This window comes from Sebastes umbrosus, chromosome 16 (assembly GCF_015220745.1).
Source record: "Sebastes umbrosus isolate fSebUmb1 chromosome 16, fSebUmb1.pri, whole genome shotgun sequence".
Taxonomy (NCBI): Eukaryota; Metazoa; Chordata; class Actinopteri; order Perciformes; family Sebastidae; genus Sebastes; species Sebastes umbrosus.
Window position 1 is genome coordinate 24,156,333 of NC_051284.1, and position 270,311 is coordinate 24,426,643.

At 39.5% G+C, this 270,311-nt stretch overlaps 6 protein-coding genes and 1 long non-coding RNA gene across 13 annotated transcripts; 5 read left to right on the plus strand and 2 right to left on the minus strand.

The window, feature by feature from the left end:
• Positions 1-12,670: 12,670 nt before the first annotated feature.
• Positions 12,671-28,032, minus strand: LOC119474882. Of its 2 annotated transcripts, none has more exons than XR_005203679.1 (5): positions 27,806-28,032; positions 26,914-27,125; positions 26,677-26,755; positions 13,003-13,114; positions 12,671-12,889 (listed from the first exon to the last, which is right to left on the minus strand). It is a non-coding gene; the product is annotated as an uncharacterized LOC119474882 (long non-coding RNA). The 2 variants fall into 2 exon arrangements; XR_005203680.1 differs by having other exon boundaries at positions 26,914-27,128.
• plekhh1 (pleckstrin homology domain containing, family H (with MyTH4 domain) member 1) lies at positions 20,104-58,145 on the plus strand. Of its 2 annotated transcripts, XR_005203678.1 has the most exons (31): positions 20,104-20,535; positions 26,951-27,140; positions 34,330-34,392; positions 35,601-35,750; positions 35,851-35,934; positions 36,275-36,356; positions 37,053-37,235; positions 37,478-38,220; positions 39,065-39,143; positions 40,415-40,506; positions 40,674-40,821; positions 42,132-42,268; positions 42,866-42,976; positions 43,228-43,314; positions 43,643-43,801; positions 45,731-45,811; positions 46,062-46,241; positions 46,349-46,460; positions 46,998-47,110; positions 48,390-48,566; positions 48,684-48,781; positions 48,898-49,075; positions 50,012-50,167; positions 51,601-51,698; positions 51,972-52,113; positions 52,218-52,360; positions 53,065-53,194; positions 54,205-54,288; positions 54,912-55,058; positions 56,460-56,701; positions 56,940-58,145. XR_005203678.1 is itself a non-coding variant. In XM_037747186.1 (30 exons), exons 2-30 carry the CDS (start codon positions 26,991-26,993, stop codon positions 56,610-56,612), a joined length of 4,260 nt encoding a protein of 1,419 aa, XP_037603114.1. In that variant the 5' UTR covers positions 20,104-20,535; positions 26,951-26,990; the 3' UTR covers positions 56,613-58,145. The 2 variants fall into 2 exon arrangements, 1 of the variants encoding a protein (XP_037603114.1); XM_037747186.1 differs by having other exon boundaries at positions 56,460-58,145.
• A 5,489-nt stretch (positions 58,146-63,634) lies between these two features.
• Positions 63,635-170,480, plus strand: slc25a21 (solute carrier family 25 member 21). Of its 2 annotated transcripts, XM_037746615.1 has the most exons (11): positions 63,635-63,887; positions 64,023-64,106; positions 138,161-138,209; positions 152,266-152,349; positions 160,005-160,071; positions 160,872-160,931; positions 164,883-164,990; positions 165,094-165,258; positions 167,691-167,872; positions 168,932-168,984; positions 170,158-170,480. In XM_037746615.1, exons 2-11 carry the CDS (start codon positions 64,037-64,039, stop codon positions 170,217-170,219), a joined length of 900 nt encoding a protein of 299 aa, XP_037602543.1. In that variant the 5' UTR covers positions 63,635-63,887; positions 64,023-64,036; the 3' UTR covers positions 170,220-170,480. The 2 variants fall into 2 exon arrangements, with proteins under 2 accessions (XP_037602543.1, XP_037602544.1); XM_037746616.1 differs by lacking the exons at positions 63,635-63,887; positions 64,023-64,106 and adding an exon at positions 67,198-67,424.
• A 6,012-nt stretch (positions 170,481-176,492) lies between these two features.
• On the minus strand, positions 176,493-188,241 carry pax9 (paired box 9). 2 transcript variants are annotated; one of them, XM_037747489.1, is made up of 4 exons: positions 187,650-188,241; positions 185,271-185,888; positions 181,483-181,524; positions 177,365-177,496 (listed from the first exon to the last, which is right to left on the minus strand). In XM_037747489.1, exons 1-3 carry the CDS (start codon positions 187,651-187,653, stop codon positions 181,499-181,501), a joined length of 648 nt encoding a protein of 215 aa, XP_037603417.1. In that variant the 5' UTR covers positions 187,654-188,241; the 3' UTR covers positions 177,365-177,496; positions 181,483-181,498. The 2 variants fall into 2 exon arrangements, with proteins under 2 accessions (XP_037603416.1, XP_037603417.1); XM_037747488.1 differs by lacking the exon at positions 181,483-181,524 and having other exon boundaries at positions 176,493-177,496; positions 187,650-188,221.
• A 10,079-nt stretch (positions 188,242-198,320) lies between these two features.
• Positions 198,321-243,590, plus strand: nkx2.9 (NK2 transcription factor related, locus 9 (Drosophila)). 3 transcript variants are annotated; one of them, XM_037796217.1, is made up of 7 exons: positions 198,321-198,468; positions 202,791-202,868; positions 203,171-203,255; positions 204,265-204,333; positions 204,559-204,656; positions 209,802-210,578; positions 211,351-212,364. In XM_037796217.1, the coding sequence occupies exons 6-7, from the start codon at positions 210,416-210,418 to the stop codon at positions 211,914-211,916; spliced, it is 729 nt and encodes a 242-aa protein (XP_037652145.1). In that variant the 5' UTR covers positions 198,321-198,468; positions 202,791-202,868; positions 203,171-203,255; positions 204,265-204,333; positions 204,559-204,656; positions 209,802-210,415; the 3' UTR covers positions 211,917-212,364. The 3 variants fall into 3 exon arrangements, 2 of the variants coding, with proteins under 2 accessions (XP_037652145.1, XP_037652146.1); XR_005210522.1 differs by lacking the exons at positions 209,802-210,578; positions 211,351-212,364 and adding an exon at positions 243,343-243,590; XM_037796218.1 differs by lacking the exon at positions 209,802-210,578.
• Positions 219,518-223,738, plus strand: nkx2.1 (NK2 homeobox 1). The gene is made up of 2 exons (XM_037796216.1): positions 219,518-220,632; positions 222,340-223,738. The coding sequence occupies exons 1-2, from the start codon at positions 220,266-220,268 to the stop codon at positions 223,026-223,028; spliced, it is 1,056 nt and encodes a 351-aa protein (XP_037652144.1). The 5' UTR covers positions 219,518-220,265; the 3' UTR covers positions 223,029-223,738.
• Positions 243,591-246,860: 3,270 nt separating the features above from the next.
• LOC119474999 (MAP3K12 binding inhibitory protein 1) lies at positions 246,861-254,249 on the plus strand. The gene is made up of 9 exons (XM_037747427.1): positions 246,861-247,019; positions 248,375-248,491; positions 248,717-248,926; positions 249,482-249,578; positions 249,917-249,982; positions 250,428-250,586; positions 251,263-251,360; positions 253,516-253,554; positions 253,659-254,249. Exons 1-9 carry the CDS (start codon positions 246,912-246,914, stop codon positions 253,764-253,766), a joined length of 1,002 nt encoding a protein of 333 aa, XP_037603355.1. The 5' UTR covers positions 246,861-246,911; the 3' UTR covers positions 253,767-254,249.
• Positions 254,250-270,311: the final 16,062 nt, after the last annotated feature.

Consider the following 270,311-nt stretch of genomic DNA (forward strand, 5'->3'; position numbering starts at 1 on the left):
CTCATACACACCAGCATCCAAGCGCGCATGCAGAACCGTACAGCAGCCTCTCTCGCCTCTTTTTCTGCTGACGGTACATCTGCGGCCCAGATGTGCGCTGCACTCTGAGGTGCTGCTGAGCGCAGGATGTTTTGCATTCCCTCTGTGGAACATGTGAGGCGTTCCTGCGGGCCGTCCGTCTGGCTGCATTAGTCTGTGTGTCACGGGGATCTGTTTGCCTCGGCCCCTTGTTGGCCGGCTCCAGGGGTTTGGGTACGACTGTTAGCATGCTAATTCAGGGCAGATGTTGGGTGCTGAATCAGGTGGTGAGAGGAAACTCCGGCCCTGGCAGGAGGGAGACACTGGCTGCCCTGTGTGGCGGTCCAGCCCTGCATAACAAAATCCTCCCAGCATAACCGCCTCTGATGTGTATAGGCTATGCTCTACTGAATCTACGCAATGAATGAACTGAGTACTGGTGACCTCTGTGATCCCCCCTTTCCCCCCCCAAAAAAAACGTTTTATACTTTTGTCTTTGAGCTACAGAACAAAAAAAATACCTCAAAGCCTAGCCTGTAATATGTAAATAATGTAAATAAGCCCCAAGTTGAAGAATTTAACAAGAATTTGATAGAAAATATTTTTTGTCTATAAATTGAACTACTCAGTGCATTTAAAATGTAGGTCATGACTAATTTAATAACGATTTCATCATTGAATCACTGTGAACAGTACGTCCAACACTGTCTAGCCCTGTTCCTCTCGCCTCTGTTCTTATATTAGTCTTGGTCGGTGTGGAAAACGTGCGGTCAATGCGGCGCGAAAGCTCCACAGGAACCCTTCAGATGGTGCTAATCCCTTACAGGAAGTCAGATCAACATGGATAAATAACATGTTAACATGATACTACAGTACGTGTAACAATGAAGAAGTGGTGGATATGTGGCTGCGTGTATTAGAGTGTGGCATGGTGAAACTCCAGGGTGTTTTACACAGTAGTTGAAGTGGTGTATGATGGGAGAAGAAATGTGTCTTTTCTCAGCTCTGGCTGTAGCTGAAGTGGTGGTATCACTGTAGAAGTACCTTGTCATTAAATCAACAAGGCAGTCTGGGAACTCCACAGATTTCACACATCAAAATCAGTTTTCTAGTCATGGGGAGCACTATAGTAGCTTCATGTTTTCTGTGGTTCTTGAGAGGAACTATGTCTGAGAAAACAACCCGGGTGATGTCATCAGGGTCATCTTGGCTTGGGTTTAAAACTACTACATTTTAAAAGAAAACCTGCATTGCAAACTGAGTGTGTGGACCTTGAAAGACGTAGCAGCAAGGCAGGGAAGATCGAATGAAAATATGTTATTGAGTGAGTTGCATGATGGGAAGTGTAGGATCTTGTGTTTTTGGAGCTTGACTCATACCAGGGGACAAAAAGACAGGATATCTCTGACTCGGCTGCATACAAAAACAAAAACACAAAAGACAACAAAGAGACCAAAACAACTACTAAGAGATGCACAACAGCTGCAAAGAGACACAAAAAGACCCAATACAACTATGAAAAGGGGGAAAACAACTACAAAGAGACTCAAAATGACTACAAAGAGGCACAAAATTACTACAAAAAGATCCAAAATGACTACGAAGAGACATAAAGCAACTTCAAAGAGACACAACATGACTACAAAGAGATATAACATCACAATAAAAAGACAAAATTACCACAAAGAGACACAAAACAACAACAAAAAAAGGCTAAACAACTATAAAATACTGTATGTGTCTTGCTCCTATGTAGGCGAGGCTGTGGGGTCTTTTGCATGTTTGTACCCAGGGGCCCATTGTCTCATAATCCGCCCATAACTGTAGTCCATCTCCCCTAAACCATCTATTCTATCCTTTGAAATGTTTCCTCCCTAGAGCTAGTTTCTAACCTCAGCTCAGTGCTTGCGGTGTTCCTCCATCTTTCCCAGCTTCTATGATCTAATTCTGACTCCCTGAATTCCCCATGTTTCTCTCTGCCCCTGTCCCATCACTATGCACACCAGTCCACTACTTTTTTGTCCTCAGTACCATTTCTCCAGTCAGTCCCTGCCGTTGGCCGGCGTCTCCACAGCTGGCCGAGAACAGTTTCCAGCCCAAGCAATTGTGGCCCTCACACCACCTGCTATAGGGTCATGGTCATGATGTGATGTGTACTGTGTGTGCGTATAGACAAGTATAGGATGCTTTAACACACACACACACACACATGTAACTGACGCAGCATGAGGCTCCATTGTGTCCTAATCAGTATACCAGGAACTGAATAACCAGTATGTCCTCCATCCTTCGCTCCAGTTGACTGCGTATGACGAGATAGGGACAGCGAGAGACGGAGAGCAGGAATTCCCCTTTGATCAGAGCGTCCGTTAGTCAATGGGATGTGGCGTTGCTGGGGGTGTAGAGCGGCGGGCGGAGGCCGAGGGCAGGGAGAGAGTGCTCAATTGTCTTGTCCCTTTCTTTTTCGGGATGCACACCCCCACCAAGAAGCCGATACCGAGGTCATGACCTTTTGCCCCCCTTTCCTCCGCAGCGTCGGGGCTCATACATGAAGGACGCTCTCTGTCCCGTGTAACTGCTCAACAACCCCCTAACTGTCTCACACAACTACTTGCCACCCTGCTTCTTTCAGGAGGTGGAGGTTGAGGCGTTGGTTGGGGGGTTTGGAAGCTTTTTTTGTTTTTTGGAGTAGATTAAAGACAAAAACTGACACAAGACAAATTGACTGTGTCAGTGTGGTTTAGTTATGGCGGCATCTGTTGCTGCAAGAGTGGTGATAGTTTTTTGTTTTTTTTCAAATGTTTTCTGGGAAATGGAGGAGGGGTGCAGCAGAAGGGGAGCTGTTTGTTTCAAGAGTCTGGTGTTATTTACTCTATTGTTATATGTGTGTACAGCCAAAGCCATCAAAGAGCAGAACATTTGGTGATTAACAGAACTGTTGTGTTCGACAGCTGTATGACATATTTTTTACTTCGCTACATTGAGCACAAAAAAGGGGCATCTGCAGTTTGTATATGAGATGGCCTTAAACATTCATCTTTTCCATTTGCTCATGCAAACGGAGGAAAAACACAAGACGTATTCCAACACAAGATAACCAGCATGTGGAAAACATGATGCAGCGAGTTACCAATTGACAATCTTCAAAAAAAAGAAGAAGAAAGAAAATCCAATTATAGCCATTATTTTCAAACATGTGAGGTATTCAATAGTGACATTGGTTAGTCAGACAAATTAAACCGGTTAGCGGTCGGCTGGAGGGAGGAGAACCAAAATAACATCAAACTCAGTAACATGACGACACATTTCACTCCGAGACAAAAACAAGCCTGGATTAACATTTATAATTGATTTCATTTGGATCACTCAGGAAGATGACTAACGATAGTGCCGGGAATACACGTCTAATCCATCTGAGACCGTTTAGCTGATAAAAGTTTGACGTATCTTGATAAACAAATTAATTACTAAATGCATGTCAAGCTGCATCCGCTCTATTAGCTTGTTAATACCGTATGCACCACATACTCTGAAGGCAACGCCTACATACAGTAAGGCCCCCTGGTTGGTCTTGGTCTGGTCGTGTGCTATAAAATTGTGTATTAAAGGGGAACTCTGCAGATTTTACACATCCAAATCAGTTTTAGTCATGGCAAGTACTACTCTGCATGAGAAAGCAGTTGTTTTCTGTGGCTCTGGATGGAAATATGAGAGCAAAAATTATGTTTTTTAATACTGATTGCACCAATAAAGAAGAATATAAACTGAAGGTGACACCTAAATTATTATCTCATCTTGAGGGGGCCCATCTTGTAAAGGGGCCCTGAGTTAAAATGTAGTTTCAAGGCCTTTATTTCAGTTTAATTTGTGCTTATGTGGTGCATATTCCTCAATACATTTGTGTTTAATCAAGTAACCATAGAGAGACAAGGAGAAACAAAGGGTTGAGGCAAGGCAACGGTATTTGTAGAGCACCATTCAACAACAATGCAATTCAAAGTAGTTTACATGAGACAGAAAGGCATTAAGAAAATATATAAAAGAAACACAAGGCAATACAAAAAGACACGTAAATAGGATTCTAAAAAGAGTAAAATTAAATAAAAAAAGAAGATAAAAATAAGCTAGAATACAACAAGGCAAATCCTACAGTAGGTTTTTTTAAGGTCTTTTTATGACAAGCAAAGGTCATATAAAATATGAAAGTATGTATTTCACACTTTAACGTCTTCCACCACACCCACAAGAACACTTTAGCCAGACAAAAAGTACATCACATTAATTAAAAATAAGTAATTAAGATATTAAGTATGAAAGGAAGGGAAAAATATACATCAGTATCAATATTGACGAGGTTTATTGGTTCCGATATTTTAAAAAGAAAATAAGTAGTAATCATAATTGAATTATAACCTCCTACTCAGATCTAGTAAAAGTAAAAGTAGCAATACCACAGAGTAAAAATAGAAATACATTCGTGCCGTGGCGGCGCGATTCTTTATTCATTTGAATAAAGATGAGGTTTAGGCTACTTTATGCAAATCAGGGATGTCAGGCGCGACTCACTGCCTCTGGAAACTCCCTAGAAACTTTTAAACTAACCGTTGTTGATCCAACATGAAGATGGATTCAGCAACTGCATGGCTTATTTCTCACATAAAATGTTTTCAGAAACACATTTCGCTAAACTACTCTCATAATATAAGAGAAGAAGGTTTCCAAATGAGCCGCCATGTTGGTTCCAGTTTGAAAGCTGGGAGCAGCAGCCCACGAGGGAAAGCGTTCGTCCAGATACCTAGTGCCTAGTGTCAGACCAACAAGCGTCCAATGCTTGGAAGTGAAGCGATCCCTCACGATAAGAAACGCCCCTGTGGACATGTACCATTACTGAAGTAAAAGTACAAACTTTACTTAAAGTACCAAAAGTAAAAGTACCCATCATGCAGTATGACTCTTTCAGAATAATGTATATTATAAAATAGGATTATAATTATTGATGCATTAATGTTTACATCACTTTAATGTTGCAGCTGATGGGGCTGATTTGAATTACTTAATATACTGCTTGGTAGCTTGTGAGTTGGTGAAGTACAAAGTACAACATTTACCTCTGAAATATAGTGGAGTACACAATGGAAGTACTCAAATAAAGAACCTTAAGTGCAGTACTTTCCATGACTGAACCTCTTTAACTCAATTTCCTTATGTCGGAGGCAATGGATCCTTCCACTTAAACAGCATGAGTGTTCTGGCAGGGAAGCAAACTAAGAAATAGAAGAGATCCATCTGAATTGCTGATATCTTTTTCATCATCTGTGACTTGGATTTGTCCCAGAACCTTTCATACATATGAGTCTTTAGTGGTGAAACAGAGAGGCTGCAGTTCTAGCGGTCCCTTGTGGTGAAAATGAAAAAAGAAATGGACATAAAGGACAGTAACTTTACCGTCCAGCAGAGGACAGCATGTCACTGAAACAGTAAAGTTTGAGCTCCCTACCTTCCTCTTGTCTCTCTTTTCTTACAGTCACACTTTCCCTCCCTCTGTTATCCCATTCAATCTGTCTTTCTTTCACTGTCAGCTTTACTAAGGTTGCACACGGACAGATGATACCACACAGGCAGGCAAACAAACCATTATGGTCTGGTTCTTGAGTTGTGTAGCAGAGAGCTGTTTTTCTCTCCTCTGTCTGTACGGCTGTCTGCTAAAACCATCACCCCTTTCTCCCCCCGCTTTAACCTACACCCTCTGTTTTCTTCTCCCTCCATGAAATCTGCCTTCCTGCCTCCCTCTCCTCTCCTCAGTCCTTTCTCCTCACTCATCTGTCTTCCTCCTCCCACTCCTCCTCTTCTTCTCTCTCTTCAGTCTTCACCTCCAGATCTATCTTTTTCTTCCCCTCTGCAACCAAATGCTGTCAGAGTCATTGTGGGTGACGTCAGCTCGCCGCTCACTGAGATGAAAGAAGCCGACTTATGAGAAGAAAGGCCAGGTGGGATGAGGCCAGTGTGTGTGCGTGCATGCATGTGTCTTTGGATCATTCTCACCAGACCTAATTCATATTTCTCACATTTTTCCCTGTCAAAGAAGATGCAACACTGTCAGGTTACAGTACTCATGCTTTTCACATTAGGCAGGACCAGCTCTCGGCTCCATCACAGCTTCATTATTTTATTGATTCATACAGTTATTGATAGGCGCTACCTCATGTCCTGCACTTTTACAGGGCTGTTAAATGGTGTGTGTGGTCAGAATTAATGTCCCATCTTGTTTCTATCATGAGAACAAAACTCAAAGCAGCCAACTGTTGAATTTCGCCCAGATTTTTAAGGTTATTTTGATCCTTTTTGGAGATCTATAAAGGAAGTAATTTCCTTGTCAATAAATAAACACTCAACACAAACAAAAATCAATGACTTTCCAGATTAATTTTGAAGGAAATCCATGGTATTAGTTGGCAGTCTGAAAAGCATCCAAGGCTTTCATTATTAGTCAAACATTCTTTATTAAATCGTAGCGAACCACTGCGTTTCGACTCAACAAGTCTTCATCAGTGTGTGAAGTATACAACTTACAATCTGAGTGCCTCGGATGTTTTCCAGACTGTCAACTAATACCAAGGACTTCCTTCAAAAGTAAGCTGGACAGTCATTGTTTTTTTATTTGTACTTGACTACTTGCCCTATTCTTGAAGAACACCTGGTTTTTTACTTCAACATCACCAACACAGAGTTTCTTGACCCAGTGCAGCAGCAGCACTCCCTGTTTTTTCTTCAAACACGCTATGCTAGCCATAGTAGCAGGCTGTAGGGATGGTAAAGTCTGTCTGTCAGTTGGTCCACCAAGTTGGTCCAGACTGAAATATCCAATCCCCCAGGAAGAGCACCGGGTTTTGAAGCAAATTTTTGTAGCGGCCAAACAATGGAATTACAACTTCCGTGTCGTCACATAATGCCATTGGGCCGAAAAAGACTTTTCCCCATAGACTTACATCGGGAAAGAGACATCCGTGAGGTAGATCAACTTCCCAGTATGAACACTTGAATAGCCCTTATTTAAATCCATTAGGTCCTAAAATTTGTAAAATGCACTAATAGTCGAATCCAGAGTTATTTTCCTTCCTCTGTTCATGTGAATGAGCCCCAGACTGAGGCTGGACCGAGGGCTGGGAGGCGGAGTTAAAGGAAACACTACTGCGCCTGCTGTATGGGCCCAATGGATGTGGAAGATCACGGGAAGATCCGGATACTTTAGCACTCAGCAGTTGAGCCATTTTGACTTCATGAGCCATTGAGCAACTGTCAAAGGAATAAACAGGAGCCCGCCTAAAACACTCTATCCTCTTCTCTTTATACATCCATGGAAATATCTCAACAACTTTTTGATGGATTGATGAAATTTGGTACAGCCATTTGTGGTTCCCAGAGGATGAATCCTAATGATTTTGGCGATCCTCTTACTTTTCAATAAATTTGGTACAGACATTCGTGTTCCCCACAGCAACAGTGTGTAACATTTAGGGGGATCTATTAGCAGAAGTGGAATATTACATTAATAAGTATGTTTTCTGAAGTGTATAAACCCCTTGAAAATAAGAATCGTTGCGTTTTTGTTACCTTAGAATGAACCGTTTATATCTACATACGGAGCGGGTCCTCTTCACGGAGCTGGCCGCCATGTTTCTACAGTAGCCCAGTACGGACAAACCAAACACTGGTTCTAGATAGGGCCATTCGCGCTTTCACATTTTTGCGTCGGCTACCTACACGCTTGGCACATGGGAGAAGTTTCAGTTGGTTGCAATGTGCAACCTCACCGCTAGATGCCGCCAAATCCTACACACTGGACCTTTAATGATACTCTGACTTTTCTTCTAGTGCCACCATCAAAAGTTGAATATGTCTAATAGTTTGGTTTATAACTAAATAGCTGCAAAACAATGACATTCTCATTCGCCTCAGCTGTACTAATTATCAAATATTAGCATGCTTCTGTAACATCTAAACTAAGATGGTGAATATGGTAAATATTACACCTGCTTACAGTCACATCAGCATTTTAGCGTTGTCATTGTGAGCATATATGCATGTTGTCATTAGCATTTAGCTCACAGTACCGCTGTGCCTCAGCCTCATGGAGTTGCTTGCAAGACTGTAGACTCAGTAATAAACTGAGTAATTGTTTTCTCTGGTCACAAGCTTCTATGAGTCAGCTACATTGGCCCATAAGAGACAGTATTTGCATTACCACGTGTATATGTTGAGTTGACATGAGCAGGGTGCAGCGCATGAGAGAGAGTGTAGGGTTTATAGATTTACAAGCCTGTCACAGCTCTCTCTGCCCTGTTCCTTGTCCCTTGAAGGCCTGTGTGGACCTCTGGTAGGTCTCTTTAACAACAAAGCCAGTTTGGTATGTGTTTACTCAAAGCCGCCCTCGGTGTCTCCTCTCCTCCTCAGCAGAAGCTGGCTGGGAGATAACAAACACCTCTCAGCGCTGACTGACCGAGGGATTTATAGCTTCATAAACGTCTGGTTTTGGGGATGTGCTTAACAGTTTCCCCTCAGGAGGTCATTTTTAGCTGTTTTCTGCTCTGTCAACACGTCAAACCACGAGTGACGATGACCAGTCTGCAGCAACAGCATCTGGGAATGTGTGGCAACGATGACGCTCTCTGAACTTTGTTACTAAACTCTGCTAAATGAGTGTATATACTGTATGTGATGTTGTCTTGCCATGTCGAGACTTTGTTAGTGTTAGCATGTGTGTGGTATGTTTGGTGCCTCTTTGGTGCCCCTCTTGTGGGGCATTCACACTCTTCTATATCTCCTCTTCTGGGTCTAAAAAGACATTCGCGCTTTCAACAGGTGGAGCATACAGCAGCGAAGGCGTGTGTTCATAGGTTGTATGAAGGTCTGTGTGGGCCTCACACCTTCTCTTTGAGCTCACCTCTCAACAACAGATGTATTCACACATTCACACAAGCATCCCCAGAGGACTAGCAGAGGAAGTGGAGTTGGGGGAAAAACAAAACATGTCTGTTTTGCATCTCTAAAGCTCAGTGTAAAGTGTGAAAATCTGCCGTTTTAAGAAAGGGGTGATGTGCCGGACTATTTTTATACAGTTGCAAGAAAGCCAGTTGAGACTCCAGGAGGTTACCGTGCTAGGCCAAGAAATAGTCAGGCACATAATCAGTGAATTGTCATTTTCACCCTTCAGTTTTTTGTACAGATTACACAAACGAGATATAACATGTTAATTTGTGAGCTTTAGAGGTGCAGGTCGGTGGATTTTGTCACCATAGGACAGAGCCAGGCTACCTGTTTCCCCCTGTTGCTTTGTGCTAAGCAAAGCTAACCGTCTGCTGGCTGAAGCCTTATATTGTGACAGCGATCTTCACTGTAAAGTTTCATGACTGCATCTTGCACTGTTGTGACGCTATCACAGGGAAAACATCTGGCCACACAGAAATAGAAACACTTGGCAAAGTACTCAAAACCACTTCTATCATATTTCCCGCTATAGTAGGTGTCTCCTGGACCAAATTTTGCCGTGATGACACACACAGCGACTCACAAGGTGAAAACAATACCAGCCACAGACTGTTGCTGGTAATAACACTGGCATGGGCCTTTTATCTGCAGAGTCAGTACGTTTACTTTAAGTATAGTTGACTGATAATGCTTCTGTACTGTAGGATTTTGAATGCAGGACTTTTCATTTTAACAGTGTATTTTTACATTGTATTTGTACTTTTACTTGCGTAAAAAATCTGAGTGCTTCTTTAACTTTTGGTATCATATGAAGTTTGAAACGGCAGCGATGAAAGTGCATCATTTGGTCAACTTTGAATTCTTGCTTCTGCTTTTCTTTAAAACGATAGCCTCCGACCCTCACATCCTGTCTGCTTGTGTCAAACGAGACGCTTATCAAAGCTGGATCTTATCATCTCTTCATGCAAAACACTCTCACTCTGTAGTGTCTGATAACGGGCCAGTCGCAGGGCAGGACCGCGGCCAAAACCTCCCCAGAGGAGCGAAGCCTTCAGGCTGCAGAGTCACAGTTTACAATGCTGGGTTTTCTCCATTTCATGCTCTCATACTCTCCATTGTCCCCGAGCTTTCACAGCTCCCCATCCGTACGGCTTCAAAAGATCATGTGACATTGCCTCATCCTCTGTTTGCAAAACGCCCTGCTTTTCTACCTCCACCCTGTTTTACTGTGTTCTTTCCAAATTTCTAAATACATATTATGCACGCTATCTGGCACTGCACTCTAATTCTATCTCTCACTCCATCACTCTTCCTCTCTTTGCGCTTTTTCCTACTTGATTCACGATTTCCCACTGTAAACAGAGAGTGTATTGTGCCAGGACAGATCTTGTCTGTCTTCGGTGTTGACTGTTTTGTCTATGGGAATTACCATGATGGACTGAGATCCCCTCGATGCCTACAGTGTGTGCAAGCGGATGTTTCCACTCGCTCCCCCTCGCTGTGTTTTGACAGTCCTGCAAACAACAACAGTGTTTGGTTAGATGTCATATGCCTGCTTTTCTTCCTCTTCAAGTAAGGACAGTAAATGTAGTGACACATCATCATAAAATGTGTTTCTTTTCTAACAAAGATTTGATATTTTTTGTGTAAACATAAAGTCTATCTTCTTAAGAGTCAAAAGGTCTCCTTGCAAAGACTTCAGGAAGTTACAGCTCCTGACCAGTGCACAACTCCGGGGTCTGAAAAGTGAAGCCAATGCAGAAGTGCCTTAAACTTGCATTCTTTCTAATAGCCAGCAGGGGGCGACTCCTCTGGTTGCAAAAAGAAGTCAGATTGTATAGAAGTCTATGAGACTCTTGTCATGTGGCTCCCACTATAGAGAGCCTTCTGGGTTTAGATCCCAGAGTTTGGGAAACCTTTCGTGTCACTTCTGGTCGCAAAAAAAAAAAGATGGCTATGGCCAAAATGCCGAACACGAGGCTTCAAAACGCTAGTCCACAAACAAATGGGTGATGTCACGGTGACTACGTTCACTTCTTATGTACAGTCTATGAGTGAGAGTGATCCAAAACAGTAATGTTGAAGGGCTAAAAAATAAGCTGAAACTCATTATAAAGCTCTGAAAGCCGAGGGGGGGGGTGCAGATTCAGGTGATACTTGTCTGTAGGTTCATATGAGCAACCCCTTTCATGATGTATCATTGTTTTCACATTGTCATTTGCTTTAAGGTGAAACTTGAGCTTGTTGTGTTGAACACTGTGTCAAAATAACCATATTTTACTTTGGGTAAATAAAATAACCCAACAGTAATATAGTAAAGAACACAAACACTGGCTCAAAACAACTCATTGGTGCTGTGTAAAGTTAACCCAGTACTGTGTTGGTGCTATATATTGACCCAAACTGGGTCCATTTTTAACCCAATTATTTTTTCCAGTGTGCACACGATGTGATTTAAAATACTAGGCATGTGTAATAAACATTAACACACATCAACATCATCGGCAGCTATTGGAAAATATAGGCCTGGTGAGTGAGGAGGTGTAAAGCAGCGTGCCTGGTGACGGTGGCTTTGGAGGCAGACTGTGAGTGTGGTCAGACAGTGATCCTTAAATCACAGGTCCGGAGAGTGATGACTGTTTCTCCACTTCACAATAACACTCATTTGATAAAGCTGCACGTGGGACTGCATTGCATGTGTGTGTATCTCTAAAAGACATAAGTGGGCCTGCAATGTGTAAACAATAAGCATGTGTCTCTGTGTGCAGGATGAAGCCCTGTAAAGATCTAAATTACAACGCAGGATCCCGTGGTCGTGCGTCGCAGCGATTTACCATAGGTGATCCAGCCAGAGCGTTTGCGAATCGCAGCCAGTCCACAAACCACCAGACCACAATTGTTGAATATAAGTTTTCCACCCTGACTAAAACTGTGAAACTATAGCCACGTACACGTCCTGCGGTCACAAATTTACAGCTATAGTCAAAAAAGATTTCACTCTGACAAGCCCCTAGTGTCATATCTTATATGTTAAAAGCTCCATCCTCTTATTGGATTATACAATTGGGAGTTTTACTTTCCTTTAAGAAAACATACATGTGCACCAGAGGGAAGAGTTCAGTGTTGATGCTGAAAAGCATTTAGAAGAGGAACCTTCTAACCTTGCAGCCAGGCTGTCCTAAAGATGTTATGCAGCTGTTACAGGGCAGAATGATTAAAGGAGCAGTTTAACATTTTGGGAAATATGTGCTTAGTTAGAAGATACCACTCTCATGTTTATACGCAAAATATGAAGCAGAACCAGAAGTGACTCAAGAGGGTGGAGCTAAGTACAACCCAACGCTGAATAAGACATTTTTAGGCGACCAAAAAGGTTATAATTAACTTTCATGAAATGAAAACACACTGTGAAAGAGTTAACGTTGTAAGATGAAAACACGGAGAACTCCCAGACCAGACAACGCTGTAGTAGCAACCTGTCAATCACAAGGCAGCCACGCCCTAAAGTATCCCCTGCTTTATGGTCTATTTGACTCTAAATATGACCATAATTTACTAAATGAACATCATGTTGTATTGAAGAAGACTTGAAACTAGTGATTGAGACCATAAACTCATGTTTACAATGTTTACTGAGGTAATAAATCAAGTGAGAAGTAGGATCATTTTCTCATAGACTTCTACACAATCAGACTTCTTTTTGCAACCAGAGGAGTCGCCCCCTGCTGGCTATTAGAAAGAATGCAAGTTTACAGCACTTCCACGTTGGCTTCACTTTTCAGAATCAGAGGTTGCCGCCTGCTCTCTCCGCTCTCATAGTGTTGTTTTCACCTGCAACAGGCAGCTTTTTTCAGAGAAAAAGCTCCAAAAAGCCACGGTACACCACCTGCTCAGTACCAAAGAGCAGACAAGACACCATTAGAGACTACAGCTAAAAAGCTGGATATTTAGTGATTTTTAGAGTGTAAAAACTGGAATGGGTTTCTCCTATTTCCTTACACAGCAGTGGCCAAAAGCGAGATGACCTCTACCTCCAACACTAGCATTTGTTAACTTGAAGCCACACTGCAGCTCATCAAGCGGACCACACACGGAGAGAGGAGGAAGCACACTGTTGAAAAAGAAATACAGAGGATAAAGAGGCAAAGGGGAGAGGAGTTAACGGTCTTGTTATCACAGAGGGTGAAAAATGAAATGGTGAGTCGTTTTTTTCCGCCGTAAAAACTCATAATGTATGTTCACCAACTCCCCTCGTTGTCAAACGTGTTATCCTTTTACATCTCTAATCCTCCGTGCTGTCCTCTCTCTCACAATGTTGCTGTTAAAGTGAGTTTGGTTTATTTTCTTTTTATATGGAGTTTCCATCATGCTCCACTCCCTCTGTGGTTCCAGCGCGGCTGGCCAAATGGCAATAAAATGCTCAAAGGACATCAGAGAAGGAAAGGGAGACCTATTTGTTAGCCTAACAAAATCTCCAGTGGTTAAATAGGCAGTCAACATGTGAGAAGAAAGGGGCAATGCTCTGCTTCAGTGCTGTTGTGAGGGGTAAGACAAGTGGCTGAACAACAGCCGCAGAGAAGCACCTAACCGATGTTTCTTTGTGAGTGCAGAACATGGGTCGATAGTCAGTCAACCAACCTTTGACATCTGACTTCAGTCGTCTCTATTTATGTTTTGGGTGTCTCCTTTTTATGTACAAGGTCAATTAAAACTCAAAGTACTGAAAATATGCACAATACAAGAAAATACAGTAAACAAAAACATGACTCAAATAAAAAAAGCTTTGGTCAAATAAAAAAAATATGCATGCAAAGTCATCATAAAAACAAGCACTTTCAACTGCTGTGTTTGCTAAAATTATGGCTTTATAATGCGAATGGAATGAGTGAGTCTATGTTGAGATTTTCCTGCCGTCTGTTCCATTTGGATGTGAAGTGAATGAAAACTGAAAGCAGATTTTCCTGGTTTTATTGTGACGTGTAGGAACTCTTTTAGGAAAAATTAAACAGTCCTGACAAATCTGTGTCAGCGTTTACCCTCCGTCTCTCTGTCTCACTCCTGAAACTGATGGACTGTATGTGTATAATAATGGTCCAGTCTATCACCTGAGATACAACAAGAAACCTCCACACAGAGTCTGATATCAGAAATATGGATTTCATAGACTAAATTTCTTATTTTAATCTTTTAAACGATTGTAAGGACGGGAAAAGCAAGACAAGAGCAAGCACTCAGCTGACATATAGCAAAGAGTTGTATGTCTAAATACAGTAGTTTTACAGTAGTATTACTCAAAAGAACAGTTGAAAGATACAGCTGCCAATATTCTACTATGTTTTTGTGTTTTTCAACAAATCCCATGAAAAGAACAAAATTAACAATGCCATTGGTTCCTACTCAAGATGTAAATCTTTAAAAACAGGTCACAAATACATACTTAAATTTTCATAAACTCTAAATAATTTCCTAAAACAGCTGGGAACTGTAGTTTTTAGGAAAAGTTACTCAAACAAGAGTAAATAGTGCATTTGTTTGGGACTATATTAGCCACGGATTTAGGGTGCTAATGAATTTTTACAACAGCAGGACAGTTGGTTTGGGATTGACTCTAAATTAACTACAGTGTTCTTCATAATGAAGGCAGATGACAGCTCAAACCGATATCACAAGACATTCTGCATGTCATGAAGACGCATTTTAGGCTTTTCGTGTGTCATTTGTACGCCACTTTAAAACTTACGGTAACGTCAGCAGTTAGGTTTAGGCAACAAAACCACCTAGATAAGTTTAGGAAAAAAGGTTTAGGTTGAGCTTAAAATAAGCACGTAAACTAAGTAAAATAAGTACAGAAAATACATCCCTTACCTCACCTGGTAAAGCGGGCGCCCAATGTGCCAAGGCTGAGTCCTTACCGCAGCGGCCCAAGGTTCAAATCTGACCTACGGCCCTTTGCTGCATGTCAGTCCCTCTCTCGCCCCCTTTCATAACTGTCACTGTCTCTGTCAAAAGCCCAAAAAATGATCTAAAAAAACACAGGTCTCGAACGCCAGTTTCCTGGTTGAATATGCTGTGTTCGTTGGACCCATCCACCTCCCCTCTCGCCCACCATAAGCAGTCTTTTTCACTTTTTATTCTACGTCAGCGTAGCATATTTACACAGATGCAGTCAGTACAGACTACATAGTGTACAGATGACACGCCAAAAGCAAGAACGGCGTTCGTATTGCACACTAAATGCCTTGCAAATTATCGTGTCATTCATATGGCCTTTTTGTAGCTTGTCAGCTACAATCTTATAAAGACAGATTCAGTCATTAAATCAACATCTTTTCTCATTTTCTCAACCTGATGTTTGCTGTATTTAGTCTTCAGTATTACATAGGATGTATCTTCATTTCAGCTCTGCCTTTAGTTTACGATGGTCTCCCATCTCTGCTCAGTGACCCGGTCACAGTCTGGGTCATCACAGAGCTCTGGAGGTTAAATAGCTGTAAGGACACACATTAATCTAGAGGCAGTTGGTGAAACTGGCCTTAAGCGCCCTCTCTACGGTCCTGCCTCCCCCTCGCCGCACTGGCAGCCGTGCCCGAGAATAGGCATGTCAGCCATGTAGGCCTGACACCAGTTGTTTTGACTGAGAGCACTGAGGCACCGACTTATTGTGCAACACAAGGCAGAGCCTTTAGCCTCACAAGCTATACCGATGAAATCCCTGCTATAAACTCACCCCTCCCACTTCCAGAACGGATCTTTTCCAGGATGGAATTTGGAAGAATTTTCCCTTGAAAAGTGCAGTTAATCATATCAGAAAATGTTGATTCACACAGCAGTGAGTGTATTTCTCAGCATTGTTACAGTGTTCCTGAGAAATCTACACCCATTAGAGCCAATCTGGCATCCAGAGCCGTATCAGTACAATTTTCACTTCAGTCAACAGTGGAATACTAAATAGTCTTAAATTGGCATCCAAGTTATCTAAACTAAGTGGCACTTCACATATTCTCCGAGCAGGTTATAATAAGGGCTATGAATGATATACAAATACAGCTTGAACTAGATGTGTGTGAAAAACACAACATGAGCTTTAGCTTAAGAGCAGCGTCCAAATTTCACTTTGGTTAATGACCAAATCTAACTAAAATGGAAGGAGTCTCACACGTATGTATGAATGTCTCTCCATCGATTTTCTCAACAACCGTTCATCTAATCGACTTCACGCTTGGCGGGCGTATTGCTGAGGACCTAAGGAAGTGCAGTGTCAAGTGGGAGCTCTTGAGATCTACGAGACGTATTTATTAGTAGCAGTAGGGACCCCTATAAACTGTTACACCACTCGGGTGCAGCATGCTTGCTCTCCATCACTTGCTAGCTACGGTTCATTCAAGAACAGAATAAGAAAGAGAGATCGGAGATGTGTCATTGCAGCACGTTCTCCTTCCCAGGGCGTCAAATACTGACGCTTTGTCATGGCTGTCAGCATTTGACAAACACAAGGCTTTCATCCAGGAAACGCTGTTTGTATCCCGTGCATTAAGTTTCACTTTCACGTTACAATCAGCTGTTTGTTCGTGTCCCGTGTTCACAACGTTCAGTTTCATTTTCACTTAAAAAAACGTAGTAGATTTAAGCCCAACCATGTAGTTTTTTCCTAAACCTAACTAAGTGGTTTTGTTGCCAAAACCTAAAGAGACGCCAAGGGGCGTGACAAAGTAACAGATGTGACGAGTTGGGATGAGAACGTTGCAGCAAACTCAAAATTGCAAGGATCAACGATGTAACTTTCTGGTCCCAAATAGCTAGCTATTAGCAAATGACGTGTATATTCTAGATTCTAGCATTGCTTGGGGACGCAAATATGTCATGGCAGGTGTATTAGTAGTGTCTAGAAGGTAACCCACAAATTACGAAAACTTGCAAAGTCTTGCAAAAACTCTCGCAAGACTCGGTGCCCCACCACCTGTCCTAATGTTAGCTATTCATTGTGATCATGCTGCCATGCTGACGTTAGAATTTAGCTCAAGAGCTGCTAGCGAGGCTGTGGGTCTATATTAGAAAACTAGCTAGCTAACGTCTGTGTACCATAGTAATACACAAATGCCCTTTGGAGTGGGTTGAACGGAGGATTTGTGTTGCTGAAGTGCTTTTATGTGAACATGTCATCTTATTTTCATGTCACACAGCATCTTGGTCCTCTTTTTGCACAGACCAGCAGCCGAGAGGGACAGACTACTTGTGGTTATTTGTGTGTGTTCTTTGTCCGTGTCTGATTCTGTCTTCATGCACTCTGTATTTGTGCAATACTACTTCAGTCAGTGGACGCAGCAGGGCAGGGCGTGTCACACCACTGCATGCTTCTTACATTAACACGCAAACTTTTAAAGAAATCATGCCATGGTTCCATTTCAGGCTATATTATAATTAGAATTTGAAATGTTCTTTTCTTGTTATTACACTCTGTCGTGACTTTGTTTCTGATGCTATGTGAATGGAAAAGTAATCTAGAAGCTAATGTGAATTATATATTTGCGTGCAACAATTGAAATGCTCAGACAGACATTATAAAACGTTCCAGATGGAGATGTGTGAAGGCTACAGAGAGGAAAATGATCTTCCCACCAGGACCACAAGTCTGCCTTTTTGATTAGACCCCATTTGTTCCTCAACTACACCGCTGATTAAAACGGCTTCACGGTGAACTATTTGAGGAAATCCTTGTGAGATTTAGAGAACGAAGGCCAGGCCTTCTGCGACCTGAGCACACTTGTATTTTGTTGGTGCGGTCTCAAACCTTCCCAAATTATCCCCTCACAGTTCTCTTACCACCCAGATAATGATTCATTACAGTTGCAAAGCTCCACACAGTGGTTTAACAACTTTTGATTCCAGTAAAGCCCAGCCTGCAAGCCTTGCCAATAAACAAACATACTGTAATTAGGCTACTTAAAACCTAAAAGTTGGACTTCTCAATGCTCACTCATGGTGGTCTTGATTTTTAATCAGAAGTAATATACAGACTGCTTCAAATTATGCTACTTAAAGACCCTTTCCACTCAAAAATGTGTTTTGCTTATTGTTACTTCACTTGCATTTTCATAGATTTTGATTTTTCTACTGAGGGAGAAAGAGTAGATGTGTTTTTAAAAGTATTTAGCCAACGGGATGCTAACATAAATATCTCAACAACTGTTGGATTTATTGCTATGAAATGTTTTACAGACATTCATTGTTCTTAGACGATGTATCCTAATAACTTTGGTAATCCCGTGACATTTCCTCTAGAGCAATCATGAGGTTCACATTTGTGGTTCTGAGTGAAATGTCTCAAAAAGTATTGGATGGACTACCGTGACATTTAGTACAGACATTCATTTCCCCCTCGGGAGTAATTGAAATCATTTTTGATGATCCCGTGACTTTGCATATAGCGGCATCATTAATTTGTCCTTATACTTGCTACACTAATGACATTCCCATCTCAGTTGTAACAAATAACAAATGTTAACATTCTAACTCGCTAGACTAAGATGATGAAGAATGGTGGTAAACATTAGATAAACAAATCAGCATGTTGTCATTATGAGCATGTTAGCATACTGGCATTGGTGATGCATGCTACCTTTTCATTTTGCCTAGCACCATCATCAGGTATAAATGTACATTTGTCCACTTGATATTGGCATAGTTGTTAATGAACACAGACGGTGAACATACGGTAGGCCGGGTTAACCTGCTTCACATGTGAGCGTTGTCATCATGAACATGTTAGCATGCTGATTTAGCTCAAAGCCCGGCTGTGCCTAAGGACAGCCTCACAGAGCTGCAAGCATGGCTGTAGACTTGTTAGCATCCATACATGATAGAAAACGAGCTCGCTAACATCTGTGTACTATAGAGTGCTGCAGGAATGAGTCCTAAAACCCAGAAATGAGTCAGCATTTTAGCACTTCTGGTTCCCTTGTCTAGAAGTCAATGTTTTTTTTTTATGTTTTTTTAGTTAGATACCTGAAATAAGGTCTGTGGTCAACACAAGCTGAAGAGATTTTAACATTTTGTTCTATGATATAAAATCTGTCAGTAAATATTCCACTCATCCACATTTACAGCATCGTTGTGTATACTAGCGTTCATACGACCGTGGTGTAGTTTGTCTATAGCCTAACGTTGGCTTTTTACTTCTTCATTTACACTTTCATTTGTGAAGATTATCTTGCTGAACAAAACGTGTAAGTATCATAAACATTTGTTTGCCACAGATCTTATTTTCCGCAATATTCCAAAACCCAATGGAAAAATCCAATTGGCTTTTTTGTCGAGGGAACCCGGGGTGATGCTAACTTCCTGGTAGGCCTCAAGGCCTATGGAAAAGAGGCTGGGTCACTTGTCATATCTTTGAGGTTATAACACATGCACAGTAAAATCTGGTCTGCCCTCGCCGAAATTGAGCCAATCATAACGCACGACCGCAGCTTCAGTTCCACTGCGCATGTTTTATACCCCGTACCCCAAGACCCATGTCCGCCCGTGACCCAGCCTCTTTTCCATAGGCTTGGTTGGCCTACAAATATACGTCATACCGGGAGCACTCTATTGCCATGTAGGTTTGCAGATACAAGGCATTTGTCTTGGTGTTTTAGTGCATAATGATAAATATAGTGCAAAAGTCAAGAGAAATAATAGAAAATAGAAAAAAATACAATAGAAAAAAATATAAGAAATACTAATAAATATATATAATATACCTGGAGCACATATTGCCATGTAGGTTTGCAGATACAAGGCATTTGTCTTGGTGTTTTAGTGCATAATGATAAATATTGTGCAAAAGTCAAGAGACATAATATAAAATAGAAAAAAATACAATAGAAAAAAATATAAGAAATACAAATATATATATATATATAAATATATTTATATATATATAAATTATATATATTTTTTTATTTATTTATTTTTTTAACAGTGGAAGAGTCACGAATGTGCAAAATATTGACCAGTGGATGTGTAAAACCTCCAAGTATAAAATACATAAAATGAATTGTGATTATGTTTCCATGTAGGCTAAGGATATAGGGCAACAGACTTTTTCCTTCAGCTCAAAGAAATCCTCACAAGACTGCATGTGTTTACATCCTAAAAGCAAAAAAAAAAAACTGGAGCCAGCCTTAATGCAATATCCTGAGCAGCTCCTGCACACAAGGGGGGCCTGACTCCTGGAGAAACCTGATCCTGCATTGGGCCCTTTAAAGGAATATGGGATGAGTCTGTTGAATGGAGCTCACACAGTGAAGTCCCACTGAAGTCTGAAGTCTGCAGCTCCACAGAGAGCAGAGAGAAGAGAAGAGAAGGACACGCAGCAGCAGCAGCAGCAGCAGCGGGTCGACACATGAAGACATGAAAACACAGGAATGAATGAGGAATGAGAGAAAAGTCGACGGAGTGAAGGAGAAGAAGTTATGAGCCGAACTGCGACGAATTACCGGGGAAGGTGTCCGTGAGCGGAGGAAGCCGACAGAAAGTCAACAAAGTCACAAGGTAAAGTAGCTTTGAAGGACTCGGCTTTATCTCCTCGCTTCTTCCATATCGCGCGCGCACTGTGTTGACATGCAGATGCCAAAGAGGATCAACCAAGACGCAGGAGGTTATTTGGGACAAAAGCTCGCAGCTGCAGCTGAGTATTTAGACAAGTCTGGTTGTGAAGTCGCTTTTTTTTCTGCTGACCGACGCTTTTACGGTTGCTACTATTCTACTAACACCTGTTCCTTGTGGCTTTTTTTGGACACTGCTTGCTCTTCAGGGTGGTTCTAAAAAAAACAAAGCCATATTACAGTTTTTCTCGATTGTTTACACACATTTTCTGAAAGCATGCCTCATACTCTCAGAACTCTACACACAAATCAAAAAACACACACACAATGGGCAAAACCCCTCAATTCTCCTGCAAAATGAAACTTTACATTCAAAACAATGTTATGTCTTCTCAAAATGGTATTTTGTTTTCAAATGACACACACACACCATCATATGAATAGACATTTATAAGAACCAGTTGAACACTGATGTGCTCAATGTAAAACACTATGATGAATGGAAAACACTTCTTCTCCATTCATCATGATGACTTAGGCCTTTTTTTTGTTCAGTGTTACACTTACTACAGACAGTACATACATAAGTGTGTTGTAAAATAATTTAGAATATTGTTTTTATACTCAGAACACACAAATACACGGTAACAAATATATTTTATTTTCCCCACAAAAACAATGTACACAGTGTACATCCCAACCAACACAAAGTTGCACATACAGTGGTCTACATACAAAACAACAGAGGAATTTACTGTATACAGTTACAGTAAAAAAAACTATGCTGCATCCTCTCTTCTGTTTCGGTCTGGCCACAGCACCTCATCCACATCACAAGCAATGTTTGCCCTGGCCAAGCAGCGGGGGAAATATCGCTTAGCATGTCAAATCCAGCCATGAAAAGCATCAACTGATTGCTAATTGTTACACTGTGAGACAGGTGTTTGCCCATGTGGTGAGTCAGTGTGCATAGTAGGGCAATTGACTTTAGAATTTTGAATGACAGTGTGTTCCTTGTGAAAACGAGATTTTCTTCATGAAAATTGTGCCAAATGCAGAGAATTGTGTGTAGTGTTTTGAAAAAAGTGTGTTTTAGAACTGCAATTTGAGTGTAAAGCAGGAATTGTGCTTGTAGTTTAGCAGAATTGGTTCAGGGGGTTGGTGCATGAGTTACATGTTGTGGTCATTGTGTGTCAAGTACCAGTATTTCTGTGTAAACAATTGAGAAAAACTGTAATGTGAATTATTGATTGCATGATGATGATTTAGAGGAAACTTGTGCGTATTTATGTGCCACACATGCACACTCTTCATCATTGTGTGCATCTGGAGAAATCACACTGCTCCATACAATGAATTTGACCCCTCCAGCAGCAGCTATAGCTAAAATAGGAACAGAAGATATATATATTCTGTCTCACAATGTATGGTTATGGCTGTCTCCTACAATAACTCATGCAAACAAAGCCTTTCTCTCCATGCCCTGCAGTGCTGACATTTAAAGTGTGTTATAGTGCAGGACAGGAGAGCTGCTTGCAGAGGTAGATGTTTACACCTCAGCACTGAAGAATGTCAGAGCCTGTGTTTAAAGCTGAGACTGATAATGAGTGTGGTCAGTTTGCAGAGGCCTGTCATTAACCTGAGCTGGGAAAAAGAGAGAGAGAGAGAGAGCTGCAAAGAGGTAGGAGGAGAGGATGTGGAGTGAAGAGGGAGGGAAGAGGAGGAGGGTGGGAAAGGTGCTGCAGGAGGAGAGGGAAGAAGCGCAGGAGGATGGAAAGTGAGAGAGGTGTTGGAGGAGGAGAGGCGAGGCAGGAGGAGTAAGACCAGATAGATAAGATGATAAATGGCGTAGGGATAGGTGTATTCATGATTTAAAAAAGTTAAAGTTGAAGACTTCTGTAGTGCTTTAAGTGTCTGATTTGAGTAATTGCACAGTTTAAATTGCCTTTTGAATGTGAATTATTACAAGATAACAATAAAAAGTAGGACAAACACTATTATTTAAACACTCCTTTTGTGCCAAATAACATCTAAGAACAGGGTCAAAGGTTAAGAAATGTGTAGCTGCATTGGAGATCCCCCCCCCCTTCCCCTTTATTTATAGGACTACAACAACCCAGCTGTACCAAAATAGTGAGGCGTTAATTTAAACAAAAGTGTGGGGCCTACTTGAATGCATGGGAGTCGACAGAGGTCCCCTTTGTTAAACACACGGGGCCGCCGAGGAGAAGATAAGGCGAACACACCCACACTTGACTCCTCGCGCTCTCAGATAATTTATCTTTGTCTGCTTTCGTACACACGGAGATCTGCCACGCTGACACGGATCTGCAGCGACTGACCCAGATTTACACACATGCTCCTGTGCTGTTTGATTGGAGTCTTTTTTTATTATTATTTGACGGGGTGGCGGTGGGGGAGCCAAGTTGGATTTCGGCAGAGACAACAACATCGGGGATTTGAAATGTCTGGTGGGGATGATATCACTGAACCACCTAATCACTTACATCACCGCAGCTGCATGCTCAGCAGTGTGTGTGTCTGTGTGTGCACACGTGTCTGTTTCCAATCTGTTTCAGTGTGTATCTCCATCTGTGTCTGTCTGAGCTCTGGTAAGCAAGCACCGAAGAAGAGTTACGACTGGCCCGGGGAGTGTGTGTTTGAATATGTGGTGATTAAGGAGGTTGTAGTCAGTGGAAGGACTGACTTGAGACTTGCACTCCTTGCATCCTCTGAGTAAAGGTGCAGTCCAACAATCTGCTTTTTGCAACAGCCAGACAGACGCTCACCATCCCCGTCCAAACAATTTTATAACAATCTCTGATAGCTTCCACATTTTTGAATAAAAACTCTCCTCGCTGGATATCAAATCTCACTCTGTCTGAGGAATAATGCAGTATAACTGTCAGTGTAAGTCAATGGAAAGCAGTTGTCGGCGATGGCAGCCGTTAGAAACGAGCCTGCTGGGACCGTTGCGGTGGCGTTTCCATTCAGTCGTCCTCCCCGGTGTTTGCTCTGGCCGCGGCTGCGTGCGAGTTCTCGCAGCTATATGGAAGTAGAGAAGCTCCCAGGGCCTTCACGTCTTGTCTGCAGCCAGGAGAGGACTCACCATTCTGGGCTCCGGCTCACACCATGCACCAAACACTCTGGGTGGCCCAAATATGGATCTACCATGCAGATCCTGGAAAGCTTGTTTTTGTTGTCTCTGCTTTTTTTCCCCCCGTTGCACCTGAATATTTCCAGCATTGGCATAATATGTCAGAGAGAGGAGATACTGCAGAAGAGAATAGTATTCATCAGATTGTATCATAGAAGTTGATGTAGTCAACGTGACATCACCCATTGGTTTGTGGACTGGCGTTTTGATTAGCACAAAGACTTGAAACAAGGGGAAACAGCTAGCTTGGCTCTATCTGAAGGCAACATAATCCACCTACAGTCATAGACTGTATATAACAAGTGGACGTAGTCACCGTGACGTCACCCATTGGTTTATGGACTACAGTTTTGAAGCATACCCTGCTTTATGGTCTATTTGACTCTAAATGGGACCATCATTTACTAAATGAACATCATGCTGTATTGAAGAAGACTTGAAACTAGCGATTAAGGTAATAAATCAAGTGAGAAGTAGGGTCATTTTCTGATAGACTTCTATACAATCAGACTTCTTTTTGCAACCAGAGGAGTCACCCCCTGCTGGCTATTAGAAACAATGCTAATTCTTCTGCATTGGCTTCACTTTTCAGACCCGGAGTTACACACTGGATTGTACATAACAGTAGACTCAGTGGAAAACTGTCTCCTGCGTTTCTATAAACCATCCCATAATGCAGGGTTACGCTCATGCAAAAGGAGAAAATGACTCCAGTTTAAATGCCAGCTGTAACAAAAGCTACTCCCACACACACAGTGAAAATGACCTCATTCCTGACAGACTGGTGATGTGGGGTTGATGTTATCCTAATGCACACTGATGCAGAGAGGAGCCTTTTGTAACCTCTGGTTGCCTTCCTTCCTCAGCCTGCTCAGTAGAACGTTTACACTTGTTGATATTTCAGTTGGCACCGCTTGGCATGAACTGAAACAACCCCCTTAGGTCCAACAAGCAGGGCGTGCTAAAGGAGTTGTTCCGAGGGGAATTAGCATGGCAGCGTTGAGAGTGTTTAACCATCAAATGGCTTGTTTACACCCAGCTGTTTTAGCTCCCGGAGGACTCGTCTGTCCTGGTTTGCCCTAGTGTGACCCAGCAGGGCTCGTTCAAGCGGCCTGATTTCCCCTCTTCCCCACGCCGGCGTCCTCCTTTACTTGACCCTCCGGTCTGCCCCGGAGACAGAGCGGTAGATGAACCTTGACTGTCCAGCCTGGGTACAGCGGTCGGCTGGCGAAACCTCCATATGCACGACTTCTGTAATTTGTTTGCTAAGCCTGTATTTATGAGCATGCTAATTGTAGGGAGTGCCATGGTGCAGTTATAGTTGTTGGACTTTGAACGTCTGCTGTTCTGCTGACGGTGTCTGGCTGCACTTTGAGTCTGTCTGTCTTTCTCTGTGAATACTTGGTAACTGTTTAACTTCTTTTAAACTTGCTTTCAATTTAACTTCATTTGGTTTCATTTTTACTACGGCTGTCAATCGATTAAAATATTTAATCGCGATTAATCGCACATTTTTTTATCTGTTCAAAATGTATCTTAAAGGGAGATTTGTCAAGTATTTAATACTCTTATCAACATGGGAGCGGGCAAATATGCTTGCTTTATACAAATATATGTATATATGTATGACTGGAAATAAATTAACAACACAAAACAATGACAAACATTGTCCAGAAACCTTCACAGGTACTGCATTTAACATAAAAATATGCTCAAATCATAACATGGCAAACTGCAGCCCAACAGGCAACAACAGCTGTCAGTGTGTCAGTGTGCTGACTTGACTATGACTTGCCCCAAACTGCATGTGATTATCATAAAGTGGGCATGTCTGTAAAGGGGAGACTCGTTGGTACCCATATAACCCATTTTCATTCACATATCTTGAGGTCAGAGGTCAAGGGACCCCTTTGAAAATGGCCATGAAAGTCTTTCCTCGCCAAAGTTTAGCGTAACTTTGGAGCGTTATTTAGCCTCCTTCACATGAAGCTAGTATGACATGATTGGTACCAATGGATTCATTAGGTTTTCTAGTTTGATATGATACCAGTATCTTAAACTTTAACTTTAAAACTTGCAGCCCGATACAGCCTTAAAAGTCGCAAGTTGTGTTAATGCGTTAAAGAATCCAGTGGCGTTAAAACAAACTTGTGTTAACTTTGACAGACCTAATTTTTTACTTAATGAAATGCAAAATGTCACTCAAAATCCCACATCATCACTGGGCTCTTGTGAGTTTTAACCCCGAAGCTGATTGTTATGGCTACTTTTATCAGCAGATAATCAGACTTTTATTGAGTTCACACAGTGGGGCCTTAACCTTTGTGAATGAGTGTCCGCCCAGAGTAAAATAGCCACTGGTCAATCCTCCTCAGGTAAAAAATAACCTCAGCGCCCCGGTTTCCCACATTCAGCCCTCAGCCCATTCATTCTCACACATTCTTTCCTCCTTTCTTTGCCGAGGCGAGCTGACGGCCCCCCCCCCTCTCTCTAGCTGTGATGGGACTGTCATGCAGAAAGACACTATTGTGCTGCGCAGGATCCCGTTTCACTCTTCCTTGTAATTAAGAAGGGATTGCAAGGCGAGGGAGTTGTGTGTGTGCGGGGGAGAGACCAGGGGATTGGGTTAGTAGGTAATTTGGCTAAAAAGCAGAGTGCTGACCTGCTTTGTAGCTGGCAGGCCTGGGAGCCGGCACGCATGAACCCAACTCCCCCACTGACACAGAGCCTCCCTGCTGAGGTTTTGTTCAGTGTGTGTGGGCATGTGGAGAGACTGCTGCAGACGGAAAGGAAAGACAGATTCTCTCTAAGCTGTTTGTTTCTGTGTACAGAACATGTGAATGTATGTATTTTTCTTTGTGGTTACACAGAAAGTGAGAGGAAGCTTTCATTTAACTTGTGCCATTGCGGACTCATCGTTGCTTTACTCACATTTCCTCAGTGAATCATGGGAAGTGCGGTCAGGCAAAGAGCATTTATAGAGGTTGAATCACTTCGCTCTCCTCTTGTGCTGTAAACGAAAACAGGAGCTTTACTACTTGAGGATATATATGCGTATCCTCTGTGGGCTGATATATCATTTGCTGCCTTATCGTGAACAGAAAGAGACTCAAGTTAAACATGACAAAGTTTCACAGCAGTTTGGGAGCAAACTCAAGTCAGACGAACCCTATATGAGTAGGCGTGTGTTTTTTCTATCTTTCAGTTGCAGTCTGAGTCCAAAGGCAGAGCTCTGATTCCTCGCCATGGCCGACGTGCTGGAGAGCGGCGGCGGCGGGTCGGGAGCTGTCAGAGTGGCCAGCGTGGATTGGCAGAAACGCTGCATCGCTTTGGAGATGCAGCTGCTGAGGTTCCGGCTCCAGGCGGGGAAAATCCGAGAGCTGCTGGCAGAGAAAGTAAGAGAGAAAATCCTCATGCATGCTTACTGGAGCAAGACGGAGCTATACACTTCTGCAGTCAGTTGCACTCTCACACTCTTCATGAGTTCAAACTGAGCATAATGTAAATGTTTATTAACATTAAATCGCTAATATACAGTATGACCTGCTTAAGATGGAGAGTAAAAAAGGTTAGAGCTGCAAAGATTAATCGATTAGTTGTCAACTATTAAATTAATCGGCAACTATTTTGATAATCGATCAATTGGTTTGAGTGATTTTTTAAAGAAATTTAAGATTCTAGCTTCTTAAATGTGAATATTTTCTGGTTTCTTTCCTCCTCTATGACAGTAAACTGAATATATTTGAGTTGTTGGCAAAACAAGACATTTGAGGACGTCACCTTGGGTTTTGGGAAACACTGATTGACATTTTATAGACCAAACAACTAATCGATTAATCTCATTAGTCAATTAGTCAATCTAATATCATTTTTTTGAAGCATTTAATGCCTTTTATTAGAAAACTTTAGTAGAGAGATTGAGCAAAGGTCCTCAGCCAGACTCAAACTCATATATGTTTTATATTATAATGTAATATAAAACATATATTACTTGGTTGCAGCTAATGGGGATCCAAGTAAGTAAATACATTTAAATAAGTAAATTATAGTAATAACGTACCTCAAAAAGTTAAAGTCTGAGTGTAAGAAGAGCATCCCAGAAACTACCTCCAGCTATTCCTGGGGGAACACGACATTCCCGAGACAGATGGGAAATGTAGTTTTGCGATCTCCTCCTTCGCTTCACTACCAAGAGCTTGAGACTGAAGCTGAGAGTTGACCTGTACATTTAAAGCTTTCTCTGCGTTACCATGGTAACAAACAACCATTACACCTGGCAGGTTTATCATGAAACACTTAAATGAATGGTGTAACAGAAAGATAAGATTGGATTTTGAGTAAGATTTTGCCTGTTTTGTTCATCTTAAACAGCATGTTTATACAGCATGTTTATACAGCATGTGTCACATGTTGGAGTTAATGATCGTACCTGACTCTGATTTGGCATAAATAACATAAAATGAACTGAATCTGTGGCCGTTTAAACTGCTGTATAACTGTGGAAGTTAGTCTTTCCACTCTCATCTGCCAAATAATCCATGCCACAAGATATTCTGACCCAACACTGTGCAGATCTCACTGCCTCATCATCGCCTTCTTCTTCTGGCAGTGCTTTTAACTGTTTTACGCACAAGGAGACCATTAAAGCACGTGAATCAATTAGAAATACAGGTGCGGATGACTGTGTGTTTATGTGTGTGCGTAAAGACAGATGGGATTACTCATCTTATTTGGTAAACATTCGCTCTACTCATTCTGTGTCATCAGAGGTTGGCTACAGCTTGAGCCAAGATGAATATTTAACATTTAACTCATCACTTCTGGTGCTTCCCATTAAGTTTGGGGGGAAATAACCGCCAGCCGCCGGCCAAATGCTTGTAAAGTTGTGGCTGTTGTAAAGCCCAACTACCAGACACTTTGGAAAGTAATCAGCTGTCATCAGGAGAGTGAGCTCTGTCCTGAAGAGTTGTTGGTAAAAGAGTGGATGTGTTTGGATTAGCTAGAGGAGGAGTGAGTGTAGTAGCAGAGAAACTGTTCTCCTGGCTTCACTTTTCTACAGTTTTTAGTCGGTTTTCTGAGAAGTGGCCGTTCTTTATAGACTCAAATAGCTCGGAGCTGCTTTTGTTCCGAGTGTCACAGTGGTTCGCTCTCTGTATCGTCTCTAATTGTGGAGTGCCAGAGTGGTTCATTCAGTCAGTCAGCAGGATGTTTACAGTCCAAACATAACCCATGTGTCTGATAAGAGCAGGATGACTCCCTGCTGTGTCCTCTGTCAGGTTCTGTCAGACCTCCAGCTCGTCTGTTAGATCCTACACACACACACACACACACACACACACACACACACACACAATCCATTACTGACATTAATAACTGTGTGAAAGTCATTAATAAGGAGTTCTTCCACTACAATAATATTGGAGGTTTTACACCAGCTAAAGGGATTTTTACACAAGTTGACAAACTAAAACTTCTTCTATCTTATTACTGATCCGTAGAACATTACAAAATGATTTATTAAAGGACACGTCTCATGATAAAGTATATTTTTCTTATTGCCAGCAATCCCATAAAAAGACTAACTAACAATCGCCTGCCGAGGCGATATTTGCCTGAAAGTTAAAGTTCAACTCGACGCAATATGAAGATGCATGCTGACCTGCCGCACGTTTACGTCATCGTAACATAAGCCTACATGACACAAAACACAAATTGCATTCTGGTAAAGCAGTAATACAGCGTTACTCGGATTAATAACTATAATATAATTACTCTTTTGGAAATTGTAATCCCTTACACTACTCGTTACTGGGGAAAGTATTAATATTACAGTAATGTGTTACTGCCCAACACTGTGTTTGAGTAATATTTAGTGAAGACTAAAGTGCCCAACTTACTCAGTTTACTTTTTTAAAATTCAACTATATATTTGTGAACTGCTTTAAAGATTTACGTCTTCAGGAGGAGAAAACGGGCTTCTGAGTGCCACGGACAGAGTATGAGTATGAGAGTATGGAAGTCAGCATGTACTAGGAGGTGGATTGATTGTTAATACATTGTTGGTTTTGGTCTTTTCATGGGATTTTTGACTCAAATACAGACTAATGTCTGTCTTATCCATTAACCACTAATAAATCCATAATTGTAACTTGCCTTGCCTTATTAAGAAGCGGTATTACTGTTTGTACATATTTACATGTTCTTTTCATTTCACCCACGATGCCAAGAATAGAAAAGAGTTCAAGCTTTCTGAAAACGGACTGATTACTACCCAGTTAATACTCAGCATAAACAGTATTTATTGTTAAATGTATTTTGAGCATGTTGCCAAGAAAAAAGGCTAATTAATCTCTCTCATAAACACACACGCATACACACTCTGACTCACACACAAACACACACACGGCGCTGAGCGGGGTTTAAGTGGAGGCCCGTGCTGCTGAGTGTGTTTTTCTGAGTTTTTTAGGGGGAGGAGGAGGAGGAAGGGTGCTGAGTGACTACCATGCCGTCATGTTATTACTGTTTGGAAAGTCTGCTTCACGCTCTTCATCTCTTCTTTTGCCAAGTTAGGAGTGTTTTACGCATTGACCCACTTTGGTATGGAAAAACATGAAAAAAAAAGAGAAAAAGTTGACGTGGTTGCCTGTGACATGGCGTTTATCCCCCCAGAGGCCGCCTGAGAGAAAAGGAGATGCCCCATTTGCCTTGTGAGGAGTTTAACAGGACGAGTTTTTACAGTGGATTAGGAGAAGTGCAATCGACAGCTGTCAGCTGGTGGGCCATGAAAACAGAAACGTCTCCATACAGGAAGAACCGGGACCAGTACAAGACATTTCATCTACAAAGCGGAACACCCAGAATCCAATAAATAACGAATCAAGCCTCGTCAGATCTACAAGAGAAGAGGCTCGATGTCAGAAAGAAATATATCCAGAAAGTTTGGTTTCTCTCCCACAATATAGAAATACCTTATTCAGAGGTAATATAATTGGATGGTATTCCCACGTCAAGGTTTCCTTTCATTACGTGGATAATCTAATACTGGACAAATTACACTAAACTCCTCCATAATCCTCACGTGGCTCGAGGAGTAAAACGCTGTTGTTTGACTCAGTGGTATCAGTCTGCGGAGAGGTCACCAGGTTCACACGTGTGTGCGTATAAACATTTATTTTCATGAGAGGATTTGTTTGGATCAGCTTCTTTTGCCTTCGTCTGTTTTGCGTGTTACGGTTGGTCTTATTTGTTTAACCCTGAGAGGGAAAAGTTATGCTTTTGTCTTGTGTTTTAGCCATTTCTGTATGATCGCTTCATCAGCTTCTCACTGATTAAGATTCCCTCTTATTTACCTCCATATCCAATTAATGATTACAGTGGATTTAGTAGATAATCACTCAGAGCATCATAAGTTACTTGCTGGAGTACAGTATTTAAGTTAGGGCTGTGTATTGCCAAGACTCTGCCGATACGATACGTATCATGATACAGGGGTAATGATGCAATATATTGTGATTTTTTTTTAATTTAGTTTTAGGAAAACTGTCCTAGTATAAAGAACACACCGGAAATACATCATTTTAGAATAGGCAAAAATAACACATTTATACTGCATGCAAAAAACTGCATTGTTTTTGCCCCAAACTGCATGTGATTATCATAAAGTGGGCATGTCTGTAAAGGGGAGACTCGTGGGTACCCATAGAACCCATTTTCATTCACATATCTTGAGGTCAGAGGTCAAGGGACCCCTTTGAAAATGGCCATGGCAGGTTTTCCTCACCAAATTTTAGCGTAACTTTGGAGCGTTATTTTGCCTCCTTCACGACAAGCTAGTATGACATGGTTGGTACCAATGGATTCCTTAGGTTTTCTAGTTTCATATGATTCCAGTACTTAGGATTTTTAAGAGGTAAATCAAAAATCAATATAGTGTTTTGGATAATCGATATTGCACAACATGATATCGCGACACTCATGTGTATCGATGTTTTCTTTCATTTAAGTGCTGATGTCCCACATAGTATTCACACTGCTCGATGCCTTTATTTTACTCTTTCTCTACCAGTACCTTATTTCTCTTTGGACTTATCTGTCCATCCTTCCCCTCTCTTGTACCGGGGGTTTTAACATTTAATGATTGAGCTGGAGTCATTACTTACCATCAGCTGTGCACAAGGGTTAATGATTAAAGTCGCGAGGCAGGTGGAGCGATCAGTGATCTGATGTTTCACACTCAAACCACCTTCTCTACTGTTTAAATGAATGTCCTTTGTGACCAGTGTTGTTACCATCACATTGGCCGATCCTGATCACTTGAACGGTGTAAAGAAATAAGAGGGTGAAAGTGAGAAAAATGCTGACGGATTTAAACAATCGAGCCACCGGGAAAATCCCATCTATAAGATCATATCTCAGATCTCTGGCAGTTAGTTTCTGTCAGTGACAGTTAACAGTTATTTAGCTGTGACAGATCTGTTAGCTGTCTGGGAAGCAGATGATCTGGTGTCTGTAGGCTGCTCTCATCTTATCTCCTCCTCCCTGGATATTATCAGTCCCTCTGGAATCCATGCTGAGACAGGAGGAGGCCGACGATCTGCTTCCCTACAAGATTATTCTGATAAACTCTACGCAAAAAGAAAAAGTAAAGGATGAGGCTGGTGATATTTTATATATTTGTTATTGTCATAAATCTGTGACTCTCAACTCCAAGCCCATTCGTTCCTTCTGATGATTTAAATCTTCAAAAATGGGTCACAAATATATGCTTTCATTTAAAAAAAGGGCTAAATAATTTCCTAGCAGGAATATGTTAAGATCATTTATTGTTATATTTGTTGACAGTAAGAAAAATACAGAATATCATGAAGCTTATTCTTGAAGTCTGGCTATATATATGCAGCTCAAACCGCTAATCCAAACCCTTAGGAAACACGACTCCCAGCTCGTCCGTTTTCAGCCTCCTCAGCAGCAGCTAGTGTATTGCTCTGTGGTCTGACAGATGCTGGATTGCAGACATAGTTGTCTCACGCCTGCTCAGCGACTCAGGCCTCAACAGTTGGACTCTGCAGTAACTAATCAGACAGAGACAGACAGAGAGATAAACTGACAGCTCTAGCTTACACAGTCTGGATCCATATCTGATGGCCTTAAGGTTATAGAAGTCAGTCTGTTACCATCAGGTCGCTCAGACTGAGTAGGAGGTCATGGCAGAGATGATCTGTAACATTGATTCCCAACCAGGTGTGCCTCTGCAGTTACCAGAGAGAACGTGAAAATATTATGAAGTAGCTCAACAGAAGCTTCCTGATGTCACCACCATTTGTCCTTTTGAACTCAGTAAGGTCAACGTCCAATTGCCTCCACTTTCTGACCTCTAACTCGTCCTCAAACTGGATGTGGCAGCTCTTTAGGCTGCCTGATGGCTTCTTCTCTCACATCTGTTCTACATCGTGACTTCTTACTTACTTGATATTCACCTAAAGTACTCTCTTGCCTCTCGTATTTATTGTTTTTTGAATGGAGGACAAAGTGCTGTTTGCTCTTGGGCTCAAGCTCGGTAAAGCCTTTGACTCACGATGAAGGCTTTTGACCTTGAGGTGAGGAGTCATCCAACCACTAACCATCAACATGCGCTCTGGCTTTCGTGAGTTGTGAGTATTAATCTGGCTGCGAGGAAGCGTTCAAACGTTGTGAGAGAGGTGGATTCTGGGAATCAAGGGGGCCTTTTATGGAGGTGACGAGGAGGGAGAAAGAAAGACAAGAAAAGAAAAGAGACAAAGGGAAGGGAAACAAAGATGACGGGAGGAATTCAAATGCATCTCTGAATCCATTAGTATGTTTGTTCTCCTTTCACCTGGGTCACTGAACTCAAAGGAGAGGTCCTCTGTTGAACTGTGTGCAAGCATTAAGGGGTATTTTGTGCATGCACTAGTGTGTGGGTTGCTGAGAGAGAGGGTACTTGCAGATGTGTGCATACTTGCAGGATGGACAGTGTTTGCCTTTGAAAGCATGAGTATGCATGCTTGCACAAAAGGTGACGCAAGCTTGTGCACACACACACACACACACACACACACACACACAGTAGCATTCTTTTATCACACAGAAAGATGTTCAGCCTCCTCTCAGGGCCTCTCTGCTGTCTCTGCCCTTCTGCTTAAAGCACCGCTCCTTGTTTAACAGTCAACTATTTGATTTGTACAGATGTTTATCCTTCTTGTGCTGCTTCTTCTCTCTGTGTCTTGGCTGATGCTTCACCCTGTTTCCTTCCTGCTGAATTTATATTTTCATTTTTCTTTCTCAACCACACAGCAAGATTTTCGTAACTAGGAAAGCGTTCCTTGTTAAAGCTTCCCAATACATTAATCTTTTAAAAGGCTTCCCTATAGCAACGAGGATTAAATGTGTCTGCATGCATGTGTAGGTGTGTGTGTAGACTCCTGGCTTGGTGGTCTATCTGTCTAATTGGGCCTTTTGTGGCGGGTTATTGGATGTGTCTAGCCACGACTTGTCGTTCTGAGTTATAGGTGTTTTGTGTAACTCTTGAAGTTTGGCTGATGTTTGGTGTGTTTGTGTCTATTCCAGATGCTGGAGCTGGAGCAGAGGGTGATGGAGGCTGACCAGCGGGCTGAGAGTGCTGAGAAACAGGTAGAGAGGCACTTCTCACCAAACAGCTTGTAAAATATTAAAAGAAAAAATACCACAACATCACCGAAAAGAAGTCCAACTGGGCAAGAAACACAAGCAGTCATGTGATGACACAGGTTTTAAACAAGCACCCAAGCACTTGCACCAAAACTCTCTGAACATGCTTTTAGCTGTTTTTTTTGTTTAAGTCTGAATGCACTTTTCGTAAGTCCCTATGGACAAAAGTATTTGGTAAATGTAATGTAATGCAAAGTAAAATCTACCATATTTGCCTAATTTGGCTGAACTGTTGGCTTGTTTACAACCTGTGTAAACATCTGACAGCTTGTGTTTCTTTGCCCTGTTGGACTATGTTATCACACTCTTTGGTAATTACAAATACAGTGTTATCATAACTGACAGAAATGATAGCCAAAACTACATAAATAAGACCCATGTTATAATAACTCAGAATTATCATTTTAAAAGTAGAAAACGTAACATGAAAATTGAGTTAAATTAACAATTAAACACAATCCAAGGCAACAGTCACGTTTTTTTTTCTCAACAAGTGAATTTATATTTAAGATGAATCACTTTATTTCAACACATTGAATGATTTGACAAAGAAATAAAATCAAAGTCCACTTACTAGCTTACTAGCAGTCTTCCTCAGAGATTAGACTTTGCTCAGTTTGTATTTGAGCAGAAACTTCGCTAAGAAAGGTTGTGATCTGTGGTTGAATGCTCTGGAAAAAGCTAGTAAGTGCACTGTGAGTTATGTTTATTTTTAGTCAAACTACAGTTTTCAAGATTAAGAATGAATTCTTGGTCAACATTGAGTGACGTAAGAAGAAATCCTAAGTTTTGGATCCATAAAGTCACACTGTTAGTTGGATTTAGTGTTTTTTTGTTGGACTCTTAACCACTAAGTCAGAGTCCATTGATGGGACTAAACAGAAACCTCCTCCAGTACAGATCACATGTACACTGTCTCTCTTGCTGTTGTGTTTAATCTCCTATTTGCTGTCATTACTGGCTGTTCCAGGTGTTTTCTGTAGGTGGTAATTTAATGGTGCCCCTTCTTTAAAAAACAAGAAATACCTGAGGGCTTAGAACGCTTTTCCATTCTCAATGTTTTCTTCTTGTCTTTGTTTGGTGCCCATCTAAACTAAACAAACCATGCAAATTTTAGCTTTCTTTTCACTTTTTTAATTATGCATTTTCAGATCCATGTCATGGAAGAAAAGCTGAAGTCCGCGAACATACAAACCAGCGAATCAGAGAGCTCGTTGTACAGAAAGTATCAAGACCTGACCAATCAGGTTCAAGAGAAAGATGCTGTGATAAAGAGATTAGAGGTGCAGCTGGAAAAACAGGTATGGACGGAGAGCATCGGATAAAGAGCAGAAATGTCCATTTATGTTCATAAAATGTAGGTTGAAATAATCCACAAAACTCTGTTTTCTCTGACTCCAGATCTTAGTCAGAGCCCAGGAGGCGAAAATCATTGAGGAGAAGGCTGCCAAGATTAAAGACTGGGTCACCTTTAAGCTTAAAGAGGTAAGCTCACACATGTAGAGAAACGCCCCTGACTCAAGTAAGAGCCTCTGGGAAAACCCTCACCCTGCTGAGAGATGCTTCTGATTAAACGTCTATTATCTACAGCTGTTTATACACAGTCAGAGAATTTAAACATGCTTATTTATAAATGATGACCTGAATGTATTTCTGTAATTAGGCAGATTTAAGAGGCATATCACTTACTTGAAAATCACAATATCAGCTTTAAAATCAGGTATTCCAAAACTGCATTATTGAATTGTTTTCGCCAAAACAGTTGTACAGTATCTGACTACTAAAAGTTGCCATTTAAGATATTGATATATGTGCTTTGTTGCAGATGGAGCAAGAGAACCAGCAGCTGAAAATTGCCAACTTGAAGCAGACGGAACAGATAATGTTGCTGCAGGACAAACTACAAGGTGAATACCAACAGAGGCAATGAAGAATAGAAAGGTTTCGAGGTTGTAATGCCTTCATTTTATGTCTTTTTAGGTTGATTATTTTGTCCCCAAAAATCATTGCCACACAGTACCTACAAAATTCAGATACTGCACTACACTTCCGCTCCTTGAGGGCACCGGCGTTCTCGGCCAATTTGACTTTTTTCAGAGGCTATGGCAGGTTCAGTTTTTTTTTCATTGGGATGAGTAGAACACCTTAACACACAGTGCTGAGCTGCATCTCAAATTTATCTTCAGGTTCCCAGCTTTCAGATGATGTACACCACTTCTATGTGACATATACTGTTGACATGCTATTTCCCCCCTAAAGACCCCCTGTACCCCCCTAAAAAAGACAAAAATGGGTCTTAAAGTTTTAAAGTTCAATACATTAAAATGTGTGATGTAATGTTAGTCAGTACTTCAGCATCAGATTAGAAGTCATAAAGTAAATTTAATTATTTGATTTACATTGATTTGTGCACCGTATATTTTGGCATTGCACTTCTTAATATTTCTTGCTTATAATATTGTAGATGTCAGTATTTTGTTAGTATAAGTACAGTAAAAGGTCACGTAGACAAGTAGAGAATTCATGTTTCTGTTACAACATATTCCCAGAGCTCCAGTGGGAACTAGACTTAAAGAGTTACTGGTTTTGTGTTTCTCCTCCAGTCCTCTTAGAGAAACCAGCTTCCTGTGGATCTCCTGCCACCTCCCCTGTAATGGATACCCACCTGGTGCCCAGCAGTCCTCTGTTTCCTCCCAGCTGCCCCGGCACACCACCTGCCCAAGACGACAGCTGGAGACAAGCTGGTCCCAGAGGGGCCGCCTCTAATATCAAGACCTCGCCGACAGGTGTGCTGCACTTAATTTATATTATCTTGGGATGGTTAGAAGGAAGCTTTAGAAGCAATGAGCGTGTTCTTTAAGTCAAGTCTGGCTGATCACATGACTGATCGGTAGCCTCACCAACATCCTGTCGGCAAAAGTTATTTTAATATATTCAATTAATATATTTTTTTTGTGGAGTATTCCTTTAACATTAGTTCCTCTGTGGTATGTAGGCTTTCTCAAATGCTAATAATGTGTCTCCTCAGATGTGAAAAGGACTCCAGAACAGTCCAGTAAAGGGATTTGTCTCGGAGACCTCGGAGGCCACGATGCTCTCTCTCAGGGTCAGAGCAGGGAGGGTCCCAACAGCCCTGTTTCCATCAGTGGACCAGAGCTCCCAGCGGGTCAGACAGGGGGCTCTGACAGAGACAACTCCTCCGATGAGCTCAGCAGCAAGTTCCGCTCTCAGTGCCTTCACTCGTCCTCTTCCTCCTCATCTTCGTCTTCGGCCTACGAGATGGCCCATGGGCCAAGCTCCCCGGTGTCGTCCCTCAGAATAACACCCAAAAGCCCGCTCCTGTCGCGCTCCCCCTCCACCAACAACCCCTTCCCCAATCCTCCAGTCCACCAGTCAGGCACCAGCATGACGCTGCCCAAAGTACGGACCCCGCTCACCCCCAGAGACAGCATCCAGCTGGTCAAGAAGCATTACAGCCAGCCGCAGCCCAGCCTGGACCGACTCCACCACCTCAACGTTAACATAGACATCATGACCCCATCCTCTACGTCCTCCACCCTCAAGAGCACAGGCACCGCCACCTCGCCCTTCTCGCAGGTCGTGGAAGAAACGGACATTGACGATGGGCTTCCTGACAGCATGGACGGGGTGGTGGAGGGGTCGGGATCAGAGGAGCCGTGCCGGGATGGAGTCTCCTTTGTGGGATTCCCAGAAGAACTGGAGCAGCTGGATCCACCGCCAACGCCTCCTTTACACCGCTTCCCTTCATGGGTACGAGAGACCAGTATTATCTATTCAACTTCTGCCTCCTGTATTATTTTATGCTGTTAAGATCCTTCCTATCAGCATGATCAATTCAGCTGGATCCATTATCTTTTTGTTTCAGTTACTTCCCAGGGCTCAGGAAACCATCAGAGAGTAGAGGAACAGTTTGACATTTTGGGAAATGTGCTTATTTGAATTCTTGGTGAGAGTTAAAAGAGAAGATTGATACCGATCTCATGTCTGTATGTTAAATATGAAGCTACCACCAGCAGTCGGTTAGCTTAGCTTAGCACAAAGACTAGAAACAGGGGGAAACAGCTAGCCTAGCTCTGTCCAAAGACAACAAATCTGCCTTGCAGCACTTCCAAAGCTCATAATTTACATCATTAAGATCACTGTGACCGCACGTCCGTCCCATTCTCATGAAAGCGATATATCTCAGTAATGCTTTGATGGAATTTCAAGGATAAACTGATTAGATTTTGGTGGTCAAAGATCATTGTGACCTCACAAAACACATTTTCACGCAAATGTCTAGAGGATAAAATGATGAAGTGATGAGATTTACAGACAAAGATGTAAACTGCAACTTGACCAGTTTTCCGACTGTTTCCAGTCTTTGTGCTAAGTTAACCTAACCAGCTGCTTGCGGTATAACTTCATATTTACCACACCAATATGAGAGCGGTATCAATCTTCTCATCTAACTCTTGGCAAAAAAGTGAATACGCGTATTTCCCAAAATGCCAAACTATTCCTTTAATGATGTATTCCACAGATCTCAGATCTCAGATCTCAGATCTCAGATCTCAATGCCAAAATGTTGAAAGGATATTTTTTCTCTCTGCAGGAGAGTCGGATCTACGCTGTGGCAAAGTCAGGAATGAGAGTATCAGAGGCGAGTCCTGGAGCCAGGGGCCCCGGACGAGGTGAGTCCCCCCGCAGATAACGACAAGAAAGTAGCCCTCCACTCCTTCCACACTAACATTTTCTGCAGTATACATTTACAGTCGGTGTAATGCTGAGAGGAAGACAGCGGTGTCTGACCTGGTGTGTGTGTGTGCTCGTCTGTCTGCGTGAGCCTGGGTGGTGTAGGAGATGAGACATCACTGTGAAGTGACATGTCATTCAGCTGAAGCTAAAGCTGCTGTGGAGGTGTGCGGTCGGGTTGGATCTGTCATTGCCGCCTTTGATGTCACTTCCTCTGGCCCCGAGGCTCCACACACCTGCACAGGTGTGGGCTCCTCTTCCTTCAGGAGGGTTTTTTAAAGAGCCGAGGAAGAGCATAAGAGGAGAGGGAGGTTAAGAGGAGCTGAAGGAGAAGCTGCTCTTTAATCAGCTGCGATGAAAGGACGTGGTCTGGGTGTAATTACCGCTACGCTGTCTGTCCCGACATCATCAGACAGCGAGGTTTGACAGCACGCCGACTATTGAATTTCCTGACTGCCAAGTGGCTGTTGTGGATTAAGTCATAGCTTGCTCAGCGTATTCAGCTTCCACTCATATTTGTGCCTTCAGGTGGATCTTAAGGTGGAGCATTTAGATCAGAATGAATACCATGGACCAGTTTTATTTTGCTTCAGCTCAAGACTATCTTACTTTTACCAGTGGGTACTTGAGAAGCATATAGTCCTGCTGCAAATGTGTGTAAATTATATATGAATTATGTATCTATAGTAGGGATGTCCCCTCTTAGTCGATTAATTGGTAGTTTTGGTCTCAGTCGACTAAGATTTCTTTAGTTGATTAGTATTTTTTATGCTTTTTTCATGACTTTTCCCAAGAAACTTATGAACACATCTCTGCTAAACACAAGATTTAAAGTGGTGCTTTTACGAGATTCTTTGAAAAGAACAGTATTTCTTTTACAAATAAAAACTTAGATTTCTAAGCAATAAAATGCACCATAGTTAAATTCAATATGCTACAGACCATGACCAGTGGTGTCTAATATTAGCTAACTTATAGATATTTATGTGTAACTGGCATTACAGAGTCAGTTTCCAGACTTAATAACTCTTCACTCCTTGTGCTATACAGCATGTTTTAGCGTTGGCCTGTTATTGCCATTTGTGGCATTTGTAGTCTGACTTTAAGTTACACTGTAAAATGTTGTGCTATGTGGCATTCTATGTACGTGAAGAAACTAAACATTAAATCAAATAAATTCAGAATAAATGTTTTCCTGTGTATGTTGCAGGGTCCAACTTACCCCAATATCCAGCGGCAGGTCCGTTCTCCCAGTTGATCTATAAGAATATCAATGTACCAGTCTACACCACACTGAAAGGGGTGAGTGAAACTTTATTTTGTTTTATTGAAGGTTTACAGTGCAGCTAGATGATCTATGCTTTAATTCTGAGACAGCTTGTCACCGGCTTCTGTGTTTTTAACATCAGACTAGCTGTCTGTACTGGTGGTGTTTGACCTTACAGTACTCTTTCCAATGTTTGTTTTAGAAAGCCACTCAGATCAGCAGCGTACCTCTACCCGATGATGACTCTGGGTCTGAGGACGACAGCAGCTCTCTGGCCAGTTTACGGACCTCCATCCTGTTCCCTGACAAGAAGGGCAGCGTCCCAGGGAGCCCACGCGCCGTCAAGAGAGGTGAGGATTGCTCATTATAGAGCAGACAGGACAGTGAAAACCATTTACCTCTAAAATCTCAGGACAAGCTTGTTGACAACACAAGTTTAAGATGATCCATGAATTTTGGATCCAGTGTTTTATCAGCCTAAAGGTAGGACTCAGTACGGAGCATGTACTAAGTCACAAGTAAGTCTCAAGTCTTTGCACTTGAGTCCCAAATCCTAAACTTTGAGTTTTGAGTCCGAAACAAGTCATAATGTGCTCTTCACCAAATGTAATGCCATTTTAACAACACTCAGTAACGTAACGTTAGAGCTTCATCATTTTCTTCTGTAGCTTGATTGGATGCTGTTGGATTGGTTCAAACAAAGCGGATCTGGGGAATTACGTATAAGATAATCAAATGCAAGTCAGTAATATTCACCAAAAATAAAGAGTCCAGAGTTCTACAAAAAAAACAAAAAAAAACTTTTCAGGGATTCAGCAATAAACAACAAGAGATAGAAATTCAGTTTGTTCAGTTTAGTTTAGTTTTTCCCACAGGAGTAAATCCTCTTGAAAAACAAATCAATAAAGGATCTCTCAAAAAGTAAATAAACCCAACATCTCTGACAGCTGATCATTTTCGTGCACGCACTTTTTAAATAACATGTTTTTTAATCTTTGGGCTTTGGGGGGAAGGTATCAAGTATCAAGTCCAAGTGAAGTCACGAGTCACTGGCATTAAAATCCAAGTCAAATTGCAAGTCTTTTTTGTGACTTGAGTCCACACATCTGATGTACTCTTCAGTGTATCATAAAAATACATGGTTGTCAATGTACAACGACAAGTAAAAATGCACTTAAAGGAAAAAAAAACATCAATGATAAATGTCAGGAGGAGCTCCATTCTGCCCCAACGTTTACCCCTCATACAGAGAGAAATACAGCTAGAAGAGGCAGCAGTTTGTCTGCTCACCAGAATGGTATGCAGCTGCGAGAAGCTGCATCGTAAGTACGGAAAGTACCGAGATACTTTTGAAATCATTAACTGGAGTAGAAATAGATGATGCAGCTTAAGGGAAAGCAAAGTATAACACTCAGTGGGAACAGATATTCACCACTTTAACTCAGTGCAAACTAACTGCTGGAATGCATTGAGCATCACGTACTGATGATATCTAACAGTGATCTCAGAGTCTGGATTTCCCATTTATAAGAGCCTCCTGTTGCTTGCTGGCTCTCAAACAACACGTGTAGAATTTGTGTTTTTCTCCCTTCAACTACTTCTAGTACACCTTTGTTACTTTCTATACCTTTATTTATGTAACCATCTCCTGTTTTCCTAGGTGTGTCCATGTCCTCCATCAGCTCAGAGAGTGATTATGCCATTCCTCCCGATGCCTACTCCCTGGACAGCGACTACTCCGAACCGGAACATAAAGTCCAGCGAACCTCCTCCTATTCCTGTGAGAGCACTGGGCCTGTGAGTGGATTCCTGCTTTTTATAGGCTTCAAATGTTTTTACTGTGAAGCATCATTTTCAAAGATAACAAGACATGGTATTGCCATGCTTCTTTTTTTTCCAAAATAAAATATAAATGAAATTAAAATTAAAAAGTAAAATGAAAGTAAAATTAAATTAAATTAAATTAAATTAAATTAAATTAAATTAAATTAAATTAAATTAAATTAAATTAAATTAAAAATTTAAATTAAATTAAATGAAAATTAAATTAAATTAAAAATTTAAATGAAAGTAAAATAAAATAAAATAAAATATAAATAAAATAAAAAGTAAAGTGAAATTAAAATTATAGTTAAATTAAATAAAGAATTAAAATGAAAATAAAAATTTAATTAAATAAAATATGAATAAAATAAAAAATTTAATTTAAATAAAAGTAAAATATAAATAAATAAATAATGTATTATGTGTTTACAATAACTTGCCAGTTTCAAACCAATCAAAACAACTCTACTGACAAAATTTAATTATAAGAGAAGAAATCATTGAGTTAGTTAAATCCAGTAAGAGCAGTCAGTTGTGTTTGAATAACTCCTGTGCTGTTTGTGTGTGCAGGAGATGCTGGAGAAGTCTGGGTACCTGCTGAAAATGGGCAGTCAGGTGAAAGCCTGGAAGCGCCGCTGGTTCATCCTAAGGAATGGAGAGATCCTCTACTACAAATCTCCTGTGAGTCTGATCTGCCTGCCTGCTTCCTTCTAAGGTTTTGCTGTCGGCACAGAAAACATTGCACGAATATTTCAAAATTCTGTGTGTTGATGGCTGCAGTTGAAGGCACGAGCACCATCTCAACACCCCATCACTAGCAGTGTTGTCAGTGTAGATTAAAAAAAGATGTACATAACTGTGGTTATTCATTTTTCCACTTCAATTTAAATGTGGGATCAAATGTTTGTGTGTGTTTTGGTGTTTGTTTTCAGAGTGACGTGATCAGGAAACCTCAGGGTCAGATTGAGCTGAACTCGTCGTGCCGTATAGTTCGTGGAGAGGGAGCGCAGACATTTCAAGTAAGTGGAAAACATATCTGACACTCTTAGAAAAGGATGCTAATAGTGCTTAAATTTGTGTAAGAATAGATCTACAATTCAAAAGACTGAAGAATAGACAGTTGTTAGAGGGGCACATGCGGCTACACACACTTATAATAGCAGTGCATCGCAGCAGAGCTTTACTGCTGCATACCAGAGAAGCAGCTTAAAATGACATCAGGTGTAGGATTGGTCTGGAATGTTTTCCCGGCTCTACTGAAGCCGATTCTGATCTCCTCTGACACGACGATGCTATCTCATCTCGGCTCAGCATTTTTCCCATATTTCTCTCTTTTTGTCTAATCAGTTGATAACGGAGAAGAAGACCTTCTATCTGACCGCCGACTCACCCAACATCCTGGAGGAGTGGATCCGGGTTCTGCAGAACATACTCAAAGTCCAGGCCAGCAGCCCCGTTACCGTGGAGACCGCCGCCAAGCCCACTGTCAGGGGCTGGCTTACAAAGGTCAGGAGACAGAAGTCGTGGTATATCAGTTATACACTGAAAGCTTGCTTGTTTGATGATAAGATCAATACCTATTGATACATTATATCTATTCATTTTTGCCATATGGATTGTTTATGTTGTATTTTCATTATGTTGAGACTCTTTATACACACGACATCTATTGCACGTCTGTCCGTCCTGGAAGGGGGATCCCTCCTCTGTTGCTCTTCCTGAGGTTTCCTCCATTTTTTCCCTGTTATAAGGGTTTTTCCTCATCCGCTGCGAAGGTCATAAAGGACAAAGGGTGTCGTGTCCTGTACAGATTGTAAAACCCCCTGAGGCAAATTTGTGATTTGTGATATTTGGCTATACAAATACAATTGACTTGAGTTAATTTGACATGTCTTTAAGCTAAATATGTAGCTACTGCAGGGAGACAATTAGCTTAGCTTAGCATAACGACTGGAAACTGCTACCAAAGTACTATTATGGTATTAATCTTCTCATCTATCTCTCAGTAAGAAAGCAAAGCATTTCTGCATAATATTAAATATTCATGAAAATAAGTGTAAGAAAAGTGGCTTTCAGACGCGTTAATATTTTCTTTAGGCCTGCAACTAATGATTAATTTTATTATCAAATATGTTGACGATTGTTTTTACTGTTAATTGATAAATTATTTGGTCTATAAAATATCAGAAAATAATGAAAAATGCCCATGCATTTTCCCAGAATGCAATTTGACATCTTAAAAATAGCTTGTTTTTATCCGACCTACAGTAGAGTACGAAAAAGATACATAAGAAAAAGGTGCTAATATCCAATTAATCTGAGAAGCTGGAACCAGGAGATGACTTAAAACCGATTTAAATGATTAATAGATTATCAGTATTGATTTTTCTGCCCATCAACTAATTGATTAATTGTTTCAGCTCAAGTTTCTATAACATCTGGAATCACACAAATTCAGACTTAATACAATCATGTAGAAATAATGACACTTTATGTGTGTACTTGTTTGTATTTACTGAAATAATGTAGTTAATATGTATTAGGTTTTTAACAGGTAGGTAAGATTAGCCAGGTGTTCTCCCTGAAGAGGATGCCAGAAATAACTCATTTTCAGGCTAAACGTCCCCTTTCAGACAGATATAGAAGTGTCTGTCACTCGGGTGGGGACGGTTTGACGGAGCACTCGAAGCAGATTCTTGAAAACCTCCTTCACGTTGGGACACGGCTCTAAAGCTCGAGCTGCTGGAATGCTTGACATCTCCTTCCCCTCCACCTTCCTCTTGTCCCTGCCTCTCCTCAGCCAAGGCCTGTCTGTTGGTAAAGTTAAAGACACTTAAACATCTGACGGGTGTGAGTGACGGGTCTCTGACAGATGACTGACGGCTCAGGTCCTCTCACCAAACCCCAAATCCATTCCTGAGAGTCGACTTTGATCTGCCGATTGTGACGTGATCTCAGTCCAGACGGACGGTTCTGTTCTGCCTCTCGGCGCAGTTTAACCCTGCTGACCCCCTTTTTTTGAGGGATGCACAGCTGGCTACACGTCGACGGCATCCTCCAGTGACATCATTGATCCATTCGTATTTCCAAAACTCACTGAATGAAGTCCGTCGCAGAGAGTGATGTGTAATTATCCTCAGCAGCAGCTGAATCAGAGCGTGGATGGATGGACTGTTTACATTTGGCAGAAGTTAGTCGTCACTTTGCTTTGGAAACAAAAAAAATCTTAAATAATGATTTTGCACACTTACCTGCACACTCCTGGGACATCTGCTGGTTAGAAATCTCCTGACAAACAACGAGAAGCTTTGGAAAAACTTCTTTGGTCTGAATACAAAACAATAAATGGATTGTCTTGTGTTTACAGCCAGATTTTCTTTGGACTTGTTCTGATACTTTTCTAATACTTTCTATGCCGCTGTCTTCTTGTTTCAGGTCAAACATGGACACTCAAAGCTGGTGTGGTGCTCTATGGTTGGAAAAGTCTTCTACTACTATCGTAACCAGGAAGACAAGGTGCACGAAACTCCCTTCTCCTAACACCTCGCCTGCTTTTAATGTTGTCTTTTGTTAGTGATTACTAACACCTGTTACAGAATGCTAGGCTTTTCACAAATAAGGGATAGGTGCTTACAGCTGTTGCTTAGACATGAAAAAGAAGGTGTAATGTTCTTTAATTGAACACACTTAAATCTATGTCTGATACTTGTTACCACCTTCTTGTGTTTGATTCCTTTTTTTAATGATTTTCTTTTTTTCGTCTCAGTTGCCTCTGGGTCAGCTGCAGATTCGCGAGGCCTCGGTACAGGAAGTCGATCGTTCCTGTGATTCAGACGAGGACTATGAGGCGGGCAGTCGAGGCTTCCTCTCTTCCCACTGCACCTTGGTGGTCCAACCAAGAGACCAGAGTCCTACGTACCTGCTCATCGGCACCAAGCAGGAGAAGGTAATGTAACATATTTGTGTATTTAATAAATGTTGAGCTGTAATTCATCCTGAGGTGTGGGGATTCATTCATTTCTGTTTGCACATTAATGCTGTTTTTCTACACAGGATACATGGCTGTATCACCTGACAGTGGCGGCAGGCAGCTGTGCAACCTTCAGAGTGGGCACAGAGTACGAGCAGGCCATCGGTAAACTCCTTGATGCAGAGGGAGAGCCAGGTGAGGACATCCCCGAGTGTGCTCAGGGTCAGTCTTGGAGTGTGCTTCCCACACAGAGCATACTTTTAATGATTATTATGATATCATGATAATCAGGTCATGAAAATATGCTGAAACTATACAGATACAATAGATAATACAGATTGTTGTTTTTATGCATAAAATAGTTCACTTCTGTCAACGGAAGCTCCTGTAGCAAGACCTCAGTGTCCTCCGTGGTAAATTTAAGAAAGTAATTCATAATTATTGTTACAAACATTGCATATTCTGTGTTGACAACACTGGAGATATATTTATAACACTCTCAGTAGATGCTTAATCGACTGAAGGCTGCAAAGTCTCTCTATAAGTGGATGCACATTTACTCGGTAGCATGCTACATGTTATTTTGATCCACAGTGTCTGACAGCCTTAATCCACACTGCAGACTGTGTTTACGACCGTGTGTGAATTCCTGTCAGCTGTTGAGTCATTACGGCTTTGAAACTCAATCTTGTTTGCGTGGGTTTCTGTGTGCGTGCGTGCTTCTTTTCCCAGAGTCTGCGTTGTGGAGGAGCGAGGCCTTGAGCTTCTGTAAGGAGGGTCTGCACTCGCCTCTCACCACGCTGCCCTCTGAAGCTCTGCAGACAGAAGCTCTCAAGCTTTTCAAGGTCAGTCTCTCCACCTCTCTTGTTCTACTCTACTTACTATCCTCTTCCTTTCATCCTTTTCTCCGAATCCCTCTTTCCTTCCCTGTCCGGCTCTCACTGCGAGGGTCTGTTCAAGGCATCATCCATCCCCCCATTATCCCCTCCTACTCCTGGATGCGCTCCGTGGCCCTCTTCCTCTCGTCCCTCCTGCCTCTAAACCAGATCAAAGGCTGGAGGACGAGGGCCTCAGCTCATTAAAAGCGTGGAAGAGAGATAATGGCCTTGATTATCTGCTCTGATTGAGGCTAAGCGTTCCTCTGGTTTACAGCCAGTGTGAAAGGCGGCCCTTTAAAGACGAGACATGGGAGGTCAGGGCCTTCAGAGAGTGGCAGCTATGGATATAGAAGCCACAGGATGGGGGAGGAGAGACGGGATCAGAGAAGAACGGGGACCTTGTAGGAAGATGGCAGATCCTTTTCCTCTCTTTTCAGCTCTGTAACCCTCAGAGCGCCCACCCAGAAGCCCCCTCCAGTACACTACAAGATTGAAAGTTGAATGGATCAGCTCTCTCTTTGACCAGCCAGCCTTAAACAAGAGTCCCAAACACACACAAAGAAACAGAGTGAATGGAAGCGACGCGCTTTTCAAGTCTACGCTCCACTTAATGCCTTTGAAGTACTAATGAATCTGACCAGACTGATGAAACTGTTAAATTGGTTCTTTTGTCTTCAACTGTCCCGGCGGATGAGAACAAAAGCTACTTCAAAAAATAATGACACACACACAAATTTGGGCTCTCACTGTCCTCATGACATGTTGTTGTTTATTTCTTCTGACCTGAATATTATCATCAACTGGAGTTCTAGTATTTTTGTTATTTTAAAGGAGACATATACTCATTTTCAGGTTCATACTTGTGTTATAGCATCTGTCTCTTTAAGCCACACTCCTGAAAAAGCCCAGTCTGCTCTGATTGGTAAACATTTTCTGCTCTTTCTGTTGTCACCGTCTTCATAGCGTTGCTACCGGTGATCATATAGTTGTGACATCACAACCTTACGAGGTCCTGATCCAGTTTCTGAAAACGAACTGTATGCATTTCTCCTTGGATTGAGCGTTTTGATGCTTCCACAGTATTTATATAGCACCTAGACCTGCTTCATAATCAAAAAAGACATGTAAATCTCCCTTTCTACAATATGGGGCCTTTAAGATGCATTTAAAGTCACTGGTGTGTGTTTGCCTCCACCTGCTGGCCGTACAGTGGAACTAAGAATCAGAAGTCTTTCCCTCTCTGCAGTCCTGTCAGCTCTTCATCAACGTGCTGGCTGAGTCTCCGTCTGTCGACTACCACACCTCGCTGGCCCAGAATGCTTTGCAAGTGTGCCTTACCCACCCGGAGCTGCAGAATGAAGTGTACTGTCAACTTATCAAGCAGACCAACCGCCGGACGCCACACAACTACTCCCTCACACAGGTCAGCCTGGTTTGAGCAGAATGTGAAGCAGAGTGTCGCAAAAGTTTGAAAAATGTTTGCATAAAAAAAGATCCTGTTAAATCAAAGTTTTTCTCCTTTAACCACCTCTTCCTGTAGTGCTGGCAGCTGTTGTCTCTGTGCGTGGCTCTGTTCCTTCCTCAACAACATTTCCTCTGGTACCTGAGACAGTACCTGCAACGCAATGCTGACCCAAGGTGAGCCGCCTAAAGCCTGTTGCTGACCCATGACTCCTTAACGTCCAAAGTAACTAAAACCAGTTCTGAGGTTGTTAGTGCATTGTTTGCATCTCTAATCCTTCTTTCTCACACAGGAGTGAGGTGGGGAAGTATGCGGTGTACTGTCAGAGGTCTGTGGAGCGAACTCTGCAGAATGGAGAGCGGGAGGCCAAACCTTCACGTATGGAGATCGTCTCCATCCTGCTGAGAAACCCCTACCACCATTCTCTGCCATTCAGCATCCCGGTCCACTTCATGAACAACACCTACCAGGTAACACACAATTACAACACACTGTCGCTGTCTTTGTGGTGACCGCCTTGTACTGCGAACACAATTCTTACTCGAGCTGTAGCTACCTTGTATTCGTGTCTTATTGATGTCTTAAAGGGTAACTTTGGTATTTTTCAACCTGGATCCTATTTTTCAACCATGTTTTTGTGTCTAACTAACATGTTGATGGTGCCACCTACAGGCTAATAAAGCAACAGCTGCTTCAATATTTAATGTCCCCTGCAGTTTTAAGTCTTCTTCAATACAGCATGATGTTCATTTAGTAAATTATGGTCCCATTTAGAGTCAAATAGAGCATAAAGCAGGGTATGCTTTAGGGCGTGGCTACCTTGTGATTGACAGGTCGCTACCACGGCGTTGTCCAGTCTGGGAGTTGTCCATGTTTTCGTCTTAGATCTTTAACCCTTTCACAGTGTGTTTTCAGTTAAAGTTAATTATAACCTTTTTGGTCGCCTGAAAATGTCTTATTCAGCATTGTACTTAGCTTCACCCTCTCATGTCACTTCTGGTTGCAAATATAAGAACAGTATATTTCTGGTGTTTACTTTGACATCGTCCCACCAGACAATAAAATCTTTGCCGTCGTGATAACTTTCCAGAGTTGTAAAATCCTGTCTCATATGTGTTTTGGCACCGATCAGCCTTCAAACTCATGGATCTATTACTCAAACTGGACTTCCTGGATTATATTTTATCAGCTCAGTGGTACCTGAAACAACACAACTCCTTAATGTTTTTAATGCAGGACTGTTTTTGATCTTAACTCCCTCTTACATCTGCAGTTCTAATCTGCTGCTGCTGCTGTTACTTTTCTTGCTAAGAGGTGGTGCAGTCTAGACTGGAAATGCAGGATGATATTGGCTTGGTCTGGTTTCCAGTGCTTCTCATCAACGTGTCCTTTGTTTCCTCATGTAGGTGGTGGGTTTCGACGGCTCCACCACAGTGGAAGAGTTCCTCAACACGCTGAACCAGAGGATCAGCGTGAGGAAGCCTCAGCTGTCTGGGCTCGCCCTCTTCACTGACGATCCGTCTGGCAAAGACCTGGAGCACTGCCTGCAGCCGTCTGCCAAGGTAAGACTGTGGGTCGCTGAGCATTAGTGGATGGAAGAAACCCTCGACACACCACCGAGGCTTCTGTGGTGCTTTTATTCATATAATTTGTCTCATATTACTTAATATTTTAGAGGATCAGCAGTGGGCAGTTAAAGAGTGTTTTGACAAATTAAGGCTGTCCAAACTTTTTTTATTTTTTTAAACATAGTCACATGCCAGCAGCATACCGAAGCCTTACTCTGTAATTTAACTCCACTCAATCATGATAAATGTGGTGCTTCCACTTCATTTTTCATTCTGGTTACTGAAACGGTTCCATTATGTTTAACCAGCTCACCAAAGACAGTGAACACACTACATTTATAACTCGGTCTGGCTCGTTCAGTATACAGTTAGAACAGATTGATGTCTTTCTCTGCAGCTATACTGTAGCTGCTGCCACCTGCTGACAGAACAAGGGTTATTATAGTAAAACTAAAACTGAAATTAAAACAAAAAATAAGCAGTGAAAAATATTTTAAACTGAAACTAAATAAAAACTATATCCTACTAATATCCTCTAAAAATAAGTAAAAAAAAAAAATGAATACAAGGTGTCTGCCAATGGAACAAGTGAAATTTTCTTGGTAAGATGTCTTGAAATAAGATGTAATATTTAGGCCTATTCAAGATAAAAAAAAAGACATCTTTTAGCTATATTTCACCAGTATTAGGAAGAGCTGTGTGTCATAATAAGCCTATGATGCTCAATTGTCACTTAAGATAATCAAGATGCATTGTCTATAAACAAGTCAGTGATATATTACTTGTTAGGTGAGGTATTTATGAAGTGTTATGAGATATTTTGACTAGTAATTAGACAAATATACTTGGTAAGATTTGACATTTTTGCAACTAATTTGAAATAATACTGCCTGGTTACAAAATTAATAAAAAATAAAATTAAAATTAACATACATTAGTTTCAGTTTAAATTTTTAATTTAAAAAAATACAAAGATAAATAAATACATTAGCAAATTAAAAACAGAAATATCAATTTATGTCACATTTTAACAATTAATTAATTTATTTGTAATATTATTTTGATACATTTAATGATATTTATTTAATTATCGAGTCATTTATATATTTATTCATTAATTTTTTATTTTGGCAGGTTCCATCCTGAGAAACATTATACTAGGCCCTAACAAAAACAAACGAAAACTACTGTAAAACTAAATATCTAAAAACTAAAACTAAACCTTTCTGAGAAACTGAAACTAAACTAAAACTAGCAAACGCAATCTGAAAACGAACTAAAACTAAAATGAACTCAAAAAGTAAAAAAATAAAATAAAATAAAAAACAATTGAAAATTCAAAACTATGATAACCTTGTTCAGAACCATAAATACCATAAAAGCTTCCACGTGTCTGACTTGAGACTGACTGGTTTCCCTTTTTCCAGATCTGTGATGTCATTTCCAAGTGGGAGCAGACGCTAAAGGAGCTGCATCCTGGGAAAAATGAGGGGACACGGATTGTGCGTCTAACATACAAAAGCAGGTCGGATTTCTTTCTATTGTCATTGTTGTTTCTATTGTCTGGGCTTTGTAAAACACACATTACCTCTGCACCTTTCATTGTGTGGTCACACACAGTCGTCTAAAGAAAAGGCCCTTTGAAACAAAACAATAAAAGATGGTGACGTGAGATGTGTTCTCACTTTTCACAGGACTTTTCTGCATCTTTGAAATGAAGTGAAGTGTGCATAATTCAACGCCTCTATCACGAAAACACGTTTCATGACAAACTTTGTCTTCATTTGTTCATGCACAGGTTGAGTTTCAGATCTCAGGTGAAAGGAGAGACGGAGCGAGAGCGCCTCCTGCTGGCGTACCAGGTGAATGATGAAGTTCAGCAAGGCCACTTCCCTGTGAACAAAGAGCTGGCTCTGGAGGTGGCTGCCCTCATGGCACAGGTCTGTAAACATTATGTCAACTTGTATTTTGATTTATGAAAACCTTGTACAGTCAGTAAGAATTTCTTACTCTTTCTAACCCTCTCTCTTCTTTTGTCTTCCAGGTTGAACATGGTGACCTGGAGAGACCAGCTGCCTCCTCTCCCGCCACCTCTCCTCAGCCGAAATCTCAGCTGATTCTCCTGCAGGCTTTAGAGCGCTTCTACCCCAAACGCTACAAACTGGACTGCAGCTCAGAGCAGCTCAGGTAAAACAAACACTGCTGTTGTCAAAACAAATACTCCACTTTTTTTTTTATCTAGAGCCAGTGAACCTAATGTCCTCCTACATGTGTAATGTATTTGGCAATATCCTGTTGCAACAAAAACAAAGGCTGACAAACATAGTGGTGGATTCTTGTCATAAATTCATCAGACACAAACACTGCAGGATGTTCTTGTTTGCAACAGATGATATTTAAACTTTAAAGGACAGTGCGTACCATTTTGGGGGATCTATTAGCAGAAATGGAATATAATATTCATAACTATGTTTTCATGAGTGTATAATCACCTGAAACTAAGAATCGTTGTGTTTTCGTTAGCTTAGAATGAGCCCTTCATATCTACATCTACATAGCCATGTTGCTCTGCCATGTTTCTACAGTAGCCCAGAACAGACAAACCAAACACTGGCTCTAGAGAGAGACTTTCACGTTTTTACGTTACCTGAAGGCCACCGTAGTTCTCCTTGTGAAACTGCGGTAACGTGAGCCGCAGAGTGCAAAACCGTGGTACAGCCAGCCGCCGTTTGACCTCCTTTGCTCCTAAAGTAGTGTTATTATGGTGTGGATGGCCTCTGAGCGAGGCGAACGGCGTTACCACGGTTTTGTACTCGGCGGCAACCTCACAACTAGATACCACTAAATCCTACACACTGTCCCTTTAATTAATGTTATTTTTCTCTTTTCAGAGATCTGACTGAGCGTCTGGCCACTAAGTGGTCTATGCTACGTGGGTGCAGTGCACCCGAGTGTGTGAGGATCTACCTAACTGTGGCTCGCAAATGGCCTCTGTTTGGAGCCAAACTCTTCAGTGCCAAGGTAAGAAAAAGAGTCCACTTATATTGTTTGACTTATGGCACGTTTCCACCAAGCAGTCCAGTTCAGTTCGTTACACGTTAGAACGCTTATTTATTGTGTTTCCATTCGCAAAAGTTGTGGATGGTACCAACAGAACTGCTTCATTCTTGGTTCCACCTCGATCGAGGTTTCCGAGCGAGCTGAGCCGATACTAGAAGGTGGAGTTAAACACTGTAAATCACTGATTGGTCAGAGAAAGTCGTCACTAGTGCGATACGGGGCATCCTGAACAAACCCGCCGTCAATAGCGATCGCAATGTTTAAGTCACTGAACCCAGATTTGAAAAAATGGTAGCCCACAAAATTACGCCGTACACTACAACCTACAATTAACGAAGTGCAGATCCTCTGTTTACGGGAGTTTCACACGCCGTCGCTACAGCGATCAGCTGAGAATCCCGCCTACACTGAGGGGGTACTATGTAAGGGATAATGTACAGCGAGCCGGTCATTGTTGTGAAATAAACCCAGACAGGGTCTTGCATCGCCCTGAAGGGGTTTTTTTTCACAATAATGACTCGCTAGCTGTACATTATCCTGCTTATTACACGGCTACTTACTTAAGAAATCAATAATTTGACACAAAAACAGTCTGCCAGAGTCAGACATCAGAACTGCGCCCATAGCAACGGTCTGTTATACATAGCAATGGCCTACTATAAAGAAATAACAGACGGTAGAACGCTGTGATTGACCAATCAGAATCGAGTATTCAACAAAGCTAATATGTAGGCTTTAATGTCTGTTACATTCAGTCCTTCGTTTGAAGTCTTATGGAACACAAGCTCTTGATACGAACACTACCTTTCATCCAACGTGACAATACACCTTTCATTTGACTAACTAGCCCCATCCATCCAGCACAGGTTGGACCAGTTTGCGACCAGAAGAAGACCCAGAGAGGAAGCTGTAGTGTTTATAGGATGGATCACACCTGACCCGTGACCTCTCTTTGTTTCCCCTGTCCACAGCCTGTCCCCCCCTCTCCTGTTGAGCAGAGCTCGGTGTGGCTGGCAGTCAATGAAGATGGACTGTGTGTGCTGGACTATACAATGGTGAGTCAACCATACCTCCATATCAAGTACCTCCATCAACACCATCTCTCTCTCTGTGTTGTTACATAAAACATGGAAGATATTGACATTTATGTAGAACATTTTGCTTCAGTCGATAGCTGAAAAGTGAGATCTCTCTTTACAGCTGCAGCCCTCAGCTGGTTGAGCCACAGCTGCAGAGCTCTGTCAACTCGCTGGTCTGGAAGGATTTCTATTCTGTGGTGTTTGAAACACCAGAAATCCAGTAAAATAAAACGGCCAGCCTCTGATTTAACATTCTTGACCCTGACAGACAGCCGCTCCAACATGTAAACGTTGTTAGCTCGAGCTCTGTAATTTTCAGCAGCCCGTGTAGATCCGTTTCATTCTTGGTCTGGCGGGCAGCGCTGCTCGTGGGCTTTCATGAAAGTCAGAGAGAAAAAAAACAAAGTGAAAATCACAAGAAGTCGCTGGACGTCGTGTCACGCTTCTTCACACTCAATTTGTCCTTCAAAAAAAGCAGAAACCAAAATGATTTACCAAAAGAATTCCACGTACTATTTTTGGAATCGGCAATAAAATGTGAAAGTGCTCCCTGTTTATATCGCTGCACATTTCACACTGGCAATGCTTTCATCCCTCAGCACACGCTGGTCACATACTCCTACCAGTCTGTGATTACCTTCGGCGGCTGCCGTGACGACTTCATGGTGGTCACGAGCCAGCAGAGGGAGCCGGGAGTCGGGAAGAAGAGCGTGGAGAAGCTGGTCTTTGCGATGGCTAAACCAAAGGTAAGAGTCAGGAGCACATCTGCACACATGTTCAGTCTGATTGATTGACAAGTTTCCACTTTGCTGCCACATGTGAGGTCGTCACTTCACATTTTATGAATTTCTCCTCGCAGAACACGGAGTTTCTGGTGTACCGCTGCCTCGATCGGTCAGTTAGATAGTGTTATTGTGTGACTTCGGTGAATCCAAACAAACCAAAGTCACACAATAACACAAACTAACTAACCAATCGACCATGTTCTGCGAGGTAAAATTGCTTCAGTTTCCCATCGATAACATTGACTGTATAGCTGTCTGACAGCGAGGTAAACTGGTGAAAATATTCGATCTATAGCGTACACTTAAACTTATATTGATTTTCTTAGGTGAGCCTTTCTTTTAGGTGTCTAAAATGTGTTTTGCTGCCAGCCCCGTCCACAGCAGTACATTGCTTTTGTTCCATGCGGTAACTCCTGTCTGTTTCTCCAAACTGAGGGCGTGTCGACTGTCATTGACTGTCATCACTCACCAACAGCTATTATACCGAGGATTAGCTCGGAACTTGGTGGAGCAGCTTTCGCCTATTTTGCGCCCTGGTCTTGGAATAACCTTCAGAATACACTACAGCGCAATGATTTTATCTCCCTGGGAGAGTTCAAAGCTCTGATAAAAAACTATATAACTGAAGAGTGCAATTGTTATTCCTAAACTGGATTTTGTATTATGTATCTGTTATCTTTTGTCTGTTTTAACATGCTCCACTGTATAATTTATGTAACTTTGTAACGGTGTGCCATCTTGGCCAGGTCTCCCTCGAAAAAGAGATTTTATTCTCAAGGGACCTCCTGGTTAAATAAAGGTTAAATAAAAATAAAATAAAAATCTACTGTAGATGATACACTGATTAATGATAAGTACCTCATACAACCCCACTTCAAAACACCTGAACTGCCCCTTTAAACTGGACGTGACCGGTTGTGTTGATGAAGGGATGGTTGAGTTCATCTGATAGGGCTGTGTGATGTAAACCACCAGCAGCTGAGGCGTAAAGGAAATGTGGGTAGATAGATATTCAATCTATCTACCCACATTTACAAGGTGTTCAAGGTGATGAAGTCGTATAAAGGAGCTCTGGAGATAAAGGAGGAAACAGACTGATTCATATTCACCTGTTTCTACCCTCACTAACCGAGAGCTGATGGAGAAAACAGGTTGTTTCCGATATTTAATATGCAGAATCTCAACGGTGCTTTAACACAGAGTTGTATTACAACTGTGGGTGACGCTAATGAGAGTCTTGATAGCAGATCCGTTGAGTGTCTCAGGTTTGAGCCGCACTGGGCCTCCAGCTCCCCAGAACCAAATGAAACACCATATCATCCTGTTAAAGCCATTCATCTATGATCTGACCCTGTGTTTCAGATCCTGGAGCTGACTCTGCTCATGGCGAGCTACATCAACCACTGGCCCCCCGGCCCCCCGTCTGCCTCTCACCAGCCCCTCGGCCACTGGGACGTAGACAGCAGGCACTTCCCCGCCATGAACTACACCACCAAGGGCCCCACACTACTGTGAAATCTACAGGGAGGCTTGATGTCAACAGTTACCTTTAGTCCGCATTCATATGGAGTGCGTTGGGTTGCATGTCCGGGTTTACAGAACAGGTACTAGGAGATTATTTTTTACATTTTTTTTAAAATTTTGATTTAGAAATGTCAGGATCAGTCTTGTTAGACTATTTATTTCTACAACAAAAGAGTGTTTCAGCTCTGCTTTATTTAGATGTAAGGTTCAAATTCCTCGTTGGAATTATTTCTGTGGTCTGAGGACACATTTTCCACCTGCAGTGTGATCCTTTTAGTCAGACGTTTATGCCTTTATGCTGACGTTCCTGTTTTCCAGTTTTTCTTCAGACTTGTCTTTTTTCTGTCGTGAGCTGTTGCCTTCTGAAAGCTGGTTTGACTGGAATACGGCGTCACATGAACGATCACTTTGTACTTGACAATGAACCAGAGTTTAAACTCATTCATGAGGTACTGTGCAATTAGAAAGGGACTGATATGGCATGTGATGCTTTTTATTACACGGCTTTGTTGAATACTCGATTCTGATTGGTCAATCACAGTGGATCATTTTTGTGTCAAATTATTGATTTCTTAAGTAAGTAGCCGTGTAATAAGCGAGATAATGTGCAGCTTGCGGGGGATTGTTGTGAAATAAACCCCGACGCAAGTGCCGCATCTTAATTTGATATAATCCACATCTAATATGACTCTATTTTTCACCGTCATGTTTCTACAGTAGCCCAGAACGGACAAACCAAACACTGGCTCTAGAGAGAGCCATTTGCGTTTTTGTGTCGGCCACCGTAGTTCTCCTACACGCTTGGCACACGGGAGATGTTTCAGTGTGTTACAACCTACCCGCTAGATGCCACCAAACGCTACACACTGGACCCTTTAACTGACGAGTTGCTTGGTCCATAAAATGTCAGAAAATAGAAACAACTGTCAAGTTAACGTATTGTTTTTGTGACCAACAGTCCAAAACCCCAAAATATTAAGTTTGACATCATAGAAGCTTAAAAAAATTACTTAAATGATGAATCGATTATCAAAATAGTTGCAGATTCATTTTGTGTCAGTAAACTAATCAATTATTAAACTAATCTTTTTAAATACAATTTGCTTTTCCTTATAAAACGGGGTGCGGGATTGTTTTCCCCCTAAAGAAATTAAGGCCATATTTAAGTTTTGTAATCCTTTTCTATTGTTTCAAACGATAAAGTTAATATTCAGCTCGATTAAACCTCGCATAAAGCAGCCAAATAAAAGTGAAGTATGTGATCTGCTATCTGACATTACTGAGGTACGCAATAACACAACGGGGTATAAAAAGGTGTTTTACAGTGATATTCTGTATATATAATAATGCATCTGTGAAGGTTTAGCTGTGCAACATGTTTGTGTCTTCTTCTAATAACATACACTCACCGGCCACTTTATTAGGTACAAGTTGTACCTAATAAAATACTCAGACCAGCCCGTCTGGCACCAACAACCATGCCACGTTCAAAGTCACTTAAATCCCCTTTCTTCCCTATTCTGATGCTCGGTTTGAACTTCAGCAAGTCGTCTTCACCACCTCTAGATGCCTAAATGCATTGAGTTGCTGCCATGTGATTAGCTGATTAGCTATTTGTGTTAACAAGCAATTGAACAGGTGTGCCTAATAAAGTGGCCGGTGAGTGTATAAGACATACAGCGTAGGGTCACTCAGGTCACTCTGTGTTTTAATAATCAACAAACAAAAGGAGAAATAAACAAATAAAAGGACAAATAAAATAAAATAAATAAAAGAGCCACCGGAATATTGTAATGACTTGAACTGTTTTGGATCAAACCACTGACTCGCTCGTGTCCAGATTAGTTATTTATTTTTATTTCCAACATTTTATAACTTTTGCTTAAAAAGGTAACGTTTTCCACATCTGTCACATTTATGTAGGAAACCGTTGAGTTTCCTTTATGTAGCAGAGTAATTTAAGAGCAGAGTATGTTTGTTTCTGTATCTGTACTAGGATGTGTTACAAATGGTTGAAAGATGGTGTCTTTATGTTTGTGTGTGTGGTCATAAATAAACAGTACAATCCTGTGTTCCTGTTTGTTTTCATTGACCTTTTTAACCTTACTCTTCCTTCTATCTTAATTTAATCTATTTTATATCTTACAGTGTCGCAGGTTTAAACCCGGCTTGGGGTTCTTCTGTGTGGAGTTTGCATGTTCTCCCCAGTGTTAGCGTTGGTTTTCTCCAGGTTCTCCGTGTTCCTCCCACAGTCCAAAGACATGCAGGTTAGGTTCATTGTTGACTCTAAATTGTCCGTAGGTGTGAGTGTGAATGTGAATGGTTGTCTGTCTCTATGTGTCAGCATTGTGATAGTCTGGCGACCTGTCCAGGGTGTACCGCGCCTTCGCCCAATGTCAGCTGGGATCGGCTCCAGCCCCCCCGCGACCCTTATCAGGATAAGCGGTTACAGATGATGGATGGATGGATGGATGGATGGATGGATGCATGTCTTACACACAAAACATACAGGGCAATATATAAAGAGCTGGCTTCACCTCAAACAGTTTCAACATTAACATGCTGCTTCTATTTGAAATCAATATCATGATATTTTTCAGTGTTTTCCAATAATGACATACTGTATGTCACCATATAACAAATGAATGCAAATTTACATATTAAAAACATACATATTCCAAAGTTACGCTAAATTTTGTCATGGAAAAACTGCTATGGCCATTTTCAAAGGGGTCCCTTGACCTCTGACCTCAAGATATGTGAATGTAAATGGGTTCTATGAGTACCCACGAGTCTCCCCTTTACAGACATGCCCACTTTATGATAATCACATGCAGTTTGGGGCAAGTCATAGTCAAGTCAGCACACTGACACACTGGCAGCTGTTGTTGCCTGTTGCGCTGCAGTTTGCCATGTTATGATTTGAGCATATTTTGCATAGCATATTTGCCCACTCCCATGTTGATAAGCATATTAAATACTTAACAAATCTCCCTTTAAGGTACATTTTGAACTGATAAAAAATGTGCAATTAATTTGCGATTAATCAGGATTAATTATGGACAATCATGCGATTGTAAGTAAGTATTTATTAGGAGGTATAAATCTCATGACAACTCAGATGATTTTGCTGTTACGTCTCTTCATTTTTTGGTTTAGCATGCTTCTCTGTGGTTACAAAAAGTACTGCAACATTTTTATTCAAATCTTGACAGTCTCAAAATAACGTCTATTCTTAAACGCATCATTCACTTTCTTGTGCTGGAGCAAAAACTTTCAGTTTTGCCAGTAAAAGTGTAATGTGTTCAGGAAACACAGCGTTCATGCAATACTAACAATATTCATATTTTAGTCAAAGCTCCTCTTGGAAAGTAAGAACACTGTTTGTGTTACTAAAACCCTTCTTCTCTCATCCAACTCATCCATAAACTACATACTTACCCTCTGTACTGGTTGTACACAGGCTGCCCAGTCTGCTTTACTGGGGTCCAGGTTGTTGGGGTGGAGGCTGTTCTGCTTTCTCTTATCCAAAGGGGGTCAAAGTGGTAATGGCGTTTTCCTGCCAAATATAAACTGTAAATCCCACATTTTTTATAGCTTGTCTGAAGCTCTTGTTGTTCCACAGCTGCTCTTATTCTAAATGAAATGCTCGTTATAGGGCTCACTGCTGAACCTCTGCGGGCCTTCATCGCTCATCAAAAAAGAAAATAACTCCTGTGATTTTTCCGTGGTGCGCTGTATGGCTCAGGCCTCATGCTTTATAAGAGTTTAAATCTAATTTAATTTAGAGTAAAAGATTCCAGTGTTGTTGGATAGATGGGCGCTTTGTTACCCCAACTGTAAATCCTTAACAGTATTTTACTGGCCTGACTGTATCATTATGTATGTTATAGGAATTATGAAAGATTTGAAAAACAATATTTATCCAGGATACAGAGGGATGTATGTGCGTAGTTTAAAGCTTATTTTAAATAATAAAAAGCCTTGTGTTCATTCTCATAAGCATGTGATTGCTTCCTCCATATGGCTGCAATACTTTATTTCAGGGTTGCAACTAATGATTCATTTCATTATCGTATTCATAATCTGCCAATTATTTTCTATGAATTTATAAATGGTTTTGTGTATAAATATAGTGAAAAATGTCCATTACATTACTTGTAGTAAGGCTAGTCCTTACTGCAGCGGCCCGGGTTTAGAATCCGACCTTTGGCCCTTTGCTGCATGTCATCCCCCCTTCTCCCCACATTCAATAACTATATCTGGCTCTGTCAATAAAGCAATGAAAGCCCAAAAAAATAATCTTAAAAAAAAAAAAAAAATACCGAAGAGTGTGTGTTTTGTAGAGGTATGTTTGTCAGGACTAAATTAAAATAAAATAAAATAAAATAAAATAAAAAAGACAATGGGCTCCAGGAATGGGCTATATAATTTCAGGTCTTGCCATCCTGAGAGTCTGAATATGACTTTTTTTTTTTTTTTTCAATATTATATTTATTGTTTTTTTGTTCATTTTGAAACAACAGAACAAACATTCACAAACGTCCCCAATAATAACATTCTTGGTACAAAGAAACTTAATAAACCTAATATTAATATAAGATAAGCCAGTATAGATACAGGAAAAACATATATACAAAAAATAGATATATAAGTGAAAAGAATATACAATTTAAAACAATAAAATAAAATAAAATCTATTTATATATACATATAATGTATATACTGTATACATATATACATACATACACATGTACGCACACGCAGTATATACACATACAAAAACACATATACATATAATCAATTAAAAGAAATCAGTGTACAATTCGGTCATCATCCTATTCTATCTCCCTATTTACAATCATCCTGCTCCAGCAGAATAGGACTCTTTTGTAACTCACCATGTTGACATTAGTTCGATCCGGTGCTCGAATGACGAGGGCCTAGTTTGAATCTAGATACTACTGAATTATTAATATTACATACGCATATATGCATTAACGTGTGAGCAACATTTTACTGTTGTAGTTGGTGGAGGTGGAGGTGATTTAACGACTTCATATGTGTCTGTGCTTATGTGCTCTTTCATGTTTTCTTTTAATGCCACCAACCTGCAGATGAAAATTAGCCTGTATGGATAAATGATGGACTCAAGTGCTCATGTTAATTAATGAATGTGCATTGTCCCTTCTTAAAATAAACATATACATTAAGGAAGATTAGTCTAAAACAAATCATCATATTGTAGAGGTTGATCATGTTAAGATAAATGGGAACTACTAGTATAAGTACAGTACAGTACTTGAGTAAATGTACTTTTTTACTTTCAATCACTGCAGAAAAAACGGATTAATAGTTTAATCTTAATTTATTTAGACCTGAAACTCTGTACAAACGCTGACTATCACAGCATGCTGCTTTATGTCTTCGTGAGAGCATGTTGTCTTCATCATATGTTACAGCTCTTAACCTTGTGCTGTACATAAAATGAGTCTTGTAATGGGTGAAGTGACCCTTTAATTATCCTGTTAACTGTTTGTTCCATTTCCTGTTGTGACGCTGTAGTCCAGCTCTCTATTCCCTGCAGTCAGCTGTGAACAATTGAAAAAGCTAATGAAACACCACTTTTATATAACACGTCCGTGATGTCACATGTCAAAAGTAGTACACTGTGTACTATTGTGTTGTAGGAAGTGATTTTGAGTCATTGCCAGTCAAAACTTTTAAAGAGTGACTTTCTTACTTTATGCCACTCTGATCTAACACAACATTTGACCACTAAAGGAACGGGACTCTAAAACATCTCTAAAACGTGAGATTCACATTACATAATATGGGGTGAGACGAGGGACAACGTTCACATCTGGTTTATATAAGGGGGCCCAATACTGTACATGTCTCTTATGCAACTAGTAGTAGTAATACTGGTTTTTCATTATTTAGTCAGTTACACTCTTTTCTTAAAGGGACACACAAAATATTTTCTCATTCAAGCTTCTCAAAAATGAGAATTTGCTGTTCTTCTCTAATTTGTATGATTGCAATCTGGATGTTTTGGGGTTTTTAACTGTTAGTCTGACAAAACGTAAAAACTTTTTTTTTACCTTTACTCTGGGGCATTTTACACTATTTTTTTTTTTTTTTTTACATTTTATAGACTAGACACTTAACTGATTCATCAATAATGAGAATAATCATTATAGGCTAAGAACTCTCAGCTGTATAGTTTCATTTGTGGAATTTCCATATAAGTTTACATCCTCATTTAATTTAATTTTAAAACATAATTTTTTAACTTGCACACTTTGCTATTATAGTAAATTGTATGTTATTGTTATTTTATGTTCATATTTTGTAATTTTCTAAGCTAGTTGTAGTAGTCTGGTATATTTATAGCGTATTCTAATATATTCTTTATATTGTGTATACTATAGATATTATCTCTAGTGTTGATATGTATATTTACTGTTCCTGTACATTTCCTGGATTACCTGCTACTGTAACACATCAATAAAATACATCTATCTATCTATATCTATATATGTGTGTGTGTATATATATCTATAGATATATATCTATATCTATATCTATATCTATAGATATAGATATATATATACTGTATATATATATATCTATATCTATAGATATAGATATATAGATATATACGTACAGTGTACTGTACTATATGTACACCTTTACTCTCAAAAGATAGATTTTGGGTGGAGCATCATTTTGAAACTAAACAAAGAGTTTCATTTGATGACTCATCACTAACTAGCTGGAACCTGCAGAAACAGGAAGTGTAACCCCACTTCTTTTGTACCACTAGAAACTACTGTACAGTGTCTATAATGTAAATATAACACTAAACGTCCATAATGTGCATTGTAAACTGGAGTATAACTCGACTTTTATGAAAATAAAATGACCTTTGTGCCCATTATGTGATGTTTGCTCTATATTGATTCAGCAGAAAGGGGTCAGGGTTTATCCATTTTTCATTTACAGTATTCACACATGGCAGTGAGGCGATGGGAGGGTGAATGTGAAGCTGCAGTTTTCTCTCTGTGTCTGTGTGTGTGTGCTAGTAATTGATTCCATATTAGCCTTAGCCTGCCTGTGAGCCCTCGGAGACATATCGGTGCTGCAACCAGCAGCAAGACAGACAGACTGACTGACTGACTGACTGACTGAGTTCAGTAACCTCACCGGAGCCTTCGGGACCAGAGAACCGAGCCACCGAGCAGCAGGAACAGGACCGGACGGGTAGGTTGGAGCTGAACTGAAGCATGCTGTTGTATCCACACACAGAGAGAGCCTTTATCACATGATAGCTCTACTGTATATGAACTACTAGACTAGCCTGACTCATAACGGGGTTCCTTGTGTTTGTTTTGGCAGGAAACATTCAAACAATGACAACTAAGAAGCCGCAGAGCATGCTCCGGGAAGCTTCTCATCAGATTATAGGCGGCGGATCCGCTGGTAAGTCTAAACAATCGTTTCGCTTCCAACTATTTCAACCGCTTACGCAATATGGAGAGAACGCACGTTGCTACAATGTATCTATGTAGCAACTGTTGCAACAATTAAACAGCGTTCCTTCCGCCTCGTTCAGCTCCTCCAGAGAGCAGCAGGTATATGCAGTGGTGCAGGTTTTTAATTGCCCATGCGGATAAACAACAAACAGATACATTGGGGTATTGGATTATCTGGATCAAAGATTATACAGACCAAGATAGTTCACACGCTGGATAAACGGAAGAAGCCGCCCACTGGTGCGGGAAATCAGTCTGCGCATGCGTATGACCATCCAGTGACTCTAGAGAGTTTTCATTTTTTTTTTTTACTGCATTTCAGTGGCTTTATTGGCATGAAAGTTTCAATGGTGCCAAAGCATCAAAATACATGGGGGGATGGAGTGATTATGTGGTGGATAGCAGCAGGGTGCACACTGTGTTTTAGTGCATTTCAATGGATTGCAACGGAATTGCATGGCTAGGCAACAGTTTGGGTCTGTGTTTACTTCCTGTCTGCTGATGTTATTTGCATACACTGCAACAGGAAATAAACTGTGACATATTTAGAATGTTTATATTTAAAACCATGCAATGATCTATATATTTTATATTTGTGAATTCACAAATGGACAGAAATCCTAACGGCTTGTTTCAAACGCACAATTACTGAATACGGGCTGTGTGTATTTCTCCGTATATTGAGCGTTTTGATAGTTTAACAATATTTATAAAGCACTTAAACCTGCTTTGTAATATAAAAGACATGAAAATCTCACTTTTTACAATATGGGACCTTTAAAGTAGTTGGTATGTACATTATATAGAGATTTGTAAATACAGTGTTTTTCATACCTACCTTGTGTCTTTTTGTTTGAGTGATGCAAGTTTTTTGTGATATATGTAAATTGCTGCTGTAACATTGCAATTTCCCTTTGGGGATCAATACAGTCTATCTATCTATCTATCTATCTATCTATCTATCTATCTACCTATCTATCTATCTATCTATCTATCTTAAATACTTTATGTATTTTTATCAGTGATGGAATGTAACTAAACTTGTGAACTTGTTTACTTTAGTATTTCCATTTTATGCTACTTTCTACTTCTACTCCACTACATCTCAGAGGCAAATATTATACTTTTTACTCCACTACATTTGTCTGACAGCTGTCCAGTCCAGTGAAAACCATGTCTCTCCATATACGTGTGTTCCTTTACAGTATGTGATGAGGAAATTCTCCTACTCCTTAGACTAAATAAACTATTTAATAACCTGTTGGATCAGCTGGAAAATGAATTATCACAAAGCTGAAAACAGGGCTGTTTTGACACCTTGAAAAGTTTACTTTTTAGAGATATTTTGGGTCTCACAGGACAGCAAGGCTACAAACATATGATGATCTTATAGAATATGAGACATTGATGTAGATTAAACTACCCAACAGTTACAGTATATAAAGGAGTTAATATTAGCTCAACCTTAAACATCTACTGCAGTAAAATGCAACATACACATTAATGTAGCAATAATATTAATCTAAAAACATCATAATAGTAAAACACTGACAGGGAACATTTTACTGCACAATGAGCACTTTTACTTTTGATACTTTAAGTACATTTTGCTTATAATACTTGAATAAGGTTTTGAATGTAGGACTTGTACTAGTGGAGTATTCACTAGTGTGGTTGATATTGTTACTTTTACTTAAGTCAAGAATCTGAATACTTCATCCACCACTGGTTTTTATACAAGGAAATTATGTTGATGATCATTTTGAAGGAGGACTTCAACTGGGTAGAATAAACATTTAATTATGTGACATTAACTGTTATCATGACATTGTAAAGGCTTTTCGCACTGCACTTTGCTCCAGGATAAGTGAGCACTGGCACAATCTTGGCACAATCCAAAGTGGTCCAACCTTGACTTTAGCCTATGGACTGGCTTGCTGGCCCTGCTCTGGAGCAGTGTTAGCCTCAAGTTTGCTGGGTTATCCCCTTATATCAACTAAACACGGGGCTAAAAGTTGCCATTGTGAAACAGGGCTAAAGTAAACAGTTTAAAAATGTAGAATGTAAACACTAATCACAACTGACATTTAAAGGGACTGTTTGTAACTTTTTACACGTATAAATCAATCTGGGTCGGTGTCCCATGCACGCTCGCGTGTCGCTACGCTGTTCAGACTCAGACTCCAACACAAACTACACGGAAGCACCAAAACCTCAAAGTTCTATAGTGAAACCCATCTTGCAAAACAGTGTTGGCCGCGGTCGGAGGACGCGGGGGAGACCGTAGCTTTGGTCTCCAGGGCCGGAGTCTCTGCTGTGCTCTGCTCCTCTGCCTGCCTGCCCTCATATCCACACCGTGCTCGTTCTCGCTATTTCACTCCGCTCTCACGTGCATGCGCGCACACTCCACACTGCAGAAGAGTGAGTTTAGCTCTGAGAATATCTAGTGAATGTACAGTGGACATTTGTGCAGAAATAAATGCTGCAGCTCCTCCAGACCAACAGAGGCTTCCCGTGTCTTGTGAAGTGACGAGGCTCCGCGGCGAGAAACGTTATTGTCTCTGACCAAAACTCCGGTGTATCCCCTATTCCCTCCGGCCGCGGTCGAGAGGCTGAAGCAGTAAAAAGCCAACACTAGGATCAGCAGTGATTCATGGAGAGACCTTCGTCTGGTCGGCTAACATTACTGCCAAGCAGGTGAAATATATTGTGGTTTTAGCTGACGTGTGTCGCCTCACTGTTGACTGTAGAGCGGGCACAAGCTCGAGCCCGACGCTGACTTTTGTTGACTTAACGGCAACAGGTGTCGCTGTTAACAAGCATTTCTGATTCTTACAAACAGTCCCTTTAACCCAGGGCTAGTAGAAGTGCAGTGCAATATGATATGATATGATATGATATGATATGATATGATATATGATAGGATAATAAAGGTTTTATTTCTTGCTCTCGGACCAGAGTTGAGCAGCACTAGCAGCCACTAGCGGTCGAAAAAATATAAATGAGTCTGTTGTTGTAGTTCCGCTTCCGGCCACTGGGGTAGCAGCACTGAGCACACAGCTGCTGAGCAGCACCCTGCTGGCTGCCAACAAGGAAGAAATCTCCCGCCACACTTGATGACGGTTAGTTTTGACTTTAATTAGAAGTCACTGAAGATGTCACACCTCTCTGTTGACGGATTATAATCGTGTGTTTTGTGACTTTGCACCTGCTTGACATCGTTTTTTTCCTCCTCGTAAGTCGCCAAAATGTTTCCTTCCACCTGGTGAGTTTGTACTTTAAATATTCTTTCCCTTAAACTAACGTCTTTTAACGGCTGAGTGACAGAACAGGCTATGCTATGCTAGCATAAATGAGCTTAATGAGAGTTTAGCTTTGAGATTCACGCTGATTTTAGTCCTATAGGCTATCTGGCGGGATATCGTTGACTTCTGAAGTGTTTTTCATAATGGAGTTACTGATTTAATGTGTCAATCAACCTTATGCATAGTGGCATTTAGTAGGCTTTATATCGTTAGCCATCATCATAGAACCTGTAGGTTATCTTAAATCTGTGTGTAGCATTAGAAGTTAGTGGAAAAATATCCTGCAGATTGAAGTAGTCATGGACTGAATTGTGATTTGGGAAGAATTGCATGTTAAATCTTAGTCTGTCTGCTCTGCCTTGGAAGCCCCATATTAAAGATTTATCAGCTGCAGTGTTTCAGAAAATGCCAACAGTAGGAGGAGCTGGATTGCATGAAAGGAAAGTGAATTATCTCTTTTGTCACACACATTGTGTAAAGACAAAACCAAAGTCAAGGTCAGACTCGGTAGTTACTAGATACTTTTTACATTAAAGAATATATGCCAATATGGTATGATACAGTACTATACCAGGCTACTAATCTACCTAGTAATATCCAAAGCATATAGAATTGGCTCCACATTGACAAACTACAACATTAAAATGCTCTTCCATTAATTCGTTAGTGATAAAAACAGAATAATATAATATTAATATGACCATGTGAAAGGAGCCATTCTGTATAATGAATACTTTTGATACATTAAGTACGTTTTGCTGATAATACTTAAGTACTTTTACTTAAGTAACATTTTGAATTCAGGACTTTTACTTGCAATGGAGTATTTTTAGACTATGGTATTTCTACTTTACTGAGGTAAAGGATCTGAATACTTCTTCCACCACTGCTGACGATATAAAATAAAGTGTTTTTGATTCATAAAAGCCTCTTACTGCTTTTGTGACAATGAATTTTATAGCTTACATATTGTTTAATATTTCAGTTCTTATTTCATACACTAAATTAAGTATCTCATACTTGCTGACTCATCATGTTCGAAAAACCTGAAATACATATGATTAAAACCCCTTCAGACTGACAGGAAACCAGTTGAGTGTGTTTAAACTATAGCCTCAGTTTCGTTCCTCTTATGTAATCATTGTTTTTACAGATGAGGCTTTGGTGTCTAACCAAACTTGTACCAATATCAAGGTCCAGATTTATTGAGGCATATAACCTCCATGTGTCTAACCAGGAAGTGAGCAGAAGTCAACCCTCTCGCATATTTGCTCTACTTTTACTTTTTCAACCTTCACTTGTGTATGAACTTCATCCGTTCCGCTTCACAGTGTGATCTCTAGTGAGATTACATAACACTACAGACACGTTGACAACTCGTGTTTGCAGGGTTATGGTGGAGATGAAGAATATACAGGCCGTTTAACTTTGATAAGAGATGCTGGGGAGGGGGAACCCCACCAAAAGTCTTCACCCTACGCCTAGTTATTTACAGAGGAGGCTGTCTTTTAAAGGAAGTCACATGTATTGGACGTCAGAGATGAAAAAAAGGAGGAATGAACCTTTTTCTTGAAATATTGCTTAAAGGTCCCATATCATGCTCATTTTCAGATTCATACTTGTGTTTTGTGTTTCTACCCGAACATGTTTACATGCTGCAATGTTCAAAAAACCCTTTGTTTTCCTCATACTGTCGGCCTGAATATGCCTGTATTCACCCTCTGCCTGAAACGCTCCGTTTTAGTGCATTTCAAAGGAATTGCAATGGAATTGCATTGCTAGGCAACAGTTTGGGTCCATGTTTACTGCCTGTCAGCTGATGTTATTTACATACACTGAAACAGGAAATAAACTGGGACACATTTAGAATGTTTATATTTAAAACCTTGTAATGGTCTAAATATTGTATATTTGTGACATCACAATTGGACAGAAATCCCAATGGCTTTTTTCAAACGCACAATTTCTGAATACGGGCTGTGTGTATTTTTCTGTATATTGAGCGTTTTGATAGTTTAACAGTATTTATATAGCCCTTTAACCTGCTTTATAATGTAAAAGACCTGAGAATCTCACTTTTTACAATATGGGACCTTTAATTTTGAATCAAGTTATGGTTGCAGTGCCAAAGAGCTTTACCTCCTCCTAGGCTGTAGGACCTTTACATTTGTTGTTAGTATTTAGTTGGTACTTTACTAATAATAAGTAGTATAGTTTGATTTATTATTATTATAGATGTTTACTTTTGCTAGTTATTTGTTTAGTGTAATTATTTTCTTATTTAGTAGCCAATATTTTGCTCTTTTTTTTTTGCGTAATTAGTATTTTGTTTTCTTTTGTTTATGAATTGGGTAAAGCTGTGGGCAGGTAGGACCAGCATGCACCTGGGTGGGCTTATCATCATAACCTTTATTTAACTAGCAAGTCACATTGAGATTAAAACCTCTTTTACAAATGAGACCTAGCCAAGACAGGGTCAGATAGCAGCATTCAACACATAAAAAGACAACATTGAATCACGACAGCAACAATAGGTACGACAAAGATACATTACATCATCATACAGTGCATTAACAGGGCAGCATGTTGGTCATGTGTTTGCTATTTAATTGAAACAACTGCAGCTAGCAGTGACCACTTCCTTTATTCTATGTTTATAATCATTTAAAGAGATAAGGGTCTCAAGTTTAAGCTTGGCCTGCAGATAAGATAAGATAACATATTCCTTTATTAGTCCCGCAGTGGGGAAATTTGCATTGTACAGCAGCAAAGGGGATAGTGCAAAAAACAGGAAGCATCAGCTAACACAGTAAAAAAAAAGAGCTAAAAAAAGTATAACAAAATCTGAACCATTTAAATAGAAGGAAGTATAAAAATAGGAGCAGTATATACAGTCCTGATGATCATTCCAGGACCAAGGACCATAGTGGAACAGGCTCGTTTTGCCAGCTTCTTTACTGATAGAAGGAACTTTAAACTGAAGCCATTTATGTGACCTTAGATTATAACTGTTTTGGAGAATTAGAAACTTCTGGCTTAATTAAATCGGAAGTTTGCCAGAGATGATCTTATAGACTAAAATGTACCAGTGTTGTAACCTCCGCAGAGTGAGGAATGACCATCCTACCATGCTGTTTAAGGTACAATGGTGGATCCTAAAGCCAGAATTAGTGACATATTTCAGGGCTGAGTGATACAGGGGGTCAAGTTTAGACAAGGTGGACGGTGAGGCAAACCTGTAAATAGTATCACCAAAATCAATCTGAGTCAAGAAAAGGCCAGCAACTAAGCGTTTTCTTGAAGCCATGGAAAAACAGGACTTTAGCCTGTACAGAAAACCCAGTGTGAATTTTAATTTCTTTGCTAGATGGTCAATATGGCATTTAAAATTGTAACTTTTGTCCATCCAAATTCTCAAGTATTTGCAATTGTCAACAGACTGAATAGAGACACCATCAAGAGTGTTAATAGTATTATGATTTTTTACCAGAACAAGAGATTCAGCGACATCCATGTTTTCTTTTTGCTTCGTTTGCTTGCTTTTTTGGATAAATAACTCATCAGAAACACATACATTTTGCATGGACAATGAACTCTTTTGCCTGGGTAATCCACATACCCATGGTGCGTCAGTGGCCCTTAGATTTAAGTTTGATTTAGATTTTTCTGAATTGTGATTTGGGAAGAATTGCATGTTAAATCTTAGTCTGTTTGCTCTGCCTTGGAAGCCCCATATTAAAGATTTATCAGCTGCAGTGTTTCAGAAAATACCAACAGTAGGAGGAACGTGATTGCATGAAAAGAAAGTGAATTATCTCTTTTGTCACACACATTGTGTAAAGACAAAACCAAAGTCAAGGTCGGACTCGGTAGTTAATCATTTTACAATCCTCAAATCTTTGAGCAAGGTTAAAATAAGTGGTTACACCGGCAAGGCATTGTTAGAAGTGTTTGGCTTGTACTTTCTGCTGATGTGAGGGTGAATGAATCATTTCCTTTTAATAGACCGCTACTGTTATGTAGTCTCAGTTGTCTGTTACTCTGCATGTGCAGTAGAGGATTGTGGTTATGTGTGTATTTGTGGAATGAATGAGATGCATTCACATGATGTGGCTGCTCAGTAAAAGGCTTGCATTCATATTTTACAATCTGCAACGAGAGTCAGTGGTGGATTATAACTAAGTACATTTACTCAAGAACTGTTCTTAAGTACAAATTTGAGATACTTGCACTTAATACTTGAGTATTCCCATTTTATGCTACTTTATACTTCTTCTACATCTCAGAGGCAAATATTGTATTTTTTACTCTTCTACATTTATTTGACACTTATAGTTACTAGATACTTTTTACATTAAAGAATATATGCTAATATGGTATGATACAGTACTATACTAGGCTACTAATCTACCTAGTAATATCCAAAGCATATAGAATTGGCTCCACATTGACAAACTACAACATTAAAATGCTCTTCCATTAATTCGTTAGTGATAAAAACAGAATAATATAATATTAATATGACCATGTGAAAGGAGCCATTCTGTATAATGAATACTTTTGATACATTAAGTACGTTTTGCTGATAATACTTAAGTACTTTTACTTAAGTAACATTTTGAATTCAGGACTTTTACTTGGAATGGAGTATTTTTAGACTATGGTATTTCTACTTTACTGAGGTAAAGGATCTGAATACTTCTTCCACCACTGCTGAAGATATAAAATAAAGTTTTTTTTTATTCATAAAAGCATCTTACTGCTTTTGTGACAATTAATTTTATAGCTTACATATAGTTTAATATTTCAGTTCTTATTTCATACACTAAATTAAGTAGCTCATACTTGCTGACTCATCATGTTCGGCTCATCAACCTTGCTGCTGCCTCTTGTTTGTGGAGCGCCAGTTTTGCAGTCAAGCGTTACATGTTCAATGACGATTATATGATGTTTCTTTTTATCTCACCCATTGTGAACAATACAAAGTTATCAAACAAGCAGGACTGTGAAAGGATTATCAGTGTAGACTGTCTCTGTATAGTGTCAGTTTTCGTTTTTATCTCCAGCTGAATAAGCCAACAGCTGTGAACGATAAGGAAACCATTTCCTTGTGTTTTTATTCCCAGTGGTGCTGCTGTGCTCAGCACTGTTCTTTTTTATTTCCTGTCCACAGTGTCCAGAGTCTTTAGCAAAGTCTTTCTAGCTTCGGGATATATTGTTTTTTTTATACAGAAATCACAATAATACAATGTAAATCTTTACTTTAGAGATGCCAGAAATATACTTTGCACGTGGGCCTCTTCAAAGGAGTCTTGTTAGTGATATGGTTTAACAGGGCATGGACATTTTTATATCGTTCCAGTGGCTACTGATAGAGGCTGGTAGAGATCCTATATCACTGCAATGAACGTTTCAATCCTTAAGTGTCATTATCTACTTATAATCTATGTTATAGTCAGTGGAAATGTGTATGACACCCAGTGCTAGGTCAGTCCTCTCTCATGCTGTTAAAGTTAATGGTGTAATCTTTTTACTGCTCCCAAAAAATCCCACAATTTCAAAGCTTCTCTAAACAGGGTTTGCAGCATATTCCAGGTGCTTTACAGCGGAATGATTTTGGTTCCAAAAGTCAGACATTTACCTCATTTACTTCCATGCTTTGCTCACATACAATGGTTTATTTAAGAACGAGCTAACAGTGGCTTTCAACAGTAGAAAGCGCAGTGTTTTGGCTTTTGGATAAAAGAACAGATTTTAATGCCAAGAGGGCACCTTTTTTGCTTTCATATTTTTTTTATTTTTGAGCTCTGCAAAGATGGCTGCATTGCCATTACTAGTATACAGTGAGGACCCTGATCAGCTAATGAATGCTGGATCTATGTGTGTTGGTCATATGAACTTGTCAGCTTTTATATAGTGTGTAATGTAATGACTTTAAAATTAGCAATGAACACTTCTTCTCATGCTGTCAACTAATTATGAAGGACTAGGGGTGCATGTTGTCTCAGGTGATGTTTTTATGAGAGATGAGGTGTCATATGTACTCGGGTATTGTTGCTTGTCCCCCCTGTTCACACCTCACGAGCCCCCTGAGTCTGACAACCTCCTGTCCTGAACCTCCAACCGGAGGCTGAGGAGCTCTCGTCTGTCCTCACCGAGAATGATGGGACCGAGGTTTTAACCCTGAGCAGAATGACCTCAGTGTTTCTCCTCACCTCCCCTCCAGGGGTTATTTTTTCATCCTGATTCACCATTAATGAGGATGGAGACAGACCGCTGTTAACTTATGTGCGAGCCAGTCATAGAGCCTATAAATTAAGTGTGAATTAAGGGGTGCAAGCTGGCAGCAGTTATTTATTTACCTCTGTGGTGAACGCCTGTTGGAATACAGTATGCTGATTTTGTGATATTAGTACACATATTTCTATGTGCATTAGAATTGTATATTGGCAAAAATCTGGCAGTACGATACGTATCATGATAAAGGGGTTACGCTTCAATATACTGTACCAGTCACCAGCGAAATGCTGGTAAAATGTGCAAGTGGCTCCTAGATTTACTTCACTCACCAGCCAAAAAAACAATAGTAGGTTTTGGTATCCACCAGCCACAGTGGCAGGTGGACAAAAAAGTTAATTCCTGACACTCAAGGCAATATATTGCAATTTTTTAAATCCTAATTTTAGTTAAACTGTCATAGTATGACAAACACCAATGTTCAATCCGATCAGTGTGATCTGCATTTGCATTTATCACAGTCCCTGTAACATCCACCATCATAGCACTACATTGAGAGGGCGCATATCAAAGTTAATCTTTGCTTGTAAACTATTAATAAAAAATAGGTAATGTTTTTGAGAATCGATACAGTATCACAAAACATAATATCGCGATACTCGCTATTTTTGATATTTTCTTACGCCCTTAGTGTGCATGTTTTAGAGCTGAAATGATTAGTTGACTAATCAATTAGTTGATCGACAGAAATTTACTTTCTGGCATTGACATTTTAAACATTTTCTAGTTCCAGTTTCTCAATTGTGAGGATTTGCTTTTCTTTGTCTTATGTCAGTGATTTCAACCTGGGGATCAAGACCCCTCCAGTAATGCATTATTTCCAATCTTTGCTTTTCTTGTCAATATAATGGATAATTTTGGCTCTTTGGGCCTTGAAAAAGTTGTAACTTCTATACCTCTCACACCTGCGATGGGGAGTCGCAATTACAGCTCTAACTAATGATTATTTTCATTGTTGATCAATGATTAATCTGTTGGTTATTTTCTTGATTAATCGATTAGTTGTTTGGTCTATAAAATGTCAGAAAATGCTGAAAAATGTTGATCAGTGTTTTCTAAAGCCCAAGATGACGTCCTCAAATGTCTTGTTTTGTCCACAACTCAAAGATATTCAGTTTATTGTCATGGTCATGTAAGAAGCTGAAATCAGAGATTTTTAAACAAATTAAGGATGGTTGTAATGAGGAACATTTTATTCTGCTGTGCAGATGTGTGCATGATGGGTAACTGAGTTCATACCTTAACGTTCATTCTCATTTTGTCCACAAGGGGGTAGTAGATGCATACTGTATCTATTTTCAAGGTAAAGGGATGTTACACCTTTTTTAGTGGTTTCAGTCATAACTTTTGGATACAGGGAGACAGAAGTGATGCATGTGTGCTCTGCAGAGGAGGCATCTTACAAGTATATGTAAAAAAATACTCAATGGAATTTATGTTCTCTTATCTGAAAAAAGTCAATTCAAATATGGAAGTAGGGGCAGAAAAACGTCATTAAAATAACAATGTCATCATGATTAAATGCACAGTGAACCAAGTTTTTAAAGTAGAAACTGCAAATCTATCTAGTTACATGCTCGCTGCTGTAATGTTTTCTCTAAGTCCTTTGTTATTTCCTCGGTAGATGCATTTTTTTAAAACTCCATGAGTAAATCGATCCGTCTCCAGCAAATGGACTGTGACGACATGAGACAGACGGCCGGCGTGTGATTACTGCAGCGGTCCTTCCAGACTGTCAGAGCCTCCTTCAGACTGCACCGCAGCTCTCCTCATTTAATTGGTTTTAAACAGCGAACCTGAAATCAGTCGGGAAAGAACAAATAAAGCCACTTAGCCTAAATGAAGGAGAGGAGGAAGAGAGGAGAGCGCGGAATCAAATAAATAAAGTCAAACTGTGTATGTGTGTGTGTGTGTGTGTGTGTGTGTGCGTGTGTGTGTGTCTGTGTGTGTGTGTGTGTGTGTGTGTGTGTGTGTGTGTGTGTGTGTGTGTACCAGTTAGCAATGATTCCCGAGTGGCTGCACCAATCACAGCCGAATTAGCCCTAATATTTATTTCCAGAAACAATTGTACATGTTTCAGCGGGGCTTTGATTGAACTCCCGGTGGACATGTTGTAGACAGATGTTTAGATGACCTCATGTTTGAAGTAATGTTGATTCTGGATTGGGTGCTTCTTGGCCTGTTCCTCTAAATCAGCTCCTGCTGCCTCCCATCTTTTTTTTTTTTTTCCCCCTCAGTCTGGGAGGGCATGCAGAGGCTCACGTCCTTCATATTTAATGTGTGCTTTGGCTCGCATTAAATAGCACCCATTTACATTTTTCTGTTCCATCCTTGACAGACAGATGTCCATGCATGGGGGTCGTGGATGGCTTGGTTAAAATGAGCCATGATGGTGCTGAAGGATGGCTACTTAACCGGACACATCTGTCTTTTGTTCTCAGTGCGTCTCTTCATACGTGTTGGTTTCAGAACGAGGCAGATTTACCATCAAGGCAGCATTTTTTGACAAGCGTGTAAACATGTTTTCTTACCGATAAATAATAGACGCGATCTCAGACATTAATTTGAGTGAATTTCTCGTGATGTGTCTTTATGAATAAATTGCATGCTGCAGGGTGTACAGGTAATAATGAAAGTAACCCCTCATTTAATATGGAGAACTTACAACATTCCTAAAACAAACACAAAAGATTTATTATCTCCGTCCACTAATTACCGTCCTCGGTAAATGTGAATAATCACAATGTCATAAGAAATTAGTTGAATGCAAACAGGCATTAAGTCTAATGGTAGTCTAATTAATGCACTGCAAATCTCTGGCATCCCAAAATAGATCGTATAAACCCCAAAAGGTTAACTGGCACTAAAATGATAAAATAATGAATGCTTTTGCACAATTTCTCATTGGTTAAGAAGGTATTTTAAATGAGTGAATTATTCATTAATTCAAATTAATTTCTATTTTATCAGGATGGGGATACTTTTCCTGGGGCTCAAAATAATATTATAATTAATTTTATAAAAACATATCCGAGCAAAACCATGAAGTATAACGATTCTGAGGGAGAAATGCCTGAAATTATTCACTACTAATGTGCACTTAACAGTGGTGAAAAGTAACTAAGTATATTTAATCAATTACTGTACTTAACGATTTTGAAGTACATGTACTTTACTTGAGTATTTCCATTTCCCGCCATACTTCTACTCAACTACCTTTCAGAGGGAAATATTGTATTTTTTACTCCTTTACATTGATTTAAAAGCTGTAGTTACTTTCAAGATTCCGATTTTTAAAACAAAATATAATGAACTAATAAATGATGACGTATTATTATAGATTAAACTACCCAGCAGTATATATATTAGTTAAAATTAGTTCCACCTTTACCAGCTGCAACATTAAAATAATGAACACTTTAATGCAACAATTATTATAATCCAATAATTTAATACATTATTCTGAAATGAGCCATTTTGCATAATGAGTACTTTTAATACTTAAAGTATATTTTCATGCTAATACTTTTGTCCTTAAGTGAATTTTTGAATGCAGGACTTTAACTTGTAACAGAGTATTTCTACATGGTGGTGTTGCTGCTTTTACTTAAGTAAAAGATGTGAGTACTTCTTCCACCTTTGGCACTAAACACACACATTATTACCGAGCCCAGGGGAGTATTACTGTTACTATTCGTCAGGGACAGATGTTCCTCAGCTCATGCTCTGGGTGCAGGCGGTCGTGTGCCATTTGGCCGACTTCCTGCGCTACAATCAGCGTAGCTAATGACTGCGTTTTGACAGCAATATGCCTACGAAGATTCTCAGTCATCCAGGTCGGATAAAGTCAAACAAGAAGTCCCTAATGGCTGCCTGTTAAATCAGCAGTGTCTGTTAAGCTAAGTTCCAAAAAGTATTTCAGAGTTACTTCAAAAACAATCTAAACATATTTTTGTTTGGGCCTATTTAAAGCAAACCCATTACAGCCAACATCAAGACTGCATATGACATGATTTATCTATTAAATCTGAATTTTATCTCATGTAATGCCAGCTGCAAAATGAAAAACATGCATGAAAATCTTATTGGACTTTCAGTTTCAGCTGTGTCTGCAGGTGAGGCCTCTTACAGGCTTTAGGCTGCATGTGTGACTCATCCTGATTTGACAAGCGCCATCAATTTTCACTGAAATTACAAGAATTGCCTCGGACTGAGATCTGTCTCTGTCACATGTTGGAACAAACAAAGAATCCTCAAATACACAGCGAGGCATTGTAGCTGAAATAGTCTCTGAAGTGTAAAAATTGTGTAACATGCCTGATAAACAAAATGCACTGTAGAAACTATTCCACAACCACAGTGTGGCTTTTTAAATGGTCTGTATTGTAAGTTGCGACATGTTAGGCCAAAGAAAAATAGAGCAAATTAAATTTTTTAATCTTGTTTTAATGCAGGTACTCTGTAGGCTATAATTAGATACGTTGACGCACTGACAGAAATAAAAACATGTCCCAGCTCAGTGAGGGCCTGATGTGATGTATGAGCCCCAGTCGCGCTCACGACGTTATCTTAATGACATGATTTATGAAAACGGTTCACTGGCGGAGGTTGGGGGGACCGGAGGAGGCCAGTTGTCGGGGAGGGGAACTCCTCTGTTCTGCTGTTACCGCAGACAGAGACCATGTAAGAAATGAGTCCAGCCAAGACGCAACGCACAATTACCGGATTGTACTTGCTCGAGCTCGCACGGGGACGCGCACGGCTGAACTTAAGCTAAGAGCAGCCAAGAAAGAGGCGGCGTGCACGGCAGTGACTTCTGAATCAGCTGCTGTTAGTCAGGGAGTCCAGTGGGTTATTGGGTTTTAGGTGACGCACTCCTGCATCATTAATGGCATTATTGCATAACATATTCAATTCATATTATTTTTTATATAGCGTCAAATCATAATACAAGTTATTTCAAGACCTTTTTTCATATAGAGCGGGTCTAGACTGTACTCTACCATTTTTGGGCTTTGAAACTTTGGTGAAAAATATTCGAAGCTTCGCAGCGCGTCGACAGGCTGACATGTTCTTCTGTAGGCTATATCTGTCTCCATGTCCCCCATTTCAGTGCCGCTGTCACACTACTGCACACATATGCACGTCTACACACAACAAACAGCGATATCTATCTGAGAATAACTAATAATTATTAATAATGGATATAAATAATGAACAATGTTGTTGGATTATTCCTTATTTCATGGGCTATTTTTGGATTTATACATTATTATTACATACTTGTATATAAAAACTAAAAAACAATTTAAAAACAAATCATTCAAAAACTGATTTGGAGGTTGATTATCATGGCAATGGTCGAAGCTTCGAAGCATTCATGTCAGCCCTATAATTTACAGAGACCCAACAAGAGATCCCCCATGAGCATGCACTTGGTGCAACAGTGGCAAGAATAAAACTTCCCTTTTAATGGGTTAGAAACTTTGTGCAGAACCAGGCTCCGGGTGGGCGCCCATCTGCCTCCACCGACATATAATATTACATTACTGCATCCATAATTTGTCATTAAAACGCTAATAGGCTTACAAATGTTCAATAAATGTTTGATTTAATTGGAAACAAGTGGGTCTAGTTGAATATTATTTTTTCCACCAAACAGTAGCTATAAACACAGTACGCCATGTGGATTTACATAAAAAAATATGATCTACCAATCGTGGGAAGAAACGCTTAATGGTTGGTGTTAAAAATGTGATATGTGGATTGTACAAATGGAGTCATCACATGAGAATGATGTAACATAATGTCCCACCGATCACTTATTAGCCTATTCACACTAATAGATATTGCAAAAGGACAGGGATCGATAAAGTTAATTAATGGTTAACTTGAAATAGTTTTCATAAGAATGATTTGTGGGCATTAAAACAAGTTAATTTTAACCGTTTATAGTCCGTACGAATAGTGATTTGATGATGGTTTAGGGCATTAATACAAGCAGCGTTTATAAAGTTAATTTACAGTTGACTTAGCTGGTCAGAGCTACTTTGTTTTTATAACAGCTTATGGTGAATATCATTGTCACGCATGGCAACACACACAGGACATTTATCATACATCGAGCGAGTTCCCAGAATAATAATAATAATTATACTGTTATGGTAAGAGCAAATTCAGTCAGATAATTATGATTGCTCAACATGGGAGGCATTCTCTGGATCAGTGCCTTCTATTTAGAGGTACCAATTATTAAAACCAGGACATTGCGCTGCAGGAAGCACAGTGGAGCTGATTTTAGAGAGCATTTCATCACATTATTGAATGATTTCACACTGCTAACAAAGTGATCACAAAGGTCTTCTGCACCTTTTCACCACATGACACTTTACTAGTCAGCATCACGGTAGTGCGAGTCATTATTACGTGTGTGTCAAGGGTAATTCAGCACAAAGAAGCATGCGGAACAGGGAAGAGGACAGCTGTAAAGTAAGCGCTGAGATCACTCAAAAAATCCCATGGCAGTCAAAGTGAAAAGTGAAGGCATACATAGTGAAGCACATGGCAACAATAATAAAACTGGGAGGGAAATCAGCTAAACAAGCTATGCTTAATTGAGCACTTAGACTAAGTAGTCAAGGAGCAAAGAGAGAGTGACCCTGTAAGAAAATTGAAAGTTTACAGTTGTGCGAATGGACTGTGTGTATTTTTGCATGCATCTGGGTTATGTATTCGTGCAAAAGGAAACGGCCGTGTGTGTGTGCGTGCATCGTCCATGTTTATCATGCCACGGAGTGGTCAAGTGTACGTGTTTGTTTGTTTGTTTTTGCGTGCGTGTGCATCTGAGTGACAAGTTTGTGCCGGGAAATTGGACATAATTGCATGTGTTTGTGCGAGACATGCGTGCACATGCATCCAAGGAAATGGATGTATTTTAAGTGTGTGTGTGTGTGTTCTGCATGCGTCTGGATTATGTTTTCAGGGTATATTTTTGAGCCCGGCTCTGTCTTGAACCTCCTAATTAAGTCACAGTAGGAACAAGCGCTTCCTCTGGAGAGCTACTGTCTGTCATCCAGCAGAGTTCTTATCTCACTGTGGGATTTTTAGTAGGGGTGGGAAAAAAAATGATTCACCTATGTATTTTTTTTTACGATTTTAAAATCATTTTCTTTTAATGCCAGAAATGATCGATTTGCTTAATTTGAGTCTATGCGGAGGTAGAAGGGAGTTACTGCTTTTATTGTTGTATTCTGAGTAACGTGATGTCATATCCACTCGGTATCCGTCAACCAAAACAAACCGCAGCGAGCCGAAACAACAAAGTAGAAAACGGCGGAGGGTCTGTATGGATACGACCTGCACCCTCACATTTTAAATCCAAAATGGTAAACACTACACATACAGTAAAGAATGGAAACACTTTGGGTTTCACACATTGAAGGAAAAGCAGAGCTAGACATCACGGCTAAAGCTGCATGCTAACTCATTCATGGACAGGAAACGTTATCGAATTGCAGTAACGTGCGGTCAAGCCAGCCGTCACTCGCATCTCCGTGGTCAAATCGGCCGGCGCTACAACTGTAGAGCACCCATATACTGACATTTATGTTAAATATAAAATAAAACGGCCCTGATGGAGCTGACCATGGATGTATAAAGAGAATGGAGCTAAGAAGAAGAAAAATCGCAATAAATTGTAATATCGAATCGCAATACTTAAAAATTGCAATACATATCAAATCGCCACCCAAGTATCGTGATAGTATTGAATCGGGAGATAGGTGAATAGTCTCAGCCCTAGTTTTTAGTATATCTTTGATTGGACGTTGCTGCGTTCAGTGTTTTAGAATAACAGTAGATATGAATTGCAGAAAAGAAAATGGCAAAAAAGTACTTGTTAAAAATTTCAACTCAGCTGCTCTGTTTTTCCTCTTCCACCTTGTTCCTCATGAGCACTGACATGTGTGTTGAAAAGTCTCGAATTGGGCATTTAACCTCGTGCCCTGTAGCTCATAGCCACAGTTGGTAGTAGGTCAGACATATGTGCCTGCTGCACGGCGGTACAAGTAACCACTGGATGCCTTCCTAATGCTGATTTTTCAGGCTCACCGGTTCTTGATTTCTTGTTTAATAGTTTTTGTTTGTTTCAGGAAAATCTTCACAAAAAAAAGTCAAGGCCGAGGCAAACCTCATGTTATTTCAACAGAATATGATACACGATTCAAGAGTTCAGATACAGTAATTACAACCCCTCCGTGCTCCTGCTGTAAGCGCTGAAATATAAATAAACATAATAAGTACTGTCAAAAAAACAAAAACAAAACCGGACAAACTAAAAACCCCGAATTACATGGCTGTTTCCGTGTGTGTGTGTGCGGATGTGTGCATTGTGTGCGCCCTGTGATTCTCTGGATGAGCTGGAAATTTATAACACAGGTTTTTACAGTAAGCCCCGGCCAAAAACTGTAATTCTTTCTCCCCTTTTAGCTCTGTAGTTGGGAGACAGGCCTGCCCACTTTGGGTTAACTCTATCAAGATGAACAGCATTTGGGCCAGTGCAGTAATCATAATGTAATTTGTTGTGCTCATGGGCCAATTTGTGTCGTTTGAGAGGAAATATCCCGTGCCTGGTGGCCATGGGAGAGCATGTCCCGGGGCAAGGCTTTAATTAGGGAAGTTCAAATTTATAGACACTTTGTATTATTTCTGATCTTGAGTGGTTGGAGGATGACATACTTAAGAGAAGGACGCTGGCAGAGGACGAGGGAAAATTTGATAATGAGAAACAAAACTGAATGAAAGGTCATGTTAGGAATTTGTTTACCATTTCATTATCATTTTGAAATCAAAGAGTCCTGCAGCGAAATCAAAGCAGACGCAAATGTCACCGTCTGGAAAGAGCTTATAAAGAAACGGCGAGAGCGAGGTAATGCACCAGCTCTCTTTTTAGTTAGCGAGGGATGGAGATGTGGAGGAAGCTGCCAGGTTGTGGAAAAGAGCAGTGTGTTAGTGTGTTAATGTTCATCTCTCTGCAAGGCTGCACAATGATGCAATATGGTCTAAATTTATCTGGTTTGGCATTAATTTTCTGCACAGCTATTTAATGAGGATTAAAGTGTTTTGCCTTAAGAGGAGAATCTGATCCAAGTATTTTGTGAATATGATGACTCAGACAGAGTGACTAGAGGGCAGAAGAGAGCCACATTGGTGCTTTTTAATCCGCCTCAGTAATGTATGGAGTTAAGAGTTCCCAGCGGCACTTTTAGCAGCAAAGCAGCTTAGTGGAGTTCATGGATTTTAAGGTAATATAAAGATGGATAACTCTGCTGATCCTTTCACATGTATGCACAAATTATTTCACTTAACCGAGACATACAGCTCTGAAAATATGAGATAATCCCCTCACATCTGTGTTTAGTTTGCTGCAGGTATCATTGGAAATGTTAATATTACCAGTACGTATTTATTCTGAAAGGCCTCCAAGCTTTCATTCAGCACACTGATTCTTGAGATTGTTTCATCCCACATCGCGATCCAAATCATGACTCAGATATAACACAGGCTGTGTTTTCTATGGCCTGTGTGAGTTTTAAAGACAAGAGTCCACACTGGGATGCGTTTTAGTAGAACGGAGACCACACAGGGCGCCGGCCCAGCAGCGTTTGAAGCAGGTACAGAGGGGAGGAGAGCCGAGAAACGGGACGGAGGAGGGTTAAGTTATCAGCGGTCCGACAGGGCGAGCGCTCAGCTGGGCCGCTCTGTAATCAGAGGCTCTGACAGATGCTTTCTCGATTCGAAGAATCCCCCAGAAGCTTTGGGGGAACACACAGGCGGCCAGCTGTTTCCATAGCGAGGCATTGATGTTAACGTCTTCAAAAGGAGAACGTCAATCCAACAATAACTGTAGCCGAGTCTCTTTTCAAGGCATGGCACAAGTCTCTAGCCTGGTGTATCAGAGCAGGTGATCTGCTTTTTTTCCTGTGTATCTTTTTTTACAGTCTGAATTTGTGTTTTCCAGGTTTGCACGTGTAACGGCTAGAGGGGAATTATCAGTCAAATGTTTTTCCTCCATCCTTGCCTATACCGCACAAGAAGAAATCTTTTGAGAGCTCCATTGGTGTTCTGGTCTTTCCTGAATTGCGGTACTCTCGGGTGTGTTTCATAATGGTACTTGGAGCGTTGCAGCCTGATATATCGTACCCAAGGGAGACTGTGCACTCTGCACCAATCTATCAGTCCCCAGCCGGAGGACGGCAGAATGACACACTCAGGCCTCTGCGATTATGACCCCCCCCTCCATCATATTCAAAATTTACTTTAAATTGATGGTATGTTTTTTTTTCCACGTCTTGAGTGATCATGCACAGGCCTTTGCGGTTTTGCAGATGTTGTTTTTATTGTGATTACTTGAGGAAATGTTTTGTTAGGTAAATTTTTCTGTAGGATTATTTAATTGTAGTTCTTCAGTAAGCTGCTGGATAAACAGGAGAATGTAAGTTATTAGACCACAAGATGTCGGTAGACTTTATTTTAATAGTTCATTGATATTTACATCACCTACTTTCTGATTTAATACATTTATTTTTCTAACTCTAATAATGATTATAAAAATATGCTAATTTTAGCAAACTTTCTATGTGATACAATAACACTACAGCTCTTGGCTTTTCTTAAGTGGAAAGGAGACAAGGTAATTACCCTCGGGGCAATTAGAGAAAGGGGCTGAGGGAGTAGGAAAGTCATTTTCTAACCCAAACATCCTGGTCCGAGGGGCCGGAGCGGCTGGACAGCCTCCTTGAGGCCGCTGGCTGGCTCGCGGGGAGCCGTTCATGGGGAAGCGGATCAGGGTTTGTTTTCTTTCTCCGGAGGCAGGCCTCTGAAACTTCTGCCAGATGAACAGCACCTGAAACGCAGCAGCTCTCCCACCACCGTCAGTAGAGGGAGTGATTTACTGGAGTCGGTTAGGCGTGCTTGTGTGCATGAAATCCTTTAGTCAGCTTCATCACACTGTAAGCAATATAGTGGATCAAGGAGGGAGGGAGTTTGTTGGTAGTTGAGGCCCCAAATGTTAGTTTTCTGCCGTCTCTTTAAGGCGGCTTGAAAATGTTTGTGTGGACCAATAAACATGCACAACCCACATAACACTGCCAGCTCATTGCACTATGTAATAAGCTGGCAGTACAACAAAATTGCAACCTAATGAGGACATGTGAATGTGAAAAGCAAATGTGGGTCCTGTGGCTTGATTGTATTTTGGCAGATTATTAACCTGTACTGTAATCCTTTTTACATTTTTCAAGTTTCCATTCAAAGCTATCCCCCCCTATTCACTACCATTCAAACAAGTTCAGTCATTGTATTTTACACAAGGAAATATACAGTGCCAGAGAGAAAGGAAAAATCTTAGTTTAGTTGACATTTAGGAGAAGGAGAACGATTGCAAAGTGTCAGTGTTAACACAATAAAGTTCCAGACTTATTTTCATTGTGACCCTTGATGTTGGCTCAGATGCAGGTGGCATCACACCACCGACAAACCCACACAATAAAAACCTAAATAATCATCAGTAAAAATCACTTAAACATCCAAAATGGAAGTATATTTCGCAACTTGTGGGTTACCTTCTAGACACGACCCTAAGGAAGGTTATCGCCCCGCATGAGTTTTTTAGGAGAGATAAGTGTACTTCTATTATGATACCAAATAGTAGAAGTTCAGAAAACAGCTGAAATGATTAGTTGATTAATCACTTAGAAGGTCACTGGACTTCACTGGTTTCAGCTTCTAAAATGTGAATATTCGCTGTTTTTCTGAGCCTCCTATGATAGTAACGTGAGTTTTGGTCTTTTATAGACCAAACGTTTCAACAAAACCGTTGGCAGACTACTCGATAATTACATTAATCATTAGTTGCAGGCCTAGTTGGGATTGTTAAGATGTCAGTGAGTGCACATTTATGGTAACTGGATTTAAAGGGTATAAGAAAGTACAGGGTCTACCTTGTTTGCCCATCGATGCTGTGCCCGCCTCGCTACAAAGCGTGCAGACAAACTGATGTGTTCATAGAAAAGAGTCCATACGAAAGACAAGCAGAGGAGAAAAGATGAAAAACGAGAGAGCAGAAAGATTTGGGAGTGGCAAGAGAGGACAGAAAGAGAGAAAAAAGAGAAAGCACCAGAGAGCTCTGGCACTATCCGTCCCTCCTCCTGATCCATTCGTGCATTCGATCTGCGGATCACTCTGCGAGCCGAGTCACAGTACTGACAGGTCAGGCCAGAGAGCAGTTCAGAAGCTTAACGCCTTGTGAGTGACGCCCATCAGGAAAGAAACGGGGCAGAAAGCTCCGCATTAAAACCCCCATACATGAAAAATTGAGCTTTGTGGGAAAGCGAGAGGGGAATGGGCGTTTTTGCGTGTAGGTGAATCAAGCGCCATTTCATCTAAGGCACAGTGAGCTGACTATATGACAAAGTTAATCCATTTATTAGTCATTCTAGTGAAGCCGATCCCCTCCCTTCCATAATTTCATGTAGCGTAGATCATGTGAAAAGAAAGAGAAGAAGAAGCATTCACGTCTGAATGAAAATTAGTGTTGGCCTCCTGACAAGAATCTCTAATGAGCAAACACTGGATGACATCATTTTGAGGTTTGGAGGGAATTAAGCTTGATTAGAATAACCCTCCACTCTCACCTTGGCTCAGGCGGCCAACTCCTCTGCAATCTGCCCGTCAAAGCCTCTCTCAACTCCTATGGTTTGGGTTTGAGACTTTCCCCTCCACACTGTGGTGTGTTTAATGTGGAATAACTACATTTAAAGGAAGGAAAGAAAAATGAGCGCTGGTGCTGACGTTTCGTTTAGCCCGATTTTTGTTATTTTGTTGAACGTTCTTAGCTGTTAACAGAGAGGCGGGGGGAGGTCTGGCTTATTTGTCATTGTTGAGTTTGCACAGTTCCTCCTTCGCCGGGATGAGTGAGGCTTGCCATCAGCTCTCTAAAAACAACAAGCCTCGCCTGCCAAACTTCCTAGATAATTAGTGAAGCATTTCACACTCTGCAGAACATCAAAAAGGAAATGGAAAATTGACAAATTAAGCATGGTCCGTGGAGAGCGGGAGGAGTTTTTTTTCTTGAGTGGAGAGTTGGTGGAGCTCCAGTACGGCACATGGTCACTCTAAAACAAGCTTGCTTTATAACTTAGTCCAATTTACACCAATCAGCAGTGTGCTGTGGGTTTTTTAATGCCCCGTTTTCATTCTTACAAGACATTTTTTATAATTCTGAATTCATTAGCTACTATATTTATAGCTGTTTATCATAGAGGCCTCAATACTGATTATAAACACCAAGATAAGTGTGAGAAAAATCTGCTAAATTGTATTTTAATGCAGCCACAGCATGTCTTGAATGGGATTTTTACAGCAGAAAGAATGTTTTTAAATTTTGTTACCGTATTTCCTGGGTGGGTCAGACAGGCTCTTAAACCTCAATCAAACCCAAAGCCTGAAATGGGATCAAAAAGTGTTTAGTTTTGTTAAGTGTTGATTGTTTAGTCTGTGCCTACAATGGCTGCCAGGTAATTTAAATTCTCATTATTCGCTCCTTCATAATGATTGTTGTTGCTGAAGGCAGGAAAATCCCGGGCATGTACTGTATTTGGCATTTAAAGGGATACTGACTTGGAAAAGCCTCTCCGTGATGACGTGATATTTTTTCAAGCATTACTCAGAGATATCAAAGCCGGAAAGATGTGAGAGTAAAATTATTTTTTAGACATGAAAGTAGTAGTTTCCATCCACATGTTTACATTTTTTTATTGATACACCAATGTTTCCATCTCAGCCAAGTGTAATTACTTTTTTGCAATATTTTTTGGATATTTTTTTTCTGAATTTTCCAGTGTTTCTTCTTAGTTTTTTTTTAATTTGTAAGTTGAGACTGCCCATAATAGCAGGTGGATGGAAATGCATTTAGTGACTCAAGTGACATTGGAATATACAGTATACAGATAGATAAAAACCCCCAAAAAAAGTCAGATTAACTGAGAAATACTTTGCTTCATTTAAACAAAGTCACAATCTTTCATCTGGAGCTAAATCATTGTTGTTTTTAGGCTCATGATACCAGAAATTTAGTAGTTGATACCACTACCAGTGAAATTCTACGATTCTCGATACCAATTCAAGAGTACAGTACAAAACAAAAGTAAAATAATAAATCCCATGTACTTCAACATACAATCCTTCATTACCGTTTGCATACTGTTTTTTTTAAGGAATTTAATCAGGTCATAATTCTCTCACTATTATCTATTTTATATTGCTGTGAGAACACCTCCTTCAAACAACTGGATTCATTCAAGTTTCTCACCAAAAACTACATTTTACAAGATTACATCATGATAATGTTAGACTTTTCGCCCAATATTAATTTCTATTATATATAATATAAATTTATTTAAAAGAGCCTGAACGCATCATGATGTAATGTGGTACCTTCCGTGTGGAAATCGGCAGGATGAGAGCTAGTTAATGTTAGCTGTTAGCAGCCGGTAAGCAGCACAGTGCTGCACGGAGCTAACAGCTAACGTTATCTAGCACTCGTCCTGCAGATCTCAACATAGATTTGTCGATCGCAATGTCGCATTATCAGGGTAAAAAATAGAGTGCGTCCCCTTACTGCATCCCAAACATGTTTTCTTTGTCCCCAGGGCGACGTTAGTTTCAAGCGCTGATGGTACCTGTGGTACTATAGAAAAACGAGTACTGTCTCGTTTTCAGAATTGTGGCATCGACTTGGTACAGAAATATAGGTTATTGTGACATCCCTAGTTGTTATCATTGTTTAGAAGAAGATTATTCAGTTAAAAATGTCAAAACATCATCACTTTGTTTGTCTTGAAGCATTATTGTTAGCTCCTGATGTATATGGTAATTGACATATACATTTCAACACATCTTCATTTTGGGTCAGAAAATCATGTCAAAGGATCATTTATCACTTGGCAAATACATGGAGTCATCCTTTAAATGCAAAGACAGGCCTAAAATTAAGTTTTTGTAATGCCTATACAAGTGCACATGCATGCATATACATCTTATACAAACACACACAAATGTGACATGCTTGCACTTTTGTTTTTTGTATACAAACACGCACAGTGATCGCGGTCACCACACCCCATCCAGTCAGTGCTGCAGCCCCAGCCCATCAGAGCCCAGCCAGCAGAGGAAACTGTCACCGTGTCCACCGTGGCACTCTGGAGAGTTGAACTTGACTGAAACATATGTCTTCAATTTTAATAGCTCTCCGTTTCCCCAGATGGCCTGAAGGGGGGGAAGGTTGCCTGAGAAGCTGCGTTTCATGTAAGAATAATTTGTGCTAAGTAGCTGGGCGATCTGTTTGTTACGCTAGAGCTGACAGTTTGTTTATGTTTCTTGAGGAGTATGATGGATGGGGCAGGAGTTGATGCTAATTAGACTAAATTGTTGCGAAGAATGCTGAGGGTCTGCACCGCACGGCTGAGGCCAGTTTCCATTGTTCCTGCGTCTTCGCACTTTGGGCGTAATTGAATGGAGCTTGGGCCCATTTATCATGGTAGTGGGCGTCTGGGGCAGGAAACAAATGGCTGGACCTGGATGGAGAGGTTTGGAGAGAGGAACTGTGGGTGACAGAAGGAGCCATTGGAGAAGGAAGATGTCACTTTTCTCCCTCCAGGCCAATTAGAAGAGACACAACCTGAGTCCAACTGGCCATGAAATTAATGTTTACCTAGCGAGTCTTGACCAGGGAAGATTAGCAGCTCTTAAACTCCTCCCCTGCAGCCTGACAGACATGGTCAACTGCAAAAGATGGCCATTAGGGGAAGTGTCACTGCATGTGCTTTCCTCTAGAAACCACATCAGGTTCACTCTCCTCTTGCTTATGCTTCAGATTTCACTCATTGAAATGTAGAACTTTCACTCAATATTACTATAATTCAAGGTAACTTCTGCAGGTATTAGTTAACATTAATAGTGCTCTTTCTTCTGCAATAAGATATAAACTCTGAGCAGTTAATGTGCATGGTTTTCTCCTTAGAATCATGCAAATTTATTAGGTTTTCCTGACTTTTTGAAAGCCAGATTTAATCAATCACTGGTTGAAACACATACTGTAGATGAGATAAAATCTCAAAGGGTCACTCCAGTGATTCAGTATTGTACTTCCATAAAGTTGGGTGACTCTCAAGCGTTCACGACGTGTCATATAGAATGAATAGTAGAGATAGTGGTCATGTCATGAAGCCGGTTGTATGCTCACCAAGTCGGTCGTGTGAGAATTGTAGATTGACAATATAACACTATAAATTTGGATTTAGTCACATTGAACAATATTTCACTGATGTGAGTCCGTATTTGTTTGGTTGTCAGGCCACGTTGGATATATCGAAGCTTTCCAGATGTAATTATGATTGGATGTTGACGTGAACACTGGTTACAAGTCAGAAACTCATAGTACAATAAACACAAATGCATTTTTGTCTGGTAAATGCCCTTATTTTCCAAACTCCAGGTCCCCACTTTGTGATGCAGACTTGCTATAAGTTTGTACTAGTCTTTAGAGCTGCAACGATTAATAGATTAGTTATCAATTATTAAATTAATCGGCAACTATTTTAATAATCGATAAATCGGTTTGAGTAATTTTTTAAGAAAAAAAGTCAAAATTCTCTGATTCCAGCTTCTTAAATGTGATTATTTTCTAGTTTCTTTACTCCTCTATGACAGTAAACTGAATGTATTTGAGTTGTAGACAAAACAAGACATTTGAGGACGTCATCTTGGACTTTGGGAAACATTGATCCACATTTTTCACCATTTTATAGACCAAACAGCTAATCCATCAATCAAGAAAATAATCAACAGATTAATCAACAATGAAAATAATGGTTAGTTGCAGCCCTGCTTTTCTCTAAGCCCAAAATTACATTATCTGGGGGGGGGGGGTTTCTGACATGAAGCACTCCCTCAAAAGCCACAGAAGACATTATACAACAATTTTTCTCCGGCTGAGTGGTACTCTTCACGACGAGTAAACTGAACTTCAACTTAAAATCCAAACCAATGCATAGAGCCATCCGAAACCGCCTTTGGTATACGTCTGTCAGTCTATATCTGCTTGTGTGTGAACTCCCTAGGTCAGCATAGTGTGTTGCTTCCCCTCAGTGTTGCTCATGTTAATTTGTTTTTGTCTCACGTTTATTTATCCTCATTTACTGTTTTTCCTGCAGCAGGAATATTTTGAAAAAGAGGAAAGAAAAAAGTGAGGAAATTAGTTTAAGAAGCAGTTAGACCGGTAAAGCCTGCCAGCTATGCACTGGTGCGTGCCTTGACCAGTGCACATACTATATGAATATAACACAGTTATACAGTACAGGTGACTGCACCAGAGCCAAGTGAACACATGTGTATATCCCACATTGGCTCTCGTACTCAGCGCCTGGCATGTTGCACTAAGTCTGACAACGCAACCTACTTGACCCTCCGAACATGTCCTGTGTTTAACACCGTCACCCTGTTAGTTCCTCATCCTAGAAACAAACCTGATGCTGCATCTGCTAGTCATTAACCCTTCAACACGTGCAGTACAACAATGCTGTAAACAACATGGCATTGTCACAGTTTCTACAAGTAGATGTGTGAAGTCTTGGCTAACAGAGAACAGAGCAGGGTCGAACATGGTGGACCCAGCACATGTTCAACCTCACACAGGCACACAGGCCTGACAACTTGTGGCCTAGTTCAGCTTGAGTTAACCTCTGAGTACCTCCAGTGGTCTGGTCTGGAAGCAACAGATTATTGCAATATACTGTAAAATGTAATCCCCAGATACTCAACCCAGTGTCGCCCTGTCCATTATTCTATGTCGTTGTAGTTCTTGTTGAATACAGAATATCAGTGTTTGTGCATGTTTAAGCACATTCATTCATTGATATACTGCTTATCCTGTTTAGGGGCAGTCTGCATTGGGCAAGAGACACCCGGGATAGGTACACAGACCGACAACTCCACACCTACGAATGGCAATTTAGTGCTTTCAGTTCATGTTGCCGGCTAAATTAAAGTTTTTTTTTTAAATGCTTAGTCTATTTTGTACCTTCCAGGACATATGCTGTACAAGTTCACTTTTTTTTATTACCCAGAATAGCAATCCATTTTAGCCAACATCATTGTACATCATGGTGCTGTAATTTATCAATACAATTTTCTCGTCGTTTTTGTAAAATAATTAGTGAACTGTCATAATTTATTTTTATTTGTGAACAAATATAATGAAACATTATTGAAAAGTTTTCTGAATCTGCTCTTTTGATTTATAGAAAATGGTTTCATTAGTAATAATAATGGTCCAAAATGATGTAAAATTGCATAGTTTTAAGTAAAAACCTTAAAATGTTCTTGGGGGAGGACCTCCAAACCCAATATCTCCTAGTATCTTTTATTCACTGTAGAAATTCACACTGTATCTCTTTATAATATGTAGGAGCATCCTGACTGGGACACTGCTCCTGAAACCTGAATGAACAGCTCACACACCTCAGCTCTGCATGCACACCTGCCTGTCTGGCTGGCTGCTGTTGATTCCAGGCTATAGATATCCTATAATATATTATAGACTAGAGCGATGCTACAAACAACACAGGAAAGCACTTCAAGAATTAACACTATATACACACACCAACTTAACCTTATAATGTTCCAGTTGGAATACTATTGGAGTATTATGCCAACTATAGAAGATGTATAGCCTAAGTATAATAATATAGCAATAAAATCACAACTGATTGTGACTGACACAGTATAACATGCTTAAAGAAATAATAAATAAATAGGAATAAGTCGCAACTTAGAGACTGCTGATACCGGCCGATACACACGCCAACATGTGAATAAGGAGAGTACCGGCACTTATTTTTTTTTCCACTTCAAGCACTGATGTCCACTGCTGGACTTCCTATGTCAGGCAAGTTTTCACAAAAACAATTGTGTCAGCAGTGAAGTATCTGTTGTGAATTAGCCAAAAGAGCATGCAAAAACACCACGATAGTCCTAGCTAAACTTGCATTCAGCATTAAAGTATTTTGTGTTGAAGATAGCGATACACTGTCATTATGAGCCCACCTGATGAAAAGTGCTGAGAGAAAGACTGGTGTGTATGTGTGTGTATGGATGCCAAAACTGTCAGGCTAAGGAGTCTGTGTAGCTTGTGAAGAAGACAGGTCTGTATCTCTTTTGGCTGCAGTGCATTGTGGTTCATTGAGGCTGCTGTCAGTGGGGATGTGGTTATTCCCTTCCTCCCTGTTAGATTGTTATATATCAGAGCAAAATGAGGCTTCTAGGAAGATGCTCCTGCTCTTTAATTGACACCGAAATCTGACATTTGCTTTTTTAAGTAGCTGAACCGTTTCCTTGCAGACTTGGCAAACGCCTTTGTAGCTGCACTGGAACGACGTGACTTCATGATTTTGGTATTTTGGCACTTTCACTGGAATATGGAAAATATACAACCAAACAATGAAATGGAGAAGTGCAAGGTGCATTGCCAGCGCTTATTTTTCTTTAGCAGTGTCAGAGTGATTTAGGGAGGATTATTCCCTTTTGGAGGATTCAGTATTTGGTGCTGCTGTCTCTGAAGCCACTCTTGTGTCTTCGTTGGCCTAAGACTTGAAAAAATCCTGCCAAAAATCACTCTCCTCCGTCTCTACTTCTATTTTTAACTGTTTGAACGAATATCAAAAACTAGTAAAGGCTGATAGGATGTTTGGGAGATGAAATATCTGAAAAGGCATTTTCTATAAGTCTTGCCTTTTCTTAACATGCATAGATATTGGACTAAAGACTGATACTGTATGGGTGGGATGTGGGTTAAGGATTTTAAGGATGGGGGTTAGTGCGAGGGGATAGAGAGAGGAAGTGAGTTAGCCTCGGATGGGCGAGAGTGAAACCCGAGCATGATTGAGTTAGGGGAAAGGAGACAGGAGCCCCGAGGCTGCCAGTCGGATGCTGTGTGTGTATACACGGCGCTCTTGTCATGCTGCCCTGTTAGCAAGGGGGAGATTGTGATGGAGTTATCTGGCCTGGCCCTAAAAACGGCTTGTCATCTTGTGTATACACAAGGAGGTAGCGTTAGTCTGTGTGTATGCTTGTACGGTGCCAGCAACATTACTCACCGGCCTTTTGGGACACAAGCAAAGCCTCGCCTGGTTCCTTTCCCTCTCCGTGGAAATCTACTCATTGCATCCTCTGAATTCTCAGAAGATGAAGGTTATACAAACAGTGATGGAAATGAGGTCTTAGAGGGTTAAACTATTACCTTTCTTGTGGGATTCATCCTCACCTGCTTTTCAAATGGTCTGTGACTGTGGCTGAAAACAAATGAAACCGCCCGCCATAAAAACCAAAGCTTCATTAATGTCATTCTTGTTACCATTTAAGAATTTATTCTTTAAACTCAACACACTTTTTTTCATGCACAGTGTGCGAGATACCGTTTAAACTGTGGGAAAAAAACGTCCCAAACTGCACGCAGTATGGAGCCCCCTGCTTCACACTGCACCAGCACTAAGCAAAAGCAGATGTTATAAAGTTTACAGAAATCAGAACATTATTTTCCTGTTTCCATTGCATTCTTCTAAACACTTAGTGAACAAGCTTTGAAGTCACCCAAGAAATCTAGTCTGCGGGAGAAATGATAGGATCTCCTGGAGCAATGGAGCCAGGGAGGGAGGTTAGGGGGGGTCTGAGCGAGGGAAGGGGGACGAGGAGGAGCCTTGAAGGAGGGAGGGTTTGATGAAGAATTAGAGGTGCTTGTCAGGTCTACATTTTGCTTTTTCGTGTAATTTCTAAGGCTGGGATGATACACACATCTCTTGATTCTATACCCTCACGATACTTGGGTGCCGATTTGATATGTATTGCGATTCTACAAGTATTGCGATTTGATATTACGATTTAGTGCGATCTTTGTTAACTTTATTAACACTAGACCATGGGAAAAAGTTGAATTATAAACTTCTAGGGACTTAAAATATCTAAATTAATACATTAAAATGTTTGATTTTCAGCATGTATGTAGTCAGAGATGTCCTGAAGTCAAATATATCAGTCATTGTCAGTCATTGTTTATTAAATATTTTCCAACAACCTAAAAATCAGAGAATAAAAACATTTCCCTCACAAATGAGTGGTATTTTCTTTTTAATTTATAAGGGATATGTAATGTTTTTTACTTCTGGTGAATATAATGCAATGAATCTTATTTCCATATATGAATTTTGTGTTTACAGTTCCCTTTGTTAACACCTTATTTTGAAAACCAGACGTAGTCACACGTGTATACTTCTGCTAACTTCAGCAAGTCCGTCGCTAGCTCTCCCGTCAGCTCCGTTCTCTTTATACATCCAGGGTCAGCTCCATAGGGGCCGTTGGACTGTATTTACCATAAATGTCAGTATATGGGTGCTCTACAGTTGTAGCATCGGCCGATTTGACCACAGAGATGAGAGTGACAGCTGGCTTGACCGCACATTACCGCAATAAGATAACGTTTCCTGTCCATGACAGAGTTAGCATGCAGCTTTAGCTGTGATGTATAGCTCTGCTTTTCCTGTAATGTGTAAAACACAAAGTGTTTCCATACTTTACTGTATGTGTAGTGTTTACCACGTAGGATTTAAAATGGGAGGGTGCAGGTTGTATGGATATGATGTCACGTTACTCTGACTACAACACCGCATACAATCGATTCTGGCAATAAAATATAAATTTCAAAATTGTAAAAAAAATCCTCATACATAGGTGAATACATTTTTTTTCCCTACCCCTAGTGATTTCAGGTTGAATCATTTGATTGGGACTTGTTCGCACATCTCTTTCAAACCTTTTCCTCGGCTGGATGTGATCTGGGATGCAGCGGGGGGGCAGATAAGCTGTGTTTAGGCAGGTCTGCTGTGGGTCCGATCATAACAGCAGATAAATCCCACTGACTGTGTTAGATAGCCTCACCGCAGGCAGCGGGCAGGACTGCCAGGAGCCCACATTAGGTCCCTGTAATGCGTAGCCAATTTTATAATAAACCTTCCAACTACATGTTGGACGCCGTAACAGAAGTCCCCTATCATGCGTCCATCTTGCACCTATCCTGCATTAGCGCATGCCTTTAGCGGCTCGCAGCCTGCTCTTTCTTAAACGCTCTCAAATATCATGTAACGCAAAACGTGTGTGCATGGAATCAAAGTGTTTGCCGCATCATTCCTCACATCCCCCAGATAAATTTTCATTCTCTAAACATTTCCTTTAAGGGACAGAGAAGCAGCAGTGCAGCGAGCTTTCAATAAAACGTGTGACTTCTAAGATGGCTACATCTGCAGCGCATTAGGGCCTAAGCACGCTCTCGCAGGTTAACTAACTCGTCATGTTACCTCGAGTGACTGAGTCTCCTGAGAAGCAAAATGGATTGCAGCGGGCTTCGATGCGAAACATGCCGAAGAGCTTCATCATCTTATGGACTTCAATGTCACCATCACTTGGTTTTGATTTAGCTGCGCAAATCACCCTTGTTACCATGTATTACCAGCGCAGGAGAATACAAATGCCTTGTCCCTCTCCTCAAGCGCTCCAAACCAATCTGCCTCCTCTCAGCCCTTGTTGTACGCTAATACAACATGGCATATGAATCATACACACAATGCATGTCTTCATCCGACCTCTACAGACAGGACCTCACAGGACAGCCACTTTGGCATTTCCTGCTCTCTCATCTTCAAGGCTTAGCAGAGACATGCATTCCCGCTCTCTTCGCATAATTCAATAGAGAGTTTGACAATCACAATTAGGGCGAAGGCAGAGTAGCCTGGCAGCTTTCCCTTCGTAATATGGAATTACAAAACTGTGCCCAGTTATCCACCCACACGTGGTGGTGGGCCCATGCAGTGATGCATCTTTGTTGGGTTTGACCCAGAAGACCCCCATCCGCAAAACAAAGTGCCTGCAGAGAGCTTTGGAAGATCGCCAGCTTGGATTGCCACTGAAAACCCATGAGAACTTCTCTAGGGCTTGAAGATTTCTACATGTGTGTGAGTAGGTAAGGGGTCTACCTCAGAGCCTGATGGGGAGGGAAAGGATGATGTATATGTATAAAGTAGACCTGCAGGTATTTCCTTCCAAGAAGCCTTTTTTTCTCTTTGTTTGCCTTGTTTCTTCTCCACACGCTCCATTGTTTTCATTGGCTGCGCAACCAATGATGCTGCAACGCTGGAAAACGGCTGGTGTGATTTTTACAGGAGGACAGGGAACATGGGTCATAAAACTCGCCTCCATTTTCCACAGACAAAAAAAAAAAACTCAGCCCCCTGTCAAAGCACAGGACCTTTGTGGGAAGTCTGTATCGTACGGAGGCGTGTGTGGGAGAGCGAAGATGTGCGCACACACTCAGACAAGGAGGTCTTACTTCACACATGGGCGGGAGCTCCTCCACACACCACAAGAAAACACACAGACTGGTGGTTTCTGACGTGATGTCATCATCTGAATACTTCAGTGATTTTAGTTGTTTTGGTGCTGTGATAGGCAGTGAAGGGAATCTCAGGGGATTGTACAACAACAAGCAAACGTCCTGATCTCAGGTCCCCTGGGAGAGGGGAACACACAGCTTTCCTCCCCCAAAGTACGCTGTCTCACCCAGCCAGACAGACAGGGAGGCTGTCCATCTTCATGCTATCTAAAAGCCATTTTTTTTGCATAAGATGGATATGGCCTTTACTGTTGTCTTTTTCAAAACCTGATTCAAATGTGGAGTTTGCTTGTTATAAGCTTAAGGCAGGTTTGCATGAAATTAGGGCTGCCCCTTCAGTCGTTTTGTTCTTAGTCGACTAAGATATCTTTAGTTAATTTTTTTCATGCTGAATAACTTATTTCTAAGAAACTTAAGAGCACATGTCTGGTAAACACAAGGTTTAAAGTGGTGCTGGCCAATCGCTGTGTGAAGTGGGATTGCTTGTCGAGTTGTCGGTTTTGGAAAGTTTCAAAAACTGTAGGTGCAATTCCCCAGGTTTGACTTGGGATAAGTAAGTAATTTCCATATTTGAGTACCCGCGTTAAATTATTATCGAGTACTGAAGTACTCACCAAAAAAGAAAAGCTGCGGTGTGCTGGTCATTAGAACTCACAGCTCTGAATGAAATGGCAAGTGACGGTTATAACTCTGTGGTAAGAGCTGTCCTCAAGTACCTTGTCGGCTCTTTGCAGATCAGTCATTAATTTCACTACACTTTCCTCATAACTTTCCTCTCATCTTCTCCACTCCTGTAGTTGCTGTTCGTCGTGATGGTAGCTTGTACTCCGGCTCAACAAACGCTGTCAGCTTGCGGAGGCCTTCTCCTTCCACAAAGCGTAACGGGAGCATATCTCCAGTTACCATTTTTTACCAAGATACAAAAACACAAAACTTAAGTTACGATATGATTTTATTCTAATTTTAAACATCAAAGGGACCCCTTTGAAAATGGCCATGGCAGTTTTTCTTCAACAAAATTTTTTTTTTCTTGGAAGCACAGTCTCCTCCAGTGGAATTTACAAGTAGTTTTTGTTTCATTTGGCCAGGTCATATTTGTATATTTCTGCTTCCTCTCCAATACAATGGAGGTGAATGGAATTTCATTTGTGGTAATCACAGCATTGAAATATGATATTTAAAAATCTAAGTGCAATATCTGATCTTTCAAATTAAAATGAAACATCTGCACTATTAGAAGTCATCCTAGTGATCACCTTCTAGACCCACTAAAATGGGATGGTCAGCTTTCACCCTACGTGAAGCCCTTGATGGGAAACATTCCCATTTGCTTGACTTCACCCACAGGTCAGACTGACCCAGAGGATTATTTACCTCCCTTCCTGTGTGTGTGTGAGTGTGTGTGCTGGTATGTTTAGGATGTAGATGCTAGTCGCACGGCTGCTACAGGAAACCTTCTGCGCTGCATGCTGTTTCTGGGTGTGAAGGAGGGGAAACCGTGGGGTGAAAGATGGCCCTGTAGGACCTGAGCCAAACCATGAAAGTTTAAGTAAATACGGTTGGCGGGGGGATAACCCTGGTGGTCTGGGTTCCCCCCTTCTCAGTTGATGTTTTCCCTCTCCTCTGCCCTTGTTTGGACAACAGTGTGCAGTGTTGTGCCATTTCCCCAGTGGCCCAGTCTCGTGGTTTGCTTTGCTGAAGAATACACTACTGTATATTCACGATGCACTGGTATGAATTCTAATTTCACGCTGTCACAGGTCTCTATAGATACATTAAAGAGGTGGGGTGAGTCAGGAAAACACACACTAATGCAGCAATGTAAACACTACTTTCCATAGAGATGATCCAACTTAAACATATACATAAATATCTTTTTGTACTCTACTTCTTTAGCCTTTAGTCAGGACTTTGGTCCTGCTGATGAAAAGAAAAATTAAAGCTGTATGATGGTACAGTAACACACGTTAAAAGAGAATGTGTAGCAGTAGCAGAACAGTAGCTGTATAGTCTGTATATTTATAGCCGTATGCCACGTGATCACTGTCAAGCATAATTAATTTCATAATCCCTCAAAAAAAAAAAAGATTTTCAGTGTTATGTTTTCCACATTGGTGCACCATTTTCAACTTTTTAACAGCTCATGCGTGGTAAACATCTGAAATTAGTTGCTGCTGAAGAATCTATTCACACCCCGCATTCCAGCCTTAATGTCCAACTGCTTTTCTACCTAATTAAAAGCAGACCAATTTGCTTCTTAAAAAGTTCACACCATGTTTTTGGTGTGTGTAATTGGGCCTCAGGATCTGTGGCCGTGCTCCACAAGGCTGAGAGTCATCTCATGCATCCCCATCACACTCATTAGTGCTATCATAAGTTATGTTGTTCCATTACACTGACTACTGCACATCTAGTATCAGTGAGGCTTACTGCATTTCTTCCCACGTGTAGTAGTAATTTGCTATGTCACAGTGAGCAATGCCAGTACAAATGCCACAGATTCAATGAAAGTGACTTGAATGGAGTCTAATGATAGGAAGGTTTGTTTGAATGTGTAAGTTGAAGCTGCTGGAGGGTGGAGGAAGATGAGGCTGATGTGGATAATTATCTGGTTGAGGCATCTTGGTGGATCAGTAGGTTTAATTGCATCAATTCTATGCAGCCAACTCTTAGTCGATTAGTCGATTAATCGGTCGTTTTGGTTTTGGTTTTGGTGTTGGTTTGACTTAGTCGACTAAGATTTCTTTAGTCGATTAGTCATTTCTTTATGCTTTTTTCATACTGACTTGTTTCCAAAAAACTTATGAGCACATCTCTGGTAACACAAGATTTAAAGTGCTGCTTTTGTGTGATTCTTTGAGGAGAAACTCAGTTTTAGAGATCCTGTCGAGGACAGACCTAATCAATTCCAACCTTGGCCCTGAACCAGGTTTACTAATCTTAAATTAATGATTTCCAACATGTTACCAAATTTTAATGATGTCTTTTTGCCTCCGTATGTATTTCCTTAGTGCAACAGGTTGACCTGTATCAAATGTAGGAAATGTCTTGGTGCTTTGTGCATAGTTTTGCAGTCTCACAATTTGTGGATTATTCAAAATAATCCAATTTACGCCATGTGAAATGTGATGACATTTGAAGGAAAAAGTAAAAGAAAATTGAACATAAATTATGAAAAAACGCATTTTAAGTTTGACATTGTTCTCCATTATTGATTGTATTTTTTTTACCGCACATGAATATAGGCAGCAATAGTTTTGAAAGCCAATAAGCCACCTTTAAAAGTAATTTCTCAAAAATAATCATCAACATATTTTCTTTTAACCTTCTAAAGCATAGCGTAGAATTGATGCTGCGCTAGACATGTTTGTACAAAACCGATTATGATAGAGACAAGCTTTAAATTGTGTCTGAACTGGGAGATTGTCAGCTTTTTTTATTGACTTGTGTTGAAACTCTCACTGCACTGTTTGTGTTTTCAAAATTAGAAAGGAGTTTTGTTTTTCAGTATTGGTGCAGGCCTATACAGTGTCAAATTAGTTTGCATTCAAGCTCTAAATGTTTTACTAAAAAGGAATATTGATAAAAATGTAGATTTCTCATTTATGTTAGTGTGTAGTGTGGTAGCAAGAAGAGTGTAACATGGTAGCATGAAGCGTAACATACTGTATTTAGTTACTTCTAGAGATCTGCATTGAAATAACACCATCTGTTATGCTACTCAGCTGTGTTTAAGATCATTTTGGTAATTCATATATATTTCCATAGATTAAACTATTTTTGGCTTTGCCGGTTACTTTGCATTCTGTCCACTGTGGCCACATGATTAAAATTCATTGTTGGACTTGTGAAATATCCCTCCCGTGTGGAAATGCTCCGTTGAGCAGGTGTGCATGCCTTGTTGAATCTTTCCCACCATGATTAAATTGGTATGTTTTAGATTATGGTGTGTTTTTTGGCTCCCCGCCGTTCTGAGGTTCTGTGTGGATTCACTCTGAACTCAATGCTGTTTCTCTTTTCACGTGCTGCTGGTCAGAGTATCTTAGCTGGGAGCTGCACGGCCTGAATTATGCTGCGTTCAAGGAGCCAAAGCTGGACTGCAGCTGTTCGCTCATTATCTTCAATGTGAACTCAGGACATCGTGAATTCATGATAGGAACATCTGATAGGGCGGGTAGCCTGTATTAGCCAAAAAGTCTGCTTCTGATTTGCAGTAAGAGATATGGAAATGTTTTGTGATTCTACAAGTGGCACGGCATAATATCCTAAAATAAACACAGATAGAAAAGCTTCTTACGGCTGTCTGAAAATGTTGGATTAGAACTACTGCCCTATGAGCTGTAAGGTAGGTTTTATTTCAGGCCTGGATAACGGAAATGGTAAATATTTCAGTTAAAGCAGTTATGATGTTTTACTTTAAGCCTGAGAAACAGTTGAGTTTTTTTTTTTACTTTATTTTTTGGCTTTTGAAAAGTTAGGTCAACTTTTGATTGCACAATAAACCAAAAGTCACGATTTTGTCATTATTTTTACATGAGCCACGGATCAAATTCTGAGCGATTTGAACCATATATCTGTCAGAAAAATAACTTTTTAGGAACAGACATAAATCGGCCTTGGAAACTGCACTGATTCTCCAGAAATAGCAAATCAGAAAGGAAGAGAATATGAATAGCAACCCATCCTGAACTCGACCCAATTTTCAGGGTGTTCCTAATGCAGCGAAGGCCCCGAGCCTCTGCAGCGGAGGCCCTGAAACCTCAGCCTTAAATCTGATGGGTGGATGTAAGACGAGACGGACGGTAGAATAACAGAACGTGCACTTTGTTCACCCCCAGCCTGCAGTAAAAAGCTCTGAGAATTACAGAGTGAGAGACAGTTTAACTCCGGGTCGTAAATATGTGTTTGGAACATTTTCGCTTTTTCCCTCCCTCCACGCTTCTCCTCCTGTAACGTCCCTGTTACTATACTGTATGGCGTCTTTAGTGTGTGTGTCTTTATGGCTATATTTTGTCAAGACATTTGCCTTTTAGTGTGATATATATGTTTACTACTATACTATTTTTCTCATGACGTCTTTTTGTCTTCATCTTTCCCGGTCTCTTTCTCACTAAGTGAGTTTCCTTTAGGGCCGGGATGATACACCTATCTCCCGATTCGATACTATCCTGATACTTGGGTGCCGATTCGATATGTATTGTGATTTTTAGGTGTTGCAATTCTACACGTATTGCGATACGATATTACGATTTATTGCGATTTTGTGGGAAAAAGTTGAATCATACACTTCTAGGGACTTTTACTTTGAAAAATATCTAAATTAATACAGTAAAATGTTTGATTTTCAGCATGAATGTAGTCAGAGATATCCTGAAGTCAAATCTATCAGTAATCTTCAGGCATTATTTATTAAATATTTTCCAGCAACCCAAAAATCAAAGAATAAAGACATTTCCCTCACAAATTAGTGGTATTTTCTTTTTAATTTATAAGGGGCATGTACTCTTTTATACTTCTGGTGAATATAATCCAATCAATCTTAATTCAATATATGTATTTTGCATATACAGTTCCCTTTGTTAAACCTGACGTAGTCACATGTGTATACTTGTATCGTTGCTAGCTCTCCTGTCAGGTCCGTTCTCATTATACATCCATGGTCAGCTCCATCGGGGCCGTTTGACTGCATTTAACATAAATGTCAGTATATGGGTGCCCTACAGTTGTAGCGTCGGCCGATTTGACCACGGAGATGAGAGTGACTGCTGGTTTGACCGAACGTTACCGAAATACGATAACGTTAGCTGTCCATGACAGAGTTAACATGCAGCTTTAGCCGTGATGTCTAGCTCTGCTTTCCCTGTCAATGTGTGAAACCCAAAGTGTTTCCATACTTTACTGTAAGTGTAGTGTTTACCACGTTCAAGTCGAATCCAATCTGAGCCTTCGCTGTTTTGTTCTTTGTCACGTTACTCAGACTACAACAACAAAAGTGTTAACTTCCTTCTACCTCTGCATAGTTTCAAATGAAGCAAATATATCGATTCTGGCATTAAAAGATCAATTTCAAAATTGTTTTTGATGTGAATCGATTTTCTTTTCCCACCCCTTATTTCCACCTGTTTTTATGCACATTTTCAACAACAACAAACTTAAAGTCAAAATATCTTATTTGTGAGTTGAAAAAATGGTGGTGGATGAAAACATTTTGATTTTGTCAAAATTCGTGCCTAATTCGGACACACCCGCACACACACAGACGTCTCTCTGATGTCTGTCTTCTCGTCATGTGTGTTTACAGTCATCTTTTCCCTTCAGGCAGTCTCTCTGTGTTTCTGTCCTCACTTAGATACACACCTAAACAGACAGGGTGTGTGTGTGTGTGTTTAAGAGGGAGAGGTCTCCCTCCTTTCTTGTTTCCAGTCTGTGGGAGAGTCCCTACCCAAACCGCAGCAGGGTAATAATCACTTAACCCAAATCAGGCGCAATCAGGACGAGCCGGGCTGCAGCTGGGAGGCACCCAACCCGTGGGGGCGAGTTGGTGAGCGGGTGGGTGAGTGAGAAGGCGGCGGGGGGTGGGGGTGGGGGGTTGGTCAGGATGACGATGTGGACACTGATGACCAGGAGGAAGATCAAGAGCGCCAGCCTTTGTTGTGCCATCCTCGTCCTCATCTGGCTCCAACAGGGAGCGAATCAACGGGGGGAAATTGGGGAAATCAGAGATGAGATTCCTGCAGAGTGAAGGTTAAATGCTGTTCCTGTCGTGCGTGTGTGTGCGCGGTTTTCGTGTGTTTTGTCTACATGTGATTGTTTCGTTAGTGCTCCCCAGGCCCCTGCTGAGTCACTGAATCTGATCTTGTGTGATCCCGTGATTGTGTTCTGAGCTATTTTCCTGATGTTTGTGTTGTGATGTAGGTCCTGTCACAGCTGCAGGCCCCACAGGAAGACACACACACACACAAAACACTTTCAGGCATGCACACACACACATACAGTATATGCAGGGGTGTGTAGGTCCTGTCAGAGTTGTATGCCTATTGGGGAGACATCTGCAAATGGGCCTAGACATGCACACACACACACATGCATGCATGCAGGGCTGGGTGGAACCATGACGGAGCCTGAAATCCAGGCGATTTATTGGGCTTCGCTCCAGCCAAGACCTACAGCATGTCAACGCTGTCTCCGTTTCCTCGTCCTTCCGCCCCACAAAGCTTATCTCCTCGCAGCTGACTCGGCTTCTAATCAAACGGAGATTGCAGCAACACTATCATACAGATAAATCGCAAGTAACTGCGTATTTATGAGTGTGTGTGTATGTGTTGTAGCGTCCTTGCCGTTCTTAGTAGCCCACCTTGCAGCATCTGCCATTCATTTGGAGTGGAAGACAAACACACTGATGAAAATGACTCAGACCACAGGACCATTTCTGTCTGGATTTGTCTCCTTCTCTTAACTTCCTCTCGACTCTATTTCTGCCTCTCTTTCTGGGGGTTACTCCATTGTATATGTCCATATCTGCTGCATTTTTAAACACACGTTTGCACAGCACATGGACCAAATTTCAAACTCAAGCTACATCTCCACAATTGAATTTTACTTTGTTTAAACACTCTCAGTGCTGCCTCGGCCATGTCGCCAATCTGCACCGAACCCCACTGGAGACTCAGATGTATGAGTGTATTTGTAGTCCATCTGTGTTTGATTTTTGGAGGTTTGACATGTGGGAAACTTCGGGGGTAAAGATCATAATGTGACTCGGAGGCATTTATGGGTGACTTTCCTCTTGTTGTTGTCCATTATCTCCAAAATGTTTGATAACTTTTATATATTTTGCACATTGTGCTTCTGACAGGGTGGCCTGGTAGTTCAAGAGAGGGTGTATTTGTAAAAGCACAGGTCCAATCCCCAAACAGCCTCATATTAAAGTAAAAACATTTTTTTTTTTAACTCTGGTCTTATTTTTTTATAGTTTTGACAATTCCTCTGTTATTTAAAAAAAAACTTTATGTCTGGGGTCACGGCTTCATATCTAAACATACTTTACAAAGGAGTCCATTAAAACAAGAATGACAAGCGGTCAGACGTTCAGACAGGCTGTAAACAAATCCCCACTTTAACTATATTATCCAAACCAAATTATCATGTGTTGTCTGACCGCTCCTGTTACTTCCCTTAATGCACTCTGTTGTAAAGTGTGTCTGCTGAGTTAAATGTTGTCATAAAAGATGACTAAAACAAGACTCAGGTTTTCCTTAAAACAACGGGAGACGTGCTGGTGAAAACAAGCTCATCTCACCCAGATGAAGATGAGGAACATTTCTAATTACAACCCAGTGCGACATGGGAGTTTAAATTCATAGGAAAAGAGACATATTTCTCACCTGGATTCCTTTATGACATGATGGAGTGGGGAGTGGGTGGAGAGTTTGGAGGAAGCTTTGGGGGTTTGGTGACAAGGTGTTGAAGTGGAACAGCCCACAGATCAGCAGGATGGACACCTGCCCCCTTTAACAAATGACCCAGAACCTCCCAAATCCTTCCTCACACAATGGAGGGTCATACATGCACATTCACACGCTAAATGTTTTCCTTCTCTGCTCACAACGCACACACTCGTATAGTGTTAGAGCCCCTGAAAATGGGGTTTCAAACAAGTAAAAATAGCAAAGGCAAACATTTCTAATGTGAAATAACCCAACTGTGATCTAACTTTTCAAAATTTAGCAGAAAACATTTTGGTCATCTCATCTTTCAAAGTAAAAGCTCAATGAGGAAATTTGTTTTTCTTTTATCGGCAGTAAAATAATCAACAACACTACTATAATAATGAGTTAGCCATTGAAATCCTTTTATCAAGCAAAAAATTCCAAACAGTTTCTGGTTTCATCTTCTCAAATGTGAGGATTTGCTCGAAGATCTTTAGGCATTCGGAACTAAGATGAGCGATTTAAAGACTTCACCTTTGGCTCTGCATTTTTAACAATTTTTGGACATTTTATAGAAAAAATGATTAATCAATTAATCGAAAAACTATATGCATATTAATCGAAATTGAAAATATGTGTTAGTTGCATGCAACCCTACTCAGACATGCATAGCATATGGCCACTGTCCAGTGAAAACCACATATCTCCAAAACATTAACTTGTCATGAGTTAAAGGAATAGTTTCACATTTTAAGAAATACACTTATTATGTAACAAGGGCTGAATGATTTTGAAAAAATATCTAATTGCAATTATTTTGACTGATATTGCAATTGCGATATGATTTGGGATTTTTTGAGGGAATGATACTTATATATATTATTCTCAATTTCATTCTTAAACATATTGAAATGATGAATGAAAAATGAAATGATTTTTGAGGGGATTTGTACCAAACAAAGATGTTTTCTTAAGTCTGTAGAATATGATGTGTAGGCCAGGACATCTCTGTAGCATGACAATATTTAATTTAGAATGGTATTTTGACACACACTTCGCCTTTAACAAATATTGTGCCTCCTGCGATTTGAAAGAGCGAGTTCAATAACATTTTGATTAATTGTGCAGCCCTATATGTAACAATGCATTTTTCAAATATTTATTTAGCTTAAGAAAAAGGATAATTGTCTCAACCCTTAAAAGATCACTTAACGGATGTCTGTCTTAATACAATATTCACATGCCTATACAGTGTGTACATTGAAATTATTTTCTTGCTAAGCTGCTACAAAAAAAGAGAATTTTGCACTAAAAAGACTGGGATTTTGGAAAATGTTTAGTATGCCAGAAAAAGATTTAGTATGTCCCAATAGTATGTCAAATGCAGTATGCCAAAAATACCAGGATGTCTACTACATCCAGTCGCATTTTGCAGTATGCAAGCCAGCATGCTTTTCTGGCTATTCTGACCCACAATCCTTTGCGCAGAGGAAGATACGTCACATTGACTGAGCCGCCATGAGAGAGCACAGACAGATGACAGCCGGATGACAGAAGCCACAATGACAGAGGACAGCTCATTTGACAGATGACAGTGCATTCAAGTGTTCAAGGCACTATGTTATGTTACGAAGTATTATGTCCTAATTGCATACTTCATGCAACAGTACGTACTTTGTAAGGGCAGTATGTGCTAAAAGTAAAAAGAAGAAGTATACGATTTGGAAAGCAGCCCTAATTTGTCAAGACCCAGACTGCTGGGGCATCATATTGGCTTGGGCCATAAATAAATTTAATTATTTTTGCACAGAAATATGAATGAGAATTTTGTCCCCCATCATTTACATTTAAATCGATTTTAAGGAGGAATCTCTTAATCTCCTTAGAGGAACACTTATGTACTTATGGGCATGTAAGTATGGTTTTAAGACAAAATTAAAAAATGTGAACCTTTAATACTTCAGCTTATTTGAAAGATTAAAAATCCTCAAATTTGGAGATACCTGGTGTTCACTGGAATCGTTCTGTCATCAAAAGGTCAAAATACCATGCATGTCAATAGTTTTGAGAACTGATGGTGGTGATTCCCCCGTTTCTTTACTTCTCAGAGTGTCTTTGATAAGATAATGGGAGCAGTTGCACAGTGAGTGTGTTCTGAAGCACCTGACCCTTAAATAGGTGCTGAGTGGAGGGCCTAGGCTGGGCTGCTGAGACGTGCTCATGCTCTGTTGACTTAAGCATTCAGACTGAGCCATCAATCATCTGAGTGTGACGGCTCTGCCCCTGAACCCCAGCGTACTTTATCTGCCAGCAAAGCCTCCCGCTCAGTGTGTGCATGTAAAAACCAGCCCCGATGTGAAAGAAGTAAATCGCATTTTTATCTCTTGTCTGTCTCTTACAAAATTAACTTTTTCTCACAAGCGCACACCTCTTTTTTTTTGCTCTCCCTGAAAAAGCCGGGAATTGGTTTTAAATCCTTCCTTCCTACTTTTTCAAAACCGCCGGAGCATTTGGAAATGGTTCTTTGCAATTATATTTAATCATATGCGGCCGTCCCAATCAAGGCCAGCTCTGGTGATCACATTTGCATGGGTTTCAGGTTTTGCCCTTCAAGTCAGTGTAGTGCCCATGCAGGCTCCGGGGGTAAGGACCACCTGGACGAGCCGCAGATCCGCTCTCTCCGCTCTCTCTCTCTTTTTCCTTTACCAGCTCGCACTGCTTAGCGTTTTAACTTCACGCTGAAAAAGCAGATTTTTGTGTTTTTCAAATTTGTTTTCATCGTAGTTTTTTTTAGCTTTTCGGTTTTGCTTTCGGCACTTATATGAAGTGGAGTTGAGTTTCTATGAAATTGTGAAAATAGTGAAGTCAAAGTGTGTATTTGCGTGTGTGTGTAAAGCGTTTTAGCAGAATTCCCAGATGCACTGCCCCGCTAAGTCCAGCTGACCAGCCCACCCAGCCTGTGAGAGAGTGGGCTTCCATTTTTCTTCTCTCTGCAGACCGTAGAGGTCAGCGTGACTGTGTGTGTGTGTGTCTGAGCATATTGGACCGTCATTGCCTGACTATTTTTGTGTGTGTGTGTGTGTGTGCATATGCTCATATGTGTCACAGGACAGCAACTTGTGTCTGTGATCCCCTGCTCCTCTCATTTTCCCTGGTGAAAGGCGGCATTATAGCTGATTTCCATGACCTCAAGCCAGGGCCTTCACTCCCTTTCACAGCCTCTGTGTGTGTGTGTGTGTGTGTGTGTGTGTATATATTTGTGTGTGTGTATGTGTTTGTGTGCGCATTATAACTGCTTTCCATGACCTCCAGCCAGGACCCTCCTCTGCGGCCTGCCTCGCAGCGCTTGTTTAGACAACAGTGGTGCACATGTTGGCTGAAATATGGCTGCTGTGCTCGTTTGCTCGGGTGAATTAAGCTACGGCATGTGTGCTTAAACCCAGACGGCTCGCTGATTTATCCATATATTTAAATGATTGATTTAAGAGCCACCCGGCCAACACTTGTTGAAGCTGCGGGTAGAGGCGGGCTCACAGAGATGAGAGAGAGAAGAAGGACAGAATTCAGATCAGAGCATACACAGCCTCTCTCACACAGGTAGCGATATTTACGCCATCCATCGCGCCGCCGAGGGACATTATTCACGGAGCTGAAGTAAATTATTCAGATGTAAAGCTTTACTTTGCACAAGATGGATACTTTTAACGATGTACTGATTGCTTTTTAACATACTCCATTTTCAAATGAGCTATAAAATGTTGTTTATTATGGTTCCGAACATGACATAGGCAATCTATTTTAATGTCAGGAAAGCCTGGAAGAAAACGTATGAAAACACGTCCTCCCATTTGCCGGGATATGTGTTATATGTGTGAGTGTATATATGAGGGTGCGTGTGCCAGTGTGTTTTATTACCTGTCTCATTATTAAATGTGTTGGAGGCCGGCTGAGCTGGGACAAAACATTCCAGCTCCTTTAATGTCTCCCACTCGTCTCCCCCGTCCCCCTCGCTCCTCTCTTTGATAATACTTTTCCTTATGAGCCCATAAAACCAGACGCTTTCTCAGAGAACCACCTTTTTCCCTCTGTGTGCACTGCAAAAAATGTGCATCTTAAGTTGGTCTTGAAATTGAATTTTTCATAAAGCGAGTAAAAAGGGATTCTTAGGGAGTAGTTTTACTTGTTTGCAATTAGAGTTGTTCCAATACCGATACCAGTATCGGAAATGCGCCCGATACTGGCCAAAATTTGGGATCTGTATCGGCGAATACGCCAGTCTATGCACTGATCCGATAACTTAATTTATTAACCCTGAAAAAATCGACTTGTTTAAAGCTGAAGTAGACGGGATTGGAGCAAATATGATTAAAAAAAGGTTATTTTTATAAAACAGTTGCTATATCCTGACAGTAGTACATGAAACAGTAACCTGAAAAAAATCATGTGTCTCTGTGTCCTCCGGTGCTCTTAACGGCATCTGCAAGATTTCACAGACCAAAGGAAAACAATAAGTCAGAACTGATCCTAGGTCTACTGTCCAGCTGCTGTCTATGAGAGCCGGCTGTCAACCACTCGCAAACTCCGACCAAACGGTGAAACTAGGCCGCGCTGATCAAATATGAATCAATATTATGTTACGTTAATGCCTATTTCTCCTCTCAAATGTTTTCAGAATCATCTTGTAGTGCACGGTTTAGCTGTAAAATGAGAACGTTTGTGACGCGGCCGCCATTGTTAAATCTGTTGATGGAACGCCAAGTTCTGGACATATGACCGGAGCACAGCCAATAGGAACGCTCTCTCAATGAAATGACCTGTGATTGGTCAAAGTCTCCAGTCACAGGCTAGATTTTTTAAAGCCTGAAAACACAGCCATGAGGAGCTGCAGAAGTCTAGTTATCTCTCAGAGCACTTGAATTACAATATGCTGAAAGGTTATTATGGAATATACTGCCTACTGCCACTTTAACCGGAAATCAATTCTCCTTCACCGCTCCAAAACAGAAGCCATCACTGTGCTGTCGCCCCGGATGTGTCATGGCTGCCACTGCCACTGTTTTAGAGCATGGAAGTGCAGCAACTGACTGCAGGTAATTTGTCATGTGACGATGGCAAACAACAACAGTGCGGTACTAGTGGAGAGTGTGACGGCAAAGAAAGTAGTAGGGCTTCCTGAATACCATTTTTTGGGCTTCAAAGCTTGTTTTTCTGACTGTCTAATAATGAATGTTGAATATCAATAATGAATATTGTTTTGGGGCTATTTGGGGATTTATACATTGTTATTACATATTTATATATTAAACATAAATAAATGAAAAGCATTCGAATAGTGATTTGGAGGTCGAATACCATGGCAATGGTCGAAGCTTCGAAGCATCTGGGTCAGCCCTAGAACGTTTATTGCCAAGCAGTGAAAGTCAATTGCTCATTCCATTGCAACATCAGCACCCTGCAGCAAAGCTACGCTTCCGCCATTTTGGACTGAAAACGACAACCAAGTTTTGTCTCTGCTTCTATACTCTTTGGTAACGGTAACGAGTCAGAGCGAGGAAATGTGGGCCATTTGGCAATACTTCACAGTGGAAAATCTGGGTTTAACCTGAGCCAGGCCATTCCACAAAGATAGTAATCATATCACATCCTGGTCAGCAGTAAACAGCTGTTAAACAATAATAACTATATATTTTTTTAGCGGAATATCTCTATTTGCAGTAAACTCTCAAGAGGCAGTGACCATATCTTGAAATGAGGCAAATCGCTTGAACTAATATCAAAATAATGTCACTTTAAATCAAGACATTTTCTGGGGAAATTTAGCATTTTCTCATCTCATTTTACACCTTGTGTGTATAAAATACATTTATTGCAGTGCTCTCAGCTCAACCCTTTTCAACATGATGAAACTCTGTTTCTGTACTGAATCTGTTCCCTCAAGTGAAAGAAAAATTATTTTATTGTAGTCTTAAATTTCTTCCTCTGTCCCTCTTTCTCCTCACATTGTGCTGCCTTTATCTCAATATTTCTGTTTCTCTCCTCCACCTCCTCCTCTCTCCCCTCTTTCCAACCCTCTCCCCTCTCTCCAGCTCTCTGTCTCTCTCTTCAGGGTCGAGTTAGGCATAAGCGAATAATTAGGTAATTGCCCCCTTGATTGAGCTCAATAGGAAACATTTCAATTAGGCTAAAACTGCACGAGGAGGAAGTAGGCTCTTACAAAGGGAAACATTCCTTGTCATGCAACTGTCAGCCCCCGAGCCCACACCACGAGCCAGGATTAACTGGATACTAGAGGAGGAAACACTGGGGAAGAGGGAGGTTGTTCTGAAAAGCCAGGGGGAAAAACGTCGGGGAATTGGGAATGGTGGGGGGGGATAGAGAAAGTTAGGGGAACGGAGGGTGGAGCCTTTTTAAAGCGGGAGGTGGGGGTTGAAGAGACAGCAAGAAATGATTGCTGCAATTAGGGCTATATTTAAACACGCCTTCCCTCTGATATGATTTTCCTGGTGATCCCCTGTCCAGATAAGAGGGAGACCTCTCTGCCTGCCCAGCCGCCTGTAACAAATTACAACCTCCCAGCCATGGAAGAGACGTAGTTCCTGAGTGCGCGGGGGGCGGGGGGGAGAAAAAGAGGAGAGCTTAGAGAGAGTCAGACCAGCTCAATACCTCTGAGAGAGAGCAGAGCGGGTAAAATAGAGGGAACAATGGAAAGCAGAGGTTGCTATCCTATGAATAAGAAGTGGTTGATGAATCACTGACTATGCTTACATGCACAAAATATTCAGTTTTTTGACCTTATTCTGAAAAAGACAATATTCCTAAATTGTTTACATGCACTCAGCCTCCCTCTTTCATTCCTTCAACCACCTTCTTGAAAAGGTCGGTGTTGCGATATTTGCGCATATCCAAAAACCTGTTGATATCCAAGTCTTTCATAATGTTTAAAATCAGGTGTGTTTCTCCTTCTGACCAGAAATGTGGGCTTTTCTTTTGGGCATGCATCTCCGTAAACTGTCGGCTAGTTGGTTTGTGTACAACGCGCTGAGCTGGCCGTAAACAGGCAAGAAGCCATGTTTCACACTTGCATAATTACTGGCATAAAAACCCCAAATGATAAACATATTCTGAATGCCCTGTATACATGTCCAAAGACTGCTCCTAAAACCTGAATAATATCGACATGTCATATCCCACGTCTTAATCGGAAAATGCTCCATTCGAAATAATACTTCTACTTAGTTTTGTTTAAATTCTACACATTGTGTTTTTTGTCTGTTCATCCTGTGCTTCAGAGCCTCAATCAGTATGTTGTGTTTTATGTAAAAGCATGATGATCACAGCTTTAATAATTGAGATGTGTAGAGACAGTTTCATGCATGTTCGCTGCCCGTGGGCCTTTTTTAGTGTGTGTATTAGTGAGTGATAGCTCGCCTGCCCCTCTGTCATCACATCCACCTTTATCGCCCTCATGCACGGGCCATGAAATTGAGGAGCCGGGCGCTGACCTCTAATAGAATACGGGTGCCTGTAGGTGTTTTATGTGGGTGTTAATGGATACTGTGTGGACAGGTGTTAACTCTGTCTCTGTCTGTGAGAGCGTCACTGTGTGTGTGAAACTTTGTTTATGTCTGAATGTGTATATGCATGAATAAATTTGTGGATGTTTTCCCGTTTAAATATTTCAATTTATATTTCATTTGCCTGTGCGTGGCTTAATTTGTGTTTTTATATCTGCATCTATGTGTGTGAGTGCGTCTCTGTGCATTTTTATGTCTCAATTTTTGCAGAATATATTAAAATTATTGTGTGTGTGTCTGTGCAACTGTCTAGTATATCTGAATTTATATGTTTGGATTTGTTTGTATACGTGTGTGTGTGTGTGAGTGTGAGTATGAGAGTGAGTGTGAGAGAAGAGGCTTTGGCTGGAGTTTTTTATCCATGTCCCTGTGGGACGCAGTGTGGTCAGGAGAGTAAACGGTGGTCCATGTTAATACGTTTCCTGTGTCTGGCCCACCATACCTGTGTGGTTCACCTCGACACACACTTACTGTACAACAGAGCGAGTCAGACGCATACCAGCACCTCTTTTAGGAACACTGGGGATTTAGTTAGTGCAGGATGGATACAGATGACTGAGACATTTTTGTCCTGTGCAGAACTAATACGGTTATTGTTGCTTTACTACATTATGTAGCATTTCAACTAAGGGTGTCAAAGTTAACGCGTTAACCTAAATTTGTTTTAACGCCACTAATTCTTTAACGCATTAACGCAACTTGCGATTTTTAGGTTGTAGCGGGCTTTAAAGCTAGAGTAAAGATACTGGCATCTAATAAAACTAGAAAACCTAAGGAATCAAATGGTACCAACAATGTCATGCTAGCTCGTCGTAAAGGAGACTAAATAATACTCCAAATTTACGCTTAAGAGAAAAACTGTCATGGCCATTTTCAAAGGGGTCCGTTGATCTGAAAATGGGTTCTATGGGTACCCACGAGTCTCCCCTTTACAGACATGCTCACTTTATGATAATCACATGCAGTTTGGGGCAAATCATAGTCAAGAGTTAGTTAGCAATGTTATGATTTGAGCATATTTTTTTATGCTAAATGCAGTACCTGTGATGATTTCTGGACAATATTTGTCATTGTTTTGTGTTGTTAATTGATTTCTAATAATAAATATATACATTAATTTAAATAAAGCAAGCATATTTGCCCACTCCCATGAAGAAGAGAGATTAAATACTTGACAAATCTCCCTTTAAGGTACATTTCTAACAGATAAAAAATGTGAGATTAATTATGGACAATCATGCGATTAATAACGACAGCCCTAATTTCAACATCAGTAAATCTTTAGCTTTAGAATTTTAGTAGGCTGTAATTATGGCTACATTGCTGAGTGGTTAAGCAGCCATTGTAATTTATCTTGTTTGCCACGGGGTCGCGTTTTATGGGAAATCTGTTGGGTTGATTTATCACATAAAATAGTCTCCTAACTTCCAAGCTTTCGTATATTTTTGCAAATTTGATTTGTTTACTGTGATTGCATCAATATATCACAATGGGTGATATCACAAAGTGACAATATTTTCCATTTTTTGCATGGCATTATTGTATCGATACACGGACGTCAAGTACTGATCTGTTATTATATAAACTAGTTACCTCTTAACAATCCACCGCTGTTCTGTCTTTCAGAGGTTGGAGCAGGCTCAGTCTTAAAGTTAGAGTGAAGATACTAGAAAATGTAAGGAATCGATACTGTTAGCTTGTCGGGAAGAACGCTAAATAATGCTCCAAAGTTACGCTACATTTTGGCGAGGAAAAACTGGCATTGAAAGGGGTCCCTTGACCTCTGACCTCAAGGTATGTGAATAAAAACTGAGATGAACAGAGTGAAAACGGTCTCTTATTAGATAAAACAGATGTTGACAAACTGCCTAATTTGCTGTTGAAAAAAAGTAATAAATCGCAATATGTTTTACTCCAATACTCAGCATATCGCAAAATGTTTAAAAACGCAATAAGATCGTATCGTAATAATATTGTATCACAGGGCCTCAGGTGATTCCCTTCCCTACTTTGCTTCCCAGACTTTATTTCTTTCTACTTCGCTATTTGAAAATGTTCTATTCGTCCTCCCTCTCCCATGTCAGTTAGCCATGCATTTACATTGTGTTTACCCAAATAAACACCTAACGGCTAACACACAACAACCGACCCGGGCCACCTCCTCCGTCCCCATGGTGGCCCAGACACCAGCCCCCGTTATGACAGCTCCCAGCAGCGCTGTCTTGATTTAGCCAAGGCAGGACACACACATCCGCAGTTATAATTCAGTAATTTGTGTTTGTGCATTCTGTGACAATTGTGACAAATGACTGGCCCGGAGTGAAATGCCAACTTGCCCCCCCCTCCTCCCTGGTTTCCTGCCTGGGCCGACGCATGCTTACACTGCTCAGGTGTACGCTGCTGAGAGGGCTTGCGTGCTGAGCATGAATAGGCCAGCTGACAAGGGAAATGATTACACGGACGTGTTTATTTTAAATGTGATTTTTATTGATGAATCATATCAACTCAGGCTGGCCTGTACGATCACGTTTAGCAAGTGGGTGGCATGTTGGCTTTGCTGTTTTTCTTCTTCTTTTGCTCGAGCACATAGTTTGTATCCTTGTCAGGCTACGTGCTTTGCCTGTCCGAACACACATGCTTACTCATTTCATCTCAGCCAGCCCCCCTTATTTACATTTTCCGGGGGCATTTTTCATCATAAGCGCGTTCTGTCATCGATATTTGCGTCGGAGCGGGCCTCAGCAGAACACGGATCCTATTATGGGAGCCAGTTCAGCAACAGGAGGAATCCTGGTAATGTTTTAGCCACGAAATGAATTCCATTCCCTTGGAAGTCCTGTGCAGAGTTAGGGATGTAATACTCATATGGAGCAGTTTATGAGGATTAAGGGGTTTTATTTAGTCTATGAGGCCAGTGGGCGTCCTCTCTGCAACCCTCCTCCAGCGCGTCCTAGCTGTCTGGTGGATGACCGGCCAGTTAACACGTGGGATGGCAGAGAATAGCGTGTTTTTGGTGGTGACAGTGTCTGACTTCACTTCACATCCTGTGTGCCAGCCACTAGACTGAGTGAGAGTCAGCAGGCCTGAGCTTTAACACCTGTGGCAGGTGGACTTGTGTAGGTTTTGGGTCTGCTGTTGACTTCTGGCCTCTTTCCAACAATTTTTTTTACCCTCACTTTTTTTTACTCTGATGCATCGGGCTGAACAAAACAGCTTCTTCTTATAGTATGTGTATTTTTTGTACTATTAAATTGTATTTTTGTGTTTGCTTTTCATTTGTTGATATGCATTTGTGTGAGTGCTTTAGAGTCTGCGTACGTGTGTGGCTTTCCTCCATCTTTTTCCCAGAAGGAAAAGTCTCATGTTCACTCTCTAACTCGTCCTGGTAGAGGGTCAATTGCAACCAGTTGGCCGCCAGTCTGGTCCAAAGTAAACATTTGGAGAGAGGCGACTGTACAGGCAGGTACCTGGGGGCTCTGTTCCCCTTCCTCCCCCTCCCCTCTCCACCTCTATGCCTTCTTCATGTGCGGCGGTGGGCCACGCTCCCCTAAGGGCTAGAGTTTGCCAGAGTTGCTGCTTTTGGATCCAGCCGGCTGGTCGGCTGGGCTCCGTGAGATGGTCCGTCTCCTGGGACTGGCTCTCAAGAGAGTCTGCTGTGGTCTGGCTAATATAAGAGTACTGGAGGATCACAGACAGAGACAAGCCCAGCCCAGGTCTATTTGATATATACATGAACACAAAGCACATCTCCCTCATTGTGTAACTATCAGGAATATGGTTTTCATTTAGGACTCTGTGTGCCAGCTAGATTTATTCAGGTCCAGGCAGGGGCCACTTTTTGTTTAGCGTGGCAGGAGAGGGAACGGGAAGGTCTGCTGCAGATTTGCTGTGAAGTGTTGGTCGGGCAGCGGTGCAGGCCGGAGAGAGGCCGCTCTGCAGCTTGCAGCCTTTTTTTGAGCCTGATGGCAGGCGACTCCTTTAACTGGGGCTGGGGAGCGGTCTGCACAGCTCAATTTTGCCCACATTAATCAAACTCACATTTCCTCACATCAGCCGGTATGCCTATCAGCGAGGCTAGCTTGTTAGCATAATGAATTCAGGTGGTTTCACACAGAGGGCCACAGTCTTCTTAAAGTGAATTCAGTAAGTTGGGTGATGCATAAATCAGAAACTTTGTTTTTTTGCTGTTTTATTTAGGTTAAAAGCTGAATTTTCCATTTCCGTTTTTTCCGAGAGCTCTTTCAGACTTCACATGAAAGCAAAAACAATATTGTTCTTTCATTGATTTCCTCATCTTTGATATTAAATCATGCCACACCCAAGTGTCACAGATTTGCTTTGCACATAGCTTTCCTTCACAGCTCCCGTAGGTCGGCTAAAACATCAAAATCCATCATTTCATGGAGAATTTAAGTTAAAATGGCCTTTTGTGTACGCGGTGAGTTATTTCTCTTCAGGCAGACTTCCTCTTGGTTGGAGCGAGGGGGGGGGCAGTGGGTCAGCGAGGAGAGAAAGGGGCCAGGGGCGGGGGGGTTGTGGGGTGGCTGCTGTCTGAGAGAGCGAAAGCATGCAGTCAGACAGTGGGAGTGGGCTTCGCTCTGCCGTTCATTCATACAGGTGCTTATAATTTGCAGCGTGTGATTAATCATTGTTGTGTTTGGGGGTGACATCTTGTTTAATGGATCTGTCCATCTCCCTTCTTTCACTGTTCAGGGGAGGTAGCATGCACAGCATGATATATTCTAATACACATAAAGTACCAAAACTAAAATGCAGAATGGCCCATTTCACAATAATATATAGACTATTATGGTATATTATTGTATTATAATTATTGATGCATTAATGTGTTCATGACTTTAATGTTGTAGCTGGTAAAGGTGCTCATTTTAACTACTTTATAATTATATACTACTTAATAATACACCACAGTTTATTAGTTGATTTATATTGATTAAGAATCTGAATCTGCACATAGCTATTAATAATTAATTAATATTGCAAAATAAATAATTGAAGTAAAAAGTACAATGTTTCCCTCTGAGATGTAGTGGAGAAGAAGTGGGCTGTAAACTTACATAAAATAGAAATACTCAAGTAAAATTCAAGTACCTCAAAATTGCACTTAAGTACAGTACTTGAGTAGCCTACAGTCCACCACTGCTAGAGCACAAAATTGTTTACAAGAGCACAAGATCTAGCCTCTTAGTTTCGCTCTCAAAGTGCACCAGATTGATGCATTTAACTTCAAAATGTACAAACATTTCTTCTAGGGGAGCATCCACCCTCGACCCCCCTAGAGGGTACGAGGTTAGGATGGTATCACCTCCGCCTCATTTTCAGCCAGGAAAAACCCTGATATGCACACACTTGAAGAAATTAATATCCAGATCTGTAATTTTCAAGCTTGTCTTTTTGCTCCTAAAGCACCTCTGCACTGATGTTCAAGTGAAAGACTGACCGGGAAGCCAAATGCAACATGTGTGCGAGCCCACCAGCTGCCGCCACACAGAGGCGGTGGTGTTTTCCGTGTGTGTTTGCTTTGGGTGGAGGGCAGGCTGGCTGGTCAGCGCGGCTGTAAATCAGAGTATTCCTGATGGAACCCTGATGGACAGGAACCTAATCTGTCCCCGGTGTGTCATTACGCTCAACCTCCCAGATAGCTGCAGATCCTGCTGCTCCTCTCATCTCTGCTTCGGCCTCACACACACACACACACACACACACAAACCCACACATACCTACGTCCACACAGTGAACCAGCCTCCTGGAAACCAGAGACAGTAACGGAGACACACATGTTGAACATAAACCGGTCGAGCCAGTGTCAAGAGTTCATCGTCAGCATCTGTCATAGCAAAAGCCAGCGCCCAAAAAGCATTTGCTTCTCTCTCACACACACCGCAGTGCCTCGCTCGTGCTTCAAATGTACACAGGCCATGCAACTACTGTCGCCAAACTGGCCTCAGCGATGGCTAAACATAAGCAAACTGACGGATCCTTTTAGGACATGTTAGGATCTGTCCCAAGACCCAACTGGCTCCTGCACAGGAGCCCCCACACATAGTAGCGAGTCAGAGCCAAGGTGTCATCTGTTAGTTTTATGAACCTTTACATATCCAACTCCAAATACTGTATTTCCATTTGATGCAAAAATAAAAATGGTCCCAGAAATTCATAAATCACAATTTCAACAGCACGTTTCATTTTATTTTTACTACTCTGTAATTAAATGAAATAGCTTAAAACCTCAGTAATACTCCATAAAGTTGTAGTTTGAGTCTCCCAATCTTTTACTTATCAGATGTTTTCACATGATGTGTGTTCCGTTGTATGTTTTGGAACTCCTCAAACGCCTCCTTTTGATTTTATTAGTCTGGTTACTGTGTGACTGGTTCCCATTCATAACTCTCCGTTGACAGTTTGGAGTTATTTCAGCTTCTCTGACAAAACGCAGGATAAAAGCGACCACCACATCCGCGCACGGTTCAGTTGGAGTTTGTCCAATGAGGAGATCTTGACCCCCTCAATTACAGCATGATGGAGCTGTTTCTTTTGCGTGTTGCTGAATTTCATTAGCAATTTCGCATCCACACATGGGGAATGAACCCGGTGAAGCTTTGAATTTTGCTATGACGTTTTTTCCTCTTATTTGTTGCCTAAAGTTGTTTGATTTCCCAGCTAGTTCCTTCTAAATGCAGCTGAGTACATCTGTAGGTCTGTGATCTTTGGTTTCTTCCGTTACCTTCTTCAACAAGCCAGAAACCAGAAAAGCAAGGCTATAATCTGATGCCATCGCGGGACAAAACGCGGATCTGCTCCATTGACAATGAATCGGAGACTTATGAACTCAAAGAATGTTTGCTTGACCTTTTCTCCGCATCACCTCGGCCACTGAGTCGGTCCAGAAAGTCTTGTCTGTCATTCAGTGCCAATGGAGCAGCTCCAGGGTTTGTCTCTTTAATGACAACAACTAGAGAGCCCTGCCTCTCATTTCCAGCTTGACTGACATGTGATCATGTATACAAATCTCGGCTTAAACTGTCTAAGATTGCAGGAATAATGCCATCTGGTTTATGCTGGATTTCCCCAGTTTGACCTTTTTTTTCTCCCTGCGTTTTACTCCTCCAGCACATGAAGAACCAGTTTCTGTCTCTCTAGGCCTCTCTGCATCTGCTCTCCTATCTGTAGATCTGTTTGTATATGACTTAGGTTAGGGTAAGGCCTGTATTGTGATTAAGACCGAGCACGGTTTCCCTGGTGCTGGGTGAGCGACGTGGCACAGGGCCATCTGCCAAAACAAAAGCCGTCAGAGATGCCCTGTCACACAGCGAGACATTTACTCGCCCGCCTGCGACAATTAATTACCCCCAATTCAAATAACGTTGATAAATCATAGACATAACACAAAGCTGTGCTGCTGATTGCATAATTATTGCATCAAACCACCGGCGTATGTAACATAATCACGCTCTCTCATCAGGCTCAAACCGCCGGCGTGCATCTGGAGCGGCGTTATGTAATGTTTGGAAAAGAGACGCGGCGAGCTTGCTAACAATATGTGTGAAGCTGGTGGGATTGTGTAGGGCCTTAAAGTGGCAGTAGGCAGAATGTTTTTGGCATCATTGGGCAAAAACTTGATATGATAACTTTCAGCATATTGTAATTCAATGTGTTCTGAGAGATAACTACACTTCTGTACCTACTCATGGCTCTGTTTTCAGGCTTTAAAAAATCTATGGCTGTAAAATGAGAAAGTTTCACCGACTTGTGGGCGGTGCTTGGTATTTCCTCAACTGATCTCAACATGGCTGCCGGGTCACAAACTTTGAAATTTTACAGCTAAACAGTACACTACAAGATGTTTCTGAAAACATTTAAAGAGAGAAATAAGCATTACGGTAACAGAATATTGATTTATATTTGATCAGCGCTGCCTAGTTTGACCGTTTGATCAGAGTTTGTGAGTGATTGACAGCTGGCTCTCATAGACGGCAGCTGGACGGCAGACTCCAGCTCGGCTCTGATTGGTTGTTTTCCTCCGGTCTGTGAAATCTTGCAGATGTCATTAGGAGCAGCGGAGGACACCGGAGGACACAGAGGCACATGAGCTTTTATAGATTATCTGTCTCATGCACTACTGTCAGGATATAGTGACCGTTTTACAAAAATAACTTTTTAAAATCATATTTGTTCCAATTCTATCAACTGCAGCTTTAACGTGTCCTGGAGTCTTTTATTTAAAGGGGACAAGAGAGCCTTGTTGTGTTTGAATAGGACCGACCTCCTCCCACACCCTGCTTTTTTTCAAGTGCTGGAACATATTTCGACTGTTTAAGCAGTGATGGCTGAGTGCATTTACACTTTGGTAATGGCTTCCTGCCTTTAACTCTCCTGGCTTAAGACAAGAGTGAGCCATGCGGGTACTTCCCTTTCGCTACTGCCGCAGGTCCTGCCTCTGCTACTATTCAGCAGCCTCGCCGCTCTTCTCCTTTTCCCTCCGTCAGCCAACCCAGCACAGAAAAAGACGGACCACCCTGTCCGATTATTCACTCTCTCCTCTACTGTATCACTTCTACCATGGATAGTTTGTGGACTGAAAGATCGTATCACTCCTCAGGAATGTCCGCTGGTTTTCCAATCGCTGCATCATTTGCATTTATCTACCTTGCAGCCTTTTTCTTTACCCGCAAAAGATTGTATGTTTGGAGAATCTCCCTACCATGATGCATCCCGAAATGTCAGCCAACGAGGGTTTTCTTCCAGGCGCGGCCCACTGAAGATCTCTACCCTGTCTGTGTTTTCAACCTCAAGCTAGATCCCAAGCTCCTGAGCTGCTCCTTAGCTTGCACATGACAGCTTTTGTAGTTTAAAATGTCTCCCAGCAGCTTGCTATTATAACATACAGGTGCTCACCAGCCTGTTAACAGTAAAGGTGATGCTCTTTTCACTTTTTAAAGATGAGTCACTGGCACTCTGCCTGAATGTCTGTTCAGCCTGCTCCAGACAGCTTTCCATATAGACACAGGGTGTTAACAACTAATTAAAGAATTTACTGCCACACTAAAACTCCCTTATTGCTGTTCCCTCCCAATTATTGGCTCTATTATCAGCTTTTATGGACTCAGGTGAGCTTCCGGAGAAAGTTGTGCTTGTTTTGGCCGAGTGGTCAGCTCCGTCCGTCCCGGAATAAAGTAACTCAGAGGCTAGAATCTCTGAGGTTTTTGTGATAGAGAAATTATTGTTTCTGAAGTGATAAGATATACTTTATTGTCCCAAGGGGAAATTTTGCTTGGACAAAAGTGATGCAATTGGCTTAAAACAATACATAGCCAACAAGCCATGACAATAGTACACCAAGAAACAATAGAAAAACATGTAAGATATTGCACATTCCCTGAGAAAACTATACTGTATATAAATTAGGGCTGTCAATTGATTAAAATATTCAATCGCGATTAATCGCATATTTTTTATCTGTTCAAAATGCACCTTAAAGGGAGATTTGTCAAGTATTTAATACTCTTATCAACATGGGAGTGAGCAAATATGCTGCTGTATGCAAATTGCATTTGATTATCATAAAGTGGGCATGTCTGTAGAGGGGAGACTCGTGGGTACCCATAGAACCCATTTTCATTCACATATCTTGTGGTCAGAGGTCAACAGACCCCTTTGAAAATGGCAATGCCAGTTTTTCCTCGCCAAATTTGGCGTAAGTTTTTTGACCTCCTTAGCAACAAGCTAGTATGACATGGTTGGTACCAATGGATTCCTTAGGTTTTCTAGTTTCATATGATGCCTGATGCCATGATACTTTCACTCTAGCTTAAAAACTGAGCCCTCTACAACCTAAAAATCCATGTTGCGTTAATGTGTTAAAGAAATTAGTGGCGTTAAAACAAATTTGCGTTAACGCGTTAATTTTGACAGCCCTAATATAAATACATAGGCATTAAAAACAAGACATCAGAGTAGTACACCAAAGACACCGAAGAAAAACATTTTAAATATTGCACATTCCCTGAGAAAACTATATATAATAATTACATAGGCATTAGAGAACAAAATTTCCCAGTGCTTCCTTCCTGTTAACTACAGAACCAAGGAGTCACCTGTTTTCTTGTCAAGTAGTGTTAGTAGTGACACATTGTACTGATGGATCATTTGCATATGTAGTTTTCTTGTTTCATTAAATGAAATATGCATCTGCAGCAGCTTTTCGTCTCTCTCTGACCGACAACCATCTTTTGTGCGGTGCCCACATGTGCTTTCCATCTCACCTCTCTGTGTGTTAATCAATCTCCGTCTCGCCGGCGTCCACTAGGTGACAGTAACGACACAGCTCTCCCCTCTGGGGATGGAGATGAGGCGAGGTGTAATCTGTGTTTACACAAGGTGAATTGGCTGAAGACTATAGAGGTTATGGACCGGGTGGGTGTGTCAGCAGCGGTGGTCATGTTGTAGTGATGTGGTGACGTGGTGGTGAGGTTAATGACGGTGGTGAAGTCCACTTACTACCCATTTACTATTCTGCTTCACATCACTCAGCAGCATATAAAGGCTCACCATAATGGCCCATTCGTTGCGCTCTGTGAAAGCTCAAAAAAGGATCATAGAACAACTTTTTCGTTTCGATTGTTTTGTTGTAGCAGTGGCAGCTCGCTTTCTCTTCTTTGACGTAACCTCACAGGATGAACATGTACCGTACCCTTCATGTGTTCGTATGAACTGATTTTAAACTGAATGTTATTTAAGAGATATACAGTATAAAAGGGGATGTTATTGGAATGTTTCTTTCATACAAAACATAGTGATTCTTGAATTGTTGATGTTTAGGTTTGGACATCTCGACCATTTATAGAGTTCGAGGTGGGAGGGGCAACTTCAGGTTTTTTTTACGTACTACAATACCCATGAGCCTCGGCTGCTGTTGCCATGGAGAAGAAGCCCGTCAGAGGCCGCAAATCAAAGTTGTAGCTAGAGATGCACAATTAATTGAAATCTTATCGAAATTGCAATATGGCCTACTGCAATTTTCAAATCGCAGGATTTGGAATACTTGCAATATGTGTTAAAGGTGAAATGTGTGTCAAAATAGCATTTTAAATGAAATATTATGGTGCTGCAGATATGTCCTCGCCTACACATTATATTCTACAGTCTTATGAAAACATCTTTGTTTGGTACAGATAGATACCAGCAAAAATCACACCATAATCATTTTAATGTTTTTCAATGAAAATGAGAATAATGATGTAAACATTTTCATTCCTTCTAATATCACAAATCATATCACAATATCAGTCAAAATAATTGCAATTAGATATTTTTTCAAAATCGTTCAGCCCTAGTTGTAGTGAATTCAAATGCTTTTGTTGTCGCAGATGTAAACAAAAAATAATCTCTGAGTTGCTGCACACCACACAGTAACAGATTTCCATTCATGAACAACCAGAGTCCCGACTCTAAAAAACGGAAATCTTGCAAAATCTCTCGCGATCAAACGTTACTTTAGTGTAAACAAACATCAACAACAGGCAGGAAGAATTAGCAATGTTAGTTTTTGCACTACTTTATACAAAAAATTAATGAAGAAAAAAATTAAAATAATCTACTACTAATTCATGCTTCACGTTTCGCATTAGCTCAGGCTTTAGCCACAGCCGCCATGACGGCGGTTGTTATCCTTCCTTCTTCAGTGAGCTTGGCTCTCAGTTGGCTATCGTTCTTTCCCACGTGACTGCATCATCGTCTGTCCTCGGGGTTCCCCACACACAACAGGACATCCGATCGCAAATATTGAACGTTGTGATTTGAATTTGGTGCGGCCAGGATGGACTTCTGAGCTGATCGGGGGATGTGAAAAACACTCTTAACATACCTCCCACCACAGGAATATCTGGAAAGATCATCTTTAGAACCATCAAAAACTCAAGGCTTTGCTGACCATTGTTGGGAGGGAGGAATCAGGCCCAAAATCGTCTTGATTCTCTTGTAGTGTGTGCACAGCATTACTCAGAAATCCCTGTGTGTAATATCGCAGTCTTTCGTGATTTGTTTATCATGCAAATTAACATTGCAATGGTGCTAAAAAAACAATATATTGTGCATCCTTATTTCCCAATAGTACTTTGGTCATAGTGTTTCCTCTTAATTTCCCCTCCAGTGAAGGAGGAAAGTTGTCTAATGTAATCATCCAACATGTGCAAACTAGAAGAGTGTGGGCTGATGACCACAAAATGATGTGCAATGACAAACACACACACACACACACACTCACGCCAGCCAAGAATAATGAAGATGAATGAGTCGTTCTGACGAATACATGACATTTCACAATTGTAGTGAAATCTTGCGAGATATGTCAGAGCCATACCTGTTTAAAATAAACCTCTACGTTTCTCTGTTATTATCTGGCAGTTAGATCTCTCCGATTGCAAAATAGATGATAGTAGAGGAGAGTCTTGGGAGACGCGCTAATTGTGTTTTCTCACTGTTTTGGTTACCTGTAATCGCTCTTTATGGAGGACTCCACTTAAATGGATTTAAAGCAAAATCTGTCTGCTGCACTGACGGATCTTTATGTTGTGGTTCCAGTTTTAAAAATACATCTTTGTCACATTTGATTAACAGTTTAATAATGTTGCAACAGGGCCATTTATTCTCTTTTGTGAAATTCATGTACCGGTAATTACAGTCTAGCAATCAAAGCGTTGGAGCCAGCAGCCAAGAAGTGTGTGCGTGTGTGGTTTGCAGGCAGGGTTTGACCAGTAGGCATGTGTGGAGGAGGTTTGATGAAATGCTACAGACAGGTGAGTCTAGGGGAAAGTACAGAGGAGGGAAATAATTTAGCACTGCAGTGTTAGGTGAAAACAATTTGTGCCAGTCTTGGTGATTTTCATGTTTTTATTTGCGTTAAAGAATTAAATGGTTTTCAGCTGCTGATTTAGCAAATGTTATGATGGGCTTATAAGGCAGTTGGATATCTAAAGCCACATGAAAAATCACTGTAATACTCCTGAAGTGTTTCATTAAGGACTTGAAGTGTGTCTATGATGCAAAGTACGGGGATTTCAGACCATCTGCTTGGCTTTTTGGTGTCACGACACACTTTCTTGTCCAGGTGCAGAGTCTGATTTCTGCCTTACAATACTGTTAAACAATCCCAAATCAAATGTCTATTTTATTATAGATAAAATAGCACATTTTGAGCCAGAATCCTGTAATTTGGGCAAATAGTTAGAAAAAATGTTTTAATAAGACAGACATATTTGAGAGAATATAGCAGTGGTGCGAGAGGTTTAATACCATGTTTCTATATGTTTTATTTATAAACAGACAACAGACAGTTGTGTGTGGAGATCTGTTTGGCCTACTTTGTGAACACTGCGGTTAATGTCTTATGTCGGGAGTTGAATTTTACAATTTGAAAGGCTTACACACACTGGATAGTATATAGGCTAATTCCATTATTAAAGGGACTGTTTGTAAGGGTCAGTGTCCTGTTGCTCGCGCTAGCCCGTGTGCACGCGCTACCTCAATGTGAGCGAGCATCGCTCAAAACAGTGGGGCGACACACGTCAGCTAAAACCACAATATCACTCTATATTTCACCTGCTTGGCAGTAATGTTAGCTGACCAGACGAAGGTCTCTCCATGAATCACTGCTGATCCTAGTGTTGGCTTTTCCTGCTTCAGCCTCCCGACCGCGGCCGGAGGGAACAGGGGAGACACCGGCACCCGGTCGGAGACGATAACGTTTCTCGTTGCGGAGCCCCGTCACTTCACAAGACACGGGAAACCTCTGTTGGTCTGGAGGAGCTGCAGCAGTTATTTCTGCACAAACGTCCACTGTACATTCACTAGATATTCTCAGAGCTAAACTAACTATTCTGCAGTGTGTAGTGTGCGCGCATGCACGTGAGGTGGAGCGAGCTGTGAGTGAAGGCAGGCAGGCAGAGGAGCAGAGACTCCGGCCCTGGAGACCAAAGCTACGGTCTCCCCCGCGTCCTCCGACCGCGGCTGACACTGTTTTGCAAGACGGGCTTCACTAGATAGAACTTTGCGGTTTTGGTGCTTCCGTGTAGTTTGTGTTGGAGTCTGAGTCAGAACAGCGTAGCCACACGCGAGCATGCATTGGGACGCCTACCCGGATTGATTTATACGTGTAAGAAGTTACAAACAATCCCTTTTAATATAATATATTTAAATGTGATTTTCTTTTTTGTACTCTAGTCAGCATGACCTCAGTATCTTCTTAATATTCCCTAAATGTAGCCTAGCTGCTGCTCACTTTGTCCCATCTTTTTATGTGTAATTTCACATGTAAAATATATGTAAAAGATACTGATTTGTGAACTTGCAGATAATCACTATCACCTAATATTAATTAACATTAGCGTGCTATAGTAAATGTCATACTCACAGTTTGTATAAGTACAAACAGTGATTGAAAATAGCCTGCAGAGGTAGCAATTTCAGAGGTCAAATTGAATAGTATTTCTGAAGAAAGAACCAAAGATTAAAGTGTAAAAAATGATTTTGTGACCCTTTTAGATTTATGTAGTGACACCTTAAAGTCTCCCCAGCCCAAGTTTGGGAACCACAGGTTTATAGTGAACAATGCAGGCAACTATTATGAAAATCCCCTGAAGGGATTCTAGCCGTGTGTTGTGCTCATATCCTTTGTTACAGGATTATACCGTTTATTTAGATGGTGACAGGTGTCCTGCAGGAGTTGGAGACAATTTGCTTAAAAAGCGATCCTGGTGAAATAATGAGTCCGAGGTGACACGGAGCACTTCCTCTCAAACATCAGTTACACCAGGTTTTGCATCCATTTTGTCCCCCTTTTCTTCTCCTCCTGTCACTCGCTTCCGCGCTGCTTGTGTGTGTATTTGCATCGGATGGTTGTGTGTATAAAAAAAATGTGACCACAGGTGTCAAGAAAACAGTGACAGTAATGGAGGAGGGAGGCTCTGACACTCCAACACTGACAGCGCCGCAGTGTCGGCACGGTCGGGTCTGTCAATCTGTCACTAGGTTATCATTAGCCCGTCAGCCCAGGCAGCGCAGGCCCTGACCCAGTCAGCAGCACACACACACACCTCACACACACTCCTTCACACGTCCATCAATATCACAGAGTTCATCTCAAGTTTGACAGACAGGGACATACCCGAGCTGTCTCTGCGTATAGCCAGTGGGGAAAACGCTCCATGACGCATGACTTCGTCAGCGTCTTCCAACGATAAATCTAAACTGGAGACAGCACGCTCAACTGAAAAATCGATAAATAACTCAAAAACGGCATATATTGCTCCATGTATTGTATTAAATAATATAGCTTTTGTTATGTAGATTATTTGATAGGTGTATCAAATAAAGAGATTAGGGAGATGTTTGAGGGTGTTGGCCATCTGTTATGCCAAAAAGGCAAAAGTACCAGGTGAAGTTAACAAATGAATCTTCTCTTCCCCTTTTTTCTCTCTCTTTTCATCTCAACTCATGCATTGACGGCCGCTGACCTGTAAACAGGACGTACTGCAGGATGTATGTGAGACAGGACATGTCCTTATTGTTGAGATCTTGTTCAGTTTAGCATGGAAGAGGATTAAAGTCGCGATTGTGTCCATTCGTTTGTTTTATGAGACTTAAAGAGAAAGTCCCATTCATAGATAAATAGTCCCAATGTCTTACTACATTGGCTTATTTTATGGAAAGAACCTTTGTTATTGAAGTTTTTAAGCTACACAAACGAAATCCCATTTACTTCCATTGTTTTTAGGGATGCACTGATATGACTTTTTCAGTCCTAATGCCGATATCTGGGCTTTGGGTACCGATACGATACCAGTATTTAATTAATAAGCTGTATGCCTCACTGTGTGGAAGTGACTGGGTTCATTGCTTTCCTAAGAAATGCATACATTGATATACATTTATTTAATTGTTCTTTATTATCAAAATAATTAATTGTACACCAGCAACTTGGTAAAAAATTTACAGGAATCAGAATTCAACTGTAAACCTTTTTAATGCAGAAACAAATTGGCATTTTGTGTCAGTATCGGCCCGATATCCAATACGATATCGGTGCATTCCTAGTTTGGTTGGTGTCTCAGTGGCGGGATCCTCAAATCCTCTGCAAAAATAAAATAATCTGACCCCACTTCAGAGTTTTTTAACATATCAAAAAATTAAGAAAACGCCCCGGTTTTAAATTTAATGATTTAACTTTAAACTACTTATAATGTGTGGATATCCACGGCATGCGTCCTCGGAGGTGATAACAGATGAAGCAGCAGCACCAGTAGCAGACACAGGCCGGGATACTTGCACTTCTCGTTGGGGCCCCTCAGTTTAAAAAATCCCCCGCTGTCATTGGAGATGGCCTCGCTTGTTTTTCTAAGCACCCTTTGAGCTTTTTCAAGTGCAGAATTAGGGACTGTTTGGGGAGTTAACCAGGACGCTTCTGCGCTCCCGAGACAGGAAGCCTGATTGGTGATATCTTTGATTAATAGCGCTCTCTCTCTCTCTCTCTCTCCCTCCCTCTCCCCAGACATCTTGAGCCAGTTTTTTTTTTTTTAAATATGTAAATTCCAACATAATCAGTTCCTCCTCAGTAGTGTTTGGTTTAGGACAGAAGAGGAGAGCTAGATGGGGAGCATAAATCACTTTTAGTAATAGTTGCCTGCTTCTGCATTAACAGAATTTCTTAGAAATATTTAATTGCCTTTTAATAGAATTACATTCCCTTTGCTACACTCTCCCCATGATGTCATTACATGTTCTTATGTGCCATTATCGTACAAAATGTAATTTATACTACATTTCACTTTTAATGCGATCAGTTTGGAAGTGTTGCACCGCCTGTTTGCTTTAAAAACAGGTTTGGCTCCAAGGCCGTATTTCAATACTATAGTTTGACTCACTTGGTAGTAACTATAGTTTATTGGCCTCACCCAGGCCTCGTGTTATTTGGATAGCTCTTTATGTTACATTTATTACACCCACTTCCCTGATTTGCCTTTTTGCCAACCGCAAGTGTTTTCTTACAAATACAGTGTGAATTTATTGTCGTCTGTCTTAGTAGGTTTATATTTTAATAAACCAACATATTAGTATCCATTAACATGTAGTCAGACAGGCTGTATTTGTTTGTTATCAAAGATAAACACGACTAAAATCAATACAGCCTTTTATAATGTTTGAGGAGTAGCAGGTTGGCATTGTATAAAAGTCTGGAGGTGAAGATATGCTCTTTGCAATCTAAACATTAATTATTTATTTATTATTGTTTGCTGTCTATATGGTAACTCCCTGTGGTTCGTAATCCTGTGCATCTTTTTATCTATCGCCGTGCCATTCTTCATTCTTTCACCTCTGTTTCTACCTGAGCGTTACAGAGAATTAATCAGAGTTTCTATATCACAGCGCCCGGCCCAGTCGCTGATGGATATCGCGTTGGCTTTGTTACCGCAGATGACAAATTGCAGGGGAGCAGCAGCTCGCAGGGTTTGTTTAGCATTCCTGATCCCGATGTGTTTTGAAAAGTATTAATGGAGGACATGAAGGCATGACATATCACCTGCAGGTTCAGTCAGGAGCTCTTGTCAAAACCAGAATGGGCCTGTGAGGTGAAACTCTGTCATCTTGACACTCTTATTTTGCTTCATCTCACGCCTTGAGACGCCAAGACAAACTGTGATTTTCTGCTTTGGCTCTCAATGAACCAAGAAGTGTATCGTGTCGTGAGATGTTTTTAAAACAATTAGCAATATGTTTGTTCATTTCTGAAATACGTTATTTAAAAAAAAGTTATTTGCTTGTGATCTAATTGGTTTTGTGAGACGAATAGTGCATATAATGTCTAATTTTGCTAATTAATAATAATGAAAATTCTTCATTATTTTATGAGAGTATTTAAAAAACTATTATTAGCATATTTAAGAAAGTAGCGTGTAAGCTATCATTAGAGACTGCAGCATTTAGCGGGTCAAGTAAGCGTGTGAAATGAGCGACCAGTATGTCTCTCATGTATTAGCCCATTTAACTGGGGGAGCTGTGCTTCCTGTGGCAGTGACCTTCTCCCTGTGGCTGCTGGGAATTACAGTCATTCAGTGTGTGTCTCGCTATGATGGATGACACCTGCACCCGTTGAGCAATCGCTCCCTGGCGCACTATTGTTTTTCTTTCTCACTTTCGCGTGGGAGCAAACGGTCTGCATTCCCGAGCCAAAACCAACTCAGATAATCATCTCATCTACGTGATGTATGACCGTATCTCTTTGGAAGACAAGTTATCGGACGACCTGGAATGTCTTGCCAATACAGCGGCGATGGCAGTACTCGTGCTACTAGTAAAGCTATTTGTTGGGTCACACCAGCTTTCTAAGTAAGGATGATGCAGCACTTTTTAACACCTGGCCCCATTGTTTCTGCCATACGGTCTTCTTATCAAATACAAAAGCCAAATTCCACGGCTGTTAAAACGCTGCATATGACATCAGCTCTGCAATAATAAGAAAACCAGGCGCTCAATCACGACTATGTAACTATGAAGATACTGACATCATATGAAACTAGAAAACCTAAGTAATCCATTGGTACCAACCAAGTCATACTAGCTTGTCGCTCCAAACTTGCACTAAATTTTGGCGAGGAAAAACTGTCATGGCCACTTTCACAGGGGTCCTTGACCTCTCGCCTCAAGATATGTGAATGAAAATGGCTTCTATGAGTACCCACGAGTCTCTCCTTTACAGACATGCCCACTTTATGATAATCACATGCAGTTTGGGGCAAGTCATAGTCAAGTCAGCACACTTACACACTGACAGCTGTTGTTGCTTGTTGGGCTTGAGTTTGCCATGTTATGATTTGAGCATATTTTTTATGCTAAATGCAGTACCTGCGAGGGTTTCTGGACAATATTTGTAATTTTTTTGTGTTGTTAATTGATTTCCAATAATAAATATACACATACATTTGCATAAAGCAGCATATTTGCCCACTCCCATGTTGATGAGAGTATTAAATACTTGACGAATCTCTCTTAAAGTTACATTCTGAACAGATAAAAAATGTGCGATCAATCGCGATTAAATATTTTAATCGATTGACAGCCCCAGTTGTCACAGTATAAAATCTCACTGTATGCTTGTAGCCATTTTGTTTCCACTGCACAGCTTTAAACTGTGTCTTGGCGCAGAATGTATTTGTGGCAGTCTTGTAGTGCATATATAAGAGTCTGTCTTAATGGCTGTGCTCCTGAAACTTCTTTGCTATTTGCCTTTGTGCCTAACTGAGTGAGTCTGCAAGGCGCTGGATGACAAGCCCCGTCACTACCATTGTGGCTCAGAAACAAAAGACCCTTCAAATAATGGAATCTCCCAATATGTCACTCACTGATGCATAGCAAAGCCATAAACGTCAGCCAGATGGCAGGTCACCGAATATTACGCTCCTCCCCTTGGCTGAGGGAGGTGGGTGTGTGCAGGAGAATGGAAGGCTCAGCGAAGCAACTCAGTAGCATCATGTCCTTGGTTCGCCCTCACCCTACTCGGTGGCTGTGCATCAGAGGCTATAGAGGGGTGTGAAGTGCTCCCGCGAGTGTGTGGGTTCACTGCCACCGCGCTCTATGATTAAACAGTAGTACGTGCTGACAGCTGGAGTGGAAGAGCATGATGCACTGAGGCACATTGGAGCGAGAAGCTGCCTCTCAGTAGTGTCAAGGAAATTACATATTTGGTGTCTTTAGGTCTTGAAGCAGTTCCATGACGTGTTGTCGCCATAGCTGAATCAAAATAAATGAGAATAATAATACTTTTTGGGATATTAAACCATGAGACATTTCCCGCAGAACTGGAGCAGAAAAAAATCAGTTCCCTAAAATATCAGTAATGAGACTAAGGGGGGGGGAATGGCCACTTCCCCACTTCTTACCCCCCTACTTATGGCGGCCTTGCTTGGACCACACCATGGATTTATAAAGAAAACTGGATAAAGCGTTGGAGGCAGGCTCCCGTTCATTCCTATGAGAGTTGCTCAGTGGTGCATGAAGCCAAAATGGCGATTGATAAAGTACCCGGATCTTCCAGCGATCTTCCACATCCATTGGGCCCATAGAGCAGGCGCAGTAGCGTTTTCTTTAACTCCATCTCCCAGCCCACGGTCCAGCCGCGGTCTAGGTCTCATTCACATGAACGGAGAAAGGGAAATAACTCTGGATTCGGCTGTTAGAGCATTTTACAACTTTTAGGACTTAATGATTTAAATAAGGGCTATTCAAGTGTTCATACAGGGAAGTTGATTTCCCTCAAAAAAATGATCCGCTGAGTAACAGACGTCTCTTTCCCAATGTACTTTTGGGCCCAATGGCATCATGTGATGGATACAGAAGTTGTAGTACCGCTGTTAGGCCACTACGAAAATTTGCTTCAAAGCCCGGTGCTCTTCCTGGGGTCTTGCACCACACTCATTTTCGAACTCAGCCTTCATTTAGATCCCAACTACACACCTGTAAAGTTTTGTGACTGCATCTTGCACGGTTGTGACGCTATCGCAGAGACACACCTGGCAGAGTACTTGTTCTTTCTACAGTAGCTGTCTCCAGGATCACATTTTGATGACAAGGTGAAAACAATAACAGTGTCACGGCTCGTAATGAATTGCTACGCTAACAATAGCCTGAATGGATCAAAATGCAGCCACAGGTTGCATCTTTTGTGGATCAGTCATCAGTTGCAACACCCACATCTGCAGCTTTTTGATTGACAGAACACACAAAAGCATTTGTTCTCTCTTGACTTTAACTTTTTCCAGACTGGAAAAACTTTCACTGTTGCTCTTGTCATCGTTACATGTACAGCACAGAGAACCTTTGTGACTGGGAGTTGTCAGAAAGCCTTCCCGGGCATGAAGTAAATCACTAAATGAAGTGGAAACACGGCAAAAAGTTAAACTTCATCACAAAATTACACATTTATAATTTTTTCTTTAATGCTCAAATACATCTGGTAGTATCAGTTGTCAGTTAGGAACAGTCGGCAACCTCCGGGTCTGAAAAGTGAAGCCAATGCGTTAGTGCCTTAAACTTGCATTCTTTCTAATAGCCAGCAGGGGGCGACTCCTCTGGTTGCAAAAAGAAGTCTGATTGTATAGAAGTCTAGGAGAAAATGAGTCTACTTCTCATTTGATTTATTACCTCAGTAAACATTGTAAACATGAGTTTATGGTCTCAATCGATAGTTTCAAGTCTTCTTCAATACAGCATGATGTTCATTTAGTAAATAATGGTCCCATTTAGAGTCAAATAGACCATAAAACAGGGGATGCTTTAGGGCGTGGCTACCTTGTGATTGACAGGTCGCTACCACGGAGTTGTCCGTGTTTTCGTTTTAAAATTTTAACCCTGTCACAGTGTGTTTTCATTTCATAAAAGATAAATATTTTGGTCGCCTAAAAATGTCATATTCAGCATTCGGTGGTACTTAGCTCCACCCTATGTATATTGAACTCAGTAAGTTGTTCTGTGTGGCAAACCGGCTGCTTAGCAACATAAAAAGAAATAAAGTAATTTAAATTGGGTGAAAACAAGAGCTGTACTTCATGTCATACAAAGGTTTATTTACGATTATGGCCGCACACTTTCTTTTCTTTTAGTTTTTCTACAAACCCCTCACCTCATCTGCCATCAGCTGTTCTTAAGGTGCTGATAAAATAAACACAACCTAGTTTTGCATTCATGCTTGTCATCACTTAATCCTTTGCATTGCTAACTGACGTTAACCTCGCATGTAAAGACACTGGTTCATAGTGCACTTAGACACTGAATACTTGACAGCCTGAGAAGTGAACTGAACACGCTGAACTAATCACTGTCTCTGAATGGCTCAGTGGGGCAGGCCTGTTAATTAGTAAAGAGTGTTAACTACTGTTAGCTTTCTAAGTTAATGAAGCATTTGGTAACCTGTATCCTCTAGAGTTTCTGTAATCCGAGGTTTACGATGAGGCCCAAAATCTAGTGTGAATCATTTTAAGTGAAGTATCCAGATGTGCACAGCTGCTCTGGTCGCTTGCAGGTACAAGTAGCCATTAGCAGTGCACTCCTTTGATAATTGATGAAAATATTATTTCATTTATTTTATAGCTTGTTGATGATTGAAATGCAGAGAAATGACTTCTACCATGATAATCCTCGCTAATGTTTTCTACTGCTGCTGTTGTTTCTAGTCCTACCTCTCTGTGTATTTACAATAGTATTGTTAATTTACAGACTCTAAACCATTTTATACCTTTTCCAGTTCACAAATGTAAGAGACACATACCTTACCTGTTAGTACAACTAATAATTAATGGCAAACTTTTATGCCATATTCACATTATCACAGAAAAACAGATTTTGTGCACCACCTCCATTATCGTGTATGTTGTGTATTGCGATGGTCCTGCACCGACGTTCACCCAGTGGCTGAAAGCCTACTGGTAGTTCTGCAATTAAAGTTGGAGGACAAATTAATGATTGTTTCTAAATGTATCATGATCCTAGTGAAGTCAAATGCGAAATACCAGACTTCAGAATCAGAAAAACACAGTAGCTTTTGTACTTTTACTTAAGTAAACTTGTAGCAGAGTATTTTTACAGTGTGATAGTGTGACTTTAAATTAAGTAAAATATCGAAATACTTCTTCCACTACTGGCTATTTGCCAATAAGTTACCTTAGTTCCCACAAACTCACCCTAAGAATCCTGTATGGGGCAAAGCGGGACATGCAGCGCAACAAACTTTGTTTTTCTGCTATAAAGTATGCAGGAGCATTTTGGAAGATGTTTTCTTTGCCTTCTCTTTGTTTTTGCTTCCCACTTAGTGGCCAAGTGTTCTGTTTGTATGAGATTGCAGAAGCTCTCCTTTCCCCCCAGACTTTATTTTCCCATCACCTGTTGGAGCATGTTCGGTCACTTCCCAGCATCTTTGTGTTTGCACAGGCTGATCGAGCAGGTTTGGTTTCATCGTGTAATCTGATTAGCTGCTGAAAGACTTGATGCGCCTCATCTTCACTGCAGGCCTATTAACAGCAAGGCCACGAAATTTCAAACCTTTTCAGTGCAGTATCATTAACAACCTTAGTTGGGTCAACTGAGCCGTGACAGACGGAATGTAGTTTGACTTTTTCCTGCCGGTAGCTTGGTTCAGTAGTTCTTGGTCCTCCCATTCTTACGTTAAGATGTAGACAAAGTCATTTTTTTCTGTGGTATTTTACTTGATAATTACTTCCCTGGAAAACCCCCAGAAGACACACTATTTTATAGACAATATGTTTAATTGAGCAAATTAGAAAGAGTCCATATTGCACAGCAGCTGTGTACACACTCGGTGGAATCTGCACGGCACCAGGAAAGGGATGCAGTGAGAATTGGGAGTTAAAAAAAACGTGATTGAGTCAGAAGGCCGCTGTGCCAAAGCAGTGGCTTTTCAACACAGATGCACATAGTTAGCGTGTGTGTGAAACCTCAGTCCCTCGCTGATCAGCCCGGCTGCATTGATTCTCCGGCTGCTGGCACGTCGCTGATGTTACTGGGTTTGCATGGATGATATGGTTGGTGGCTTCAGCCCTTCAGAATGCCGAGAATTATAGTCACTCACAGGAATTTTGGAAAGAAGTCTCATTGGACCGCTCACTCAGACCCATGTTCTTGTAAAGATGGCACAAAGCTGAAAACACCAAGAGTTCCTGAGGTGGTTGGCATTTAAATTAGGCAGAGTGATAATCAGCGTGATGATAAGGTTCTGGTAGCAGGCTGGCAGGCGCTTGTTGTCTGTCAAAACCATTTGGTGGCAACAAGAAGTGCATTTGTACAACACTTTGACTTTACTTTAATATGAAAGGGGGAAAAAAAAACCTCATGAACTAGAATCCACTGACTTTTGCTCCGGTTAGAAGTCAGGCAACTTTCTTATCCGATTATTTTAAGTTGAACTGTCACACTTGACATAAAACATCTGATTGATGTTGCGATCTGATCCTGCAGGGCTTCAACAGATACTGTATGTACAGTTCAGTTGTACAAGTTCATATTGGGTCTACGCGTAAGGTACATACTGTAAAAGAGCATGTGACAAAGACAGGTCAGGAGGACATTTCAGGACAGACCGACTGCAACTATTGATCATTTTCATCATCGATTGATTTCGCAATTATTTATTAATTGTTTTAGTTTAAATATGTTATGTAATGTCTAAAACGTCGTCATATTGCTTATCTTCGACCAACAGTCCAAAATCCTAAGATATTCACTTAACAATGACATAAGTCAGAGAAAAGCAGCAAATCCTCACATTTGAGAAGCTGCAACTAGTGACTATTCAGTATTTTTGCTTGTGAGTGACTTACAAGCAATGCTTCATAGAAAGACAAAGTCCTGATGTCACGTCCAGAACATAGAAGAGACAATTATCTGAACATAGACCTACTTGACCATTAAGTAGCCTGCCTTATTTCATGTATAAATTCATTGCTATGGCTTCATATAATATAGAAATATCATTCATTACTATCAATCAATCAATCAATCAATAAATGTATATCATTTTTAGTTCAAACACATATGAAATGGTTGTTTTTCTTTTCCCTAATGGTGCAAGACAAACCAAATCAAAACCGTGACACAAAAACCGCAATACAAACCTAACCATGGGCTTCTTGAACCGTTGCACCACTAATTGATAGAAAGAAAAATCCCCTAGAATTTTCCTGAAAACTGAGTAACACAACAACCAGCATTCACCTAAATGTCCATGGTGATTAAAGTGACTGATCCTCAATGTTTCTACCTTTCAGGTCTGGTAGAGATCTGCTTGATGCATCCACTCGACGTAGTGAAGACAAGGTAAGCAGCCACCCACTCAAACTTAACAACTCATACATGAACTCATATTTCGTGTCACTTTACCTAACATATAATCTACTTACTTAAGAAAGCCATTTTTAGTCCACATCTGCCTTGAATCCTCTCGGTGGGTATTTGGGTCGGTGAAGTGAAGTTCCGAACATACCAGGTCTGTTTTTTCCCAGCTGGCCGGCTCTGCACTCATTCTCCACACAAATGGGCACAAATGCCAAAAAAAAGAATGTGGAAAATGAAATGCATCATTTACCCATTCGTTCCCCCACACAATGTTAACGTTAGATGTTTTTATGTTAGCAAATCACTCACATTTTATACCTTATTACTTCATTTAAGAATAAAGACATTTTTTTTTTTGGTACTGTCTGCGGTTCTCGTGAAAAGACGGGGACTCGTAGGATCAATCAGATGCCACTAAATGCACTCGCTGTGTCTAATAGCGTGTTTTCCGTTACCATCTCCTTTTGTGTGTAATGCAAGACTGGCAGCAGTCTGGAGCTGTTGAGTGATCAGGAGCCTCACACCACAGTGTCTCAGCCGGCCATAAACAGGTCGTGGGCTACTACTAAAGCTTTATAGTCTTTCACAGGCCTAGCCAAGACCTCTGGCTTCGTTTTTACCCCCCCTGCCCCGTTCACTACTTGTCAGTAAATTGTGCTGCTTTTTCTGTCATTTACGGCAGCAGTTTCTTGGTAAATAAATTGCTTGGCGTGCCTTTTAAAAAAGTGAGATGGTTGCACTTTGAAGGCAGTGCCACCACCAGAACACAGAGAGGGAGAGGCAGGGATAAAAGCCTGGGGTGAGCGGTGTTGTATTAGTCGATATTTGATACTTTGAAGGCACACGGTGTGATTTACGGTCACGTGTAGAAGCTATGGGGGTTTATTACAGGTAAGGCTTGAGCTCTGCCTGTCCGTCCTCACACGGGGTCAGGGTTAAAAGTGCACCCACTATTTTCTTTGTAATGCTCTTCCTTAAAAAGCGGTAAAAGCTGCTCTAAAACCGGACAGGTTTATCTGTTTGTTTTCTGTTTGCGTCGCCATGTGTTTATGTTGCTTTCTGGGTCTGCGCAAATTGGTTCCTTTTGGTCTTGGATCTGGGTCTGTTTTTTAACGAAATGAACAAACAGAATATAGTCTTTCTTCTTTTTAATTAGATGAGTCTAAACAACAGGAGGTTGCTGCTCATTTTGACTGACGGACACAAACACGTGCATATATGCATGCACACTGTACAGTACATGCATGTTCACACACTTTAACATCCACACATGAATTCATAAACCAAGCATACATACCAGCTAATTGGGACACTGAGGGAGCTGAAATCTATTAGCAGGAACCTTGGAGCCGAGAGTCAGACACAGACACACCTCCACTGGGTCTCTCTCTCTCTCTCTCTCGCTCAGGCATGGCTCTTATTAGGCACCGGCTCCTGCTTTAATGTCCACCGGTCCAAATTGAACGGCAACTGGAGTAAATTTACTTTTTTCCACCAACACAGAATCAAAGGGATTTTTCTCCCCCTTTCTTTCTCCCTTTTTCCTTTTTTTTTTTGCAAGGTAAACTTGACTAAATGTGTACCTGCATGGGAGCTCATGTTTACCTATTTTCCAAATGAGGGTTTATCTTCCTCCTCTTTCTCTGAGGAGTAGGAGGGGGCAGCAGTGGATTGCAGGTTTGGGATTAGCTGCAGCAGTTGGGGTAGAGGCACTCCCACCAGTAGCCAAATACTGCTGTTATGAATCAAAAAAATGTCAGGAGCATTTGGCAGCTTTTTCCTTTAAACAAATACTGATTCACCCTCCAAGACGACCGCTTTGGCAGATAAATGAATAGCTGCGTTCCACAGATTTGAAAAACGGGTGACCTGTAACTTCCAACATGATTGATCGCACAAAATTTGGACTACTTATGAGACATTTTTAAAGCATAGGAAAGAAAGTCCATTATGACAAAATTATTAGCTCAGGAAATCTGTTTAAAATTCTGATGGGCAAAAAGCTTTAGGGTAATGATAGAAAGTATTTGACTAGACCACAGATACGGGACGTAAAAGTAAAAGTCTTTTTGCCTTTGTTGTTTCACTTTCACTCCCCGCTGCGTGCTCGCTGACCAGTCGAGCCATGACCCCGGTTACTCACCTTTGCTAACAAGTACATCTATCTTACATCTTAGGGACTCCAGCAGAGCCCACCTTCCATCAGGGTGACTTACTGCCTCTTTCATCGTTGTGAAATAGTTGAAAGTGTACAAATTAATATTGGCCATTTTCAGAGAAGTACATGGATGTAACAAACAAGCTGGTAGAGGTTCAGTGACGAAGGGCTATGAGTAGCATGAGTTGTAGTGTGAATTTACCTTTTTTTCAGAGGACAGTACCACTAGTAGGACTGCAACTAATGAGTATTTGTTTTCGGGTTGTCCGTCCATCCGTCCGTCGCATTCTCGTCAACGCGATATCTCAGGAACGCCTGGAGGGACTTTCTTCAAGTTTGGCACAAACTTCCCATTGGACTCAAGGATGAACTGATTAGAATTTGGTTGTCAAAGGTCACTGTGACCTCACAAAACACATTTTTGGGCCATTTCTCAAGAATTCATATGACAATTATGACAATTTCACAAGTGATGACGTTTTGGACAGACATGGATGTAAATTGCAACTTGACTGGTTGGCAGAGGTATACAACCGCAACCGGTAATTCTAGTTTTATTATGAATTAATCGTATGCTAGATCAAATTTCAAGGATAGTGTTGTCACAATACTGGAATTTCTAAATTTGATACAATACCTTGAAAAATATTGATATTTGATACAATTTTTCGATACCATGGGGGAAACTGACACAATATTGAGGGCATACAATTTTAGATTTTTATTAAAAGATGAATAGCATTGTGTGTGTCAACTGGCTGTCGGAGAGGAGAGAGAGCAGAAAGCACAGCTGGTACCCGTGTATTGATACTACAGAAAAAGAGTATTGAAACCTTTTCAAATATTCAGTATCGATATGTGTCGAAACTTTTACTCTTTTTCAGGAAATAGTGAAATATGCCCATCTTAAGTGCTTGTTTTTTCTGAAATAACAGTCCAAACCACAAAGATATTCCATTTACAATGATATAAAACAGAGAAAAGCATTTTGATTATATAAGTTTGATAGTTTTCACCGAGGTGCAAACCAAACTCAGTGTCAATACAAGCAAATCAGGTTGGATGAAGGCAAAATAGCCAAAATCTTTTGGGGAATAAAGCATGGTATGTTAGAGAAGAGTTGTTTTTATGAACTATTTATAGTTTAGGACGACTATTTATTATCCATGTATGTAACTTTACGTCTGAGACGGTTCCGTTTCCTGTTCTTTGTTGCTAGTAATCCAGAAATCAAAGTTAATCCAGCAATTGAACCATTTTTCTCATTGTGAGTCACTGAGGATAATAATGAGCCCAAAATGTAAATGTAGCATACTTCACACAAAGTAAACCGTTAATTGCCCCTGACCCTGACCCTCCCCTCCCTCCTCCCTGGGTTGGGGCAGGAATGTGGGGGTGAAGATGGAGGGTGCGATGCGGTGTGGGGAGGGAAAGCGGTCGTCAGTTTAGCAGAGAGAGAGACAGTGGGACCGGAGTTACAGCTTTTCATTAACCTGGAAACCACCTAGTTACATGGTTCATGGGCTGGTCTCAGCTCACTTGGAGGTAACAAAGGGTGTCGGGCGGCACTTTCTGCAGGGGGCTGTGCGCTCGGGGCACCCCATCTGACTCTGATCAGGTTCTCCCTCTCATTAGAGAGTTGCACTGAGCCTGCATTTCCCTTCATGTCGAGATCCTGTTACATGGAGCTCCACCCTTATACATACTCGCGCTCATCTGAAAGCAGCTTCCCATCACCCCCTTTTTACTTCCGCCCGAAGAGTGAAACCACGCCTTCATCGTGTTTGTGTACCCTGAGCGATTTCTCCTGTCATCGTCAACTTCCTGTAGTTTCTACACCGCGCACATGATCTGATGTGTTTGCCCCAAAAATGTATTTTGTGCAATAACTCTTGACAGAGCCAATCCTTCTCTGTTCTCCCTCTGCACCCACCCTTTATTTCTGTGTCATGCTTTCCCATTCGGATTCCTCCCTTTTTCCTCGCTTGTAATTTTTTCTCTCTCTCAGATAGCTACTCTTAATCCAACTTTTTTTTTACTCCTCCCACTGAACATTAAAGGTTTTATTGATAACATTCTTATGTAGACGAATATTTAAAAAAAAATAAATACATCTACTGAAAGGTGTAGAATAAAAGTATGGCTTTTCCTGAAAAAAAAAAAATACATTATTAGGGCTGTCAGTCGATTCAAATATTTAAATTTGCTCAAATCATTCACATATTCATTTTCATTCATGTATCTTGAGGTCAGAGGTCAAGGCACTCCTTTGAAAATGGCCCTGCCAGTTTTTCCTCTTCCAAATTTAGCGCAAGTTTGGAGCGTTATTTAGCCTCCTTCGCAATAAGCTAGTATGACATGTTTGGTAACAATGGGTTCCTTAGGTTTTCTAGTTTCATATGATACCAGTATCTTCACTCTAACTTTAAAACTGAGCCCACTACAATCTAAAAATCATAAGGTGTGTTAAAGAAATGAGTAGTGTAAAACGATTTGTGTTAACGCGTTAACTTTGACAGACCTAATTATTATGATTGTAAATTAATCATTTTAAAAATTTGGTGGGTCCAAAATGAATGTTTTGTTTATCTCTGTGGAAGATAGGGGAATTTTTTGTTCCTACTTCTAACAAGGCTTGTGAGCCAATAGTAAAACGACGTTTGTATTACGTGGTAACCATAATGTCAGTTAGTGTGGAAAACCTCGCATAAATGGCTGAAATTGACGGTAAGTGCCTGGCAACGACTTGTTGTGAAGTAAATGCAATGAAGCGGGGGAGGGAGAATGCGAATTTTAGCAGCTGAACGTTATCGATGTTATCAATAACACCTTTAACCGTTTCTAGTGTTTTTACATTCATGGTTTTAGCTTTTCAGCAACTATTTCGATTAGCCTGTTGTTGAATCAGCCACTACTTTAGCTAAAATAAACCATATTATATAACAACATCATGTTGAGTGCATTGTTTAAACTTCCATCATTCCTCCTGAATTTGTAGTTTGTTGAGCGATTATGTAATGTTGTTTTAAATCCCTGTTGTACATGTGTTTTAGAAGATTTGTATTGAATTATGCAATTCTGTAAATTGTATTGTATGACATGGCTGTCAGAGTCATTGCAAACCACTAAGCCTGCCAGCAGCCTGTTTCAAGCCTGATTAGAAAAACCTGGTACTGGCCCTTTGCTCGCGGCAGTATCCATAGCAACACTACCTCCATTTGGTCACAGCACGCATGAAAGTGTGTCCCACTCAGGGGGCTTGAAAGTGATCTTTGATGAGGGCTTTGACAGATGACGTCCAGTCTTTTTGGCTGAACGTGTGACAGCGCTGAGGATCGCCCAGAGGCTTCCCCCCGCCCTCCCGCCTCCCACCTCTGTTTGCCCCCAACTGCTTGGTGAACCCCAGTGCACTTATGGAGGAATCCCTGACACAACCCTCAAACAGCAGGGCACAAAGCAGCAGCGGCCTGATAGCTGATCTTGCCTTGTAAAGGAGCAGGCAGGTCAGCGGTCGTCAAGCCGGCTCCTAATCCCTCCGGCGCTGTGAGGCTGCGGGGCAAGTGAGGCTGCGGGGCAAGACTTTACTCACAGTGTAAAGCCAAAAACACATGCAGCGTGCGAGCAGGATGAACCAAGCTCAGTCTGTGCATCGCTTCAGTGCACAAGCATTAGCGAGGGTGAGTCCAGTGCAAAGGTGGAGAGCAAGTCCTTTCATGAGTGCAGCATATTTGGCAGGATTAAAACGGATGCCTTGGCGTTCCAGTCATACTCTCTCGGATGATGCCTCAGACTTCTCTGTATGAAATATGTGGCTCGGCTAAAATATTTGTCCAATCAGATTGAAAATATTAAATATTGTGCTCATGCGCATGGTGTACAGATGAATAGATAGATCTATCTTATCTGATTCTTCACCTCATAACTTCAATGAAAATGTAGGAAGGAGTGTGCCCTCTGTGAGGCAAGACAGAAAGTAAGGGTGTGCCGTAGGGCCGGGTATCGGTACTTCATACCTTTAACCAAGTAGTATCGAAACTTCTCCAGTCAAACGATACCAATCCTTTTTGTACCAAGATTGAGAAAAACAATGACTATTTGTATGGTTTTGCTCGCAGCGAATCACCGCAAGAGTTCTTCGAGTCTGTGGTTTGGTTAAGTCAAGCGTGGTGTTTGACAAAGATTGCAGATCAGCCTGCCGAGATGCCACCAAAACGTTTGAAGGTCTGGCTAAACTACACGCCTGTTGTTCGTCTTTCGGCTGCCACAGCAGATGATCTGATATCTGAATTTATGATCCACATATTTGATTTTGCATAGGTTTTATGCTGGATGACACGACCACCCCATTCACAGCGCCCGGGGGATACATGTTTTGGTGGTGGGAGGAAACCGAAGAACCCGGATGAAACCCACGTGAACATGCAAACTCCACATAAAGGCTCTGGCCACACCTGTGGCATTTTACGCAACTGGATGCTTCCATTCACATGATGGGTATCGAATGAAGTAGAAAAACTTGCAATTAACGCTTGTAGCCACATATTTTAGTTGCCATAACCGCGATTTTTAATTAACCTGAAGTAAAATCAGTTAACATATTACAGAAAGCAAGAATTTCAAAAACGTTTGTGTTGGATCATGGAACGTAATCAGGGTCCTTCCTTTCGTCCTTTTTTGGGAGAGACCACATTTTTTTGTGTTTTTTTGTTTTGCTGTTAAGTGTCATTCTAATTTTTTGTAATTAATATACAACACAAAAGAAAACAAATCACAAAATCAAGTGGAGAAAACAAAACAGCAAATGAGGAGGGAAAAAAGGTGGTCATTTCTTATGAATATGTATTACTTCAGTTCTCCCAAAATCAAAAAGAGTTAAAAATACAATGCCAACTGCCCATCACTAGAGACATCTCCCTGAACTGCCCCCTTTGTCTGTTGAGTATGTTTTTTGATTGATCATATTAAAAAAACAAAGAAATGGTTGAAAATATCATAAAAAACTATGCCATGCTAAAATTTACATTTGAATTTGGCATTTCTAATTTCTTGAGTAAAAATTTGGGACCTGATAATGGGGCTTCCTGCTGGTCGCAGCAGTATATGATGCATATGATGTAACTGCAACGTCATTTCGTTTTTTTACCTTTTAGTGTCAACTATCTAATAAAAGCGAAATGCCAGAAAAATAAACTTTTAAAACCCAACCCATTACTTTTAATGTTGTGACAGATGTTGCTGCAGATGACGCAAATAGCAGTCCCAAATGGATGAACTAAATGAGAGATTTCAGCTATAGATATAGGTGCACATAAAGAGCAGATGTGCACATCGGTGTGTATGTGTTGTACTGGAGCACCTGTAATCATTATCAGTGAAGGGGTTCGCATTCCAGTACACTAATTACAGAGTGGAGGCATTGTGTGCTTTGATTTCACTAGACTCTGACTGTGCTGCAACCACATGCTGCCCCCCTGCTGCCCCATCTCTCTCTCTTTATTTTTGACTTTCAAAACTCACACATGCATGTCTGTATGTCCTTCATCACCCCAACCTCTCGCAAGCAATTTTTTGCACTTTTGAGTCACTCGTAAAGGCACCTCAGCCAAACATTGTTGTCACTGTGGCACTACTACTTGAACAGTATGTTCTGCAGTAAGCTGCAGTGGATGCAGGCATCGCCGTTGCTTGGCAATTTAAAGTGGCACAGTTCTCTGCTCAGAGGAACACATCTACTCTTTCACTCATTCAAACTGTTTAAGCATGTGTGCTTGCTTTGCTTTTTGGCAGTTAGTGCCTGAAGAGCAACCACAGTCTTTTTCCCCTTTGTTGGTGCAGTTACAGTGATAATCTGTACCTGAAGTGTTGAACGCTTAAGGGCTCAGCATGGTCCCTGTGCCAAACGTTAATGTGTACATAGTCACACAAGTTGCACTCCCGTCCTTGTGAGAGTTGCCGTTGACTTTGGCTTTTGCATGGTTGCTACTTTCAAAGGTCTGCATCACTGACTGGATCCATAATACTTCATGTCACTCATTCTGCACTTAAAATAACTGAATCTAAGGTACAGGATCTGGTTGGCGTCCAGTAAAAGCGGCTATAGTCTGAACTGGCCTTAAGTCTTCACTCGGAGTTCTTCCTCAGGAATACCAGAGTAGCAGTATTTGTCCGAGAAAGATGTATGTGTCAGATAAATGATGAAAGGGAAGCTAAATGAAGAAAGAAGACGGAGAGAAAGATAACAGTAGCGGTAGCCTTTCACTTAGATCCCTCTTTATCTATGACTGGTTTCTCTACATTCTGCTCAACAGTGTGCCTTTACAAAACAACATTATATGACTCCAGTCTAAATAAGTGTCACTATACACCTAAACACATCAAGTTACAAATCTTTATATAGAAACGGGGAGCTGAAATGACCCATTTTACAGCAACAATAAAGGCCTCTGTAAAGTCTCATTTGTGTCGATGCTTGGTGGCGCCCACAGCAGAGTTGTGTGCCTTGGCCTCTTGAGACAAGATGATGCAGTGTGTAGTATTAGTGACTCTCTGGTTTCTCTCTGGAAGCATGCAGGGCAGTTGTCTTCTGTCTGGAGCGCACTGTGTTACAACCAGTGGTTACCTGCTGTCAGGGGAGTCTCCGCAATCCTGCAGCCTCTCCTCACATCAAAGTGGTTGTTACTGTCGCTGGCCCAGACCAGTCTATCACCAGGTAGTCCTGACCTAGCTTGTCTGGCATGCCATCATCTGTCATGGCTTTTGTTTGTTCTCTGTTTTGCATCTTTCTCCTACATTGAAATTGTGAATCAATCTAGTTCGGTTCCTGTTTAAGAAACGTTCGATGAGGAATACCTGCAGAACTGTGGATAAACAAGTGAAACTTTTACTGTTTTATCTGTTATACTGTTATATGTTACATGCACTCAACCCTGTATCACCATGGATGTATAAAGAGAACTGGATACGGCGTTGTAGACGGGTTCCCGTTCATTTATATGAGAGTTGCTCAGTGGTGCCTGAGCCAAAATGGCCTGACTGCGGAGTGATAAAGTACCCGGATCAACCGGCGATCTTCCGCATCCATTGGGCCCATAGAGCAGACGCAGTAGCGTTTCCTTTAACTCTGCCTCCTTCTCATTCACATGAATGGAGGAAGGAAAATAACTCCGCATTTGGCTATTAGTGCATTTTACAACTTTTAGAACCTAATGATTTAAATAAGGGCTATTCAAGTGTTCGTACTGGGAATCTGATTTACCTAAAAAAAAAAATGATCTGCTGATTTACAGATATCTCTCTCCCAATGTAAGTCTATGGGAAAAAGTATTTTTGGGTCCAATGGCATCACGTGACGGACACGGAAGTTGTAGTACAGCCGTTTGGCCACTACGGAAATTCGCTTCAAAACTCGGCGCTCTTTCTGGGGTCTTGTGTATCATGCCAAAGCATCTAATAGACCCTCCCTGTCCAACAGAAAATGGCTACATTGTCACGTTTTGCCTCGCCGAAATGTGAATATTACACACGTGTATTTAGCTGCAGTACCAGTAGGGGGGAACTAAACCACTTAGTTTTAGGAAAAAAGTCATGGTTGGCATTAAAATAAGTATGTAAGCCTACAAAACAAAACATCAGTCTCCTGGTTGAAAGTGCTGTGTTTGTTGGACCCATCATCCTCCACCTCTACCTCACTACCTCTGAAGCATATTTACGCAGATGCATTTACATTACAGTCGGACTACATGGCGTACAAATGACATGCCTAAAGTAAGAACGTCATTCTTATTGCACGCTTTTGACTTGCGCATTATCGTGTCAGATAACACACCTTTTCGTGCGACCGGGCGGATACATGCTATAATTAAAATGACTGCTCTAACATTAGCACCATAATTTCAGTTAACAGCATTTGGAAAAGGTTAAGAGACCCCAGTTTAAACACCCAAGAAATCGTTTCTGTTATGCAACCACGACTACTGGAAATGTCAGTAAGAGTACTCATTGTTTCCACCTATCTGCTCCACTACATTAGTAACTTTCTAAATTTGCTTCAGTCCTCTCTAACATATAGAGCGATCTGTCCGTCAACCACAAGTTTGTAATGCTCAAAACATCTGAGTCTCAGTCTCGGCCCTTCCCAGCCTGTCCTCGTGCTGTTTTATGCAGCTCTTTTCCTGCTCTAACACACTAACACAGCCTGATCTCGGGTCACAGAGGTCACAGTATATGAGCAGACATCTGGACCGGCAAACTGGTCCCAACATCACCATAGGGAATCAGAGGAGTCAGTTTCATCGGAGTGAGAAAGAATCCAGAGTTACGTAGGGATATCGTAGCACTTTTTACAGCCAGAGGAACTTTTTGTCCCGTATCCACGCCGCAGCCTGCTCCGTAACTCGGGATGTCCCAGGCCCAGTAGGTTTGTGGTGCTGGTGAAACCCAACCTGGCCTGGTCCAGATCAAGCTCTGGCAGCCTGCCGTGTCACAAGCGCCAAAGGTTTATCACTTCCCCTCTGCTCCCATCTTCTTCCCTTCGACTTTATTTTCCTATTCCTCTCTCCAAAGGTCTGTCTTTATTGGCCTCCTCCTGCCACGCTCAAACACGTCTTCCTTTAACAGTTTTGTCATCGATTCAATCTATCAATATTTGTTTTATTTCATGTTATTGTGCAGGATGGAGGTCAGTTGAAATTATTAAATTACATTTCTTTGAAAACCACGCAGGAGTATCCCTTTAAACAAATAACTAAAAGCATGCTCAATGCTCAGACATTATAAGTGTCATACTCGTTGTTTTATGCTCTTTTTTATTTGCCAAACACATTGACAGTCAGTCAGCACTGTGTCAAAACAAGCAGCCATTGGATCCAAAGGGGACCCTTTTTATTTATGGTTACACTTTTTTACCCTGAAGCACGATCGGATGGCTAAAGTCACGATTTGCCGCATTTGCCATGTTGGACCATTTAGGTCGGAAAAGTGCTCTTAACCTCATGTACCAATGCAATGGTCTTCTACCATCTTTATGATCCTGCTCATTAAAATTAATTGTCTGGCTGTAAAAATAGATTTCCCCTTTATGTTGCCTTCTGGATTGTCTTATGCACTTCAGATCTAACATGAGAAATTGCTGAACTTTCATCCGTTCCCATCGGTGATTCACTTCTTCTTTTTCTTCAATCATATATAGTTTGTCTCTCTCCGTTTTATTTTTTGTCAAAGCACTTGGCGTTCGTTGAGGGAAGGCATGAGTAGATCAAGGCTCTCACTGTAGCAACCAGTCCAAAAACACAGCAACACACATAAATCATAATGTTGAAGAAAATGGTACAATTTGAAATATTACAGTATAATAGATAGCATTAGATAACTACCTGTTGTAGGTTGGGTCATTACGTCTTTTATATAGAGTGTTAATTTATACGTCAATCTGTCTGAGCTGTAAATATGATTTCATATCAGCCTTATTAGACCCTAAATTTTAAAGTGAGCAAGTCATCAAAAAGTACCACGGAGGGAATACCCCTCATTTAATAGGGCATATTTTTAAGAGTTCTCCTAAAAAGCATGGCCTGCCCCCTTTTAAAAGTAGGCCCATCACGCCTTTGCCTTTTGATCAAACCCCCCTACCCCTTTCCTATGGGCGTTTTTTTTAACACCATCATTAATGAGCCTCACCTCAACATCTCGTCCTCTGTGGGGTGACAGCCCGTCTTGTTGGCCCCCGGTTCGAGCCCATTACCACCGGGGTCTGGGAGCGGACACGGCTTTGTAAGGCCCTCAAACGCCGCGCTCCTGTCCATAAAAATACAAAGAATGGGGCTCTGCTCCGCCCTCATTTACCTTTTTGACTTCTTTGTGGACGCCTTTCTGTACTTTTTACAGGCGTCGGAGGTCAGGTGGGCGAGGTTCTTCGGGATTATTTACCCCAGAGTGCTTGTCTCGTTCGCAGAAGCACCAACCTGCCCTCGCCTTCACCCTCACCTGGGCAGCTCTGGGCCTGTAAAGCACAAACACAGAGAGACGCGATATGGAAAGGAGAGAAGAGGTGCTCTTGATGAACTCACAGATCTCATCACCTCTGAGTATACTGTATCTCCGCTGGCTTTCGCTGATGATTGAAGGAGATGCTCCGAGCGATGTGTTTTAAAGAAGCCCCAGGGTTTTCTTTGGGTCTTCTGTCTGCAGCGTTTACGATCAGCATGGCTGAATCCAAGGCCAAGTGACTCTGCCTCTTGTGCTCTTCTTCAGCCAACCAGTATATCCTCTTACTCACTGAGGCTTTATTAATAGAAACTAGAGCTTTTTGTCTGTATAAAACAGAACATTCAACCTGGACTGACTGAGTCTTATTTTCCACCGTTGGTTGCTGTGAAAAGCGACATAAGCAGCTTCCGAGCCAGGGGCCTGACAGTCCCCCTGCTGCCACAACTTCTTCTGGTCCTCCCTATTATCTCCCACTCCCTTGGCCTTGCCGTTTGGTCCCTGGCTTTTATGGCAGGGTAGGAGAGGGCCATGAGGAAATGAGGTGACCCCGGGGTCACGAGTGGAATCAGGGGGCTGGAACCGGACCACGGCCCTGCCAACCCCACTCTCTCAGGGCCGGTTCGGGTTGAAGCAGGCAGAGCAAAGGAGACAGGGGGAGACCGTGGACAGGGTCCTTTCCATCCTTGACCCCAGCATCATATGCCTTTAATTAAGCCAGATTTGAATATGTTTACAAGCCCCAGTAGTCTTAAATCTTCCGGGTCTTTGCCCCCACCTCCGTACCCCTTATTCCACCATCCCCTCATACCTCCAGTCCTTCTTTTTCTTCTTCTCTTTAATATGGTGTCAGACATCTATTTATTATGCTGGTTTAACTAGTTTTCAGGAACGGGTTACAAGCTATTTGGGAATCCACCGAATAGGATTTGAGGGACACCCCTCTAAGATGTTAATCTGTTAGCGATATGAAAGGCCGCTCACCCCACTAAACTCCCCCTGCACTGGAACCCGGGGGCCCTTTATGGCCCCATCAGGCACCCGCATGGACGACTTACTGCTGACCTTGTGACCTGGCAGTTGAAGCCATATGAGGAGGGAATCTTTCTCTTGTCCCGTTCCCTCCTACTCTCTTCACTTCTGCTTCTGTTTCCACCCTCAGAATCCTTGATGTTCTTCACTATTTGTGTAAAAATGATTAAAATTCCTCAAGTTATCATCCATCACATTTTGAACCATGCTTTAGTTCATTATTGGGTCTAAAATCACTGCGTAATCTCTTGGGGTTTGGCTGTCTTCGCCATGTGCAGTATATAACGAGATCTCTTCTTATCATCTCAATACCTGAAGCTCTTTATCTCTAACAGGCACCATTTATATTCCTTCTTTCACCCTCTCATGTAAAAGATTTACACGCAGCACTCCAGCCTTTATTAGGGAGGTAACAGCGTGTTTGCTATACAACAAAAAAGTCCTTCGACCGGCTCCATCATATAAAAAATTTACACGTAACCAAAGATCTGTTACAATCGGCTTACTAGCGTGTTAGTAGCCGAAAAGCTTGCTGCAAATGGCCTGGTCCTGGGGAGTTGGGTGGCTAATTGGATCGGTTGGGTTAAATAAATGTTTGAGTTCTCCCCTGCACTGGGGGGACCTGGTGGAAGGAGCCTCTCATCTTAGCAGAGCAGGAAAACACGGCGGATGAAAGGGAGAGGGGGAGGAATACGGAGGGAAATGAGCTCGTTTATGATTAGATCACATTTGTTTTTTACACACAGGTGTCACCATGTCATTTACAAAATGAAGACAATAAGAAAACTAAATGATTAAAACAACTTTGTTACTAACTGCTGTAATATTTACAGTTTGGAAGCTTTAATGAGAACTTTGTCATTGCAGGTTCCAGATCCAAAGGGGAACCAGTGACCCCAACAGCTACAAGAGCCTGGGTGACTGCTTCCGGACCATCTTCCGCAGAGAGGGGTAGGTTATCCACAAACCACGACAGTCGTTTCCAACTACGGAACAAAAAAAAGGTCTCTTAAGGTTTCTTCAGAGCACCAATGATGTCAGACTTCCTGTTTCCCGAGAACAGGGAAGGAGTCATTTCTCTGTCATCACTCAGATGACTTAGTGTTAAGGTGCAGGGCTGTCAATCTATTAAAATATCTAATAGCATGATTGTCCAAAGTTAATCGCGATTAATCGCCTATTAGTGGCGTTAAAACGAATTTGCGTTAACGCGTTATCACGTCAACTTTGACAGCCCTATTAAGGTGGCATTAATTTTACATAATACTTAAATTCAGAATACTTTAAATTTCAAAGGGCAATTTACATTTGCAAACACAAATACACATAAACAATTCATTCACATGCATAAAAACATTTTTAAAAATACAAAATATGATGATTGGAATAAACTCTCTTATTGGCAGAAATTATTATTTTTTTAAGTACTTTTTATATTTATAAATGATCAAAGAACCAGATTGAGGTTGTTAAAGGCCACCTATTGAATCGACCTGCACTACACTATAAATGAATTCAACTGGTATTTGCTGGTGTTGAAGCTTCCATATGAAAGTATATTAAGCCTCTATGTCATCAAAAATAATCTGCGGAAGGAAAAGATGGAAGTGCATGTGTAGTGAAATATTATGAGAGAGCAGTGAAATATTATGAGTCATGCTGTTTTATTCAAATGCCACTAACGCATGTTGGCAAGGTGGTCTAGTAGTGACTGGAAAGCTGAAAGTGTTACAGGTTTGGATGCTTTTAAAACAGCCGTCTGTCAACAGCCCGCAGAAATATCCTGCAGCCTTATCACTCATTGGGCCTCTACATTGGTAGAAGAGTGCAGCTGTTGTTGGCTTAAAACCTAATGTAAAACTTTCCCAGTGACTAACTAAAGACAGTCACCCTGTCATGCTCCCTCCTCCTCTTTTCCTCCTCTGCCGGCACTGTGACAGGACTGTGAGACAGTGCAGGTGCAGGGGAAAGTGTTTGCCACTCGCTCTGTTTACGGCGAGTCGACAGCTTTACAGCGGATATAAAGTTGATCTGCTGCGAGGTGCGAGTGAGCGCAAGGTGAGAGGCCGGCTAGTGACAGTTGGAAATCCTACATTGGCTGCGGTTCAACAGACACAGCTATCCTGCTACAGTAGCTGTGCCCTCTTCACCCCAAACACACAGTGTGAAATTGTGCCTGCATGTTTTTTGGGTGTGTCCTCTGTGAGTAGATTCGCGCGAATTTAAAAATAGTTGTTGGATTACACACCAACAACTATGACGGCTATTTGACTGTAGGCTCACTCAAGGCTCACTCGGTCTGTCAGAGAGTCTCCACAGACAGAAGATCCACTTTCTTGTCGACCAATTATCACTAACAGTATATTTTAGCTGAGGCTGTAATCACTCCCCAGTAGCACATCATGGATTACCTCCAGGCCAAACCACTTAGTTATAATTTATACAAATAGCGTTAGGCCCCACTGTTGTAGAATTATTATTAAAAATAAACATTTCCCGTCAGCTCATGGCAGGACCGGGCTAACACCAGGCCTCGCTCTCCCTCTGAGGTGATGAGGGAGGAAACCTGAGCCCTCTGCTCGAGCTCTGTGATTAAACTGAGGAAAGACATGGAAATGTGCTCGGTGACACCATGTTTAAGACCGTCTGAAGCCTGGACACACTAACTGTACTATAGAATCACATTTTGAGCGCTCGTAGTTAAGTAATGAATGTTATAGTGTGGATTATTTCTGTTCAAAACTCAAGTTTATACAATAAATTCTTATTAAATCTGGAAAATATAGCATAAAATCCCGTAGCTGTGCTCATAAGTGTGTGACAGTGTGAACTACGCTCAGCGGCACTCGGTTGGTGTATTGCCTTACAGGCCACGCTCCTTTTTCTGTTGCATGTGGGTGCAGCAGCCATGAGCATGTGTTAAGTGTTTCCGTCTGGAGGGAAACAAAAAGACTCTATTCTCGAGCATTCTTTACCAGTGTGGTATCCAGAGACTGGGTCGGGACCCAAAGCACGGCCACAGGAATATTAAAAGGGTCCATGCATTACAGCGGAGAGCGCGTTGGCCCGCGTACAGTAGATCAGTGACTAATGCCTGGAACTAACGGTGCAGGGTTGAGCGGGGGGGGTCGACTCCAGCTGGGACCACCCATACAAAAAATATATACATTCATGGAAGTGTGGAGAATTAATATTTAATTCTGCCTCATGATGTTCATGATACACCAAAGTAAAAAAGATGTGAATCCTCGTCACTGCTAATTCTGCTGTATTGTCTGTTAGTGACAATGTCAAGGTTACATTAGATGCTGGGAAAGTGCAAATATTTGCAGATGAAGCATGCCGGTTGTTTATATGTTAAAATGTTCCCCGGGGCGGCTCATATTTCCAGTGAACTTCACCACAGCAGTGGTGTGAAATTTAAACAAGTCTGCTGACGGAAGTTATCTGTCACTTTTATGCATTAGGGCTGTCAATCAATTAAAATATTTAATCGGGATTAATCGCATGATTGTCCATCGTTAATCGTGATTAAAAAGGGAGATTTGTCGAGTACTTAATACTCTGATCAACACGGGAGTGGGAAAATATTCTTGCTTTATGCAAATGTATGTATATATTTATTATTGGAAATCAATTAACAGCACAAAACAATGACAAATATTGTCCAGAAACCCTCACAGGTACTACATTTAGCATAAAAAATATGCTCAAATCATAACATGGCAAACTGCAGCCCAACAGGCAACAACAGCTGTCAGTGTGTCAGTGTGCTGACTTGACTATGACTTGCCCCAAACTGCATGTGATTATCATAAAGTGGGCATGTCTGTAAAGGGGAGACTTGTGGGTACCCATAGAACCCATTTTCATTCACATTATCTTGAGGTCAGAGGTCAAGGAACCCTTTTGAAAATGGCCATGACAGTTTTTCCTCACCAAAATTTAGCGTAAGTTTGTAGCGTTATTTAACCTCCTTCGTTACAAGCTAGTGTGACATGGTTGGTACAGATGGATTCCTTAGGTTTAGTTGTTTAATATGATAGCAGTATCTTCACTCTAGCTTTAAAACTGAGCCCGCTACAACCTAAAGATTGCAAGTTGTGTTAATGCGTTAAAGAAATTAGTGGCGTTAAAACAAATTTGCGTTAACTTTGACACCCTTAATTTACACATTTCAACTGTTAAGAAGTCAGAGTTCGTGCCTGATGGATATTATTGGTCAGTTTATTTAATCTGCCGTGTCTGTGTAGCCCTGACGGTGCTACGCTCCTCTCCAGATGGATGGAGGCTGTTAAAAAAGGAAAGGTTTATGAAAATGAAGGACAAATCACACACAAAATTGCGCACACACACATCCATCCATCTACCCCTCCCCTTCTTCCCTCGCTCTGTGTCAGGAGGTCATTTGTTTAGGAAGGCCAAAAAGGGACTTAGTGTGTACTTTACATTGGGAATCAAATGAGAATTCAAATGATGGCCACTCACTAGAGGCCATATTTGTTCTGTAACAAATTTCACTCCTCCTTCATCACCTGGCGGCTGCCCAGCCTGACCACACCCGGGAAATCTGTGGCCACCATTTGCATGGACAAAGAGGGCAGACGGACGGGTCTTCCGTCTGCCTGAAATAACTTGTTTACACAAATGATACAAGGGGATTCATTTTTGGCTTGGAGGAGGGATTTTCCTCATCCCTAATCCCTTACTCCATGGCTTGATTACCCAGAGCCAGTACCACATGTGTGACTTCAGGTGTTGGCTCTGTCACCTGATCACTAGTGTTTGGATAATTAGTTGTGGTTCACTGCTGTTTTTCTAAGGCGGCCTCGTTGCTGCAGATCCTGTGTAATGGCCCGTCCTTCTTCTCAGGTTATATTCAGTGGAAATGTGTGCTGGCAGCAAAATATTTACACTTGGACCCAATCAACCAAGATCATCTCTGTTGATTTGTAGAGAATGTTGCCACAACAGAGCTGGTGCCGCTTGTTCACAAGATACAGTCGGTCACGCCACATTGTCCTCTTTGTCCACAGACCTGTGTTCAGTATCAATATGAACACTCTCTCTCTCTCTCTCTCTCTCTCTCTCTCTCTCTCTCTCTCTCTCTCTCTCTCTCCCTCTCTCCCTCTCTCCCTGTAACCTGCAAGCAGCTAAATGGAAAGTTATGCATTTTCAGCTTTTTAAAATTGTATGTATCCTTTATTTAGCCAGGAAAGTCCCATTGAGATACCAGATCTCTTCTTCCAGGGAGTCCTGGTCAAGACAGCAGTAGTTTCACATAAAACAATTTCACATGTTAGGACCAACCTTGTCCTTTACAGAATTACGTTCTAACACAACTAAACTGCATTCTCAATAACGTTTCGAAGGAAACATATTTTCCCCTGGCTCGCTGTCGCCATGTTGAGAGCCGTATGGATGCAATAGAAATGATCCCAATCCTGTGTTTATCGCCTTTAAATCTGATACCAACCTTATACTTCAACAAGGGTAAGGCTGATGATGTTGTTATCCCTATAATTTAAAAGCAAAATGATGTGACTTCAAAGCTTTTCACCAGTTCATAAACACTGTTTCTGAGGTGTTTGTCAGCAGCTTTGAATGATTGAGAACTTACTTGTTTTGCTTTTTCCAGGAACAGAATATAAACAAGGAAGTGTGTAAATCTAAAAACTTTGTGACAGCTGGTGACCGCAAACATTTCTAATCCTGGCACAGCAACAGGCTGCCAGTATTTTCAGCAATGTTGTTTGTTAACATGTTTGTTAGGTTCCCTGCTCTCTCAGCTCTGTGAATATAAATGGACACCTTGTTGGTCATGTTGTTCACAGGCTGAACTCTCTGTTAGACATGCTTCAAAATGGCACTTACACTAACATTATGTTTTTAAAGAACTGTGGTTTTGCATATTATGATTTATATCACAATTTGTCCGAAATATAGTGTGTAAGTATAGTGTAATTAGCTGCTCTATTATTTGGCCCTGAACTGTTCCCACTGGTTGCTTGGTCGTGTAAAGAAATGGTCAAGGGCGGAGATAATTATTTAATTGAACCATGAAGTACTTTGGACACTTTTATTAGTTCCAATGTTAAGAAGATAATGTTGTGATCAGTCTTGTTTAAATATTTAGACCTGATTTACCTGTTTCACTTTGAGGCAATCCCCTTAAAACAACATTTAGGAATGAGAAAAATAGTTTGCTGCTGCCAGTGACAGTTTGTTATCAACACAACAGCTAATGACTCAGTAGCATCTGGTGCTTCAGGTGTGTTCCACACCTGGGACCGAAGCCACAGACAGGTTATTGTTGCCCACTAATGTCATAGAAAGGTGAGGTTTGAGAATAAAGGTTTTGCCTAGGGCTGTCAAAGTTAAGGCGTTAACGCAAATTTGTTTTAAAGCTTCTAATTTCTTTTACGGAACTTGCGATTTTTAATTAAACTCAGAAAACTCTTACAGGCCGAAGGTTTTAGCTAGAGTTAAGATACTGGCATCATATGAAACTAAAAAATCTAAGTAATCCATTGGTACCAACCATGTCATAGTAGCTTGTCAGGAAGGAGGTTAAATAACGCTCCAAACTTACGCTAAATTTTGTAAAAACTGTCGTGGCCATTTTCAAAGGGGTCCCTTGACCTCTGACCTCAAGATATGTGAATGAAAATGATGAAACTGGCACACTGACAGCTGTTGTTGCCTGTTGGGCTTCAGTTTGCCATGTTATGATTTGAGCATATTTTTATGCTAAATGCAGTACCTGTGAGGGTTTCTGGACAATATTTGTCATTGTTTTGTGTTATTAATTGATTTCCATTAATAAATATATACATACATTTGCATAAAGCAAGCATATATAGTTGAATAAGAGTATTAAATACTTGCCAAATCTCCTTTTTAAAGTAAATTTTGAACAGATAAAATGTGCGATTAATTGCGATTAACTATGGACAAATATATAAATATTTTAATCGATTGACAGCCCTGGTTTTGACAGAAAGTTTATCCTAAAATGTTTTAAATTAATCAATTACCTGTTTAATTTCATTTGACAGACAGCTTGTCTGTCATCATCTGCCTGGCCCTGTCAGTGTGAACTATTGAACCCATGTTTCCAGTGGGAGAAATGCACATGTATGCACTTCTGAATGTATACAAAACATACTATCTTCCCTATCTACCCTAACCCTATGTATACATGAAAGTCTGGTCAGGCGTTTGGAGGAACCTCTAGTGTAATGCGAATCCATATCAACCAACAGCTTTTTAGAAAGGGAAATCATAACTTCCTTTCATTATATGTACCCATCTGAATAAAAAAATACTCTTCAATATTTAAAATATAGGTTTAAATATTTCAGTTTTAGATTAATAAATGATTTTCTTTAGATACACTGTATAGTTTAACTCTAGAGAAAGACATTTCAGAAACATCCAATCACATTTGTGTCTGTTTTAACATGTAAAAAGGGAATTTACATAAAACTAACCATCCAACCAGACTGACCATTTACTCTGTAAATATACTCCATAAAATGGATTGCTTACAAAATACAGTCTGTGTAAAATGTAGACACACATCTCTATATACATAACTCACTGTATCATTTTATTATTTTTTCCTGACTCCAAGTATGCTTTAAATCACGGCTGGATGTATGATTGAGTAAAGGCAAACTACCAAATTGACTAAAATTATACAGCTACCGTCTTTTGAAACATCCAGTATATCAAAGGCTGGGAGAAACTCTTAAATCATTTCCTCCGCAGATTCCTGGGGAACTTGTTGCCAGGGTTTGTGGTTCGAAAATATATCTTTGTAGTTATGTTGCCAAACGGTAGCAATATACTTTCTCTTTCCATCTTCTGAGTTCGGTATTAGTCCTGCAGTCTATATTCAGTACTATCAGAGATTTGAGCATTATAACCTTCAAGAAGGTTGGCTTTGTCGCAGGACTGTTGTATTAGACTCCATGCCTACAGGATACCTGATAAACAGGCAAATGAGATTTCTGCATAGATATAATATGTTGTCATTTAGCTGAACTGACCCTTTAACTGTAGCAGATGTTATCATTGCATGGTATTTAGGTTGAAGTGTAGATTAACTTCACAAGACTCAGCGATAATGTAACCATCACAAAAATGAATGGAGACTATATGTCCATTATTTATACTGTATGTACGTCACTTTGGACAAACTAACAAATGAATAAATGTTGAAATAATGGATTTCACAACGGCTAAATGACTTTAATATCTTGCAGATATGATTGGAAACCAACGGCTGCCTTGAATAACAACATAAATAGAGTTCTAATACTACGGCTGTCAAAGTTTCTGGACAATATTTGTCATTATTTTGTGTTGCTGATTGATTTCCAATAATAAATATATACATACATTTGCATAAAGCAGCATATTTGTCCACTCCCATGTTGATAAGAGTATTAAATACTTGACAAATCTCCCTTGAAGGTACATTTTGAACAGATAACAAAATGTGCGATTTAATTTGCGATGAATCGCGATTACATATTTTAATAGATTGACAGCCATAATAATAATAATAATGCGTAACATTTTATTGTCTCTCTCTACAGTGTCCTTGGCTTCTACAAAGGCATCCTGCCTCCGATTGTGGCGGAGACACCGAAGAGAGCGGTCAAGGTGAGATAAAAGATGTTGATTCATAGAAAACCACAAAGCTTCTCGCGCTATGACACAACACTCCGGCTCCTGTTTCCCCGTGAACTGCTCTACTGCCGTATGAAAACACTCCAACCGCAGTTGCTCTAACATGGTACACACATGTTGATTAAACAGATGATGCCCTCTGCCAGGTCTGCCTCCCCAGACAGTTCTATTTGTACTGTTGGCCTACTAATATTGACTTACAAGCATTTACAACAGGCCTTCCCCTGAGCCTCCATCTTTAGTAGGAAGGCTTACAACATCTAATGGGGTGGGGAGGCACAAAGGGGGCCTGATGCCTGGCATGGAGCTGCTCTGTAATGAGATACTGTAGACGAGGATGTGTGAACTTTAAAAATAAGCACTCACACTGAGAAGATGGGGTAATCGCTCACACAGCGAACAAAGCTGGCTGATGGTGAGAAATGTCTGGAGCGAAGGATTAAGGCAAATTAAAGCTCCGATTAAAACGCCTCTGCTAGCGTTTTGCCCTTTTGCTCAGATAAACAAATCAGTGGATGTGTCTCCTTTTCACAGTGTGCTTTAGACGTTTCTCTTTCCACAGAGATTGTGGGCAAGGATTTATAGTATGGCTTAATTTCCATGCGCTAGTTAACTTGATACAACGCTCACCTAAGTTACCCTTTCCTCCTGAGTGTTTTTAAGGTAGCTGTTTATAGTAGTGTATGTAAATGTGGGGTGTGTGTGTGTGTGTACAGATGTCAGTTTATGAATCACTTTCTGACTGTTTGTGTATCCTGATCTTCCCTCTGCAGTTTTTCACCTTTGAGCAATACAAGAAGTTGCTAACTTTGACCCCTTTGTCTCCTGGAGTGGTGAGTCTTTACACGTAAAAAACACCTGAATACACTCTCACCTGAAAAACAAACACACACAGGACTAGGAAGAGCGTTACTGTGTTAAAAATCAACGGTTCAGCTCAACTGCTGAAGGCTGGTAAAACAAAGACAAATGCCAAGAATAATATGAACAGTCAAATAAGTTAATTTAAATGTTCTTGTCAATGCAGAGTTGTGATCGTACAGTTTCATGTACAAATACAGGTAATGCATGAGTACACCTAACTGCACATTTTACGTATTTGTCTTTATGTGGCGACCCAAACCCTTGTTTCAGCTTCTGCTAAAAAAACATTCACTCTGTTTTGTGTAACGGTTTTCTTCGAGTTTACTTGTCGTGACAAATATAAAATTGTCATAAAGGAAGCTTTACTGACTAAACAGAAGGTCATCTCACATTGGACAGGATAAAAAGTAAACCTCTGAAATGGGGATTAAGTAAAGAGAGCCTGAAATAACACTTTTGTTTGGTGTTAAGCACATATGAAAACATCCTTGATGGCTAACACATTCAAATATCAGATATAGATACATAAAGGTAGCTGACAGTTCTTGGACCAAATTAAAAGACGCGTCCATTATTATTATTTTTTTTTTTTTATATCATTCTGTAGCTTTCCAGAGGTGTTCCTTATGTATTAAAATCCGATATTCAAATTTTGGTCAAAGTATGTATGTTTTAGCATCAAAATGCTATTTTCCCAAGCCCTTCTAAAAACTTTTTCTCATGTGACCTGCTGTAGGTTTCTGCTTGATGACTCTGCTACACGTACAGTATATATTCATCCTTATAGTCAGTGTATTAACGTTACATACAGTAACTTAGATGGCGGTCGGTACCAGCATGGAAGCTAAGAAATGTACTGCTGTGTGGACGCCACGTTTTACCTTGCAGAACGCGAGAGTATACATACAACCCCACGTCAACAAATCTGAACTTACCCTATTTTCAAACTTAGCATAGCTAGCTTTGGCTCAGATAGTGCTGACGTTCACATTATTCATAACCTTGTTGATTAGCTTCAATTAGCTTACTTTGGTAACCTATGTCACTGCTTTTTGCAGCGGCTGAGTGGCCGTTTCAATTTGAAAAAAATGGAACAGAATGCAGATGGACTCGCCCTTTAAATAAATAACAATTGGGCCCAATTTAACTTGAATTACATAGTTTTATAAAAGAAAAACAATGATACCGGTCCAACCAAATGGAGTAAACCACATAACAAATGTTGATTATGCTGTAAGATTGTAGTTGTAGTAAATGACATGATTACAAATGGGTTTCTTACTTCTTAAATGGAACCTGAAAGTTCCAGTTTCACTCAGATTTAGGAATTAACTTTATGAGGTGTTGCATTTAAAATCAGCTGATCAGGGTGGTACTAATGACCACTGAGTGAGCTTTATTCCAGGCAACGGGGCAGCCAGAGGAAAAGTTTGGTTTCTACCACTTTGTGTAAAGTCAGTGTAACTGGCAGCTTGTCAGGAGCCATTTTTTATTGCAGAGCCATTGTTTTGTTTTGATTTTATGGGCTCCCAAGTGTGAGAAAAACGTATAGTGATTAGGATTGGCAAATGTAATCCTATTTAAAACATTATAAACTGATACAAATCTAATTTTACTGGTTGCGTGCTGTCTGTACTTTAAATAAAATGAGGACGTGAACGGCCAAAACGCACCGGGATGCATCGATCCGACTTTTTCACTCCCGATAGCGATACCTGGCTTTGGGTATCAGCTGATACCGAGTACCGATCCGATACCAGTGTTTAATTAATAAGCTGTATGCCTCACTGTGTGGAAGTGACTGGGATCATTCTTTTATGTGTAAGGCAACATCAGGCATGACTTAAACATTGCTTTCCTAACTTTGTAAAACAAAATGCGACCAATAAATGCATGGATATAAATTTACTGAATTGTTATTTATTAGTAAAAAAATAAATCGCACACCAGCTACTTGTTAAAAAATCCCAGTATATAATGTATATAGTATATAAACATAGAATTGAATTGAATAGATCGGCCCCATTGTCACCGATACCTGATCCAGCTATTTGAGTCAGTATTGGCCCAATATCAGGTTTCGGTGCATCCCTAACCAAAACACCGTTTAAAACTTGTCACGTAAACCGCAAAGTTATTGTTTCATTAGAAATTCAGTGAGCTGGAGTGAAGCCAGAATAATGGCGAACACAACGCTGTCCTAATTAACAGACGCCTGCGTGTGTTTGTTTGGCGGTTGTTAGTTCGGTTGACTGGTTACACCTCATGCCATGAATCTACAAGTGGTTTCATCCTTCTCGACCAATCTGCTTTCTGTTATATTGAGTCAGAGTTCTAAGCTAGACAGATCTGCGTTGCCGGGGTGCGGTCACCACACACACTACCTATTCAGATGGCAGCCAAGTGTCAGGCGTGATGGATGGCTTACCTGTGACTCTACGTGGAGGCCGCCCCGGCACGGCGCATATCCTCGTCTTGTTTTCACAGCCATTGGTGGAGAAATGTTTACCTGTCTCATCCATCATGCTCTCTATCTCTTCATCTTCCTCTTCTTCAAGTACCTCCAACCCCATTTCCCCCCCAGGGGCCCTCGCCTATCAAGTACTGTAATCACATCAGATCATTAGTGCGGGGGGAATTACAGATTGCTTCTGAATGTCTCTCTCTCTCTCTCTCCTGTTCAGCGTGGCACAGCTGAATGCCTTCACTCTGATTAATGAGGACACACACAGTAATAATACAAATAAGGAATTAAAACGTGGCCGGCTGGCTGTGTAAACATCGCGAGGCATGTCTGAGAGGATGGGTCCCGGGGCCCTGACAGCAGGATAAAGAGGCAGGAAGAGTAATGAGCTAAAGACGCGTTCATGACATGTTCCCATTACGCTTCTCTGCGAGCACGCACACATGCACGCACACACACAGACTTGCATGCAGACATATCCTGCCCCATGCAAATAGATAGTGTTGCAACACCCAATGTTTAATTACATGTTATGGTTACACATTTATAAATAGGTGGTGGACGTGTTACCTCTTCGTGTGGCACAAAATAAGGTGTGTTGGTTCTTTGAAATTAACTGGGCTGTCAAAGTTAACGTGATAATAACTTTGTTTTAACGCCACTAGTTTCTTTAACGCAACTTGTGATTGCGGGCTCAGTTTTAAAGCTAGAGTGAAGATACTGGTTTCATATCAAAGTAAAAAACATAAGGAATCCATTGGTACCAACCATGTCATACTAGCTTGTCGCGAAAGAGGTTAAATAACGCTTCAAACTTGTGCTAAATTTTGGCGAGGAAATACTGGAATGGCCATTTTCAAAGGGTTCCCTTGACCTCTGACCTCAAGATATGTAAATGAAAATGGGTTCTATGGGTACCCATGAGTCTCCCCTCTGAAATCGGTTGTTGCCTGTTGGGCTGCAGTTTGCCATGTTATGATTTGAGCATATTTTTATAAAAATGTGCAATTAATCATGGACAATCATGCGATTAATCGCTTATTAAATATTCTTAATATTTTGTTTTTGTTGAGTTCTTTGATTTAATCTCTCCACCTTTTTTAAAGATGAATCTTAAACAGCGTGCTACCTCCCTCACATTCCTATTTCCTCTCCTTTCGTTCACCTTCCTCTCCCTCCCGTCTGTCATCTAACATTTTGTCAAATGATAACAAACACAGGCGTCTTCAAACATCTGAACAATGACAGGCGTGACAGAAACAAATGTCCATTTTAGACGAGACAAAAAAGACTCGGGGAACAAGTTTCTGAAAGCCAAACTACGATTCGGCATCGAGCTCTCATAGCTCGGACACAATCTCCCTCATTGTCTACATCAGTTTGTCTATACTGCACTGTCTCTACCCAAATATTATCTGCACATTCTCACTCCTAAATCATGTCCGTCTCCCCCCAGGCACTGTCTGTAGCGGGGCTCGGCGCAGGCTTGACTGAGGCTGTTGTCGTCAATCCGTTCGAAGTGGTGAAAGTCAGTCTCCAGGCCAACAGAGACTCCTTCACAGAGGTTGATAGGAATAAGATACTGTAATGTGTTTCTCTACATGCCCGGTGGGTTTTCTGTCAGCATGTGACACGTCTTCCTTTTGAATTCACTCTCTCCAATACAGCAACCCTCTTCATTCGCTCAAGCAAGGCGCATAATTAAGTCAGACGGGTTCGGACTGAGGGGCCTGAATAAAGGACTGACATCGACACTGGGACGCCATGGAGTTTTCAACATGATCTACTTTGGCTTCTACTTCAACGTCAAGGATGCTATTCCCACCAACCCGGTAATATGCCAATCAAAATCTATGATCACACTCCGACCTCCAGTGCTGTTTTGGGACACTTCAGCTTTGCTTTGGCATTTGTAACCTTGACCTCACCAAATTTTTTGCTAACTTCAGGCTATATGATACTCACGTGTCACCTCGCCAGTGGGAAATTGCAAGTGTTCGACAGCGTAATTAGTTACTGACTGCCACGGCAGGGAGGAAGCAAAAATCAGAGAGGAGCTTGTAAGATCAGCCCCGGCTAATACCTCGTCTGTTTGCTCGTCATAACATCCTCAAAGTTTCAGATTACACATCCGGCAGCGCCTGATGGCCCAAACAAAAGTTAATTTTGTTTAATGGAAACGTTACCATACGCCGGTTCCACATGTACAAACCGGAGCATTAGATTAACTCCAATGAACTAATTGGAAGCAGACAACGGTACTATTTTCAAGAGAAGGTTACAGTGGGAGCCAAAGCTCTGCTATATTTTCAACATTTTTTCCAGTGACGCATGGTGTGCAGAGAAGCAAGTGGTCATCCTCTGTGAATGATAATTATGTGGCTGGACGACCCAAATAGCTCTCTTCTTAGATTGTGGCCGTCGCTTTTGGGAATGATCCATCGGTATGTACGGTGATGGAATGATCCTGTTTGTGAGAGGCTAACAGCGGCTATTGTCGAGTCAGAAAAGGATAAATATTGTGGCCTCCGACAGCTTACAGGCTGCGCTGATACTGGCGTTTCTCCAAAGCCCCTTTGTCAGCAACATGAGCAATGAGCTTGCAACTCAAACATGACCGTAGTCAAATGAAGCTGGCCGAGCTCGGGCTCCTCTCATATCTCTATTTTAATAGTACAGCGGAGGCAGATAGCACACTGCCATCATTCACAAGTGAATGTGTGAGGAGATGTTTGCTTTAGGCTGTTAGGAAGTGGGTTGATGGGTGTACTTAGGCTGAGGGTATGTTCCCCCTTTCCCCACATCCCACTTGAAAAAAACAGAAGAAGTGGGATTAGCTGTTGATTTACCTCGGCTCTCAGGGTGTCCAGCCGCTTGAGAAAGGCCCGGACCAGAGAGGCTGCTGTCATTTGTAAAAATATCCCGGCCAATTAGCTGTCAGAGCTCTCTGAGTCTGGGCTTCTTTGGTACAGTAATACCCCTGTGCCGAGTCACAGCCCAATTACCCAAATTGTCCCCATATGCCTCCCCAGTCTGCCTGCATGCACCCTGTTTATAAATCCTCCGTCTTGGCTCCCCAAAGAACATGTGCTTCTGCTCAGCCAATCAGAGCGCTGCACCACGGTCAGGAAGCACTAATCTGCCCCCCGCTACCATAAAATGATCAGGGCTTTCATGCCAGCTTTGCAGTCATATGCACAAGCCCCCTCATGCTCTCCGCTCACGTATACATACACATAATGTCTCACAACTCCATCACACTACTTTATCTGTATTACTGTAAGTTTTATTTACTACTTGTGTTTTGTGAAATAATATTTAGTTTCCAGTAAAATGGTGCTCGTTGAACATACGTACTTTATTTTAAGGCAGATGCTCTTAGTACCCAGGTGTCCGTAGCCAACAATGCTATTTGCACCCAACCCACCCGAATGGGCACACATGAGATACTATTTGTGTATATGTACTGTATGTATATTTTTCCTAAACCTAACCATGTAGTTTTGGTACCTAATCAAACTGCAACTGAAAAATTAAAATAATATATTTTTTTTTTTCTCAACTAAAGCTGACTTTTAGTCCCAGGAACTACTTTTCAAGGAAAAAACAGGTTCCATCAGCCCACTGTTTCCATCACTGTCTAAAGACCTGTGACAATTAGGCAAATTAGTCCACTGACGTATGAAAAAGCAACATGAAATGGGAGAAATGCTCTCCCCTCGTCCTAAAATGGTCCTAAATCGATATTGGAGTACATTCTTGTTTATGAATGAAGCATTACAGTTGAAGCAACAATGCTGTGTATGTTTGTGTTTTACCAATCAGCGACGGTCATCCCTGCAAACTCCTCCCTGAAGGTTCCTGTACTTTCAGAAAGTACTACCCCCCGACCAGGGCCTTTTTGGGGGTAAAAAGGCCCCGTAAAATGTCCCCTGGGCTTAATTTAGACCGTGGTCTCTGCGTTCGAAATGCAATGAGTTCCTCAAAAGGTTCCTAGTTCCGGGGGAAAGTTCCTGCAGAGGAAATGGGGCTTAACTGAAAAATAGGCTTCTCACAGGACTTGAACCCCAGATTTCCAGGGTGATAGTCCTGAGTTTGACCCATTAATCCCCCAAAACATACTGCTTTCATGTACTTTATCGCTCTTTGTATTACTACTACTATTATCGGGTGTAAAAAGCCGAATAGCTGCCGTGTAACTATTCTCACCCGGGTGCCAATAGACACTGAGTTATTTAATCCTGTATCTTTTCTTCTTGACCAGGACCCTACCCTGGAGTTCCTGAGGAAGTTTGCCATCGGCCTGGTGTCTGGGACCATCTCCTCCTGCGTGAACATTCCCTTCGACGTAGCCAAGAGCCGCATCCAAGGCCCCCAGCCCGTACCCGGAGAGATCAAGTACCGCACCTGCTTCCAGTCCATGGCACTGGTGTACCGAGAGGAGGGGTAAGAACAAGGGGGGATAAGTAGGGGATCATCAGTAAAAAAAAAAAATTAAACACTGTCACCGATGCGTCCAAAAATTAATGAGCCACTTTGTCTGCTTTGTTAGCAATTGATAGTTGGTTGTCTGCCAAACTGGCTGTCAGAAAAGACAAATGTACCAGCTGCAGCTACACGTTAGCAGGGTTTGATGGTGCAGTGTTAGTTTCTGCACTAACTACAGTAGACGTGCATGAATAGCTTGATGCAAAGCTGCGATCTGATGAATGGAAACCAAATAGTGACGTTACATTCGGGGTCGTGTTCCCCACGTGTGTGATCATACATTTCTGCAGTCTGTCAGACATACAGTAAATGTTAACATATTTTCAAGCCTCAAGAATGGCAGCTCTAAATGGAAGCTTCAAGGAAAGGACGCTTGTTATGTTAGCAATTGCCCTCGGCTTTCCACTTTCCCCCATGCAGCTCCGCTAGACAAGGGCCAGCGAGATGTTTGTAGTTAGTGGACGCAGGAGCCTCGGGGGCTGCTGCAGGAACGGCACTGGAACGTTGTCGTCGCAGGGGTGCATGGAGGGTGCCCCCGTCGCCACATCCAGTCCCCTACTCTAACACAACACAGTCCCAGCTAATTAGTGGTCCCTATGGGAGACGTCGTTAAGCAGACCCTAACGAGCCGCGCGGCGCTCCACGGGTCAATCTAATCAGACAGAAGGCCAGGGAGGAAGTGGGTCGAGCCTTATTAACGCCATCAGTGGCGGGGGCAGGGAGCGGGACAGGGAGCACGAGGCGGAGGCAGGCAGCCACTGATCACCTTGAATGCATTAAGGGGCAGGTACTCGCCACCGCTGGCCGTTAAGACCCCAACTATGTACCTGACGATGGGGTGAGAGACAGGCAGCCAAGCAGACAGACAGACAGACAGACAGACAGACAGGCAAGAACTCACCGCCACACTCCAGCCTTTACACAAACTGAAGGTATACATGGATAAAAATAGTCTTGAGTTTTAATTTCAGTATTTTGTATTTGCACATTATTAACATTCCTATTTTCTTTCTATAGGTACTTGGCACTATACAAGGGACTGGTGCCCAAGATAATGAGGCTTGGACCAGGTAACAATTAAAAGTTATTTATTCTGATTTTAAAAATGCCCTTATAATAACAAATTGCCTGTTATAGCAGACGAAAAGGGTCCAGTTTGCACTAGACCTGATAATTTTTGTTTGAATAATATTGAGATTGGTTGAAAAAAAAACTGAAATCTATCTTTTTTTTTGTCTGGGAACTCTCAAGTTATTAATCTAGACAGAGCTTTCCAAAGCATGTTAGTATTTCCAATGAAATGAGTCAGGAACGAGCACTACTTCCCTCTCAGACGTATTTATTCTTACTGTTTTGAACTGTGTGCTCGATAACAAAAATGTCAAATCTAGGGCTGTCAATTGATTAAAATATTTAATCGCGATTAATCTCAAATTAATCACACATTTATTATCTGTTCAAAAGATTTCTCAAGTATTTAATTATCTTACTTACACAAAGCAATGATAAATATTGTCCAGACACCCTCACAGGTACTGCATTTAGCATAACAAATATTTTTCCTCGCCAACATTTACCATAAGTTTGCAGTGTTATGTAGCCTCCTCTGCAACAAGCTAGTATGACATGGTTGGTACCAATGGATTCCTTAGGTTTTCTAGTGTCATATGATGTCAGTATCTTCACTCTAGTTCTAAAACTGAGCCCCTAATTAAAAATCCCAAGTTGCGTTAATGCATTAAAGAAATTAGTAACGTTAAAACAAATTTGCTTAAACACGTTATTATCGTGTTAACTTTGACAGCCCTAAAAAAACTGAAATATATATTTTTTATGTCTGGGAACTCTCAAATTATTAATCTAGACAGAGCTTTCCAAAGCATGTTAGTGTTAAATTCACGAGTGTTTCCAATGAAATGAGTCGGGAACAAGCACTCCTTGTACTCAGACGTATTTATTCTTACTATTTTGTACCATGTACGCAATAACAAAAATATAAAATCCATGTTTTTGTTGTTTTTGTTCCTGATATTTACACAATTTCAATGGAAATACTGTGAGCTAGAACCACTGCCTACCCCACTAGTCTGTCCTAATTTGCCAAACCCTGTCATTACTATCTGTAGTACAGTATATTCCCACACATGATAGTAAAACTTCTATTGGTTGGGGAGTTCATGCTTATTCACTAGCAGGGAAATACGTGTTTATTCACTGCGTCTCTCCCCTCTGTTGGGTTACAGGTGGAGCAGTGATGCTGCTGGTCTATGAATATGTGTTTGGATGGCTACAGAAGAACTGGTAACAAAACAAAAACAAAAAAACAGAAAGGAAACCGAAGAGAGTGCCTTATGGATAGTACCTCATTACCAATATTGTTACTGACTCCAGTAACGTCAGACCAAATTAGTTTTTTGTTTGTTCGTATTTTTTTTACCTTGAATACACAATAATGCTCTTCAAAATACCAAATCAGCATTACAGTTTGTCTTAATGCAGCCTTCTAAGCAAAAACTACATCTTCATCTAAGTTTCTCAGGAATTAAAAACAATATTTGAACATTGACAAATGTACTTTTCTGATAGAAAACATGTTGTTAACAGTGAATCAGTCGGTTTTAATGGCCCTGAAAACCTATTTTTTCAATCAGCTACCTACTTTGAGTAGCGGGGTCCTACAAGAAGACAATATTTTCTGCCAAATTTAGAACAGTTTGGGTTATTTCACATGAGAGATTTATGCATTTTGTAGTTTTTTCTGTGCTCCTGTCACAGGTTGGAAGTGGGCAGTGTGCTTGTTTTGCTTGTGTTGCCAGTAGTGTACGTCAAATCTGAGCAAACCACACCCCCACTGTCCTGAAGAAGCAAATGATTCGAGATTTTGAGATCTTGAAGAATAATGTTTTTTCATGAAGTACGTTATTTAGTCATGTACACTTTATGTTATCATGCTAAATATTTGAAACCAAGTTCTCAGGAGGTTTAATGTTCAGTTTCTAATGAAATAAAACAGAGAAGGAAGCGAAAGCGTGATTACAAAATATAAAACCTCAGCTCTAGACCCACTGTAGAGCACTGAAGTATACATGTTATATGATGAAACTGACACATAGTGAGTCCAGACTCAGATCATCTGTCTCTATCAAACATCATTCGTATCTTAATATAAACTGCTCATTGAGATGCAGCTTTTGAAATACGCAACAGACCCGCTACAGCAGAGGAACATCTTTACGACGGGGATGCACCGCTCCGACTCTTTCAGTCCCAATACCGATACCGAGTACCGATCCGATACCAGTGTTTACTTAACACGCTTTTATGCCTCACTGTTTGGAAGTGACTGGGATTCCCAACAAATAAATACATATACAGTAAATTTACAGAATATTTCTTTATTATTAAAATAATAACAACTTTTTTTTGCAGCAACAAATTGGTCAAAACTTATACAGGAATTAAATTTTCAGATTTCTAATATATAACGTCAACACAGTCTCACAGCAGTTTGGGAAATAGTCACAAAACTTAATCTATTTGATTTTTACATGAACACGAATTTCCCCTTTTTTTTGGTGACGATCAGCACGACCTTCAACAACGTATTTCTTTTTGTGCTTTTTCCTGCAAATGTCCAGCAACATATGATGCACGTGTCAATTTCCACTCTAGTCTTTTCAAAATAAAATTAGGAATAGATTGACTTAGTTAGGTTTAGGCAACACAACTATTTGGTTAGGTTTAGGAAAAGTTTGTGGTTTGGGTTAAAATAACTCCGAAAGTGCTGTAACTTAGGTATGAAAGTTACGTGACAAATAAATCAAATTTGACTTCTGATTTCACACGGGGTACGAACAGCGCTCTCCTGTGACCCACCCATCCACCCTGACCTCCTCCGTACGCGGCGTTCGCTGCTCTTTATACTTCCTGGTTCACAATTACACACTAATTGATTTCATGCTGACCATCATGAAAAAAAAGTGAAATTTGTGTCTATGACCACGAATCAATACATTCAATTTTGTGGCTATTTCACGAACTGCTGTGCGACTGGGCTGATATAGTATATAAACAATTGAATTGAATAGATCGTCCCCATTGCCACTTATATCCGATCCAGCTTTTTGAGTCCATATCAGTCGATATCTGATCCAGTATTGGTGCATCCCTACTATACACGCACATAAATCCTGACTGTATGTACACATTTTCATATACATATATCATATATTCCAAATATATACTGTGATCACACTGAGCCTTACTGTATATCTCAAACAAACCAAATAGCCACAATAGCGCCCAATAATTCTTAATAAGAATTATTGTGTATGAGAATTTCTTATACACTGATATCGTTGAGGCCTATTGCAGAACTGTTTTAATGACTAACTTTTTGCATGACTGATATTTTTATGAACCTCCTTTAAAGGCAGGGTGGGCGATCATGAGAAACTAGCAAGAGTTCACTAGATTTTTAAAAATAATCCAGCTGGGAAAAAAAAAAAAAATAGTGTTGTCAACTCTTTTCCAATGAAAGTATCCAGCAGCACTAGCTCCAAAGGTTGCTAAATCTAGCGAGAAAGTCACCAAGTAAATCACACAGACAGTCCTTCGCTTCAGGCCTCCCTCCATAGCCACGCTCCCAAAATTATCATTATGAACGTAAACAACGAACATGGCTATTGTTAGCACTCATAGCTGTCATAGCCTTTTTTTGTCAGGGCATTTGATTTATTGATTGCTGTCGGGATGTAATGAGAATTTCAAAAAATATAACAAAAGAAATGTTTCTAAAATCTTTACCAACCCTGCCTTTAAACTGGACTAATCTTTTATTGGTTAGAAACTGTGTTAGTTTGACTTTTATCTCAATGTAGAATATTAGCTTTTGTGTTAAAGTTACATACATGTATTGGTAACAAATAAAAAAAAACAAGAAAATTCAACTCCTTACTTGGTGTCACTGTGTGTGTTGGGAGCACTTGTGTGTCCTGCATGTTTGTGTTGTTGCGTGTCTGTCTCACACTGGGAGCGTTCCAGCTTGGCGCTACGTATCACCTTCCTTCACTTTACCACTTCTTCACCTTCCTCCTCCTCCTCGTCTTTCACCCCCCCCTATCTGAGCACTTAGTTGTTTGAGAAGCTGTCAGCTGTAGATGTTGTATTAGCCAACCGAGTGTCAGTCTTTTCTCTCTCTCTCTCTGTCGTTGGCGAGGGAGTCTGAGCGTAGCTTTAGTGCAAGCTAAAACAACAAGCTTAAGAAATGCAAATGTGGCTTCAGGAATGGTGGTGGTGGTGAAGGAGGGGGGGGAGTTACCGCACAAATTCTCTCCCTCTGCCAGTCTATCTCTTACACAAATATGCACACACACATGCAAACACACATACACACACCTGTTGCACAGCCTTCGGGGTCCCTGTAAGAGACTCATCTCATCTGGTAGTAGCTTATATTGAGCCACGTTGGCATTTGACAGTCATCATTAATGTGGGAGTTTCTCTCTGTGCCAGAGTGAAGTTGCTCCTGGTTTTCTGCCCGGGGGCCCCGCGGTGATAGACTAACAACTGCGGCTTGCAGACTGATGGAATTGTAAGCGCTTAACCTGTCCTTTCTGTAATAGAGTGGTGTATGTTTGTTTCAGCCTTTGACAGCTTGCAACATGTGCCGCGTGTATTGCTGGTAGCTAGGCAACAGACCCACCCTTCACCTGGATTCCCTTCACACGACGCTGATCATAAATCTTCTGTAAAGTCCCCCCCCCCCTTCGCCTTATTTTCTTTACACCCTGCCCATGTACATCTTTACCTGTAACATATCAATTCAGTGACTCCACTTTGACAAGCCTGCAGTTTGGACATGGCCGTGCCTGTCTCTCCCAATGTGGCTAATGATTAATATAAATTAAAACGTCCACGATTTACACTATATGTAAGAAAAGCAGTGATTCATGTTGGGCGCCGTGTGCGTACATACCAAAGACACAGAACCAGACATGTTGTGATTTTCCGAGCCCTTTTTTTTTTAAGAAGTTTTACTCACCTGTGTGCTCAACGTTGCTGTTTTAAAGCATTAAGAAAACACTCTGGCTGTTGTCAGCTTCTTTTAGAAACATTCACTGAGCAGGAACACGCATGAAGTACTGCGCTCTGCTCTGTGTTACCCTGTCTTGTTTCTGATTGCATGTGGAGAAGTAAAGATAACCATATGACACTGAAGTCAGACCCAACATCATTAATTATAAACACGTGTCTGCCCCTATTTTAATAAGTTTTTAGACCCTCGCCTCCACAAAGCTGACCAACATTAGACTACAAGAGCTGGGATTATTAGACTTTCGAGAAGCTGTTCCTCCTGTCTAGAAAACACACTGTTCCTATTTTTTAAATACTGTTGTCAATTAAGACGACCACATTTTAATTTTGCTGCATGAGTCAGAGGAGACTAACAAGGCTGTGCTCAGTCCATGTAGCTTAGTTGAAAGGAAAAGTTGTTTGGCCTTGTTGTGTGTAGGCTGAGGTAGAGGAGAAAAAAAAAAAAAGAGGCATGTAACGACTTTTTCATGCCACTCAAGAGAGTTAACCATCATTTACTGTACGTGATGGATGGTGGATGGTAGATGCTGGAGGGGGGTGGCCGTGAGGGCTGGCTGGTACAGCGACTGTGTGATCATCACGTCCCTGTGATGTGGTTCACATACGGTCAAAGAAACACTACGATCCCTGAGCAACGGTCCGTGACCACTGGATGCGGGGACGAGTGCTTTCCAAGTCAAATCAGCCCCGGCGCGGGGAGGACTGTTGACACTGTCACATGTTGACGCTGGAGGAATGGAAACATGGGGCCTCTGAACCTTTAGCAGCAGGTAATGCTATGTAAAAGAGCAGGTGAGCACTTTTATCAAGTTATTAATCTACAAATGGCGCCCGGTTTGTTTAAAGCTCCACTGCAGGGCTAGACAGGGCTTGCCAGACGCGCTCATAATTTATTACACTTTCCCCCCTCTGAAACGTTCAGAAAGTATTTTTGCATCATTTTGCAAACATGTCATTTGTCAGCCGGGCCGCGTGCTTTTCTTTTGTAATGAACACGTTGAGTCGGCCCTGACAAGCCCTGTTTGGGCCATTCTGTGGCCGCTGGAGGTTCGTGTTTGGGTCACATGTCTGATGACCTTGGAGACCGCAGGCCAATGAGCCTATTTGTGGCTCTCTGAATGCACACGGACTCCACCTCGCCCCGGGAGTCTGGGACGCTTCGGCTCACAGATCTCACATTTTAATTAAACAGTGATGTTGTAATTTACTGCGTCTTGCACGTGCTGAAATCCAACTGAAATATTCTTTATGACTTCAAATTATAATGCACGACATTAGACCTTTGCTATTATTTACAAAGGATAGTAGGGCCTTCAAAATAATACCACTCCCATATGAGATATTTACTGAAAGCAGCATTTTCTATTAATTCAAACTAATAATCAGTGAGATTCGAAAATATCACATCTGTAATAGTACTGTATTTTAGAGCTGCAACAATTAATCGATTAGTTGTCAACTAATAAATTAATTGGCAACTATTTTGATAATCGATTAATCGGTTTGAGTCATTTTTTAAGAATAAAAGACAAAATTTCTCTGATTCCAGCTTCTTAAATGTGAATATTTTCTGGTTTCTTTACTACTCTATGACAGTAAACTGAATATATTTGAGTTGTGAACAAAACAAGACATTTGAGGACGTCATCTTGGGCTTTGGGAAACACTGATCGACATTTTTCACAATTTTTCTGACATTTTATAGACCAAACAACTAATCGATTAATCGAGAAAATAATCAACACATTAATCAACAATGAAAATAATTATTAGTTGTAGCCCTGTACTGTATTTTATATTTTTATCACTTAATTTTTAACATAAAACCTGGGCTTTAGACCCTAAATATATCTGAATAAATTGTACAAAATATTATTTGTCAGACATATATACATATAAATAAATATTTGTATGAATATATATATATATATATATATATATTTATATATTAATATTTGCTAAATGCTGAAGGAACACATGGTTTAAAGAAATGAAATGAAGTATTTATTTATTTATTTTATTATATTTTATATATATTTATATAAAATATAATAAAATAAATATCATTTAATTTCTTAAAACCATGTGTTCCTTCAGCATTGAGGAAAATATTCAGGCGTAAATGTTTATGAATATAGAAAGGCCCATATTAAGTGTAATTAGATGAAGTTATTTTAATGACCAAAACAATTTTAAAAGAATTTCTTTAAGTGGTGACAGCGCCTGTGCGTGCTCAAAGAATTGCTGATGAACTTTCCTAGTGAGCCTTGACGCTCGGTAATAGAAAATACAGGCCTCGTGTGAGCGTGCACATATATTTTTTATGAAAAGCAGTTTCCTGCTCATGTAAAACAGGCCGGCGGGCAACAATAGCCTGGATTTACCTGAAGTTAGCTACACTAACAGAGCAGGGGGACGTCCTCTGAGAATAGAAACTGTTTTGGATTCCCCCAAAACAACCTGCAGACTCCATGAACACCAATAACAGCCAAACAATTTAATAAGATACATTCAATTTCATTGTGCAACATTTGTCAATTGTTAATGCTCTAGACTCCAAACACAAGACCAATGCCAATTTTGTCTATCAGTGCGTGGAGATGCTGTCTGTAAGGCGAATTCACTTCATTCAACGTACCTTAATATCTAATAAATAAACTTCTCTCTGAAGCTCTTGCATAGGCTACATTTTTAGAGAAGTGGGTTACTTTTATCAAAACATAACACAAAAAAAAGCATACAAACATATATATAAAAAAAACAATGGCAATTATTAAGCACCCTGAAACACTAATGCAAAGTTTCCCCCTCTTCTTTGATTGCATGAAGTTATACATTACCCCATTTTGCCCAAAGACATTTTGCAGAAGTGTGCAGTAAAGAATCTGAGAGGAATTGTGTTGATGGATGGAGTAGCAGTCATACATCAGTCCTTCAGTACACCTGTCTGTCCTGCAAGTTCTCTCAGACAACAAGTCTGTTGTAAAAAAATATGACAGTTTATTCCTCGTGTGTCTTTGGTATGACTGTGTAGTGAGGAGGAAGAGGAGGACGAGGAGGAGGAGGAGGAGGAGGAGGCACAAATATGGGTCCTGGGGCCGAGTCCTTCATAGAAAGGAGGCAGTGGGAATGAAATGAAGCCACAGGGGACAGACTTGGTGTCTCCTGTCCTCGCCGTCTCTCACTCCACCCGCCGCCCTCGCTCTCTATCTCTCTCCCAGTCTGTCTTCACAGCGCCGAGGCGGTGACTGGGTGGATGGCGTCACGGTTGGCTGTCATGCTCTTGAAGGCCAGAGGGGTGGCGATGTCACAGCTGTGGGGAGATAGCGCACTGCCACTGGCCGGCCGCCATGTGGGACCGGTCACATAGGCCGACGTGGTGGCGCTGTACCCCATGTAGGGTGACACTTGGGTGGTGGGAGGGTGGTAGAGAGGGATGCTGGGTGCTGTGACATAGCTGTTCACTGTGGGCAAGCCATTCGGCGTCTGGGGACGAAAGAGAGGGGAAAGGTCAGCATTAAAGGTCACCGATAACTGCTTTTTTTGGGGCCTCTGTAGAAATCATGGTTTTCCTCAGACTTGAAAAATTTTAATTATTTGCCACAACAACTTCTCGCTTGAGAGCACAATTTTTAGCTGCATTATTTGGTGACTCCCAACCCAGGTAGACACACACACACACACAAGCAGCTAATGGAAACAAGCTGAGTTGAGCTGCAGAAGAAAGTGAAAGAAACAGTGATTGAATTAAAAACAGCAGAAACTATAATTCTAACTTCACAGCCACCACATAAAAAACCCATTTTCCCAATTTTGATGAAAGTATGAATGATCAATTATGCGCTCTCATGCCCCTGGAACATATTAAAGATGGATAAAAACCATACATGCGTGATTGCCCGTCTGACTTGTTTTCTACCCCCCCCCCCCCCCCAAAAAAGTGGACGTTTACTCCGGCGGCGGCGTTGATATACCACGTCAGACGATGGGAGACGGGGTGGTTGGGGGGCGCCACAAAACAGATGTCATGAGAGATTGAGAGTGAAAGGGCAGGAAGAGGGGAAATATGATAGAGAATGAGGCGAGCGTGGGGTTCGGAGCATGAATGGGCTTTGCTTTTCTGGCACGACGACAGGACTTAACTTGAGGAATTCACCAAAGTATTTCAACAGGGAGGCCGAATTTCTGTTCCTGGGTGGTCCGCGACTACTGAGAATTATTCTTAAAATTTGGATCTTTTCTGTTTTTGTTGACTTGTTTTCATAGAGTCACTGGCTATCTCTTTAAAATAGATACGATAAATTATAGAAGCTGGCATTTGTGGTGAATATAGAGAGAGTTTTGTGTGTGTACGCAGACGCCTGTGGGTGTCTGCACTGGGTGCCTGTGGGTGTCTGGGTGGGGATCTGTTGGTGTTTGTGGGTGTTTGTGTGTCTTCACTCTGCTCAACGAGCTTTTAGCTAAAATAATGTTTTTTCAATTAAATCAATTGGAAAAATGTTTAATTAGACTGAAGATTATCACACTTTCCACTAATGAAAAGCACCACATGTAACACACACAACTACATAATGTATACTTTTCAAATACATATGCAAAATAACAGGAAACACCTTTCAGTATAATACAGTCGACTACAAGAAGCCTCAGAAATGACCGCAGAGTTGAATCAACACCTGTCTGACACAAAGTCAACAACATTTAAAAGGTTTACAAAAGGAGTATTTATGGCTCTTATCAGATTGACATATATGTTTAGGTGTACCTGTTATTTTGTCCATCCCTGACGTGAATATACTTATTGAAAATATAATTATATCTTAGAATTTAGAGATGTGTTTTATTTAATATTTTTACATCTTTAAAAATGTATTATCCTACATAACAAAATAAAAAATTGTATTTAAATAATATTTTTTAATAAATTAGTTTAGGTTAATCCTTTCTTCTTTGTTAGTCAAAATATTTTATTAATAATAATACAAATTTTAAATAAATTTGTTTAGCTTCATCTTTTCTTCTTTTATTAGTCAAAATATATATATATATATTTAAATACTTTAGGTTCATCTTTTCTTCTTTTGTTAGTCAACATATTTTAATAATAATACAACAATTAAATAAATTAGTTTAGATTCCTCTTTTCTTTTGTTGTTAGTCAACATATTTTAATAATAATACAACAATTAAATAAATTAGTTTAGGTTCATCTTTTCTTTTGTTGTTAGTCAACATATTTTAATAATAATACAACAATTAAATAAATTAGTTTAGGTTCATCTTTTTCTTCTTTGGTTAGTCAACATATTTTAATAATAATACAACAATTAAATAAATTAGTTTGGATTAATCTTTTCTTTTGTTGTTAGTCAAATGATTTTAATAATAATAATAACAACAGACGTGTCGATGTTTTGATGCCCTTTTGAATAGGTATTATTAAGAACAAGTAAAACCAGAACTGAAACCATGAATAATAAAAGCATTCATCCATCCAAATAATTACAACTCAAACGGATTTCACTTTGTCACGCTCTGATCTCGGTTGTTTATATTTCAAATAAATCATTAAAACTACTTGAAGCACTCTAATCTAATGTGTAAAACGTATTAAATATTATAATGATAATCAAATTTTACTGAAAGTTTCAATCGAAACATGACCGGAATGAGCTCGGAGCGAGCCCTTAGCTCGCGACTTCACCTTAAATCTATTTTAATGATGCTCCTCTTGGTCCAGAGGAGAACCTGAGAGTCCCACTGGAACATCTGCCCTCCGAGCAGCTCCTAAAGGCCACATATGTTACTAGAACCGCACAACCTCTGGACTGATGATGCGTCCAATGTCCAATTTGAATTAACCTCCTACTGAGAGTTTCAGGAGAAGACAAGTACACTTTGTTTTTGGAAATTTGGACGAAAATGAATTGAAAAACTCTTCAACATGACATCTCTGTTTTACTGTGTTTTCCCCTCAAACACAAATTTATTTAACATTAAATGTGAGTATATGTAGAAGGCTATAAGTGGCTTGTACAAAGGCTTGGCTAATCCTCCAAAGTCTTATATGGGGGAACAGAACTACTTTGTTTTTCATGCAATAAACTGTGTAATTTATAGAGTTGCTATTTTCTGCATTTAATGGCTCACTTCTGTTTTTGTATAGTTGGTTGTTTCTAACCGCTCAGACAGTCAAGTGTGTCCACTCTGTGCTGCTAATCTCACTGCATCGGACTAACAAGCAGGAAAAGTCACCAAGTCATAAAGTGGCAAAATAAATTATGCAGCGTGAAATTTTCTTGTCTGTAACGACAAATAGCACGCCCTGTCAAAATAAGAGAAAACCAGGACGCATGCGCACACATGAGGTCATCATAGCCCTTCATTTATCTACTCTTAAAAAAAAAATTTTTAAAAATTAAAAATTATAAAATTAGTTTTAATTAGTAAAAAACAAATAATAAAAATCTAATTAATTTAGGGGTTGTCATAAATTGTATTTATACGAATTAGGCATAAGGCGAGCTCTTTAAAATTAGCAAAACTTATTATAAATGAACGTGAATGTGTGAAATTCAGCGTCGATTTGGTGTATTAATCTGTTTTATTTCGGAGCTCAGTGCACAATAATAATAATTATTAATAATGTGCCGAAAGATTAAGCCTGTATGAAAGTAGTTTTAAACAAAATATTAGCTGCTCCATTTTCTTTCGCAATAAACCTGAAGAAGACAAATTACTTAGTGGTCAATGTTCCTTTAATGTCTTTGGCGCAAAAAACCTTCTGAAACCAACCCATTAAAATTACTACAGGCCTATATTAGAATAATTCACCAGGAAACCGAAAACAGACTATATATTAGTTTGCTGACTCTTTTTTTTATGGGTCCAGCTAGTTTCTGAGTGTCAAACACGCTACAATTAATTTAAAATAACCCAACATATCAAGCTGTATATAATAATAATAATACTCAACAGATCAGTTAGATTAGAAGTTTGGATATACTCTCTTCACTAATGTTGTATTTTTTACCTGTGTGTATTTTGCTTCAGGTTCTAAATGCGGTTTATCCACGCCATTGACTAAAGGCCATTGACAATTAATTTAAAATAACCCAACATATCAAGCTGGAAAGCAAGAATCAAAAGAATAACGAGGCTCACCAAATCTCTTTAACCTACTAAATATTAAATGAATCACATGATTCATAAAAGCACTGACCATGCAGCAGGACCTACACAGGAAGTGCAAAAATAATAAGATATTACTTTAAAAAAAAAAAAAAAAAAGCACCATTACCAGCTGTAGCCAGCAGAAGGAGAGACTGTGGAATTTCCAAGCCATATAATTATTACAAATATTACAAAATACTCAAGAGATCAGTTAGATTAAATCTTGCCAGAAGTTTGGATATACTCTCTTCACTAATGTTGTAGTTTACATAAAAAATAAGGTCTCCTTTTTTTTTTACCTGTGTGTAATTTGCTTCAAGGAAAGGATGGACTGTCACTAACTGGGGGGGCAAAAGAGAAAGAGAGAGAAGAGAAGAGAGGAAAAGGAGATTTTAAGATTAGGAAAAGACCCACTGCTGCTCATGCATCCATCAGACAGGCAGGTTGACCATAAACCCTGCTGGGACATTTCGCACTAAAGAACGAGTATTTGTCATTTTTACGCACAAATAGCTCATATATCCAATAGGCTTTCGTGTGCGTAAAGTTTGCATAAAACGTTTCTATTCTTTATCAGTTAAAGAAAAATATCAGTTTTATCTAATACAATATTTACATAATCTGATATTGAGACACTTTCTAATAATAATGACACATTGTGAATAGGGAGATAGAATAGGATGATGATTGAATTGTACACTGATTGTTTGAATTGAGTATATGTGTTTTTGTATGTGTATATACTGCGTGTGCGTATATGTATGTATATATGTATACAGTATATATATATATAAATTTATTTTATTTTATTGTTTTGAATTTTATTTATTTTACTTGTGTATATTCTTTTTACTTATATATCTATTTTTTATATATAATATTTTTTTCCTGTATCTATACTGGCTTATTTTATATTAATATTAGGTTTATTAAGTTTCTTTGTACACCGAGAATGTTATTATTGGGGACGTTTGTGAATGTTTGTTCTGTTGTTTCAAAATGAACAAAAAAACAATAAATATAATATTATAATAATAAATAAAAAAATAAAAAATAATAATATAAATAAAAATAATAATTAAACTAAATTAAAAAGATAATAATGACACATTTTCTTTTTGCTTCAGTAATTTTCTATCAATAAATGTGACCAAGGCCTCAACGTTTTTCTGTTCAGGATTTTTGACTTTCAGAATAAAAAAGTGAAATTATCTGTCTATCTATTATTTTTTTTTAAAGTAAACTCGACTGAATGAAGCTAAATGTTTAGAGGATCAGATTGAGGCCCAGTAAGAAGATAGATGAGAGGACTCTCTCTCTGGTGGGTCAGGAACATTTGAGCCCACCAAAGCGTCTTCCTGTCGCAGGAGAACAAATTAGATTTACTTTCACCGTCTAACCTCCTTTGTGTGTGATGGATATTCTATTAAACACAGCCTCCAACGTTTACACTGGGAAAAAAAACAAGCCCACCAAACTCGACACAGAGCTTTTTTTGTATGCGTTTTGTACATGTTGAAATAATATATTTTTTTTATGTTTGTAACTGGATGTGCGTTTAAATCAGTGTGTGTAAAATTAAATATTAGCTCAAGTAAAATCCCTAATAGTTTATGATTAGTAATCCTACACATATTGTCCTGATGTTTTCACAATCATCTGCTATTTTTCCATAAATTTCAAAATCTATTTTTTTTTTAATAATCTGACTGGTGAAATCACTTTAGTGCAAAATGAGCTCACCTCTACTGTAAAACGTAGACCTGCCACAAACATCTGCTAATAATTTGGAAATGCACAAATTGTTTCAAAAAGGCAGCGTTGAGCTATCTGCCTCACATTTGTCTTGTTTAGATTGCCTGAGTTTGTGTTTTTCTCGCATGTTGGTGGAGGTGGAGGTGGAGAGGAGCTGGGTGTGTGTTTGTTTCTGTGCATCGCAGTCATGAATCCTGACAGCAGGACTGACTGACAGCACTTCCCTTCCTGCCACTGGAAAACAAGCTCTCAGAGAAAAGCCCTTTCACAACACCGAGCCGACCATTAACACTGATTTATGCCGGATCCTGTTTCACTGTTTCCAAAACAGTTGTGATCTTGTAGCCAGAGCTATCTGGGCCTAAACTAACCTGCATGTGACACATATACGACAAAACACATAACTGCAGAAAATGCATCTTAATGTGTTGCCTCTCTAAGAGCCTAGAATAAACCTGCATACGCACCAAGTCATGGCAAACATTCAGCACACCTCATTGTGATGCACTTCATCTCACCAGCCTTTTCCTCAGCTGTCCCTCTAATATTCCACATCCGCCTCTTAATTATTAGTGCAAGCAGGACCATCTGTTTCTGGACTAACCTGCCTCCCTTTCAAATCAATATCAGCCGCCAGGTCAACTGGCATTTAAGCTCTCTCTCTCTCTGTCTCTCTCTCTCTCTCTCTTTCTCCATAGAGTTTATAACGTTATACTCTCGGAGAGGCCTATAAAAAACAATTACAGTAACTCAAATGGAAAAATGCATCCACTTTCTCTCTCTCACACACACACTCATTCGCACTCTTGCGCGCAAAAAAAAAAAACTCTTCAAAAAGTAGTTTACTCTTTAACGTGTCTTAATAGTTAATTTAAAAAAAAAGTGTCTTAATGTTCTTCTGCACTTTTGTCGCAATGTTCTTAAATGTTTATGTAAAGCACTTTGAATTATTGCTGAAATGTGCTCTACAAATAAAGTTGCCTTGCCTTGCCTTTATGTTAAATATGTTAAGCGTTAAACTGTGTTTTTAATCTTCTAAATTGTCATTCATGAGAACATTATGTAACCAAAAACTCTTTAACGTGTCTTAACAGTTCATTTAAAAAAATAAAAATGAATCATTACGCAAAGGTGCATCTTTTTAAGCGTTTTCGCCCAAAAAGGTTTCACTCTAAAATACAAATGTATCACTTTGAGTTGTGTGGAACGTTACAAATGTATCAATTTGAGATGTGTGGAACGTTACAAATGTATCAATTTGAGATGTGTGGAACGTTACAAATGTATCAATTTGAGTTGTGTGGAACGTTACAAATGTATCAATTTGAGATGTGTGGAACGTTACAAATGTATCAATTTGAGATGTGTGGAACGTTACAAATGTATCAATTTGAGATGTGTGGAACGTTACAAATGTATCAATTTGAGTTGTGTGGAACGTTACAAATGTATCAATTTGAGTTGTGTGGAACGTTACAAATGTATCACTTTGAGTTGTGCGTAATGTTTGGGTGAGAAGTAGCGACCAATAGCTCATAGTGATAGTTTTCGTGCACACTCACACGGATGTCAAAACTCGTGCGTAAACTGACACATGTAATAATTCAAAAAGTAGTTTAAGGTTATATAACATTCTTACAGTGGATCAGTGATAATCAGATAATCAGATGCACCTTTGCGTAACGACTGATTTTTTTTTTTTTTTTTTAAATGAACTATTAAGACACGCAAGAGTAAACTACGTTTTGCACTATCTGTTTATATCATGTTTATTTTTGTTTATAGCTTATTTTGTATATTGTATATTGGTAGAAATTCAATTTTCTTATTCTTATTTTATTCTAACATTTTTATCTATTCTTTTGTTATTATACTGTTTAACTTGCACCAACAAAACCAAAGCAAATTCCTAGTGTATACCTCTTACACCTGGCAATAAACACCACTCTGATTCTGATTCTGATTCTGATAAGAAACCCTCTGTTCAAGGCTGGCGAAAAGTCATATTTGAGGTGGTCCCTTTGGAATATCTCACAAATATTCTACATGCCAAAGTAGATCAGTTCCACAATATTTGGCAGCCCTATCTGAATTATATTGGACCTGAACTCTCCTCCATTATCTCACAAGGAGTCTCTTGAACATGAATTCATATATCCTGTGACTTCCCTGCACTATGGACTATTTCCTATGACCTCCTATATATGACCTCCTATATGTTTGTTGTTGTTTTGTTTTTTTATTGTGTTTGTGAAAATAAGAATAAACATATTAGTGAAAAAAAAAGTAGTTTAAATGTAGTGTAATAATCAAACCGCCCAGCCATGCTTACTTTGTTGCTCTGTAATAGACCGAATCCCCAGAATATCTGTGACAGAATGCGAGGAAGGCCATATCCTGTGCATGGCCATGTGTCCAGGTAGAGTGGGCATGCCAGGTGGAGTGGGCACTTTGGACGTCTGGTATGAGTATAAGTGGTTGTAGGGTATGGTTGCTTGTGGTGGAGGTGGGTGAGGCCCCTGCTTGCCTGACTCGTACTGGCTCTGCTGGGACAGATTCCCGATCTTGTTGCGCAGGATCCGACTGATGGAGCTCACTGAGGGCAAGTTGAATTTGTCGCAAACCCCGTCTGCGAGCAACCTGTCTCGGATCTCCCAGGCAAAAATCCCCGGGTCCCTCTGCTTGTACGTCCGTATGTGTTTAACCACGGTGGGTGTGGTGACTCGAGGCTTGCTGCCTCCGATGGCTCCCGGGAGGATGGAGCCGGTCTCGTTGTAGCGCGCCAGGATCTTGCTGACGCAGCCGTGCGACACGCGCAGCTGTCTGCTGATGTCACAGGGTCGAATCCCGAGCTGAGCCAGCTCCACGATCCGGAGCCGGATGGCGTTGGGAAGCGGCCTGCCGTTCACGAAAACACCGCCGAGCTGGTTCACCTCACCGAAGGCTGGCTCTGGTGAGAAAAACACAAACACACACACAGAACAATGAGACTGCTGGTAGAAATGATTTCTTTTTTAATTCTTATTTTATTCTAACGTTTTTATCTATTCTTTTGTTATTATACTGTTTGACTTGCACCAACAAAACCAAAGCAAATTCCTAGTGTATACCTCTTACACCTGGCAATAAACTCGATTCTAATTCTGATTCTGATTGTGATTCTTTAACCCGGGTTAAACCACACATTTCAAAAGGCCTGATATTTCACACCTTCAACACATAATAGTATCTCAACGTCATACTGATCCTTTTTTTCCCCTGCAATATGTAGAGCTTTATTTGTAGAGCACATTTCAGCAACAGAGCTAATTCAAAGTGCTTTACATAAACATTTAAGAACATTGCGACAAAGTGCAAAAGAACATTAAGACATAATTATAAAAACATTAAAGATTAGAAAATAAAAACAAGCTGAAAAGGCTATAGGATAGAAGCTAAAATAGAATATAACACACAAGAGTAAAAGCTCTAGTGCAGTATATAAGATCATTATCTGGTTTAATAAAAGGCAGCAGCAAACAGGAAAGTTTGATTGTATACTATTGTTTGAGATACATAATAGGAAGACTGGAGTAGAGAGCTAAGAGGAAATTGTGAATGTTAAGCTGTTTTGAGAGAATTTGTTACATAGGCTTCCTGGTGTGGCAAAATTAAACATGCAGAAGAAGCAGCGTTCAGTTTTTATGCACCAAATATTTGGAACAAGCTCCCAGAAACCTGCAGGACCAACTCCACCTCTGAGTTCCTTTAAATCAAAGCTTAAAACTTTCTTTTGCACTTTGCCGCAATGTTCTTGAATGTTTATGTAAAGCACAACATGCAAAGTCTCTTCTCAGAGCTTATGAAGAACTGAACATATATGATGATGACCCCTAGAGCTGCTATGGAAGAGTGCAGTCTTATTATTATTTATTTATTTATTCATGCATTTCTTTTTTTGTTCCAACTCTTAGTTCTTTCAAATCAAAGTTTAAAACTTTCTTGTTTGCTGCTGCCTTTTATTAAACCAGATAATGATCTTATATACTGCACTAGAGCTTTTTCTCTTCGGTGTTATATTCTATTTTTTCTTCTATCCTATAGCTTTTTTTAGCTTGTTTTTATTTTCTAATCTTTAATGTTTTTATAACTGTTTTAATTATGTCTTAATGTTCTTCTGCACTTTGTTGCAATGTTCGTAAATGTTTATGTAAAGCACTTTGAATTAGCCCTGTTGCTGAAATGTGCTCTAGAAATAAAAGCTGCCTTGCCTTGCCTATATGGTAAATATGTTAAGCGTTAAACTGTGTTTTTTACGAGAGCATTATGTAACCAAAAACTCTTTAACGTGTTTTAATAGTTCATTTAAAAAAAAAAAATCAGTCATTACGTAAAGGTGCATCTTTTTAAGCGTTTTCACCCAAAAAAGTTTCAACTCTAAAATACAAATGTATCACTTTGAGTTGTGTGCGTAATGTTTGGGTGAGAAGTACCGACCAAAAGCTCACTGGTAGTTGTCGTACACACTCAGACTAAACTTCACACGGTTGTCAAAACTCGTGCGTAAAACTGACACATGTAATAATTCAGCATGCTGGTGTCCTCCAAAAACATTACACACACACAGAGACTCTATCTCGCTATATTTTGTCCCATTATTTGTTGGACCTTTCTCTGCTTCCCTGACAACATAACAATAAAAACAAATTAAAAAATCAAACATTGAACTCACCCATCGTGTTCAAGCCGCAAATGAAGAACACGGTGTCCGGATTGTGCCTCCTGCGTGGGTCCTGCTCCGCGTCCAGCGTGTCCACTGTCCAAAAAACCGCGTCCAAGAAAAGTCTTCTTGCGCGATAAAGGAACAAGAGGGACTAAACTTCTCTTTCTGCTTCCTGACGGCGCTGGAGACAGGCTTACATTTCAATCTGGTGGAATTAGGAGGATGGACTTCCAGAGCTTCTCCTCCACTGATTGGCTCAACTCCCCAATAGAGTTTGGAGATTGTGCAGAGCTGCGTTGCTATTGGTGCAAAAGTTTGACATGACAAGTCCACAGAGAACCAGCAGTCCTCCTCCTCGTCCTGTTCTCTCCCATCAGAAAGCAAAGCTGGGGATATACCACCATGAATGCGTTTGTTATTGAGACAGATATGGTGAGTAGAAAAAAGCAACATGAAGCTTTTTGGATCAGATCTTCACCTTTCCAAACAGTGAAAAGATGCGTAAAAAGCTCCAGTGACAAGGAAACCATCACCTGAAAAAAATGTTAATATTTACACTATTTCAATTAAAACCCAGTGTAACATATCCACTAATCTTTTTGTTCTGTTTTTATAACAAAGATGAAACATTTCAAACTAAAAAAAAAAGCTCTATTATGAAAACAAAAAGGTGAGTTTTGGGTAACGCGCCACAACACCAGCCTTTATCTTGACCTTTTTAAATGGCATCATTAAGGAAATGGGAGGAAATTAATGCGTTTGTTATTGAGACAGATATGGTGAGTAGAAAAAATCAACATCAAGCTTTTTGGATCAGATCTTCACCTTTCAAACAGTGAAAACGCTGAATGCAAAAGATGCGTAAAAAAAGCTCCAGTGACAAGGAAACCATCACCTGAAAAACATATTACCCGAAAACGCACACACTATTTCATTTAAAAACCCAGTATCATTTAATCTTTTTGTTCTGAATTTAAAACAAAGATGAAACATTTCAAACAAACAAAAAAAAGCTCTATTATGAAAACAAAAGGGTGACTTTGGGTAGCTTTTACGCACCACTACACCAGCCTTCATCTCGACCTTTTAAATGGCATCATTAAGGGAATGGGAGGAAATGAATGATTGGTTTTGAGTAATGCAACTGGCTTGGTGATGTTTTGTAAATTAGTATCTCAGCGCGCTCGAGGATTATCGCACTTTATTCTCATTTGTCGCTCATGTTTTTACTCCCTTTTACGCATCAAGCACCAAAACACTCCAAAAACAAATCCATCACGGAGGATGGGGATGATATTTTGCTGAAAATGAAGCGATGACAAATACTTAACCTCTTAGAAAGAATCTCTCTTGTCATGCAGTTTGAAAATAAATGGCAGATTTATCTCTTGTGTCAATTTAAAATCCCACATCATATGATTTATTTAGACTTGCGTAAAACGAACATTACACTTTAAAGTGTTGTTTTAATTCAATAATTTCCTTTTTCTTTTTTCCTTTTTCAAACTGTAAGTCCATTTGATCTGCATTAAGGCTTTACACCAGACAGGCCAAATGTTGCCTTTTTTGCCAATTACGTACTGCAAGCGTTAAGGCATTCAGAGCTCTTATATGATAAAGAAATTACCTTTTTATGTTTTAACCTTTAGATAATTACCTTTCAGACTAGACCAATATCTTCTAAAGGGATTATTTCTAACTTTACTACCTCTGTATATACACACACACACACACTCTCCCTCTCTCCCCTCTCTCTCTGTGCAAGCAATAAGAAAGATTTGTTGCTCCTCGACACGAGAAACAAACACACGCCATATAACTTTGCACCTTTCACTCTCTCCCGGTTTTGACACATGCTTTGGGTTTTCTCGTGTCATATTTTAAAAAGGCCACGTTGCATGACTGACCTTCATCTCCGTGCAACAACCTGAAGGGATCAACGTGCATGTAAACATCAAAAGGTGCTCCTGTACTGCTGTGCAATTAGGAATATTGTTGAAAAAAAACCCTCTGCTGACATTAAAACGACTGTGAGGGGCCAAAATGTACACAAAGTATTCCTCGGTATTTGTCTCAGCTCTGTGGGCTGGATGCTGCAGGGTTAAAGCACATATACCTACATTTTTTAGTTTTCTCACCTTTTCAGGTTGACATAAATCGTTCAACCTCTGCGCGTCTTTTAAAGGAGCGTATTTTAACCTTTTTCTGGAGATATTTTTGTTTGCATGAAACGTTAAGACGACCGACTGGGGGTCTTATAGTTTACTCCTATATTATTATTATTATTATTATTATTTTTGTATTTATGCCCCCACCTGGCCACCCTGCTCCGCTCCCAGGCCACTAATGCGTCAAGGATAATGTTTACCGTGGGGGAAACGTGCTCAACTTGTTTCCATTGAGGTTCCTCTGGTGGCTGAAATAACAGAAGGTCAGTGGTGAAGGATCAAAGGTCTCTGCAAACTGCTCCATCTTCAGCACCTTTTATTTTTAGACTGAACGGACACCTGAACTTCCTGCTTTTTCTCTGTGATATAACAGATGAAAGTCCACCTGAGTCCACCTGTTTATATCATGTTTATAGCTTATTTTGTATATTGTATATATTGGTAGAATTTCATTTTTTTTATTCTTATTTTATTCTAACGTTTTTATTTATTCTTTTGTTATTATACTGTTTTTACTTGCACCAACAAAACCAAAGCAAATTCCTAGTGTATACCTCTTACACCTGGCAATAAACTCGATTCTGATTCTGAATCTGAATCTGATTCTGATTCTGATTCTGATTCTGAGGACGCTGTAGCCACATCAGAATCAGAATCAGAATCAGAATCAGGATCAGAATGGTGTTTATTGCCAGGTGTAAGAGGTATACACTAGGAATTTGCTTTGGTTTTGTTGGTGCAAGTTAAACAGTATAATAACAAAAGAATAGATAAAAACGTTAGAATAAAATAAGAATAAAGAAATTGAATTTCTACCAATGTACAATATACAAAATAAGCAATAAACAAAAATAAACATGATATAAACAGATAGTGCAAATATTGCCGGTGTGCAAACATTATTATGATGATAAAACCACAGGGAAATAGGGTTGAAATATATAATTGCAGGTTATTGAAAACCATTGTGCAAAAGTCAGACAAATTATGTGATTATTACACTCATTGCACAGCGATTATTATGATTCTATTATAGGCTATTGCTATTATTATGCGTAAAAATTGAAAGCGCATTGCTATGGTTTGTTAATAATGATATCCAGACTCGACATGGCTGTCACATGCCTGTACAGCTCACATGCCCAAACTCGTCCATGTCGAATTGAATTGTTCAAACCGCCTGTGAAGGCAACGCATCACTTGTCAGGACAAATTGTGTAACGATGGACTCAAAGCTTCGACTGGAGGAGCTCTCTGCAGGAGACACGATGGGCCGATTCATTCCATCATCTCATACTGTTTCTGTGGATTTATCCTACAGTACATAAGCCGCTGTGGTTCATTTTACATAATAATAATCAGATTTGCAGCAGAAGTTTTTAAAATGAAATGCAGAACTCATACTTCACGAACAAAATAATGAAACAATATTGTACTTTTTACTTTTCAAAGTGCGTTTTTGGGGCCAAATCCTGCAGGATGTCGGATGGATTTTGGACTATAGTGTGCAAAAATGCATAATTTTACATAATAATAATCAGATTTGCAGCAGAAGTTTTTAAAATGAAATGCAGAACTTATACTTCGAGAACAAAATAATCAAACAATATTGTACTTTTTACTTTTGAAAGTGCGTTTTTGGGGCCAAATCGTGCAGGATGTCTGATGGATTTTGGACTATAGTGCAAACATGCATATAGCACTGTCTGTTGTGTGTTCTGTGCTTTTTACGGTTTATGTGCTAAAATTTGCAAAGCAGATTTTTACAGCACACAGTCTCACTGTTCCTTCATAATCTATCATTTTAATGTAAATAATATCATATTCTGAGTTTCTTGCAGCAAAGTGACCTGCAGCCACTTTATAACATTCTCATTTCTCTCTGAAAAAATATATATTTCTCTTCCAAAAAGTCGTATTACATTTTACAAATTCGCTCAAATTATTCAAACTACATACTTAAACTTGCATTACAAGAAAAAATAATCTAATATTATGTAATTAAACTGTTGGAGATGCGAGATATTTGTATTTTATATATGTTATATTATTGATATTGTAATAAAGTTGATCAAGTTTAAGAGATATTTTACATTAGATTAGATTAGATTAAACTTTATTGTCGTGGCACAGAGTAAAAGTAATGACATGAGGAAGCAGTGAAGTGCAGATTAGTGTACATACAGTATGTATATATATATATATATATACATATGTATATAGAATAAACAGTAAGAGGTATGAACAGTGTGAATATATGAACGTACCTAAGATAATTATGATTATCCTGATATAAATCATGAGCTATTTTATGACTCAAATGATGAATGAGGTATTAATTGTTTTATTTGTCTCTCTTGTTTACAGATTTGTTCTTCTATTTACCTTTTAGTGTAATTTATTCAGCAAACAGCTCTGCTTCCAGCTGGATCAGGATGTTCTGGCTGATCCTGTTTATATCACAGCTTTCTTTCATGTGAACGTGTTTGCTTTGCTCATAATTGATTTCACAGTGCAGAGAGGGTCCTTATTGACTCAAGATGATGGAAGAACCGTGAAGGCCAAAGATACAGATATGTTTGTGCTGCTTTTTTCTGTCCTTTTTTCTTTTTAGATTCTGGTCATTGAGGTGCTGTTGGTCCCAAACGATAAAGAAAGTGTGAAAAAGTGGAGAAGAACTACAATGAATTCCTCAATATTTCAGGCTGACTGCATTTACCAGGTAAATATGAAACATGTACATTATTAGTGAACAAAACGTGCATTTTTCTTCTAATTTATCTGTAACTGGATGTCATAGTTCACCCAATGTATTCCCCAAAATGACCTCAAATGAATCCTCTACTTCTAAAGGATTAAACCTTTAGAAAATGATGTTTCATGTTTAGGTGATACCAGTCTGCTGCTCTGGTGCCAAACACCCAGACTTCTAAATCATATAGCAGCTCCAGATGAGAGAAAACCATTGTGTGCCAAAAATGATCCGAGTGACTTTGTTTACGTCTCCATAACTGTATATAGCTATAAACAGGGATGAAACAGACACTCCCACCTCAACTTCATGTGTGAGCAAAGTAACTCAACCACCTTCTTATTGTTTTTAATTTCCACATTTTTGCAACAAGTGAGGACTTGATGGAACTGTTGTCACCACAATGAGAGAGAGATGCAGTACAGCTCTGTGATAAAACATATCTACCTGTGTGTGCTGGTTTCTGAGACTTTTCCACACCAAGTAAGATTAGAAACAGCAAAGAGTTTCGATTTAATCTGATCGAAACAGTAGATATAAAGGAACAGTGTATATATACCTAAATATTAGCTTATTTGTCGTCAGTGGAGGTTATTATGATTCATAATGTTGCAGTAAATAAAAAGTGTCTAGTGAATAATAATCAATTGTAAATCAATCGCTTATAACTTCCTCAAGAGCGTCTGTTTGTATATTTTATCTCATGAAATTAATCTCAACTAAAACCGACGTCTACCTCAGAGATTTGGAGCATTTATACACCATCAATATTTAACCGAATTAATGCAACACTGCGATGAATAACTTCTTTCTCATCTCAAAATAATTTCATGCTTGGAAAAAAAAACAACTTTCAACTGTGAAGATACTTTATTGGGGATTTATTGTTATGATGCGCATTTATGTTATTCATCACCTGTCCGATCCATTTATCTCTGATGATGATGATGATGATGATGATGATGATGAGGAGGAGGAGTGGATTCCTCTTCCTCCATCAACCATCGACCCTCTGAATGTTTCACCAAACAGCTTAATGCGTCTGAAATCCGATTAATTAGAAGCAGGTCACAAATATTATTCCTTCATTAGTTTTTTCAACAAATAGCCAACCAAACATCTCTTTTCAGAATTACAACCAGAATGATCTTTACTGTCATTATACTCAGGTACAACGACATTTCGCAGGCTTCCCTCGTTGTAGTTAAGATTAAAAACAAATAAATAAATAAAATCAGTGATAAAAAACAATAAAAGCAGCATAAAAAAAAGGAATAGCAGCAAAAAATAAGAATATAGAGACTTCAACCTTCAGTCATTCAGATTATATCTTCATCTTCCAGGCCTCCATGAATGGAAAAAAACATAAAGAAATAAACTTGAACCACTGAACAATAAATCAATGTAATCAATCACCAATCCTTCAGTTTTTATCTCCATCATCATGTAACGCGCAATGTACAAAGTACTAAAGAAGTCATAGATAATACATAACAGAAGTTCAGAGGTAAAAATATTGGTAAACGAGATAATACAACTTTAAAGTAAAAAAAAAAAAAAAAAAAAAAAAAGAAATACTCAATTGGCTATTCAGTCGTGATTTTTCATTTCAAAGAAAATGTGTTTCTCAGCTGTAACTTTATGGAAAATAATACAACATGTTCGATGCAGAAAAAAACAACTTCAACACATTGAACTACAACAAGGACCGCAATGGAAATAAGTGCTGTGACTTTTTTTTTCTTTTTAACTGTGCATGTACATTAGTGTTGTAACCATGTACGTGTCTTTTTAAAACGAACTGTCAAATAAACAAAACTAAAACTGGAAAATAGAAAAATAATATTGGTAGTTTGAGTTGCTGTCATTTTGATATTTAGATTTCATTTTAGATAATATATATATATATTATAAAAAGTTATTATTATTATTGTTATTATTATTATTTATTATTATTATTATTATTATTATTATTATTATTATTGTTATTATTATTATTATTATTATTATTATTATTATTATTATTATTATTATTATTATTATTATTATTATTATTATTATCACAGCGGTGCAGACTCTATTTTCTATGCAGTGATTTGTGTTTGTCATAATCAGATCCATCCGCGTTAAATGTGCAGCAGCTTGAACATCACGCATGACTTTCTATATTAGAAGGCCTGAACTTCAAAACGTTCACAACACCTCGTCCATCGAGAGAGAAGTAACCAGAAATGTTCTGAGATGCTTTGACTGTAATCCGACAACTGATTCTCCTTTTCTGGTCCAAAATAATTAAATAAGTAATAAAGAAGAAAAGAAGAAGAAGTGCAGGACAGATGTTCTTATCTGTGCAGAACCGCTGTGCTGCTCAGATGGAGAAAAGCTGCAGAGTGATGCAAAAAAAAAAAAAAAGGTTCCCGGTTTAATGTTCCCAGTGAGATCCTGCGGGAAATCCAAGTCACCACTAATAGGTTATTATGGGGACGCGCGGTGATTTCTAGTTGCGCAGAGGAGTTGGAGGTCTGGAGGTCTGGAGGTCTGTCATCTCATACTAACTAACTGTCCCCAAACTCACTGACATCTGCAATAGGATACACACGTGCAGAGAGTTCAAGTGTGTGTGTGTGTCTGTGCTGCCGTTTTCAAGGCCCAGCAGTTTGTCACCCAAACGCACCACTAATCCGGGTTATTAAAGGTCCCATATTGTAAAAAGTGAGATTTTCATGCAGGTTTAAGTGCTTTGTAAATACTGTTAAACTATGAAAACGCTCAATATGCGGAGAAATACACACAGCCCGTATTCAGAAATTGTGCGTTTGAAACAAGCCGTTAGGATTTCTGTCCATTTGTGATGTCACAAATGTACAAAATTTAGACCATTGCACGGGTTTAAATGTAAACATTCTAAATGTGTCCCAGATTATTTCCTGTTGCAGTGTGTATGTGAATGACATCAGCTGACAGGAAGTAAACATGGACCCAAGCTGTTGCCTAGCAAAACAAATTCTGTTGCAGTTTTGTTTAAATTCCATTGAAATGCACTAAAACGGAGCGTTTCAGACAGAGAGTACACACAGGTACATTCAGACAGACAGTTTTTTTTTTAAACATTACAGCATATTAAACATGTTCTAGTAGAAACACAAAATACGAGTATGAACCTGAAAATGAGCAGGAAATGGGACCTTTAAGGCGCAGAGAGAAGTGGTGTCGCCTCCAGCTGTTCGATTCAAATAATATAAGACTATATGAAGCTCTAATGCGCTTTTCCAGTGGAGACGCCATCACTCCTTCAATGCCTTTAAAATAACCCGCACTGACGACTCTAACCTTTGGAAGTGACACCATTAAAGTCTTTCTGCAGGTTAGCACTTCTCCAGGTAACTTTAGTGCGGCCTTAATGAGGACGAACGCAGGTTAACGACGTATGTAGTCGTGTTTCAGAGGCCGAGGCAGAGAGGGGCAAAAAGAAACAATATTTACGACACTTTTAAGCATACATCACTTTGACATCTGTTCGTCTGGCACCTGGCACCCATTAGTATTAGATATTTCATTCCAGTCCTAATTTGGAGCACTCTTTGTCCAGAAACCAAGGACACTGAGTTAACATGGAGCACCTTTAAGTGCGCTTTTTACGCGTTACGTTTCCTTTGTGCCGAAAAGTGCAAATGGGGTGTTGATGCAGACCACACCGCCGCGTTATGTGCGCTAAACTGGAGGAATCGTTGAGTCATACCTGGATTGGATTTATATTAAATTTCCTCATCGCATAAGCGCAGAAACATTCCTGCAATTAGTCAGTTTTTTGGGCACACGAGCGTCAGATTTTTTTATTAGATTACTGAGAGTTCAACATCCTCATAAACAAACAAGAGAGTCATAATGTCAGTGTGAGATTGTGTCTGTTTGTTATTTAATTAGCCAACATGGAGCCAGCCAGGAAAAAATAAACGAATAAAAGTTAGAAATTATAGAAATAAAATAACTTTTCATCAGTTCAGTTGTGTGTGATGTGACTTCTTTCTGCGTAATGAAGACAGTTCACATGGATTAAAGCAGCACTGAGGCCTCCTGCATACTGTACATGCATACACCTGGTGACACTCCCATCATGGAAATGAAGTGATGCGTTTTATTGCAAAAAGTAATGACATGTTAGTGGAAATCTGAGACTGCATTTGTTGCCAGACCAATCAGGTACAATGAAGTGAGTTGACTTTTACTGCAGGAGCTATAATAATAAGGGAGAACATTCAGTTGACTATTTGATTACTTGTTGAGCAACAGACTTCTGCAGTTGTTTAGCCAGTAAGGTAGAAATGTTAAAACATCTTCTTTCTGTTTTCCTGAAGTCTCTTGTGTGTCCTTGTTGGTCAGACTGTCCGCAGCAGTAAAAGGTCACTGATGCTGCAGACAGTCAGAGTCAACTAGACTGAGACCAGACAGCATGTTTATTCCAAAATACAGTGGCGCCATCTGGTGGACATCTAGGAGTCAAACGTCCAGTCCTCACCTGAAATAAACTAGTTTTTTATTTCCAGGAGTATTAATAACTCCTCAGCAGTGGTGCAAGAAGTACTTATATATATATATATATATATATATATATATGCCATTAAAGTGGCAATCTCAAAGATTTTCATTTAAGTCACTATCTATAGCCAAATGAGGTAACACAATGGTGATTGAGCACATTGATAAAAGTATTGCAATATTTATATATTTGCAGTATTGTGAACTGGGTGTGTGTGGTGACATTCCCGGAAAATGAATGCTGTATTTCAGTTTTTCTCAAATATATTATATACACAAAAACATGGAAATATACACAAAATTCTGAAACCTTGAAGCTCATGGACATAGAAATTGTTTTTTTCCTATTCTATTTCTATACTCATGTATAAACACAAAGACTCTGAGCACAATTCCACTGTTTTCACTCAAACAGAAATTCTAAATAAACCAGGACTACTCCTTACGGTTTGACACTTTAAGTAAAAGTAGCTATACTACTCTGTAAAAATACTCTTACAAGTAAAAGTCCTACACCTATTTTAAAGTTGTTTAACTACTTTATATACTGTTGGATAGTTTAATCTATAGCGTAGTATCATATTTTAGAAATGTAATGTTTTGTTTGTAAAATCTTAATCTATAAAGTAACTCCAGTTGTCAGATTAGGCCTAGTATAGTGGAATGAAAAGTACAATATTCTCCTCTGAAATGTAACTGAGAAGTATAAGTGGCATACAATTGAAATATTTAAGTGAAGTAAAAATTACCAACTACCATTCACTGCTGCATAAGAAACTATTTTAATAGTCTATAAGGTGAAATTGATTTCCGCTTTTTACTGTTGTTATTATAACATTTTGTGAATTGAAAAAAAAAATGCATACTTGTGTGTTTGTTTATAAATTCTGTGTATTTATTTTAATATTTCTCTTCCTGCTTTTTATTTGTCATTCTGTATGAAAACGTGTTTTCTCCTTCAGTTGATGGAAAGCAACTAACTAAATACCTTACTAAAGTAGGCTACTGTTCTAAATACAATTCTGAGTAGGCTATTCTATTTTATGACACGTTATACTTCTACTCTACTACATTTGAGAGGAAAATGTTGTACTTTTTATGCCACTACTTTTATTTCATATCCATAGTTACTAGTTACTTTAGATCGAGATTCAACATTATAATGCTGACTAAATGAATCCAAAATGTTGCCACGGCAGCCTCTGAGTCTCGCTCAAGGTGAAATCTCGCGAGGTTACGTGTTGCCATGGAATAGCCAGAATAGTGTCGGCCGTGTTGGAGTAGACTATAAGCTACAGAAAGTTTAGTGTTGTCTAAAAGATGTTCAATGTCATGGCTGAATAATTAGATGATTTTCACAAACAAGAGTAAGGTAAGAAAAACATTTTATTTCTCTGTATGGTCCTTTCCATAATGTTATCAGACACTTATAGTAACAATCTGAGCCTGTCTGAGCCAAAAACAAGCACTTTTAGTGGACGTAATGTCTCATTGACACAAAAACATGGTGAAACACGGTCCAGCTTGAACACCTAATGTTACACAGGTGTTTACAGTTAATCTGCCTGATTAGATAGATAGATAGATAGATATAACCAACAGCTAGTGGACGGTTAACCAACAGCTAACTGACGGTTAATGCTAACTGACAGTTAACGCTAACTAACAGCTAACTGACGGTTAATGCTAACTGACAGTTAACGCTAACTAACAGCTATAGTTAATGCTAACCAACAGTCTGAAAAAACAAGTTGGAAAAAAGTTTGTAAAAAATGTCTGAAAAAAAAAGTTTGAAAAATGTTGGGAAAAAGAGTCTAACAAATGTCTGAAAAAAAGTTTGAAAAATGTCTGAAAAAAAAGTCTAAAAAAAGTCTGAAAAAGGTAAAAAAAAAAAAAAGTCTGATAAATGTCCCAAAGAAAAGTCTGAAAAATGTCTGGAAAAAAAGTTTGAAAATTGTTGGAATACAAATTTTTTCAAAAAATGTCAAAAAAAGTCTGAAAAAAAGTTTGAAAAATGTTGAAAAAAAAAATTCTAAAAGAAGTCTGAAAAATGTAAAAAAAAAAAAAAGTTTGAAAAAAGTTGGGAAAAAAAAGTCTGATTAAGGTAAAAAAAAAAAAAAAAAAAAGTCCGAAAAATGTCTGGAAAAAAAAAATGTCTGAAAAATTTCCCAAAACAAAGTCTGAAAAATGTCTGAAAAAAATGTCTGGAAAAAAAAAAGTTTGAATAATACTGGAAAAAAAAGTCTGAAAAAAGTCTGAAAAAAAGTCTGAAAAAAAAAGTCTAAAAAAAGTCTGAAAAAGGTAAAAAAAAAAAAAATGTCAGAAAAAATGTCTGAGAAAAATGTCTAAAAACAAGTTGGAAAAACGTCTAAAAATAAAGTCTAAAAAAAAAAAAAAAAAGTTGGAAAAAATGTCTGAAAAAAAAGTTGGAAAGATTTTGAAAAAAAAGTAAAAAAAAGTCTGAAAAAAGTCTGAAAAAAAGTTTGAAAAATGTTGAAAAAAAAAATTCTAAAAGAAGTCTGAAAAATGTAAAAAAAAAAAAGTTTGAAAAAAGTTGGGAAAAAAAGTCTGATTAAGGTAAAAAAAAAAAAAAAAAAAGTCCGAAAAATGTCTGGAAAAAAAGTTTGAAAATTGTTGGAAAAAAAAAATGTCTGAAAAATTTCCCAAAACAAAGTCTGAAAAATGTCTGAAAAAAATGTCTGGAAAAAAAAAAGTTTGAATAATACTGGAAAAAAAGTCTGAAAAAAGTCTGAAAAAAAGTCTGAAAAAAAAAGTCTGAAAAATGTCTGGAAAAAAAAGTTTGAAAATTGTTGGAAAAAAAAAATGTCTGAAAAAATTCCCAAAACAAAGTCTGAAAAATGTCTGGAAAAAAAAAAGTTTGAATAATACTGGAAAAAAAGTCTGAAAAAAAGTCTGAAAAACAAAATTGGGGAAAAAAAGTCTAAAAAAAGTCTGAAAAAGGTCTGAAAAAAAGTCTGAAAAAAAAGTTGGGGAAAAAAAAGTCTAAAAAAAGTCTGAAAAAGGTAAAAAAAAAAAAAGTCAGAAAAAATGTCTGAGAAAAATGTCTAAAAACAAGTTGGAAAAAAGTCTAAAAAAAAAAAGTCTGAAAAATGTCTGGAAAAAAAAGTTGGGAAAAAAGTCTGATTAAGGTAAAAAAAAAAAAAAAAAAAGTCCGAAAAATGTCTGGAAAAAAAAGTTTGAAAATTGTTGGGAAAAAAAAAATGTCTGAAAAAATTCCCAAAACAAAGTCTGAAAAATGTCTGGAAAAAAAAAAGTTTGAATAATACTGGAAAAAAAGTCTGAAAAAAGTCTGAAAAAAAGTCTGAAAAAAAAAATTGGGGAAAAAAAAGTCTAAAAAAAGTCTGAAAAAGGTCTGAAAAAAAGTCTGAAAAAAAAAGTTGGGGAAAAAAAAGTCTAAAAAAAGTCTGAAAAAGGTAAAAAAAAAAAAGTCAGAAAAAATGTCTGAGAAAAATGTCTAAAAACAAGTTGGAAAAAAGTCTAAAAAAAAAAAGTCTGAAAAATGTCTGGAAAAAAAAGTTGGGAAAAAAAGTCTGATTAAGGTAAAAAAAAAAAAAAAAAAGTCCGAAAAATGTCTGGAAAAAAAAGTTTGAAAATTGTTGGGGAAAAACAAATGTCTGAAAAAATTCCCAAACAAAGTCTGAAAAATGTCTAAAAAAAATGTCTGGAAAAAAAAAAAGTTTGAATAATACTGGAAAAAAAGACAAAAGAAGTTACTACTAGCTACTGTCATAGTTGTTGGAAAAAAAAGTCAGAAAAAATGTCTGAGAAAAATGTCTAAAAACAAGTTGGAAAAAAGTCTAAAAAAAAAAAAAAAAAAGTTGGAAAAAAAAAAAAAAAAGTTGAAAAAATGTATGAAAAAAAGTTGGAAAAATGTTGAAAAAAGAAATTATAAAAGAAGTATGAAAAATTTAAAAAAAAAAAAAAAAAGTCTGAAAAATGTAAAAAAAAAAAAAAAGTTTGAAAAAAGTTGGGAAAAAAGTCTGATTAAGGTAAAAAAAAAAAAAAAAAAAATGTCTGGAAAAAAAAGTTTGAAAATTGTTGGAAAAAAAAAATGTCTGAAAAAATTCCCAAAACAAAGTCTGAAAAATGTCTGGAAAAAAAAAAAAAGTTTGAATAATACTGGAAAAAAATGTCTGAAAAAAAAGTTACTACTAGCTACTGTCATAGTTGTTGGAAAAAAAAGTCAGAAAAAATGTCTGTGAAAAATGTCTAAAAACAAGTTGGAAAAAAGTCTAAAAAAAAAGTCTAAAAAAAAAAAAAATGTTGGAAAAAATGTCTGAAAAATGTTTGAAAAAAGTTAAAAAAAAAAAAATGTCTAAAAACAAGTTGGAAAAAAAATTGTAAAAAATGTCTGAAAAGAAAAGTTTGAAAAATGTCTGAAAAAAAGTTTGAAAAATGCTGGAAAAAAGACTGAAAAATGTCTGAAAAAAAGTTCGAAAAATATTGAAAAAAAAGTCTGAAAAAAAGTTTGAAAAATGTCCCAAAACAAAGTCTGAAAAATGTCTGGAAAAAAAAAAAGTTTGAATAATACTGGAAAAAAAGACAAAAGAAGTTACTACTAGCTACTGTCATAGTTGTTGGAAAAAAAAAGTCAGAAAAAATGTCTGAGAAAAATGTCTAAAAACAAGTTGGAAAAAAGTCTAAAAAAAAAAAAAAAAAGTTGGAAAAAAAAAAAAAAAGTTGAAAAAATGTCTGAAAAAAAGTTGGAAAAATGTTGAAAAAAGAAATTCTAAAAGAAGTCTGAAAAATGTAAAAAAAAAAAAAAAAAAGTCTGAAAAATGTAAAAAAAAAAAAAAAGTTTGAAAAAAGTTGGGAAAAAAGTCTGATTAAGGTAAAAAAAAAAAAAAAAATGTCTGGAAAAAAAAGTTTGAAAATTGTTGGAAAAAAAAAATGTCTGAAAAAATTCCCAAAACAAAGTCTGAAAAATGTCTGGAAAAAAAAAAAAAGTTTGAATAATACTGGAAAAAAATGTCTGAAAAAAAAGTTACTACTAGCTACTGTCATAGTTGTTGGAAAAAAAAGTCAGAAAAAATGTCTGTGAAAAATGTCTAAAAACAAGTTGGAAAAAAGTCTAAAAAAAAAAGTCTAAAAAAAAAAAAAATGTTGGAAAAAATGTCTGAAAAATGTTTGAAAAAAGTTAAAAAAAAAAAAAATGTCTAAAAACAAGTTGGAAAAAAAATTCTAAAAAATGTCTGAAAAGAAAAGTTTGAAAAATGTCTGAAAAAAAAGTTTGAAAAATGCTGGAAAAAAGACTGAAAAATGTCTGAAAAAAAGTTCGAAAAATATTGAAAAAAAAGTCTGAAAAAAAGTTTGAAAAATGTCCCAAAACAAAGTCTGAAAAATGTCTGGAAAAAAAAAAGTTTGAATAATACTGGAAAAAAAAGTCTGAAAAAAGTCTGAAAAAAAAAGTCTAAAAAAAGTCTGAAAAAGGTAAAAAAAAAAAAAAAGTCTTAAAAATGTCCCAAAAAAAGTCTGAAAAATAAAAAATTAAAAAATGCTGGAAAAGAAGACTGAAAAATGTCTGAAAAAAAAGTTTGAAAAAAAAGTCTAAACAATGTCTGAAAAAACATGTTGGAGTTTTCCCTCTCTCAACATCTACATGGCCCTTTACTAAGGTATTGAACACTAAACTGCAACACCACAGAGATAAATGATTCTGTTTCATCCTTTCAGATGGATGATATTCACCCTCTGAGATCACTGATCTTCCCCTCAGTTACACAACAAGCTGCAGAGAATGAAGAGCAACAGGTACAATCATTCTTTAATGCGGTCAAATTACCAAACAGACACTTCTGCTTACAGATGTGAAGTGAGCTGCACTCCACCCACAGTTTGTGGTTGCTGGAAAGGGTTGAAGGACGGCTAACTGTCAGTTTGTCTGCCAGTTTGAATGTGTGTCCTGTAGAGGGCAATCAAGTACCACACATGTTCAACAAGTCCGATGACAGTCCTATGCGCTCTTAAAGCTGGTGTTTGTGCTCAGAAGTTACACGTTTTGGGATCAGGAAGTAGGAGACATTAAGTTGGGTTTTTTTTATTTCTTGTTTCAGGATATAAACTTTGTGCAGAGGTTGTCGGCGCCATGATCACAGTGACCGATACAGTGAATCTCAGTTTGGAAGAGGACTGAAACAGGTAGGAAACAGAAGCTATTTTGCATTGTTAGTTATCTCCATACAACCTCATCTCACAAAGTCTGGAGGGCATGATAAGTAACAGTGTAAATGAAACCGCTCCTGTAGTTTCCATTCATGTTTCTCCTCATATTTTTCCTCTTCATCAAATGTTTGCGGATGGAAAAAAGAGATGTTTTGCTAATGTTGTTGACATAAATAATGAATTTAATGATAGCTGAATTCCATTTAGCTTCTATTTGATGGCAGGGCCTTGGTATCGTGCATGTTGGCTCACTCTCACACCAGAATAGAACAGACTGTATGGATGACATTACAGCTCCCCTAAAGTGAAGTCAAAACATCTTAATCACCCCCTGGTGGCTGGCTGCAGTATAGGTCATAAATCCCACCTCCTCCATGTTAACAGATGGGACATAGGCCAAACAAAAATGTAAAAATACACTTCAAATAATTTTTTTCCCCCAAAGATGGTTTCTGTCATTTTAGGTAGTTCTTATCCCGCTGATGTATGTTCAAGTGTTCATTTTTCTGATAAGTTTGTTTTTAATTAGTTATTTGATGCTATAAAAAGGGGGTGAGATGTCATGATTGACAGCTGTGATTGACAGCTGCTCTGAGTAGTCACGCAGCCGGAGGCTCGGGAAATGTACAAGAGAGGAGATGTAACTTTAACTTTCCATAACCGTCACGAGTCTGTAGAACATGTCAGTTTGATCATAAATGTAGTTATAGAGGTATTATGGTTAGTTGTGTCTTTCTAACCAAAACAGCTCCCGGGGTGCCAACGTAGCAGATAGGTGGCTAACGCTAACAAACTGAGGCTGTGCTCGGCTCACGATTGGCTCGGGTGGATGTGTGGGCGGGACCTCGATACCGCAGCTCCAGCCCCGCCAATCACTACTGCACAGACTCTGGCTCCAAATGATGTAAAAATCTCAAGATGGCAGCTCCCATATCCGGGATATTTTGGCTTCACTTTTGTCTGAGTAATTCTGCTTCTGTTGTAGGAATTCAACACTGACCATAATTGGAGTTTCAGGAGCTGCAGATCATCTAAAGAGCCGGATTTGACGCATGTAAGTGGACTCACAATTCGTTGCCTCAAAGCATCATGTTGACATTATAGACAGTAGACAGTACAGTGATACTTTTTGTTCGCTGAAACCATAGATGCAGTATGTCATTCCTTAATACAGTCTGGAACTCTATTTTTGGTCTTGTTGTGATTAATAGAGTGGGTAGATCTTTTCAAAGTACATATTGCACACTAATATGTTTATATTTACATGTATTTCCTCCAGAGACGACAGCAACATCAGTCTGATATCAACTCATTGGGACTCGTATCACCACTGACGGGCTGTGACGATGGCAGGTGTGGCAACGATTCAGCTCAAAAGTAAGAAGTATTTCATTATTTTTTTAGACTCTCTTTTACTGTTGCATTTCTTCACACTGACCCACGTTAACAAACTGAAGTTTTAATATTCATATCTGTCTAATGGGGCCACAAAATTAATCAAAATTTTATCGAAATTGCAATATGGCCTACTGCAATGTTCAAATCGCAGGAGGCGCAACATTTGTTAAAGGTAAAATGTGTCTCAAATTACCATTTTAAATGAAATATTATCACACCATAATCATTTTAATATGTTTTACAATAAAAATTAGAATAATGATGTAAAAATGATCATCAATGATCATTCCTCTTAATATCATAAATCATATCGCAAATTGCAATATCAGTCAAAACAATCGCAATTAGATATTTTTTCAAAATCGTTCAGCCCTAGTGTCTAATTGGAGCAATGACCAATGCCTGCTGACTTTTTTATTTCCTAATCAAGACAAAATATCCGTAATTCATCATGTTGCATGCACAAAACCTCAAGTCAGTTTATTCTTCTTGATTTTCCTCTCTTCAATTCAATACTTAAACATTTAAAAATGTGATTTATTTTTGTTAAACTGATCTGAAATACATTTCCCTAAGACTCAAAATATCTTATATTATTTACTATTTCCTTGAAAATTGGTGATATTAATGGTCTTTTCCCAGTGTGTGACATGTTGTTTTAAGTGCCTTTGCACTTAATTCCTACTTATAAACATACTTTATTTCTATAATGTCAGAGCTTTCCTGTTGATGTCCCACTTTTCCCTCCTTTGTGACTCCTTTTGTGTAAATCCTGTTGGCACACACTTACTTTTTTGTCTTAAAGCACCGTATAAACAAACCTGACTTTTTTTTGACACACTTTCACTAAGCAGCACACACAGCTGCTACATGATCAAGCAGCGTCACCAGACCCCAGTTTACTGCATATAGAGAGTGATGTGGCTGCCCAGTAATTATCCCCCGTTAGCCCCTCTCCAGAATGCTAATGGTATTTACAGGACTGGGAGACGGGAGAGGACACCAGCGGCAGGTGCAGCTGCTGGAGCATCATGCTACACTGAGCTACCATAACTACTGCTAAGAGGAGTAACAGAGGGGTCATTGTGGGTGTTTAGGTGACAGATAATCAGTCAGACTGAGATCAGATAAACATCCTGGGCTTCAGCTTTGTGTTTGGTTGTCTCATAAACTGCAAGCTCACAATTTGAGCCCCTATAGTGTTTAAAACTGGACAACAAAAGTAAAGTAGAGCAATGGTTCTGAACTTTTTCCCTTATGGGGACCCCTTTTCTATCATTGAGTAAACTGACGACCTCTGACTAAGTGACATATTTTATGGATATTTCATATTATATTCAATGTATAACAATAATGGTACAAAACAACTGATGAACTGTACAATTGACCCAAATAGTGAACACAATAACTGCAGGAAGTTTGTTTAAACAAGCGATTTGTTTTTATTTTTAGCTACTTTTAATACAATTCTTCTGTATTATGTATTTTTTTAAAAATTTTTAACAGTCATTCTTACTTAATAGGCTTCTTTTTCTCCCTGACGCTTTGCCATTCTTTTATTAGCTCTTTGGTTGTTTTAACTGCGTACTTTTCAAATACAGGATGAGGCTGTTTAGCAGAGAGGGAAGGCTCTGTGGATATAGCTTGTGTTCAGCTCTTCACAGTGACCTTATCCTGTTTATATCTGAAATAATAATCCAAACTTTTAAAACAACAATTTTATTTAGTTTTCTTCACAGAAATTAATGAAATGCTGAGATATAGGCCAACTCTATATTTTTAACAAAGGTTGTTTTACACCCCTTAAAATCAAGAAGGCCTTGCGACCCCCGTGGGGCTTTGCCGACCCATAGTGGGGGTCGGGGACCCCTAGGTTGGGAACCAGTGAAGTAGAGGACATTGTGGCGACATGATGGCAACGTGTGTGTGTGTTTGGTTAGTGGACAGTGACTTAGATGAGCTATCGGATTAAAGAATGTAAATTATGTAAAGATATATTTATACAGCGCTTTTCAAAACTCAAGTTGAGTCAAGTTAAGTTCCTCAAAATAAAATCAGCTAAGCAAAGTCAGAATAAAAGAAGATATTCACACTTTTATATCTTCACGGCTAGACTATTGCAATACTTTGTTTACTGGACTTAAAGGAGAACTCAACCAAGGTGTTCGGGAGTACGACTGCAAATGTGAACAAAAAGCTGTATAAAGCCTTTTGTGGCTCCAGAGGGAGCTGCATGAAGTCAGACTGCCTTAAGTGTCAAAGTTTAAAGTGTCACTTGAGGCAAGTTATCGTCTGTTGAGGCCGGAGGCAACAAGTTTGTAAAATGAAAGAAATCTGGGTGTGTGGAGTTTTTTTTTTTCAATTACATTGTTCAAATTCTTAAAATTACATCTAGTCCCTCTCCATGAATGAATACGCAAATATTTTTTCGTTTTAAAGTTTAACTTCTAGACACACGCTGTCTCCTACTTCACGGAAAAATCCATTCTCAGTGTGTTTGCACTGGAGATTTTCAAGTCTCCTCATCCCGATTGTATAAGTTACTTATTGGACCATGATTGGCTTTCAGGTTAGTTGTAATGTCACAAAGTCATACATGTACATATCCGTCTTAAACTCTGATTTAAGGTGAGCAAAGATAGCAGAAAACAACCTTCAAGTGTCAAAGTCTGTCCATACATCATCCTGCACAGTGAAGCTCTGACAGCCAAGTGAAGTAACCTTTTTTACTTTTTACATTTTAAATAAGTAAAAACACATTTTAGAGTGAAAGGAGACTTAAATAACTAGGATTTTGTATATAATTTCAACTCTGGAGAAAATCATTTTATATGGTTCAGTGTTGAGTTACATGTTTGTGGTTGATCAATCTGCAAAATATTCATTGAGGTGTGAAATGTTAAAAGTGTCAGTTCAGCTGCTTAATCCAGAACCATGTGAGGAGAATCTCCATTTGGCTGAGGAAGGGATTGGGAATGGAGAGCTGAACAACAGAGTAAATATTTGGCAGTGGAGAGCTCTTGGGAGCAGCAGAGGACCCTCTCTGGCTGAAGCCTGCGGGTGTTAAATAGATTAAGTGGCTGCTGGGTCATTGTGGACAGAGAAATTCCCGCTCTTTGGACATGACTTCTCTTTGCCTTTGCGTGTTTTTGCTCTCCAATCGAGTGCCCTCTGTAAACTACCCACTCCAGCAAACCTGCGCTACTGTAATCCGCTGTTTGTCAACCTCTGGGAGGCTGCTGTGTACACAGACATGATGCTAGAAGAGGAAGTCAGTCCTCTCCGTTTTTACTTATATCAAATGTTATCTTAAAGTTGTTTTGTAGTGTTTGTTTTCTGAGGATACTCTTGTGCGTAATGTGCGTAAAAACAGGAGATAAATGTTGATTCCGGAGCATTTAGTGTTGATAATACAGGTCACCGACTTTGTTGAACTGTGAAAATCTAAAAGGAGTTTAATTCGTCCTGAATCACAGATGTAATATTGCTCCTGACTATAGACTTGGCGGCAGTAGACGCGGAGCAGTAGATAGTGTCCCAGATCCCATTCAGCTCCATTCAAAACCATGACAACACGGAACAAGCTCGGATTTATCCTGCTAACTTAAAGGACATTGTGCCGGGGCGTCAATCAGGCATTATTGCGGGACTGAACAAATGCAAAATCTTGACTGGAACAAATGCTTCCAACGGGTCTCGGACGCGGGGCTACATTTTCCCCTTTTGTTCCCCTCCTCTGGTTGGCATGTATTTGTGTTCCCTGTCGTCCGACCACCCAGGACGACTGGGGAGGCCTGTCCTCCGCCTCCAGCACTCTGCTGCCCGGCTTCATGCGCCTTCATGCGCCTCGCTGAAGTGGATGAGGGCCGATATCAGTATCACATACTGGGGGGGGGGACATAAGGCTGGATTCACGCTTTGCATTTAATGCGTTTTATATGTGTGGAGCCACAAAAAGAGCCCAGACATCAGCCTGTAGGCGTCAGATCAGATAGAGAATGATCGGAGCGCTTTAATATGAGGACATTTTAAAGGTTTAAATATCAAATTAAAGAGATAAAAATCAAGAAAAATAACAAATTAGAAATTCCCCTTTTAAGTTCTGTGAAACATCGATCATTTATCTTGATTACCAATTAATAAAATCAGTCATCAGTCACTCACAATGAGTCAGAAGCTGAATCAGGCATGTTTGGAGATTTAAATTAGGCATAAAAAGTATTTATTGTACAATTAATTTGCATCTACAATACAATTTTATTATGTTTTTTGTAACACTTTGCTTTAAATGTAAAAAAAATACATTTTATATTTAACAAATGAAGTACAATTATAACTTCTCCTATTACGACATATTTTGTATTGTCTCATTGTTTTACTATAATATCATATATTATCTTTTTATTTACTTATTTGTTGTGTTTATGCAGCAGCCCCCACTTAGGGGTGCCCACAGGAGGAGTTATAGCTGTTGATAAATAAATTAATAAGCATGTATCTCTGTTTAGAAGCCTCACTTTGCTTTAACACCCTTCTTTTTTTTACATTTTAATACGCATTTAATAAATTAAGTATAATTATAACTTCTCCTATTAAGACATATTTTGTATTGTCACATCATGTTTTACTATAATATCATATATTATCTTTTTATTTACTTATTTGTTGTTTTTATGCAGCAGCCCCCACTTAGGGGTGCCCATGGGAGGAGTTATAGCTGTTGATAAATACATTAATAAGCACTTATCTTTGCTTAGAAGCCTCACTTTGCTTTAACACCCTTCTTCTTCTTTTTTTTTACATTTAATTACGCATTTAACAAAAGAAGTACAATTATAACTTCTCCTAATAAGACATATTTTATATTGTCACATCTGTGTTTTACTATAATATCATATATTATCTTTTTATTTACTTATTTGTTGTGTTTATACAGCAGCCCCCACTTAGGGGTGCCCACAGGAGGAGTTATAGCTGTTGATAAATACATTAATAAGCATTTATCTCTGCTTAATAGCCTTAAAACCTTAAACATGTAATGTTAAAGTTTGCCATTTTTAAAATGTGTCCCATCATCATAAATCATCCAGAAAACTCAAAAAAGAAAGAATTTCCTGTTTGCAGCATTCCGGACACATTTCCTCCACCATCCATAAACGTCAACAACTTCTCCAGCCTGCAATTAATGCGCCTCTAATGGCCGTATTAGTTAAACCAACTCGCAAGGACATCACGCTAATTGCTCACTTTGTATGCAAATGTTGGACACGTTGTTTGGGCGAGGACAAGGAGGAGGAGGAGGAGGAGGAGGAGGAGGAGGAGGAGGAGGAGGAGGAGGGAGTGTGATGATGGGACGAGCTCTGTTGTCAGTTTGCCACCCAAGACGTGATTCAGCTCCAACAATCACCATTATCTGTTCCTCAGTTTGACGATACGGGACGAATCTGTAATGATGACGAGTGTTTCCTTCGCTCATTGTTGAAGGATTTCTTGTCCCGCACCTACTCCAGCCATTCAGGTACTCTGCGGTAGGAGGAGGCTTTATAAGCTTGTGTTTGCAGCTTATGGAGTGCTGTTTGTGTAAACACTGAACCCAGCACACACACACTCTGCTTTTCGAGCTGCTGTTTGGACAGCGCGTAAAGTGGAGAGCATCCGCTGCGTTTTTTTTTTCTTCTCCTTCTTGGATAAACTTACTTCCTACGCAAAACAAACTCAGGATTGCGCACACGGACGCGATGGCTGCCCCGACCAAGTTCAGTTTTTCCGTCAGGAGCATCCTGGATCTGCCTGAGCAGGATGCGGAGGCTGGGCCGCGGTCCTCTCATCTCTACTCCTCCTCCTGCTCCTCCAGCTCTCCTTACAGCTCCTGGATGGACTGCGACCGGAGCCCTTGCATATGTGAGTACATACAGATAAACATAAATTAATATAGCAAAGTAACATCTCTTGTACAATACAAATACTTTTCCACTTCATAAGGGATACAGTAAACTAACAACTATCCTACATCAACAAAAGCACTACCTTTAGTAATGAAAAGTCTTTCCACAACATAGAAATATAACAGAGAACATGGGAGCTTATACATCAATTAATGCAATTATTTGATTGTTAAATTTGTTCATGGTAGTGTTTATGGTATGTTATGGTATGGTTATGGTATGTTTTTTTTAACCAATTCACATAAGCAGTGCACATTGTTGAATTTCACATATCTCTATCCTAATCTAGAAATATATATTTTGTATTTTAACAGCTTGTAGCTTTTTTTTCATAAGGAACCTTTATCTAGATAGTAAGATATGGATAGATATACAAGTATGGCTAATATGCGCATGGAATGTTTTTATTTTAAAAGCTTTATTTATTTATTTAAAGCTTTGAAAGCTTTATATTGAAATTATTAGGAATACATAGATAGATAGATAGGTGGATAGATAAATAGATAGATAGATAGATAGATGGATAGCTGGATGGATGGATGGATAGATAGATAGATAGATAGATAGATAGATAGATAAATAGATAGATAGATAGATGGATAGCTGGATGGATGGATTGATGGATGTATAGATGGATGTATGACGTCCTGTGGAGAGGCTAAAAAAATGCGTAATTTCACCTTATTTCTGTGTGAATTTGGACTAACCTGCATCATTTATTGCTGCAGCCTCTGACGAAGGTAGCCTCGAGGCCTCCCCGGACTCCACCAAGCCGGATGACTCGTCTCTGGACTCGGAGCCCGACAAGAGCAAGAAGAAGAGCAAGAAGCGCCGGGTCCTGTTCTCCAAGGCCCAGACCCTGGAGCTGGAGAGGCGCTTCCGCCAGCAGCGCTACCTGTCCGGCCCGGAGAGGGAGCAGCTGGCTCGGCTCCTCAGCCTGACCCCGACCCAGGTGAAGATCTGGTTCCAGAACCACCGCTACAAGATGAAGAGAGGCCGGGCAGAGGGAGCGCTGCAGGACCTGGAGATACCGCAGCCTCCAATGCTACGCAGAGTCGTCGTTCCTATCCTGGTCCGGGATGGGAAACCTTATCACACCTGCTTACTTGACACGGAGAAAGCTGGATGTTTACATCCTTCTTCTCCAGCGGTCCACTTCCCCCTGGCCTACCCGTCTCTTCAGCACCCGTCCCACGTCGCTCTTCCTCCGCGGTACCACCAGCACTTTCCGGCCTCCAGACTCGCCTGGAGAGACTTTTGGAGCGACTCGCTCCACTTTAACTCCTTCAAGTGAAAGTGAAGGCCTCATTTCAACGCACAAACTCATTTAGAAATTGCATCAAATGTTTTCTGAATGCAAATTTTCGAGCAATTAAACATATAGATTTTCATATAGAACGAAGGATATTTTGCACATTTTATTTTGATATTTTACTATTTTTTTTAAATGCTGATAATATTTTCTCATACGAGGCTTACTGGTGTAGATTTTTTAATTATCCGGTGAGATAATGTATTTGTATGTGAAACTGTTGAAACATAATATTTGTATAAATAACTTTTGTTGAAGACAAATAAGTTGCAGTAGGCTTTAGGCGGTGATAGAAGAGAAGCCTGAATGTTTGAAGGAAAATATAATGTTATTTTTTGTCTTTAAGGAGACTTTCTTTAAAGGTTTTTAATGTTTAAAATGTTTCTTTTTGTGAACGAAATTATTAATAAAAAGTTTCTCATATTTTGTATGATAAGTTTTACTGTGTAATGTACTTTATTTTTCATGTTTTAGCCCCCAAAAAGTGTATCCAATTCTGAAAACAAAACAGTTGCACAAACAAATCTTTAAAAAATCAATTTTAGTTTTTTTTCTTATTTTTAAGTTTAGCTTTTCATGTTTCTTCGTTTTTAACATCTCCAAAATATATTCAATTAAAGCTCTAAGTGTTCAATGCTTTTAAAATCATAATTTAATCAGTAAAATATATTTAATTTGTAGAATGTAAAATATGTAGCAGGTCATGACAGGAGCCCGGAGGCTTTTATAATGTAAAAAAAACTAATTATGCACCCAAAAGCTGAGCAAACATCACTCCTAGAAAGGCCTGGATTTGGTTAAGCATAAGAATACCCTGTAAACATTAGAGCCTCTTTCACCGCAGCACCCTGTTGTCGTCTGGGCTGCTTTTCACTTTTATACAATTCACTTTTGTTATTCTGAGGCAAGTGGGATAAATACGGCTTTATGTGGAGATCCTGGTTTGTGTACTGTAGGTTTGAAGAAGATATGAATGATTTTTTTAAGGGGACGACAGGCTCTGAATTAAAGGAGGAGGATCAACTTTGTTGAAGCTTTAATCCTCAATATTGTACTCGATAACTGAACAGGTGCAGTTGAGGAGCAATAGGTGTTTTATAGCCAGAAATATGCAAGAAAAAGAACAGTTTTTATTGTTTTTTTGTCTGATTATTAAAAGACAGCAGATTTTACAGCGCTATTAAGTCTTCATATTTGTGCTCAATAGTGAAATTACCTCAAGTGAGCTCAGATTTAGAGAAAAGCTGCTTGTTGACCATATTTTCAAAGTTAAAAATACTTTTTAAATTATCCGTCATCTCATTTAAATGTTCCACGGTGAAAAATCTGCCTCGGTGTTTAAAATCATGTCAGTATTTCATCAGTGCCGAGGGGGGTCTTCTGCTTTCACGCCCCCTATAATGTTGTTTGCTCGTCCTGTGACCCTGCAGCCCATCGTCCCTGTCACCTGGTCCTTTGTCCCCCTCGCCGGGGCCACCTTGTATCACATATGGAGGGGACTGGCCGAACCCCTCAGCTCGCTGCATCTCCCCTTAAACACTCTTTTTGTCTGCGTGTCTCCCCGTGAATGGACCATTGTCCCCTGTCCAAAAGGGACCGAGACAAAATCTTTAGTGTTTCAATTCCCGTGATGTTTAATCAGTCCCTGCGACAAATTTATGAGGTTTAACTGCACAATGGTGTTTTAGAGCATCTTGGGGTTTAAGGGTGACAAAGACAGGCTTTTAGAGGTTGCCATTGGTTTTTTAAGTTGGTCAGAGGAATTGTCTGAAAAGGACGGGTTTGTATTAGCCTGCCCATCCTATAGTTTTACTCACTGGTCGGTCCCAGGGGCCCGTTTAGGAAAGTTATAAGGTCCATATAAACTGGGCCACAGGAGGAGATTTCCTAAGTTGTTGCAGATAACATTTAATGCATATTAGACCTTGTTGATCCCCAGAGTTAAAGCGACTGATTGTATTTCTCAAATTTTTAGCACAGATCATTTATTGGCAAGCTTTATTCTGTTAGATATCAAACTCTAAAGGTTTCCCAAATATTAGCCTTTGACATCTTCATTATAGTTAGTCTGTTTGCACACAGTATGATTATCTAAAAACGTGCAGTATACAAAATATTACAGTTTATATACTCAAAAACTGGTTACTTGTCAAACATTTTTGTCCTGTGGTGACATTGTGCATCACATCCTGATTATTGGCTCTTTTAGAAATAGAAAAGTTAGGATTTAGTTACAATTTTATATGCAACTTCAAGAAAAGATGTTTCAAAAGGAAGATTATTTTAGTTTATTCAGCCTGCAGTCATTTAGAGCTGCAATGATTAATTGATTAGTTGTGAACTATTAAATTAATCACCAACTATTTTGATAATCGATTAATCGGTTTGAGTAATTTTTTAAAGAACTTTAAGTCAAAATTCTCTGATTCCAGCTTCTTAAATGTGAATATTTTCTGGTGTCTTTACTCTTCAGTGACAGTAAACTGAATATCTTTGAGTTGTGGCCAAAACAAGACATTAATCGAGAAAATAATCAACAGATTAATCCACAGTGAAAATAATCGTTAGTTGCAGCCATAAAATTATTTGGTATTTGCGTTATTTGAAGAACTACTGCAGCTTTTAGGCTTGTTGATTATATGATGTACAACACCGACTACTAAATAAGTATCTTATTAACTTGTGTAAGAAGCCTGTATGAGTGAGCTCTGCACTATTTTGAAGTTATAGAGTTAAGTTTGATTTACTGAGTCGTGTTGCAGGTGAAGAGAGGACATGGTTGACTTTATAGACTAGTGTTGTCACAATACTGGAATTTCGAACTTCGATATAATACCCTGAATAATATCGATATTCAATACCGTCTTCAATAGTTTGGGGAAAAATTGACACAACAGTGAAAGCATCTAATTTTAGCTGCTACCCGTGTATCGATACTGTAGAAAATTAGTATTGAGACGTTTAATATTTCACATATTTAGTATCGGTATGTATACGGTACTAAATACCGGTACGATACCACGATATTTTTTACAACAATATTGTAGACACAGAGTCAGAATACAACTGTTTTGATTTGACTGCTGCAGCTCAATGAAGCTAAAGTATACGATGGACAGCTGTTTAATGGTGCAACTGGTGTTAACATAGTTAAGATGTGATAGATTTTGTATGAAGATGAACAAATATATAGCCGTCTATTCTGTTAAGTAAGCATTGTTTGCAGCATTTCCTTGCAACTCTTCAATATGATAAATGGAACAAAATGTGCTCCGAGGTTGGGAACCTCTGCTGTGGTTTTTTTCTACAAAAAAAGTTCAATCGCCTCGTTAAAATGTCTTAAAAGCTAATGAACTTCTTCTGTCTCATTGACAAAATCCAAAATCTATGAATATGTTAACTGCTACATACATCAGTGACCTAATTGAGTATCCTTTAATGGCAAAAACGCTCCTTTGTTCCCCAGAAGTAACTAGTATTTAACAATAAAGTTAAAGGTGTAGATATAATACATTATCTGTTGTTCAGTCTCAACTCAGGCTGTGTAACATCACACATTTTGGGGGAATGGGAAACGCATTTAGTTGCTTTTAAATGAAGATGGCGTCTGTTAAGAACTTTGGGAGTTTTTGTTTATGTTTTCAAAGGTCAAAGGTCAGACCGTAGTTGTAGCTAATACAGGGTTTAAATTTGAAAATGATGAATGGCTTTAATGGAATCAAAACATAGTTAGTCTACATATACAAAATACCTCTCATTTGTAAAGTTACAGTCCTCTAACCATAGCACTAGGATATAGATAAATAATAAGAGGTATATACAACTAAAATAAGAATAAAAGTAAAAACAGAAACTATACTAGAGCAATTAAAGTCAAAAGTAAAAGGCAAAAGTGACACTGGTGTGTTAGTAGCAGCAAAGTCAGCAACATCGTATACCAGACTCATATAATGTGAGAGTTAATGTTCATCTACTAATATAAAAATATAGTAGACATATAATATAGTATATAATGTAATAAAACAGTGTAACATAAAATGCAGAACAATATAGTATGAGATATAAGGTGAAATGTATTATATAGGCTACTATAATATATAGATTAATGCAGAGATATAACATAGAATATCAAATATAATATGATATATAAAATGTATTTGTTAGCCTACAGCTTTCAGAAATCTAATATTTAAGCTGTTAATTGACATGCTGACATCTTTCTTATCTTCAGATGCTTTAATGTGATCAGGTTTCCAATAGATGGCGCACTAACACACTGAATCATGTCTCTCTTCCTGCAGTAAATGAGACCAAACGGTGTGTTGTAGTTCTTTGGATGAAGACAGCCGGTGATCCACTAGGGGTCGTGCTTCACTACAAAAAAAACATCCCACCATACTTTATAGCTGCTCTTTGAACCCTGACCTCCATACTACTATGCTGCTGCTGATTGGACGCAGAAAGATGGCCACCCGTAGTGACGTGAGGCTGCTTGGCGTGACGTCATGCGTCAGTATTTGCTCTCAAGTCTAGTGAGTCCAGTTCTTTTTTCCCCTTTATGATGTACAGTTTGCTGAGAAACAGCTGAAAATGTATATATTTTTAAATATCTGCACCATAAATCTTCACATTTCACCCATTTATAATGTGAGCTTATTGGAAAACCGATGGTTTATTAGCCTATTATGGGATAACTGATAGATTATTAATAGGCTAATCAATCTGACCCTGTAGTCCACATTTCAAACAGAGAAATTAAGGCCTATATGTGATGGTGAAGCTTTTCTTTCTTTTTTTCCCTTTTTGTTTTACCCGCAGTTCATTTCCTGGTGTAGTTGTAAGAGTTGTCACATGAGGAAAAAAGGAAAAGGTCAGAAAAAGTTTTAAGTAAAAAAAATTGTATGGGAAACCAACACTGTCAGAGCAAGAGGCACCATTATTACATTTTAATCTATTAAAATGAGATGTAATAGGGTTTGTTTTCGGGTGCAGGATACCATGCAGGCTTGCAGGTATATTTAGCAAAACTATTTATATTAAGTAGACATCAAGTGTTATATAGTTTTTGAATGCAAAATAGCCAAAATGTAACATACTTAAATCTATAATTTGTTTTATATATCATACCATAAAGATGTGTGCAATGGAGATACGTGTGCAGATATTTTTCATCTGGCTTTCTGAGTTCAATTTGTGGCTCATTGGTGGGTTTAAAGTGAAATTTTCACACTTGAGGGGTAGATTTTTTTTTTCATTATCGAGGAGCATATAATGATAATTTCGCTCTCCAGTGTAGCTGTAGCTTTCCCTGTGACATTTCCATGTGGACATAAACATTTGCGGTGTACCTTTTTTATAAGAAACTATTATTGTTTTACCTTTTTATGAGAAACTATTATTATTTTACCTTTTTATGAGAAACTATTATTGTTTTACCTTTTTATGAGAAGCTATTATTGTTTTACCTTTATATGAGAAACTATTATTGTTTTACCTTTTTATGAGAAACTATTAGTGTTTTACCTTTATATGAGAAACTATTATTGTTTTACCTTTTTATGAGAAACTATTATTGTTTTACCTTTATATGAGAAACTATTATTGTTTTACCTTTTTATATGAGAAACTATTATTGTTTTACCTTTTTATAAGAAACTATTAATGTGTTTTTTTGCCTAAATACTAACAGTAAGTAACTTTAGTTTTAGTTTTCATTGCACAAACTCGTGTTTCCCAGTCTGAAGTTGTCCCCTGGGTTCTAGCCTCCCCAATCAGTTCATAAAACAGCACCGATGGAGCCTCGATAACAAAAGCTCGCTGCAGCCTCATATACCCGCCACTTCAAAGTCTCCTCATTATTCTGAGGAATTAGCCGGAACATTTGGACTAATTACCGCTAATTGGCCGTAATAGCCGTGTGCCAGAACAGGGGAAAGGTACTGATTTAGATGATTAAGAATGTCTTGCGAAATTCCGTAATTAAGGCAGCCATGAGCGAGATCTACCTTTTGGATGCAGAAACATGCTGTAATTTTAATTGCTGCGATTATATGGCCTGCGAATTTCTGCGCCTGCACCTCGGCTATCATCCAGACAATTTATTTTAACTGTAATATTTAGCCTCGGACTATATGATAATATTGCTTCATTAAAGATGAGTGTAAGGATATATGGGTTGTTGTGATATGTCTTTAAATTGGACCTCTATATTCAGATGATCCTGCTATAACATGTAGGCAGTAGCCGTGAGATCTGCAGCCAGAAGCAGGTAAAATACAGAACCGTGCTGGTGAAAAGCGTGACAAACTGTCACTGATCTGCATGTCAGTGCAGTTAATGTGACTTTACTCTGCTGCTGAGTCTGGCTGCAGTTTGACAGCTTGTTGCTGATGGTGCAACAGCATTAATTTGAAAAAAAAAAAAAGCAATAGAATTAATTAAAAAAATACAGTTTTTTATTTTAGAAATCAAACAAGGAACAAAGGTTTACAGTCATGGTGGAATAAAACTGATCACAAATATTACACATTATTATGTCTGCCACCAGAAGACGCTGTGTTTCTTTAATTCCTATAAGGAGATATTGGCTCAAACCTGCAGGCGCAGACTTCTTCTGTTAGGAGCTGCTGCTGCTGCTGCTGCTGCAAGACTGACTGTAGAGACCTGCCGGCAAGACCTTTACTAAACCCAAATCTATCAATAATCATATTTAGTTTATTATTTTTTTTTTTTACATTAGGTTCAGTTCCGGTGTGATCCTGACAGCCTCAGATTGTGTAAGTTAGGTATCAATTTTAATTCTTCACTGCTTATTTTTCTAATGTCGTTAAAGTTAATGTTAATTATTTTGTACCTAAAAAGCAGCAGACAGGATAAACTGGTAGCCGAATAATGATTTATACTTTAAGCTATACTGCTTTACATTGAAATATTGACAAACATGTTAAATGATATGCTATTACTCATTATTAAAATAAGCTTATACTCACATCTTGAAAAAGGGGGAAAAACTTGTGGTAATGGACTAGATTAGCATTCCAATAAATATTAAAATATTATAAATAAATACAAAAAAATAAATAATAATAATAATAATAATAGTAATAATAATAATAACATATTATAGAGTCATTTACACATTTTTGGTTTAAAAATGTTTAAATTCCTTATTTTGTGGTGAAAAAAGTCACCTAAAATCTTTGCGTAAAAATGGACTTTGTCTCTGACGCAATGCGCACATGAGCCCCATTTCTCGACTTCAAATCTGGTTGGATGAAGACAAAAATCTTTTCTTGTGCTTCACGCGTAAAATTTTAGAAATGAGATATGATTGAGTTAAACTGTTATGTCTCCTTGAGCATTAAGGCAAGATGCTACTGAGGGCTACCTGGCGTTGTGCTGCAGGAGAGTACTTGAACGCAGTTAACTTCACATGAGAGCCTCTCCTGCTCCAGACTCTATTTTGTTTTCGTTTTTTTTGTTTTTTTATTACTGAGTCTTTTCCACGAGTGTGTGTGCATCTGAATTTAGGTAACACGCTGCTTGCGTCCAATGATATCAAAAGAAAAAAAACGAGAGGGGGGTTAATCATTTACGCAGCCACTTAACACGCGGATGTGTATTTATTTACTTATCAGTATCAGTCAATTTCCCTCCCCTGCAAGTGCACTTTTGCATGTCTGAGTACGATAAGGCATAACACAAACAATCCTGCAATCACTGGAGGCCTCTCATGGCCATTAAAAGTCAGTAGTTCAACTGAGGAGTGGTTCTCCAACTCTCAAGTCCATATAGGCCTCCTTTCATCAAGAGGCCCTCGTAAACATCACTACAGTTAATAAAGTGTATTGTTGGTCAGTGCGGTCCACAAGGTGCAGCGGTGTGTTTATCAGCGACAGCAACAAGTCACCAACTCCAAACGCAGCAGCAGCAGCTGCAGGAGCTGCAGGAGCACCGGGACGAGCATTTATGATCATGCAACAGCGCTTCTGTTATTGTTAGTGGGAGGGGAGCACATGTCTTGTAAGTGAAATTACGCTCTGAGAAAAGGAGGCTAGAGCTGTTTGGTATTGTTGCCTGATGCCCCGCCTCTGATGGTAGCCTTAAACCTGGCACCCAGCTAAAACAAACCAAAGCCAGCACCGAGCTCCCACTCAATCCAATTAAGGCGGACTTGAGGCGCTCTCTCCTACGTGTTCATCTACCAGGATCGACGTTGAGAGACAACAGGAACCAGAGGGGCTTTGGCCAAAAAAAAAAAAAAAAAAAAAAAAAAAAGAGAAGGAGAGATTGCCTTGCCTTCTAATTTCTCCCCTCTCCAGCCCCAGAACAATGTCGATGAGCCCTAAGCATACGACTCCTTTTTCTGTTTCCGATATCTTGAGTCCCCTTGAGGAGAGCTATAAGAAAGTAAGTATGGAGAATAACAACTTGGGGGCACCTCTCACTTCGTACCGGCAGCCGCAGGTCTCTCAGGCGGCGATGCAACAGCACCACATGGGCCATAATGGGACTGTGTCTGCGGCTTACCACATGACTGCTGCAGGTGTTTCTCAGCTGTCACACTCGGCCATGGGGGGCTACTGTAACGGCAACCTGGGCAACATGGGCGACCTGCCGTCGTACCAGGACGGCATGAGAGGCAGCGCCGGGACCACCGGCTGGTACGGAGCCAACCCGGACCCACGCTTCTCCACTAGTGAGTATAGACTGCACCTGCACCTGCACTTTGCTTTGAATTGTGTTGACAATGCTGCAAATGTTTAATGTGCATGCTTAGTGTTTATACTGTACTTTGCTTTGAGTTGTGTTGAGATAATACTGAAAATGTTTAATGTGCATGCATCGTGTTTTATACTGTATTTTAGCGCGTATAGTTTCTGTTACCTGTGCGTAATTACGCGCCATGGGTTGCACTCTCCATGCCCATCTAGTTTATATTTCAAGATTCAAGATTCAAGAGTTTTATTTGCCATTTGCACCTATAATAAGTACATTGGAATTCTGAGCAGTTTACACCGAGTCAGCTTTAAGAAAAGAAAAAAAGGTAGAAAAGGCACAAGGTAATTAAAGTACAAAATAAGTAGCACATTCAACTCAACACAATAAATAAATAAATAATTAAAATATAAAACGCCCTCAGTGTAGTCAATAAATAAACTAAACTACCCTCTGCATAGGAACGATACCCCCAGAATACAAATATACATTATATATATATATGCTCCATGACCATGTTAAAAGAACTTGTAACTCTCAAAAATATAAAAAAAAGAAATAATTAATATATTTCATGTAATTACACATTTATCACCAGCTAGGGTTTAATGTAATTATTAGATAGCATCAATCATGCATTTTATCCACGGTGTGCAACATCTGGAAAAAGTCTAAACCATAAGGAGCATTCGTGCCGAAAATGTCACCATTTAATGTTGAATACTTTATCATATTAATCCATTAATAATCTTGCTGTCAGTCAGGAGATATTGCTGCATTTTTGTGCTCAGAGATTTAGTTGGTACAGTTTGATAATGCAGCCTATGAATGAAATGGACTTTGATACGCATTAGAGAGCACCTGCCTCTTTGGGAAGCATTTTATTTTTATTGTTTACGCAGCTGCTTTTTAAATGCAGACTATGTTGAGTCATGAAAATAAATATCAGGGTTGTAATTGCATGGATGCTACATTATAACCCATCATTTCATCCATTTAAAAAAAAAAAAAGAGTTTTTAAGCATAAATACGGAATTATTTTGTGTACCACTTGTTGCAAATAAAATCAGCCATTTTATTGTAAGGCAAGGCAAGGCAGCTTTATTTGTAGAGCACATTTCAGCAACAGGGCAATTCAAAGTGCTTTACATAAACATTCAAGAACATTGCGACAAAGTGCAAAAGAACATTAAGACATAATTAAAACTGTTATAAAAACATAAAAACATTAAAGATTAGAAAATAAAAAACAAGCTAAAAATAAAAGCTAGGATAGAAGCCAAAATAGAATATAACACACAAGAGTAAAAGCTCTAGTGCAGTATATAAGATCATTATCTGGTTTAATAAAAGGAAGCAGCAGCAAACAGGAAAGTTTTAAGCTTTGATTTATAAGAACTCAGAGTTGGAGTTGGTCCTGCTGTTTTCTGGGAGCTTGTTCCAAATATTTGGTGCATAAAAGCTAATTCTGCATGTTTAGTTCTGACTCTGGGGACACTAAGCAGACCTGATCCAGATGACCTGAGAGGTCTGGATGGTTCATAACATAGTAGAAGATCAGAAATGTATTTTGGCCCTAAACCATTTAGTGCTTTGTAAACCAGCAGCAGTATTTTGAAATCAATTCTCTGAGAGACAGGGAGACATTTTTATTGTATATTAATTCATGTTTTTTTTTCTCCTCCAGTTTCTCGCTTCATGGGCTCATCGTCGGGCATGAACATGGGCAGCATGGGCAGCCTCAGCTCCCTGGCAGACGTGGGTAAAGGCATGGGCTCTCTGTCCAGCACCCCGAGGAGAAAGCGACGGGTGCTGTTCTCCCAGGCGCAGGTCTACGAGCTGGAGCGACGCTTCAAGCAGCAGAAATACTTGTCTGCGCCGGAGAGGGAACACCTGGCGAGTATGATCCACCTCACTCCGACGCAGGTGAAAATCTGGTTTCAGAACCACCGGTATAAGATGAAGAGGCAGGCGAAAGACAAAGTGTCCCAGCAGCAGATGCAGCAGGACAGCGGTTCTTGCCAGCAGCAGCAGCAGCAGCAGTCCCCAAGGAGGGTGGCCGTGCCGGTGCTGGTTAAGGATGGCAAGCCGTGCCAAGGCAGCGGCCACACGCCCACATCCTCCTCCGTGCAGACCCTCCACCAGCAAGGAGGCAACGTCATGATCATGTCCAACAACACGTCCTCCGTGCTCGGGCAGCATCAGCAGAGCCAGCAGGTGGGAAGCACAGGCCACTCTCCAGATTTGGCGCCTCACTCCTCCAGTCCTCCGTCCCTGCAGAGCCAGGTGGCCGGCCTCTCTCACCTCAACTCCGCCGGAGCAGAGTACGGCTCGGCCCTGCAGTGTTCAGCTCTGTTATACGGCAGGACGTGGTGACAAGAGGCGCTCATTTAAAAAAAACAATTTAAAGAGAAAAAAAAACACTTTTTTTTTTTTTTTTTTTAAAGACTCGACAAGTTTTACTGTAAAATGTTGCATCTGAACAAGAACCAGCTCTTCTTGAATTTTCAACCTTTTTGGAATGAAGTGTGACTAATATGGAAGAAAGGAGGGGAAAAAAAAGACTTTTTTTTCTTTCATTCAAGACAAGTTTTACTGTAAAATGTGCATCTGAACAAGAAACCAAACCGGTGCAGCTCTTCTTGAATTTTCACCTTTTTGGAGAAGGAAGTGTGACTAATATGGAAGAAAGGAGGAGAAAAAAAAAAACACTTTTCACCAGAAAACTGCGGAAATCTTGGGATTTATTTATGTAAATTATATTGAAACAAAAAGAAGAATCAGCAGTCATATAGGCCGCAGTAGTTTTGTGAAACTGCTGTATATGGGTGCTGTTAAATCCCCCTCCACCTCCTCACAAACACACACTGATTTATAATAGAATTTAATGTAAGCCTAAGTAGATCTAGCTTGTATATTTCTGTAAAAGGTTTGAATTTTAGCTATCTGTTGTACAAAGTTTTTGACGCTATTTGCCGTTTTGTTGTCGTTTCATTGGTATTTGTATACGTTTTATTTCTTTGTAACTTATATAGATATTTGACTTACTACAAAAACAGTCCTATTAATAAATTATGGAAAAACAAGACAGCTATTGTGTGAAATATGTCAACATATGCGGAATTGGGGGGGAAATCATTAGAGTAAATATGTATTATTATTAAAATAAATTATTATTATTAGGTCTATTATTACGATTATTTCCAACACCAAGTATCCTGACCCATGCAGCACTCTCAATTTTTTTCTTCATATTCTTGTTATTATTTGCTCGTTTTCTATTATGGGTGTTTTTATTTTATTTTATAAGGAATCTTTATTGATTCTTGGGCTTATTGTGTCGCCATATAAGGTTCATTTTTGGCAAACTGTCAGGACTAAATACTATATCAACACTCAGGCTCTTATTCTGACATGATAATTAAATACTGGAGCTTATTTTCTGTTTTATTCTTAGTCTTTATTCTTTAGTCTTATCGCAGCTCTGCACCAGCATGCTGCCCTGCAGAGTAAACGGAGCCTTTAGGAGCGCTTTTTCTTTTCTTTTCTTTTCTCTCTCCGTGTGTTTGACTGTGTGAGTCAGAAAGGTGAGGTCTGGTCTGGTCTGGTCTGTCTGTCGGCTCCCAACATCAAACACAAGCGCAGCTCAAAGAACAGCTTATCGATGAGATCTCTGACCAAACAGCGCGCGCTATTCTTCTACAATAACCCAACGAGGCCGCGCGCAGCTATCAGCCGCTTTATCAATAATCAATCAGGTAAAACAGAGAAAAGAAAAGGCTTGTTTGTGCGCCGAGGTGTCAATAACAAAACCAGCACAAACATTTCCTTTAAACATTATAGACTGTATTTTAGATACTTGTTTTTTTTAACGGCCGCAATAATGAACACACACATTATTATTATTATTATTATTTTTTAAATTGTAGGCTCTGTAAATAAAAAGCTATTATAATCATTAGGGACTATCCTCCCGCCACCTAATAGAGCTATATAGGTATTAACAGTAAACAGTGTGGTTGCTAAGCGACGACTGGTGATTTTAAGTTGTTTTGTCACACAGCTATAATTTAACAAAAGGATGCAATCCAACTTGAATTTATATATATTTACTAATCTATTTTAAAATTGTACTTTTTGTCTTAATGTCCAAAAGAAAAAGCTTAAATAGTTTCATTTAACGACGCACATTTTTAAAGATTCCTGGATGGTTATTTTTTAGATAAATTATAATTTCTGCACATTGTGAACGCGTATAGCTATCCGTAGGTGATGTGCCCTTTTCTTGCCCTGCATCTTCTTTATTTCATATTTCACCAATTGTTTTTTTTTGGAGTTAGTAATTCATGTTAAAAATGGGAACAGAAACATCCTTTAATCTGCTGACCCATCGTCTAACTATTCAACTGTTTGGTCTGTTATTGTCCAAATAACACGTCGCAATATGCCTACAAATAGGCTAATAGAAGGTGTAGGCTGCTGTCCAAAAAGTACCGTCGATAATCGATCAAATGCAGCTGCATTATAACCCTGCAGGCCTGTTCGCACCTGACTCCTGTTTTCCCTTCTAATACCTGCCTTTTACATGACATTGTTATATTTTTTATTGCTCATTATCCCGTCTGTTTTCTGGCATTTTCACCCATAACTATAAGATAGTATGTTGTAAATTTATATATGACCTTATCCTTATTTTGTTGTTAATACAACCTTTGAATTCCTCTTTTGAATAACTCTTTTAGAGGTTTGGTGTTGACTCAGCAGCACATGTTGGCTCATTATATTGAAGCCTGTAAGCATGTGAATTTATTCTTATTGGAGTGAAATACCTCTGGCGACACAAATTTTTTATTATAAACAAAAAAAAGTATGTTTTGCACAAATATTATTAAGAAAAATGTGATTTCCCACCAAAATAGGAAACTTCTCTTCGCCTGTTCGCACCTGACTCCTGTTTTCTCTTCTAATACCTGACTTTTACATGGGATCACTGATTTTTAAAATATTTTTTATTGCTCATTATCCCGTCTGGCATTTTCACCCATAACTATAAGATATTATGTTGTAATTGTATATATGACCTACTAAGCTGGTTATCCTTATTTTGGTATTAATACAACCTTTGAATTCCTCTTTTGAAGAACTCTTTTAGAGGTTTGGTGTTGACTCAGCAGCACATTTTGGCTCATTATATTGTAGCCTGTAAGCATGTGAATTTATTCTTATTGGAGTGAAATACCTCTGGCGACACTAATTTTTTATTTTAGGACAAAAGAAAGTATGTTTTGCACAAATATTATGTGATTTCACACCAAAATAGGAAACTTCTCTCTAATCTGCGTGTATCACTTTAAGGCTGCAGCAGTTTTAGGGCCACCAGGAAATCTCCCCCCCCCCCCCCAAAAAAACCCTATTGGAGACTTTTAAGTGAAATCTTTCCAGCATCAGAAACTATCTTCTATTAGGTATTTTGCAGAGCTGGTTTTGTTCTGGATAGAAGTGAGAACTTTGGGATTACATTACCATGTCTTTGGCTCGGTGTGTGGTCTTTGTGTGCAGCTTGTAGCTGTTGAGAATGACTTGTTGGAAGCGTGTGTGCTCTCATCGCTCTCTTTTGTAGAAACCCACAGAGCAACTCTCCAAGTCCTCCTGGCTTTATGGTGGGCTGGTCTCCATCAACCCCAAGCAATTAGTGCCTAATCTCAAGGTAATCATATTTGAGTTAGTGACTAGCTGTTGAATTTTATTCGCCTGTTTATAAGCTTCAGTTTCACTTTCTGGGTGCATGTGTAGCATCCACAAATCCTGTTTTCGTGCATCATGTTAAGACTGAATTTATTATGAGGATAATCAAACATGTGTGCGTCTTAAAAGTGAGGGTGCAATAAATTGCGTTGACAAGTGAAAGCAAAGCACATTATATCGTTTTAAAGAATTAAATTAGATTGTTTCATTTGACGAATTTTGCAAACTACACTCTTAAAAATATTAGTTTTAACAAATAACCAAAATTAAGTCCTGTTTTCATTTTCAAAATAGTTTTTTTCTTAACGAAAATGATGAATTGTAGTTTTGTTTCCAGTTCGTTTTCCCTTTTTTCATTCTAAAATTGGGTGTCAATATCTATAGTGCAGTTTGGAGGAGTCAGTGTATAAATCAAGTAGGTTAAATGACCCATTCTCAAGATAATGCATATTTTAAATTATTTAATCACTCGAGGATGGATGTTTTTTTCAGTGTTACGTGTGTGTGCAGAACCAATAACTGAGTCACATATCTCAAACTTAAATGTGTAAGAATGAATAAAACTTTAATGATAGACTTGGGGAAGAGAATATATCCATAATCAAAGTAAAATATTAAGAATGATACAAGAAATACACAAAAATAATACAAGAAATGCACAACGATGTTGATTTCGTTGATTGATTTGAAGTAAATGTGCCATTTAAAATGTTTCTTTCATATATTCCTATTGATGAATATATGACGATATCACGCAGACGTGTGGCATTAACACTGCGTTAAGTAGAAGCCCTTATAAACCTTAAACAAAAAAAAAATAATTAAAAAAAAAGAAAACTTTTGGCAGTGAATTTTAGAGTGTCTTTTTACCGTTTTAAATCATGTATTTTTTTTTTTTTTTTTTTTTGCTGTTAAAGATGTAAGAGGGGACTAAGGTGCTGTCCACGGTGCTGAAATAGATGTAAAATCAGCGCAAAGTCTAGCAATGTAAACTAAAATATATACTTATAATGTGTTAGTCTGATAATAATTTTACTTGAGTTTACCTAAGAAAAATCTAACACTTTTTTTAATCATAACCAGAAACTTTACAGAACAAATTTTCCAAGGGAGTCTCATAATAACATTGTTTAGGGAATATAAAAATAATATTTTTTCCTCTTTAGTTTTAGTTTAGTTATTTTTATTTTAGATTATTAGCACAAAGGAAGTGATAAAAAAAGTATATATCAACAAACAGCATAAGAAACCCCAAAGGGCTGATAGTAAAACCTCCCCTCTAGGTTTTACAATTTGTCATATTACAATAGATATTTGTAACTTTAACATAATGAGATATAAAAAGAAGACAAAATAAAAAACAAGTTAGTAGTAATAGTAATAATAATAATTAATCAAACAAACATAAACACATAACATATAAACACACATACTGAGCACATTATGGCATATAAATATTAAACTTAAATACTGACAAAGATGGACAGGTTTTGATAGACAGGAGAAAGAAGTGATGCTCCTCTGTATTTTATGGCATATTGACCAAAAATCAAAAGACCAAGAATCTTAAAGCACAGCCTCTCTCGTTGCTCTTTCTTAAGTTCCTAAACATTTCACTGCAGCAGGCCAAAAGCATTCATGTGCATCACAAATAGGACAATTACTCAGCAACTGCAATCACCCCCTTTGGTAAACGTTATTGTCAGCTAGCAGCAAAAATCTTTAATTGTCCTACGTTTATCTGGTTCTTCAAGCCATTGTTAAAAGAGCGCAAACGAGGGTCATTTGTAAGCTGAAATACTTTGCATGCAAAGCGGAGCACAAGATGCTGTAATACTTGACCTTTCAGCATAATTGTTGCAGGCATGAAATGCAGCATTCAGAGCTCGCTGAGTGGAGTCCTTTCTCCCTCCCTCCCTCTGATGAACAAAGCACATTTTATACATCTTCGGTGTTCATTTGGCTTTGTTTCTTTCCAAGAAAATGTCTCTGGGACTGGCTGCAATTTATCTTCATTTCAATAATACTGCCGGGGAGAGAAAAAGGCTCAAATCACAAGATTTCTCAATTCAACACTTAACAATGGACTTCATGCTTAGCCCCCCAAAAAACTTGTAAATAGATGTGTTTATCAGTTTGACATGACAGGTCCTTCACTAAATGATTACTGGACAGCAGGATTTCAACGTCTTGCTCAGGGACACCTCAGGAAGACTGAGACTGCTGCAGGTGTTGAACCTGCATCTTTAAGACTGGATGTTGAGCGGCTTCTTTGGTTAAAATTCACAGTGATGTTTAAAAAATAGAGAAAAAATCTCCCCCAAAACTTAAATTCTATACCTTCAGACCTGCAATGACTATGATTTATCTACCTGCTTATTCATTTGTTAACTGCGCTTTAGAATCACTAAATGTTGCAGGAAACAAACCCGTACACAAAAAAACTAAGTTTCAAATAAATAAATAAACATACATGCAGAATAAACCAAATTCTAAGAGACATATACGGTTTACTTATTTTGCCACATACTTGTTGTCTGTTACTGATCCTCTTTTTCAGGAACAAAATTGGTGAAAACTCATGAAAAACAGAATAATTTATGGACAATATATAACATAACCAAAATCAAGTATTGAAGCAAATACCGGGACATTCTAGCCCTTATGTAACTATCAGGTATAAACTCTTCCTTGACGGTGGTTAATCTTCTTCTTCATTACTTAATTTTATGTGCACAATTAGCTAGCACACCTGATAACGGTTCCTAACTTTTGTACGTCCTCCTGATGATTTTAAAGTAAACCTGAAAGCCTGAAATGGCAAAAATGCCTCTGTCATTCTTTTCAGCAACTTTACTCTGATTTTGGTGTACTAGTATTTCTCATTTCAAAGTAACAGAACTATGTTTTCTAAACCCTTCTGGTCACTCAACTAACAAACCACCTTGTTCCATCATGCGTTTGACCCGATGGTATAATTTAAAAATCAGGTGTTAAGGAGAGCATCATCTGCATAGAATTTGAAGTCACAGTGAAACAGAGGTAGTTAGAGCGTCTTAAACTGTATTTATGTGACGTATTTTTGAGGGAAACAGAACATGTGGACGGGATTTGTGTTAGAGATGGATTTAAATCAAGTCCTCAATATGTGATCGCTTAAACGAGGGTGTGGCTTAGCGATTACAGCGCTATACACCACATTCTTTGGAAATGTAAGCAAAGTTTTCACCAGATGAAATCCAAACCCACACCTCCTAAGATATTGCTCTGCTAACTACCCACTAGCTAATGGTATTATGCGGTTTTGTTTTATGGTTAACTAGTTGCTCCAAATCATATTTAATGGATACATTTATGTAACTGCCCCAAAATTCAAGATGAATCATCAAAAATATTTTCCGTTTTACAGGAAGAGAAAAGAGAAAGATTTTATGTCAATAAATATTTTTTCACACATTTATGTAACAAAAGATAAATGAATGATCAACACGGCAAATGTGGTGCTTACAAATGGCCTTTTGTAAAAGCCTTCAAAGCTGATATTTATGATATTAAATTAAAAAGCAAACCCAAGAGTAAAGATGGAACAACACCTACATAGCCCAAGGGATGTATCTAAATTAGAAAAATAACTAATCCAAGAACTGATCCATGTGGCACCTCATGTTTGCTGAAGAGGACCATAAGCCGCTACGAGTGACAAAGACGGTTTACTGAAAAACATTCAGATTTAGACTCGTAACAGAGTCAGAAACTCTTGGTGCCTCAAAAACAAGTCGTTAATAAAAACATGTTTTTGAGCTGTAAACTGGTCTTTTTGTGTTTTGATAAAAAACATTTAAAAAAAAACATGGTGGTCATATTGTCAGCGTTTGTGCACAGTTTTGTTTGTGCCATCTTTATTCCAGTCCCGTTCAGCCATCCTTCATCATTATGATGTGGAAACGTGATTAGGTTGGAGCTATGTTCAAGACTAGTTTCAATGGCGCCAAATCCTACAAGCTGCACCTTTAATTAATGTCTGTATTGAACTTTGTTTTATGACATACATCAGGCACAAGCAGCATACAAATCATGGGTTTAACTACAAGACAGACAGGGTACTCTACTGCATCTTCATAGACCCTGTTTACCAGATTTTACTCTCATGAAGATTAATGATGCGTTAAGTTACCTGGATGTCCCAGTACTCCCTCAAAATTACATGAATTGAGGAAAGAACTGTTCTTACTTTCCTCAGCAAAGTTATCCGGATAACTTGGTAATCAGCAATATTTCAAATCTAATAAGTAAAGTTAATTATATATGTACAAAAACACAGGGTGTGACATATTGGTTTAGTCCAAATACCAAAAGCCAATAATCTTTCTTGAAAAATTATGTTTTTCCTCAAAAAAATCTCCTTACAAGCATAGATAAAAAACATATTTTGCCCAAACCACCTAGTATCACCGATGCTACATTAGTTTCTTTATCCTTCAAAAAAATGTCCTATTCTGTTAGCAAGCCTGCTTTCATGCATCTAAGATAAGATGAGATAATCCTTTATTAGTCCCAAAGCGGGGAAATTTTGCAATGTCCTCTATCAACCTTTTTCCAGTGCAACCTATGAACACGGCAGGGCTTCCACCTCATGTCACCCATAATGGGTTAAATGGGTGCAAACTGTTGTATCCCTGCAATCTTCTTCATCTGTTATAAAAGCTAACTTTTTAACCCCAAACACAAGCATAAGCCCAACTTGAGCGTATATAGCGTGGATACAGTTTTGTAAAAGTGGAATAACTACAGGCTACATTAAATTTGTTATAAGTGACTATATGGAAGGTCCTCGCAAGGATAGAAATTCAAGAAAACGTGTGTGTTTGTGTGCTGGTGTCTGTGTGTGTGTGAGTGCTCCCGTTAAACATGCCAATTAAAGGCGACCAGACTAAAGCTGAGTTGTCATGTCTGTGTACAGTACCAGCAGGAGTCCTTTAGAAACCAACGAGCCATCACTAACCCCGTTAACACTAAACCCTCCAGACCGACCCAGGTCCCGCTGCTCACTCTATAGGCCGGCAGCAATAACTTCTCCATTTAATGAAGGTCTGAATAGTCCAAGGCTATCCCTTTCAAATGGAAAGAACCTAAAGTGAATTTAAATTGATCTGCATGCCATAAACATGAGGGCACTTAAGATATACACATTATATAATAACTTTTTTTTTTTTTTTTTAGAGAGAGAGAGAAAGGCCTAGAAAAGTTTAACATTAAAAGTATTTGAAGAGCAGAGGTGGAACATAATAAGTACATATACTCACTTTATACTTCTACTTCATTTAATTTCAGAGGGAATATTGTACTTTTTACACCACAACATGCAATGGAGAGCTGTAGTTATCTTTACAAATTAAGATTATACACACAAAACATCTTATTACATATTTTGTATTATCACAGATTAAACTACCCAACATGAAGTAGTTAAAATGAGGTCCACCTTGACCGACCACAACATTAAAGTACCTCTTACATTGTAATCATTCTGCATGATGAAGTACTATTTATAGTGTGGTATTGTTACTTTTACTTAAGTAAAGGAGGATATCTTCCTTCTTGGTAACCTGAATATCCTAAAAATTGTCCATTACGTAAGTTGATTTCTATGGCGGACGTTTGCAAGTTAATTCTTCAACCTGCACTGATCATATTTTCTCTAACATACATGAGCGGTGACCATAATTTGATTGCTTTAACAAGAAATGCTAAAATGGTTCAGTCTGTAATTAAGATTTGTTTACCGCAGGACATATAAAATATTTAAAGGTACTCCATACGATATCAGGAGCATTAATATAGCGTCAAACAACTATTTGCTCTGTAAAGATACAGAGGAGTAATGTCTACCTGAGCAGAGAATGAAGTGTGTGTGTTGTAATCTGAGTTTCTCATGCTTTGTTTGCATAGCTGGGCCAGCTGAGCGTGCTGTCAGTGCATGTGAGCATGCCCCACTGGCTCGCTCATGGCCGCCGCCAAAATTTACTCTTTTTGATTTGTGTACATAGACACAAATTTCCCTTTTTTTTCGTGACACTCACGCTCCGATCTACTACTTAGTTAGGTTTAGGAATAGATCGACTTGGTTAGGTTTAGGCAACGAAAATACTTAGGTTTACGAAGAGTTTGCGGTTTGGGTTAAAGTAACACCGCAAGTGGCGTAACTTAAGTACGGAAGTTACGAGAGAAAAACTACTTCGTTAAGTTTAGGAAAAGCTCATGGTCCGGGTTAAAATAACTCCAGAAGTGCTGTAACTTAAGTACGGTGACCAATAAGTCAACTTTGACTTGTGGTTTCACACGGGACACAAACAGCGGTCTCCGGATTTTGTGTTGACCATCACAAAAAAATTAGAAATTCGTGTCGATGTACACAAATAAATACATTACATTTCCTGACTATTTCATGAACTGCTGTGCGACTGGGCTGTCACTGCTCTCATATGGTGGTTACAGCTGATAATGCCATCCCGACCAACAACGCTGTTGCGTAGGCGTAGCGCCCACCCTCAATTCCCCCCCCCCAGATTAATACGGTTAGGTCTGTCAGCACTGTTGGCATTGTTTTCACTGTTAGTGCTGTTAGCACCGTTAGCTACGAGCCGCCGCCATGTTGAGAGCTGTGCCGAGACAATAGAAATGCTTCCAATCTCACATTTAGCACCTTTAATGGTGACTCATTTGTAAATGATGTTAAAGATTTACAGCTGTCTGGTGTATGTCAGGACATAAATGGTGTAGCTAATCCAAATATATGATAAAGAAAGATTAAGAGAATAAAATAAAAAAGTGAACCCTAGAAAGTCACTAACGTCAATACAAATTTCCAGTTATATAAGTCTAGTTTTTATGTTTATTTGTTGGAGTCAATGAGCAAAATAGTTTACATAATTAAAATTAAATAATAATAAATTATTTTTGGTTTGAGGTATTGCTAAAATAAGTAAATACTACAACTTTGCACATGTTCCCAGTAAAGTGTGGAAACTTGAGCAAACCATCCTGAATGGTTCACCAGTCAGTCCATTCTTCAGTGTGACTGAATAGAGGGGTATGTCTCTGTGCAGACTAAAAAAAAAATTCCTTGAATGTTGCTACACAATAAGCAATCAAGATCCCAAAGGCTAGACATTTGACAGCTTAATGAGTTCAGGCTGCAATCACTTTAAGAAAAGGCCAGGCCCATTTTAACCCGAGCAACACATATATGAGCCGAGCTGAGAAAGGGCACATTTAACTCACAGTAAAGGCGCACATAACTACAGGTTAATAAAAACACAGGGTGGAGGTGGATGTAAATAGGTCCTGTGTATTAGGACCTGTTGAGACTTCCATGTTTTGTTCAGCAACCAGGAGGAGGGGTGATATTTGCCCCCGTAATGAAATATGTCATTACGAGGAATTCATTTGACACAAAAGGGGCGACAGTCAAAAATTGCCCCACTGCTGTTCAGTAATTACATAGTTTGCCCTGGCAGCGCTTTCACGCAGGTGGCTGGTCCATCATGCAAATGGCTTGGCTGTGCCGACGTAATTAGCCACTGTGAGCCGCTTAAATTAACAATTAGCTAACATGCAATTCTGTTCACAACGCGGTAGTTCTCTTTTTAGGCCAATTGTCACTGTATGTTATTCCGGTTGCTGAATTGCTCAGTAGGATATGTGATTTCTTAGGCCTACTTGGTCAATTTACAGGAACGGAAATAGACCGAATAAAGGTTTATATCCTAATCCCCAAAGAGCAGCTATATGTGCTGCATAGAGGCACATTTATGTTAAACACTTGCCATTAAAAAGCCTATAACGGGCTTCTCAGAGAGGCTGACAGGCAGCTCAATAAAGGGGTGTCAGGTGTTGATAGTAAAATGACAGTTTAACAGAAAACAGCAGCGTTAAGTGAGAGTGAATCGGCCACAGAGGCCACATGCTGCGTCTCGGCCAGCCCAAAAGGTTCTGCTTTTCTAACCTCTCCACTGATCCCCTTGCAGCCGGCGTCCTAAACACTATTGCCTTACTGCAGGCCAATCACGGCCCACCCACTCTCTCATTATTCTTGCTGCCCTCCGACATGACACGGGAACAAAGTAGACATTAAGCAACATTAAACCCAGGGGATGGGAGTAGTCAGGAACCCGTTATCTCTTAATGAAGGAAAACACATGCGGAGCGATACACATAGCGGGTAATCAATAGAGAAGCCGGACAAAGGGAATCGGAGCGGCCCAAAAAAAGGGAAATGCAAATCAATTAGAATCGTTGTTTGCTTTGAAACCGTTGAGTCTATTTCCATTAATTACATGTTCATTAAAAGTAATTCGTCTAGGCTACACAGCAACAACAGTTGTCTCCCTCCTGGTCCTTTTTTAAGGAATGATGGACAAGACACTGGCTGGTGTCCAAGTCCCTTTTTTAAGCATTTAATCTCAGTCTGGCACTTTTTTGGAGCAAAATGAGTTTGTGGCAAGCAGCTCATCTGTTAAACCGTCTCTCAAAATAGCCTGAAAGTCATGTTTGAGTCTATTAAACAGCGTAAAAACATATCAACATTATCATTATAAAGCATTTTATTTATGTAACACTTACATTTACGCTAGGGCTGTCAAAGTTAACGCGATAACAATGCATTAACGTTTTAAAGCCACAAATTTCTTTAATGTGTTAACACAACTTGCAGTTTTTAGGCTGTGTCAGTTTTAAAGCTAGAGTAAAGATACTGGCAACATATGAAACTAGAAAAAACCTAATAAATCCACTGGTACCAACCATGTCATGCTAGCTTGTTGCGAAGGATGCTAAATAATACTCCAAACGTACGCTAAATTTTGGCGAGGAAAAACTGGCATGGCCATTTTCAAAGGGGTCCCTTGACCTCTGACCTACAGGTACCTTGTTGAATATTTTTTGTTTTATGAGCAGGTGATGCAAAATCCTGCCAATTATTTCACACTATTTCACTAAACTACAGGTGGCTGTAATGCGCCAGGAAATGCAGCAAGTCTTCAGCAAAGGCGGGGAAGAAGAAAAGTGCTAGCAAGTAAACATGGATGCAATGGTTTCAAATAAAAAAATAAAAAATAAAAAAGTGTTTTATAAGGCAGGAAATGCATTCAACACATTTGTGTATATCCGCTCAAAGATACATAAAATGCATTTTTGTGAGTAACACTGAATGTAAACATAACTATTGTTTGTTTTAGGGCTTTCAAAGTTAACACGATAATAATGCGTTAACGCAAATTCTTTTTAACGCCACTAATTTCTTTAACCCATTAACGCAACTTGCGATTTTTAGGTTGTAACGGGCTAAATTTTTTAGGCGAGAAAACTAAAAAACCTAAGGAATCCATTGGTACCAACCATGTCATACTAGCTTGTCGTGAAGGAGGCGCTCCAAACATACGCTACATTTTGGTGAGAAAAAACTGTCATGGCCATTTTCAAAGGGGTCCCTTGACCTCTGACCTCAAGATATGTGAATGAAAATGGGTTCTATGGGTACCCATGAGTCTCCCCTTTACAGACATGTCCACTTTATGATAATCACATGCAGTTTGGGGCAAGTCATAGTCAAGTCAGCACACTGACACACTGACAACTGTTGTTGCCTGCTGGGCTTGAGTTTGCCATGTTATGATTTGAGCATATTATTTAATGCTAAATGCAGTACCTGTGAGGGTTTCTGGACAATATCTGTCATTGTTTTGTGTTGTTAATTGATTTCCAATAATAAATATATACATGCATTTGCATAAAGCAGCATATTTGCCCACTCCCTTGTTGATAAAAGTATTAGATACTTGACAAATCTCCCTTTAAAGTACATTTTGAACAGATAAAGTCGCGATTAAATATTTGATTCGATTGACAGCCCTAATTTACATATTAGTTTTAGACTGCCTACTTGCTTGTATAAAAAAAGCCTGCACTCTGTTGTTAAACCGAGTGTTGTGTTAAAATGTCATGTTCCACCATCGTGATCAGTATGCTATCTTATCTCCTTTTTACACAATCAGGGTTGCTTTTACCAAAGGCCCACAACCTCTTGTTGGTTGCTATAGCATTTTCAAGCACCATTCTGCTAAATCCCAACCCCCACATAGACCTGCTCTGCACACTTGTAATAAATTATCCTCAAGTGAAACGACTAAAAACGAGCTGGACCAAAGCTGGACAGGGCCACTTTACTGAATCACACCTCATAAACATTTTCATTTTTTGTGTGACTTGACCCCCAAAGCTTTTATACAGTCAATGCATGCGTCTGGGTCTTTCAGCACATGTCCTCTAAACCTTGCCATCTATGAGCCTACTGTTATTGCAGCTCTTATCTGCCCGCTGATGACTGATGTTATGCAATCCCATTTTGAAACAGCAGTAGACAAAATCTGTAGGCGGCTGGATGCATCTCACGCAGAGCATCCTCCTTATCCTACAGCCTGAAGTGCAAACATATGCGTCTGGAACGCCGGCGAGAAGAGCGCTGATTTGTTGATTAATTAAACATTGCTCCCCCAAAAATGCCCCCTAAAAGCACACGTTCACAATGCCGTAGCACCAAGTTTAGTGGTGAACGAGTGGAAATTTGAATCAGCCTCTTTATTCTATGAGCCCCATCTTTGCCAAATTGAATGCAGATTGAAAATAATTTTTCAGCTCTTGACTTCAGCTATTCACGGCTCCCTGAATCGGTTTTGCTGCTGTCACATTGCCACACAAATGTAAATAAAGGCATTTAAGCCTTGAGAAAATCCTTCAAATGATTGTGATTGTCTAATGTGCATAGAGAGATCAAAGATCACACAGTGTCAAGTTATTTTAAATAGATTGTTATATTTAATTAATCATGAAATGAATTCTCTGGATAGTATTTTTTTAAATTGTCATTATTTATTATTTCGATTGGTAACATGTCTTTTGAGCATAATAAATAACATTGGCCAAGGATTAATACCTTAACATTTCTATTTTATATTTTGCAGCACCTTGCAGTTTTATGATTTTAATAATACTTTAATACCTTAAGATATGTATAAATCAATGTCTCCATTTGCGCTCCCCACCTCCAGTGGTTTCACCCGTGCAGGACCAGTGCCTGCTGTGTTTTTGGCAGGAAATCAATACGGGAGGGGGGGAAATCTGTTCTAATCATCTGTACATTTACCATCACAATCAACAATCAAAGCCAAGACCTGAATCTTTATTTGTAGGCCTGAACTGAACAATTTTCCCACTGTGAAAGGCAAGCTAAATTAGAACCCTTGGTTCCTGTTAGCAGCTCTTAATGGCTCTGATTTGTGAACTGCCAAATGAGGTTATGTAAATTGATCCTGAATGTAGGAAGAGGCCCCCAGGTGACAGGTGCAGTTGGCTGAAGGTGGGGGCAGGGATGGTGTCATGAAATGAGGAGGAGGGAGGGAGTGATATAGTGAAATGTATTGGTAGGGCCACTGGGAGACAGATTTACAGACTGTGAGGTGAGACAGGTTGAGTGAAAAGTTAAAAATATTAAAATTTCAAGATGTATGTTAAACATTATTTTAACATTATTAAATACATATACGATTCATAAGGATTTAGCTACACATCAAATACTAGAGATGGAAAGTACACATACTGTAAGTGTAGATTTACTGTAGTATTTCCATTTTTCTTTCTGCGTCCACTTAACTATATTTCAGAGGCAAATATAAAGTGCTCCAGGGATGACGTATTTTTGTATGCCAACCAGGAAGTTAGCATCACCCTGGGTTCCCTCGTCAAAAAGCCAATGAGATTTTTCTATTGGGTTTTGGATTACTGCAGAAAATAAGCTCTGTGGCAAACACACATTTATGATACTTACACGTTTTGTTCACCAAGATAATCTCCACAAATTAACACCAATTTTAATGATTTTCGAAGAGTGAATGCAATCGATAACCAGGTTGTAAAGGCGGAAGAGTCGGCGTGATGATGTTTTATAGTCTCATTTATCATTTGTAATATAATATAACACAATAAAAATGCTTCTTTTTGTGCAGATTTGAAGTACTTTTTAACACAATTGTAATTATATAAAATATGTTTTCATGGGAGAATTGTTGAGAATACTGCACATTATATCTGCTTATGTCTACATTGTATTGTGTTATATACGGTTATGTTTATGTACTGCTTATAGGTGATAAATGGAGGCATTAAAGTGTTTTACAAGATACAGTCACTAATTACTTTTTTGATCAAACTTTTCAATACAAAATGTTTTATGATCAGCTCATAAAAATCATGCTTTTTTGCTCTCCAGCAGCATATAAACTAATTAAAATGAGCTCCACCTTAAATATTAAAATGCTGCTTACACAGTAAGTTATCAAAACAAATTGTATAATATAACACTCTGACGGGGGCTATTCTGCTTCATAAAGAGTACTTCTACTTTTAATACTATAAGTCCATATGCCTGCTAATACTTTTGTACTTCTACTGTATCTATCTTGCCAAAATTGTATTTACAGCCCTTTTGTTCATTCAGTGCTTCTGCTAAAACTACTGCTGCTGCTTCCAACAACGTCACATGTATTTCTGATTTGTTTCCTTTCATTTATCTCATGTTTTGATCGGCGTATCTGTCTCTGGCAGACGGCCATGTTTCAGACGCGTCTCCATAGCTCTGACTGAGGATGTAATAACAAGGGAACTATCAACATACAGCCTCTCAGGGAAAGACTGCTGAGTGATTGAAGCACTCTGACTCACTGCACTTCACTTCGGCCATTTAGGCTCCGCTGGTTCCAGTCTGAGCTGTAGGGAGGACCAACTTGTCACCAGTTACTTGGTCATTCCTTACCCAAAGTGTGAGTGACCAAGTAATTATGTGTACTCTTTTCATTACAATTTAGAATTTTACTTCTGCAAGTTTATACTTCTACTAATATTGTACTTTTTGCTCTATTTATTTGACAGCTATAGTCAAGGCCTTATCTACCAATGAGGGCACAGAAGTCATTTGGACAGTAATATTTCTTTGGACTTTGGCATGAGGAGGAGTTTTACACGTTATTGGTCTTTAAGGCTGATTGTAATATATTGATTTTTAGATTATCTTAAAATTAGACTTTCAAATTTGCATGAAGGGATTGTTTTTGGGCCACTTGGGGTCAGCAGAACAAACTGTAAAATCAATATTGATGTATTATAACCTTTTAAGTTTATATGGAGAATTTTTTAGCTATCAGTTGCCTATTTACACATCCATCAGATACATAAGCAGCAGTAAGCATCCTTTTGGAGTTTCTGGTCTATATCGCTCTGCTTTTAGCTCTGTTTTGATCTCCGCCTACACCTGAGGGAAATATCTGGCTCTTTAGCTGATCTATGTTCACCAGTTAGTCACTAGATTTGTCTGTCTGCTGTAATGTACTGCTGGTTTTTAGAGTTTTTTGCTGAAATCAGCTGCCTGCTGCATCAGGAAACAACACTGTTGAAAGTGGTGAGAGTGAACCAAAACAGTAAAAGTTGCAGGTTATAAAACCAAAACAATCAGATTAAAGACACTAAAACATCCCATAGAGCTGAGAGGAACTGCAGAGTCAATTGATAATTCTCTGTGGTTTCGTCACAATAAAACAAACACAGTTATCTGACCTATAATAATATAGAAATGTTGATTGGCACTTCAAGCAAAGAAGTTATAAACTAATAAAATAGCTGTAGTATTCTTTAAATTATATACATACTAAAGAGTGTAGAGTAGGCTTTGAAAAAATACATTTAATCCACAACGTAGGGAGATATCATTTACAGAAAACATAACTGAACAGTTAAATGAAAAAACAATATGTGAAATAGTACTTGAAGATTTTATATATGATGTATATGATCATTTCACAAAATATGATAAACGGTTTAATCTATAAGGTTGCATTGTATTTTATAAAATGTACAAAATCCAAGGCAACTAGACAACTGTACAGTATATAAAACTTAGCTCCACCTCATCCAGCTCCATCATTAAACTGCTGCTTACACGTTAATGCATCAGTAATAATAATCCTATATGTGAGTGCATAATGTATTATGAAAGCTGGAATTCTGCATAAAACATATTTTTGTACTTAGGTATATTATTTTTTGTACTTACGATTTTGAATGCAGGACTTTTACTTGTAATGAGTATGTTTATATTGTGGTGCGGCTAGTTTTACTTAAGTAAAGGATTTGAGTTGTTTTCTGAACTAAGGTCAATAATTAACTTTGAGCTTTTGAGCCAACATGGATGACGAGGCCTTAAAGTGCTCAGAAACAAATGGAAATTTGAACATGTACAAACTTTGTCTGCTGATGAAAGCTCTCAAAAGCTACTAAATTAGCCCTTTTTGCTGACGTTCCCTTTCACCACTGATGCTGACTGAATTTTGTTAAATTATTTCTTCCAGTCCTGCGATGTGTCAGATATGAGATGACTAAAAAAAATTGCAGACAGTCAAAGCCATGTAATGGAAAACCATCTGAACATGGGGTCATGAAAGAGACCTCTTGAATCGCTCCATATGAGCAAGGGAACCTGTATTAAGCTGATTGAGCGGTTGCACATGGAAGGGCTGAAGTGCTGGTGGCCGAGCATCTTCCTCTTGCTGATTGGAAATGTGTCAGGAACAGCAGTGTGCTGCGGTAAAAGCCAGTTAATAACTTTATGAGGATCCTTAGTGCTTTGTCCATATCATTAATGCTCTTCACAGTCAGAAGTGGCTTAAAGCAATAACCTGCCTGCCTACCCCTGTGGCTAACTTTCAGTGGAGACTGCATTGCACAGGAGTGCGTGGTGTTTTCCCCATCACATTAACTCTCTGAGTGTTCGGTGAAGCTGGGTTTGTGTGAGCAGTGAAAACTGTGTATTTTCTCTGTCTGGCTTTGGTCAGTGTGTCTTTAGGAATAGAAAGCAATGTTGGTAAGTCGGTCCACCACTTTGGTCCAGACTGAAATGTCTCAACAAATGATGGATAGATTATCATGACACTCTGTACAGGCGTAGGATGAATCCTACTGACTTTGGTGATGCCCTGAGTTTTCATCTAGCGCCACCAGTAAGTTGACATATCTGGATTGTGATAACTTTGCTGATTCCCGTAACTTTTCCCTCAACCTAATTAAAACAATTTAACTTAACAAAATTTTAATTTGTTCAATACTTCAGTTTTGTGACCAAACTAATGACGTTCATATCAGCCTCCGCTGGGCTTTGTGTTTCGTGCTTTGCTTGTAAATGTTACCGCTCGCTCGCTTGGTTGTTTTATTATTGTGAACTGTGTTCTCTTGAATATATATGAATAAGTCTTTGGCTACGTTCCAAATATACCGCATACTAATTTATTTGACATACTATGTATTGGGACATACTAAATTGTTTTTCTGGCATACTAAATAGTATGGTAGTACCGGTATTGGAACGCCCGGTTTGTGTTTAGTGCTAATTAGCGGATGTTAGCACGCTAACCAGTGAAACTAGCAAAATATCATAACAACTATTGGATGGATTGTCATGAAATTTGAGACAGATGTTTTCCATTCATGTTTCCCAGAGGATGAATCCTAATGTCTTTGGTGTTCCCCTGACTTCTCTGCTAGCACCATTTCTGATTGTTAACCTTTTAATTTCTCCAATACTTTGATTTCTGACCAAATACCTGCAGAAATAATAACATTCCCATCAGACTCAGCTGTAAGCCTACTTCTACGTATCCTCATACAACGGTTCGTTTGATATCTTACGAAAATATATAACTCGTTTTTTCGTGCGTTTTCCTACGAGTGTCCAGCAACACGGGACAAATGTCAAGCAACTCGTGTCAGTTACATGCATGCAGTCTTTTCTAAATAAACTTCTGTTTTCACAGGAAACAACTTGGTTAGGTTTAGGCAACAAAACTACTCACTTAGGCTTAGGAAAAGATCGACTTGGTTAGGTTTAGGCAACAAAACTACTCAGTTAGGTTTAGGAAAAGATCAACTTGGTTAGGTTTAGGCAACAAAACTACTCAGTTAGGTTTAAGAAAAGATTGTAGTTTGGGTTAAAATAACTGTGGCGGAAGTACAGAAGTTACATGACAAATCAACGTTGACTTCTGGTTTCTCACGGGGTACAAACACTAGTCTCCTGGGAGAAAGTCTGGTGTTTTTTGACCCACTCATCCACCCTGACCTCCTCCAGTATGAGGCGTTTTTGGCGATCTTTATACTTCCTGGTTCACAATTATGTGGATTACATATAAATTGATTTTGTGGGATATATACGAATTACAGTATTTTTTTTAGGTATTGCTACGAACGATGAGAGCAGCCTGCCTACTCTGTGTTTAGTGCTAATCAGCAAAAGTTAGTGTTCAACACTAAACTAAGATGGTGAATATGGTAAACATTATAACCTACCTGCTAATCATCAGCATGTTAGCTTACTGATGTTAACATTTAGCTCAAAGCATCGCTCTGCCAATGTTACAGCCTCAAAGAGCAGCTAGCATGAACTCATTTGTAGACTCTTGAATAATGAAATAACCAGGCATTTCAACATATTTTATCCATTGTGATGTTTTCCTGCTTCATAGCAAACAAGTGGTTCTCTTCTCATGATAAAAGATAGTTGTTAAAAAACATTAGTTGTTAGTTATTAAAACAACATTTTCTACATGTTCGGCAGCTGCTGTGGGGAGCTGAGCCTCAAGGCCACATGAGAGGAATACATTTAATTATTCCCCTCTCGGTTAAACGAGACAAAAAACCTTCCCACTGCAATCCACTTGGCTCTCTACATTGTGCACCCTCTTTCTCCTGACCCTCCCGTCTGGCCTTTACTCTGTCTCATGCTCTGTCAACATCATCTGCCGCTGTGGAGCAGACGGGCTCAAAAGCGGACCTTTTTACTTTCCTGCAGGTGGCTGATGTGACTAAGGCAAGAGGCAGCAACAATCCCTCTTCACTCGCCGCCCTCCACCACCTCCACCACCTCCATCACCACCACCACCTAGTTTCCTGTACAGCACCAGGTCAAGACTGCATTCTTGTGTGCCAAAGTAGAACATTTTCCACTGAACTTACATGGAAAACCACAAAGTTATCTCAGTATCACACTCCTATTCAAAGCAGTATATAAACAATTAAAATTTTATGTGTAACATATAATGTTTATAACACTATAAAACAGTTTTGCAGACATTTGAATGCCACTTAATTCTCTTGTGGTTCCTTTTTTTTTTTTAAAGAATCTCGAAAAAATATTTGAAAATGCACATTAATGTACCTCAAAAACTCTTGTCAAGCACATATAATATTAATTTACTTCCAAACGCGCTAAACTAGAATGCCTAGTTTGTGTTTTAAATGAGTTTCTATAGAAACAAATTGTTTAAAAAGGAGATACTGGTAACACTTTACATTAACTCCCCTATTTAGCATTTTATAAGCAGTGTACAAACACTTGGTTTATAACACATTATAAATATAGCTGACAGCTGATATAAGGGCATTTTGAAATGTTTATTATGTATTTATAATTTACTGTGTTATTATTCAAAGTACTGTTTATATATTGATGCATCAACAATCCAATAATATAATACAATACTGACAGGGCCCATTCAGCATAATGAGTACTTTTACTTTCTGATACTTGAATTAGATTTTGTTGCCAATACTTCTTTAAAAAATAAAACTTTAAGTGACATTCAAAGACTGCATTGTTCACAAAATTAAAATTGTTTTAAAAAAAAAATCGGTTTTATATATCCTACTCTTTCTCTAAGCACATCAAATCACAATCCCAGTGCCAGTTTAAAGAAAAGAAAAAATCCCCACAGCTCTCGGGTCTGCAGTCAGGCAAATTAAATGAGCAGTTTTTAAATTTCTGAGCTCCTCGCTGTGTGGGAACATTCAGCAATGGCACAGCATGTCAAACCATGTCAAGTGTTACAGTTCCTTTCCTGTTTCAGGGGGGAAAAAAATATCACCCCAGAGATGAATTAACTAAAAAGGCTTGTCTTCAGACCCCTTCCTAAAATGATTAACCCTTCTAGAGAGCATTATTGAGTTCTGAGTGGTTGTGCTTTCTCATTGCCTGTAATTGTTCTTTTTTTTCTGTTGTTGCCTTCATCAGTCTCTCTCCTCATTATATGAAAAGAAGGGAAAAATGGCTGAATAGAGGAGGGAGATTTTCCCACAGTCACTCAACTCAGAAAAATCCGCCATTGTGGTCAGTTTCCCATCCCAGTGCCCTGCTGCACAGTCCGCCGCGGTCTGAGGGACAATGCTCTTATAATTGAGTGACCGTTCTTTCTCTGGTTTGAAAAATAAATTATGGAGAACACAGTTAAATGTAGCTACAAATTAGTCCAATCTGCAGGTAGCCATGTCTGATTGTTCCTAATTTGACTGCAGATATAATTTAGAGTGAAAATCCTGAGCAATATAATGTACAATAGCTTTTTTTTTAGTTGTATCCTCGGCTTATTGTGTAGTTAGTGTAGCTACACGTATAATTATGCTCATTTGAGTGAGTACAGCCAGAAGATCATTCATCTTGTATTTCACCAATTACTGAAAGGCTGATCTATAGTATGAGCCATGTACCAGTGAGCCTTTTTAACTCTTAATGAGAACAAAGTGACATTATTATGCTGACACCTCTTCTTATAATATCATCATTACCTGCAACATCCTGCATTTATTTTACAGTAATAGGGGCCAAGCAGGGCAAATGTATTTGATGTAGCTCAATTCATACACAGGGCAGTTTCAAAGTGCTTTACATGCATTCAATGTAATAAAAGCAAACCTTAAAACAGTGAATAAAAGAACATATAAACTAATTCAGAGTCAATCCAGATATACATTTTTTTGAAAGACAAAAAAATAGAGGAATTAAAGAAAAATAAAAGTGATAAACGTGACATTAATAACAGGAATTTAAACTTACTTTTCAAGGTTATAGAGATGAGGCACACATTTGATTCTCTGGTAATTTGTTCCATAGCAAGTTACTGGTTACTTTGCAGATCAAGATTTTACAATAAAAAAATAAGAAAGAAGAAGTTTAGAAAATATGATTATTTATGAATTAAACTACTTAAGAGTAATAATAGTAATCGTAATCATCTAATAACATACCTTTATATAATGTTATATGTCATACTGTAACACTTGTGCAAAAGGAGTACTTTTATGTTTGATGTTTAGATATATAGATAGATATACTGTAGCTATCTATATAGACTTTATTGATCCTCAAAGGGAAATTGAGGTATTACAGCAGCAATTTACATACATCACAAAAAAGGTGCATCATTCACACAAAAGACATGTATGAAAAACACTGTATTTACAAATCTCTATATAAAAGTACATACCAACTACTTTACACTAGATGAGCAGCAATCTATAGTGCAACATAAAATTACTATAAAATACTTAACAACAAATAAAAATTAAAATGATCACATTGAAAGTATTCCTATTAACAATAAAAAAAAAAAACAGCAGCAGATAAAGCCAAACATAGAAACATAATTTTTTCTTTAAACAGGGTTTATTTCTGAATTTTTTCAATAAAACTCTGACAATCCACTGCACAAACATGTTTGGACTGATAGATATCCTGCCCCCCCCCCCCATTACAATTCCCAGAGGGCACTCAACAAAAAAAACAAAAAACAAGTGTACAAAAATAAATAAATACACACAAATATAGAAATAAAATAAAATAGTCATAGTTAAAAAAAATAATAATAATAAATAAATAAAATAATAATAATGATAATAATAAAGAAATCATAAATAAATAATGATAAATTGTTAAGATAAGATAATATAAGATATGATAGAACTTTTATTAAACCCGAAGGAAATTCTTGTGCCAGAGATTGCTCAAAAATACAACAAAATTACAACAAGTTCAAGTGTATAAAATACAAGTGTATAAAATAAAAAAGTACTATTTCTAGCACCAGTGCCTAATAGAATAACAATTAAGTAAGATACATTTAGTAAAATTTGTAAATAAGATAAGTAAAATAAAAAAGGTAAAGTAAGCTAACAAACAGAAAAAATATTAATATTCCACATATTGGACATTAATATTGCACACAATGAACAGTGATATTGCACATGAAAATGTAAAAAGTAGTATTGCACATGATATTAATATTATATTTGTACTCAGTGTCCGGTGTTTTTAGATGTCTTGGACAGTGATAAATATAGAAAGCTTAAAAGCAATGCCGAATAGAGCCAAATAAAGTGAATTAAGTTATTATTAAATTGCATTATATAAAACTATAAATCTAAAGTAATAAGTAGTATACTGTAGTATACTGTTTAATTCTGACCCTCACATCAAGGGTTGTGACGTGTACGCATGCGTGTTAGCTCCTACAATCACGTGGTCTCATTCCAGCCAATCAGCGGTCAGTATTCTGCAGCTGATCAAGTCCTCCAGCTGTTTGGACCTTAATGGCGGAGACAATGAAGCTGAGTGGACACCACGCTCCTCCTAATGAAGCCAGCTACAGGGACTGCATGTGTGCGGTACTGAAGCTGTTGTCAGACTTCGGCAAAGAGGTTTGTTTGACATTGTTTTGAGCCCTCATGTAGCTCCGAGAGACGTTTCTTTTCGTCCTTTTGGCGTGTTGTTAGCCAGCTAGCATGCTAATGTTTTTAGCATCCAGGTGTAACTTAGCAGGACTGCTTAGAGATGATCAACTTTCAAGCGGTTTTGCAGCAAGTTGCAGCAAAGTAACCGTGCTAGATGAATGTAGTTTTATTGTTAACCAGCTCATAGGTATCTACATGTTCAGACGTGGCGAAACCAGCCACTTAGCCTCATTTACAATCTCTTAATTACACTTAACTCTGTTTAAATGTTTACTGTTTATTTGTTTTGCACAATTTAAGACTATACTATATATTCTATGATATGAGCTATTAGAGGAGAAGTGAGAAAAGGGGTAGGGAAATATGTTTTAATTCTACCTACTCCTTTTCATACACTAATACTGTTGTTTTGTTTATTATTTTGTATCTGTTTTTATTTATTTTATGTTCAAAATAAAGTAATTCATTCATTCATTCTATACAACAAAAAAAACAAAAATGAATAATATACAGTGCAGGAAGAGGCAAAAAAAACCCCACTGGGCTTATCTGAAGCCTCCACCTAGAGACAAGATTAATATAAAGAAATAATATGACAACGTAATAAACTCTATAAGCCTTTTTCATGGAAGACACTTTGACTAGTCACAGTTGGAAAAGCACAGGTGCAAATAATGAAATGAAATTAATGTCTGAATTCCACTCAGCTGCTTCAGAGCCATCGTTTTAACACCTGTGCTTCTACTATGATGAGTCAAATGTCTGCTCTAGCTCATCCCTGCAACGTGTATTTAACAGTTTACACACTGCAGTTCTACATGTATAAATCTCTTATACCTACTCAACCTTCATCATGTACATGAACTATATCTTTTTTTTTTTTTTTTTTTACAATTATGGCTCTGAATAAAGATTTATCTCCCTGATAAATAATTTTGTTTGTATAATTTAGGAGGAAAAAAAGTCAGTCACACATGTTCCCAGAGCCCAAGTTAATGTTTTCAACTTGCTTGTTTTGTCTGACCAACAGTCCACAACCCAAAGATATTCAATTTAAAATGATATAGCAGAAATACTCACTAGTAAATACTGCACATGATTGAAGAAGCTGGTACCATCAAATAATTGTCTTTTTCCCCTTGAAAAGTGACTAAATTATTAAACCCTAATCCTAATGGATTATCAAAATAATCGCTGATTTATTTTCAACTCATCGACTAATCAACTAAGTGACTTACAATTATGATAAACATTGAATCTGCTTTACACTAATGTCAAGGGAAGTGTAGCCTCACTTTGTCTTTTTTTTTTTTTAAATCCAGCTCAAATTAAGTGATGCTGCTCTCAGAATAGAAGTCAACATCGATGCTGTGGATCTTCCATCATCTCCAGATGCTCGTGTGTACAGCTGTTTGCAGAAACACATCACTAAATTACAGGTGAAGTGGCTACATTTTGTTAAATTGCATGATTTTATCTTGTTAATACTAAAAGGGTTTGCTGACATACTTTTGAATTGATGACCAATACATATTATTTGAGAAGGCACAAGGCTATTTTATAATGTATAATACCCTTTTATGCTTGTTAGTAAGGGTTTTTAATTTAAAAAATATTATTTGTGCATTGATGCAATATTATTTCTGCCCCAACTGTTTATGTAGGCTGTTTCAGAAAGCTTGAAGACACAGTTGGATGCTCATAGTGATGCATCATCTACAAAAGACACCACATCAGACGATGCCGTCACCTCATCGTCCCTCAAAGAGCAGACGACTGCACTGTCTGAGCACCATCCTCCCAGCCCAGAAGCTGCAGAAAGCAAGGCGGCGGCTGATGACATCATGGTTCAGATCAGAGCCAGGAAGTCAGAGGTTGGTCTCCGTCAGCAGATCTGTCAGCTGTTCTGGCAGTGACATTTTTAGAGCCCTCTTTACTCTCTGTCAAGCAAATGAATAATCATAAGTAATTGCTCCCAAGGATGTGCACATGACGTGCCGCAGTGAAGCAAATGTTTGATGGAGATCTGATAAGCCGAGTTCAGCGGAGAATAAGGGGTCCTTTAGTGCTGTGGTTGGGTAGAACAGACCCACATTGCTGGAGGGCTTTGAGAGAGGGCCAGGTCCTTGATGGATTATGAAGTGGATGCTCATTACTCTGAGATTGCATGTGGATGAAGGACAAGAGGCCCCATTCTGTTGTGCATTTATTTTGGTAGCCGAGCAAACAGTATTCATATTCCATCATGTGCTGATGGCAAGCAATTCAACTTTTTTGGCTACCTGGAATAATTTCCTACTACATTTCTCATTCCATGTAAATTACTGTTTGCCCCAGATCATTACACTCATTGCATTCTTGACACCTATCAATAGCTCATCAATCCTTTGTATCTTATTATCTGTGTCGTCTCTCCTTTGTAACCCTAGATTGAGCGAAGAATATCTGCATTTATGGAACGCAAGCAGATGGAGATCAATGAAAACAATGTACGCGAGTTTTGCAACGTGATCGACTGCAATCAGGGTGAGAATGGGAGAGAGGTTGGGGGGCAGGGTGGAGAGGGAGCCTGCACACAGATTGCCAATGTTTGGGAGAGAGCTGATTTCCACAGGCGAGAGGTCAGGCTGAACTGCTCCAAGAGTGGGGCTGAAGTAGCTAACACACTCGGCCTCAAAACACAACCAGCTCCGTCCAGAAAAACATGAGACAGAGGGCATTTTTTAAAATTCAAAGCCTATGTGACACACCAGTTCAGGACACACTGATGGTAATTTTAATTTAAGCGATGTATATAAAATGTTTCTAATCACTTTTAATTACATTTTTAAATTACATTCTAAAATTATTTTTCTCTTCTGTAGAAAACAGCTGTGCCAGAACAGATGCAGTTTTCACTCCTTATCCAGGTTTTAAAAGCCACGTGAAAGGTAAGAAAATAAACGTTTTCCACACATGTCGGTGTGACCTTTTAACAGGTTTATTTTTACGAACTGTAACCATCATTTTTGAAAGTGTACATGTCATTTTTTAAAAGTCAAAGGTCCATAATCCTTAAAATTGTTAAAAAATGACTTGACAAATGACTAGAATTATTTATCTTTTTTGGTTTATATAATACAATTAGATTCAAATGTCACTCTACAGTACATTATGTGTCATGACAATAATCTGTTTTGGGGTCAGCTTGATGGAAGAAATCCTGAACAGATTCATCACTGTAAATTAATCTAAATTACTTAACAAATGTCAGGGGTTTTGAAGGACCCCTCTATACATCTGCATGCTTTGTACATGGCCTTAGACCATTCTGATAACTAGTCTCTGGTTAATATAATTGCTTCTGTTTATGTGCTATGCTCCTTGACTGGCTAGTTACACGGGTGGTAAACACTTACGGACCCCAGACTCGTGGTGGGGGAGGCCAAGGAGAGGCTGGGGATCAGCAGAGGGGGCCGATGGCAAGAGACTGCGGAAATGCAGCGATAGAAGAACGACTTTACAACATCGAGACTCACCTGAAACTCCCACGAGGTCAGAGAAGGACAAAGACACAATGTGTCTCACTGTATGTTGTTTGAAAGGCTCACATTTCAATACAGATAATTTTAGATTAAACTCTATAACAGATGTTTATTTGCAACTAAACTGAAATTTTTGCCTTTTTTTTAGAAAAAGTCTGTTTTAATTGCTATCAATCTATCATTACAATGCATAGGAAATGTAACACATTGAAATGTGATTATGAAGGCATTGCAGGCTGTATCCAAAGTAGGGCTCTCACAATATCAGATTTTCACAACACAATTATTGTGGCCAAAAGAATTCACTAACTATTATTATTATTATTATTATTATTTACACAATGTGTATTATTAACATAATATCAATATTACATTTTTTAAATATCATAGTCATCGTCAATACCTGTTTATCGCGACACCCCTAATGCAAAGTATAATTTATCTGGAATAGTTCACTTGTGGTGAATAACATAAGAAGTCAATGTTTTAAAAATAAGCCAGTTGATTAGTTTTACCTGATATAAACAGTGGGACATTTTTAACTAAGCCACCTTTTATAATGACCCTGCTACTCTTTTACACTTATCCACACACCTTACTCACAATCTCCATCCACATTTTTGGAATTTGTCATGTAAAATTATCATTATTAAGACTTTTTAAACAAGTGTTTTATTCCTTTTTAGCTGGTCCAGTTCCATTGAGTGTGTACCAGAGACTAAAGAAGCTGGAGGATCGTATCCTGGAGTTGGAGGGACTCTCACCGGAGTACTTTCAGTCCACGGTGAGTGTTGTGGCTTTGAAGTAGATACATGAAAAGCACTTAATGTTTATTAGTCAGTGTTCATACACAGGCCTTTTTGGACTAATGTGCTATTTTAAACTTTCTGTTTAACTTAATTTGCAAATATATAATCACGTTACTAAAAGTCATAGATATACTCTTCAGACAATGACTCACACTATGGACGAGAAGCTCTCGCAAAAGCATTTTTTGTTCGTCACGCTCTCCATCAGTTCGGGCATTTAATGTGTATGATGCCTAAATTGTCATGTCGGATATTGGTTTGCTGTAGGCCAAATCATTTCAAAATGAAATCTACTTACTGAGAGGAGTTTGTGGGTGATGCTAATGGAGTTTCCCCTCATATTCCCCAATACTTCAACACGTTTCCCTCCTCGAGTTACACTTAAGCTGATTTGAATAAAAAATGCAACGTGTGTGGTTAGATTTTCTTTCATTTTTAGGTCACTGCAGATAGCGCACTCGAGAAATTATTACTTTTTACTACACCATGCTTTTTTAGAAAAGCACAGACTCAAAAGATGGCAGTAGGTAATTCATTGGACTTCATATAGAAGCTGATAGACTTCAGCAGAGTCACACAGACTCTTAATTCCCCCATCGTGAAGGAGTCTGTCCAGCGTGTGTTTAGTTATGTGAGTGCTTAAGATGCTGCATGTCTCTTCACACTGGTATCTCTCAGCACAGCATGCTGCTTCTGTGAGTATGCTGCTCTCCATTTGCTTTTGACTCACTGCATGTTTGTGTGAGCAGAGCAAGAGATGTCGAGTGTCTTTGAATAAACTGATGGGATCTTTTATATTCGGAGTACCACTTTTTTTTTTTTTTTTTTTGGCAATTTCTGAAAATACTGTAGTTTGGTGTTTGCTGAAGAGCTGCACACAGTTGGCCCTCGATTTCAGGAACAACATTTTAACACTGAACAGTAAAGGAGGCTCCTTAACAAATTCCTGCAGCAGCTTAATAATAAACAATTCCACAAGGTTTTACAGTTGCAATCAAAGATGTGGAGTAAAAACGCATTTCTCAGAGCAGGTCTTACACACATGCCATGTAACCATGGTATCCCTTGTTCAAGTCTGACAGAGGACATTGTCACATGTTGTTCCCCGCTTATCTCTCTTCCCATGTTTACCGTCTCTAGCTATTGTCAAAATATCCAATAAAGGCAAAATAACATTAAAAAAATAACCTTAAAATTAATTTAATACTAGGGTGTCAATTGATCAAAATATTTAATCGCATGATTGTCCATGATTAATCGCACATTTTTTATCTGTTCAAAATGTACCTAAAAGGGAGATTTGTCAAGTATTTAATATTTGTATCAACATGGGAGTGGGCAAATATATATACTTAATGCAAATGTATGTAAATATTTATAATTGGAAATCAATTAACAACATAAAACAATGATAAATATTGTCCAGAAACCCTCACAGGTACTGCATTTAGCAGAAAACATATGCTCAAATCATAACATGGCAAACTGAAGCCCAACAGGCAACAACAGCTGTCAGTGTGTCAGTGTGCTGACTTGACTATGACTTGCCCCAAACTGCATGTGATTATCATAAAGTGGGCATGTCTGTAAAGGGGAGACTCGTGGGAACTCAGGAACTCTTTGAAAATAGCCATGCCATTTTTTCCTCGCTAAAATTTTGCGCAAATTTTGAGCGTTATTTAGCCTCCTCCGCGAAAAGCTAGTATGCCAGTATCTTAACTCTAGCTTTAAGACTGAGCCCGTTACAACCTCCAAAAGACAGATTGCGTTAAAGAAATTAGTGACGTTAAAAATGATTTTGTGTTAAGATGTTATCGTATTAAATTTGACAGCCCTAAAAATTACCTTAAAATGAAATGACAACATATTGTATATACTGTGCCTGCTGTTCTTTGCTAATAACAGTTCACCTCTTTGTATGTCATTAAGTGGATATTAGAAAACTCCAAGCCTAAGTTTTGTTTTTTCTTTCCACTGTATTGTGTCTCTGTCTCTGAGTAAATTCTTTTCAGTCCTTGAGGTGAAGTAAGACGGGGAACAGACAAGTACCTCAGTATGCTTCTCAAAGCTCGAGCCAGTTTAGAAATTGTACCAATTAAAAAGGTCTAATGTGTATTTTTTTTTTTGTAGAGTCACCTGCACAAGCGACCAAAGCCATCCCCTGCTCAGGTTAGTAATTGTTTTGTTTCCTTTCACTGCACGCTGTAAGTGGGGGTTAAGTTTTTTTTTTTTGTGATCGATTGATCAGTTTTTTTTCTTACTTTGTCTTTCAGGCCTGTAGTCTGACAGAGTTAGACGAGAAGATCAGTGCAGTGAAAGCGGCACTATTGAAGAGGGTGAATGAATTCTCACCTGGATATGGAACAGAGTGTCCACTGTAACATCCCCACACACTAACACTCCTAACACACTGTGTCTGTTAATGCATCATTGGTTTCCTTTTGTGTTCCTCACCTCTTCATTAGCACCGCTCTCACAATATGATATCAAAAATACGGAAACATTTCATATGAGCTTCATTTTACGGCCAGAAAAATTGTATTCCTTAAAATACTTTTGTAGTTAAATCAAGGGTGCTCCGATCAGGTTTTTTGGGGTCGATCACAGAGCGCTGGAAGCAGAATCGGTTTATGCAATCACGGGGTCTATTTCAAGAATTCAAGAGCAGGCAAATAAATATTGTAAACGTTTTCATTTCAAAATATTTGCGGAATCTGATCAGCTCTTCTGATCTCTTATAGAGACCACCGACCGATCAAACTATTTACAACGAATATCGGCCGATAAATCGATGACCGATTGATCGGAGCACCCTTATGTGATTATAATTGTTCTGTAAATAAAGATTTTTTCTTTCATGTAAACTTGGGACTTGTAATTTAATCATAAGCTTAAAGGCAGAGTTGGTAATCTTGAGAAACTAGCAAGAGTACACTAGACATTTTTAATATGATCCCACCTGAAAAACGTACTCCAGTGAAAGTAGCCAGCAGCACTAGCTCCAAAAGTCCCTAAATCTTGTGAGAAAGTCACCAAAGTTGGCAACACGGTCATAAATAAGTCAGTGTATTATGTCATGAAAAAGTCATGGTATAGTATGCCATAAAGAGTCATAGTATGTCATACAGACATTTTTATGACATACTATACTTTTTTATTTTTTACATTTTTATGACGTGACTTTTTTATGATGTACTATGATGACTTTTATGACTCTTATTACACACTATACTAAGACTTTCTTGACATTTTTTTGACACACTATACTATGACTTTTTTTTTTTTACTTTTATGATATACTATAGTAGGACCTTTTTGACATTTGTCTGACATACTATGCTATGACTTTTTAAACTTTTTTTGTGACATACTATGACTTTTTTATGGCATACTATAACTTTTTTACATTTTTATGACATTGTAGACTGTGATTCTTTTGACATTTTTATGACATAGTATACTGTGACTTTTATGGACTTGTTATACTATGACTTTTATTTGGTTTTTATGACATACTATACTATGTCTTCTACATTTTGATGACATACTACTATTATGACTTTTATGATGTACTATACTATAACTTTTTCAGACTTTTTTATGACAAACTACTATGACTTTTTACATTTTATGATATACTATGACTTTTTATGACATACTATACCATTACTTTTTTTTTAGATTTTTTTTCTTGACATACTACTATGACTATTTTATGACTATACTATACTTACTATACTATGACTTTTTAAGATGTACTATACTATGTCTTTTTTGACACACTATACTACAACTTTTTTTTTTTGACTTTTCTGACGTACTATACTAGGACCTTTTTGACATTCGTCTGATGCTATAACTTTTTTAAATACTACTATACTATGACTTTTTAGACTTTTTTTTAATGGCATACTGACTTATGGCATACTATACAATGACCCTTTCAGACTATTTTATTGCATACTATATTATAACTTTTTTGAGATCCCTATTTTTCACATTTTTTTTACATTTTTATGATGTAGTATACTGTGAATCTTTTGAAATTTTTACGACAGAGTACCATAACTATACTATGTCATAAAAGTCATACTGTGATTTTTATAGCATACGGTACTATGACTTTTTTATTACCTACTACACTGACTTTTGTGACATACTATAGTATGCCTTTTTTGATATACTGTACTATTACTTTTTTTTTTTAAAAACCTTTCTATGGCAAACTATACTATGGTTTTTTTTTCTTACATTTTATGACATACTATACTATGACTTTTACAGACTTTTTTATGACAAACTATACTATGACTTGACATTTTAACTACACACTGACTTTTTCAAATATTTTTGACATACTGTGCCTTTCTTTTAGACTTTTGTATGACATACTGACTGCTATATTTTTATGCCCTACTGTACTGAGGTTATTTTATAACATTTTCACGACATACTACTCTGACTACTACTGACTTTTTTTGACTTGTCATAGTATAGTATGTCTTAAAAATGTCAAAGTCATAGTACAATAACATGCCATAAGGAATGTCAGAAAAAATGAGTCGGTATATATTAGATTAAACATTAATGAATGAAATGCAGTTTACTATCTAATCAGAAGTGCAAAAAGCTGAGTAATGTACAGAGTATATACAAAATGAAATATAGAATAAGGGGTATAAATACACTAGATATATACATTATGAGCAGTATGGACAGGATTAACAGTGTGTAATAAATATGGTAATATACAGTATGAGCAGTTAAAGTTAAAGTAGGCAGTGCAAGTATAATTATAACATTTTATAGTGCAGTGTAATTATTAGTAACAGACTATTATGGACAGAATCTACAGCTAGAGGTATGATATAAATATAGTGTATACGCTAAATCACATATATACAGTATAGACAGTGGTATAATTATGAATACTCTATAGGACACAAGGTGCAGAGATCAGCAAGGTGTCAGCTGAGGAGAAGAATCTGTTCCTGAGCCTGCTGCTCCCGAAACGAAGAGTTCTTTAGCGCGTCCCAGACTAGAGGAGAGCAAACCGTCTGTGGCCGGGTGAGAGAGGTCCTTGACGATAATGCAAGCCCTCTGCAGACATCATTTGCCCTGGACATCCTTGATGGCAGGAAGTGGAGAACTGGTGACGAGTTGGGCTGTTTCACCACCCTCTGCAGTTCGTCCCAAGACGGAGTTTTAAGTAGTATTTAAGTTTTTAGTAAAATAAGCTATAAAAAAATGTAAAGAAAATCAACGTATAGCATGTAAAAAAAAGTCTTTATAGTATGTCGAAAAAATAAAAACGTAATAGTATAGTATGTCAAAAATAAATAAAAATCATATATTATGTTGAAAAAACAAGAAAAAAGGCAAGTATAGTATGTCGTAATAGTATAATATGTCGAAAATAAAAAGTCACAGTATAGTATTTCGAAAAAAAGCCATAGTATACTATGTCAAAAAAATAGAAAAAGTCATAGTATGTCGAAAATTTCACGAAAAAAAATGTCATAGCATTTAATATACACCTCAAAAACTAAGAAAACAAATATGCTATTAAATTAATTTGCCATTGAACCTTATCATCTTTACTCTCTAACTCTGGAAGGGTGTGTGTGTGCGTTCATGTATGTGTGTGTGTGTAATTGAGATGAATCAGAGAGCACCTGATTTATCTGCCTGACTGCTGTGTGACGATAATGGTTGTCATTATAACAAATGACCTGATTACTGCAACTCTGTTTGGAAAACATATTGGGAGACCCAACAAACCAGCATTAAATGGGACGCCGCTGTGTTTGACACTGTGACATGTTTATAAAAGGCTTTCGCGTAGAGCTTTAACGGAGCACGCAGATGAAGCAACAATTATTATCTTTTGACTTTTTATGAGTAAATCTGGGCCCCTGTTCTTCGTATGTGGAGTCATCAGAGCAACAAGTCCTTAAACCCAAACCTGCAAAAGTGCAGACTTAATGATAGTTAGTTGGATCATGACTATGATGTTTTATGGTGAACCCTAAACATGAACTAATTTTCAGATACAAATATCTTTCTTAGATTTCTAATAAAAGAGTGTTGATATAAATATGATTTTATAGATGACAACATGTAGGTTACTGAGAAATCATAATATGTTGATGTAATTATCAAAACTACATCTTCATAATGAAGAGTTATCTGTACTTATATATGATGAAATATACAACAACAAATATTTTAAGATACTGTGAGCAAGAAGAACTAAAGTCAACTCAAAGATTCTGACTGTTAAAAGACCAACGGAGCAAGAGCATTTAATTTGGGTTCTGTGGGTACCCACGAGTCTCCCCTTTACAGACATGCCCGCTTTATGATAATCACATGCAGTTTGGGGCAAGTCATAGTCAAGTCAGCACACTGACAGCTGTTGTTGCCTGTTGGGCTGCAGTTTGCCATGTTATGATTTGAGCATATTTTCAATGCTAAATGCAGTACCTGTGAGGGTTTCTGGACTATATTTGTCATTGTTTTGTGTTGTTAATTGTTTTCCAATAATAAATATATACATACATTTGCATAAAGCAGCATATTTGTCCACTGCCATGTTGATAAAATTATTAAATACTTGACAAATATCGCTTTAAGGTACATTTTGAATAGGTAAAAAAATGTGTGATTAATTGTGGACAATCATGCGATTAAATATTTTAATCGATTGACAGCCCTAATATTATGTTATTATTGAGTTTAAAACTATGGTAAAATCTATGAGTCCAGGATGCTGGTGTGCAAATGTTTTATCTGATAAGTTTCAAAGTTACTCAATTCTATGTACTTTTATGTTAATTATTTATGTTGATTAATTAATTAATTAATACAAAAAAACTAAATTAAAACAAACTAAAAAAGTTAATTGAAACTCTGCGTTGCTACTATTCTTCGCCAGTTATCTATTGTAAAAGACATCTTTGATCTGAGTGGGACAAACCTGGTTAAATAAAGGCTAAATAAAAATAAATGTGTTTTTTTACGGCCCTTCTAGGGATCAGGATTGAAAATTAGCCTAGACTATTGATGCTGTATAATGTAGCATTGGTTCATGCTACTGTATTTACTTGTCCCTATAAAAATAAACATTACATAAATAATAAATGTAAAGTAACTCCTAATTATAGCTGTCAAATAAATTTAGTGGAGTAAAAAGTACAATATTTCCCTCTGAAACGTAGAGGGGTAGAAATAGCATAAAAAGGAAATATACAAGTAAAGTACAAGCTCCTCAAAACTTAAGTACAATTCTTGAATAAATGTACTTGCTTTCCAGAGCTGTCTGTTTCAGCCAAGTATAAAAGAGAGGAAAGTAACTTCCTCAATGGCATATCCACCTTTTTTAAAACATGAAACTTATAAACTGATTAATTGCGAATAAAAGTTTAAGGTTCTTCAAAATGTAACTCCTTTTGTGTCTCTTCTCATAGAACAAAAAGATGATAAATACGTATATGACGTTTTTTAATTAATTCCGCAACAGGTGTGACAAATAGAAAAACAACTTTCTCACGTCTTTGGAAATTACTGTAACTCCCCTTCCTTTTCTTTGCAATTGCTCTTTGTATGTCACGTCAAGATTTATTTCAGCGTTGATTGATGGAGTGACCTGAATACAATAGAAGACGTTGCATTGTGTTTTTTTTTGCGGAAGATATTTCATTCTTAACGCGGAAATGGGGATTTTTCTTTTTCACCCCGTCTTTCAGGTGTACCTCGCTTGTTCGGCTCCGTCTGTCTCTTGCTCATAGACTGGAACCTTCTGGGCAACAAGGGGCCACAATGTGCTGGGAAGGAGAGCACTTGAGCTGCAGCGATGTGGTTGGACGTTGAAGGGGGGTGGGGGGGAGCTGCTCATTGTTCCACAGGAGCTTTTGTCTCAGACACAGTCCCCTTATGAGGGTTAATGAGGACAAATTGGTCTGAGTGTAACAAATGGATTATGGAGTTGGACAAAAGGTTGTATTTTGCGGGCTGCGTTTGCCGGGATCCACCCATCATCTGCCCATTGAGCCGAGCACACTGACTAGCGTCTGCATGAAGTGGCTCACTAAATATCTCATTATCTTTATCCTGTCTGTTTTATTGCATGAGCACATTATGCATGCAGCTTCCTACGGTGAATTTAACTAAAATGTAAAGTTTGGATCACAATAATGACGATTGTAATCACTGTAATTAACTGGCTCATTTCCTACAGCTTATGTCAAGAAAATAAAGTCAATATGTCAACGTTAGTGTCAGTGGTTAATGCTCTAAGGTTGGGTGGGCATAGTGTACCCATTCAAATTAACAAAGAGCCACTTCCTCATTGACTCTATGTAATTCCTGCCTGTCAATCAGTCCTCCCTCTGCCTGATTTCTTGTAATGTCCTTGGGAACCTCGGCGAAAAGACACAGAGGTGTTCCTTGTCTTCTATGGGTCCAGTTGTATTTTTTGGTGGGGTCGATGGAGAGGATTCATATCCATTCATATCTCACAAACTCTTAATGGGCTCCAAGCCCTCCAAAAAGAAAGCTCTTTCCTGTGACTAGTCAGCTCCAGTCTTTATTCATCTGTGGCTCCGTGTCAAAAAAGACTGTTGCTCGTTTGTGCCCCGAACAATGAGGAACAAGGCTAAATCTCTAGCTGGGAACAAAAGGCAGAAAACAGGCTTTTCACTCTGCAGAACATTAGATTCTGACACATTTTGCCATGGCAGTTTTTTTCCCCATCCTGAGTGCTGTGGCTCTGGTCTTTTAAAGAGACCACCTGTTGGCAACAAGCCTGTTCTTCATTACAGACAGGCCTATTATCACAGGATGAGGAGCGCCACAGGCTAACTTTTTAAAGTTAACCCTGCTACAGTTTCCAAAGCTGGCCGATTGGGAAACATAGATTACGTATTACCACTGCAAACCTATTTCTGCTCGTAATTTTGTATCTTGTTTTTGAATGAGGGCTTTTGTCGGCATAAGAGGGAGGTACTTCATGCATGCCCTTGTCAGTTACAAATGTCACAAACAAAGGGACTCGAATGTAGGCAGCTTGAATGTTCTATAACTACACATTTGGAGCCAAATTCACATGCCTTGTTAAGAGAAAACCCAAATGTACTTACTGTAAAGTTGTTGATGGGGGTCTCATGTTTTTCACTCAATTATTTCTAGCATTTGTTCTTCTTTTGAAAGCAGATTTGAGCAATTTTCAACCCCCAAAACATTAGCATAACTACAGCATGGTAATGATTTTCACAACTCTGTGTAAAATAAAAGTACTGTAGGTGGCAATATGAAGCAATCAAGTGCATACTTTGGCTTTGAATTGGACATGATAAACACAGGCTGGCAGAAAGTGTTTGCTTTATTTTTGTTTTTGTGTGGATTGTGTTTTTAAAGATAACGTTAAATTATTTATGGTTTTGATGGCTCTGAAAACCCACATTTACACCACCCAAATTTAAAAAAGACGGTACATTTTTCATGAATAACCTTTGCTGGGGATTTGGTCGTACAAACATAAAACCTGCACGTACTGTATAGAGCATTTTGGAACAAGTGTCCTCAGGGGCAGCTAGGGGGGCACATTTTTATTCCCCATAAGTCGGCATTAATACAGCAAATACCTCTGTCATGCTCATGCCATCACTGTCGGAGTACGCCCGATGCAGTCGCACTTGTTTCATGTTCACAAACACCCAGAGGGGGGTGCATGCACCTGTGACCCTCCCCCACAAAGCAGACAGCACAAGAGAGGATCCCCCTGCAGCCCACAGGCTTCAACAAGAGGCAGTCAGCTGCTCTCTGTGGCCCTGCTGCACGGTCCCCAGGCTCTCTGGAGTTAAATGTGCCTGTGATATTGCCAGGAGGGAGCAGCGGGAGTTGAATTCAGGCAATTACAATCAAGTCAGGGCATAGTTAGTGCGTGGGCCCTGGCAGCACCTGAGCTGGATGCTGATGAGACACTTAGCCCCAAACCCTCATGCATTGGCCCAGGCGCTGCGTAGAGCAAGCCCTCCTCCCCCACTTCCCCCTCTCCCTCTCTCTCTCTTCCCACAGCAGCAGACCCCCTACTGGACACTTCCACTTCCCTTCACCTCATTTAGGCCTCTAGAGCTCTTTCACCCTCTCTCTCTCTCTCTCTGGCCCTCACATTGCAATACTTCTGCTTTATATAGGTGGCGTGGAGTACTGCACTCAATCACTCTTCATTCATTCACACTGTACAATAATAGACAACTACTCCGATATTGTCCTTCAAGCACCTGTGCATAGCGGAGCTTCAAACATCACGCCAAGTTCTTGAGAAATATGTGAAGAGTTATTTCTCTTGAGAAAAAAAAAATGCTACAGGTAAGGGCAGATAAGTTGCTTTTGATCATTTCTGTTACACATTGACATGAAGAAGAAAGAACCTCTAGAAGAGTCTTCCTGTCTGTCCCCATCTTTATCACACATACTACTACCTCTGCATGGATATTCATGTGCAGGTGGCTGACTATAGGACGCCGTGTTATGGCAACAGGAAGAGAGAACGGAAAGGGAGGTGCTGTTCTTGAATATCTATGACCCAAGAATATGGAGTCGGGCATCACAACAACACTCTTAGCCCCTTTTCCCAATAAGATGCTCTCAGCTCTTCAGGGGGAAAGCCTCCCGGCTCCCGCCCTCTCTCAGCCACCACACTTTGCTGAAGTGTCATTAGGATTGTAAAGGGCAGGTTGCCATAGAACCGATGTATAGACTCATAGATAAAACCACCATATTTTGAATGTAAAGATCTGAGTGTGGCGCCTAACACGAGGGGCCATGCTGGCGACTAACGCTCGCCGTTCTTCATCTGTAGTCTGTGTGCATGCATCTTTCATGTATCGCTTTAGTGCTCTGTTTTGTGAGATTGCTAGCTTTGCTCTTCAATCCACTTTCATTGTCTATCTGTGGCTGTGCTTGTTAGTTAGAGCTGGGCATAGTATTTGGCGGAGCCAAGGGGAAAGGTGGAACACCTCTTTCACTATTTTTGCCATAATGGTTGTCTTTTGATTTTTCCTGGGCTTTGGAGACTACCAGGGATTGTCTCTTTGAAATTATTCCATTTTGGCAGAGAAAAAGAAAATGGATTGCGCTGATCCTGTTTTGTTCCTGGGGGGACGGCTGCAGTATTATCCCGGGCTGACACCGGTGGCGAAGAGGCAATCACAGTAGCCCTCGCTCTGACAAAAACACTCCATCTGCAAGGAGAGGAGGAAATCACACCACAATGATGTCTGACTCTTCTGCCTCACTCTGGCAGCTGGGCCCTGGGACCCATGAACTGCTACACAACCGCCACCACAATGGCTGTTATACAAACGCACAAACACCACACTACAAATCAGCAGCTGTAACACACAAAGGCAATGCACCTGCCATCACACAACAACAAGAACAGGACGGATTTGTTCGGAAAGTTTCTTAGGCTGTTTAAGGCCGGACAGAATGGTCTCTGTTTTATCTGCTTATTATTATTAGTGTTGATGGTAATATTAGAATTAGTACTAGATTAGGGCTGTCAATTTATTAAAATATTCGGTTGGGATTAATCACATGATTATTCATAGTTAATTGCGATTAATCACATTTTTTATCTGTTCAAAATGTACGTTAAAGGGAAATTTGTCAGGTATTTAAAACTCTTATCACCAAGGGATGGACAAATATGCTGCTTTATGCAAACGTATGTATAAATTTATTATTGGACATCAATTAACAACAAAAAACAATGAATAATATTGTCCAGAAACCCTCACAGGTACTGCATTTAGCATAAAAAATATGCTCAAATCATAACATGGCAAACTGCAGCCCAACAGGCAACAACAGCTGTCAGTGTGTCAGTGTGCTGACTTGACTATGACTTGCTTCAAACTGCATGTGATTATCATAAAGTGGGCATGTCTGTAAAGAAGAGACTCGTGAGTACCCATAGAACCCATTTTCATTCATATATCTTGAGGTCAGAGGTCAAGGGACCCCTTTGAAAATGGCCATGACAGTTTTACCTCGCCAAAATTTAGCGCAATTTTGGAACGTTATTTAACCTCCTTCCCGACAAGCTGAGCCCGCTACAACCTCCAAAGGATTTATTGCGTTAATGTGTTGAAGGAATTAGTGGGGTTAAAACAAATATGCGTTATTATCGCGTTAACTTTGACAGCCCTAGTATTAGAATAGCAGCATTAGTTTCCGTTTCTCCTGTTTTTTAAGACTTTGAGACAAAAGTATCTGCAGCACATTTTGCAAGCTTTACACCCACTAAGCTAACTGTTTGATATCCTAATGGTATTTGTGTTTTATACACAAACACACACACACACGCACCAGATGAAAGATAAGCAGCCGTGTAGCTCTCCCTGTTAGTATTCAGGAGTGTCACCTCTTTCCCTCCGTGTCCCATACCTGGGGATCAAACGCACCTCTTTGTGAGAGAGTCCTGACCCCCTGCTATTAGCAAACAGAAGAGAGCCCAGCTGACACCACTCTTGAGATGTGCCATGCAGACGGAGGCCTGTGATTACAGCACAATCCTGAGGAGACAACCCTCCACCTCGCTCCAGCCCCAACCCCCTGCAACTCCCCACACACACACACAAAACCCGCCCATCCCAACCCCCACCACCACGACAAATTCACCTATCTCTGAAATAGATGTTAATCTCTCGCCCAACTGGCTGCCTCTGAGACCTCGTTGACACACATATAGCCATACCCGAGCCATGAATAATCAATAGGGCGCTATTTTCGTGAACATATTTCCCAGAACAGGTCATTTCTTGTGACTATTACTGCGGCAGATTAGAATGTGAGATTGGACTTTCAGATTGGTGGTTGTGTGCATGTATGTTTCTTCCTGTGTGTGTGTTCATGTGTATGGATGTAGCTCTCCGTAGAATACAGTGTAACACAGAGGGATATAGGTCTGTCTAGTGCCGTCATAGCGCCACATGAAAACCAATGAAGGTAAAGCAAGAGGGGGGGATTAATTTGTTGTGAGAGAGGCAGAGGCTCAAGTGGGTCTTCCAATAGCAAATTAGCAAACCCTCCTTTCAAAAACCCTCATACATACTAGAGAAGAGTAATGCACAAACACACGCAACATGCATGTTCAAATGCATACAGTATGTTACTGCCAGGTTGGAGACTAAAAATCTGACACTTTTTCTAATCTCTTTCTGATCGGGGTGTCACGATTACGATCCTAAATCAGAACTCGATTGATATTAACCTCCGATCTCGATCATCGAAAACAAAAGAAATGTAACAGCCAACTCACTCATGGTTAAAACTATAAACCAGCACAAAACTCACTATTACCAACATAAGCCACCATGTTCTGAACAGACACATTACATTACAAACACTAACAAAAGTCACATTTGAATTTTGGAGCACAAAACAGCAAACTTAAGCCAGGTTTACGGTCGCTGTAGTGAAGCCAGAGCGAGGTGCGCGCTGCAGAAAATTACATCATCATGGCTTGCGTGCGCGAAGGCTCCGCAAGTTTTCTCGGAGCTCAGTCGTGCACCTCTGAATTTTTGTAACCACGCGGCCACTGCTCGCGCTGCGCCTTTCATTTCAACATGGATGCCTTCGAGGGAAGACTGGCCAAGCAGGTTGGCCTGTACAGACATCTCTACGACTGTTCATTGAGAGACAACAGGGACAGTCACATGTCATTAAATAAATGGAAACAAATAGGCAACATGCTTGGGAAAGAAGAGGCTTTTTGCTGCAGGTTGTGAAAGAATGAGAGATTGTTTTGTGAAAGCTAAAAAAAAGTCTCCTGGAAAGAGTGGCGACCCGAGAGGAAGCACTGAGAAACGGAAAATAATTTGACTTGGAGATAAGCGACAAGTAGAGAGTACTAAAGAGTACGAAATGCAATGTTTGGCGGTATGCTGGTGTTTACTACTGTTGCCAAGCAACCTACTTTTCTATCTACTTATCCACAGAATATTTTGTTTCTACGTCTCCTGGCGTTTTGGAGCATGTTGCAGCGAAGAATGTGCTGAGCATAAACGCCTCTGTGCATGCTCGTAGTGCACGCGACACGGTGTCGCACGTGAGTATAAACAAAGCTTTAAACTACTCCCAGCGCTCGGAACCAGGCAGGCATGATGGGAAATGTGGGCCGTCCCTGTCGCTACAGTACTCAAGGTACTTCCTGCATGCCTATGGCAGTTTACACTGCATGAATTAGCCTAGCGGCCAGCAGACTTTATCTAGTTAGTTAGTTTCCTTACTCATCATAGCTCTCCTACTCTTAGTTGGTTTAACATTAAGTCACTGCATCTCCCGACTGAACAACACCATGGTGGAATTTCAGCAACATGCACGTTTTTTTCAGCTCAACATTGTTGAATCAGAGCAGCTGATATTGGTAGCGAGAGCAACAAGCTAGCATATTTTCGTAGATTACAGCACACTTGTAATGCCCTGCAGAAGGATTTATGTTTTGTTTTGTAATGATTATGTACTGAGCTGGGTCACACAGATACTGGTGTCGAAAAGATGCAACTTTTTATATTGTAGACACATTTTTGAAACTTTCTAAATAAAAAGGGAGTTCAGTTCTTCTTATAAAGAAGAATTTGAAAGTGTAAATGACAGTTGTCAGGACATAAAAGGTCCAACAATGGCATGTTTAAATCAAAAATTTAATCGAATTGTGACCTAATAATCGAAAGTCAAATCGAATCGTGGATTTGTAGAATCGTGACACCGTCACTTTCTGAAATAGCTTTTCTTTCTCACTCTCTGTCCGTCGTTGACACACACACATTCATGCACTCGTGCGCACACACAAGAAGAAAACTTCAATTTTATCTGCAGGGGCAGAAATCAATCTCACATCTCTTTAGTTAATCCGCAATGGCTCTCTACAGATCCTGACACTAATAAGGTATTGAGCAGGTGAGGCCAGGGGCTGAGAGGGAGAACAGAGGGAGAGGAGAGGCCTGCAGTCTGGGGCCCGACTGGCGGCTGGCACTGTTCCAGTGCAATTATGGGGCTTGTGTATGGGAGAGAAGGGTGCAGGAAAGAAGCAGCAGAGATAGAAGGGAGAGAGAGAGGCATAGAGAAAGAGCGAGAAAGAGGGGGTGGGGGGAAAAATTGATCCCATCTGTGGTATGATGGTTAATTAAAGCAGCTCTTGAGCAGCCCAAGGATGAGAGGCTTGGCTGGGCTCCTGGAGGCACAGCTCTGATTACTCACACAGAATGGATGGTTTCTTAGCAATGAAAGGAGGAGGCCAAGAGCTGCCTGGTGGGGTGCACAGACGACGTCAAGGAGGAGAGACATGTGCATGCTGCACACTTACACATGTGCACGCACACACGTGCAAACGGACTCACACACACGACGCGCACTCGCGTGCATGCATATGTAACGCGCGTATACATCACGAGCCTGTAGACACGAGTGCAAACAAATTAAATCAAAATAATTGCATCAGGAAACTAATCAGGTATAATGCGAGTCCACTAAATGTGAATTTCTACAACAAGATGAGCACAAGAGGTTAATGACAAAACAACCAAAGTTCATCTAATTGTAGCTTATGGTGCATAATGTCAATCTATAGCTCTACATAAGAGCTTCAGAGCAAGAAAACCATCATCTTTAGGAAGTTAATTTAGCGTACTGTCATTATTCTTTCCTAATACACTTGTCTCCATCATGTACCTGAATAAGAATACACTGATTCTGCCTCCAATTTCCCCAGTCATCAAAGTTTCATCTTATCTTACCATTACATTTAGATAGCCCCAAAGCCCATTACACCCTCCTCATTGACATTCATGGCTCTCTCATATTCAGAGGGCATGGGTGACAGCGGTAGCACTTTGGTATGACCCCACCCCCGTATGGTGGGATTTGGTATTGCATAAAATAAAATAAAACAGGAGTTTTCTGCATTTCTGGACAGTTAATGCATGTACATTAATGTCTACTGACTTGGTTTGTGTTTTAAATTATTACTATTATGCTTTATAAGTAGCATACGGTATTGATCAATGATGTGGAAATGGCGTGCATAAGGCGGTCTTGATATTGCAAGCTGTAACAACAGTCACTGAGACTATGTAAAACAAGGGTTCTTGAGAGATGATATGGAGATGGAACAGAAAGACAGCCCATCCTCCTATTTTTATAAAGTTGAAGATATAATCATACTCTCAGAGTTAGAGAGGGGTTATAATAAACCTCCAAATCTGAGGTGTATGAATTATGTATATGGCGATGATTTGATGGCTGCAAAATAGAAAAGAGGGTGCAAGCGGCTGATTGAGGTGCGCCACGTGGTGCGTCGTTTGCCGCCACGTCTCCTGGTATAGACGTCTGAGGTCAGGGCCCCGTGCTAATTGGTGTCGGGCCGAACGCTCGTGAGCTAAATGAGAAAATTACACGTTCTGGGAGGAATCAGCTGCAGTTGTTGGGGTGCCTTTTGCTGTGCGGCTGCAGTCGTATCTGTGTGGCGGAGACAGACGTCTGGCTCTGTGTTTGTTGGGGGAGGGAGGAGGAGAGTTAGAAGGTAAACTTTAGTGTTTTAAGGTGTGGGAGCTCCAGTCCACAGCCACACCCATTAGATATACATACTGCCTGAGCACATGTGGCTAAAGTGAGGTAAGCTTTGATAGTACTTATACTGTGTACTGTATATAAATAGGATTAAGCATCTGACAAAAAGTGGTTGTTTTTCCTTTTAATTTTATACGTCTTGCATGGAACATTGTTTTAAAACAACTTTAAAAAGGTTAGTTCACCCACATCACAAAAACACACCCACAGTTCCTCTCAACTCTACGAAGCATTTTAGCATCTTTCAACTTACTGTTTTTGTTTTACAGCCAACAACTTCCTGTTTTTCACCAGTATGTTTTCAAAGTTAGAAAGGTTTAAAACAAAGTTAGCAACTAGCTGGTGAACCTATGGAGCATTTATCAGCTAAAGAGACACACTGAAATGCTAACAACTTTGCAATATGAACTTAGTTAATAATATGTCAGTGTTGTGTTTATGGCTATATCAGTTATTGCAGGTTTAAAGGTGCTAAATGCGAGATTGGGAACGGTGCGATCGGTTGGGACGGCGTTATCAGCTGAAACGGCTGTATGAGTGCAGTGCAGAGCGGCGGCCATGAGCTAGCCAGTGGGGCACACTCACATACACGAAAAGGCACGTGCCGCTGGTCTGGCGATGTAAACAAAGCACGGAGAAGCTCTGATTACAACACACACAGAGGGAGAGTGACTTAATTCTCTGCTCAGGTAGACATTACTCCTCTATATCTTTACATAGCAAACAGTTGTTTGCTGCTATATAATGCTCTATATATCATAGAGCACCTTTAAGAACAATTTTGAGGTACTATATTTTCAATTTGAGTCTACTTTATACTTCTACTGCCGACCTTATGGGAATTGTTTTACTTTTTACTGTATTACATTCATCTGACTGCTATAGTTAGTTGCTAGTTACATTTTGAAGATTCGATTTTAAATAAAAAATACATGATCATTTTATAAAATATGTTGTACATATACTTTTACATTGTGGTATTGCTACTTTCAGGCAAATACTCTAGGAGTAAGTAAAATGTGTTTTTGTTGTTGTTTTTTGTCTGTGATTTGGGTGAATTGACCCATCTGCTGGGGGGGTTGAAGGCAAATGCCAATGCTGAGGCGCCAACACTGCAAAAACAAACTACTCAAAATAAAATACTAACAAATCTATTACCTTTTTATGCCATTATAAATCTGCATATCCTGTCACCTGCCTCTTCACACTGACATTGTTTCTCACTTGCAGCTCAAGACTTTTTCCTTTATTTGTTCATATCATACAGCAAAATTCACTAAACACAATCAACACGATCCACTCAACATGATCTACGTGACGAAGCATTCTTCGTTCCCAAATCAACTTATTGAATCCCCTGATGAGTGATACTGTTTGAGAACATTTCATTCTACTTAAATTATCTTTTATTCATGAAATGTTTTTTTTGTGTGCCTTTGTGTGCAGGTAGTGTTGTGCATGTATGTGTCATTCAAGGCCCGAGCGAATTATTCACTTCTAAACACAGCATTCCTCCACTCCTCTGGCACACCCAACAAACAGACAAACAACAATATGCGCTAAATGACTAAAGCATTGAATTGCCGTCCTTTTGTTCTTTCCATTATTTCTCTTTTCTGCTGGCTCTTTCTCTTTCCAAGACAGAATCCTTTGGTGGTGAGTCCCGGTAATCTTAAGTAAACATCATTAACTGTTTGCTCATATCGCCCACAGAAAGTATGCTGCAGCCTCCTTTGTCTCACTATCAGTTGTTTAAAGAGGTTTGTGCTGTAATGGCGTGGTCAGCCAGTGCCAGGGGCTTTGAAGTGCCGTCTCACCCGCAGAATTAACCTCTATGGTCACTGAAAGCTGACCCTGACGTTGCTATTTTAAGACGTCACGTGTCCAAATAACTTTTTTTTCAATGTGTGATTTCACAATTACACCTTTGTAGAAAGAAAGCCTGTATCACTTTCTAATACGGCACACGTAATGAAGGCTTTATCAGGGGTAACTAATGGTTAATAAGTAATTTATTAACGCTTTAGAGATTATGAATGAGCTATTAATGGACTCTAAAGGGCAGCTTTTTTTCTTGTCAGGTTGTGAAAAATCCCTCTGATTGGTGTGTAGCCTCCTCTAGAGTTACTTACTTTTTCTTTTTAGCTATCTCTTTCTTAAAAAAAATAAAAACAATGTTTGTCTGCAGAGCATCAGTTTGTTATTTGGCACCCAACAGTGAGTCAGTGAGGTTAAAGAGCTAAATAAAAAAAATTTAAAAAAAGTTGTGCTGGAAGATGATAAGTGTAGGC

Excerpts from the sequence above, each read along its gene's own strand:
- plekhh1 (XM_037747186.1), top strand. The coding sequence starts at position 26,991 with ATGGCCGACGTGCTGGAGAGCGGCGGCGGCGGGTCGGGAGCTGTCAGA. Across the intron at positions 27,141-34,329 it reads GAGAGCTGCTGGCAGAGAAA|ATGCTGGAGCTGGAGCAGAG; the intron begins GTAAGAGAGAAA and ends TGTCTATTCCAG. Across the intron at positions 52,361-53,064 it reads TGCAGCTCAGAGCAGCTCAG|AGATCTGACTGAGCGTCTGG; the intron begins GTAAAACAAACA and ends TTCTCTTTTCAG.
- LOC119474999 (XM_037747427.1), top strand. The coding sequence starts at position 246,912 with ATGGCGGAGACAATGAAGCTGAGTGGACACCACGCTCCTCCTAATGAA. Across the intron at positions 247,020-248,374 it reads TGTCAGACTTCGGCAAAGAG|CTCAAATTAAGTGATGCTGC; the intron begins GTTTGTTTGACA and ends TTTTAAATCCAG. Across the intron at positions 248,492-248,716 it reads AACACATCACTAAATTACAG|GCTGTTTCAGAAAGCTTGAA; the intron begins GTGAAGTGGCTA and ends CTGTTTATGTAG.
- nkx2.1 (XM_037796216.1), top strand. The coding sequence starts at position 220,266 with ATGTCGATGAGCCCTAAGCATACGACTCCTTTTTCTGTTTCCGATATC. Across the intron at positions 220,633-222,339 it reads GGACCCACGCTTCTCCACTA|TTTCTCGCTTCATGGGCTCA; the intron begins GTGAGTATAGAC and ends TTTCTCCTCCAG.
- pax9 (XM_037747488.1), bottom strand. Across the intron at positions 177,497-185,270 it reads GTCTATTACAGAGCAACAAA|ACGCCGAATGGCTTGCCCAC; the intron begins GTAAGCATGGCT and ends TTTCGTCCCCAG.
- slc25a21 (XM_037746615.1), top strand. The coding sequence starts at position 64,037 with ATGACAACTAAGAAGCCGCAGAGCATGCTCCGGGAAGCTTCTCATCAG. Across the intron at positions 165,259-167,690 it reads ATGCTATTCCCACCAACCCG|GACCCTACCCTGGAGTTCCT; the intron begins GTAATATGCCAA and ends CTTCTTGACCAG. Across the intron at positions 167,873-168,931 it reads CTGGTGTACCGAGAGGAGGG|GTACTTGGCACTATACAAGG; the intron begins GTAAGAACAAGG and ends TTCTTTCTATAG.
- nkx2.9 (XM_037796217.1), top strand. The coding sequence starts at position 210,416 with ATGGCTGCCCCGACCAAGTTCAGTTTTTCCGTCAGGAGCATCCTGGAT. Across the intron at positions 210,579-211,350 it reads CGACCGGAGCCCTTGCATAT|CCTCTGACGAAGGTAGCCTC; the intron begins GTGAGTACATAC and ends TTATTGCTGCAG.